Source organism: Ahaetulla prasina, chromosome 3 (assembly GCF_028640845.1).
Source record: "Ahaetulla prasina isolate Xishuangbanna chromosome 3, ASM2864084v1, whole genome shotgun sequence".
NCBI classification, from domain to species: Eukaryota; Metazoa; Chordata; class Lepidosauria; order Squamata; family Colubridae; genus Ahaetulla; species Ahaetulla prasina.
Window position 1 is genome coordinate 224,201,225 of NC_080541.1, and position 288,358 is coordinate 224,489,582.

Below are 288,358 nucleotides of genomic sequence, written 5' to 3' on the forward strand. Positions count from 1 at the left end.
ACTGAAAAGGTGACTTATGACCATTTTCACAAACTTATGACATGATCAAAATTCAAACACTTGGTTAACTGGAACATATTTACAATGGTCGCAGTGTCCCAGGCTTATGTCATCCCCTTTTGTGACCTTCTGATTAGAAAGTCAATGGGGAAGTCAGATTCACTTAACAACCATGCTTAACAGCTGCAGTGATTTGTTTAACCACTATGGCAAGGTAGGTCGTAAAATGGGGCAAAAGAACTGTCTTGCTTTGCAAACAGACATTTTGGGTTCAATTATGTTCATAAGTCAAGGACTACCTTTATCATCTTTTTCCCCACTTAGATTTTAATTGGTGTCTCAAGTGGCCACGTGTCTGAAAAGTCGGTCACACCATGGCAAAAGCTAAATTTGCTTTCGTTAAATCACATTTTAATTGAATTATAATTAACACGATTCAGTACACCAGGAATAATCATTTCCCTCTGTTGTCACCTTGAAAATTAAATTTCTTTTCCATGGGGTCTGAGCACCATCCAATTTTAACAGGGCAGCTCCAAATGTTTATTTTATTCATCCTTTGCATTATTTGATAGAAAAGATAAAAGGGGCCGTGGTAGCTGTAAGAAGCCTGTTCTTAAAACACAGCAGCCTGCAATTACTGCAGGTTCAAGCCCGGCCCAAGGTTGACTCAGCCTTCCATCCTTTATAAGGTAGGTAAAATGAGGACCCAGATTGTTGGGGGGGCAATAAGTTGACTTTGTAAATATACAAATAGAATGAGACTATTGCCTTATACACTGTAAGCCGCCCTGAGTCTGCGGAGAAGGGTGGGATATAAATGTAAATAAATTAAAAAAAAAATAACAATCCTCAATGTCATGATATCAAAAGCTTCGACGTGTTCCCAACAAAAACCTAACGTGACTCTGTCCAGCTCACAATGCAATAATGTCTTATTAATAATAACTGAGTCTCGAGCCAAGCTTCAAAAGAAATCCAGTTATTTATTAGGAGCTTCATGTCGGCACGTTTCCAAGTGAAGCCAGCTCTGACCCTACATAATTTAAGCTCTGATTATGACCCTGTTTCCCCCCTCCCCCCAGAGTGTGTCATCAATCACATTTGCCAATAGAGCAATTTTGCAGGTTGAAAAGGTCACTCCCCTCAGCTGCTGTAGGTATCCCTTGGATACAGCCTTGAGAGAGATAAACATGGAATGTCCATCTGTCTTTGGCTGCTGTGCCATTTCGCCAGTTTCCCATCCCCCCTGGCCTATGGCAATTATGGCAACAGAGCAGGCCTTGCAGGGATGCTTTGTGAGTTGACATGAGTGTTTTCCAGGTAAGACATATCAATTCCCAGAATCTTTAGAAAGAACCAAGTAGGCTGGGAGATTCTGGGAACTGAAGTTCACATCATAGGAAAAGGATCCAGTTGTGATGGAATGTAGTCTGGATTCCCAGGAGGAAGGGCTGCATTCCAGAGGAGGAAGAGACAATACAGTTTAGATAGTGTGAGAGAAAGAGGGTGAAGGCAGTTCCTCCTTAACAGTTCCCTGAGTATATATATAAAAATGGCTCTGTGTGTGTGTGTGTTCCAGCATAACTCTGGAATACCTCTAGCAATTTCAACCAAACTTGGTACACAGATGACTTACTCTCTGGGAAAAAATACTGCGGGGGTAAGACACCCCTAACACCCCTCGGTGTGTGTGTGTGTGTGTGTCTGTGTATGTCTTTGTGGGTGTGTTCCAGCATAACTCAGGAACGCCTGGGCCGCTGAAATGAAAAGGAACGAATTATAACTATAGTGTCAAATCACAGTACTTTTGACAGTGATAGTGTGCATTTTGGATTCAAGTTCTGTTAAGATACAGCCTGTTGTGCCTTAAAATGGCTTCTACTGTATAGCACAGTGGAGTTGCCATGGTAATGGCTTCACAGTACTCCACAGGGGGGCTCCCTCTGGTAAGGGGGATTGGAATAAATAAATACCCAGGCAACGCTGGGTTATCAGCTAGTCAAGAAATAAAACTCGTACTCAGAATTTAGATCTTCTGGTGGAAGGGCTGTTTTCATTTAGAAAAAAAAAAGTGGATAAATAATGGAATTTGGACCAAATCCTCACACACAGACACAATTCCTTATCGTGCATCTTATATCATCAGTGTTAATATGTTTGTCATCGGAAGTGGTGCTTCAGTGACCACTTCATTGCTGAAGTGGTATTATCATAAAAATCTGCAATGTTGAAAAGAAAGGCATACAACAAATTATGTTTTCCACTTCATCAGACAGAAGTGGCAACAAAATCACTATGGCTCCATGTGAGACTCACAGAAAGTCCTCTAAATTGCACCGTATTTTAATTGACCCATTTCCAGCTCACTTTTTTCAAGTACAGTTCATTTAGTGACGATGCAGAGGTACAATGGCACTGAAAAAAAATGACTTATGATCCTTTTTCACACAACCATTGCAGCATCTCCATGGTCACATTTTCAAAATTCAGGCGCTTGACAAGTGATTCATATTTATGACAGTTGCAGGGTTTCAGGGATCATGTGATCCCCTTCTGCGACCTTCAGACAAGCAATGTCAATGGGGAAGCCGGTTTCACTTAACAACTGTGTTACTAACTGAACAACTGCAGTGGTTCATTTAACAACTCTGACAAGACAGGTGTCAACTCGCAAAGCATCCCTGATGCGCTCTCAAGTTGCCATAGGCAAGGGGGATGGGAAACCAACAAAGCAGCATGGCAGCCAAAGACAGATGCACATTCCAGACATATCTCTCTCAAGGCTGTCTCCCAGGGTTACTCACAGTGGCGAGAGCGGAGTGATCTTTACAACCCGGGAAATTGCTCCGTTGGCAAATGTGATTGATGACACACCCTGGGGGGAGGGGGGGGAAACAGGATCATGATTCGGGCCATAAATTACACGGGGTCAGAGTTGGCTTCATTTGGGAACATGCCAACACGAAGCTCCTAATAAATAATTGGATTTCTTTTGAAGCTTGGTTCGAGGCTCATGATTTAATTCGGGCATCCATCAGAACCCTGACAACAGGTTGTAAAATGAGGCAGAACTCACCTAACAAATATCTCTCTTAGAAACAGAAATTTGAAAGTCAACTGTGGTCATAGGTCAAGGACCATATGTATGCTTTTTAAAAAAATGGAAAGAACATTTGTGGTGAGACTGTTACAAAACTCCATAATATTGGTGTTATGTCCTCCTCGCCTCCGTCCGAATGATGGCTTAATTAGCTGGCTCTTATCAACTCTGGCAGCAAAAGAGCCAGCGTCTGCCAAGAGCCCTCGTTGGCTGCCAAGACGCTGGTGAGTCACAACCTTCAGCTCTAGTCAATCCGTGGATTTGCCTGATACAAAGAGACACACCAGCTCTTGCTGCCTTTTATATCCTGTGGGGTGTGGCTCCATGACTCAGCACTTCCTAGGCCTGCCCCTCCCCTGCTTCTGTTGTTCTCTTCTCTCCTGCCTATGAAACCTGGGATTGAGCCAAACCTGATTGCTGTCAGCTGGGTCTGCAGGCGTGGCCTGGGGGGGTAAAGAGTCAGGAGAAGGAGGCCTCGTTATCTCTTTCGCTTGGCCTGCTTCTGGCTCCTGGAGCTGATCCAGGGAGGCCGGTGCTTCCCAGGTAAGTCCTGACGGCCCTTCCCCCACACTGTCCAAGGCACTTTCTGGCAGGGGGCCCGGCTCCAAGGCACTTTCGGGCATGGGGCCAGGTTCAGGGGCGGGAGCCACAACAACTAGAATATAATATAATATAACAACAGAGTTGGAAGGGACCTTGGAGGCCTTCTAGTCCAACCCCCTGCCCAGGCAGGAAACCCTTCACCATCTCAGTCAGATGGTTATCCAACATTTTCTTAAAAATTTCCAGTCGTTCCACTTATTAATTGTTCTAACTGTCAGGAAATTTCTCTTTAGTTCTAAGTTGCTTCTTTCCTTGATCAGTTTCCACCCATTGCTTCTTGTTCTACCCTCAGGTGCTTTGAAGAACAGCCCGACTCCCTCTTCTTTGTGGCAACCCCTGAGATATTGGAACACAGCTATCATGTCTCCCCTAGTCCTTCTTTTCATTAAACTAGACATACCCAGTTCCTGCAATCGTTCTTCATATGTTTTAGCCTCCAGTCCCCTAATCATCTTTGTTGCTCTTCTCTGCATTCTTTCTAGAGTCTCAACATCTTTTTTACATCGTGGCGATCAAAACTGGATGCAATAGTCCAAGTGTGGCCTTACCAAGGCATTATAAAGTGGCACTAACACTTCACGTGATCTTGATTCTATCCCTCTGTTTATGCAGCTCAGAACTGTGTTGGCTTTTTTAGCAGCTGCTCCACACTGCTGGCTCATATCTAAATCATTATCCACTAGGACTCCAAGATCCCTCTCACAGGTACTACTATTGAGCAAGGTACCACATATACGGTACCTGTGCATTTTGGGGTTTTTTTTGCCTAAATGTAGAACCTTACTTTTTTTACTGTTGAATTTCATTTTGTTAGATAGCGCCCAATGTTCAAGTCTGTCAAGATCTTTCTGTAACCTGAGCCTATCTTCTGGAGTGTTGGCTATTCCTCCCAGATTGATTTCATCTGCAAATTTGATGAGTTCCCCATCTATCCCCTCGTCCAAGTCATTGATGAAGATGTTGAAGAGTACTGGGCCTAAAACAGAGCCTTGGGGTACTCCACTGCATACTTCCCTCCATGTGGATGTAGTTCCGTTGAGGACTACACGTTGAGTGCGGTTGGTCAGCCAGTTACGAATCCATCTGGTGGTGGTGCTGTCTAACCCACATTTTTCTACTTTATCTAGTAGTAGGTTATGGTCTACTTTATCAAATATGATTGACTACAGTACAGGACACACAAACCTGGGTGTCAAAAGCAGAAAATCAGGAGTCCAAGCCGTTCAAATGAATATATAGGTTTATTACAAGCTGAAGCTCTCTACAAGAATCTGAACTACTAACGGTCAAAGCAATTTGGCAGTGGATGTGTCAATGGAATTCAAGGAGGTCTTTGTGAGCAGGGAGGGATTCAAGACTGATGGTGCATTTGACCCCTCCCACGGACTCAGCCTGGGCATCTCCTACACTGTGTGTTTTCTGGGCTGTTTTGTTTGTCTGTGTGTGGTTGATCCATGGAAAACTATTTATATTTATTAAGAGTTTTTGTTTGATAAAAGAAAAAGGGAAAACAGATAAAATGCAAGAAAAAAGGGGAAAGAAAGGGAAAGTTAAGAAATATATAAGTGATTTCCAATGTTCTTTTCAATGGTTAATTACATTCTTATTCTCCCTCCTCCCTCTTAAATGTTTGACAAATCTCTTCACATCCTAATGAAATAACAGAATCACGGAAATTACTTTAATAGATTTGCAGGGACATGTTTTGATTAGAAACTGGAGAGGAAATTTCTTACAGCATTTATAAGCTTTTAAGGATTTAGTCATATGAGATTTCAAGATTGTTAGCTATCTACCCATAGTTGGCTTTTGATATTTGAGTGTCAATTTATTATATTCTTTCAAATACGTTTATATTATCGATTTCCTATATACTTTTACAAACCTAGAACAGAGGTCTTCAAATTTGGCAGCTGTGCTGGCTGGAGAATTGTAGGAGTTGAAGTCCACAAGTCTTAAAGCTGCCAAGTCTGAAGACCTCTGACCTAGAATAATACCAAAAAAAAAAAAAGATTATTTGGATGTGAAGAAAGTGGGCTGGACTAGGTAATCTTTGCCTTTTGACCACAAATGAGCCCACAATGTATGTTGCTAAGAGAGACAGTTATTAAATGAGTTTTGCTCCACAGAACAACTAGACACAAGAACAGTTTTTTCCCGAAGGCCATCACTCTGCTAAACAAACAATTCCCTCAACACTGTCAGACTATTTACTGAATCTGCACTACTATTAATCGTTTCATAGTTCCCATCACCAATCTCTTTCCACTTAGGACTGTATGACTATAACTTGTTGCTGGCAATCCTTATGATTTATATTGATATATTGACCATCAATTGTGTTGTAAATGTTGTACCTTGATGAACGTATCTTTTCTTTTATGTACACTGAGAGCATATGCACCAAGACAAATTCCTTGTGTGTCCAATCACACTTGGCCAATAAAATTCTATTCTATTCTATTCTATTCTATTTTTTTTGCCCCAGTTGTGAATCAATGTGGTTGTTAAGTTAGTGACATGATTGTTAAGTGCCTCTGGCTTCCCCATTGACCTTGCTAGTCAAAGGTCACAAAAGGGGATCACATGACCCCAGGGCAGGAGTAAAATGCTCCCGGATCGGATGGGATCACGCGATCCAGTAGCGATGGCGGCTGCTGGTTCGGAGGACCGGTAGCAAAAATCCCTGGCCCCGCCCCACCCTGCCTCTGCTGAGCCGCACCATCTGCAGAGGTTTTTTTCTTTTTCTTTTAAAAGCCGGTTTTGCTTCAGATGAAACAGGCCTTTAAAAGTAAAAAACAGCAGAACCTTACTTGTACTCTTACTTGTAGAAAACATGTTTGAGGAACTCTTGGATTTGAGGAACGCTGAGGAACTCTGGGATTTGAAGTCCACAATAAAATAAAATAAAATAATAAAATATTTGTGCAGCTTTCTGAGATTTGGTGTGTTTCTGTAGTGTTTCACTCTAACTACACAAACACACAAAATCTCAGAAAGCTGTATGTGGCATAGTGTGTGTGTGTGTGTGTGTGTGTGTGTGTGTTAGTTGTGTGGGTGTAAAGTGTGAAAGTTGGTTTTTGAGCTTTTTGTGGCTGTGTGAAGTGTGAAGTGCAGCTGCTTTTACATTGTGTGTGAGTCAGTTGTGTTGTGTTGTGTTGTGTGTGTGTAAAGTGTGAAAGTTGGTTTTTGGTACCTCTTATTGTTTTTTTATACTTTGTTTATTATTTTTATTATTTATTGTTATTGGCCACGCCCACCCAGCCATCTGACCACCAAGCCACACCCACCAATTAAGCCACGCCCACAGAACCGGTAGGGAAAAATTTTAGATTTCACCCCTGCCCCAGGGACACTGCAAGTATCTGAATTTTGATCATGTGACCATGGGAATGCTGCAATGGTCGTTAAGTGAGAAAAACAGTCATCCGTCGCTTTTTTCAATACCATTGTAACGTCAAACCAACTATCGTAGTATCAGGAAATTCTATAAAGACATTTGCATGGTAGATTTAACCCGATCGTGAAACTGATTGCTCTTCTTTGGCATCCAAATTCTTTAGACTTCACCACCTCGAAAACTCTTCTTTTGCAGGAGAAAGACAGGCAGAATCTGGGAGGAGGAGTCAAGCAAGTCATCAGTCCGGAGTAGTTATATTGTCACAAATGGTCTAAATCCAATGTCAAACCCTGAAGTCCTGGAGTTTGCCATACTGGGGTGAGATGGAGCACTGGTGATGGGGGGGTGCAGGGCGTGCCGAGAAACACCAAGGACCAGCTGGTCAGCGGAGGGCGAGCCGCAGATCAGCTGTGCAGCAGAGAGGCGGGGCGATGTGAGGCAAGCGACCTGCCAGGATTTTAAGCTCCAGCGACAGGCTGATGATCAGCTGTTCCAGCCCACAGAGCAGCCGGCCGGCATCCAATTGGGCATGCTGACACACAGTTGACAATGGGGCGTGGCCAGTGCCAGCAGAAGGGTGTGGCTTGCCCAGATAAACCATGCTAGAGGTGGATGTACACCACCCTGAGCCCTTCGGGAGAAGGGCGGTATAGAAATCAAATAAATAAAATAAATAAATAAATAATGTTCCCAGCGCTGACTTCGCATCTTTGCTGCATCTTGCTGTTAGAACTCATTGTGTGCTAGAATCTGGCTAAATAAATCCAGTCGCCTGGACGCGAGTGGCGTCTTAATGCTGGTTTTGGTCTGAAAGCTTGGACCCTTGAGATCAACCCCTCTTGAATTTCGATGACTCCAATCTAGCATCAATTTAGTGCTGGTTGTTAGTTGACTAGATCAGGGGTCTCTAACCTTGGCCACTTTAAGATTTGTGGACTTCACCTCCAAGGGCTGAAGTTGAAGTTGTGGAGTTGAAGTCCACAAGTCTTAAAGTGGCCAAGGTTGGAGACCCCTGGACTAGATTCTTGTGTATAAGGTAACAGTAAATGTTCCCCTCGCACATGTGTGCTAGTCGTTCCCGACTCTAGGGGGTGGTGCTCATCTCTGTTTCAAAGCCGAAGAGCCAGCGCTGTCCAAAGATGTCTCTGTGGTCATGTGGCTGGCATGACTCAACACCAAAGGCACACGGAACACTGTTCCCTTCCCACCAAAGGTGGTCCCTATTTTTCTACTTGCATTTTTTACATGCTTTCGAACTGCTAGGTTGGCAGAATCTGGGACAAGTAACAGGAGCTCACCCCGTTATGCAGCATTAGGGATTTGAACCGCTGAACTGCCAACCTTTTGATCGGCAAGCTCAGCGTCTTAGCCACTGAGCCACAGCGCAATAAATAACTTCTGGACAGAGAGGGCTGATGCTTTGAAAGACAGAGCAAAGAGGCCATCTACATAAAGATTGAACAACCCTCTCTCAACAGAGGCGGAGGGATATGGCCCCCACCTATTTCCTGTCCACATCACGGTCCTTTCAGCAGTACCAAGAAGGCTCCACACCCATTTGCACTATTCAGGTGACCCAGATGGCACAGATAAAGCAGCCTCAACAACTCTCAGAGAGAGTGCTAATGACCAGATGACTGTAAGGAATATAAATCCTTCCACCCTCCACCATTCTGTCTGAACCTGAAGAAGCTTCTTGGATGAGAAGCGAAACGTCTTCAAGGAAAAAACTTCAGCGATAGCAATAGAGCACTTGAAGGATGTTGTTTGTTCAAAACAAATAGAAATAGCGATAGAAATGGAGCTGGAGCTGGAGGAGGGATTGTACTATACCGTATGTTTTTAAAAAATCCTCCTTAGAAATCCCAACGAACAGATTCGGCACAGCTGTAAAGAGCGTTGAGTTAAAGTATGTAGAGGACTAAATGAAAGCAATTTTGCATTTGGGTGTTTACGGTCATGTAACAAGAAGAACGGGCCGTAATAGCTCAGGCTGGTAAAGCCTGTTATTAGAACACAGTAGCCTGCAATTACTGCAGGTTCAAGCCCGGCCCGAGGTTGACTCAGCCTTCCATCCTTTATAAGGTAGGTAAAATGAGGACCCAGATTGTTGGGGGGGGGGCAATAAGTTGACTTTGTAAATATACAAATAGAATGAGACTATTGCCTTATACATTGTAAGCCGCCCTGAGTCTTCGGAGAAGGGCGGGATATAAATGTAAATTAAAAAAAAAAAAGAACTCAAAGGGATGTGGTGGCTCAGTGCCTAAGATGTTGAGCTTGTCGATGGAAAGGTTGGTAGTTCAGCAGTTCGAATCCCTAGCGCCATGTAACGGGGGGAGCTCCCGTGACTTGTCCCAGCTTCTGCCAACCTAGCAGTTCGAAAGCACGTAAAAAATGCAAGTAGAAAAAATAGGGACCACCTTTGGTGGGAAGGGAACAGCGTTCCATGCACCTTTGGCGTTGGGTCATGCCGGCCACATGACCACGGAGACATCTTGGAACAGTGCTGGCTCTTCAGCTTTGAAACCGAGATGAGCACCGGCCCCTAGAGTCGGGAACGACTAGCACAGATGTGCAAGGTGAACTTTTACCTTTACCTTTAACAAGAACATGAAGGTATTTTTTTTCAAAAGGCTGCTGGACTTTGTTCTTGCTTGAAGACGTTTCGCTTCTCATCCAAGGAGCTTCTTTGGTTCTTCAGTTCAGAACTGAGGAAGCTTCTTGGATGAGAAGTGAAACGACTTCAAGGAAAAAACAAAGAAAGTCCAGTTGACTTTTGAAAAAGCACCTTTGGGACAACCATGACCTGGATGACTGAGAACTTCCCTAGACATAAGCAATGAATCATAACTAGAATGAAACGTGTGATCTTGATTCTTCGTGCTTAACAACTTTTGCAATATTTGATGAATGTTCAAATATTCTCAAAGCCTTTCAGATAAGAACGGAAAGAAGCAGAATTAGCTGCACCCACACATAATTCTGAGAGATGTCTGGGCTAACATGGAGGAAATGGGTGATCTGCTTGCTGCAATGCACATTGAGGTAGCATTTCTAACACGGCATTAGAATTTTTAAAAAGTGCAATTCTTTGAAATGCCAAGTACCGAGACATCAACATTTATGCTTCACTGATGTTTGTAATCATCTTGTTTATACAGGGGAAATGATACATACGTACACCGAGTCATATAACTCTACATGCTTCATTGCAGATAGGAAATTAGATGTGTTGGGGAGAATTAATTATAACAGCAGAAGTTGTTAAAAGACATCGAAGCATTTATAATACAGAATTATCAAATCTTGGAGCACTGAGGTCACGTAATCCAACTCCTAAACTCAATGCACAATCCAGTTTGAAGCATCTTTAATTTCAGGGTTATTTAGCCTCCGTGTCAGGATTTCTCAGTGTTGGCAACATTAAGACTTGTGGACTTCAATTCCCAGAGTTCCCAGCAGACCCCTGGGTTAACCCATAAGCTAACCGAATGGCTGGATGGGTATAAGACAATATATGAACCACAAACAAATCTAATTCTGATCAAGGAAATTGATCAAAGAAAGAAGCAACTTAGAACTAAGGAGAAATTTCCTGACAGTTAGAACAATTAATCAGTGGAACGACTTGCCTGCAGAAGTTGTGAATGCTCCAACACTGGAAATTTTTAAGAAAATGTTGGATAACCATCTGACTGAGATGGTGTAGGGTTTCCTCCCTGGGCAGGGGGTTGGACTAGAAGGCCTCCAAGGTCCCTTCCAACTCTGTTGTTATATATTATATATAATTCAGTTCAGAATTGTGCGCAGATCTTTAAATGTGCATGGTAACTATTTAACTGAGAGCCACTTTGGCCTAAAAACCAAGAAACTTTGTGTTCTAGTCCAACCTCGGCAACTTTAAGACATGGACTTCAACTCCCAGAATTCTGTGAGTTGAAGTCCACAAGTCTTAAAGTTGCCAAAGTTTGAGACCCCTGTTCTAGTCTCACCTTAGGCACGAAAGCAGGCTGGGTGACTTTGGGCCAATCACCAGAGACTGTGTGTTCTAATGACAGGGTTCCAAGTCACATACCCATAGCAAACAAAACTCTGAGGCATGCAATTTCCTCAAAGAATAGGTTTAGTGGATATGTCATATTTATTTAATCATATCATATTGGCACAGGCTGGCGAAAACCGACCCTGAATATTCCCGCAGTTTTCACCTAATTAAAAGTGTCACTTTCTCAAAACAATCAGTCACATGGTCCAATCAGGATACTGTCCAGTTGCTAGGTGATTCCAGTCCACTCCTTCAAGCCCCTGCAGGAGTGTCCTTGATTCCCAAGATAAAGTATTTTGTTTTGACTACAATACCCCAACTATCTCCGTTCCCCCCTCCCTATCCCTTTTCTCCAGTGTTGTTGTGACTCGTCCTCCCTTCTCTCCTCAGCCGGGCCCCTCCCAACTCCAACCGGGCCTTTTATCAGACTCCAAGTCTGATAATGAAAATGAACGGCCTGTCATGACTCCAGCCCCCGGCCCTGGCCCCATGCCCAGAGAGGATTCAAGGAGTGAAAGGAGAAGCCCAATAAACCTCACTCATACAGCGTGCATTCCTTTGGCTCAGCCTTCAGAGCAGGAAGCCAGCCAGGTGGGGGAATCACCCGGGCCTACTCCCTCTGACCCCTCCCTTTCCCAGACTCTGACAGCAGATCCAACTGAAGACAATTTAGAGTGGGTGGACCCTTGCTTCCAGAGATCTGAGAGGCAATGCCAGCAGAAGGAAGGGTGGGGCAGGCCTGCATAAATGCTGAGTCATGGAGCCACACTGCATAGCCTATATAAAGGACCTGCTTTTGGCATTCCAACCTTGAGTCAAGCAAAGTCTTATCTAGTTTGCTGATATCGGACTCTATTGCTGAAGTCACAGCTTGGACTCCTGCCTGCCCTGATAAACCTTGAAAGAACTTGGCAAGCTGCAAAGGCTTCGTTGCCAAGTTTGTTACGGACTTCCTTGACTCATTCGTCGGAGTGGGACACGACAAGTGTATCAGCACTGAAATCTGATAACGGCCTCAGTCAGGCCAGCTTCAGGGTTGACATCTAGTCCTGCCTTAGGCATGAAAGCCGACTGGGTGACTTTGGGTCAGTCACCCTCTTTCAGCCCAATCCACCTCACAGGATTGTTGTTGAAGGAGAAATAGGAAGAGGAAGGAGGATGAGGTATGTTTGCCACCTTGAGTTACCTATAAAGCATTAAGATAAAAATCAAATAAATAAATAAAATCCTTTTAAACATGTCGTATAGCATACTAAATAGCAGAGACATCACCCTGCCAACAAAAGTGCGTATAGTCAAGGCTATGGTTTTCCCAGTTGCAATGTATGGCTGTGAAAGTCAGACCATAAGAAAGGCTGAGCACCAACGAATTGAGGCCTTTGAACTCTGGTGCTGGAGAAGACTCCTGTGAGTCCCTTGGACTGCAAGGTAAACAAACAAGTCAGTCCTATAGGAGATCAACCCTGACTGCTCTTTAGAAGGCCAGATCCTGAAGATGAAACTCAAATACTTTGGCCACCTAATGAGAAGGAAGGACTCACTGGAGAAGAGCCTAATGCTGGGAAAGATGGAGGGCAAAAGAAGAAGGGGACGACAGAGAATGAGGTGGCTGGATGGAGTCATTGAAGCAGTAGGCATGAGTTTAAATGGACTCCAGAGGATGGTAGAGGACAGGAAGGCCTGGAGGAAAGCTGTCCATGGGGTTGCAATGGGTCAGACATGATTTTGCAACTAACAACAACAACTAGCTCTCCAACAATCCTGGATATTGTCTCTGGACGTGACCATTTCATAAATAGCTTTCATTCAGGAAGCTGCCATGGTCAACAAAGGACAATGAGCGATGTACATTTCTAACTGAAGGACCGTCTTCTCCCTGCCACCGGATGCTTCTTCATCCTTCTGCCCTTTGGTGATGACGTTCTTACAGGTGGGTGGGCAGTCAACCTTCACATCGGTCTGAAATTCTACCAGGGCAGAGAACTTTAAAAAACAGCCCATGATTCTGCACCACCTCCCATTTCATTACAACCAGGTGACTTGGTACCTTGACAAGTCTTTCCATTCTTCCTGATCACAGTGATGCAATATGCCAGGGAAACAATATCCTACACACCATTTTTGTGCTCCTTAATCTCCAGAGGTCAATAGAAAAGGTTTCGCTTTTTTTTAAAATGTACCGATGCAACACTTAGCTGCTGATTGGTGCCCGATGTAGCACAGTTTCCATCTGCCTCACAACAAAGCTAGATATTTCATTAGCTTCCTAGCAACAGCCACGTGGGCGGTTTGTCGTCGGGTGTCCTAAATCAATTTGCTCCTTTTCTAGTCCAGGTGTTTCTGCAGCCCGCTGGTGGAGCGCACATCTCATTCTTGATTAAATCTTTGCTGGTTTGATTTTTGGAGCAGGATATTCTCAGGTGACTTGGACACGCTTCACACAACCATCCCTTCCTTGCTGAAAAATCACTGTGCAATGCCGATACAAGTAGTAGAGCTTGTACAAGGTTATTGCATTTTAGCAATTCCTTCAATTACTCGAGTTGCTGATTCTGCAGGTTGGAGCCCTACAAACCTCTAGGTCAGGCTATGTCAGGGCCAAGGAACCAAGGAAAACACAATTAATTTAGTTTCTTTATTGCTGTCTACCTCAAGACAGAAATTATAGAATCATAAGGCTCGAAAGGACTTTGGAGGTCCTGTAGTCCAGCAGTCGCCAACGGGTGGTCCATGGATCACTGGTGGTCCGTGAGAAAATTTTGGTGGTCTGCAGAAAAATTATTTGCATTTTTTATATTGCACTAAATCAGGGGTCCTCAAACTATGGCCTCTGGGCCGGATATGTGCAATGAATGTTTGTGTTGCTGCAGAGAGTCTCCCCCTTCAGAGTCTTTGTGCGGGTCAAAGGGGGGCAGAAATTCCAACTTGGGGTCTGCTTCAGCCTCCTGGTGCAGGGCTTTGAGCGAAGGCTGGAGGGAAGGGCCACTGGTGGCAAAGAGCTGGTGGGCTTTGTTCCAGTGGGACTGTAACATGGCCTGGAACTGGCTGACCATCTCAGCCCACTGAGCCTCCAGGCACCAGGACTGGTCTTGCACTCCCACAGGTCTTCCCTCTGCTTAGAAAGCCTATGCTTATAGTCCTCAGTGAGGTGCTTCTACTGAGCTTCCTTCTCGGTCAGATCCAATTTGAACTGAGCTGTTTGGCCAACTCTTTCTCATGGTAGCTGCTTAGCTCCAACAACTGCTTCCTGTTGGGGCCCTAAGGAGCCCAAGCGGGGCAGCAAGGAGTGGCTGGCAGGGGCGAGTAGAGACCGGTGAGACATGATGTGAGTGACATCAAGTTGGCCGTGCCCACCCAGTCACATGACCACCTACCCACACCCACCCAGCCAGTCATTAGGCAGATCATATTAGTGGTCAGGATTTAAAATTATGAATTTAGGGGTCCCTGAGGTACGAAAGCTTGGTGACCCCTGCTCTAGTCTAATCCCTTGCTCAGACCAGGAGATTTATGTCATCGCAGTCAAATAGCTGTCTGGTCTACCTTTGAAAACCTCCAGTGATGCATCGCTCACCATTTCAGGAGGTAAGCCATTCCACTGAATAATTGTCCTCACTATCAGGAAATTTCTCCTGATTTCTAGGTTGACTCTGTTTTCTTTGGCAGAGGCTCCGTGGGCCAGTCCTCCAGTCCTCCGCAGGCCAGTTTCCAGGGCAGCCCCACAGGCCAAATCTAAGCACCCCATGGGCTGGATTCGGCCTGCAGATCTTGATTTATTTATTTTTTGTTTACATTTATATCCCGCCCTTCTCCGAAGACTCAGGGCGGCTTACAGTGTATAAGGCAATAGTCTCATTCTATTTGTATATTTTTACAAAGTCAACTTATTGCCCCCCCAACAATCTGGGTCCTCATTTTACCTACCTTATAAAGGATGGAAGGCTGAGTCAACCTTGGGCCGGGCTCGAACCTGCAGTAATTGCAGGCTTTGTGTTCTTAATAACAGGCTGTTCTTAATAACAGGCCTTACCAGCCTGCGCCATTCACCGGCCCCTTTTTGACACCAATTGTGTCAAAATACAATTTTGACACAATTGGTGTAAAACCCTGGCTGGGTTGTCCCAACGTGTCCCAAGTAAGCAGAGGTTTTGTGGCCAGGTCAAAATTGTATTCCCAAAAATACTATAACTTTCAATCAAATAAGAAAGGGAGGGAGGAGGGAGGGAGGGAGGGAAGGAAGGAAGGAAGGAAGGAAGGAAGGAAGGAAGGAAGGAAGGAAGGAAGGAAGGAAGGAAGGAAGGAAGGAGAGAGAGAGAGGATAATGGAGGGAGAGAGGGAGAGAGAGGGAGAAGGAAGGAAGGAAGGAAGGAGAGAGAGACAGGATAATGAAGGGAGGGAGAGAGAGAGGGAAGGAAGGAAGGAAGGAGAGAGAGACAGGATAATGAAGGGAGGGAGGGAGGGAGAGCGAGAAGGAAGGAAGGAAGGAAGGAAGGAAGGAAGGAAGGAAGGAAGGAAGGAAGGAAGGAAAGAGAGACAGTATTATGAAGGGAGGGAGGGAAAGAGAATGAGAAAGAAGGAAGGAAGGAGAGAGAGACAGGATAATGGAGAGAGGGAGAGAGAGCGAGAAAGAAGGAAGAAAGGAGAGAGAGACAGGATAATGGAGGGAGGGAGAGAGAGTGAGAAAGAAGGAAGGAAGGAAGGAAGGAAGAAAGAAAGAAAGAAAGAAGGAAGGAAAGAAAGAAAGAAAGAAAGAAAGAAAGAAAGAAAGAAAGAAAGAAAGAAAGAAAGAAAGGAAGGAAGGAAGGAAGGAAGGAAGGAAGAAAGAAAGAAAGAAACTATAGTGCCAGGAGCTCTTATTAAGTACAGCATTTCAGCACCTTGGAGAGCTGCCTCTGCAATTTTCCTATCGTCAATTTTTCCTAACTGCAGGCTAGCCCTGCCTTCTGCTACTTCGTGGCCTATGACTGACCCCTCCCATCTCTTTCTCTGGGTTGGAGGGCATTTCAGGCCAATGCATCTGGCAGGCTACAAAAGGCTGGCCTTAGAGAACTCAGCGCCTATTTAACTTCAACCGAATAGCAAAGAAGGATAATAGTCTATCAAAAACTCATCCAGGGTGGTAATGAAATACGAACCAAGCACTCTTTGTAAGATTCCTTGTAAAGGGCTTGTAAAGACACAATGTGCCAGTTCAATAGCTGCCTATCTATGTGAGTTGGGAGGGAGATATTACAATCTTTCTGGTGTTATTGCTCTCACTTTTCGCCTGCTTCTTTCTTTCTTTCTTACCTGACAGAAATACTGTCCAAGGGATGGAGAAATGAAGTATTTTATATCTTCGTCAACCACAGGCTTGGCGAAAGCCTGATCAAAAGCAGATATAAAGGCTGAAGATGGCACATAATTTAGAAGGGTTTCATTACAGCGGGTTCATAATTTTTCTGTGGTGGCTCTGATTTATGGTGCGGCAGTGTGAACATTTCTCAGATTTTGCAAGCATGAACTGGAAAGCAAATATTAATTTAAAAAAAAAAAATTGAACAAGCAGGCCAAGAAGCATTGCATTCCTGGAAGTGAGGGACAGAGATGGATATCAACGTGAGCTAAAGTCATGGCAATATATTCCACTATGTGAAATTAGATTCTTCAGAAACCTAATTTTGTTGTTGTTGTTGTTGTTGTTGTTTCTGCTGCTGATACATTGATCTGGACCTGAAACATGTTTTGGCTTGCTCTGATTTCATGTTATCTTTATCTCTCATATAGAATAGAATAGAATAGAATAGAATAGAACAGAACAGAATAGAATAGAATAGAATAGAATAGAATAGAATAGAATAGAATAGAATAGAATAGAATAGAATAGAATAGAATAGAATAGAATAGATTTTTTTATTGGCCAAGTGTGATGGGACACACAAGGAATTTGTCTTGGTGCAGATGCTCTCAGTGTCTAAATCAATGCGAAGGAAACAAGCATTATTTTTTTAAATGCAGGTTGAAATGTCAAACAAGCACAGTTGTCAGCGTTCCAGAAAACTCCTCCTGCAGAAAAGACTCCGAAGCAAACATCTTTCAAAGTTCTTTTACTAGCATAGATAAACTGGCACAGTTGGTTGAAATCCAAATCTGGGGATCCGGGTTCCTCCCTCAGTAATACACGCTCCAAAATCCCCACCCTCAGGACCCCTCTGCCGATCGTCTGCTGTTGTGTCTGCGCCCCCCGAGCCGGGTCCCCTGCCAGAAAGTGACTTGGAAAGTGAGGGAGAAGGACCATCAGGACTTACCTCTGGAGCACCAGCTTCCCTGGCTCAGCTCCAGGAGCCAGAGGAAGGCCAGGTAGAGATAATGAGGCCTCCGTTCCCTGACTCTTCCCCCCCAGGCCACGCCTCCAGACCCAGCTGATGGCAATCAGGCCTGGCTGGACCCTAGGTTTCATAGGCAGGAGAGGCGGGAACAACAGAAACAGGGGTGGGGCAGGCCTAGGAAGTGCTGGGTCATGGAACCACACCCCACAGGATATAAAACCAGCGAGGGCTGCTATGCCTCTTCGTAACAGGCAAATCAATTGCTTAACTAAGAGCTGAAGTACTGTTTGTTCCTGGGTGACTCATCAGCATCAAGCGAGATAACAGAGACACTTGGCAGATGCTCGCTAGTTTACTGCCAGAGCTGATAGTGCCGGCTAATTAAGCCATCGCTCGAACGGAGGCGGGGGGGGGGACAGAACACATGCTCCAATCTTCAACCGTCCCATCTCGAGACATCACTCCGGCCACTCCTTCTCCAGATGTGAGCTCAGCCTGACCTTGACCCGCAGGAAGAATGTTGTTATGGCTAATAGCTCCTTGTACCACCATCACCCCCTTCTCCTACTTTCCCACATGGGAGAAAGTGGCCGCGTGTGGAAGCCTTCGGCCTAGCATGGCTTCCAAAGCTGACAACTATAGCAAAAGTGGTGGGATTCAAATAATTTAACAACCGGTTCTCTGCCTTAATGACTGGCTGGGTGGGCGTGGCCATGGTGGGCGTGGCAATGGGGTGTGACAGGCAGCAGTTGGCCTCCTGCTCCCCTCCTGGGAGCAAAAAATGGGCCATGGGGAGGACACACCGTGCCCCTTTTTGGGCCTAGAAGGCCTTCCTGGAACCTCCTGGAAGTGAAAATGGGGAGGGGGAGGCACACCACACATTCCATGCCCCATTTAGAATAGAATAGAATAGAATAGAATAGAATAGAATAGAATAGAATAGAATAGAATAGAATAGAATAGAATAGAATTTTTATTGGCCAAGTGTGATTGGACACACAAGGAGTTTGTCTTGGTGCATATGCTCTCAGTGTACATAAAAGAAAAGATACGTTCATCAAGGTACAACATTTACAACACAATTGATGGTCAATATATCAATATAAATCATAAGGATTACCAGCAACAAAGTTAAAGTCATACAGTCATAAGTGGAAAGAGATTGGTGATGGGAACGATGAGAAGATTAATAGTAATGCAGATTTAGTAAATAGTTTGACAGTGTTGAGGGAATTATTTGTTTAGCAGAGTGATGGCCTTTGGGAAAAAAACTGTTCTTGTGTCTAGTTGTTTGGTGTGCAGTGCTCTATAGTGTCGTTTTGAGGGTAGGAGTTGAAACAGTTTATGTCCTGGATGTGAGGGGTCTGTAAATATTTTCACGGCCCTCTTCTTGATTCGTGCAGTATACAGGTCCTCAATGGAAGGCAGGTTGGTGGCAATTTTGGGCCTAGGCCTCCCTGAAGCCTCCTGGGAGCAAAAACGGGCTGTGGGGAGAGGCATGCCGCCCCTCCCCCCCACCCCATTTTGGGCCTAGGAGGCCTCCCTGGGAGCCAAAATGGAGTGTATGGGGACTCCTGGAAGGGACGGGAAAGGGAAAGGCCAACCGGCAATTTAGCTACCAGTTTGCCTGAACCGGCTAAATCCCACCACTGTATAGCACAGGGGTCTGCAAACTTGGCTCTTTTAAGACTTGTGGACTTCAACTCCCAGAAGCAAAGCTGTCTGAGGAACTCTGGGAGTTGAAGTCCACAAGTCTTAAAAGAGCCAAGTTTGCAGACCCCTGGTATAGCATACATATGTAGATAGTCCTTGACATACGGATGGTAATAGTAGACATCAGAAGTATTTTACGTATAGGTAGTCCTCAGCTTACAGCCATTCATTTAATGACCATTCAAAGTTATACCAGTGTTGAAAAAAGTGACTTCTAACCATTTGCAGCAACTTGCAGCAACCCCATGGTCACGTGATCATAATCTTGGCAACCGACTTATATTTAGGACCATTGTAGCGTCCTGGGCTCATGGGATCCCCTTTTGTGACCTTCTGACAAGCAAAGTCAACAGGGGAGCCCGATTCACTTAACGACCGCAGTGACTCACTTAACAATTGTGGCCAAAAGGTCATAAAAATGGGGCAAAGCTCACACCAACTGTCTCCCTTAGCAACAGAAATGTTGAGCTCTGCTGCGGACATAAAGCAAGGAAGCATTTCTTCCTCCTCTTATTTCAGCCCAGAAATTCTATTCCCCACATTGCTAAGTTCATCAAACTGGATTTTTGAACAGGAATGGATTTTAATAGTGTCGTGGTACCATGGTTGTTAGGATCGCTCTTTTTTTAAAAAAAAATAAAAAATTGCATCCATCAATTGCTCTTTTCGAATCATGGCAGTCATTCTTCTAGGTCTCTGAAACCTATTAAATCCTATTTGTCTTTCTGAACGAAGAGCTCAGATCCATGTTGTTTATTCTCCGTATCTGAGCATTAGCATACAGACAGCAAAGGCCACGAATTTTATGAGTCAATGTTTTTTTCTAATTTTTCATGGAGTGTCAATAGAGATTCAGGTTGTGGTTCTCCCTTTTTCAGGAGGCAACTGGACTTTCTCACCATGACCTAGATGACTGAGAATCTCTATAGACTTTTAGCTATACCAAGGGTCTGCAAACTTGGCTTTTTTAAGAGTTGTGGACTTCAACTCCCAGAGTTCCTCAGCCAGTTTTGTGGAGCTTTTTGGAGCTTTGTGGAGTTGAAGTCCACAAGTCTTAAAAGAGCCAAGTTTGCAGACCCCTGAGCTATACCATTTGGGATGGATGCCCTCGGAATGGTGTGGGAGTAGGAATGGATTTCCAGAAAAAAAAAATTGCAGAAACCAGGAGAACTACTCAGGTGACCCTGAGGACACAGATGAACCTCCAGGTGGCCTCAACGTCTCTCTAAAAGGATGCAAATGACCAGCTGTCTGCAAGGAATATAAATCCTTCCATTCCCCACCATCCAGTCAGAACTGAAGAAGCTTCTTGGATGAGAAGTGAAACATCTTCAAAAGGAAAAACAAGAAACTCCAGTTGCCCCCTGGAAAAGCACCTTGGGATTTTCATGGAATGGTTTAACATCCCCAGAGAGATGGTACACACACTTTGGGTGTGTCTTTCATCAAGTTTTTTATTCCCATTTCTCTAAAGGTCTCCATTTAAACCCCTCCTAATCAAGCTCATAATGCAGTAGTGAAATCTAATTTTTTTTTACTACTGGTTCTGTGGCCGTGGCTTGGGCATGGTGTGAGTGAGTGTGGCAGGGGAAGGATTCTACAAAATCTCCATTTCCCTCCCCATTCTGGAGGGAGTATATTGCAAAATCCCCATTCCCTCCCCACCCTGGGGCCAGCCAGAGGTGGCATTTGCCGGTTCTTCGAACTGCTCAAAATTTCCACTACCGGTTCTCCAGAACCTGTCAGAACCTGCTGGATTTTCACTCCTATCACAATGGTTTGGCCAAATTCATTTCCACCATTTCTTTGTAAGAAGCTGCAACCGTTCTCAGGCCAACAGACCATCATCAGGAGACTGGGAATTCTAGTCCCACTTAGGTATGAAAGGCATCTGGGTGTCTTTGGATCAGTCCCTGGGATACTGGAAGTTCTAGTCCCGCCTTCAGCATGGAAACCAGCTGGGTAACTTTACACCAATCACCAGAGTGTGAATTCTAGTCCCACCTTAGGCATGAAAGCTGATTGGGTGACTTTAGACCAATCACCAGGAGATGATGAGTTCTAGTCCCACCTTAGGCATGAAAGCCAGCTGGGTGACTTTGACCCAATCAGCAGGAGAGTGGAAGTTCTAACAGAGTAACAGAATTGGAAGGGACCTTGAAGGTCATTTAGTCCAACCCCCCACCCAAGCAGGAGACCCTAAGCCAAGGTGGCACGCAGACCCATCTTTCCGGGCACGCGAGCTGTCACTCAACCCAACTGGTGTTCGGGCCTCCGATGTGCATGCATACAATTCAAGGGACCCAGCTGGTCTTCGGAGCTCTCTTGCGCATGCACCCGTGTTTGCACATGTGTGCAAGAGTACTTTCATGGAGCATGTGCATGCATAGACTGCATTTGCACGTGTGCATTGCGCATGTGAAAACCACATGCATATGGTGCAATTGCATGCACAGCACACGGGAGGGGTGTGCACAAAATCCATACACATGTGTAGATGGAGTGGGGAGGAGCCACGCCTTAGCGCAGATAGCACATATACATGCAAAGTGCGTACCTTTTCGGCACTAGGTGAGTAAAAAGTTCGCCACCACTGCCTTACACTATTTCTGACAGATGGCAGTCCAGTCTCTTCTTGAAAGCCTCCAGTGATGAAGCTCCCACAACTTCTGAAGGCAACTTCTGTTCCATTGGTTGATTTGTTCTCACTGTCAGAAAATTCCTCCTTATTTCCAGGTTGAATCTCTCCTTGTTCAGGTTCCATCCATTGTTCCTTGTCTGGCCTTCAGGTGCTTTGGAAAGTAGCTTAACCCCCTCCTCTCTGTGGCAGCCCCTCAAATATTGGAACCCTGCTATTATGTCTCCCCTGGTCCTTCTCTTCACTAGACTAGCCATGTCCAGTTTCTGCAACTGTTCATTGATTCTAATCCACCTTATCCATGAAAACCAGCTAGGTGACTTTGGGGCAGTCTCTCTCTCTGTCTCTCTCAGCCCAACCAACCTCGCAGGGTTGTTGTTATGAAAAAACTAGGATGTATTGGATATGTTCCCCATCTTGAGTAAAAATAATAAAGGTGGGATATAAATAAATTCCCTCAACACTCTCAAACTATTCACTAAGGCTGCATTGCTATTGTTGTGTCTCGTCCGATCTCACCACAGCCAGGGCCTTCTTATCTGCTTCCGAACACGGAGGAATGTTCTAGTATGCCTCCCGGCCCCAGCCCTGGCTCCATGCCCAGACAGGCTGAAGAGGAGGAAATACATCCAGCCCCCAGCTCTGGCTCCATGCCCAGGCAAACGGAGCAACTAGACCCCTCCCCCTCCTCCACAGCATGTGAGCCTGAGGGAGGTCAATTACCAACAGCTGCAGACTGGAGTGACCCTCGCGTCAGAAGACTTGATAGACGGAGGCAACAGAAGGAAGGGAGGGGCAGGCCTGGATAAGTGCTGAGTCATGGAGCCACACCCCATGGCCTATATAAAGGACCTGCTTTCTGGCATTCTCTGAGTCAGGCAAAGTCTAAACATATCTTGCTGAAGTCACTTTCTGGTCTCCTGCCTGCCCTGAGGACTTTGCTAGGACTTTGGCAGAGCTGCAGAGGCACGCCTGATTCGGATTTCCTTGACCCGGCCGTCAGCGGAGGAGTGGGACACGACAGCTATTACTATTAATCTTCTCATCGTTCCCATCACCCATCTACTCCCACTTATGACTGCATGACTGTAACTTTGTTGCTTGTATCCTTACGATCGATATTGATATTTATTGCTTCCTAGTATGATTTGATTGCTAACTTGTACCCTATGACTATCACTAAGTATTGTACCTTAGGATTCTTGACGAATGTATCTTGTCTTTTTATGCACACTGAGAGCATATTTATTTTTATTCATTTATTTTATTTATTTATTTTGTCACAACAATATATGTAAGTATCATACAAAAAGATTATATAGTATATAAACATATATATGAGTAAATATTAGAAGGTATAAGCATATATATATAAGCATATATATAAAAGGAAGAAATAGCTGCGATCACACATTGCTCCCAGAAGCACGAAGCTGAAGCCTGAAGATGACGAATGAGACTTCGTCGAAACGTCGCCAAGACACTTCCAATTTTACACGGGAGAAAACCCGAACAACCAAAGACCTATATATATATATATATATATATATATATATATATATATATATATATATATATATATATATATATATATTTGTTGTTGTTAGTTGCGAAGTCGTGTCCGACCCATCGCGACCCCATGGATATATATATATATATATATATAGGAAGAAGAAAAGAAAAACAATAGGACAGGAACGGTAGGCACGTTTGTGCGCTTATGCACACCAAAGGTTATGCACCAAATTTGTGCATAAACACCAAATTTGTCTTAGATGATTAAAGACAATTTTAGGTCCAATCACACTTGGCCAATGTAGAATAGAATAGAATGTTTTATTGGCCAAGTGTGATTGGACACAGAAGGAATTTGTCTTGGTGCATACGCTCTCGGTGTACATACAAAAAAAGATATATTCGTCAAGAATCCTAAGGTACAACACTTAGTGATAGTCATAGGGAAGAGAGAAAGAAAGAAAGAAAGAAAGAAAGAAAGAAAGAAAGAAAGAAAGAAAGAAAGAAAGAAAGAAAGAAAGAAAGAAAGAAAGAAAGAAAGAAAGAAAATAATAATAATGATAATAATTTAATTTTTATACCACCCTTCTCCCGAAGGACTCAGAAAGAAAGAAAGAAGGAAGGAAGGAAGGAAGGAAGGAAGGAAGGAAGGAAGGAAGAAAGAAAGAAAGAAAGAAAGAAAGAAAGAAAGAAAGAAAGAAAGAAAGAAAGAAAGAAAGAAAATGAAATTAAGAAAAATTCCAAGTTGCCAGCTGTCTATGGAGATTCTCAAGTTGCCAGCCGTAGCTGGTATGACTTGGCTCAACCTCTGCTGATGCTACAAGGCTGCGTTGGGCCATTCGCTTCACATCTTTGCTCTCTTTGACTTCAATTTTCTTAGCTCCTTTCACCAAGGGTAAATAAAGATGCAGCAGACAGAGGACAAAGCCGGCCCTCAGTTCAAAAAGTCGGTGCAATGCGCAGCCTTCGGTTGTTGTTTTTTTCTGATCTTTACTTGGCAGAATTAGCTGTCGTCAAAGGGTAAATTGGTATGGAAAGCCATTGTTTTCCTACTGGAAGGAACCGGAGAGGGGATAAGAGAAGGGCACGGATGCAGCCTTAAGTGGATTCATGTTACTGTTCTCGCTATTTTCTTAGGGCTGCCAACATTTAATGAGAACGTGAGGAGAATGCTTGAAAAACTCCAAGACACGTGGAGATGAGACAAGGTCCGTCAACAGCCTTAAACTTTTGTCGTGACTAACGGTAGTTTTTGTTTTTGTTTTTGTTTTTTGTTTAATTTTCAGGGGTTTAACAAGTCATTCCTATGAATTAAGCACAAAGGCTTGGCCGATAATATAATGACTGTTGTTGCCTTAATACTTTTGCGGCACGTACAGGCTTGCTGTAAATATATAACGCCACATAGTTGTTAAGACTCCTGCAAATCCCTTGGACTGCAAGGCGATCCAACCGGTCGGTCCTAGAGGAGATCGACCCTGACTGCTCTTTAGAAGTCCTAGTTTCGATCGACAAGCTCACCGTCTTATCCACTGAGCCACCACGTCCCTCCACAAGGACATAGCCTAAAGCAAACGGGACATCCATGGAGGGTGGGAGGTAAGGGTGGTAGCCATTTTGACTTTTTTGACCCCCCCTTGGATATCCTTGCCAACAGTTTCATTTTAACACTACTGTATATTATGACATGCACACTGACTGGCATCGGTGACACGTTACTGGCATTTCTGCACCATTTCTATGGTTCATTAACTAATGTGTTGCTGCCTCATAGGAGAACCTTTGTGTCAGGGAATTGCACAGCGGGTGTCCGAATGAAAGTCAGGGAAGCTGACATGACCGTGCAGTAATGTTTAGATAAATAAATACATTTGACGTCTGTGTTAACTTTGCAGCCAATCAGATAGTCAGCACATCAGTACACCGTGAGGTAAATTGTGAGGTAAATTGTGAGGTAAATCACGGAACAGTATACAGAGCACACCCAGAACAAAAAGGCGGGGGAGGGGAATGGGGAACTCCCCCTTTACACCCAGCAACCAATCACAGCGCAGATTGCCTCACGCAGGAGCCAGTACTCTCCAATCAATCAACTGTAACTGTGTGTTCTGGATCATTGTACAACCCCCCCACTGTTCCAGCTACTAAATTTAAATATGTTAACACTTTGTAATCAAAGAAATGGAACGGAGCGGAATGGAATGGAAGAGAACAAAAGAATAAGGAATAAGGTATAAGAAGTAGAGTAGAGTAGAGTAGAGTAGAGTAGAGTAGAGTAGAGTAGAATAGAATAGAATAGAATAGAATAGAATAGAATAGAATAGAATAGAATAGAATAGAATAGAATAGAATAGAATAGAATAGAATAGAATAAGGAATGGAATAGAATAAGGAATGAATTGGACTGGTCTGGACTGGACTAGACTAGAAATAGACTAGATTAGAATTAGACTAGAAATAGATTAGACTAGACTACACTAGACTAGAACAGAACAGAACAGAAAGTAATAATAGAATAGAATAAGGAATGGAATAGAATAGAATAAAGAATGGACTGGACTGGACTGGACTAGACTTTTTTTTTATTATTTGCATTTATATCCCGCCCTTCTCCAAAGACTCAGAGTGGCTTACACTATGTCAAGCAATAGTCTTCATCCATTTGTATATTATATACAAAGTCAACTTATTGCCCCCAACAATCTGGGTCCTCATTTTACCTACCTTATAAAGGATGGAAGGCTGAGTCAACCTTGGGCCTGGTGGGACTTGAACCTGCAGTAATTGCAAGCAGCTGCTGTTAATAACAGACTGTCTTAGCAGTCTGAGCCACCAGAGGCCCCAACTTGAAATAAACTTGAAATAGAATAGACTAGAAAAGATTAGGCTAGACTAGAAATAGAATAGACTAGAAAAGACTAGACTAGACTAGACTAGAGTAGAGTAGAGTAGAATAGAATAGAATAGAATAGAATAGAATAGAATAGAATAGAATAGAACAGAACAGAACAGAACAGAACAGAACAGAACAGAATAGAATAGAATAGAATAGAATAACAGAGTTGGAAGGGTCCTTGGAGGTCTTCTAGTCCAACCCCCTGCTCAGGCAGGAAATCCTACACCATTTCAGACAAATGGTTGTCCAATCTCTTTGTAAAAATCTCCAGTGTTGGAGCATTCACAACTTCTGCAGGCAAGTTGTCCACTGATTCATTGTTCTCACTGTCAGGAAATTTCTCCTTAGTTCTAGGTCGCTTCTCTCCTTGATTCGTTTCCATCTGTTGCTTCTTGTTCTGCCCTCAGGTGCTTTGGAGAACAGCCCGACTCCCTCTTCTTTGTGGCAGCCCCTGAGATATTGGAAGACTGCTATCGTGTCACCCCCTAGTCCTTCTTTTCATTAAACCTTTTCATCAAAGACAATGCAACAATTGTTCCGAGCTGAAGATTCAAAAAAGATTTGTACATTTTTGCCAGGCAAGATTATTCTGGATTCCCCCTTATCATCTCATGCAGTTCTTCCTTTTTTCTATGCAATTTGCATTGATGCTTGACCCTGGGCTTTTATCTTTATTGAAGGCTACGCTAAGTCATCCATGAAACCTAATTTGTTTAATTTCACCCTCCATTTTTTCTGTCATCCTCCTAATTACATTTTTTTTTTAAAAAAAACCTGTCAACTGGAGTATGTACATTAACCCAAATTAAACAAAATGGATAAAAAGGAAATTGAAATATTTTATACAGGTAGTCCTTGACTCATGACTGCAATTGAGCCCAATATTTCTGTTCCTAAATGAAACATTTGTTAACCACATTTTGCCGCCTTTTACGACCCTTCTTGCCACAGTTGTTAAGTGAATCACTGCAGTTGTTCAGTTACTAACACGGTTGTTAAGTGAATCTGGCTTCCCCATTGACTTTGCTTGTCAGAAGCTCGCCCAAGGGGATCACGTGACTCTGGGACACTGCAAGCATCATAAATATGAGTTGATTGCCTGAAGGGTCTGAATTTTGATCATGTGACCATGGGGATGCCGCAATGGTTGTAAGTGTGAAAAATGGTCACAAGTCACTTTTTTCAGCGCGGATGTAACTTTGAACGGTCACTAAATGAACTGTTGTAAGTCGAGGACTACCTGTTGCTGACAACACAACATGCTGCAAAATATCAAAAAAGGATAATACAATAAAATAATTAGAATTGGAAGAATTAGAATTAGAATAGAATTTATTGGCCAAGTGTGATTGGACACACAAGGAATTTGTCTTGGTGCAGATGCTCTCAGTGTACATAAAAGAAAAAGAAAAAAAAACCTTCATCAAAGGTACAACAATTACAACACAAATGATGATCATAGGTTGCAATTTAACCCTTAATGATAGCAACAAAAAGTTACAGTCATACAGTCATAAGTGGAAAGAGATTGGTGATGAAAACGATGAGACGATTAATAGTAGTGCAGATTCAGTAAATAGTTTGACAGTGTTGAGGGAATTATTTGTTTAGCAGAGTGATGGCCTTCGGGAAAAAACTGTTCTTGTGTCTAGTTGTTCTGGTGTGCAGTGCTCTATAGCGTCGTTTTGAGGGTAGGAGTATTTGAGGGTAGGAGTATTTGAGGGTAGGAGTATTTGATGGTAGGAGTATTCTTCCGCAAGATGGCGCCGACGAAGGCTGCCTCGGTGAAATGCTCTCACAATAAAATAATAATACATGGATTAGTCGATAACTGCTTTAAATCAAGCCCACCCAAAAATGTACAAGAATTCTAAGTGTGTGGGGTTCTTGTTGCTCTCTGAGCTTGGTGCTCTTCAAAGATGCTGGAATGGAATGGAATAGAATAGAATAGAACAGAACATAATGGAATGGAATGGAATGGAATGGAATAGCATAGCATAGCATAGAATAGAATAGAATAGAATAGAATAGAATAGAATAGAATAGCATAGAATAACATAGCATAGAATAGCATAGCATAGCATAGCATAGCATAGCATAGCATAGAATAGCATAGCATAGCATAGCATAGCATAGCATAGCATAGCATAGAATAGAATAGAATAGAATAGAATAGAATAGAATAGAATAGAATAGAATAGAATAGAATAGAATAGAATAGAATAGTTGGAAGGGACCTTGGAGGCCTTCTAATCCAACCCCCCTGCTTAATTAAGCAGGAAACCGTATAACATTTCAGACAATTGGTTATATAATCTCTTCTTAAAAACTTCCAGTGTTGGAGCATTTAAAACTTCTGGAGGCAAATTGTTCCACTGGTTAATTATTTTCATTGTCAGGAAATTTTTCCTTAGTTCTAAGTTGCTTCTTTCCTTGATGAGTTTCCACCCATTGCTTCTTGTCCTGCCTTCAGATGCTTTAGAGAATAGCATTACTCCCTCTTTGTGGCAGCCCCTGAGATATTGGAAGACTGCTATCATGTCTCCCCTAGTCCTTCTTTTTATTAAACTAGACATACCCAGTTCCTGCAACCGTTCTTTATATGTTTCAGCTTCCAGTCCCCTAATCATCTTTGTTGCTTTTCTCTGCACTCTTTCTAGAGTCTCAGCATCTTTTTTACATCGTGGCGACCAAAACTGGATGCAATATTCCAAGTGTGGTCTTACCAAGGCATTATAAAGTGGTATTAACACTTCACATGATTGCAATGAATTTGTGCTCACCTGAATAATATTCTTATACAATTCCTTTTGTAGACAGTTGGGTTGTTACTTTGGTAGTGGAGCACATGGTTGGTGTGGATTATTTTTTGATAGACTCGAATTCCTAATTTGCCCTCATTTCCTCTGCTGATGAGAATATCCTGAATATAGATTTTGCATGAGGCCAAATGAAACATTTTGTGATTACTATTTTCCTAAGAATGTTACACAGCTTGACATAATCAACACAATCAAAGTCCTTTATATAATCAGCGAAGCACATAATAATTTCCTTTGGTATTTATTCCCTGGCTTTCTCAGTTCTTTAGTGTCGATCATCTAAAACAGGGCTCACCAACCTTGGCAAATTTCCTGAAAGTTAGAACAATTAATCAGTGGAACAACTTGCCTCCAGAAGTTGTAAATGCTCCAACACTGGATGTTTTAAAAAAGAGATTGGACAACAGTTTGTCTGAAGTGGTGTAAGGGTTTCCTGCCTAAGCAGGGGGTTGGACTAGAAGACTTCCAAGGTCCCTTCAACCCTTCTATTCTATTCTATTCTATTCTATTCTATTCTATTCTATTCTATTCTATTCTATTCTATTCTATTCTGTACCTTGTAAATGTTGTACCTTGATGAACGTATCTTTTCTTTTATGTACACTGAGAGCATATGCACCAAGACAAATTCCTTGTGTGTCCAATCACACTTGGCCAATAAAAAAATTCTATTCTATTCTATTCTATTCTATTCTATTCTATTCTATTCTATTCTATTCTGTACCTTGTAAATGTTGTACCTTGATGAGCGGATCTTTTCTTTTATGTACACTGAGCATATGCACCAAGACAAATTCCTTGTGTGTCCAATCACACTTGGCCAATAAAAAATTCTATTCTATTCTATTCTATTCTATTCTATTCTATTCTATTCTATTCTATTCTATTCTATTCTATTCTATTCTATTCTGTACCTTGTAAATGTTGTACCTTGATGAACGGATCTTTTCTTTTATGTACACTGAGAGCATATGCACCAAGACAAATTCCTTGTGTGTCCAATTACACTTGGCCAATAAAAAATTCTATTCTATTCTATTCTATTCTATTCTATTCAACTGCAGTGATTCACTTAACAGTGAAAAAAGCTTGTAAAACTGAGCATGACTCACTTAACAACTGCCTTGCATAGCAATGGAAATTCTGGTCCAATTATTGTCATAAGTCGAGAACTACCTGTTTAGGAAGCACAGTGCTCAGTGAACCGGTTGTTACACTGGTTGAATCCTACCACTGCTTAGGCATGAAAACCAACTGGGTGACTCTGGGTCAATTACCAGGAGATGGTGAGTTCTAGTTCCACCTTAGGTATGTGTCATTTAGGGCCAGTTACAGTGGTGGGATTCAGCCAGTTCGCGCCCCTTTGGGAGAACCGGTTGTTAACTTTCTGAGCAGTTTGGTGAACTGGTTGTTGGAAGAAATCATTAAGGCAGAGAACCGGTTGTTAAATTATTTGAATTCTGACCAGTTACCAGGAGTTCTACTGGCAGTTTAGGCATGAAAGCCAACTGAGTGAATTTGGCCAGTCCTTTTTTTTTTTTTTTAATTTATATCCCGCCCTTCTCCCAAGACTCAGGGTGGCTTACACTGTGTCAAGCAATAGTCTTCATCCATTTGTATATTATATACAAAGTCAGCTTAATTGCCCCCAACAATCTGGGTCCTCATTTTACCTACCTTATAAAGGATGGAAGGCTGAGTCAACCTTGGGCCTGGTGGGACTTGAACCTTTAGTAATTGCAGGCAGCTGTATTAATAACAGACTGCATTAGCCTGTTGAGCCACCAGAGGCCCTTGGGCTGAGAGAGAGAGTCCTTTCTCTCTCAGCCCAACCAACCTCACAGGTTTGTTGTGCTCCCAACAGGATTGTTTGCAAAAATTGCCATTGGTCTGGCAGCTATTCTCTAAAATTGTTTAGAAGTTTTGACTCTTTGCAGATGTTTTGCCCCAATCTCAAGACACACATTAAAACATAGGATGTCTCTCTCTCTCTCTCTCTCTCTCTCTCTCTGTGTGTGCATGTGTGCTGCCTCTTTGGAACTGTTGAATCAGAAGTGTGCAGCCAAGCCTTCAATTGCTTTTAATTGGAAGATCCATCTATCTTCACTAAATTGCAGCTTTGGTGCCGGCCGTAGGCAGAGTTGACGCTTGCTGAAATTTTATTTCAGTTCCTCCAGGCTGAGTTCTTTTCTACTTTATTTTGTTTCATTTTACTCTGTTTTTTCCTTTATTTGCCGTCTTTACAGCCGACCCCTATTCCAGAGGGCTTGACCAGGATCAAACAGAGAAAGACAAAACAACGCAAAATGCAGAACAATCAATAGCTAAACCCAAAACAACGTCAAAAACAAAATGAAGCCACGGAAAGCAAAGATAAAGCCCCACATGGATCTTAGGATGCTCGGTCAACTGGGATGAGAAAAAATCAAAGTAATTTTTAAAAAATTATTTCCAGTGCTCTTTTCTGTTTCTTTTCTTCTTCTTTTTTGTCTTTCACTGTGAGTTGTATTGTATTGGAGGGGGGTTGCGCACCAAGGGGGGCTCAGCCAATCTCATAGTGCACGTGTTGCACTCTGACAATATAGGTTTGAATTTGAAAATTTCCAGAGTTGCGATACGATAACAGAATAACTGAGTTGGAAGGGACCTGGGAGGTCATTTAATCCAGCGGTCATGTTCTGTCCCCCTCGCCTCCGTCCGAGCGATGACTTAATTAGCCGGCAACTATCAGCTTCTGGCAGCAAACTAGCGAGCGTATGCCAAGTGTCTCTGTTAGGACCTTTCGCCGCGAACTTAAAACCTATTTATTTCATATGGCTGGACTAGCCTGATTTTTATTTTTATTGGATGGGTTTTTAAAATTGTGTTATTTTACAGGGGAGTATGTTTTTTAACGTTTTGGGCATTTAAATTAGTTTTTTAAGGGTTGTTTTTAAATTATTGTGTGTATTTATATTTTATCTGCCTGTTCACCGCCCTGAGTCCTTCGGGAGAAGGGCGGTATACAAATTAAAATATTATTATTATTATTATTATTATTATTATTATTATTATTATTATTATTATTATTATTATTATTATCTCTCTTGATGCCGATGAGTCAACCAGGAACAAACAGTACTTCAGCTCTAGTTAAGCAGTTGATTTGCTTGCCATGAAGGGGCATAGCAGCCCTTGCCGCTTTTATATCCTGTGGGGTGTGGCTCCATGACTCAGCACTTCCTAGGCCTGCCCCACCCTTGCTTTTGTTGTTCCCACCTCTCCTGCCTACGGTCCAGCCAGGCCTGATTGCTATCAGCCGGGTCTGGAGGGGTGGCCTGGGGGGGGAAGAGTCAGGGGACGGAGGCCTCATTATCTCCTCCACCTGGCCTGTTTCTGGCTTCTGGAGCTGAGCCAGGGAAGCCAGTGCTCCAGAGGTAAGTCCTGATGGCCCTTCCCCCTCACTTTCCAAGTCACTTTCTGGCAGGGGCACCGGCTCGGGGGGCACACACACAAGGGGGTCACCAACTGGTGGTACATGGACTACTTACGGGACTTACGGGGTACTTACGGGACCGCCTACTGCTACCGAACGCCTCCCACCGACCCATATGCTCACACAGAGAGGGACTTCTCAGGGTGCCGTCTGCCAAGCAATGTCGGCTGGCGGCCCCCAGGGGAAGGTCCTTCTCTGTGGGGGCTCCCACCCTCTGGAATGAACTTCCCCCTGGATTGCGTCAACTGCCTGACCTTCGGACCTTCCGCCGCGAGCTGAAGACGTATTTGTTTATTCGCGCGGGACTGGCTTAGAAATTTTAAATTTTAAAATTTTAATACAAATTTTATGGGGTTTTTAACAGTATAATGTTTTAAATTTTTGCCAAACATATAATAAGTTTTTTAATCTTTGTTTTTATCTGTATATTGTCATTGTTTTTATTGTGGCTGTGAACCGCCCTGAGTCCTTCGGGAGAAGGGCGGTATAAAAATCCAATAAATACTAAATACTAATACTAAATACTGGTGGTCTGTGAGAAAATTTTGGTAGTCCATAGAAAAATTATTTGCATTTTTAATATTGCACTAAATCAGGGGTCCTCAAACTACGGCCCCTGGGCCGGATATGTGCAACAAACGTTGGTGTTGCTGCAGAGAGTCTCCCCCTTTGGGGTCTTTTTGTGTGGGTTGGAGGGGGGGTAGAAATTCTGACGGGGGATCTGCTTCAGCCTCCTGCTGTGGGGCTTTGGGCGAAGGCTGGAGGGAAGTGCCACTGGTGGTGAAGAGCCGGAGGGCCTCGTTCCAGTGGGGCAACATCATGGCCTGGAACTGGCTGACCATCTCAGCCCACTGAGCCTCCAGGCGCTGTAACCTGGTCTTGCACTCCCACAGGTCTTCCCTCTGCTTGGAAAGCCTATGCTCCTAGTCCTCAGTGAGGTGCTTCTGTTGAGCCTCCTTCTCGGTCAGATCCAATTTGAACTGAGCTGTTTTGCCAACTCTTTCTCGTGATGGCTGCTTAGCTCCAACAACTGCTTCCTGTTGGAGCCCTAAGGAACCCAGGCGGGGAGGCAAGGAGGGGTGAGTAGAGGCTGACGAGGCGCCCCTCAACGTGAATGATATCTAATTGGCCACGCCCACCCAGTCACATGACCACCTTGCCATGCCAGCCAGTCATTAGGCAGATCATATTAGCAGTCCGCAGGATTTGAAATTATGAATCTAGTGGTCCCTGTGGTCCGAAAGATTGGTGACCCCTGTTCTAATCCAACCTCCTGTTCAAGCAGGAGACCTTATACTATTTCAGACAAATGGTTGTCCAATCTCTTCTTGAAAACCTCCAGTGATGGGAATGCCCACAACATCTGGAGGCAAGTCGTTGCAGTGATTAATTGTTCTGTTAGGAAATTTCTCCTTAGTTTTCAGATGCTTCTCTCCTTGACTAAGTTCCATCCATTGCTTCTTGCTCTGCCTTCAGGGGCTTTTGGTAGTCCAGGTGATTTTTACGTCGCAGTTCACAGCAGGGGTGAATTTTTTTTTTACTACCGGTTCTGTGGGCGTGGCTTGGTGGGCATGGCAGGGGAAGGATACTGCAAAATCTCCATTTCCTCCCCACTCCTGGGGGAAGGATATTGCAAAATCTCCATTCCAACTCCACTCTGGGGCCAGCCAGAGGTGGGATTTGCCGGTTCTCCGAACTGCTCAAAATTTCCACTACTGGTTCTCCAGAACATGTCAGAACCTGCTGGATTTCACCACTGGTTCACAGACTATAATTAACAACATCTTGGGAAGGCCCTACAGTCTTGGGAACAGTCTAATCCAGAAATTAACCGGACATTTATCCAGAGGTGGGCTTCAAAAATTTTAGCAAGCGATTCTCTGCCCGGTTGCTGCGTGGTTGTGGCCATGGTGGGCGTGGCCTAGTCAGCCTCCTGCACCATGGTAGTGGGGGGGACGTTTTTGCCTTTCCCGGGCTCTGGAGGCTTTCCTCGAGCCTCTGGGAGGGTGAAAAGGGCCTCTGGAGGCCTTCACAAAGTTCCAGTAGGCCCATTTTTCGCCTTCCCTGAGCCTCCATGCAAGCTCTGCACTTACCTGCATCCAAAACGGGTCGCCTGGGGACTCCTGGGAGGGGACAGGCGGGAGGGACGGGGCCAGCCAGGAGTGGGATTTGGGGGTTCTCCAAACTGCACAGAATCTTTTTTTTTATTATTGAAAAAGTTTTTACAAAAATTATCACCCCCCTTTTTCCCTCCCTCCATCCCCTTCCCCCTCCCTCCAAAACCACCCGCCTCCCTCCCCCCCTCTCCCCAACTTCCCAGAAAAAACACAAGGTATAGTTCAAAAGAACAAACAATCATTCGCTAAATTTTCCCTAACACAAATTATAATCCTCCCCTTCTTCTCAAATCCGAACTTCCCCCATAGAAAAAAAAGATAAATACATCCTAATCATTCAAAAGCAATCTGGTATCTCTTAATCTGATATCTATTTTGCGTATATTCGATCCATTTTTTCCATTCAGTTAGATATTTTTCTTGTGTAGTGTCTTTCAAAAAGGCTGAGATTTTAGCCATCTCAGCCAAATTGGCAACTTTCGATATCCATTCTTCTATTGTAGGTAACTCTTTTTTTCTTCCAGTATTGTCCTATCAGTAGTCTTGCCGCTGTTATTAAATTTAAAATCAACTTAGTCTCAATTACTGTACAGTCCGTAATAATTCCCAATAAGAAAAATTGCGGTAGGAACTTTATCTTCTTTTTCAAAACATTTTGTATAATCCACCAGATCCTTATCGAACTGCACAGAATCTTAGCTAGAGGTTCTCCCGAACCCCTGCGAACCCCCAGCAGCCCCACCCCTGCATTTATTTCAGGAGGATTAAAATTAGCTCACAACAATTTTGGCTGTTGCTAAAACAGAGTTGCTATGCCTCTCCCTTTTTAGTTCTCAAGCATCCAAAAATGTTTACAGGAATTAGGTGCCTTTCTCAGAGTTCCTGTTGTGGCCTGTTGGTGGTGTGGTCCGTCAGCAGCCTACGGTGCTGGCAATGGAATCGGACAGTGATAATAATAATAATAACAGAGTTGGAAGGGACCCTGGAGACCTTCTAGTCCAACCCCCTGCCCAGGCAGGAAACCCTACACTATCTCAGACAGATGGTTATCCAACATCTTCTTAAAAATTTCCAGTGTTGGGGCATTTACAACTTCTGCAGGCAAGTTCTTCCACTGATTAATTGTTCTAATGGTCAGGAAATTTCTCCTTAGTTCTAAGTTACTTCTTTCCTTGATCAGTTTCCACCCATTGCTTCCTGTTCTACCCTCAAGTGCTTTGGAGAATAGCCCGACTCCCTCTTCTTTGTGGCAGCCCCTGAGATAGTAGAAGACTGCTATGTTTCCTTTAGTCCTTCTTTTCATTTACATACCCAGTTCCTGCAACCATTCTTCATATGTTTTAGCCTCCAGTCCCCTAATCATCTTTGTTGCTCTTCTCTGTGCTCTTTCTAGAGTCTCAGCATCTTTTTACATCCGATGAGGCAGAGGTGAGGCCAGGGCCATCGGGAAGTGAGGTGCAGACTCCAGAGCCTCCAGAGACAAGATTTACAAGAAGATTTACAAACAACAAATAAATAAAATAAATAAAATAAAATAAATAAATAAATAAATAAACAAACAAGATTTACAAGAAGAGTTCTCCGCTCCTCTGAAAACAACAAAATACCTTATACCACCTGTTAAATTCGGGCAATAACGAGGCAGGAGACCAGGATAGTGACAACAGCTCTTTACTATATGGTGAACCCAGCGGCTCGGGCTGGGAAAACCCTCTCTTTATATACAGTTTAGCCAGAGGCTTCATCCAATCAGCAACGTGCTTTTTCCCGCTCAGTTTTCCCTCCAAACTCTTAAAGATACATTACACTCCTTCCCTCCCAGAAAACACTTTACCAATATTTACATAGAATTAACATCTTATTTTTCTACGTAATCACGCAAGTAGACTGGGCGTCTCCTGACTCTTTCGGACCTGCGCAATTCATTTTCTGGGAGTGAGTCGAGCTGACCGGAGGGACTGTTTGTTCCTCTCAGCTCCTCCTCTAGGCCATCCGGCCCTGGATTATTGCAGAGTCGTCCCTGCTGTTTTCAGGAGGAACCGGTTGGCGTCGCTGGACCTCCTGGAACTCAGATAAGTCCCGCGTTTGCCCCGGGTTTGAGTCAGCTGTGGATTCAAACATTGATAGTCAGGGCCTGTTTCGTCTGATTCTGATTTACGGTTATCGTTTCCTTATTTGGTCTATGTGGCGCTTCCATACCCGGCCATCCTCTATCTCTACTAGATATGATTTTGGTCCTGTTATCTCTAGGATTTTCCTGCTAACCAGGTCGGGCCCTCGCTGTAGTTGTGTGCCCACACTAGGTCACCTACTGCCATCCTCTTGTTTTACCGTGTGCCCCTTTGTAACCGTCTGGTGTGTAGTTTGGGTTTAAGCGGTCTAGTGGGCACCTAAGCTTCCGACCCATTAATAGCTCTGCCGGGCTGCGCCAGTTGTTACACAGGGGTTCTGTGTTGGACTGCTAGGAATGTATCGATTTTGTTTGCCAATCGCCTGGCCTGATTCTGGACAATGCTTCCTTTGCTCCGCGAAGCGTTCTGCAAGGCCGTTAATGCAGGGTGGAAAGGCGCCGAGAGGACATGCGGATGCCCTCCTCTGCCAAGTACCCCTCAAACTGGGTTGCCGTGGTGCGGGCCGTTATCGGAGACTAAAGTGTCGGGCAACCCGTGGGTTACAAATAGGTGCCGTGGGACTGAAATCACGGCCTCGGCTGTCATGGATCTCATGAGAATGATTTCCAGCCATTTGGAGTAGGCATCGACTACTACCAGAAAGGTTTGGCCGTGGAAGGGGCGGCAAAATCGATATGGATCCTAGACCAGGGCCTGGGGTCTCTCCCATTCCCGAATCGGGGCCGTTAGGGGTAGTGGTCTGGACTCCTGGCAGGCCTGGCATTTGCCTACCCTTTCAGCAATTTCCGTGTCCATTAAGGGCCACCACACATAGCTCCTTGCTAAACCCTTCATTCTCACGATCCCTGGATGGCCCTCATGCAGGAGCTCCAATACCTTTTCCCTTAATTTTTCCGGGATCACCACTCTATCCCCCCATAGCAGGCACCCCCGTTGAGCTGAGAGTTCTTCCCGTTTCTTTACAAATTCTTTAAAACGCTTGCCCGGCGCAGCGGGCCACCCTCTTTGTACCCATCCCATTACAGTCCTTATTGTAATGTCCTTATAAGAAGCCCGAGCCACCTCCTTGGATGTGACTGGGCCAGAGTCCCAAGAGTCAATTAGCAGGACGGGTGCCCCCGGAGTGGGGTCTTCGATAGTCTCTGGTAACGGGCATCTGCTGAGGGCGTCCGCATGCCCTAATTCCTTCCCCGGCCGGTGTAGTAATTTGTAGGAATATGCCGCTAGGAAGATAGTCCATCGGGTCAATCTGGGCGAGAGTGCCACGGGCGTTGGGCGGTCGCCTGCCAACAGGCCTAGCAAGGGTCTGTGGTCCGTGATGATTTCGAAATCACGACCAAATACATATTCATGGAATTTCTTTACCCCGGAGACTATAGCCAAGGCTTCCCTATCAAGCTGGCTATAATTCCTTTCAGCTGATGACATGGTTCGGGAGTAATATGCAATAGGGGCTTCTGTGCCATTTGGCAACCGGTGGCTGAGCACAGCCCCCACCCCATAGGGAGATGCATCGCAGCTTAACACTAATGGCAGCGTGCCATTGTATTGGATAAGGAGGCTATTACTCGATAGGAGATTCTTTACCCCTTCGAATGCCCTAGCTTCCGCCTTTCCCCAAGACCATGCAGCTGTCTTTGCTAGTAATTTATGAAGCGGCTCGGCTATTGTTGCCTTATTTCTTAAAAATACCGCGTAGAAATTGACCAGACCTAAGAATGCCTGCAACTCCGTTTTGTTCTTTGGAACCGGGGCCTTCCTGATGGCCCGTACCTTGCTCTCCGTGGGGTGAATCCCGTCCCTGTCTATCCGGTAGCCCAGGAATTCCACAGACTCAACCCCGATCTGGCATTTGTTCAGTTTAACTTTGAGACCGGCAGACCGGAAAATTCCCAAAACTTTTCGCAGCCTTACCCCTAATTCCTCTATATTTTCAGCGGATACCAGTACATCGTCGAAGTATGGTACCGCGCCTGGTAGTCCTGCAATAGCCGCTCCATTAGGTTCTGAAATAACCCTGGAGCCACACTAACCCCAAACTGTAACCGGGTACACTTAAAAGCCCTCTGTGAGTCACAATTGTCTGCGCTTGGCTGTGCTGCTATCTACAGGCAGCTGTTGATAGGCTTGGGCCAAGTCTAGCTTGGCAAAACTTGCCCTTGCCCCATTGAGTGCAGTAAGTGCTGTACCACCGGACGGGTAAGCACTCTTTGCAACGCTTTGTTAAGCGTTGCCTTGTAGTCAGCGCAAATCCGGACCGACCCGTCCGGTTTGACTGGGGTGACTATAGGGTCTCCCACTTAGCATGGTCAACTGGCACTAGAATTCCCTGGTTTACTAGCTTGTCCAGTTCGGTCAATCCTGGGCTTTAGGTGACGGACCCTCCTAGCCTTTAACGGATAGGGGCAACTTGTGGGTCTAAGTTAAAAGAAATAGGGGTCCCGTGTACTTGCCCAGGCAGTCTCTGAAAACGCCCCAAATTCCTTCATGAGTGCGTCTTTGAGGTTGACTTCGTTTCTGAAGATTCCAGTCACTCCATGCCCAATGCTCGGAACCAGTCCAGTCCCAACAAGCTTGGCAGGGTCCCATCGACTATGGTGATGGGCAGAGTTTTCTTGTATTGTCCATACTCGGCGTGACGGACGTTACCCTCGAACAGGGATGCGATTCCTTGGTAGTCTTGTACCTTTAAGTTCTGTGGTTTCAGCTTGCGCTTTGCGATGGCGGGTAAGGCTTTCACGAGTGTCCCAGGACATGATCGTGATCGCTGAGCCGGTGTCCACCTCAATCGGCACGGCACCCCTCAATCTTTGTTTTCGTAAAGATTTTTTTCTAGGCGTGTTGCTGCGTGACCCACTCTCACGGCAGTCTGATTCAACCGCGCCTTTTTGAATTGACCAATCACGGGCCGCTTGCGTTCCCGCGCTCTGGTTGGTCAGTTTGAATTTTTGGCGGGAAGGTTGGGGTGCTCGACAGGCCTGTGCTATGTGCCCCTTCCTTTCGCACCGCCGACAAGTCGCATCCTTAAATTTGCATTGTTGTCGTTGGTGTTGCCCTCCACAACTCGCGCAGTCACCCCGGTCTTCTTTCTCCGGCCTCCCGGTGTGGAAGACTCCTTCCTCCTCCTCACCGTCCGACTCGGCCTGGACCTCTTCATTGTGGACCGGGGTTGATTTCGCACCAGCCGTTGGTGCGACCTGCTTTTGTAGGGTTTCCGCCGCTTGGGTAGACATCTCATGAGCCCTGGCTTCATCCAAGGCGTTTGCCAGCGTCAAGTTGCTTTTGGACAGCAGCCACCATCGCAAACGGATGTCCCTGACCCCACGAATGAGTTGCTCCAGCAATGCCTCTTCCAAGTCTCGGTACTCGCAATGGTTCGTGGCTTTCCTCAGGGCTGCCATGTATACGCTGATGGACTCGCCCTCTTGCTGCCTACGCTCCCTGAATTCGTACCGTTGCACATACTTGGACGGCGTTGGTGCATAATGGGCTTTCAATACGGTCTGTAGAGTCTGCCACGGCACCGATTGTACCGGCGTTGGCTCCGCCAACGATTCTGCGGTGTCGAAAACCTCTGGACCGCAGTGGCTCAGGAAATACGCTCGCTTCCTGTTGTCTGAGACTCCTTGGAGTTCGTTCGCCTCGAGGAAACACTCAAGCAGCCATGTATGACCCCATTTTCCTTAGCTGGGTCGAATGGCGCTGGCGGTGTGTAGCTGGACATCGCTGCTTTCCGCCTCTTGTTTGCTGGGTTCGCGTCTTCCTGGTGAATTCAGCTTTTTTCCTGGCGCTCCTAGCCTCGAGATCCCATCCTCGTCGCCAGTGTTAGATTCGGGCAATAACGAGGCAGGAGACCAGGATAGTGACAACAGCTCTTTACTATATGGTGAACCCAGCGGCTCGGGCTGGGAAAACCCTCTCTTTATATACAGTTTAGCCAGAGGCTTCATCCAATCAGCAACATGCTTTTTCCCGCTCAGTTTTCCCTCCAAACTCTTAAAGATACATTACACCACCAGACTTGAAATCCTGGGTTTAGAAAACTTAGAACTCCGTCGACTCCGACAAGACTTGTGCTTAACACATAGAATCATCTATTGCAATGTTCTTCCTGTTGAAGACTACTTCAGCTTCAATCGCAATAATACAAGAGCAAACAATAGATTTAAACTTAATGTTAACTGCTTTTTTTTTTTTTTTTTACATTTATATCCCGCCCTTCTCCGAAGACTCAGGGCGGCTTACAGTGTGTAAGGCAATAGTCTCATTCTATTTGTATATTTACAAAGTCAACTTATTGCCCCCCCAACAATCTGGGTCCTCATTTTACCTACCTTATAAAGGATGGAAGGCTGAGTCAACCTTGGACCTGGTGGGGCTTGAACCTGCAGTAATTGCAGGCAGCTGGTTTTAATAACAGGCTTCTTATAGCCTTGAGCCACCACGGCCCAACTGCTTCAATCTTGATTGCAGAAAATATGACTTCTGCAACAGAGTTATTAACACTTGGAACACCTTACCTGACTCTGCGGTCTCTTCTCAAAATCCCCAAAGCTTCAACCAAAAACTGTCTACTATTGACCTCACCCCATTCCTAAGAGGTCTGTAAGGGGCGTGCATAAGAGCACAAAAGTACCTACCGTTCCTATCCTATTGTTTCCTTTCATTATAGCAAATTAATATAGTTATTGCATACTTTTGATCATATATATGCTTATATGATATGTAGTTATTTTATGTTGATGCTTGTGTATATTGTTGTGACCAAAAAAAAAAAAGACTGATAGTAGTGAGGCAGAGGAACAGGAGGAGCCTGTTCCTAATGCACGCATGAGAAGAGCTGCCAGAAGGCAAGAGCAGCTCAAGCAGAGAGGACAACTCGGGAGTAGGGCCAAGAGATGATTGGCCCCTCCCATAAAGTTTAAAACAAGACCAGCACCGGTGTTTCAGCTTTGCCGGAAAACAATGTTGTAGCTGCGTTCTTTGCTCCGTTCTCTGCTCTTGACTTCTGGACATTTATCAGGAAGGGCCTTTGGCAGTTTGCCTAATTGGACTCAGGTTTGTGATAACCGAAGAATGTGTGTTTGTGAGGCCTTTGTTTTATTTTGAGTTACACGACGCTGGGAATGAAGTAATTCCCAGCTGTTCGAATAAAGTTTATTTTATCTCGGACTGAGTTTGTTGCTACCTACTTGGGTCTGGGTCACAACAGTTTGTTTTCCGGCCCACGAGGAGAAGTAATCAACAAACCTCTAACAACGGAGGAGCTCCGTGCCGTGAATGAGCAGCTTCAGCAGCAAGTAGCTTTGTTTTTTGTTTTTTTTAAAATATACTTTATTGAACTTTTTTACATTAAAAGCATAAAAAAAGGAAAAAGAAAAGCTTATATCATTTAACAGCTATTTGTGGTGTTTTTCATCTGACAATAATCCGTGCAATAATGACAAACATTAAATTCTACATATTTCTACATATCTACAAGTAGCTTTGTTATCTGCACAGGTGGCTCAGTTCCAAGCTTCAACTTCTCCCTCTCTCCATAGAAGAGGTCATATTGCCGTGGTGGACAAGTTTGATGGTATTCAAGCCACGTTTCCTGTTTTTATGGGACAATGCCGGCTTTTTATCAGCCTGAAAAGGGAGGACTTTCCCACTGACCAGGATAAAGTGGGGCTTGCTGGGCCACGCCCCTGCTGGTGCAGGATAGTCCTCTGTTGGATGATTTCAGGGGGTTTTGTGATCATCTCCGACTGATGTACGAGGACCCTATCAAAATGCAGACTGCCCCCAGACGACTGAAGACCCTGAAGCAGGACCGGAAACCACTGCAGGAATATATCAGTGAGTTTTGGCTGCTTAGCCAGGATTCAGCCTGGAATGAGGCAGCCCTTGTGGACGTGTTCCAGGATGGCTTATCGGAGGAGTTGCAGGATGAGCTGGTTCGGGTTGATATCCCTCCAACCCTCAACGTGCTGGTACATCTGTGCCTTAGGATCGATGCCCAGTTGCAGATATGGACCAGTCGCCGTGCCTGCCAGGAGACCTATGTGGTTCCAGTATCTTGTTGAATGGAAGGAGTACGGGCCTGAGGACTGGGAGGATGCAACCTCTGTGTATGCACCTGCTTTAGTGAAAGCCTTCCATGACCAATTCCCATCCCGGCTGCATCCGGATCGTCAGCCTCGGGGGAAGGGCCCTGCGGTGAGGTCCCTATTTTTCTACTTGCATTTTTTTATGTGCTTTCGAACTGCTAGGTTGGCAAAAGCTGGGACAAGGAACGGGAGCTCAGCCCGCTACACGGCACTAGGGATTCGAACCGCTGAACTGTCGACCTTTCAATCGACAAGCTCAGCGTCTTAGCCACTGAGCCATTGTGTCCCTTTCATACCTTGCTTGCCAGCAAATACAGGCTGCTGGGGGATGGTGGTTTGTCCCTAAGGGTTAATTTCTGGCTACACAAAGACAAGCTGCAGCCTGTCAGCATGGCATAACTAAGTTATCTATCTTTCTAGGTCTATCGGTTTGTCTGTCTGCTGCCTTCTGCTTGGATTTAGAACAACTGTTGGGGTTTCGTTTTATTTCAACACTTTACAGATCCCTCCCATCCTGGATATAAACTGTTTCAACTCCTACCCTCAAAACGACGCTATAGAGCACTGCACACCAGAACAACTAGACACAAGAACAATTTTTTCCCTAAGGCCATCACTCTGCTAAACAAATAATTCCCTCAACACTGTCAGACTATTTATTAAGTCTGCACTACTATTAATCTTCTCATCGTTCCCATCACCAATCTCTTTCCACTTATGACTGTATGACTGTAACTTTGTTGCTTGTATCCTTATGATTTATATTGATATTGATTGTTCCTAATTCCTTATTTGTACCCTATGATTATCATTAAGTGGTGGTGGTGGTATTATTATTATTATTATTATTATTATTATTATTATTATTAATATTAATATTATTTATTAGATTTCTATACCGCCCTTCTCCCGAAGGACTCAGGGTGCACAATAAAATAAAACCCAAACAATACAATATACAATTAAAACAAAATTAAAAAACTTATTATACAATTGGCCGAAAACTTTAAAACATTTAAAATTCTAAGAACCCATTAAAATTCATATAAAATTTAGAAATATAAAATATAAATTTAAAAATACAACAAAATTTAAGCCAGCCCCGCGCGAATAAATAAATACGTTTTCAATTTGCGGTGAAAGGTCCGAAGGTCAGATATTTGGCGTAAACCAGGGGGAAGTTCGTTCCAGAGGGTAGGAGCCCCCACAGAGAAGGATCTTCCCGTGGGGGCCCCCAGCCGACATTGTTTGGCAGACGGCACCCTGAGAAGTCCCTCTCTGTGTGAGCATACGGGTTGGTGGGAGGCATGAGGTAACAGTAGGCGGTCCCGTAAGTACCTGGGCCCTAAGCCATGAAGCGCTTTAAAGGTAGTAACCAAAACCTTAAAGTGCACCCGAGAGACCACAGGCAGCCAGTGCAGTCTGCGCAGGTGTGGTGTTATATGGGAGCTACGTGGAGCTCCCTCTATCACCCGCACAGCTGCATTCTGGACTAACTGAAGCCTCCGAGCGCACTTCAAGGGGAGCCCCATGTAGAGAGCATTGCAATAATCCAAGCGAGAGGTGACAAGAGCATGAGTGACTGTGCATAAGGCATCTCGATCAAGGAAGGGGCGCAACTGGCAAACCAGGCGAACCTGGTGAAAAACCCTCCTGGAGACGGCCGTCAAATGGTCTTCAAACGACAGCTGTGCATCCAGGAGAACACCCAAGTTGCACACCCTTTCCTTTGGGGCCAATAACTCGCCTCCAACAGTCAGCCGCGGCTGCAGCTGACTGAATCGGGTTGCCGGCATCCACAGCCACTCGGTCTTGGAGGGATTGAGCTTGAGCCTGTTTCTCCCCATCCAGACCCGTACGGCTTCCAAACACCGGGACAGCACTTCAACAGCTTCGTTGGGGTGGCCCGGGGAAGAGAAGTACAGCTGAGTGTCGTCAGCGTACAGCTGGTATCTCACCCCGAAGCCACTGATGAACTCGCCCAGCGGCTTCATATAGATGTTGAACAGGAGGGGCGAGAGAATCGACCCCTGCGGCACCCCACAAGTGAGGCGCCTCGCGGCCGACCTCTGCCCCCCTGTCAACATTGTCTGCGACCGGTCAGAGAGATAGGAGGAGAACCACCGATAAACGGTGCCTCCCACTCCCAATCCCCCCAACCGGCGCAGCAAGATACCATTTTTATTTATTTATTTATTTTTTATTTATTATTCAAATTTATATACCGCCCTATCTCCCAAAGGACTCAGGGCGGTTCACAGGCATATAAAACATCAATATACAAATTAAAATAATCCTTAAAAAACTTATTCTAACGCCCAAATTATTAAAAATAGAAATATAAATATAAAATATAAATATTAAAATCAATTTAAAACCCCTCTAAATTTAAAATCTAAGCCAGTCCTGCACAGATGAATAAATGTGTCTTGAGCTCGCGACGGAAGGTTCGAAGGTCAGGAAGTTGACGGAGTCCTGGGGGGAGTTCGTTCCAGAGGGTGGGAGCCCCCACAGAGAAGGCCCTTCCCCTGGGCGTCGCCAAACAACACTGCCTAGCTGACGGCACCCTGAGGAGTCCCTCTCTGTGAGAGCGCACGGGTCGGTGAGAGGTATCTGGTCGCAGTAGGCGGTCCCGTGAATAACCCGGCCCTATGCCATGGGCGCTTTAAAGGTGGTCACCAAAACCTTGAAGCGCACCTGGAAGGCCACAGGTAGCCAGTGCAGCCTGCGCAGGATGGGTGTTATGGGAGCCACGAGGGCTCCTCTATCACCCGCACAGCTGCATTCTGGACTAACTGCAGCCTCCGGATGCCCTTCAAGGAAGCCCCATGTAGAGAGCATTGCAGTAATCCAGGCGAGGCGTCACAAGGCGTGAGTGACCGTGCATAGGGCCTCCCGGTCCAGAAAGGCGCAACTGGCGCACCAGGCAAACCTGGTAGAACGCTCTCCTGGAGCGGCCGTCAAATGATCTTCTAGAGACAGCCGTTCATCCAGGAGGACGCTAAGTTGCGCACCCTCTCCATCGGGGCCAATGACTCGCCACCGATGGTCAGCCGCGATTTAGCTGACTGTGCGGGATGCCGGCATCCACAGCCACTCTGTCTTGGAGGATTGAGCTTGAGCCTGTTTCTCCCCATCCAGACCCGTCGGCCTCCAGACACCGGGACAGCACTTGATAGCCGTTGGGGTGGTCCGGTGTGGAAAAGTACAGCTGGGTGTCATCCGCGTACAGCTGGTACCTCACACCGAACCCACTGATGATCTCACCCAGCGGCTTCATGTAGATGTTGAACAGAAGGGGCGAGAGGATCGATCCCTGCGGCACCCCACAAGTGAGGCGCCTCGGGGCCGACCTCTGCCCCCCTGTCAACACCGACTGCGACCGGTCGGAGAGATAGGAGGAGAACCACCGATAAACAGTGCCTCCCACTCCCAATCCCTCCAACCGGCGCAGCAGGATACCATGGTCGATGGTATCGAAAGCCGCTGAGAGGTCTAATAGGACCAGGGCAGAGGAACAACCCCTATCCCTGGCCCTCCAGAGATCATCCGGAGATCATCCACCAACGCGACCAAAGCCGTCTCCGTGCTGTAACCGGGCCGGAAACCGGACTGGAACGGGTCTAGATAGACCCGTTGGTTGATGGTATCAAAAGCCGCTGAGAAATCTAACAGGACCAGGGCAGAGGAATAACCCCTGTCTCTGGCCCTCCAGAGATCATCCACCAACGCGACCAAAGCTGTCTCCGTGCTGTATCCGGGACGGAAGCCGGACTGGAACGGGTCTAGATAGACAGCTTCATCCAGGTATTGGGGCAGCTGCTGCGCCACAGCACTCTCTACAACCTTCGCAACAAAGCGAAGGTTGGAGACCGGACGATAATTACCCAAAATAGCTGGGTCCAGGGAAGGCTTCTTGAGGAGGGGTCTCACCACCGCCTCTTTCAAGGCGGCAGGGAAAACCCCTTCCAACAAAGAAGCGTTGATAATCCCCTGGAGTCAGCCTCGTGTCACCTCCTGTGTGGCCAGCACCAACCAGGAAGGGCACGGGTCCAGTAAACATGTAGTGGCGTGGAGCCTTCCCAACAACCTGTCCACGTCCTCGGGAGTCACAAGATCAAACTCATCCCAAACAATCTCAACAAGACATGACTCCGCCCTCTCACCTGGATCATCCCAATTTCAGTCCAGACCATCCCGGAGCTGAGCGATTTTATCGTATAGATAACCACTAAACTCCTCGGCACGTCCCTGCAACGGGTCATCCCGCACCTCCTGATGTAGGAGAGAGCAGGTCACCCGAAACAGGGCGGCCGGGCGGTTATCTGCTGACGCAATAAGGGTGGAAGCGTAGGACCGCTTCGCTTCCCTCATTGCCACTAGGTAGGTCTTAGAATAAGACCTAACCAGTGTCCGATCAGCTTCGGAACGACTGGACCTCCAGGTACTCTCTAGGCGTCTTCTCTGGCGTTTCATCTCCCTCAGCCCCTCGGAGAACCAAGGGGCCGGCTGAGATCTACGCCGGGTCAGAGGCCGCAAAGGCACGACACGGTCCAAAGCTCCAGCCTCAGCCTGTTCCCAGGCCACAACTAGTTTTTCAGCCGTGCCGTGGGCCAGATCCTCAGGAAATGGCCCAAGCTCCGTCAGGAACCTCTCAGGGTCCATCAGGTGCCTGGGACGGAACCAACGTATTGGCTCCGTCTCCCTGCGATGGTGAGTGGCGGTTCGAAAGTCCAGGCAAAGGAGAAAATGATCTGACCATGACACCGGTTCTGTTACTAAATCATCTAATTCCAGATCATTTAGCCACTGTCCAGAGATATAAATTAGATCCAGTGTGCCTCCTCCAGTGTGCGTAGGGCCATCATTTACTTGAATCAGGTCCAAGGCCGTCATGGAAGCCTGGAACTCCTGAGCTGCAGTCGATGACAAGCCGGTCGATGGCAAGTTGAAATCCCCCATGACTATAAGTCTGGGGGTCTCAACCGCCACCCCGGCAAGCACCTCCAACTCGTAGGGCTGTAGTCATGCAGCAAGGAGCCAGGTACGTGATCAACAAACCCAACTGATTCCTATGGCCCCACCTCACAGAGGGATTCACAACCGGCAATCTGAGGAACAGTGGCCTCCCTCGGCTCTAGATCTTCCCTAATAACAACCGCCGCCCCCCCACCCCTACCTTGGGCCCTCGGTTGATGAAATGCTCGGAAACCTGGAGGGCACAACTCAACAAGGGGGACCCCACCCTCTGGGCCCAACCAGGTCTCCGTAATGCCCATGAGGTCCGCGGACTCCCCCTGAATAAGATCACAAATCAGGGGAGCTTTATTAACCACGGACCGGGCATTACATAACATCAACTGAAGACCCAGGCTCTGAGGATCATGGCCGCCCGAGGAACGGGTAGGGACTGAGGGGCCGGAGCACATGATCGCTTTCAAACAGCGAGCACGTGCTCCCAACACTCGATGCGCCCCCCCCTCCACCATATCTGCCTCTCCCACTTACCGTACAGATTGAACGACCCTCTAATCCTGGAACGAACTCCTCCCCCTCTGCCTTCAGACCAGATGCCATAGTGCCGTGAACAAGCACAGGGACTGGATCCCTCCCCGACGGGTTTTTCCCCCCACCCGTCATATCCCTCCCCCCCTTAAAAAACCCTTATTTAAAAATTTATTTAAAAATCCCCAAAAATTCTTCTTGGCCGCATGCCACCTCTCTGGGTCCCAAGACCCTTCGTTAAGGTAGGCCCTCGATAGTCTGGAGGGCCATTCCTGCGAGGCGGGGGAACCTCACAGTCGTAATAGCTCGGCAGACGAATATCTCATGGAAGAATAACAGATAAACGGCAGAAAAGTGTCCATCCCTAACCGGGGTAGATGTTGCAATCGTTACGATAGTTCACCAAGACCCAACATAAGGTGGTAATCCATTTGGGCAAGTTCGATCTCCCGTAGGGCAACAGATCTCATAATAGTCCCCGGGTCAGTGCCATGTAGCAGTGTTGTATCATTAAGTGTTAAATTGTACCCTATGACCATCATTTGTGTTGTAAATATTGTACCTTGATGAATGTATCTTTTCTTTTATGTACACTGAGAGCATATGCACCAAGACAAATTCCTTGTGTGTCCAATCACACTTGGCCAATAAAAATTCTATTCTATTCTATTCTATTCTATTTATTTTTAAAAAATAAAATGTTAAATAAAATAAATTTGGTGGAAATTTGGATTCGTAATGAAGGCATCAGACTAGAAACCAGGAGACAGTGAGTTCTAGTCCCACCTTAGGCAGGAAAGCCAGCTGGGTGACTTTGGGCCAATCACCAGAAGATCATGAGTTCTAGTCCTACCTTAAGCATGTAAACTGGCTGGGTGACTTTGGGCCAATCACTAGGAGACAGTGAGTTCTAGTCCCGCCTAAGGCATAAAAACTGAATGGGTGATTTTGGGCCAATCGCCAGGAGATCATGAGTTCTAGTCCTGCCTTAGGTATGAAAGCCAGCTTGGGTGACTTTGAACCAGTCATTCTCTCTCAGCCCAACCCACCTCACAGGGTTGTTGTTGTGGGGGAAACAGGAGGAGGAAGATGTATTAGATACTGCATGTTCATCACCTTGACTCATTTATAAAGTAATAGACCAGATTTTTTAAAAAAACCAAACTACCGTAATTTAAACATTCTATTCAGCTCCTTGATTATTTTTCTTCTTTTAAGGTTTTTACAAACTTCTACTCTTTCAAGATCATGGTGCAAAGAGTTTCGTGGGCAGAGCTAGTCCCTGACTTACGACCCTAATTCAAGGTCGTACAAACAAACAAAATTAGGACAACGGATATACTCTCTTGGGGGCGCTCTGCATAAGCCCCTAGGGCAGTGGTTCTCAACCTTTATAGTGCTGCGACCCCTTTAATACAATTCCCCACGATGTGGCGACCTCTTTAATACAATTCCCCATGATGTGGCGACCCCAACCGTAAAATTATTTTCGTTTTGAAATTATCGCGCCTGAAGCCATATTGGCTAGCGATCTGAACTGCTTGCGATTGCCTTGAGGACGGAGGCATTAAAGCGGAGACTCCTCCCCTATTAAGTTTATGGCGCCTGAAGCCAGATTAGGCTAGCGTTTGGGAGTGATTGCAGCTGGCTTGAGAGGGAGACATCAGAGCAAAGATTTGTCTCTTTTTTAATTCATCGCACCTGAAGCCGAATTCGGCTAGCAATTTGAAGAGCCTGCAGCTGGCTTGTAGAGTCAACCATTGGAGCGAGATTCTTCGACTCGCAAGTATACTTCCCATATTTCCGATAGTCTTAGGTGACCCCTGGCAAATCGTCATTCGACCCCCAACGGGGTCACAACCCACAGGTTGAGAACCGCTGCCCTAGTGCCAGGCCTAACTGCCAACCAGCCAGCAATTCATTCTGGTGCCTCTTTATTAATGATGTTAGAGATGGAAAACTGGAATTTAAAACTCCAGTTTAATTTGAGAGAGGGGTGTGTGCGAAGGTTGTGCTAACGGTCTCATTAAAGCTAACGGTGTGAAACCCATGAAGCCAGAGAAGATTCATGCAATGTGAAGCCTCAAGTTTCATGTCTGCCTCATCTACAAATTCCCCTGTATTTAGACATTTCTCCAGGAACCGCTAATCAGACCAATCGTCCGTCTTGAACGCTTTCGCTGCTAAAACCGGTCGGTAAATTAACCGAGTCCATCCGTGTCAATCTTTGGGATAAATTATCTCGACCTGCTTTGCTGACTTTCACCGTGGCATTAACAAAGCCATCCATGGAAATGATAGCAAGTATTCCAGTATTTGAGGGGCTGCCCCAAAGAAGAAGGGGTCAAGCTATTCTCCAAAGCACCTGAGGGCAAGACAAGAAGCAACGGATGGAAACTAATTAAGGAGAGGAGCAACCTAGAACTAAGGAGAAATCTCCTGACAGTTAGAACAAATAATCAGTCATGGCCTTCAGAAGTTATGGGTGCTGGAAGGAAAGGAGCAAGGGAGGGGAAGGGTAGGAGTAAGAAAAGAAGGAAAGAAAGTAAGAAAGAAATGAGAGAGGGAGGAGTAGAAAAGGAATGAAAGGAACAAGGGAGGAAGGAAAGAAGGAAGCAAGGGAAAGAGGGAGGGATCAAGGAAGGAAGGAAGGAAGGAAGGAAGGAAGGAAGGAAGGATGGATTGGAAGAAATGTTCACCTGGGTTCAGTTCCAAGTGGGAAGAAAGACAGCAAGAAATAATACTATAATATTCTGCCTTTTTAATATTTCCTAGAATATTTCATTCTTCTAGGAGAAGGGTGGGTGTTAACTATCTACGGAAGGAAGGAAGGAAGGAAGGAAGGAAGGAAGGAAGGAAGGAAGGAAGGAAGGAAGGAAGGAAGGAAGGAGAGGAGAGAGAAAGGAATGAAAGGAGCAAGAGGAGGAAAGAAGGAAGTGAAGGAAGAAGGGAGAGAGGGAGGGAAGGAAGAAGGGATGGAGGAAGGAAGGAAAGGAGTAGGAATGAAAGGAGCAAGAGGAGGAAAGAAGAAAGGGAAGGAAGAAGGGAGGGAGGGAGGAAGGAGAGGAGTGGAAAAGGAATGAAAGGAGCAAGAGGAGGAAAGAAGAAAGGGAAGGAAGAAGGGAGGGAGGGAGGAAGGAGAGGAGTGGAAAAGGAATGAAAGGAGCAAGAGAGGGAGGAAAGAAAGAAGGGAGGGAGAGGAAGGGAGGGCGGAAGGAACGAATGAAGGAGTTAGCTTCCAATTTCCTTTGCACCAAATATAACCACAATTAACAAAACGATCGCTTATGGCAAGTGACATTTTTGCAGAGTGCTGGTCTCCTGGTGCTCCTGCTGCCTGCTCTGCCATCATTACCCGCAGATTGTTTTGCCAACACGCTCTGCCTCGCCCTGGCATCGAGAGCGCCTTCTGCTTCTCCCTTCCTCCATCCCCTCCCCCCCCACCCCCCCACCCCGCAAACCCATCAATGCAGCCTGTCCCCCAGATGTCAGCCGGGCTGTGTGTGTGTGCAAGCAACAGGAGATAATGATGCCAACACTTCAAACACTTCCAAGCCCCAGAAAGAACCCCATGGAAACGGCAATTGGCACATTTGGAAAGAAAGGAAAAAAAAACCGTCCGCGATGGGGTTTTCATTGCAGCCTGTGTGTGTGTGTATATGTGAGTGAGTGAGTGTGAGTTTGTTTCAATACAGCAAGTGAAACCCAAATTATTGTTGACCATTTCAGGGACTTTGGGCATCGTCCCCTTGGAAGGCCAAAGAAGGCCATTCAAATAATAAAGATACATCCAATTTGTGTGTGTGTGGGGGGGTTGCTTGCATCTCTTGGGTGGGCTGGCAACTGAGGGAAGAGGGGAGGGCTTCCCCCCCCATTGTCTGGGTTGCTTGGCAACTGCGTTCCCATGGAGACATTTGTACACTCAAATATAAACCTGGGGACCAAAGGACAAAACAGCTGACCCTTCAGAAAGGCAGAAAGGGGCTGGAAAACAGGTGAGACTGAGCCTCCCTTGGGGTGGGACCGGAGTGGGGAGGTGGGTGGAAAGAAAGGGGAGGGGAGCCGAGGCCCCTCCCTCTGGCCCATGTAGAACACCTGGAGCCTTCCAGATGTTGCGGAACTACGGATGGTTCCCAGTGTTCTCCAGCCTGTGGGGCTGTTGGGAGCTGTATTTCACAACGTCAGCTATGGATTTGCGATTTGAGCTGTCTCGTGCAACTGTTCCTTTCACCTGGAATCTCGTTTGGACCACCATCTTTTCCCAAACTAAGGGTGAAAAGGAATTCCAAATGGCAAAATATCCTACCTGATAAATAAGGGAGAGCTTGTTTGATCTGGGTGACAGGGAGTTTTCCTTTCTTTCCTTTCTCTTTCTTTCTTTCCTTTCTCTTTCTTTCTTCCCCCTCTTCCTTCCTTTGCTCCTTCCTCTCACCTTTCCTTCCTTCTCCTCTCCTTTCCTTCCTCCCATTTTATCCTTCCTTCCTTCTTCCTTTTCCTTCCTTCCTCCTGCCCTCCCTCCCTCCCTTATTATCCTTCCTTCCTTTTCCTTCCTTTTATCCTTTCTTGCTTCCTTCCTTCCTCCTTCCCTCCCTCCCTTTTTATCCTTCCTTCTTCCTTTTCCTTCCTTTCTTCCTCTTGCCCTCTCCCTTTTTATCCTTCCTTCCTTCTTCCTTTCTTTTCCTTCCTTCTTCCTTTTCCTTCTTATCTTCCTCCTGCCCTCTCTCCCTTTTTATCCTTCCTTCTTCCTTTCTCTTCCTTCCTTCTTTCTTTTCCTTCCTTCTTCCTCCTGACCTCTCCCTTTTATCCTTTCTTCCTTTCTTTCTCTTCCTTCTTCCTTTTCCTTCCTTCTTCCTCCCGCCTCCCTCCCTTTTATCCTTCCTTCTTCCTTTCTCTTCCTTCCTTCTTTCTTTTCCTTCCTTTCTTCCTCCTGCCCTCTCTCCCTTTTTATCCTTTCTTCCTTTCTCTTCCTTCTTCCTTTTCCTTCCTTTCTTCCTCCTGCCCTCCCTCCCTTTTTATCCTTCCTTCCTTTTCCCTCCTTTTATCCTTTCTTGCTTCCTTTTTTCTTCCTTCCTTCCTTCCTCCTTCCCTCCCTCCCTTTTTATCCTTCCTTCCTTTTCTCCTTCCTTGCTTCCTTTTTTCTTCCTTCCTTCCCTTTTTACTCTTCCTCTTTCCCTTCCTTCTTCCCTCCCTTTTCATCCTCCCTTCCTCCCTTTCTCCCTCCAGCTTGATAAAATTGTTGATAAAATTGAAACAAAGATTGCATTTTATCTGGTTACTGAGTCTCGTTTTTTTTGTGGGGTGAAGGACTCGTATGTAAACTGTAAACTAATCAAAACTTCTGACTCATCCTGCAAGCTAAGGCACCTCCAAAATTATCTCTACTAGCCAAAGTTAATATTAACCAAGATTAATGTTTTGCATGAGTATTACATCTTTTACTAACCTGCTTAAGCTTGCTGGGTGGACAAATTATGTTTTTTGTGCTGTAAGTACCGGCATAAGCTTCTGAAATCTTCTGAAAACTTGTTCATTGAGCAATTCTAAAAATGCCAGTTGAGTTCAAAGCATAAATCCCATGAATGCAGCTGTAGAATGGCAGTTTTCCCGATTCCTTTGGGTATGCTGGAGGAAAATGAGTTTTTTAAAAAATATTTGTCAAGGGCAGGAAGAGTTTTAAAGGGTAAATGCTTGTTAAGACCTTGCTTTCTATTTCTTTCTTAATTTGTTCTTCCCAGAGGATTTAAATCTTTAAAATGCAAATTTGTGGTTGGCTGGCTGGCTACCTGGCTGGTCAAGCGGTTGTTGGATAAATGGATGGATGGATGGATGGGGAGAGAGAGAGAGAGAGAGAGATGGAGAGATAGACAGGCAGATAGATAGAAATGCTTAGTTATGTGGTTAGATGGATGGATGGATAGGTAGGTAGAGGAGAGAGAGAGAGAGATGAGAGAGAGATGGAAAGATAGACATACAGATAGATAGATATAGTTGGTTATTTGGTTAGATAAATGGATGGATGGATAGATAGGTAGATGAGAGAGAGAGAGAGATGAGAGAGAGAGATGGAGAGAGAGATAGACAGATAGATATGGTTGGTTATTTGGTTAGATAAATGGATGGATGGATAGGTAGATGAGAGAGAGAGAGAGAGAGATGAGAGAGAGAGATGGAGAGATAGACAGACAGATAGATAGACATAGCTGGTTATTTGGTTAGATAAATGGATGGATGGATAGATAGGTAGATGAGAGAGAGAGAGAGAGATGAGAGAGAGAGATGGAGAGATAGATAGACAGAGATGGATGGATGGATAGGTAGGTAGATGAGAGAGAGAGAGAGAGATGAGAGAGAGAGAGATGGAGAGATAGATAGACAGACAGATAGATAGATATGGTTGGCTTTTGGTTAGATAAAAGGATGGATGGATAGATAGGTAGGTAGATGAGAGAGAGAGATGAGAGAGGGAGAGAGATGGAGAGATAGATAGATAGATAGATAGATAGATAGATAGATAGATAGATAGATATGGTTGGTTATTTGGTTAGATAAATGGATGGATGGATAGATAGGTAGATGAGAGAGAGAGAGAGAGATGAGAGAGAGAGATGGAGAGATAGACAGACAGACAGACAGACAGACAGACAGATAGATAGGGTTGGTTATTTGGTTAGATAAATGGATAGGTAGATGAGAGAGAGTGGGATAGATAGATAGATAGATAGATAGATAGATAGATAGAGAGATAGAGAGAGAGAGAGAGACAGACAGACAGACAGACAGACAGACAGACAGACAGACATAGATCAGTGATGGTTAACCTTTTCGGCACCGAGTGCTGAAATTGGTGCACGTGCCGGAGGCCGAAACCTGGAAGAGAGCAGCTGCCTAGCGCATGCATGTGACGGAACCCAAAAAAGAAGCTGGCAATGGCACACGTGCCCACAGAGAGGTCTCTGTGTGCCACTTCTGGCACAAATGCCATAGGTTCGCCATCAGAGATAAGGTGGTTGGTTGGTTGGTTGGTTGGTTGGTTGGTTGGTTGACCGTTGAGCTACTTGGGCCAGGGCATACGTGCATAAGCAATGACCACCATTCCTATCCTGTCAATCCAATCAGAACTCAAACTGAGGGCGTCACAAAAGGATCGGAATCTCAGAGTCAGAATGGAGCAGAATAGAAGGTTTTGTTGAGTTTTGTTCCATTCAAACCTAGTTTGGCAGCCATAATTCAACCATGTTCACCAACACAAAGAGCACTGCCTCCTGGAAAAGAAACAGACTTCTGCCCCTAAAACTGTGAATAATAACAGAGCGTTGTGTTTTGAGCACTCTTTTTTTAGGAATTCAGTGTTGCATATGACACCTTCTGCCGTAATGAATAGATCCAGGTTTAAGATGCCACAAAATTCTTGTATTATCTTTGCCTTCTAAAATCGATTTACAGCTTGTGCCTTTACGACAACGTGATACTGATGAACTTAACTTTGGTTCGAACAAGCAGCTAAAGGAGATTGATGCTTTCGTAGCAAGCGGCAGAAAAGTCACTGGATTCCACAAAGGTAGGGTGTATATACATATGAGCATTTATAATGGCAAAACCTTTCAATATGTCAATTTGTCCATCCCTGGTTTTTATGGATTCTAGCAAAGGTCATCTAGCTTTGACGAGCAACCTTACGTGAATTTTTCTGCTGAAATTAAGGCGGGAGGGAACCAAATGGACAATTTTCAGGATTTGGAGATTTAAAAAGAGATGAAGAGGTTGAGGAAAAGTTGAAGAGGATAATTACTCTGATAGAGAGAACAGCTCTAATCTTTTTTCCCCATTTTTTCATTTCTTTGTAGTTTCTCTATCTTAAAACGTTGAAAAAAATCACACACAAATGGATATGCAGATGATTGATAGATAGATAAATAGATAGATAAATAGATAGATAGATAGAGTAGATGATATAGAGATAGATGGGTGGATAGATAGATAGATAAGATGAGATAGAGAGATAGAGATAGAGATAGAGATAGATAGATAAATAGAGAAAATGATAGATAGATAGATAGATAGATAGATAGATAGATAGATAGATAGATAGATAGATAGATAGATAGATAGATAGATAATAGAGAGAGAGAGAGAGAGAGAGAAAGAAATGGATGATGGATGGGTAGGTAGATGAGAAATAGATGAGAGAGAGAGAGAGAGAGAGAGAGAGAGAGAGAACTATGCAAATGGTCCTTGACTTATGACCATCATTGAGCCCAAAATTTCTGTCCCTAAGTAAGACACTTGTTAAGTGAATTTTGCCCCATTTTACAACCTCATGACACTGCAATCGTCATAAATATGAGCCAATCGCCAGGCATCTGAATTTTGATCTTGTGATGGGGTGGGGCGGGGGTGTCGTTGACGCGCAACAGTCGTAAAAACAGTCATAAGTCCCTTTTGTTCAGTGCCGTTGTAACGTCAAGCGGTCACTAAAGGAACTGTTTTAAGTCGAGGACTCCCTGACCATTGCGCTTTCTGATTTTGAAGCCCGCGAAGAGGGAATTCTCCGCAGGTCGCTTCGACCAATCAGGCATCTTCTGCCCGAATTTAACTCCCTTACAGGTTTTGGGCAAGAGCGAAAAGCACCTTGAAGCGACGCTTGTGCTGCAATTTGGTGTGTTTGGTCACGAGCCATAAAACTGTCAAGGGAGAGACATTCTCAGGCTGCCAGATGAAATGTGGCTTGAATCCGAAAGGGCCTTGAAGCGTTCCGGTTGCTGGCTTGGCACAGGAGATGCGTGCTGGGGCTGCCTGTAGTTGACCTTTGGGCTAAAGATGGGTACTGCCCATTTAAGCTATTCTTCCCTCTTGGGTGGCATATGGATGGGTTTGTTCTACAAGGAAGAAAACCTCCTTCCTTCCTTCCTTCCTTCCTTCCTTCCTTCCTTCCTTCCTTTTCTTACTTCTTTTTTTTAATAACAAATTTTATTAAATATACAATTTAAAAACATTAGACATGTTGCGACTTGTCTGGTACAAACTTTCCTAACACTTTTTCTTGTGTGTAAATTACAATGTAATATCATGGATATTCCATATATACTTTTTGTACATTCAATCACAATCCAGTTACATACATATTCCCTTCGTATCCATTCAGATCCTATTTACTCCTATCTAATATGTTGCTGGCAATCCTTATGATTTATATTGATATATTGACCATCATTTGTGTTGTAAATGTTGTACCTTGATGAAGGTATCTTTTCTTTTATGTACACTGAGAGCATATGCACCAAGACAAATTCCTTGTGTGTCCAATCACACTTGGCCAATAAATAAATTCTATTCTATTCTATTCTATATTATTTTATTTATTTTTCTCCCCTACTCTTCACTTTGTTTCTAATTCTCTATCCCTTTTCTTTCTTCTTCACTTCCCTCCTTCCTATCTTCCATTTCTCTCTCCTTCCTTCTTCCTATCTCGCTCTTTGCTTCCTTCCTTCTTTCCTCCCTCCCTTCTTCCCATTTCCCTTCCGCCTCCTTTTGTTCCTTTCCTTCCTTTTTCCTTCCCTCCCTCCCTCCTTCCTTCCTTTTCTTATAATAATAATAATAATAATAATAATAATAATAATAATAACACCGCCCTGAGTCCTTAGGGAGATAGGGCGGTATAAAAATATGAATAAATATAATAATAATAATAATAATAATAATAATAATAATAATAATAATAATAATAATAATAATAATAATAATTTAATTTGTATACCGCCCTTCTCCCGAAGGACTCAGGGCAGTTTACAGCCAAGTAAAACAACAATCAAGACACATACAATACAATGAAGACATATGCAATACAGATTAAAAACAATAACTAAAAAACTTATTTAAATTTGGCCCAAATAATTAAAATACATTTCCAAATGCTAAAAAACTTAAAAATTTAAAAACCCATAAAATCATCTAAAATTTTAAAATTTTAAAATTTTAAAATTTTAAGCCAGTCCTGCGCAAGAAAATAAATATGTCTTAAGTTCGCGGCGAAGGGTCCGAAGGTCAGGAAGCTGTCGGAGTCCTGTGGGGAGCTCGTTCCATAGGGTGGGAGCCCCCACAGAGAAGGCTCTTCCCCTGGGGGCCGCCAGCTGGCATTGCTTGGCTGACGGCACCCTGAGGAGTCCCTCTCTGTGAGAGCGCACGGGTCGGTGGGAGACACACGGTGGCAGTAGGCAGTGCCGTAAGTAACCCAGTCCTAAGCCATGGAACGCTTTAAAGGTGGTAACCAGCACCTTGAAGCGCACCCGGAAGATCACAGGCAGCCAGTGCAGCCTGCGCAGGATAGGTGTTATGTGGGAGCTTCGAACAGCTCCCTCTATCACCCGCGCAGCTGCATTCTGGACTAACTGGAGCCTCCGGATGCTCTTCAAGGGGAGCCCCATGTAGAGAGCATTGCAATAGTCCAGGCGAGAGGTAACAAGAGCGTGAGTGACCGTGCATAGGGAATCCCGGTCCAGAAAGGGGCGCAACTGGCGAATCACGCGGACCTGATAAAAAGCTCTCCTGGAGACGGTCGTCAGATGTTCCTCAAAAGACAATCGCCCATCCAGGAGAACGCCTAAGTTGCGCACCCTCTCCATCGGGGCCAATGACTCGCCCCCAACAGTCAGCCGCGGTTGCAGCTGACTGTACCGGGATGCCGGCATCCACAGCCACTCCGTCTTGGCAGGGTTGAGTTTGAGCCTGTTTCTCCCCATCCAGACCCGTACGGCTTCCAAACACTGAGACAGCACTTCGACAGCTTCGTTGGGGTGGCCTGGGGTGGAAAAGTACAGCTGCGTATCATCAGCGTACAGTTGGTAACTCACCCCAAAGCCACTGACGATCTCACCCAGCGGCTTCATATAGATGTTGAACAGGAGGGGCGAGAGAATCGACCCCTGTGGCACCCCATACATGAGGCGCCTCATAGTCGATCTCTGCCCCCCTACCAACACCGTCTGCGACCGGTCAGAGAGGTAGGAGGAGAACCACCGCAAAACGGTGCCTCCTACTCCCAGACTCTCCAGCCGGCACAGCAGGATACCATGGTCGATGGTATCAAAAGCTTTAAAAGTTTTTATTGAGTATTTTACATTTTTAAAACCAAAAACATAATGAAAAAGACAAAAACTGAAAAAAGGGGGAAAAAAGAAAATAAAGGAAAGAAGACATACACATACATCAAACATTAAAATACAAAATGCAAAACAAATATAATAACATTATAAAAATGCTCAATAAGGTTATACAAGAATAAGGGATTATTTAGAAAGACTGAATTCAATAGCAAGGAAACAGTCGATGCAGAAAGCTGTAATATATTGTATAATGTTGTTCTTCCTTACTTTTCTTACTTCCTTCTTCACTTCTCCCTTTCTTCCTCCCTCCCTTCCATCTCTCTCTCCTTTCTTCCCATCTAAGCCTCCTTTCTTCCTTCCTCCTCTCTCCCTTCTGCCCATTTCTCCTTCCTTCCTTTTTCATTTCCTCCCTCCCTCCCATCTCTCCTTTCTTCTTCCCATTTCTCTCTTTGCCGCCTCCTTTTCTCCCTTCCTCCCTTCCCTTCTTTCCATTCTCCTTCCTTCCTCTTTCCCTCCTTTTTTCTCTCCATCCTACCTTCTCTCCTTCCCTTCTTCCCTCACCCCTCCCTCCCATCTCTCTCTCCTTCCTTCAGCTTTGTCTGGACAGCTGAGAAATAAACCAACAAGAAAATACTAAAAAAGCAATTAAAATAAAAATGCAATTACGGGGCCATTATGACATTGCCATTAAACCACTTGCCATCTCAGTGATTTCCTGCGGAGCAAAAAATAAAATAAAAATAAAACCAACAACCAAATGATTTCACAATAATTAAACTGTTTGCAGAGAGTTGGCTTGAATTAAACGACGGGGGAAATCCATCCGTTTTAATTTTAGCCCTTTTGAAACGTTAGCAGAAGTCATGAAAATAGTGATTCGTTTTCCCTTTTGGCATTTGGGTTTACATGCCTGCTTAAAAATTCCAACGCAAAGGAACCGATTGTTGGGGGCAACAACAATATCCGGGTTGCAAACTTTGGGGCTCACTGCAATCTTTTGACTTTTGCAGTCCAGATTTGGGATCATAATGGTTGAAAACTGTCACCTTATTGGGTTAGGAAATTTTATTTTTTTGATGATTTTAATAGTTTTATGCTGTAAGCCAACCACAGTCACTTTGAAATAAGATGTGTGGATATAATTTTTATTTTTTTATTTTTTTATTTTTTTAACAAACACAAACAAATACAATGCATTTTTTCTGAACAGAGTATTGGCCAGGTTCCAAATTTATACAACTTATATGTTTCACCTTTTGCCTTTATGTTTTTTTCTCTCTAATTTTTATTTTCTCTATTTGTATAGTATAACTAATCTTGCCCTTTGCCCTAAACCAAGAGTGAAATCCAGCAGGTTCTGACAGGTTCTGGAGAACCGGTAGCGGACATTTTGAGCAATTCGGAGAACCGGTAGCGGACATTTTGAGTAGTTCCGAGAACCGGCAAATACCACCTCTGGCTGGCCCCAGAGTGGGGTGGGAATGGAGATTTTGCAATATCCTTCCCCCAGGAGTGGGGAGGGAATGGGGATTTTGCAGTATCCTTCCCCTGGAGTGGGGTAGGAATGGATATTTTGCAGTATCCTTCCCCTGGAGTGGGGTGGGAATGGAGATTTTGCAGTATCCTTCCCTTGCCAAGCCCGCCAACCCACGGCCACCAAGTCATACCCACAGAATCAGTAGTAAAAAAAATTGGATTTCATCACTGCCCTGAACTCTAATCATTAACCAGCTCCTTTTTTCCTTTCCCCCCTTCTCTCATTCCTCCAGATTAAACCCTTTAGTTTCAAATCAATCGTTTTTCTAATATTTGACCCTAACTCTAAATCCTCCTATTCAAATATTTTCCCATTACTCCTTTTTCACCTCAGAATATAAATTCAGATATTGCCCTTATATTCCATTTTTCCAATCACAAAAATTGATATTCATACAATTTTACATATACCACTTAACATTAAGTCTAACATTAAAATCATTCATATATTTGCAATTAAAAACATTTCATACAATATTCAGATGTATATATATATTTAACATAACATCAGAGTTGGAAGGGACCTTGGAGGCCTTCTAGTCCAACCCCCTGCCCAGGCAGGAAACCCTATACCATCTCAGTCAGATGGTTATCCAACATTTTCTTAAAAATTTCCAGTGTTGGAGCATTCACAACTTCTGAAGGCAAGTCGTTCCACTTATTAATTGTTCTAACTGTCAGGAAATTTCTCCTTAGTTCTAAGTTGCTTCTTTCTTTGACCAGTTTCCACCCATTGCTTCTTGTTCTACCCTCAGGTGCTTTGGAGAACAGCCCGACTCCCTCTTCTTTGTGGCAGCCCCTGAGATATTGGAAGACTGCTATCATGTCTCCCCTAGTCCTTCTTTTTGTTAAACTAGACATACCCAGTTCCTGCAACCGTTCTTCATATGTTTTAGCCTCCAGTCCCCTAATCATCTTTGTTGCTCTTCTCTGCACTCTTTCTAGAGTCTCAACATCTTTTTTACATCGTGGCGACCAAAACTGGATGCAATAGTCCAAGTGTGGCCTTACCAAGGCATTATAAAGTGGCACTAACACTTCACGTGATCTTGATTCTATCCCTCTGTTTATGCAGCCCAGATATTATGCAGCCCAGTTATATATTTATAACTCTTCATAATAAAACCATAATAAAAAAAACTTAGTTAATCTTCATGACATAATGTCATTTCAAATATTTTAAGTAAGTTCCATAATTATCATTAAAAATATTCTATATTTTCAGATATTTTAGCTAAGTTCCAAATTCCATTATTAATTAAGGGCCGGAATAGCTCAGGCTGTTAGAGCCTGTTATTAGAACACAGTAGCCTGCAATTACTGCAGGTTCAAGCCCGGCCCAAGGTTGACTCAGCCTTCCATCCTTTATAAGGTAGGTAAAATGAGGACCCAGATTGTTGGGGGGGGCAATAAGTTGACTTTGTAAAAATATACAAATAGAATGAGACTATTGCCTTATACACTGTAAGCCTCCCTGAGTCTTCGGAGAAGGGCGGGATATAAATGTAAACAAATTAAAATTAAATTAAAAATATTAGAACCATTTAATGTATTGTCAACTATTTTGTCATTTTCTTTATTTCTCTCTCCTTTTTTTCTCCTTTCTCTTAGAATCCTTTACTCTCTTTATTTGCCCTGTATTTCTATCCACTCTCCTCCTTCCCTTTTCCCTTGCTCTTATTTTCCCACTATCAATCCCAATGTAATCCTCTAAATTTATTTTTTTTCTGTCCCCCTTTTTTTTCTCCTGGTCTCTACCCTCTCTATTTTTCTCTACTCTCCTAATTTGCTCTATATTTCCATCTGCTTTCCTTGTTCCCCTTTTCATCTTTCTTAGGGTGGCAAATAAATTTAACAGACAAACAGGCAGGCAGTTTTCACTGGCAGAGGGTGGCAGGAAGCCGTCACAGCTGAAAAACAGAGCTCGGGAGCCTGTTTTCACTGGCAGAACGCTTGGGCCGCCAAAGGCGCTCCCAAAACGAATGACATCAAGCTGGCTACACCCACTCTGGCCACACCCACCCCAGCCATCCCACCCCACCCCAAGGTCAAACCCAACCCTGATACGGCCCTCAATGAAATTGAATTTGACATCCCTGGTCTACGACTTCTTTTGTTGTGGTCCATCAACAGCCTATGGATCTGGCAACGAAGTTGGACAGTGATGAGGCGGAGGTGAGGTCAGGGCCATCGGGGAGTGAGGTGCGGACTCCAGAGCCTCCAGAGACTGATAGTAGTGAGACAGAGGAACAGGAGGAGCCTGTTCCTAATGCACGCATGAGATGAGCTGCCAGAAGGCAAGAGCAGCTCAAGCAAAAAGGACAACTTAGGAGTAGGGCCAAGAGGTGATTGGTCCCTCCCATAAGGATTAAAACAGACCAGCATCGGCGTTCGAGCTTTGCCGGAAAACAACGTTGGTAGCTGCGTCTTTTGCTTTGTCTTCTGCTTCATCTACATCTTTGTTATTGTGGCTTCTGGGTGTTTGCCAGGAAGGGCCTTTGGCAGTTTGCCTAATTGGACTAAGGTTTGTTAGATAACTGAGGAATTTGTGTTGGGAGGCATTTGTTTTACTTTGAGTTGAACGACGCTAGGAATGAAGTAATTCCCAGCTGTTCGAATAAAGTTTGTTGGTTTTTCCACGGACTAAGTTTATTACTACCTATTTGGGCCTGGGTCACAACATCTTTTCCCTGAGATCCGGCTTATTGCTTTCCATTGCTCTTCCTCTCCTCTCCTCTCTTCGCATACGCAAATCTGGGATGGGCCCCATCTGTCTCTCCCCCTCCCTCAGCTCAGGCCCCAAAGACAGCTGCCTCTCCACTTGGGGGAGGACGGAAGGCCCTGCATCTGCCTCTACATCCTGTTTCCTCACCAGAGCCTTCCAAAGCTGGCCCAGTCTCCCCCTCCCCCTCCCTCATGTCTGATTCTGCTGCTAGCTCTGCTGGCAGCCGACGGGCCGCAACAGCACTTTCCTGGGATTATGTGTTTCGCTCCCTGGCTTTAAAACCCCCTTGAATTTTGTTTTTCCCCCCTCAGCAGCTTCCGAACCCGGCTGAGAAGCGAGACATCATGACCGACGCTAAAACTCTACTGAGGAACAAGCCGACTCAACGTTTTCGGAAATCTTTGCCTTCCTGCGATGCGAGCAAGATGACCCCCGAGCAAAAAGCACGCTATTTGGCCTTCGCTGATCCGACCAAGCCGGACGTGAAAACGATGCTGGCTACAGCTCTTATGAAAGAGAGGAAAGCCCTGGACAATCGGCAAAGAGAACTGGAAGATAAAAACCTGATTGGGGTCCTCAAGGCTTCCGAAGCGCGGAACCGCCTTCGAAACGCAAGGCTCCAGTACCAGAATTTGAGAGTGAGTGGGCTTGGGGCTTTCTGCTTAAGAATAAGAGAATCGGAAGGGGCCTCAGAGATCTTCTAGTCCAACCCCCGGGCCATGGCCCACTATACTGGCCCCGTGAGCTGTTCTGAACAGGGCTGCAGAAGTGGTGGGTGAGCGTCGGTGAGCACATCCCCACTGGCACGAATGGAGCTTTGCACACGCATGCACAGTTTCCCGCCCACCCACGTGGAATTATCCCCTTGTCCTGACCTAGGCTTCCTGAGACAGTAGTCCCCAAAAATCCTCTTTTTAGTTCAACGGCTGTGAATTCTGTTCATTCGCAGCCCGTGATGAGTCACAAAGAGTTGGTAAAGAGTCCGACAGGAGCACAATGGAGGGGGGTTGATTCAGTAATAACAGATCCCATCTCTCTCCCCCCACCCCCATCCCAACTCTCCCCCCACCCTCCCTACGTGTCTTTGGTTTTAATGTTTAATTTTAACTTTTTATGTTTTAACAGTACGTGTAACTGTAAGCCACCCAGTGTTACCTCAGGGTAAGAGAGAGTTGCAAATAAGTAAATAGACCTAGTGATAGAGAACCCACAAGATCTGGAGGCAAGTTGTTCCGCTAATTAATTGTTCCCGTTGTTAGGAAGTTTCTCCTTAGTTCTAGGTTGGTTTTCTCCTTGATTAGTTTCCATCTGTCCTGCCTTCAGGTGCTTTGGAGAACAGGCGAACAGAATTGGAAGGGACCTTGGAGGTCTTCTAGTCCAACCCCCTGCTCAAGAAGAATAGAATAGAATAGAATAGAATTTTTATTGGCCAAGTGTGATTGGACACACAAGGAATTTGTCTTGGTGCATATGCTCTCAGTGTACATAAAAGAAAAGATACGTTCATCAAGGTACAACATTTACAACACAATTGATGGTCAATATAAATCATAAGGATTGCCAGCAACAAGTTATAGTCATACAGTCATAAATGGAAGGAGATTGGTGATGGGAACTATGAGAAGATTAATAGTAGTGCAGATTCAGTAAATAGTTTGACAGTGTTGATGGAATTATTTGTTTAGCAGAGTGATGGCCTTCGGGAAAAAACTGTTCTTGTGTCTAGTTGTTCTGTTGTGCAGTGCTCTATAGCGTCGTTTTGAGGGTAGTAGTTGAAACAGTTTATGTCCTGGATGCGAGGGGTCTGTAAATATTTTCACGGCCCTCTTCTTGATTCGTGCAGTATACAGGTCCTCAATGGAAAGCAGGTTGGTAGCAATTATTTTTTCTGCAGTTCTAATTATCCTCTGAAGTCTGTGTTTTTCTTGTTGGGTTGCAGAACCGAACCAGACAGTTATAGAGGTGCAAATGACAGACTCAATAATTCCTCTGTAGAACTGGATCAGCAGCTCCTTAGGCAGTTTGAGCTTTCTGATTGGAGCAGAAAGAACATTCTTTGTTGTCCTTTTTTGATGATGTTTTTGATGTTGGCTGTCCATTTTAGATCTTGCGATATGATAGAACCTAGAAATTTGAAGGTTTCTACTGTTGATACTGTGTTGTCAAGTATTGTGAGAGGTGGAAGTATGGAAGGGTTTCTCCTAAAGTCTACCACCATTTCTACGGTTTTGAGTGTGTTCAGTTCCAGATTGTTTTGGTTGCACCACAAGGCTAGTCGTTCGACCTCTCGTCTATATTTAAGGAAACCCTATATACCATTTCAGACAAATGGTTGTTCAATCTCTTCTTAAAAACCTCCAGTAAGGAAGCATCCACAGCTTCTGGAAGGAAGACATTCCTCTGATTAATTGTTCTCAAGTCTCAGGAAATTCCTCCTTAGTTCCAGGTTGCTTCTCCCCTTGATTAGTTGCCATTCGTGGCTTCTTGTCCAAGTGGTCGTAAAATCATCCTGTGATCCTGCGGGTGCTACAACAGTTGTAAGCATGAGGATTACCGTATTTTTCGGAGCATAAGACGCACCTGAGTATAAGATGCACCTTAGTTTTTGGGGAGGAAAATAAGAAAAAAGCTGATTGGCAGGTGGGATCGGCTTCCCGGAATACCCCCAATCAGCTGTTCCCAGAGGTGAATTTTAGCAACAGGTTCCTTGGTTGTGAGCTCTGTGCCTTGCTTTTTTGGGGTTTTTTTTTCTGCCTTTGAAACTTCTGAAACTCCATTTCAGAAAAAACTTTTTTCTGCCTCTGAAAGCTTCTGAAAAAGCTTCAGAAAAAAAGCCTCTGAAGCTCTGTTTGGGGGCTTTTTTTCTGAAGCTCTGTTTGGAGGCTTTTTTTCTGAAACTCTGGGGCTTTTTTCCTGAAGCTCCGTTTGGAGGCTTTTTTTCTGAAGCTCTGGGGCTTTTTTTCTGAAGCTCCGTTTGGAGGCTTTTTTTCTGAAACTCTGGGGCTTTTTTCCTGAAGCTCTGTTTGGAGGCTTTTTTTCTGAAGCTCTGGGGCTTTTTTTCTGAAGCTCCGTTTGGAGGCTTTTTTTCTGAAACTCTGGGGCTTTTTTCCTGAAGCTCCATTTGGAGGCTTTTTTTCTGAAGCTCTGGGGCTTTTTTCCTGAAGCTCCGTTTGGAGGCTTTTTTTCTGAAGCTCCATTTGGAGGCTTTTTTTCTGAAGCCCTGTTTGGGAGCTTTTTTTCTGAAGCTCCATTTCTGAAGCTTCTTTCAGCCTCTGAAACCTCCGTTTGAGAAGCTGGGCGGGGCTACATTCGGAGTATAAGACGCACCCAGATTTTTCAGCCTCTTTTTTTTTGGGGGGGGGGGGGAAGGTGCATCTTATACTCTGAAAAATACGGTAATTGTAAATCACTTTTCAGGGCCATTTGTAAGTTCGAACGGTCACTAAACAAATAAGTCAAAAGCTGCTATAACAGGAAATGTCACCTGTACAGGGATTCCTCGTCTTACAACAGTTTGTTTAGTGACCGTTCAAAATCACAATGGCACTGGGAAAAAGGTGATGTGACCTTTTTTCACACAACTATAGTAGCATCTCCATAGTCACGTAATCAGAATTCAGACACTTAGCAACCGGCTCATATTTATGATGGTTGCAGTGCTCTAGGATCATGTGATCCTCCTTTGCAACCTGCTGGCCAGCAAAGTCAGAGGGAAAGCCAGATTCACTTAACGGCTGGGTCACCCACAGAAACAACCGCAATGATCCACTTAACAACCCTGGCGAGCAAGGTCGTAAAATGGGACAAAACTTAACAACGCTCTCGCTTAGCAACAAAAAAATTGGGCTCGGCTGTGGTCGTTAAGTCGAGGACTTACCTGTTAATGCGCCACGTCACTGGTATGAGTTTCCTCGCCATCTTTGTTCCTCTTTGTCTCTTTTGGCTCCAGGCGCAAGAGATCAACTTCCTGATCTCCTTCCAGAGGAACGCGAAAGGCGCCGTGAGGTTGGAAGTCTTCCTCCCACCCAGGAGAAACATTGCAAAATTGTCTGACTGCATGAACACCATTCAGGTAAATAAATGTTAGCTGCCGCAACTTAAAATATTTAACTTATATGCAGAGCACATAATAAGAAAGGCGGGGCTACATGACTCACAAGTTGGAATTAAGAATGCCGGGAGAAATAGCAACAACCTCAGATATAGAATAGAATAGAATAGAACAATAGAATAGAATAGAATAGAATAGAATAGAATAGAATAGAATAGAATAGAATAGAATAGAATAGAATAGAATAGAATAGAATGTTTTATTGGCCAAGTGTGATTGGACGCACAAGGAATTTGTCTTGGTGCATACGCTCTCAGTGCACATAAAAGAAAAGATACGTTCATTAAGAATCATAAGGTACAACCCTTAATGATAGTCATAGAATAGAATAGAATAGAATAGAATAGAATAGAATAGAATAGAATAGAATAGAATAGAATAGAATTTTTTATTGGCCAAGTGTGATTGGACACACAAGGAATTTGTCTTGGTGCATAAGCTCTCAGTGTACATAAAAGAAAAGATACCTTCATTAAGGTACAACACTTGCAACACTTAATGTTAGTCACAGAATAGGATAGAGTAGAATAGAATAGAATAGAATAGAATAGAATAGAATAGAATAGAATAGAATAGAATAGAATGTTTTATTGGCCAAGTGTGATTGGACGCACAAGGAATTTGTCTTGGTGCATATGCTCTCAGTGTACATAAAAGAAAAGATACCTTCATTAAGGTACAACGCTTACAACACTTAATGATAGTCATAGGGTACAAATTTAACACTTAATGATACAACACTTAATGATAGTCATAGGCTACAAATAAGCAATCAGGAAACAATATCAATATAAATCGTAAAGATACAAGCAACCAAGTTACAGTCATAAGTGGAAGGAGATGGGTGATGGGAACGATGAGAAGATTAATAGTAGTGCAGACTTAGTCAATAGTTTGACAGTGTTGAGGGAATTATTTGTTTAGCAGAGTGATGGCCTTCGGGGAAAAACTGTTCTTGTGTCTAGTTGTTCTGGTGTGCAGTGCTCTATAGCGTCGTTTTGAGGGTAGGAGTTGAAACAGTTTATGTCCAGGATGCGAGGGATCTGTAAATATTTTCACGGCCCTCTTCTTGATTCGTGCAGTATACAGGTCCTCCATGGAAGGCAGGTTGGTAGCCATTGTTTTTTCTACAGTTCTAATTATCCTCTGAAATCTGTGTCTGTCTTGTTGGGTTGCAGAACCAAACCAGACAGTTGTAGAGGTGCAGATGACAGACTCAATAATTCCTCTGTAGAACTGTAGAATTCGGAAAACAAAGATCATGGCATCCAGCCCTCTCAATTCCTGGCAAATAGATGGGGAAGAAATGGAGGTAGTGACAGATTTTATTTTCCTGGGCTCCAAGATCACCACAGATGGGGACTGCAGCCAAGAAATTAAAAGATGCTTTCTCCTGGGGAGGAAAGCTATGGTAAAATTAGACAGTATACTAAAAAGCACAGGTATCACCCTGCAAACAAAAATGCGTATAGTCAAGGCTCTGCTTTTCCCAGTTGCAATGGATGTCTGTGAAAGTTGGACCGTAAGAAAAGCTGAGCACCAAATAATTGAGGCCTCTGAACTCTGGTGCTGGAGAAGACTCCTGCAAGTCCCTTGGACTGCAAGGTGATCCAACCGGTCAGTCCTAGAGGAGATCAACCCTGACTGCTCTTTAGAAGGCCAGATCCTGAAGAGGAAACTCAAATACTTTGGCCACCTAATGAGAAGGAAGGACACACTGGAGAAGAGCCTAATGCTGGGAAAGACTGAGGGCAAAAGAAGAATGGAACGGCAGAGAATGAGGTGGCTGGATGGAGTCACTGAAGCAGTAGGCTTGAGCTTAAATGGACTCCAGAGGATGGTAGAGGACAGGAAGGCTTGGAGGAACATTGTCCATGGGGTCGCGATGGGTCAGACATGACTTCGCAACTAACAACAACAAGAGAAACTTCCTGGTAAAGCCTTCCCCAGTACAAATGGCTATTAGACTCTCTCTCTCAATAAAAGCAATACAGCTCCCTTAATCAGACTAGAGCTGGAAGGGACCATGGAGGTCTTCTAGTCCAACCCCCTGCTCAAGCAGGAAACCCTACACAATTTGAGACCAATGGCTGTCCAATCTCTTCTTAGACCTTCAGGGATGGGGCACTCACAACTTCTGGAGGCAAGCTGTTCCACTGGTTAATTGTTCTGTCAGGAAATTTCTCCTAAGTTCTAGGTTGTCTATGGAGCTTTTCAGTCATCGAGGTCATGGCTGTCCTAAGGATGCCTTTTCACCACACCTATTCGGGCACAGAAGAACCTCCGAGTGGCCTCAATGACTCTCTAAAAATGATGCAAATGACCAGCTGTCTGCAAGGAATATAAATCCTTCCGTTCCCCACCATCCAGTCAGAGCTGAAGAAACTATTTGGAGGAGAAGCGAAACCTCTTCAAAGAAAAACCAGAAAGTCCAGTTGCCTCTTGAAAAAAAAGCACCTTTCGTTCCAGGTTGCTTCTCTCCTTGATTAGTTTCCATCCCGTTGTTTCTTGTCCTGCCTTCAGGTGCTTTGAAAAAAGAAATTAACCCCTCTCTTATTTGTGGCAACCTCTCAGATACTGGAATCCTGCTATCGTGTAAGGGTTACTTACGGGACCGCCTACTGCTATCGAATGCCTCTCACAGAGAGGGACTCCTCAGGGTGCCGTCAGCTAGGCAGTGCCGTCTGGCGACGCCCAGGGGAAGGGCCTTTTCTGTGGGGGCTCCCACCCTCTGGAACGAACTTCCCCCAGGACTTCGTCAACTTCCGGACCTCCGAACCTTCCGTCGCGAGCTTAAAACACATTTATTCATCTGTGCAGGACTGGACTAGATTTTAAATTTATAGGGGTTTTAAACTGGTTTTAATATTTATATTATTTTTAATAATTTGGCTTTTAGAATAAGTTTTTTAATGGTTATCTTAATTTGTACATAAATGTTTTTTATTTGCCTGTGAACCGCCCTGAGTCCTTCGGGAGATAGGGCGGTATACAAATACGAATAAATAAAATAAATAAATAAATAAATAAATAAATAAATAAATAAATAAATAAATAAATAAATAAATAAATAAATGTCACCCCTAGTCCTTTTCTCTAAACCAGAGGTGTCAAAGACAAGGGCCGTGGGCCGAATTCGGCCCGCGATGTGGTCAGATCCTGGAAAATGTAAGGGGTTGGTCCATGTCGCTTTGGCCTGGTCTATTCAATGGGAAGAGGAAACATGCCAACCGTTTGGGGAGTGGGGTCAAGCTGGCCACACCCACCCAGTCAGCCACACCCACCCAGTTGGCCACGCCCCCCGAGGACAACCATAGTCCTAACGCGGCCCTCAATGAAATTGATTTTGACATCCCTGCTGTAGACCAGGGGTCTCCAACCTTGGTAACTTTAAGACTTGTGGACTTCAACTCCCAGAGTTCCTCAGCCAGCTTTGCTGGCTGAGGAACTCTGGGAGTTGAAGTCCACAAATCTTAAAGTTGCCAAGGTTGGAGACCCCTGCTCTAGACTAACCATACCCAGTTCCTGCAACTATTATTCGTATGTTCTTCATATTTTCTATTTCCCATTTTGGGGAACTTGCCCTTGCCGTCCAGGCAGTCCTCGACTTGCAACCATTCATTTCGCGACCGTTTGAAGTCACAACGGCACTGAAAAATGTGACTTCTTTTTTTATTATCCTCTTCGGGTGTCGAGGGAAAGTTATGACAGTTTCTCACACAACCGTTGCAGCATCCCCAGGGTCGCGTAACCAAGATTCACACACTTGGCGACTGGTTCGCCTTTACGACGGTTGCAGTGTCTCTGGGTCACATAATGAACTTTTGGTGCCCTTCTGACAAGCCAAGTCAATGGAGCTTCCCTTAAGAACCATGTTACTATCTTAACAGCAGCAGTGATTCACCTAACGGTGGTAAGAAAGGTCGTAAAATGGTACAAAACTCATTCACAACTGTCCTGCTTAGCAACAGAAATTTTGGGCTCAATTGTGGTCGTACGTCGAGGACTACCTGTATATGGAAATGGGCTTTCAAAAATGCTGGATGACTTTGTCAGAGTACTAAATCAGTCATAAAAGAAAAGAAAAGAATAGAAAAGTAAAGTAAAGTAAAAAGTAAAAAATAAAGTAAAAAGTAAAGAAAAGAAAAGTAAAAAATAAAAAGTAAAAAGTAAAAAGTAAAAAATAAAAAGTAAAGTAAAGTAAAGTAAAATAAAATAAAATACCCAGCAGAGATTTTCTTTAATTTAACTATGGGAAGTTTTGCTGCCTTCTAGCTCAGTCAGCGATATTTTAAGCTCAATTGTGGTCCTAAGTCGAGAACTAACTACATATTTGGGGGCAGCTGCTTTCTTAAATATTCTTTTCCTTTTCTGAACTTCTCCTTTTTTTCTCTCTCTTTGTTTTTCAGCGGAGTCGGATTGAGGAGATTCTGGAAGACGAAAGCGGTGAGATCTATATCAAGAGGCCTTGAGACCTCCTAGAGAACAAGAAATGATAAGGGAAATAGGATATGGATTAAACCCAGAAATGGGGAATTTACTCTGAAGGGTTTTGATGTAGCAAACCATGGCTCTTTAATAAACTGTGTGGATTATCAGAGGCTCCAAACCCAAGTTAGGGAATCTACAGAATAAGTCTATTATTAGTGCACCTCCTAACAGAATAACAGAGTTGGAAGGGACCTTGGAGGTCTTCTAGTCTAACCCCCTGATTAAGCAGGAGAACTTGGGGAACTCATCAAATTTGCAGATGACACCAAGCTGGCAGGAATAGCCAACACTCCAGAAGATAGGCTCAAGTTACAGAAAGATCTTGACAGACTTGAACATTGGGCGCTATCTAACAAAATGAAATTCAACAGTGAAAAAAGGAAGGTTCTACGTTTAGGCCAAAAAACCAAAATGCACCAGTACCGTATATGTGGTACCTTGCTCAATGGTAGTACCTGTGAGAGGAATCTTGGAGTCCTAGTGGATAACCATTTAGATATGAGCCAGCAGTGTGCAGCAGCTGTTAAAAAAGCCAACACAGTTCTGGGCTGCATAAACAGAGGGATAGAATCAAGATCACGTGAAGTGTTAGTGCCACTTTATAATGCCTTGGTAAGGCCACACTTGGAATATTGCATCCAGTTTTGGTCGCCACGATGTAAAAAAGATGTTGAGACTCTAGAAAGAGTGCAGAGAAGAGCAACAAAGATGATTAGGGGACCGGAGGCTAAAACATAGGAAGAACGGTTGCAGGAACTGGGTATGTCTAGTTTAATAAAAAGAAGGACTAGGGGAGACATGATAGCTGTGTTCCAATATCTCAGGGGCTGCCACAAAGAAGAGGGAGTCGGGCTGTTCTCCAAAGCACCTGAGGGTAGAACAAGAAGCAATGGGTGGAGACTGATCAAAGAAAGAAGCAACTTAGAACTAAGGAGAAATTTTCTGACAGTTAGAACAATTAATAAGTGGAACGACTTGCCTTCAGAAGTTGTGAATGCTCCAACACTGGAAATTTTTAAGAAAAGTTGGATAACCATCTGACTGAGATGGTGTAGAGTTTCCTGCCTGGGCAGGGGGTTGGACTAGAAGGCCTCCAAGGTCCCTTCCAACTCTGATGTTATGTTATGTTATGTTAACTTAAGACCATTCTGGGCAAAAGGCTGTCCATTCTCTCTTCTTAAAAACCTCCAGTGTTGGGAGCACCCACAACTCCTGGAGGCAAGTTGTTCCACTGATTAATTGTTCTAACTGTCAGGAAATTTCTCTGAGTTCTGGGTCACTTCTCTCCTTGATTCATTTCCAGTCATTGTTTCTTGTCCTGCCTAACTGAATCGGAAGAGACCTTGGAGGTCTTCTACTCCAACCCCCTGCTCAAGCAGGAAACCCTATACCTGTGATGGTGAACTTATGGTACACGTGCCACAGGTGGCACGCATAGCCGTATCAGTGGGCACGCGAGCTAGCTGATTTTTGGGCCTTCTGGGCCCACCAGAAGTAGAGAAACAGGCTGTTTCCTGCCTCCAGAGGGCCTTGGGGTGGTGGTGGGAAAGGCCCATTTTTCTCTCTCACCTGGCTCCAGAGCCTCTCTATGAGTCTGGGGAGGGCGAAAACGGCTTTTCCCCCCATCCAGGTCCTCCGGAGGCCAAAAACAGGCCGTTTGCCAACTTCCGTTTGTTTTTTTTAAATTATTTTCCCGTTGAAGACTTCAACCTGTACATATCTAACCCAATATAAGCCTAAGAAAAATAACTCTCAAAATCCATCAGGATGTTAAATATGCTCAGGAATTTCTTGCAGTCGGGAAGGGAGGGAGTGGGGGGGAGAGTATCTGAAGGATCAAGATGGTGGTTGAAGCGGCGCCATAAAAGCCCCGCCCCTTCCGTGCAACACCTGCCAAAGGGGGCGGGGCCTTTGCTTCCGCAGCCACCATCTTGAATTTTTGGACTCGGCACAAAATACATAAGTCCCTGATAGCGATGCAAGCAATCCTGTTTGTTTGAAATCTGTTAAAATTAGCACCCAACCCGCTTGCTTAAAAGAGGCCTTTCCCCTTTTTTTTGGACCCAAAATCATGTTTTATGTAATTGTGTTGCATCTCCTGCAATTGTTAAATGTGAGAGGCAGATATACAGTAGTGTGGAAACCTTTTGGGAAAAGTGTATTTTTGAGGTTTGATGGCTAATAACACCACTTTTTTTTTTTTTTTGGAGTTTCAAGAGAATCCTATTCCACTCCTGGAATGGCCTGGGAATAAATAGCCCAGACCATCACCCAATTGAAAATCTAGGCAGCCGACTAAAGAAACTTGTTAGTCAGAAGCGACCCAGTAATCAAACCCAGTTAATAGAAGCCATCATTCAATCTTGGTTTCACATTAGAACAGCTGCAGAACTCAAAGACTTGGTTCCCTCCATGGGAAGACCTTGTAAGGCCGTCATTCATGCTAAAGGTTACCCAACTAAGTATTAACTGACATGGTGATCATTTTTGTATATCTCGTGTTTTCTACGCGTTTCACTTTTCTTCTTTATCCTGTAACTGCTATTCTAATAGCAAATCCTCCATAAAAATTAATTGCATTATGCTCTTGATTAAATCATCTTTCCATTGATATATAATTTTATGTTGCTACTCCCCAAAAAAAAAAAAAAGTGGTGTTGTTAGCTAGTTTTAGAAAATACGCTTTTCCCAAAAGGTTTCCACAATTTTGGCCACTACTGTGTATTAAAAAAAAACTATCGGCATGCATGAAACCTTGTTGTGTTCCAAGGGACCTCTCCTCTGGATTTCTGCAAGCAGATCACAAAGCAATTGCCACAAGTCATACAACTGTCACAATACACTGTTTTACCAGAAGGCAGATGCTTGGGGTTGCATCTCCCATAGAATAGAATTTTTTATTGGCCAAGTGTGATTGGACACACAAGGAATTTGTCTTGGTGCATATGCTCTCAGTGTACATAAAAGAAAAGATACGTTCATCAAGGTACAACATTTACAACACAATTGATGGTCAATATATCAATATAAATCATAAGGATTGCCAGCAACAAGTTATAGTCATACAGTCATAAGTGGAAAGAGATTGGTGATGGGAACGATGAGAAGATTAATAGTAGTGCAGATTCAGTAAATAGTTTGACAGTGTTGATGGAATTATTTGTTTAGCAGAGTGATGGCCTTCGGGAAAAAACTGTCCTTGTGTCTAGTTGTTCTGGTGTGCAGTGCTCTATAGCGTCATTTTGAGGGTAGGAGTTGAAACAGTTTATGTCCAGGATGTGAGGGGTCTGTAAATATTTTCACGGCCCTCTTCTTGATTCGTGCAGTATACAGGTCCCCAATGGAAGGACCTCCCATAAACCTCCCCTTGCATTCCTTTAAACTTTCTGTAAATGCTCACTCAAAACTGAAGTGGAATAAAATTAATCCTTGACTTACAACAGTTTATTTAGTGACCGTTCAAAGTTACAACAGCACTGGGGGGAAAAAACAACCATTATGACCGGTTTTCACACTTAACGACCATTGCGACATCCCCAATTTTGGTGATGTGATCAAAATTCAGAACAGCTGGCAACTGACTCGTATTTATGACGGTTGCAGGGTCCCAGGGTCACGGGATCCCCCTTTGGAGACCTTGATTGGAGAAGCCAGATTGACTTAATAACTGTGTTACTATCTTAACAACGGCTTACTATCTTAACAATGGTTCACTGAACAACTGTGGCAAGACAGGTCGTAAAATGGAGCAAAGTTCACTTAACTGTCTCACTTAGCAACAGAAATGTCGGGCTCAATTTTGGTCATAAGTCAAGGACTACCTGTGCTTTATTTGGACGAGTGTGATTAGACACACAAGGAATTTGTGCCCAGTGCAGAAACTCTCAAAAGCAACAGAACAACAATAATCGTAATAACAATACGGATAAAAGGGAAGTAAAGAAGATAGTAAGAAGGATAAATGATAATACTACAGCTATACTACAATGCAAAGGTGGGTTTCAGCAGGTTCTGACCAATTCTGGAGAACCAGTAGCGGAAATTTTGAGCAGTTCGGAGAACCGGCGGTAAAAATTCTGACTGGCCCCGCCCTCATCTATTCTCTGCCTCCTGAGTCCCAGCTGATCGGGAAGAAATGGGGATTTTGCAGTATCCTTCCCCCTGGAGTGGGGTGGGAATGGAGATTTTACAGTATCCTTCCCCTGGAGTGGGGATGGAATGGAGATTTTGCAGTATCCTTCCCCTGGAGTGGGGATGGAATGGAGATTTTGCAGTATCCTTCCCCTGGAGTGGGGATGGAATGGAGATTTTGCAGTATCCTTCCCCTGGAGTGGGGATGGAATGGAGATTTTGCAGTATCCTTCCCCTGGAGTGGGGATGGAATGGAGATTTTACAGTATCCTTCCCCTGGAGTGGGGATGGAATGGAGATTTTGCAGTATCCTTCCCCTGGAGGGGGGATGGAATGAAGATTTTACAGTATCCTTCCCATGCCACACCCAGTGGTGGGTTTCAAAATTTTTTACTACCAGTTCTGTGGGTGTGACGGTGGGCATGGCCTGGCTTGGTGGGCGAGGCTTGATGGACATGGCAGGGGAAAGATACTGTAAAATCTCCATTCCCACCCCACTCCAGGGGAAGGATCCTGCAAAATCCCCATTTCCTCCCGATCAGCTGGGACTCGGGAGGCGGAGAATAGATGGGGGCGGGGCCAGTCGGAATTGTTACTACCGGTTCTCCGAACTACTCAAAATTTCCACTACCAGTTCTCCAGAACTGGTCAGAACCTGCTGAAACCCACCTCTGGCCACACCCACCAAGCCACATCCACAGAACTAGTAGTAAAAAAAATTGAAACCCACCACTGCTACAATGGGTAAATACACATAGGCATAGAAATTGCCCCGTTTTGTGTCTTCGGAGAATGAAATAAATTAATTCAATACTGTACAAGTAGTCCTCATTTAACAACCAGTTGCTTAGCGGTCATTTGAAGTTACAATGGACACCCTCCTCCCAAAAAGTACAGGTGGTCCTTGACTAGCAACAGTTCCTTTAGTGACCAAAGTTACAAAGTCACTGAAAAAAAGTGACTTATGACCATTTTTCACACTTACAGAGTCACAGGATCAAAACTCAGATTCTTGGCAACTGACTCATACGTAGGACGGTTGCGGTGTCCCAGGGTCATGCGATCCCCTTTTGTGACCTCTTGACAAGCCAAGTCACTATAAAAACCAATTTTTTTATAATGCAAGAATTGTTGAAATATATAAAATTAGATTCGATTCGATTAGATCATCGGTTTGATTCAAGATGGTGAAATAAACGATGCAATACAATTAACTTAAAATTTAGAACATTTTCTACGAGGTGAGAGAAGTACTACTTATCGTTAAACAAATGATTAATGGACCAAAACAATTGGATATATATTAGATTGGTAAAATGTGAAATTAGATAAATTAAAAGAGATGAATTTGGTGAAATTGCACAAAAGATTTGTAATCAACCAACCGACACTCAGTTTGTATTTGTATTGAAGATTTTTTTATGTTACGTACATAACTGTGGCAAGGTTCACTTAACAAATGTCTCGCTTAGCAACATAAATTTTGGGGTCAATTGTGCTTGTAAGTCGAGGACCACCTGAACTTATGACCTGATTTTGAAGTTCTGACGGTTGTACATGCATGTCACATGATCATATTTGGGGCACCGAGCCACCAACTTGCATTTACTTCTGGCAAAAAAAAACACCAACAACTACCAATGGATAAACGGATTTGTTTAATGATCACAGAGTTCACTTAACGACTGCAGCATTCTCCCCATGACCACCAGAAAAAAATGAACCTGGTGATTGCTTAATGACTGCAATGAGTAAGAAAAGATGGGTACCTTCTGTCTTTACTCAAGTAGAAAGTAAGAATAGTGTTGAGGCTCCAGCCCCCACTCCCAGGCCTGCCAGAGAGTGACTCAGAGAGTGACTCAGAGAGTGAGGGGGAAGGGCCGTCAGGGCTCCCCTCTGCAGGGCCGGCCTCTCTGGCTCAGCTCCAGGAGCCAGAGGCAGGCCAGGTGGAGGAGATGACGAGGCCTCTGTCTCCTGTATCTCCCCCCGCCCAGGCAACGCTTCCAAACCCAGCTGTGGACAATTAGTCCTGGTTAGATCCCAGGTTTCATAGACAAGAGAGGCGGGAACAACAGAAGAAGGGGTGGGGCAGGCCTAGAGAGTGTTGAGTCACAGAGCCACACCCCACAGGGTATAAAAGCAGGAGGAGCTGCTCTACTATTTCGTGACGGACAAAACGAACTGACTGGAGAAAAATTGAGCTGAACTATTTGACTGAGCATTTGGCCTGAATTGCTGTTTGTTCCTGACTTCCTGGTTGCTCCAGTAACAAGCTTCTGTGACGCCGGCATCTGGGAAGATAAAGAAAACCTTGGCAGACAATCTCTGGTTTTCTGCCAGAGCTGATAGCTGCCGTGGACTACATTGCTGGCTAATTGAGTCAGTTCACGTGTTTCCCGGACTGAGGTGGGGGGACGACGACGACAGAACAAATATGGGCCTCTGGTGGCTCAGCAGACTAAGTCTGTCTGTTATTAACACAGCTGCTTGCAATTACTGCAAGTTCAAGTCCCACCAGGCCCAAGGTTGACTCAGCCTTCCATCCTGTATAAGGTAGATAAAATGAGGACCCAGATTGTTGGGGGCAATAAAAGTTTATTTTGTATATAATATACAAATGGATGAAGACTATTGCTTAACACAGTGTAAGCCGCCCTGAGTCTTTGGAGAAGGGCGGGATATAAATTCAAATTTAAACTATATATATATATATATATATATATATATATATATATATATATATATATATATATATATATATATATATATATATATATATATATATATTCAGAATATAAGGACATAAATTAGATCACACAATGATCAGTTTTTGAACTGTTACAACTTACGGCGGTAATTGTGGGACTCAATTGCAGATAGTCCTCGACATACGACCACAATTGAGGCCAAAATGTCTAATGTTTCTTAAGTGAATTTTGTCCCGACTTTTCTGGCCACAGTTGTAAGTGAATCACTGCAACGTATTTGTTAAGTGAATCGGACTTCCCCATTGACACTGCTGGTCAGGTCACAAAAGCAGATCATGTGACCCCAGGACACTGCAACCGTCATATATAGGAGTCAGTGGCCAAGCGTCTGAATTTTGGTTCATGTGACCATGGGGATGCTGCAGTCATATACCGCGTTTTCAGTCCTTTTGTAACTTTGAACGGTCACCAAACAAACTGTTGTTAAGTCGAGGACTAGCTGTACCATCATAACTCACGTGAGTGAGCAAGGAGGGTGATCAATTTGCTTTTCTCCGAGACTGTTGACATTTGATTAACAGGAAACCTAATCCTTTGTTCAATTCAATCCAATCCAATCCAATCCAATCCAATCCAATCGTGTCTTGTGTTTTTATTCTAGGATTTGGATGTTCAAAGCAAACATAACCCTGACATTTGAGAATATTATTGCCTAATGTTGAAAGATTTTCCCCAAATATCTGAGCGACCTCTCAATTCTGTGAGATCAATTCCCCTACTTTGACCCCGATACGGCTTCTCCAAAAAGGAAAACTTTGGGCTGTTAAGATTTATTTTTTCCCATCGTGGCTAGATTTCCGGAGAAAGTGGAAGAAGAAATATATTTGAAGTTCAAAGTAATTTCTTCACTGTAGTTGCATTTTTAGTCCAATAACAGGGGAGCAATTATAGGTGAACCCTCTTTACAAGTTTATTCTTAAACTCATGTAAGGAATGAAAATGCAGAGAAAAGAAACTCAAAAACTCGTGAATTTAATCCAATGTACATTTCGCTGTAAACAGACGTGCACGAATAATTCAATTTACTATTTTAAGCAAATGAGCTTTCTTGCTAACATCTAGGCTTCCGATTTTATTTTATTTTTTAATGGTTGCCAGTTTATGCTGGGAAATCATTGCCAGTCTATACAATTTGGGATTGTGTGAAGTTGCAAGGATTGTATAAAACAACAATGCAAAGCCGATTTGTTATGTATTGGGTTTCCAGTTTTTGCTGAGTTCTGTTTTCGTTCAATGTTCCATAGACAGCTGTTTCGTGCAGATATCATAGATCTATAGATGACTATAACCCAGTTACCAAATTGATTAACAATTGCCTTAACAGCCCGATAAAAGAATGCTAGATTTTGTCTTGTACTGTATTTAATTTGTACTACTGCGGCTTGCTTGGAGCATCGTATGTGCTAAGGAACAATGTAAATAAAATTATTTAGCCGTGTCACTGGATTCTGCTGTCTTTATTTTTTCTTCTTAAACAGGGTTGTTCAAAACCCTGTGCAATTTGCACATCTGATGCAAACATTTCTTGGTGTGACCCAATTCAGCTCTTCAAAAATTTTAAAAAACGAAAAGGGTGCACATGTTGATATGAATTGCCAGCAGATGGCCCTGCTCAACGTCCTTTATCATACTTACCATATCTCTGAACAAACAAGAGAGGGACTGGGACAACTAACTGCTACCATCTTGCCACCTCACCACAAGACACCTTGCTCCGGCCAATTCTTAATCAGACTACACCTGGAAGGGACCTTGGAGGTCTTCTAGTCCAGCGGTTCTTAACCTGTGGATCGGGACCCCGTTGGGGGTCAAATGACAATTTGCCAGGGGTCGCCTAAGACCATCGGAAATATGGGAAGTATACTTGCGAGTCAAAGAATTGCGCTCCAATGGTTGACTCCACAAGCCAGCTGCAGGCTCTTCAAATCGCTAGCCGAATTCGGCTTCAGGCGCGATGAATTAAAAAAGAGAGAAATTCTTTGCTCTGACGTCTCCCTCTGAAGCCAGCTGCAATCACTCCCAATCGCTAGCCTAATCTGCCTTCAGGCGCGATAAACTTAACAGGGGAGGAGTCTCCGCTTTAATGCCTCCGTCCTCAAGGCAATCGCAAGCAGTTCAGATCGCTAGCCAATACGGCTTCAGGCGCGATAAATTCAAAACGAAAATAATTTTACGGTTGGGTGGCCACATCGTGGGGAATTGTATTAAAGGGGTCGCCACATTGTGGGGAATTGTATTAAAGGGGTCGCAGCACTATAAAGGTTGAGAACCACTGTTCTAGTCCAAACCCCTGCTCAAGTAGGATACCCTATACCTGTGATCAGTGGTGAAATGTAGAATTTGTTACTACCGGTTCTGTGTGCGTGGCTTGTTGTGGGGGGGGGAGTTAATGCGAATGGGTGGGCGTGGCCAACTTTTTTTTTTTTTACTTTTAAAAGCATTTTTTTCTACAACCTCTTCAGGCAAGGAGGTTGTAAAAAAAATGCTTTTAAAAGGTTCTGACGATCCCAGCTGAGTTGCCTGATCGTCAGAACCTTTTAAAAGCATTTTTTTGTAAAAAAAAAATGCTTTGAAAGGGTTCTAACGATCCCAGCTGAGCCGCGCGATCATCAGAGACTTTTTTAAAAAAACTTTTAAAAGCATTTTTTCGGCCGAAGAAAAAATGCTTTTAAAAGTTTTTAAAAAAACCACCTCTGATGATTACGTAGCTCAGTTTGGCATGAGCGGGGGTGGGATTTTTGCTACCGGTTCTCTGAGCCACCCACTGCCATCCCTACCGGATCGGGTGAACTGGTCCAAACCGGGAGCATTTCACCCCTGCCTGTGATGGCGAACCTATGGCATGACATGCGCGCCTCCCACCGGCAAGCTGGTTGTCGAGTCTCTGCCACACATGCACGGGGCGTGGGGTACATACGGGGGGGGGGGCGCACATGCATGCGGTGGGGTGGGGTGCATGCAGGGGCCATGCATGCATGTATGGGGGTGTGGCGGGCGGGGGGCATGTGCGCATGGCAGGGGTGCAGGGGAGCACATGCATGCATGGGGGTGGGGTGCATGCTGTTCTGTCTCCTTCCCCACTTCAGACCCACGAGCTGGCCTTCAGCCAGTGGATTCACGGCTCTTATCAGTCCTGGCAGAGAAATCGCAGCTGCCTGCCAAAGTTCAAACAAGTGACTCACGTAGCAAGACTCTCAGTTCTTTTTGAAACGGTTCGGCTAAACTTTTGCTTCCCGTGGGGTGAGAGCAGTCCCAAAGCTCCTTATATATCCTGTGGGTTGGGGCTCCAGCCCCACCCTTCCCTTTGATGACGCCGCCTCTCTAATCTTCTGAAGCGTGGGTCGATCCAAGCTTGATTATTATCAGCTGGGTCTGAAGGCGTAGCCTGGGGAAGGGAGGAATCAGGGGATGACGGCCTCATTACATCCTCCGACTGGCCTGGTTCTGGCTCCTAGAGCTGAGCCAAAGGAATCGGTGCTCCCGAGGTAAGCCTTACCAGCCCTTCCCCCTCACTCTCAGAGTCACTGTCGGGCATGGGGCCAGGTTCGGGGGCTGGAGCCACAACACATGCGTGGATGCCAGGCACACATCTGTGAGGGTGGCGCACATGTGCAGGACCCATGCACACAAAAATTCTTCTGCGCATGCGTGTAATGGCGGCGTTTTAAATCTCGTGGAGACGGCGGGCTAGGTGTTTCCCGGCCCGAGATGCCATTCTGCCGACTGCCGAGCTGCTTGGTCTCCGGCTCAAGGTCAGTTAACATGCTGGCAGCTGAGAGCGAGGTCTTTGGACCTCGGTGGGTCCTCGGCTGCTGAGAACGGAGCCAGAGTTCCGATGAGCAGCGGATGGTGGCGGCCATTTTGGGGGGTGAGACAACGTTCCGGCCCGGCTCAGCTTGATTCCCGGCCTCATTCACTCATTCATGCAGGTAACAGCAGCGGCATTGTGATGGGCCGATCAGGGTGGAATCTTTATGGGCCCGAACATCGGCCGATCCTCCAGCTGACTGTCGGCCATGACCTGCCTTTGCCGCAATTTCCATCAGCGGCATCGTGGTGAGCCGTTCGGGGCGGAATCATCAGGGGCCCGAACATCGGCCGATCCCCCAGCTGACTTTCGGCCATGGCCTGCCTTTGCCGCAATTTCCATCAGCGGCATTATTTTCTGGCTGCGCTCTCCATCAGCGGCGTATTGGCGGCCTGGCCTTGACTTCTATCAGTGGCACGCTGGTGCCATGTGCCCAGTGGTATTAATGGCGGCTCTAGCGGCGGCGGCATTAGCGGCGGCTTTAAGGCGAACGCCGTTCTATTCTGACCACCGATCTGCATGAGCCCCTATCCTGTGACGGGAATCCGAGGGAGACTTTTTTTCATCTTGTTGGCCGGCAATCTGAGGGGGAGATCATCATGCCAACTTCCGAGGGGGAGGTTACTGGACTTGGCCGGACCTCCGGACCCTTTGGTTGTTTACTGGACCCTCTGGTTTTGGGCCGGTCTCTTTGGTCCCACGGATTCCGACGGATTGCGGGTTGGCTTTCTGGCCTGCCTTTCTTCTCCATCTACGAGAAGGATTGGGGTGCAGTAGACAACAGGGTTGGTCTATGATTCAAGGACCCGAGGTTATGTGGCATCGACCCGGGGACTATTATGAGACCTATTGTCCTACAGGAGACTTAACTTGCCTAAACTGTTTAACTTGCCTAAACTGTTTACCATCTTACATCGGGTCTTGATGGACTATCAGAACGAGAGCAACATCTTCGCCGTTTAGGGATGGACCCTTTTCTGCCGTTTTATTTGTTATTTTTCCATGAGATATTCGTCTACTGAGCTATTACGACTGCGAGGTTCCCCCACCTCACAGGAATGGCCCTTCAGGTTATCAAGGGCCTACCTTAACGAAGGGTCTTGGGACCCAGAGAGGTGGCATGCAGCCAAGAAGAATTTGTGGGGGTTTTTAAATAGGTTTTTAAAGAAGGGTTTTTTAAGGGGGGGAGGGATAGGACGGGTGGGGGGAAAAACCCGTCGGGGAGGGGTCCAGTCCCTGCACTCGCTCGCGGCACTATGTCATCTGGTCCGAAGGCAGAGGGGGAGGGGTTCGTTTCAGGTTCAGAGGGTCGTTCCATCTGTATGGTAAGTGGGAGAGGCAGATATGGCGGAAGCGGGGGGCCCTATCGAGTTCCGGGAACACGTGCTCGCTGCTTAGAAGCGATCACGTGCTCGCTGCTTAGAAGCGATCACGTGCTCCGGCCCCTTAGTCTTTACCCGTTCCCCGGGCGGTCATGATCCTCAGAGCTTGGGTCTTCGGTTGATGTTATGTAATGCTCGGTCTGTGGTTAATAAAGCCCCCCTGATTTGCAACCTCATTCAGGGGAAGTCCTCAGACCTTATGGGCATTACGGAGACCTGGTTGGGCTCAGAGGGGGGTGTCCCCCTTGTGGAGTTGTGCCCTCCGGGTTTCCGAGCATTTCATCAACCGAGAGCCCAAGGTAGGGGTGGGGGGGTTGCGGTTGTTATTAGAGAAGGTCTAGAGCCGAGGGAGGCCACTGTTCCTCAGATAGCCGGTTGTGAATCCCTCTTTGTGAGGTGGGGCCATAGGAATCAGTTGGGCTTGTTGATGACGTACCTGGCTCCTTGCTACGTGACTACAGCCCTACCCGAGTTGTTGGAGGTACTTGCCGGAGTGGCGGTTGAGACCCCCAGACTTATAGTCATGGGGGATTTCAACTTGCCATCGGCCGGCTTGTCATCGACAGCGGCTCGGGAATTCCAGCTTCCATGACGGCCTTGGACCTGATTCAAGTAAGTGATGGCCCTACGCACACTGGAGGAGGCACACTGGATCTAATTTATATTAGATAAATTACCTAGTGGCAATGAGGGAGGCGAAGAGTTCCTACACTTCCACCCTCATTGCGTTGGCAGATAACCACCCGGCTGCCCTGTTTCGGGTGACCCGCTCTCTCCTTCATCAGGAGGTAGGGGATGACCCTTTGCAGGGACGAGCCGAGGAGTTTAGTGGTTATCTATACGATAAAATCGTTAAGCTTCGGGATGGGCTGGATCGGAATTGGGATGATCCAGATGAGAGGGCGGAGCCGCATCTTGTCGAGATTGTTTGGGATGAGTTTGACCCTGTGACTCTCGAGGACGTGGACAGGTTGTTGGGGAGACTTCACGCCACTACATGTTTACTGGACCCGTGCCCTTCCTGGTTGGTGCTGGCCACACAGGAGGTGACACGAGGCTGGCTCCAGGGGATTATTAATGCTTCTTTGTTGGAGGGTGTTTTCCCTGCCGCCTTGAAAGAGACGGTGGTGAGACCCCTCCTCAAGAAGCCTTCCCTGGACCCAGCTATTTTAGGAAATTATCATCCGGTCTCCAACCTTCGCTTTGTTCAACATCTATATGAAGCCGCTGGGTGAGATCATCAGTGGCTTTGGGGTGAGATATCAACTGTACGCTGATGACACTCAGCTGTACTTTTCCACCCCGGGCCACCCCAACGAAGCTGTCAAAGTGCTGTCCCGGTGTTTGGAAGCCGTACGGGTCTGGATGGGGAGAAACAGGCTCAAGCTCAATCCCTCCAAGACGGAGTGGCTGTGGATGCCGGCACCCCGATACAGTCAGCTGCAGCCGCAGCTGTCTGTTGGGGGCGAGTCATTGGCCCCAAGGGAAAGGGTGCGCAACTTGGGTGTTCTCCTGGATGGACGGCTGTCGTTTGAAGATCATTTGACAGCCATCTGCAGGAGAGCTTTTCACTAGGTTCGCCTGGTTCGCCAGTTGTGCCCCTTCCTTGATCGGGATGCCTTATGCATAGTCACTCATGCTCTGGTTATCTCTCACCTGGATTATTGCAATGCTCTCTACATGGGGCTCCCCTTGAAGTGCACTCGGAGGCTTCAGTTAGTCCAGAATGCAGCTGCGTGGGTGATTGAGGGAGCCCCACGTGGCTCCCACGTAACACCACTCCTGCACAGACTGCACTGGCTGCCTGTGGTCTTTCGGGTGCACTTTAAGGTTTTGGTTATCACCTTCAAAGCGCTCCATGGCTTAGGGCCTGGGTACTTACGGGACCGCCTGTTACCCCATGCCTCCCACCGACCCGTACGCTCACACAGAGAGGGACTTCTCAGGGTGCCATCCGCCAAACAATGTCGGCTGGCGGCCCCCAGGGGAAGATCCTTTTCTGTGGGGGCTCCTACCCTCTGGAACGAACTTCCCCCTGGTTTGCACCAAATACCTGATTTTCAGACCTTTCGCCGCAAGTTGAAAACGTATTTATTTACTCGCGCGGGGCTGGCCTAAGTTTTCTGTTAAATTTTTTTAAATTTCTAAATTTTAGATGAATTTTAATGGGTTTTTAGATTTTAAATGTTTTATAATTTCGGCCAATTGTATAATAAGTTTTTTTAATTTGTTCTTAATTGTATATTGTTACTGTTTTATTTTTGGCTGTAAACCGCCCTGAGTCCTTCGGGAGAAGGGCGGTATAGAAATCTAATAAATAATAATAATAATAATAATAATTGCATTTTGGGGTTTTAGGCACAAGCACATTTTGGGCACTCAGTCCGGAAAAGCTTAGCCATCACTGCCCTATACCGTTTCAGGCAAGTGGTTGTCCAGTCCCTTCTTAAAAACCTCCAGTGATGAAGCACCCACAACTACTCGAGGCAAAATGGGAGCAAAACTCACTTAGCAAATGTCTCGCTGAGCAACTGAAATTTTGGGCTCCATTGTGGTTCCTAAATTGAGGACTACCTGTATGATGAAAGAGACATACCCTGGTATTCTCCTCTCTGTGGGCACATCAGCTGTCGTCCCAGCCCGGCTCCACCATGCATGTGCTAGCGCCTCCCTTCGGTCTCTGCCGCTGTTGTGCCTCGCTCGCCCCCCCACCACCGCAGCCGGGCCCCTCTCATCTCCTGCTATCTCAGCCAGAGACTGATAGTACAGAAGAATGTCCTGGCATGCCTCCAGCCCCCAGCCCTGGCACCATGCCCGGACAAACCGAACAAACAAACCTCCCTCCGATAGCATGTGTGCCTGAAGCCAGCCATGAGCTGAGATTACCAACAGCTGGAGACGAAACGATGCAATGGATAGATCCACGCTTCCGGAGAATGGAGAGGCGACGTCAGCAAAAGGAAGGGAGGGGCAGGCCTGGATAAGTGCTGAGTCATGGAGCCACACCCCATGGCCTATATAAAGGATCTGCTTTCTGGCATTCTCTGAGTCAGGCAAAGTCTAATCTGGATTGCTGAAGTCACACCTTGGATTCCTGCCTGCCCTGAGGACTCTGATAGGAGTTTGGCAGAGCTGCAGAGGCACGCTTGATACGGACTTCCCCGACCCGGCTGTCAGAGGAGGAGTGGGACACGACAGCCGCGCATGTGCCGGGGGAGGGGAAGGGTGCATGCGCAGGGGGGGGGGCTCGCATTGCATTTTGCAAGCCACCGCACCCCATTTTGGGCCCAGAAAGCCTCCTGCACCAACCTAGAAGACAACACGGGTGTTGTGTCTTGCCCGCCCTCAGAGCAGCCGGGGCCTTCTTACCTGCTCCCGCACACTGAGGAATGTATGCCTCCCGGTCCCAGTCCTGGCTCCATGCCCACACAAACTGCAGAAGGAGAATCTCCCTGCCCCAGCCCTGACTCCATGCCCAGGCAAACGGAGCAGCTAGACCCCTCCCCCTCCTCCACAGCAGGTGAGCCTGAGGAGGGTTTATTACCAACAGCTGATTGGTGTGACCCTCGCATCAGAAGACTGGATAGGCGGAGGCAACAGAGGGAAGGGAGGGGCAGGCCTTAATGAGTGCTGAGTCATGGAGCCACACCCCATGGCCTATATAAAGGATCTACTTTCTGGCAGTCTCTGAGTCAGGCAAAAGTCGAACTTATCTTGCTGAAGTCACTTACTGGTCTCCTGCCTGCTCTGAGGACTTTGCTAGGACTTTGGGCAGAGCTGCAGAGGCAAGCCTGATTCGGATTTCCCTGACCCAGCCGTCAGCGGAGGAGTGGGACACGACAACGGGATACGGGGTTGTCGCATGTTCAGGGGACACACATACATGCACCGGGCCATGGCGCATGCGCAGGGGGAGCTCGGATTGCATTTTGGGGGTTCGGGCACGCACACGTCCATTTGTGTGCATGCACACTTTGGGCACTCGGCACCAGAAAGGTTAACCATCACTGCCCTATATCATTTCAGATAAATGGTTATTCAGTTTCTTCTTAAAAACCTCCGACGATGGAATATTCTCAACTTCTGGAGGCAAGTGGTTCCACGGATTAATTGTTCTCACTGTCAGGGAATTCCTCCTTAGTTTATTTTATTTATTTATTTTGTCACAACAGCATATATAAGTATCATACAAAAAAGATTATATAGTATATAAACATATATATGAGTAAATATTAGGAGGAATAAGCATATATATATATATATATATATATATATATATATATATATATATATATATATATATATATATATATATATATATATATATATATATATATATATATATATATGAATGAAGGAGAAAAAGAAAAAAACAATAGGACAGGAACGGTAGGCATGTTTGTGCTCTTATGCACGCCCCTTATGGTCCTCTTAGGAATGGGGTGAGGTCAATAGTAGACAGTTTTTGGTTGAAGATTTTGGGATTATGGGAAGAGACCACAGAGTCAGGTAATGAGTTCCAAGCATTAACAACTCTGTTACAGAAGTCATATTTTCTGCAATCTAGATTAAAGCGGTTAACATTAAGTTTAAATCTATTGGTTGCTCTTGTATTATTGCAATTAAAGCTGAAGTAGTCTTTAACAGGAAGGACATTGCAATAGATGGTTCTGTGAGTTAAACTTAGGTCTTGTCGAAGTTCTAGTTCTAGGTTGCTTCTCGTCTTGATTACTTTCCATCCTTTGCTTCTTATCCTGCCTGTCCTGTTCTTATAGATGACCCAGGAGCCCAGCATCTGGAAACGTCATTTGCAAATTCACAACCCGTACGAGAAAAAGGAGGCGTTTTCAAGAGTTTGCAGCTGCTGTCTTCTAAGGGCCCTTGTTCGGAAAGGCAGCGAAAGAGATGCCGAGGAGGGTTGGACGAAGCGTGTTTGTCCTTGTGTTGGGCGGCACCTACTGGATCACAGGAGATCACAGCTCCCAAGAACACATTCTGCTTTTCTTTGGGAACTAAAAAACAAAAAACGTGGGCTGAGCAAAGCTTCCTGTAGTTCAGTGGTTCTCAACCTTTATAGTGCTGCGACCCCTTTAATACAATTCCCCACGATGTGGCGACCCCAACCGTAAAATTATTTTCGTTTTGAATTTATTGCGCCTGAAGCCGTATTGGCTAGTGATCTGAACTGCTTGCGATTGCCTTGAGGACGGAGGCATTAAAGCGGAGACTCCTCCCCTATTAAGTTTATCGCGCCTGAAGCCAGATTAGGCTAGCGATTGGGAGTGATTGCAGCTGGTTTGAGAGGGAGACATCAGAGCAAAGATTTCTCTCTTTTTTAATTCATTGTGCCTGAAGTTGAATTCGGCTAGCGATTTGAAGAGCCTGCAGCTGGCTTGTGGAGTCAACCATTGGAGCGCGATTCTTCGACTCGCAAGTATACTTCCCGTATTTCCAATGGTTTTAGGCGACCCCTGGCAAATCGTCATTCGACCCCCAACGGGGCCCCGACCCACAGGTTGAGAACCGCTGCTGTAGTTAGATAGAAGAAAAATCCCTGCTGGGTTTAGTGTTTTAGTGCAGGGCTCTCCAACCTTGGCAACTTTTAAGACTTATGGACTTAAGTTCCCAGAATACCTCAGCCAGCTATTCTGGAATTCTGGGAGTTGAAGTCCACAAGTCTTAAAGTTGCCAAGGTTGGAGAGCCCTGTTTTAGTGGCCTGGCAAAAAGTCATCCAGAATTGTAAGCCTATTTCGATATACAAGTAGTCCTCAATTTACAACGGTTCATTTAGTGACCATTCAAGGTTACAAAGGCACTGAAAACAGTGATTTAATAATAATAGGAAGAAGAACAGAGTTGGAAGGGACCTTGGAGGTCTTCTAGTCCAACCCCCTGCCCAGGCAGGAAACCCCACACCACTTCAGACAAACGGTTATTCAATATAAACAAATAATTCTAATTTAATAATCTAAACAAATAATTCCATCAACACTGTCAGACTATTTACTGAATCTGCACTACTATTAATCTTCTCATCGTTCCCATCACCCATCTCTTTCCACTTATGACTGTATGACTATAACTTGTTGCTGGCAACCCTTATGGTTTATATTGATATATTGATCATCAATTGTGTTGTAAATGTTGTACCTTGATGAAGGTATCTTTTCTTTTATGTACACTGAGAGCCTATGCACCAAGACAAATTCCTTGTGTGTCCAATCACACTTGGCCAATAAAAATTCTATTCTATTCTATTCTATTCTATTCTATTCTATTCTATTCTATTCTATTCTATTCTATTCTATTCTATTCTATTTCTTCTTAAAAATTTCCCAGTGTTGGAGCATCCACAACTCCTGCAGTGAATGTTCCAACACTGGAAATTTTTAAAGAATTGATGACTGTTTTTCACACTTTACGACCGTTGCCGAGTCCCCATGGTCACGCGATTTACCTTCTGATGCTTGGCAACCGACTCACATTTATGACGATTGCCGTGTTCTGGGGTCACGTAATCCCCCTTTTGCGACCTTCTGACAAGCAAAGTCAATGGGGAAGCCGGATTCACTTAACAACCGTGTTACTAACCTGACCACCACAGCGATTCACTTAACAACTGTGGGCACCAAGTTGCCGTAAAACGGAGCAAGCTCCCTAATTTCTCACGTTAACGACATAAATTTTGGGCTCGACTGTGGTCGTAAGTTAAGGACTACCTGTACGACAGTTGAGCCCAAACTTTCCTGTCACAAAGCGAGGCAGTTGTGAAGTGAGTTTTGCCCCGTTTCATGATCTTTCTTGCCCGTAATCTGTGTAGTTGTTAAGTTACTAACATGGTTTATTTATTTATTTATTTATTTATTTATTTAATCGCATTTTTATACCGCCCTATCTCCCGGGGGACTCAGGGCGGTTTACAGCCTAATAAAAACATACATATAAATACAAAATAAAACACCAATTAAAAAACTGATTAAATAAGGCCGAATATTAAAAAATTGCGATAAAAATAATAAAACCCCGTTAAAACCAAATTTAAAATTTAAAATTCTAGTCCAGTCCTGCACAGATAAATAGATGTGTCTTAAGCTCGCGGCGGAAGGTTCGAAGGTCAGGAAGTTGGTGAAGTCCTGGGGGAAGTTCGTTCCAGAGGGTGGGAGCCCCCACAGAGAAGGCCCTTCCCCTGGGTGTCGCCAGCCGGCACTGCCTAGCTGACGGCACCCTGAGGAGTCCCTCTCTGTGAGAGCGCACGGGTCGGTGAGAGGCAATCGGTGGCAGCAGACGGTCCCGTAGGTAACCCAGCCCTATGGTTGTTAAGTGAATCTGGCTTCCCCACTGATTTTGCTCGTCAGATGGCCGCAAAGGGGGGGATCCTTTGACCCCAGGAGGCTGCAATTGTCATAAATATGAGTCCGTTACCAAGTGTCTGACTTTTGATCATGGGAACATGGAAATGCTGCAACGGTCGTAAGTGTAAGAAGTGGTCATAAGTCACTTTTTTCAATGCCGTTGTAATTTGGAACGGTGACAAAATGAATTGTAAGTCGAGGACTATCTGTAATTGGATGAAAAGGGCATCAACATTGAAATTTTTTTTTGGAGAAATGGGTTAGGAATAGAGCGCGATTTCTTGCATGGTGTCGTGTCCCACTCCTCCGCTGATGGCCGGGTCAGGGAAATCCGAATCAGGCGTGCCTCTGCAGCTCTGCCAAAGTCCTAGCAAAGTCCTCAGAGCAGGCAGGAGACCAGAAAGTGACTTCAGCAAGATATGTTCGACTTTGCCTGACTCAGAGAATGCCAGAAAGCAGATCCTTTATATAGGCCATGGGGTGTGGCTCCATGACTCAGCACTTATCCAGGCCTGCCCCTCCCTTCCTTCTGTCACCGCCGCCTATCAATTCTTCTGAAGCGAGGGTCACTCCAGTCTGCAGCTGTTGGTAATTGACCTTCCTCAGGCTCACATGCTGTGGGGAGGGAGGGTCTAGTTGCTCCGTTTGCCTGGGCATGGAGCCAGAGCTGGGGGCTGGAGGTACTTCTTCCTCCTCAGCCTGTCTGGGCATGGAGCCAGGGCTGGGGCCGGGAGGCATACTAGGACATTCCTCAGCGTTCGGAAGCAGATAAGAAGGCCCCGGCTGCGGTGAAAGCGGGCGAGACAAAACACATGGATTCGGTTTCGTGCTGTACTCTTTGTAACTTCTCTCCCCACCATCGGACTGGATCAAGACTTAGTCATGCTTATAGCAGTAGATATACCCCATACCACATTTCTGACATCAATACAATTGAACGTGTCCAGAAATATTTTACAAGAAGAGTTCTCCACTCCTCTGAATACAACAAAATACCTTATGCCACCAGACTTGAAATCCTGGGTTTAGAAAATTTAGAACTAGGCCGCCTTCGACAGGACCTGAGTTTAACTCATAGAATCATCTATTGCAATGTCCTTCCTGTCGAAGACTACTTCAGCTTCAATCACAACAATACAAGAGCAAACAATAGATTTAAACTTAATGTTAACCGCTTCAATCTTGATTGCAGAAAATATGACTGTTGTAACAGAGTTGTTAATGCTCGGAATACACTACCTGACTCTGTGGTCTCTTCCCAAAATCCCCAAAGCTTCAACCAAAAACTGTCTACTATTGACCTCACCCTATTCCTAAGAGGTCTGTAAGGGGCGTGCATAAGAGCACCAGCGTGCCTACCGTTCCTGTCCTAATGTTTCCTTTCATTATATCCAATTCATATAGTTATTACATACTCATACTTATATATATATATGCTTATATATGTGAACCGCCCTGAGTCCTACGGGAGATGGTGCGGTATAAAAGTATGATTAATAAATAAATAAAATAAATATATTTTATAGTTATTTCGTGCTTATGCTTATATATACTGTGTGACAAAATAAATAAATAAAATAAATAAATATATGCAAGGTAGTCCTGGAGTTATGAATGGAATGGAGCCTGCCATTTCCATTCGTAACCCGAGGATTCATGGGAGTGAATCTCATACTTTGATTGGGATCACTCCCTCCTTTCGCCCATGCATTCGCTAATCAAACATGCGGCTCGTTAAGTGCACATGAAGTATTTCAGGGTGGGGAAGGCCATGGGGAGCCTAGTGGTAGAACAGGCCACCTGCCTAAGACCACCCAAGGCCTCCCTGACCCACTGAAATACCTCATGCTCCCCACAATTGCTTCCCTCCCACCAACCTTCCATGCCGGATCACTTACCTTGTGAAGATCTCGCAAGCAGTCTCCTCTCCAGCCTCTCAGCCACATGCACCCCTCTGTAGTTCTGTTCGGGCCTCCACAGGCCTCAGCTAGCAGGTTGCAGGCCAAATGGGGTTTCTGAGGGGTGAATCCACCCCATAGAAGCTCAATGTTGGCCGGCAATGTATAAGAAAATGTTGCAGAGCCTCTGCAGTTGTCCTTTAAGGGCGAACAACTGCCGTAGTGCTGCAAAATTTGTAGTTTCGGGCTTTGTTCAGAAACACTAAGGGGTGCTTATCACGTAAGTTCGAACATTCGGTAAGGGAACGCTCGTAACCCAGGGATCACCTGTACTCATCAAGATTTATTTCAATTAACTTCAATCCAATAGATTTCAATGATGATGCACTGATGATGTTACCTAGTTGGGTAATGAAGCGTCTTGCAAGAAAGCCACCAAGGTCAGAGAGCAGCAAGCATCTCAGAATTGTCGTCCTCCTCCTCTCTGTACCCTTCTAGCACTGATGATGTTACCTAGTTTGGTAATGAAACGTCTTGCAAGAAAAGATTTAAGCTCAGAGAGTACTGAGGATCCTACGGTTCAACCTTGAGCTACAAATATTCTACCAAACTTCTTGCACTGTTAGGAAGTTTTGTCTAACACTTCTCTTTTCTTATAACTTCAACCGACTATTTTATGGCCTACAATCTGCAAAAATGTAGACCGCTCCATGACCTGCTTCTCACTGGCATCCATTTAGGATTCTGACCCTCTTTCTGGGTGGCCCTTTTCTAACCATGGTCCAGCTTCTTTGCATCTTCTGAAAATGGGCTACCCTGACAAAGGATCCAAGCAGAATAAAGTGTAAAAAATTGCTTACTCTAGTTTAGAAAACAATTCTTCAGTTCAGGGTTCTCCAACCGTGGCCCCTTTAAGACTTGTGGACTTCAACTCCCAGAGTCCCTACGCCAGCAAAGCTGGCTGAGGGACTCTGGGAGTTGAAGTCCACAAATCTTAAAGGGACCAAGGTTGGAGACACCTGCTTTAGTTCATGAAGCCTAAAATCACATTCATCTTTGTTTGTTTGTAGCCGTGACTCCTACACAAGAAATTGGTTGTGTGTTTTATGACAACTTTGAGAGGAACATACCGGAGCAAAAATAAAAATAATAAAATAAAAATGGGACACTACCGATACCAGCGGGATATTTGTCTAAAGCGGTGGGCAACTACGGCCCCTTTACGACCTGTGGACGTCAACTCCCAGAACTCCATGTTGGCTCAGGAATTCTGGGAATTGAAGTCCACAGGTCAGTAAGAGGCCATAAGTTGCTCCCCCTCGTTCTAAAGGGCCCCCTTTTTTTGCAAAGTTTAAATTTTAAATTAGTCCACGTTTTTCTCTGTTCGCTTCTTAGATTTGTATCAAGGAACCCAGGGGGTCATAATTAATCATCATGAATTACCTTATGACTATCATTAAGTGTTGTAAGTGTTGTACCTTGATGAACGTATCTTTTCTTTTATGTACACTGAGAGCATATGCACCAAGACAAATTCCTTGTGTGTCCAATCACACTTGGCCAATAAAGAATTCTATTCTATTCTATTCTATTCTATTCTATTCTATTCTATTCTATTCTATTCTATTCTATTCTATTCTATTCTATGACTATCGTTAAGTGTTGTACCTTATGATCCTTGATGAAGGTATCTTTTCTTTTATGTACACTGAGAGCATATGCACCAAAGACAAATTCTTTGTGTGTCCAATCACACTTGGCCAATAAAGAATTCTATTCTATTCTATTCTATTCTATTCTATTCTATTCTATTCTATTCTATTCTATTCTATTCTATTCTATTCTATTCTATGACTATCGTTAAGTGTTGTACCTTATGATCCTTGATGAACGTATCTTTTCTTTTATCTACACTGAGAGCCTATGCACCAAGACAAATTCCTTGTGTGTCCAATCACACTTGGCCAATAAAAATTCTATTCTATTCTATTCTATTCTCTATTCTATTCTACTCTACTCTATTCTCTATTCTACTCTATTCTATGACTATCGTTAAGTGTTGTACCTTATGATCCTTGATGAAGGTATCTTTTCTTTTATGTACACTGAGAGCATATGCACCAAAGACAAATTCTTTGTGTGTCCAATCACACTTGGCCAATAAAGAATTCTATTCTATTCTATTCTATTCTATTCTATTCTATTCTATTCTATTCTATTCTATTCTATTCTATGACTATCGTTAAGTGTTGTACCTTATGATCCTTGATGAAGGTATCTTTTCTTTTATGTACACTGAGAGCATATGCACCAAAGACAAATTCTTTGTGTGTCAAATCACACTTGGCCAATAAAGAATTCTATTCTATTCTATTCTATTCTATTCTATTCTATTCTATTCTATTCTATTCTATTCTATTCTATTCTATGACTATCATTAAGTGTTGTACCTTATGATCCTTGATGAACGTATCTTTTCTTTTATGTACACTGGGAGCATATGCACCAAAGACAAATTCCTTGTGTGTCCAATCACACCTGGCCAATAAAAAATTCTATTCTATTCTACTCTATTAAAAAAGAAAGGAAGCAATAAAGTAAAGTATTCCATTTTTGGGGGGAACGTGGAAATGATTTACAAAACATGTTCTTTCTGTTTTAAAACCAAAGCAAAATTCTGCAAATGTTTCTGATCCTCTGCTCCACCTTTGAACATGTTTATCTGTCACTGGTTAAAAAAAAAATAACGATTGAGCATGTGCTTACTGTTATGCTAATAAAAATAATTTCATGTTAGAACTTGGAAAAGGTTTAGCTCAGTCTGACCGCAGACCTGGTTAAACCAGCATGCTCTGACAGGAACTCACTGCAGGTTTTTCTGAAACCACAAGCAGAGTTACTCTAGGTAGCCCTCGAATTGCAACCGTCCATTTAGTGACTGAAGGTACAACATCCCTGAAAAATGTGAGTTTTGACCGTTTTTTCACACTTGCGACCGTTACAACTATCCCTCTTCGCCTGATCAAAATTTGGATGCTTGGCAACTGACTCGTAGTTATGACGGTTGCCGTGTCCCAGGGTCACATGATCCCCTTTTGCGACTTTCTGAGCAGCGAAGTCAATGGGGAAGCCAGGTTCACTTAACGGCTATGTGACTCACTTAACAGCTGTGGTGATTCGCTTAACAACTGTGTGGCAAGCAAGGTCGTAAAATGGGGCAAAACTCACTTAGCAAAGGTCTCGCTTAGCAACTGAAATTTTGGGCTCCATTGTGGTCATAAGGCAAGGACTACCTGTATGATAAGAGATAGATACCCTGGTATTTTCTTCCTGCTCCTAAATAAAGAAGCTCATTCAAGCATAAGATCAAATATGAATCACTAAAGGCGGTTCTCAACTAACATTGACAAAGTAGACCATAACCTACTACTAGATAAAGTAGAAAAATGTGGGTTAGACAGCACCACCACCAGATGGATTCGTAACTGGCTGACCAACCGCACTCAACGTGTAGTCCTCAACGGAACTACATCCACATGGAGGGAAGTATGCAGTGGAGTACCCCAAGGCTCTGTTTTAGGCCCAGTACTCTTCAACATCTTCATCAATGACTTGGACGAGGGGATAGATGGGGAACTCATCAAATTTGCAGATGACACCAAGCTGGCAGGAATAGCCAACACTCCAGAAGATAGGCTCAAGTTACAGAAAGATCTTGACAGACTTGAACATTGGGCGCTATCTAACAAAATGAAATTCAACAGTGAAAAAAGTAAGGTTCTACATTTAGGCAAAAAAAAACAAAATGCACCGGTACCGTATATGTGGTACCTTGCTCAATAGTAGTACCTGTGAGAGGGATCTTGGAGTCCTAGTGGATAACCATTTAGATATGAGCCAGCAGTGTGCAGCAGCTGCTAAAAAAGCCAACACAGTTCTGGGCTGCATAAACAGAGGGATAGAATCAAGATCACGTGAAGTGTTAGTACCACTTTATAATGCCTTGGTAAGGCCACACTTGGAATATTGCATCCAGTTTTGGTCGCCACGATGTAAAAAAGATGTTGAGACTCTAGAAAGAGTGCAGAGAAGAGCAACAAAGATGATTAGGGGACTGGAGGCTAAAACATATGAAGAACGGTTGCAGGAACTGGGTATGTCTAGTTTAATGAAAAGAAGGACTAGGGGAGACATGATAGCTGTGTTCCAATATCTCAGGGGTTGCCACAAAGAAGAGGGAGTCGGGCTGTTCTCCAAAGCACCTGAGGGTAGAACAAGAAGCAATGGGTGGAAACTGATCAAAGAAAGAAGCAACTTAGAACTAAGGAGAAATTTCCTGACAGTTAGAACAATTAATAAGTGGAACGACTTGCCTGCAGAAGTTGTGAATGCTCCAACACTGGAAATTTTTAAGAAAATGTTGGATAACCATCTGACTGAGATGGTGTAGGGTTTCCTGCCTGGGCAGGGGGTTGGACTAGAAGGCCTCCAAGGTCCCTTCCAACTCTGTTGTTATGTTATGTTATGTTATGTTATGTTATGTTATGTTATGTTATTTATGTTATGTTATGTTATTTAACGAACGTTCAAAGTTACAACAGCACTGATGTAATACAGGTAGTCCTCGACTTATGACCACAATGGAGCCCAAAATTTATGTTGTTAAGTGAGAAATTTGTCAACTGAGTTTTGCCCCACGTTACGACTTTCCTTGCCACATTCGTTAAGGGAATCACAGCAGTTGCTAAATGAGTAATAGGATCGCTGAGTGAATCTAACTTCCCCATTGTTTGATCACGTGACCGCGGGGATGCTGCCATATTCATGAGTCTGAACAATGGTCATAAGTTCAGTGCCACTGGAATTTTCAAGTCACTAAATGAATGGTTTTAAGTCAAAGACTACCTGTAAATTGGACTACAACTCCAGTCCACCACGGCCGTCGGCTCTATCAGTTTGTAGATGATAGAACAGTGATGGCTACCCTTTTTGCCATTGCGTGCCAGGAGCGGGGTACGGGGGGGGGCACATGCTCACACCCATAATTCTATGTGCCCTGCCCCCACGCATGCGTGCGCGACTCCCCCACCTGCTCCTGGCATGTGATGTAGGCCTGTTTTTCTCTCTCACCTGGCTCCAGAGCCTCTCTATGAGTCTGGGGAGGGTGAAAACTGCTGCCCCACCCCGAGGCCCTCCGGAGGCCAGAAAAGGCCCATTTACCAAGTTCTAGTTGGACAGGAAGTGAAGTTTTTGCTGTCCCCAGCCTCCAGAGACTCCTAGAGAGGCTCTGGAGCCAGGTGAGAGAGAGAGAGAGAGAGAGAGAGAGAGAGAGAGAGAGAGAGAGAGAGAGAGAGAGAGAAACGGGCCTTCCTAGGCCCTCTGGAGGCAGGAAAGAGCCTGTTTCCCTAATTCTGGTGGGCTCAGAAGGCCCAAAAATCAGCTGGCGGAGCTAAGCTCATGTGCCCACTGATATGGCTCTGCGTGTCATACGTTCCCCATCACGGTGATAGAATGTATTTCGTACGGACAAAAAGTTGAATTTAAGGAATGCAGGGGTACTTCAAAATAAGGAAGGATATTGTTTAGGCAGGAATTCCAGCACTGACCAAGAGTTGATCAGAAGCGATCCATTTTAAAAGACAAGAGTCCAACATTCTCCGTTCTCCACCGAAGGCAAAATATTCTGGGGTTGTTGTTGTTTTTGCTTGTCAAAAGGTCGCAAAATCGGATCACGTGACTCTGGAACACTGAACCCATCGTAAATGCGAGACAGTTGTCAAGCATCGGAATGTGAATCACGTGACCATAGGGATGCTACTGTTGTGGTCTGCCAGCAGCCTGCAGAGCTGGCAACGGAGTCGGACAGCGATGAGGCTGAGGTGAGGCCAGGGCCATCGGGGAGTGATGTGCGGACTCCAGAGCCTCCAGAGGCTGACAACAGTGAGGCAGAGGAACAGGAGGAGCCTGTTCCTAATGCACGCATGAGAAGAGCTGCCAGAAGGCAAGAGCAGCTCAAGCAGAGAGGACGACTCGAGAGTAGGGCCAAGAGATGATTTGCCCCTCCCATAAGGCTTAATAACAGACCAGCAACAGTGTTTGGGCTTTGCCGGAAAACAACGTTGGTAGATGCGTCTTCTGCTTTGTCTACGTCTTGCATTTATTTCTGTGAGGCCTTTGGCAGTTTGCCTAATTGGACCAAGGTTTGTGATAGGACTGAGGAATTTGTGTTAAGAGGAATTTGCTTTAATTTAGTTGAACTACGCTGGGAATGAAGTAATTCTCAGCTGTTGGAATAAAGTTTGTTTGTTTTTTTCCACGGACTGAGTTTCCTACTACCAACTTGGGCCTGGGTCACAACAGCTACAATGCAAAGGTGGGTTTCACATAATTTTACCACCGGTTTGCCTTGCACCAAAAATGCACACATGTGCCTGTGCTTTGCTCGCATGCGCGGCTTGCACGCAGGCGTGCGGCTTAGAAAACGTGGCTAAATAGGACGGCACAGGGCCACCACCCACAGATGGCCACTACCAGTTTTCCCGAATTGGTCTGAACCAGTTGGATACCACCACTGCTACAATGGTTGTCAAGGGTGAATGTTGTGTCTGCGCCCCCCGAGCCGGGCCTCCTGCCAGAAAATGACTTGGAAAGTGAGGGGGAAGGGCCGTCAGGACTTACCTCGGGAGCACCGGCTTCCCTGGCTCAGCTCCAGGAGCCAGAAGCAGGCCAGGTGGAGGAGATAACAAGGCCTCCGTCCCCTGACTCTTTCCCCCCCCAGGCCACACCTCAGACCCAGCTGATGGCAATCAGGCTTGGTTGGACCCTAGGTTTCGTAGGCAGGAGAGGCGGGAACAACAGAAGCAGGGATGGGGCAGGCCTAGGAAATGCTGAGTCATGGAGCCACGCCCCACAGGATATAAAGGCAGCAAGAACTGCTGTGCCTCTTCGTAGCAGGCAAATCAACTGATTAACTAAGAGCTGAAGTTTGTTCCTGGGTGACTCATCGGCGTCAAGGGAGATAACAGAGACACTTGGCAGACGCTCGCTATTCTGCTATCAGAGCTGATAGTGCCGGCTAATTAAGCCATCACTCGGACGGAGGCGAAGGGAGGACAGAATAGTGAAAGACAGTCATAAATCACTTTTTTCAGTGCCGCTGTAACTTCGAAACGGTCACTAAATGAAAATGGTTGTAAGTCGAGGATTACTTGTAACTGGTCCTTGGTCTTAGCAACCATCCCAGCCTACCCACAATCTGTGATTCAGAATTTGGGCCCTTGGCAACCGGCATGTATTTACAATAGTTGTGGTATCCCAGGATCAGAAATGATGGCCATTTGAGACTTTCCTATCTGGCTGACAACAAGCAAAGCCAATGGAGGGAGATGGATTCGCTTAGCGACAGTATGATTCACTTAACGACTGCAGCGATTTGCTTAGCAACCGTGGCAAAAAAAAAGGCATTAAATTGGACATGATTGACTTAATAATCGCCTTGCTTAGCCGCAGAACTTTTTCTCGCCATAAGTTGAGGATTACCTATTGATATTTACAGATTACAGATTAACAGAGTTGGAAGAGACCCTGCCGGTCATCTAGTCCAACCCCCCGCCCAAGCAGGAGACCCTACACCATTTCTGACAAATGGCAGTCCAGTCTCTTCTTGAAAGCTTCCAGTGATGAAGCTCCCACAACTTCTAAAGGCAACTTCTGCTCCATCGGTTGATTGTTCTCACTGTCAGGAAATTTCTCCTTATTTCCAGGTTGAATCTCTCCTTGATCAGTTTCCATCCATTATTCCTTGTCTGGCCTTCGGGTGCTTTCGAAAATAGCTTGACCCCCTCCTCCCTGTGGCAGCCCCTCAAATATTGGAAGATGGCTATCCTGTCTCCCCAGGTCCTTCTCTTCACTAGACTAGCCATGCCCAGTTCCTGCAATGGTTCTTCATATGTTTCAGTCTCCAGTCCCCTCATTTATTTATTCAAGCGGGATTGGCTTAATAATAATTTTAATATTTTTAAATACTTTTAAATCTTTTAACCGGGGTTTTATTATTTTAGGGTTTGTAATTTTAAATTTTAAATCTTTTAATTGGCCATTTTTCTAATATGCTCGGTTTTAAATTGTTGTTTTAATTGTATATGTTTTTATGTTTTTATCTTTTGGCTGTACACCGCCCTGAGTCCCTTGGGAGAAGGGCGGTATAAAAATGTAATAAAATAAATAAATAAATAAATAAATAAATAAAATAAATCATCCTGGTTGCTCTTCTCTGCACTCTTTCTAGAGTCTCAGCGTCTTTTTTATAGTTTGGTGACCAAAACTGGATTTAATTTTGGGCCGGACTACGAGGAAAAGAAACAGAATCGCGCTATTAATTTTTCCAAACTGACTTAACCATACAGGTCAGATCTCTGTAACCAAAATAACTTCCAGACATAGGTAGTCCCTGTCTTACGAGACTTGAGCCCAAAATTATTGTCGCTAAGCAGGACAGTGAAGTGAGTTTTCCCCCATTTTATGACTTTTCTTGCCACCTTTGTTAAGCGAACCATTGCTGTTGTTAAGTTAGGAACATGGCTGTTAACTGAATTTGGCTTACGACAACTGTCGTGTAAGTGTGAGTCAGTTGCCAAGCATCTGAATTTTGATTCTGTGACCCCATATTGTTTTACTACTGGTTCGTCCCACACATACATGCTCGGTTCATGCACACACACCAGAGCTGGGTTTCAGCAGGTTCTGACCAGTTCTGGAGAACAGGTAGCGGAAATTTTGAGTAGTTTGGAGAACCGGTAGTAAAAATTCTGACTGGCCCCGCCCCCATCTATTCTCTGCCTCCTGAGTCCCAGCTGATAGGGAAGAAATGGGGATTTTGCAGTATCTTTTCCCTGGATTGGGGAGGGAATGGAGATTTTACAGTATCCTTTCTCTGGATTGGGGTGGGAATGGAGATTTTACAGTATCCTTCCCCTGCCACGCCCTCCAAGCCTCGCCCACCATGCCATGCCACGCCCACCAAGCCACACCCACAGAATGGGTAGTAAAAATTTTTGAAACCCATCACTGATGCACACACCTGATTTGCACATGCGCCTGCCTTCCACACAAACGCCCGGCCTTCCGCGCATGTGCTTTTGCTTGTTCACGTGCCTTCCGGCCGATTCCCGCAACCGGTTCGGGCGAACCGGTTTGAACTGGTTGAATGCCACCTCTGACGTGACCATGGAGATGCTGCAATGTAAGTTTGAAGGTGGTCATAAGTCACTTTTTTCAGCGGTATTGTAATTTTCAAGTCACTAAATGAATGGTTGGACACAGGGCTACAATTCCAGTCCACCATGGCCATTGGCTCTCTGAGTATGTAGCTAATACGATAGAATGTATTTCCTACAGAAAAAAAGTTCAATTTAAGGAATGTAGATGTTCTTTAAAATAAGGAATGATATTGGTTAGGCAGGAATTCCAACACTGAGCAAGAGTGATCTGAAGCAGGAGTGAAATATAAAATGTGTTACTACCGGTTCTGTGGGCGTGGCTTGGTGGGGGGGTAATGTGACTGGGAGGGCGTGGCCTTTTTTTTTTTTTTTTACTCTTAAAAGCATTTTTTTCTACAAACTCTTCGGCTGAAGAGGTTGTAAAAAATGCTTTTAAAAGGCTCTGATGATCCCAGCTGAGCCACGTGATCATCAGAGGCTTTTTAAAAAAACTTTTAAAAGCATTTTTTCGGCCAAAGAAAAAATGCTTTTAAAAGTTTTTTTTTAAAAAACCTCTGATGATCGCGTGGCTCAGCTGGGTATGGGGGGGTGGCAGGGATCACGCGATCCGGTCCGAACCGGGAGCATTTCACCCCTGAACTGAAGTGATCCATTTTTAAAAATAAAGAGTCCAACATTCTACACCGAAGACAAAATATTTTGTTTTGTTCTAACGTATATATTATGATTTATATTGATATATTGACCATCAATTGTGTTGTAAATGTTGTACCTTGATGAAGCTATCTTTTCTTTTATGTACACTGAGAGCATATGCACCAAGACAAATTCCTTGTGTGTCCAATCACACTTGGCCAATAAAAAAAAATTCTATTCTATTCTATTCTATTCAAAAGCTGTAAGATGGCAGGCCAGTTTCAGAGAAATATTCGTCTTCCAAAAACAGATTGACCCAGAAATCCATTTTCAGCAAAAAATAAATAAACAAACTGGAAGTTTTTTAAGATCACAAGCATTTGATTAGCATGCAAGACCTAATTACATTTCCCATCTGCTCCGTGCCACCTTTGAAGATGCTGGATCCATCTAATTGATCTGACAATGAAAAGACAAGATTTATATGAATCTGCATAAACCCCATTTCACGCCTTCTAAGCCAGCAAGCAGAGGTCAAGGCATCAGTGGCAGTCAATTCCACAAGCTAATTCTATAAAATTCTTCTCTGTCCCAATTTCTATGACTTGTGAAATATCGACGTGGCAGATGTAATTTTAATTTAATAGGAAAACCAAGATCATTTAATAACGGACTCAATTTTTATGTTTAAAACCTTCTTTCCAGCCATCCTTCTCATCTTCTGTCATTTTTTCCTTCACCTTTCCTTCCACCCTCCCTTCTTTCCTTCGTTCATCTTCCTTTTCTCCCTTCCTCCCTCCCATCTATTCTTCTTTCCTTCCTTCATCCTCTCCCTTCTCATCTTCCTTCCATTTTTCCTTCTTCCTTTCCTCCCTTCCATCTATTCTTCTTTCCTCCCTTCATCCTCTCCCTTCTCATCTTCCTTCCTTCCATTCTTTTCCCTCTTCCTTCCTTTCCTCTCTCCTTCCTTCCATTCTTCGTCCCTCCCTCCATCTTCCTTCCCATCGATTCTTCTTCCTTCCTCTTCATTCTCTCCCTTCCTTCTTTTTCCCTCTTCCTTTCCTCCCTCTCCTTCCATTCTTCTTCCTCTCTCCCTCTTCCATCCCCCCTTCCTTCCATCTATTCTTTATCCCTTCTTCTTCCTTCCTTTCCTCCATCTTCTTCCTCCCTCCCTCTTCCTTCCCATCTTCCATCTATTCTTCCTCCCTCCCTCCATCTTCCCTTCCCATCTTCCTCCCTCTTCTTCCTTCCTTCCTCTTCCATCTATTCTCCTTCCTTCCTCCCGTCATCCTCCCTCCCTTCTCATCTTCCTTCCATCCATTCTTTTTCCCTCTTCCTTCCTTTCCTCCCATCTATTCTTCCTTCCTCCCTTCATCCTCTCCCTTCTCATCTTCCTTCCTTTTCCCTCTTCTTTTCCTCTCCTTCCTTCCACTCTTTGTCCCTCCCTCCCTCTTCCTTCCCATCTTCCTCCCATCTATTCTTCTTCCTTCTTTCCCTTCCTTCTTTTTCCCTCTTCTTCCTTTCCTCTCTCCTTCCTTCTATTCTTCCTCCCTCCCTCTTCCATCCCATCTTCCTTCCTATTCTTTATCCCTTCTTCCTTCCTTTCCTCTATTCTTCTTCCTCCCTCCCTTTTCCTTCCCATCTTCCATCTATTCTTCCTCCCTCCCTCCATTTTCCTCCCTCTTCTTCCTTCCTTCCTTTTCCTTCCATCTATTTTCCTTCCTTCCTCCCTTCATCCTCCCTCCCTTCTCATCTTCCTTCCATCCATTCTTTTTCCCTCTTCCTTCCTTTTCTCCCTCTCCTTCCTTCCTCCTTCCCTTCTCATTTTCCTCCGTCCCTCCCTCCCTTCCCACCTGCCTGCCCTCCTTCCCATCTATTGAGTTTCTCAACTATGCAGGTGATAGTTGACCCAAAGGCGCTTTTTCCAAAAGGCATCTGGCCGTTTTCTCTCTTCCCCCTCTCCTCTTTGAAAACATTTCGCTTTTCACCCAAGAAGCTTTTTCAGTTCAGTTTTAGTCAAAGGAAAAAAACAACAACCCAAGTCCAGTTGCCTTTTGGAAAAAAACACCTTTGGGTTCCCTCTCTTTTCTCTTTTTTTCATCTTTTCTCTCCTCTTTCCCGTCCTTCCTTCCTTCCCTCTATCTCTTCTCTGCTGCCAGATGGAGTACAGTATTGGTTCATATGTTGCTCTTTGTCAGATGGTCAAGTCATATGAATGCAATCAATCAATCAATGGCACAAACTCTTCCCTTTGATTTAGTTTATCTTTCAGTGCATTTTGTGAACTCCAATGAAACCAAGGGGGTTATTTATCTACGTCAGGTGTACATCCTTCTTGTTCTCCAGGTGTACAAAGCCCTCCCTGCGCCTCTTCTTCTGCGTAACAACAGACCTGCAAGGTAGGTTGAAGGGAGGAAGGGAGGGAGAGAAAGAGAGGGACAGAGAGAAAAGAGGAAGAGACAGAGAAAGAGAGAGAGAGAAAGAGAGAAGAGAGAGACAGAGACAGAAAGAGAAGAGAGAGACAGAGAAAGAGACTGAGAGGAAGAGACAAAGAAAAAGAGAGAAAAGAGAGACAGAGACAGAAAGAAAGAGAAGAGAGAGACAGAGAAAGAGACAGAGAAAAAGAGAGAAAAGAGAGACAGAGAGAAGAGAAAGAGACAGAGACAGAGAAAGGAAAAAAAGAGAAGAGACAAGAGACAGAGAAAGAGAGAGAGAGAGAGAGAGAGAGAGACAAAGACAGAAAGAAAGAGAAGAGAGACAGAGAAAGAGACAGAGAAAGAGACAGAGAAAAGAGAGAAGAGAGAGAAGAGAAAGAGACAGAGACAGGAAAAAAAGAGAAGTGACAAGAGACAGAGAAAGAGAGAAAAGAGAGAAAGAGATGGAGAGAAAAGAGACAAAGAAAGAAACAGAAAAAAGAAAGAAGAGACAGAGAGAAAAGAGAAAGAGACAGAGAGGAAAAGACACAGAAAGAGAGAGAAAAGAGAGAGAGAGAAAAGAGAGAAGAGACAGAAAGAAAGAGAAGAGAGAGAAGAGGAAGAGACAGAGACAGAAAAAAAGAGAAGAGACAGAGAGGAAGAGCCAGAAAGAGAGAGAAAAAGAGAAAGAGAGACAGAAAGAAAGAAACAGAAAAAAGAAAGAAGAGACAGAGAGAAAAAAGAGACAAAGAGGAAAAGACACAGAAAGAGAGAGAAAGAGAGAAGAGAAAGAGACAGCGAACAGACAGAGAGACAGAAAAAAGAGACAAAGAAACAGATAGAAAGAGAAAGACAGAGACAGAGACAGAGATCAAAAGAAAAAAGAGAGAAGAGAGACAGAGAAAACGGAGAGACAGAAAGAGAAAAACCTCTTGCCTCCACTTTCCTCTCCATGATCCACCAGCAATTTCCTAAAGCATTTCCCCTCCTCCAATGGAAAGGAAAGGAGGCCACGCAGCGCTCCTTCCCCAACGCTAAAGTTTACAGACAATGTGGCGGGAAAGATAAGAGGTGTGTGTGTGTGTGTGTGTGTGTGTGTGAGAGAGAGAGAGAGAGACCTCACCCCCAATTCAACCCTGCACGGACCTTCGCCGGTGGTCGGGCAAGACAGCGGGAGCGCGCGCACAAACCCACCCACCCTGCCAAGAAAGGCACGTGTCCGTTACACACACACACACACACACACACACCCGGCGCAAGCCTTTTGATCTGGACCCGAGGCAGCAAACGTGGGGGGGGGGAATGTGGGGGAGGCACTGCCAGCTCCAACTTTCTCCAAGCTGGAAACTGAGGATGAAGGGGGGGGAGGGGAGGGAAGGAAAAAAGGAAAGAAGAGGAAGGGGGAGATCCCCCCCCTTGCCCCTTCCCCCCCCTTCCGCGCCAATGCATACATGTCTGCATGCGTGAGTGTGTGCGCGCGCGCGTGAGTCCCACGCGGGAACGCGCCCGCTTCTGGTGGGAGGGGGTGGGTTTCAAAGCGCATCTTCCCTCCTCCCTTTTTTGGGGGGGGAGGGTTTTTTTTTGCAAGTTTTGCAATGCGGAGGGGAAGGGGATTCCTTTGCAACGCCGTCCCCCTTTCGCCTTCCAAACTCCATCCTGCAGCTTCTGGTTGGCAGGCAGGCATGCGGGGGAGGAGGAAGAGGAGGAGGAGGAGGAAGAAGAGGAGGAGGAGGGAGGGGGGAGAGAGAGAGAACTGCGGAGGCAAGCCCCGGTGGGCTCTTCCACCCACCCCTCCCTCCCTCCCTCCCTCGGCTCCCCGATCTTGCAAAAAAAAAAATAACATTAAAAAGCCCAGGATCGGGTAGCGGCGGGTTTACTCCAAGCGCACCGCGGCCGTTTGCTTTTAAGGGAAGTCAATCGGCTGGGGCCGGGGGGGGGGGAGAACTGCGCGTGCGCAGTGGAGACCCTGCCAGCAAGGATTTTTTTTTTGCTTTTTTTTTTTTTTTTGCCTTTCCCTTTCTTTTTTTTTTTTTAAAGCTTGCTTTCCAACAAGCCCCCCCCCCACCCCCCACTTCCCCTTCTCTCTTGGCTCAGATCTGGAGCATTTTTTGGAGGGGGGGAAAAGGGGGGGGCAAAAAAAAAAAAAAGAGGGCAGGGGGAAATCAAGGCACGGATGCGCCGGGATCCAAGCCAGCCCAGCGCGGAGGGCCTCGGATGCAGGGGGAGGTGAGTAAGGGGTCCATCCCTCTTTTTTTTTTTTTTTAAATATTATTTTATTTTATTTAAAAGGGGTTCGGGGAGGGGTTGCCCCAAACTAGCGATCGGGTCCGGAGGGAAAATAAAGCAAGCAACTCAGGGCTCTCAGGGCAGGGAGGAGGGGGGAGAGAAGAGGTGTTCCCTTGTGGGGGGGGGGAAGGAGAGGGAGGGGATCAGGCACGGACTGAAATGAGAACCTGCCTTTGAATGGCACCCCGATCTCTCCCCCCCACCCCACTCCATCCTCCCTACCCTGTGCACCCGGTGTGTGCTCTTTGCTCGTTTCGCTGCTTTTTGCTTTTGCACCGGAGGGGTTTGGGTGGGGTGGGGGGTCTTGAATCATCAAAACTCCCCCCCCCCGGGAAGAGGGGGGAGGGGCAAGGCGCTCAAGTCTCTCTCTCACACACACACACACATACACGCACGCTTCCCCGGCGAATGCAGCAAGTGTGCCCGTTTGCAACCGGAGAGGCGTTTGCAAAGCCCCGGGTGGCAAGGAAGGGGAGGGGAGGGTCAACCGGGTCTGGGATCGGGGGTGGTGGTCGGTAAAGAGATCTTGTCCTTGCATTGCAAACCCAGCCCGGCTCCTTCCTTCCCTCCCTGCCTGCCTGTCTCCGGCCGGGGCTGGAGAAGCGCGCAGCCTCCAAAAATGAAAGCCATGTGCGCTGCGTTGCAAGTAATTGCACGGGCAGAGAACGGACCGGGGGAAGAGAGAGGCGCCCGCAGGCGCCAGGTTGCAAAAAGAGCTGGTTCCTGCACCGGGGTTGCCAGCTTGACCCGAGGCTGCCGGGCCGTGTGGGGCCGGGGCCGGGCACGGGGGTGGGTGGGTGGGTGGCCTTGTCAGCCTTGCACGATGACTCCGAAGCGGTGGGTGGGTAGGGGGGCTTTCCCCCCTCCTCCCCTTTCCAGGGAAGGTGGGTTCCCCCAAGCCGCCTCCTGTCTTCCCCTCCCCTGGGTTGGGGTGCGGTCGCCTCCCCGCCTCTTCCTTGCAGGGGAGGAGGATTTCCTTCCGGTGCTCCCAGAAAGGGGTTCCTTCCTTGCCCGCTGCGCCCCCCCCTCCCCACCCTCAATTGCTTGGCATCCTCCGCCGGAGCCGGGGAAATCCCTGCCTTTTGCAACAGAACCACCAGTTTTTCCTTTTCTTTCTTTTTTTTTTGCAAGCGGGGAATCTTGCCACGGGGATTCCCCCACCTCCTATCGCTGTCTTCCTCCCCCCTCCCCCCCGTATCTCGAGGTTCCCCCCCCGCCTTTCTCGCGTGGGGAGACCCGGCTGAAGTGGAAAAGATCCCCGGAGGGTGCTTTGCTTTCCCCACGTCCTGAGCTGCCTTGTCGCCATGGCGTGCTTCCCCCACACCGCCCCCCTCTCCAAGCGACCTGGGAATCGCCCCGTGGAATCCTCGCCCGTTGGGATCTGGGCCGGGGGATGGGTGGGTGGGTTGCCTTGCCTTTAAAAGGGATCGGTGGCGGGGGGGGGGAGGAGGATCTGGGGCTGGCATCGGGTGGGTCAGCAAGGCGAGGAACGCTCCGGTGGTTATTTTGCACCTTTGCAGTTTTTGTGTTTGGAGGGGGCGGGGGGGGGGGTTGGAATAGCTGCATCGGCTTTGGTGCTTTTTTTTTACACGGGGCTCTTGCAGCCTCAAGTGTAATTCTAACGGGTCCTATAGATTGGAGAATCGATCCTGTAACGTGGGTGGATTTCAATCATTCAATCGGGGTGGGTTTTGAGGTCCAAGCGCCCCCCCCTTCCCCCCCCCCCCGCCCTAACAAAATGCGGCCCCAACAGTGTCTTTTTTTCCATTTTCATGCAATGCAATCAATAGAGCTGGAAAAGGGCCCTTGGAGGTCTTCTACTGCAGGGGGTCTCCAACCTTGGCCACTTTAAGCCTGGTGGACTTCAACTCCCAGAATTCCCCCGCCAGTATCCCCAAAGCCCAGGGGCCTCTGGTGGCTCAGACTGCTAAGACAGTCTGTTATTAACACAGCTGCTTGCAATTACTGCAGGTTCAAGTCCCACCAGGCCCAAGGTTGACTCAGTCTTCCATCCTTTATAAGGTAGGTAAAATGAGGACCGAGATTGTTGGGGGCAATAAGTTGACTTTGTATATAATATACAAATGGATGAAGACTATTGCTTAACACAATGTAAGCCACCCTGAGTCTTTGGAAAAGGGTGGGATATAAATGCAAATTAAAAAAAATGTGGGGCATTCTGGGAGTTGAAGTCCTCCCCCCCTCCCATCTTAAAGTTGCCCAGCTGGAGAAATAAAGGTGAGATTTGTCCACCAAGACACTCTGTGTGTGTTTGTTGTGTGTGTGTGGACTGAAATGTGCTGGGTTGGGTGCTAACCCCGTGTTTCAGCCCCTGCTGGATTGGGCTCTGTCGTCAGACCCAGGAAAAGAGATCTCTTAATGGCTTGCATTTTGGCACGCTTTTTGTGGAGTTTATTTATTTATTTATTTATTTTGTCATAACAGTATATGTAGGTATCATACAAAAAGATTATATAATATATAAACATATATATGGGTAAATATAAGGAGGTTATAAGCATATATATGTATATAGGAAGAAGAAAGGAAAAACAATAGGACAGGAACAGTAGGCACGTTTGTGCGCTTATGCACGCCCCTTATGGTCCTCTTAGGAATGGGGTGAGGTCAATAGTAGACAGTTTTTGGTTGAAGATTTTAGGATTGTGGGAAGAGACCACAGAGTCAGGTAAAGTATTCCAAGCACTGATGATTCTGTTACAGAAGTCACATTTTCTGCAATCAAGATTGAAGCGGTTGACATTAAGTTTAAATCTATTGGTTGCTCTAGTATTATTGCAATTAAAGCTGAAGTAGTCTTTGACAGGAAGGACATTACAATAGATGATTCTGTGAGTTAAACTTAGGTCTTGTCGAAGGCGACGGAGTTCCATGTTTTCTAAGCCTAGGATTTCAAGTGGTGGGATAAGGTATTTTGTTGTTTTCAGAGGAATGGAGAACTCTTCTTGTAAAATATTTCTGGACACGTTCAATTGTATTGATGTCAGAGATGTGGTGAGGGTTCCAAACTGGCGAGCTGTATTCTAGAATTGGTCTAGCAAATGTTTTATATGTTCTGGTTAGTAGTGTGGTGTTTTTGGAAAAGAAGCTACGCAAGATTAGGTTTACAACTCTTAGAGCTTTTTTTGCTATGTAGTTGCAGTGGGCTTTGGCACTTAGATCATTTGACATGAAAACTCCAAGGTCTTTAACGGGATGGGGGTCATCTGTAAGGTAATGTCCATCTAGTATGTACTTAGTGTTTGGGTTCTTTTTTTCCTATATGTAAGACTGAGCATTTGCTGGTTGAAAACAAGCATTTGTCCTGCTTGTTTTGGCCTCTGGTTTGCTTTTTGTTGTGGTGCTTTGTGTGTGTGTGTGTGTGTGTTTGGGCTATAAAGCAAGAGGTCTTAGAATAAAATAGGAATAGGGGTTGGAAGGGACCTTGGAGGTCTTCTAGTCCAGGGGTCTCCAACCTTGGCCACTTTAAGCCTGGCGGACTTTAACTCCCAGAATCCCCCAGCCAGCAAAGCTGACATGGTAGCAGTGTTCCAATATCGAAACTGGCTGGGGGATTCTGGGAGTTGAAGTCCGCCAGGCTTAAAAGTTGCCAAGGTTGGAGACCCCTGCTCTAGAAAGAGTGCAGAGAAGAGCAGTAAAGATGATTAGGAGGCTGGTGGTTAAACCGTACAAAGGAATGGTTGCAGGAATTGGGTATGTCTCATTTAATGAAAAGAAGGACTAGGGATGACATGGTAGCAGTGTTCCAATATCGAAACTGGCTGGGGCATTCTGGGAGTTGAAGTCTTCCAGGCTTAAAAGTTGCCAAGGTTGGAGACCCCTGTTCTAGTCCAACCGCCTGCTCAAGCAAGAGACCCTATACCAGTGATGGCGAAGCTTTTTTTTCCCTTGGGTACCAGAAGCACGCGTGCTCGCGCGATAGCAGGCACGTGCGTGCCCACACCCATAATGCAATGCCCCCCATGCACGCCCTGCTCCCCTGCGCAGGTGCAAATGACCCCCCTACGATGCCCCCCCCCATTGCATGTGCATGCAAACCCCCCCCCCCCCGCCCTGTTTTGGGCCTAGCAGGCTTCCCTGAAGCCTCCAGAGGAGAGAAAAGTCCCATTTCCGGATTTCGGTAGGTTCGTTTTTTTTGCCCTCCCAGAGCTTCCGCGCCAGCCCTGTACTTACCTGGCATCCAAAATGGGTCGCATGGAGACTTCTGGGAGGGGTGGGCAGCATGGGCATCTCCCACATGCCACAGCAGGGACCCGAAAATCAGCTGTCCAGTGAGAGGTGCTGGCGTGTGCACAGTGGAACTGACCTACGGCGATAGCTCGCGTGCCCGCAGAAATGGCTCCGCGCACGACTAGGATCGCCATCACAGTATAGTTTCAAACTCTTTTAAGTGGCTGTCCAATCTCTTCTTAAAAATGTCCAGTGTTGGATGGCCCACAACCTCTGGTGGCAAGCTGTTCCGCTGGTTAATTGTCCTCACGTTTGGGAAGTTTCTCCTTAATTCCAGGTTGCTTCTCTCTTTGTTGAGTTTCCATCAGTTTGTTTCTTGTCCTGCTTTCTGGACAATAGCTTGACTCCCTCTTCTGGACTGTGCACTGACATTGGACTGAGGCGTGCCAGAAAATGGGCCATGCAAAGAACAGAACAGAATAACAGTGTTGGAAGGGACCTTGTAGGTCATCTAGTCTAATCCTCCACCCAAGCAGGAGACCCTACACCATTTCTGACAGATAGCAGTCCAGTCTCTTCTTGAAAGCTTCTGGTGATGAAGCTCCCACAACTTCCAAAGGCAACTTCTGTTCCATCAGTTGATTGTTCTCACTGTCAGAAAATTCCTCCTTATTACCAAGTTGAATTTCTCCTCGATCAGTTTCCATCCATTGTTTCTTGTCTGGCCTTCAGGTGCTTTGGAAAATAGCTTGACCCCCTCCTCCTCTCTGTGGTATCCCCTCAAATATTGGAAGATTGCTATCCTGTCTCCCCTGGTCCTTCTCTTCACTAGACTAGCCATGCCCAGTTCCTGCAACCGTTTGTCGTATTTTTTTCTCTCCAGGCCCTTAACAATCTTAGTTGCGCTTCTCTTTTTCCAAAGTCTCAACTTTATTTTATTTTCCACATGGTGAGCAAAACCGGATGCACTATTCCAGGTATGGTCTTAGTAATGTGCCATTCAGTGCAATGGGAAAGCATCATTTTGTGGAAAAATGGACCCTCACTTAACCTCTTGGTCCCATAAGTGTTCAGCGTGGCTTATCTCATCTGGCACTCTTTTTGACAACATCTGAATTCCAGAGGGAAGCCAGTTTAAACCATGATTGGCCAGTGTTATAAGGCAGGGAGGTATCTAATGGACAGACATGCTTTGGTGTATATGTGTTTGTGTGATGACAATGTTGGCAGTGGGGCAACCATTTAAAATTGGAAGCTATAAATGTCAAAGCGATGTACGAATCATTGAAAAGGCCATCAATAAGCCGCAGGGTTAGAAATGTCCCTATTTACAGTGGTTGGGTGTCACTGATTCCACGTTGACCTCACGCCCAGGGGGATTCTGGGAGTTGGAAGTCCACAAGGCTTTTAAGAGTTGTCAAGGATGAATATCCCCTACATTAGGGGTCTCCTACCTTGGCAACTTTAAGACTTGTGGACTTGTAATCCTTATGATTTATATTGATATATTGACCATCAATTGTGTTGTAAATGTTGTACCTTGATGAAGGTATCTTTTCTTTTATGTACACTGAGAGCCTATGCACCAAAGACAAATTCCTTGTGTGTCCAATCACACTTGGCCAATAAAAAATTCTATTCTATTCTATTCTATTCTATTCTATTCTATTCTATTCTGTACCTTGTAAATGTTGTACCTTGATGAACGTATCTTTTCTTTTATGTACACTGAGAGCATAAACACCAAAGACAAATTCCTTGTGTGTCCAATCACACTTGGCCAATAAAAAATTCTATTCTATTCTATTCTATTCTATTCTATTCTGTACCTTGTAAATGTTGTACCTTGATGAACGTATCTTTTCTTTTATGTACACTGAGAGCATAAACACCAAAGACAAATTCCTTGTGTGTCCAATCACACTTGGCCAATAAAAAAATTCTATTCTATTCTATTCAACTCCCAGAGTTCAGTGGCTGCCAATTCTGGGAGTTGAAGTCCCCAAATCTTAAAGTTGCCAAGGTTGGAGACCCCTGTTCTACGTTATAACCTTTTGCGACCTTCGGACAAGCAAAGTCAATGGGGAAGCCAGATTCACTTAATGACCATGTTAATAACCTAACAACTGCAGTGTTTCATTTAACAACTGTGGCAAGGAAGGTCGTAAAACGGCACAAAATTCACTCAACCATTGTCTCCCTTAGCAACAGAAGATTTGGGCCCGATTGAGGTCGTATATCGAGGACTATCTGTAGTGAATCCTGTACAGAAGGATTATAAATTCTGTGGATTTTTATGGAATATAGGTAGTCTTCAATTTACAACAGTTCATTTAGTGACAGTTCGAAATTGCAACGCCACTGGAGAAAAAAAAGCAACTGATCATTTTTCACACTTAGCAACCATTGCAGAATGCCCACGATCGCGTGATCAGAATTCAGCAACTGACTCATATTTATGACGGTTGCGGTGTCCCGTAGTCATTTGAGCGCTTCTTGTGACTTTCTGACAAAGTCAATGGGGAAACCCGATTCACTTAACGACCTGCTGTGATTCACTTTTAAACAACTGCGGCAAGAAAAGGCGTAAAATGGGGCAAAACTCACGGAACCCATGTCTCGCTTAGCAAGAGAAATTTGGGGCTGGATTGTGGTCGTAAATCGAGGACTACCAGTGTTTCTCAGCCTTGGCTGCTTTTAAGATGAGCCTACTTCCAACTCCCAGAATTTCCCAGCTGCCTGGGAAATACTAGGAGTTGAAGGCCCCTCATCTTAAAGCTGCCACGATTTAAGAGTAACAGTAACAGAGTTGGAAGGGACCTTGGAGGTCATCTAGTCCAACCCCCTGCCCAGGAGACCTATAGTATACTAGGGATTCGAACTGCCAAACTGTCGACCTTTCTGATCGACAATAGCCACTGAGCCAGGTGCTTTAGAACGGGTCACCAACCTTTCGGACCTCAGGGGCCACCAAATTAATAATTTTAAATGCTGCGGATCACTAATATTTTTTTTTAAAAGATAAATAATATTTAGTGCAATATAAAAAATGCAAATAATCTTTCTGTGGACCACCAAAATTTTCTTGTGGACCACCAGTTGGTCACCACTGCTTTAGAATAACTCACTTGGCTCACTCTGGATGTATCTGGACTATACCTCCCATCACACCCCCCCCCCCCAAATTGTTTGATAGGAGTCCTGGATGTTGTAGTTCAGGAGAGAAAAAGGATTTTTACAGCCTGTCGGAAGCCTGTCCTTTGCAAGACACCGTAGCCGCCTGCAAATTGTTTGAAGAAACCGGGTGACATTTGCTTGGGGGGGGGGGGAAATCAAATCGTATTATCTGAGCTGATTATACCACACCGGCTTTCTTGAATTCCATCAGCCAAATGACATAGCTTTGGAATTTCTTGTCTGTTGCAAATTTCAGCAGTGCAGAGTGTTTATGACACACGGCTGTGAAGAATAATGCTTGCAGAGGATACACAAAATGAAAGATGCCTCTGTTTTTTAATGCTGTCGAACGCCTTTTAAGCCTCTCCGTTTGTGAAGTTGTGTCGTAACCTTTCAAAGGGCTGGGTTTCCCTCGGGCTGGGTTTCCATTTGGATTTTCCCAAAATAGAGATGGATCTGCCTTGAAAGTAGCTCATGGTTGAACGAGATAGCACAGACAAACATTTATTTTCTATTATATCATAAAATGCTTTATGATAATCCTAGACCAGGGGTGTCAAACTCCAGGCCCGCCGGCTGGATCTGGTCCTCAGGATGCTCAGATCTAGACCGTGAGGCCGGCCTGGAACCAGCAAAGGACCGGCCCACGATGCCATAGCCTCCCCCCACAGCTCCATTTTCACTGGCGGAGGGCTATCGAAACAAACTAAAAACAAAACAAAAGGAGAAATGTTTCCCCTTTTCCATTTGAGCATGCAAGAAGAGACAGGAAAGGAGGAAGGCATACACACATACAAAAAGAAGGGAAGATGGAAAAGAGCAAGGAAGGAAAATATTTCCCCTTTTCCATTTGAGCATGCAAGAAGAGACAGGAAAGGAGAAAGGCATACACACATACAAAAAGAAGGGAAGATGGGAAAGAGAGCAAGGAAGGAAAAATAAGGAAAGGGGAAGGAAGAAGAAAGAATGAGAAAGAAAGAAAAAAGGAAAGTTGGGAAGAGAGCAAGGAAGGAAAAATAAGGAAAGGGGAAGGAAGAAAGAAAGAAAGAAAAAAAAGAAAAGATGGGAAGAGAGCGAGGAAGGAAAAATAAGGAAAGGGGAAGGAAGAAGAAAAGAGAATAAGAAAGAAAAAAGAAGGGAAGATGGGAAGAGAGCAAGGAAGGAAAAATAAGGAAAGGGGAAGGAAGAACGAAGGAAAAAAGAAAAGGAAGGAGATTATAATGAGAGGGAGGGAGGGTCTCGGAGAAGTCCTGCCTTAGCACTTGGCCACCACAGGTGCCCCCAAACTGGCTATGCCCACCATGGTCACGGCCCCCAATGAAATCGAATTTGACACCCTTGTTCCCAGACCATATATTAGACTCTGTAATTAAAAGAAAGATTATTATATTTGCTGATACGCTTCCAGCATTAAACTCTCTTGAAAGACTAAACATACGCTTTATGATCATTTTACGTCCTGGAGTTTGGATGCATCTTGTTAAGTTTACCCAATTTGTGGTACCTAAGTTCGAAAGATTTTGCATTACGGTGCCCTGTTTCACCAAGTTAAAATTTACAGAAATGAGATTTTTTTTTAAATCATATATACAATTCAGTGGGTCAAGCAAAGCTTAAAAACAAACTTATGATGAAGCACACACACACACACCCAAGAGATTGGGCAGTTGTACAACAGCGTTTGCACGCAACTAACCAACTTTTCCACAACCGTTTATGTCATTGGCGTAACGATGTCGTGGTTTCAACTGTGGTTTATAGAATGACATCATTCAGCAAGGACATCACTCGGCTTAATTGGCAGATGGAAATAAGGGACACTCGGCCGCATAATCGGTCATTTAAATCAAGATTTCCTTTGTAATTCAGTAATGAGTTGAAGTGGGTTGTGAAGAGGCAATGCGTTACTCCTCATGTACACCACACAAAATTTGAGTTCAGCTACCTGCTGATATTGTAGTGGCTTATTAATATTAGTGTCTTGCCATTATTAACAGCTTATGTTGCTCATGATTCTAAAACCCTTCTTTTTTTAACGTTTAGGCTTTCAAAAGAGTTTCAATGCTGGAAGCATAACAGCAAAAATAATAATCTTTCTTTTAATGCAGAGTCTTAATATATGCCCTAGGATTATTGTACAACTGCAAGCTGTGCTGTTGCTATTGTAACCTCTGTGGCCTTTGGTTAATGAGCTGTTTCGATGATAATGCAATAATTATAGTCGGCAATAATAATTGTGGAGGCCAAAACAATTTTCCCTAGCTCAGATCTGAACGACAGAATCGAAGAAGGATCAAATACAGGAAGTCCTCGGCTTAGGACCACAGTAACGAGCCCAAAATTTCTGTTGCTAAGCCGAGACCGTTGTTAAGTGAGTTTGGGCCATTTTATGACGGTCGCTGTATCCCCTGGATCATGGGATGCCCTTTGGTGACCTTCTGAGAAGGAAAGTCCGCAGGGAATCAAGATTCACTTTAACAACTGTTGCTAACATCTGCAGCAGTCGTCTTCAACCGGTTTGGAACGGTTTAGACGAATCGATAGTGGCTGCCTGTGGGTTGGCCCACACCTGCCCCAACGATATGCCGTCCTATTTAGCCACATTTTCTAAGCCGTATGCATGTGTGCCAGCAAAGCACATGTGCACGCACTCACATGTTCAATGTGCAGCGAACCACGGTGGTAAAATGTGAAACCCACCCCTGATCTGCAATGATTCGCTTTCACAACTGAAAATAAAATTGGCAAACTCACGTAACCAATGTTTCACTTAGCAACGGAAATGTAGGGTGCTCAATTATGGTCGTAAGTCGTGGACTATGTCCCTAGCTCTGGATACTGCAGCTCTTACGATACTGCAGCTCTGAAAAGTTCATGGACAAGGTAGTCTCCTTGGGTGAGAAATTTGGGACCGCTATTCTCTGCTGAGTTTTGCTTGCTGCCAGCAAGCTAAAAAAAAAGGAATGGTGGCTTGGCAGCCTGGCAGTTCCCTCTAATAATAATTGCCTTGCTTTTTGCATGTGACCAAGGTTGCATGGATGAAGGGGCAATAATTATGTGAGGATTGAGGTTTAATCCAGGAATGGTTGTGGCTTGGAGTAGGGCAGTCTGGGAGTCCCTACCGGTTGGGACAATTTCATGGCCCAACCACTAAATTTGATGGTCTCAGCATTTAAGGCCTATAGCAGGGGTGGTCAACCTTTTTATACCTTCCGCCCACTTTTGTATCTCTGTTAGTAGTAAAATTTTCTAACCGCCCACCGGTTCCACAGTAATGCGCCATGTATCATCGTCTGCGCATGCCTCTCGTGGATTGGGTTTGGGGGGGGGGTGCCGGCTACCAGCTCTGCTTGTCTGTTACAGATGGGTGGTGTGTGGGGAGATGGCCGAGCTATTCTGGGACGAGGCTCTTTTGTTTGTGGTCGCACTATAGCGTCACTTAGTTTCACTTACATAACGTGAACTAAACTTATGCGTGGGCGATACAAATAGTATATTTTCAGAAATTTAAATTTGTCACGTGGAATTTTATGAAAACCTAATGAAAATGTTTTTAAATAATGCTATGAATTTTTTTTTAAAGTCAATTAAATTTTAAAAAAAGGAAAGTGCTCCAGTATCGGACAAAACCCCTACCGCCTACCATGAAAGTTGGAACACCCACTAGTGGGCGGTAGGGACGAGGTTGACTACCACTGGCCTATAGAAATTAAGGAACATGGGAGCCAATTTTTGAAACGTTGACCCCTCTTCTGATCAAGGATTCTCAGGATATGGAAAGAGGACGGTTATATAATGTAAGATCAAAAGCGACATCAAATATTTGTGAGAGATACAGGAATGCCCTCCTATGATGATGATGATAGTGGTTATGTTATCTATTCAGTCGCGTCCGACTCTTGATGGTCCTGTGGGCCAGGTCTCTCTAGGTCTTCCAATTTTGAACTGCTACTTTGAGTTGTGTTGCTCTGATAGGTGTCGGCTTTGATGGTGTCTGTCCAGTGTGTTCTTTGACTGCCTGGTTTTGTTTTATGGATAACTCTTCCAAAACTGTTTTCTCTCCAGTGAATTCCCCCACATCATCATCATCTTCTTCTTTTAACAACCCTATAATCCCCTTGCGGGGTAGAGTCTAGGCAGTTGAATGGAGCTGAGTGTTTAATGGCTGGTTGCCCTTCCTGTCGTGAGTGCGGAGTTTTGTTCCGCAGATACTGTCTCGTACCCAGAGAGAGAAATATCTGTCTTTACCTAGGATCGAACTCACAACCTCCTGATTGGGAAGTGAGAGCTCCAACTCTAGGCCACCGCACCACTCTGAATTCCTCCTCCCCCCCACGTGACATGAGACCCAGTGATATGTCTTGTGTTCCGCGACCCCTTATTTGCTTATTAGTCACCTTTACTGTCCAAGGCACGGGTATCAAGCTTGCTGCGTCACGTGATGTTTCGTGACGGTTTTCCCCTTCGCGGAGCTGGGGTGGGCCTCGCCTGCGCGTGACGAATCCGGCCCCTTGGGCTGCCAGTTCGACACCCCTGGTCCAAGGGATGAAAACAAATGGGGAGAATATCCAGAAGAATATGCACAGGTAGCAAAGGGGCCCAGCCTCAGGATGAGAAGGAAGAAGAAGTAGAACTGGCCATCCTTGAGGAAGAGGTCATATAATATGAACCAATTATCGAACAAGACTCCAGATGTTGACGCCATCCCCAAAAGCCTCTGGAATAGGAAGAACAATAATATTTGGGAGTATTTTTTTTCTCCCCAAGAAGACTAAATGTGATCCATTACTCTTCTGTTTCTTGATCCTTTGCCTCTGGCTGTAAGTGACTTCTCTGGTCTTGGAGATTAAATCAGGTCATAGACTCCCAAGATTAGACCGCATGTGTGGTCTCCACAAGGTCTCGGAACTTGGCCTTAGATCCTCCAGGGAAGTCTCGGCAGCTGTCAGCTGTCCCAAGTAAACCAGACAGGAAACAAGATTAGATGAGCTAATTCTACTTTACTCCGCGGCTACCTTTAATGGAATCTTGCGAGTCTGAAGGCACAAGTTTTGCACTGCCAGGCTTCCTGTCTTTCTTTGATCTTGTAGCCACTGGGAGCTTCTGCCTCTCTGGTCTGGCCGTTTTCTAGGCAGCATCTTCCTCCCACAAGGTACATTCGTGCATTACATTATGGCTGCTTCTTTCTCTGTCTCCTGCTCTTCCACTTCTTGGCAGAAGATCCAGCTAAGAGATACTAACTGATGGGACAAAGACAGAGGTGGTATTCAGCTGGTTCTGACCGGTTTTCCCAAACCGGTATCCCTGGCTCTGTGCCGTCCTGTTTAGGCACATTTTTGAGGCCAGGTACATGCATGGAAGGTGTGCACACAAGCAAAGTATATGCATGTGTTGTGGTCCGCCAGCAGCCTGCAGAGCTGGCAGCGGAGTCGGATAATGATGAGGCTGAGGAAGAACATGGGCCAGTCCTGGAAGCTGGGGAAGACCCAGATAAGGGCTCTGCATCTGAGGCTGAGGTGGGGCCAGGGCCATCTGGGAGTGAGATGCGGACTTCAGAGCCTCCAGAAGCTGACAGTAGTGAGGCAGTGGAACAGGAGGAGCCTGTTCTTAATGCATACATGAGAAGAGCTGCCAGAAGGCAAGAGCAGCTCAAGCAAAGAGGGCGACTTGGGAATAAGGCCAAGAGATGATTAGCCCCTCTCATAAGGCTTAAAAGACCAGCAATGGCATTTGGGCTCTTTGCCGGAAAACAACATTGATAGCTTCGTCTTGTTGCATTTATTTTTGTATCAGTGTCTTCTGAACTTCTGCCAAGAAAGGCCTTTGGCAGTTTGCCTAATTGGACCAAGGTTGGTGATAGGATTGAGGAATTGTGTTGGGAGGAATTTGCTTTAATTTAGTTGAAGTATGCTGAGATGAAGTAATTCTCAGCTGTTCGAATAAAGTTTATGTGTTTTTACACTAACTGAGTTTCCTACTACCTACTTGGGCCTGGGTCACAACAGCGCGGAAGGCAGTCGAGCACGCGAACCGGGCGCTCATGGCAAACCGGTAATAACAATATGAAACCCACCACTAGGCAAAGACCTGTGAAAATCAATGAGGACTGGAAGGTTGTTGGGGTGGGTAGGTGGATGGATGGGGAGAGAGAGAGAGAGAGAGAGAGAGAGAGCGATAGAGACAGACAAGGATAGATAGGCATGGATAGCTAGAGATAGGTCAGGGGTCTGCAAACTTGGCTCTTGTAAGACTTGTGGACTTCAACTCCCAGAGTTCTAGGTTGCATCAACAGAGGGATAATATCAAGATCACATTAAGTCAGGAGTCTGCTTTGCTGGCTGAGGAATTCTGGGAGTTGAAGTCCACAAGTCTTAAAAGAGCCAAGTTTGCAGACCCCTGAGATAGGTTGATGGATGAATGGATATATGGAGACAGACAGACATGGATGGATGAATAGATAGGCAAACAATAACAATAATAATAACAACAACAACAACAACAACAATAATAATAATAATAATAATAATAATATCAGAGTTGGAAGGGACCTTGGAGGCCTTCTAGTCCAACCCCCTGCCCAGGCAGGAAACCCTACACCATTTCAGATAAATGGTTATCCAACATTTTCTTAAAAATTTCCAGTGTTGGAGCATTTACAACTTCTGCAGGCAAGTTGTTCCACTGATTAATTGTTCTAACTGTCAGGAAATTTCTCCTTAGTTCTAGGTTGCTTCTCTCCTTGATTACTTTTTCCATTATCTATCCATTAGCCATCAGATAATGGATAGATAGAGATAGGTGGATGGATGGATGGATAGATATATGGAGATAGACGTGTGTGGATAGACAGACAGATATGGAAAGAGATAGGTAGATGGATTGATGAATATATGTAGATAGATAGAACAATTTTATTATCATTTTGAATGTACACTAATTGGCATACATTAAAATGACATTTCATTGCTTACAGCTCTCAAAGGATAGAGAGAGAGAGAGAGACATAATTTAGATGGCCACCCAACTCGGTGGCTCTGGACAGCTGACAGCGAAAACCCCAGTATAAAATCCAATAAATTCCCATTTCACCCTACTCCCGTAACAGTGATTAAACAAACCCCCTTAATGGTCTCCGTATTACCTTGGAATTCTCAGGCCCGCTGGCAAATCCTGTATTCAGGGCCTTTTTAAAGATGGGGTCCAATCTTATTTCCTCAAGGATGATGTTCCACTGGCAGGGAGCCACCGCAGAGAAGGCCCTTTTCTTGATCCCTTAGACCTTATATACCGCTTCACAGTGCTTTCCAGCCCTCTCTAAGCAGTTTACAGAGTCAGCCTATTTGCCCCCCAACAAGCTGGGTCCTCATTTTACCAACCTCGGAAAAGATAGAAGGCTGAGTCAACTTTGAGCCATTCAGAATCGAACTCCTGGAGTGACTTAGTGACTTAGTCCTGCGCTTCTGAATTCTAACCACTGCACTACCACAGTAGTGAGTGACACCCAGCCAGCTTTCATGATTGACTCAAAGTCACACAGCCAGCTTTTCATTCCTAATGTGGAACTAGAACTCACCTCCTGTCGATTGGCCCAAAGTCATCCATCCGGCTTTCGTGCCTAAAATGGAACTAGAACTCACTGTCTCCTGGTGGTTGACCCAAAGTCACCCAACCTGCTCTGATGCCTAAGGCAGGACTAGAACTCACCATTTCCTGCTGATTGTCCCAAAGACACCCAGCCGGCTTTTATACCTAAGATGGAACTAGAAATCACTTGTCTCCTGGTGATTGGCCCAAAGTCACCTAACCAGCTTTCATGCCTAAGGTGGAACTAGAACTTACTATCTCCTGGTGATTGACCCAAAGTCACCCAACCTGCTCTGATGCCTAAGCTGGAACTAGAGCTCACCATCTCCTGCTGACTGTCCCAAAGTCACCCAACCAGCTTTTATACCTAAGATGGAACTAGAACTCACTGTCTCCTGGTGATTGGCCCAAAGTCACCCAACCTGCTCTGATGCCTAAGCTGGAACTAGAACTCACCATCTCCTGCTGACCGTCCCAAAGTCACCCACCCGGCTTTCATGCCTAAGACAGGATTAGAACTCCCCGTCACCTGGTTTCTACCCTGGTGCCTTCACAGCTAGACCAAGCTTGTAATCGCTTTTCATTTTATTGTAGCATCGTTTGCTGTTCAGAGTTCCTTGAAACGGGGAGAATGGCATTTGATTTCATGGAGAGCGCTATTCATTAATTGCTTTTAGAACTGTTGGCCGTCCTTTATGTAGGTCTTTGTTCATAAAGCTACGGCTGAACCGATTTTTCTCGGCGCAGAAGAAAAAAATAAGCTTCCGAGGGAGGCTTTGGCGGAGGGCTAGTTTTATATGAATATCACCCTCAAAGCCGGATTAAAGTGGTGAACGTTTTAAAACGGGGGCATCAAACTGGATTTCTTCGAGGGCCAGATCAGCATTGGAGTTCTCCGCGGGCCAGCAGGGAGGGGGGGGAGACGGGACGGATGCCTCCTGTAGCACCCTGCCAGCCAAAACGGGGCCGGCAGGAGGCTGTCCAGGCCCCAAAATTGGGGTTCAAGGGGGGGGCTCATGCGTGTCCCCGTGCCCCATTTTGGCTGCCAGAGGCACTGCGGGCCAGTCTTTAGCTATTTCTAGGCCGGCACCATGGGCCAGTTTTAAGCACTCCGCGGGCCAGGTCCGGCCTACAGGCCTTGTGATTGACACCCTTGTTTTAAAATGTTAAAAGTGATGTTCGATGCATTTTCCAAAGGTTTATAACATAACATAATAATAACAGAGTTGGAAGGGACCTTGGAGGCCTTCTAGTCCAACCCCCCTGCCCAGGCAGGAAACTCTACACCACTTCAGACAAATGGTTATCCAACATCTTGTTAAAAACTTCCAGTGTTGGAGCATTCACAACTTCTGGTGGCAAGTTGTTCCACTTATTGATTGTTCTAACTGTCAGGAAATTTCTCCTTAGTTCTAAGTTGCTTCTCTCCTTGATTAGTTTCCACCCTTTGCTTCTTGTTCTACCCTCAGGTGCTTTGGAGAATAGTTTGACTCCCTCTTCTTTGTGGCAACCCCTGAGATATTGGAACACTGCTATCATGTCTCCCCTAGTCCTTCTTTTCATTAAACTAGACATACCCAGTTCCTACAACCATTCTTCATATGTTTTAGCCTCCAGTCCCCTAATCATCTTTGTTGCTCTTCTCTGCACTCTTTCTAGAGTCTCAACATCTTTTTATTATGCAGCCAGATTCCGTTTTATACGTTCCTTTCTTATTAAGAGGTAGAATCACCCCCCTGTATGTCAGGAGACAGTTAGAAAAATGATCAAGAGGTTCTACAGAGGATAATAATTCTACAGAGGAATTATTGAGTCTGTCATTTGCACCTCTATAACTGTCTGGTTCGGTTCTGCAACCCAACAAGAAAAACACAGACTTCAGAGGATAATTAGAACTGCAGAAAAAATAATTGCTACCAACCTGCCTTCCATTGAGGACCTGTATACTGCACGAATCAAGAAGAGGGCCATGAAAATATTTACAGATCCCTCACATCCTGGACATAAACTGTTTCAACTCCTACCCTCAAAACGACGCTATAGAGCACTGCACACCAGAACAACTAGACACAAGGACAGTTTTTTCCCGAAGGCCATCACTCTGCTAAACAAATAATTCCCTCAACACTGTCAGACTATTTACTGAATCTGCACTACTATTAATCTTCTCATCGTTCCCATCACCCATCTCTTTCCACTTACGACTGTATGACTATAACTTGTTGCTGGCAATCCTTATGATTTATATTGATATATTGACCATCAATTGTGTTGTAAATGTTGTACCTTGATGAACGTATCTTTTCTTTCATGTACACAGAGCATATGCACCAAGACAAATTCCTTGTGTGTCCAATCACACTTGGCCAATAAAATTCTATTCTATTCTATTCATAGAGGGAAATGGGGGAGTGAGGTTAATAGAGACATACAGGTCATCTTTGATTTAACGACCACAACTGAAGCCCAAAATTTGGGCCGGATAGCTCAGACTGGTAAGGCCTGTTATTAAGAACACAAAAGCCTGCAATTACTGCAGGTTCAAGCCCGGCCCAAGGTTGACTCAGCCTTCCATCCTTTATAAGGTAGGTAAAATGAGGACCCAGATTGTTGGGGGGGCAATAAGTTGACTTTGTAAAAATATACAAATAGAATGAGACTATTGCTACTGAGTCTTGGTATAAATGTAAACAAACAAAAAAAAATTTCCATTACCGAGTGAGGCCGTCGCTAAGCGAGCTTTACCCCATTCTGCGACCTTCCTTGCCACGGTTGTTAAGGGAATCTCTGTAGTTGTTAAAATTAGCCACACGGTCATTAAGTGAATCTGGCTTCCCCGTGGACTAGGCTTGTCAAAGGGGATCATGTGACACACACACACACCCCAGGACCCTGCAGCCATCATAAATCTGAGTCGGTTGCCAAGCGTCCGAATTTTGATCACGTGACGGGGACGCTGCGTGGTGGTCATAAAAACGTGAAGAACAGTCCCTTTTTTCAGTACCATTGTAACGTGAAATGAGTTCTAAACAAACGGTTACAAGTTGAGGACTACCTGAATCCAGTCTCCAAAATTCTGTAATCTTTTCTTCTTCTGATTAATGGGACTGAGAATATTTAACAGATTAACAGAGTTGGAAGGGACTTTATAGGTCATCTAGTCCAACCCCTTCCCCCCCACTCAAGCAGGAGACCCTACACCATTTCTAAAAAATGGCAGTCCAATCGTGTGTGTGTGTTTGTGTGCACAATTGTTAGCGACAGGCTTGATCATACAGGTTTGACAATCGCTCTTCTTGTGCGGATTTTTATTTATTTTACGGATGGTTTTATCTAGGATGCATCTTTGGCTATTATTTATTTTTTTTTCAAAAGCTTTCTGTGTTTAAGAGGGATGCGCACAGGGTTGTCGTGATCTCACTCCTCTTTGTATTCAGTATGTCACAGAAGTGAGTACTCCCCCTCACACTTTGCAAATATTTAAGTATATCTTTTCACGGGACAACACTGAAGAATTGACACTGGGCTACAGTGTAAAGTAGTGAGCATACAGCTTGTGTAACAGTGTAAATGGGCTGTCCCCTCAAAATAACGCAACACACAGGCATTAATGTCTAAACTGCTGGCAACAAAAGTGAGTACACATATGTATTGGATTTCTACCCTAAGAAGCAATGGATGGAAACTATTCAAGGAGAGAAGCAACTTAAACTAAGGAGAAATTTCCTGACAGAACAATTAATCAGTGGAACAACTTGCCTCCAGAACTTGTGAATGCTTAAAAACACGGAATTTTTTAAGAAGATATTGGGTAACCATTTGTCTGACGTGGTGTAGGGTTTCCTGCCTGGGCAGGGGGTTGGACTAGAAGACCTCTAGGGTCCCTTCCAACTCTTGTTGTTATTATGTGTCTATGTGTGTTTTAAAGCTCAGTGCTTTACCTACTATAATTCATTTGCTATTTTTATTTCCTAAGATGGGATTCAAGTGCCGCTTATAAATGGAAACAGAGCGCGTAGGTTGCGTCCATAATGGGCGATCGTTCCTGATTCCCAAGGAACAATTTTCCCTTTTCCAAACGGGGAAGAATATTTTAAATCATGGGTGTCAAACTGAAGGCCTGCGGGCCAGATTGGGGGTGCGGGGTGCTTAAACCTGGCCCGTGGGACCTGCCTGGAACAGGGGTCTCCAACCTTGGCAAACTTTAAGACTTGTGGACTTCAACTCCCAGAATTTTTCTACAACCTCTTTGGCCGAAGAGGTTGTAGAAAAAATGCTTTTAAAAGCCTCCTCTGACGATCCCAGCTGAGCCGCACAATCATCAGAGGCTTTTTTTTTTTAACTTTTAAAAGCATTTTTTCAGCCGAAGAAAAAATGCTTTTAAAAGTTTAAAAAAAATATTTCTGATGATCGTGTGGCTCAGCTGGGCATGGGGGTGAGTGGGCAGGGATTTTTGCTACCGGTTCTCCGAACCACCTGCCGCCATCGCTACCGGATCAGACGATCCGGTCCAAACCGGGAGCATTTCACCCCTGCTCCAGCCCCCTAATTATTCTTGTTGCTCTTCTCTGCACTCTTTCCAGTGGGTTAGAATCTCAGAACGAACCTTCCTGCTTATTTAAAAGGAATGGAGAAAAGGCCTTAATTTCCTACGGATATAGTTTGAGCCTTCCTTTCGGCATGAAGCTCTATTCATCCCTGTAAACAAAACAGTTGCCAAGCGAAAATTACTCCCTGCATTCATTCATAAAAGTTTCTCGAACGGGTAATTCATAAAAATCTCTGCCAATGGTGTCGAGAAGAGAGGGGAGGGAAAAACATAAAAGAAAACACCGCCTGTTTTCGGTGGCGCATCTATGACAAATATAGAGAGTTGGCGAGTTGGCGTATTTTTGTGGGATAATCGTTTTTTATGGTCTTTTATTTGCAAAGCTGGTTTTGCGAACAGGAAGAATGACTCGTAATGAGAGGTACCCAGATGGTCTCTGGGTAAATGCAGAGCAATTAATGCTGGTAGCAAAAACAAGCCAATTTGTTTGGGGGAAAAAAATAGGATTACAAAGAAATGTTTCTTGGCTCTTGAGAATAATAATAGGCGCATCGGTGGAATATCGGTTTCGCTGCCGTTGTAACTTCGGTCACTGTTGTAAGTAGAGGACTACCTATATAGCAAAGAGGTTACTATTTGCTATATAGGTAGTCCTCTACTTATAACAGTTCATTTAGTGACCGTTTGAAGTTAACAACAGCAGCGAAAAAAGTGACCCGTGATCATTTTTCATACTTATGACGGTTGCAGTATCCCCATGGATGTGATTTACATTTGGATGCTTGACAATGACTCACCTTTATGACGGCTGCAGTGACCTCCTTTTGCGACCTTCTGACAAGCAAAAGTCAATGTGGAAGCCAGATTCACTTAACGACTGTGTGACTCATTTAAGAAGTGCAGCGATTCGCTTAACGGATGTGGCAAGAAAAGTCGTAAATCGGAACCAGTTGCCAAGCCTCTTAATTTTGATCATGTGACGGGATGCTGCAATGGTTGTAAGTGTGGAAAAGCAGTCATAGGTCACTTTTTTCAATACCGTTGTAACTTTTGAATTATTATTATTATTATTATTATTTATTAGATTTCTATACCGCCCTTCTCCCGAAGGACTCAGGGCGGTGTACAGCCAAAGTAAAAGCAAACAATACAATATACAATTAAAACGAAATTAAAAAACTTATTACACAATTGGCCGAAAACTTTAAAACATTTAGAATTCTAAAAACCCATTAAAATTCATATAAAATTTAGGAATATGGAATATAAATTTTAAAATACAAGAAAATTTAAGCCAGCCCCGCGCGAATGAATAAATACGTTTTCAATTCGCGGCGAAAGGTCCGAAGGTCAGGTATTTGGCGCAAACCAGGGGGAAGCTTGTATTGTCTTTTAATATGCCTGTGAACCGCCCTGAGTCCTACGGGAAATGGTGCGGTATAAAAGTATGATTAATAAATAAATAAAATAAATAAGTTCCAGAAGGTAGGAGCCCCCACAGAGAAGGATCTTCCCCCTGGGGCCCGCCAGCCGACATTGTTTGGCGGACGGCACCCTGAGAAGTCCTTCTCTGTGAGAGTGTACAGGACGGTGGGAGGCATAAGGTAGCAGTAGACGGTCCCGTAAGTACTAAATGGTAAAGTACCATTTAGTGAATGGTCACTAAACGAACTGTTGTAACTCAAGGATGATCTGTAGAATAACTGAAAAACAAAATTGGAAGAGACCTTATAGGTCTTCTAATCCAGCCTCCTGCTCAAGCAGGAAAGCCTACACCATTTCAGACAAACGGTTGTCCAATCTCTTCTTTAAAACTTCCAGTGTTGGAGCATTCACAACTTCTGGAGGCAAGTTGTTCCACTGGTTAATTGTTCTCACTGTCAGGAAATTTCTCCTTAGTTGGATCTCTCCTTGATTAGGTTCCATTCGTTGTTTCTTGTCCTGCCTTCATGTCAGTGGTGAAATCTGAAACGGTTTATTACCGGTCCGCTGGCTGGGCATGCGTGCCGTGCGCGTGCATGCACAGTGCGAACCACGCACCAAATGCGAGATGCGCGTGCACGCCAAAAGGAGGCATGGGGTAAGTAGAACAGCGCACGGAAGGGGGGGGTGATCAGCTGTGGCGCGCGATCTTTTTTTTTTACTTTTAAAAGCATTCGGTTGAATAGGTTGTAAAAAAATGCTCTTAAAAGTAAAAAAAAAAAGGCTCTGACAATCGTGTGGCTCAGCTGTGATCGTCAGAGCCCTTTTTTAAAACCTTTTAAAAGTATTTTTTTAAAAGAAGTGGCGAACAGGCAACTGGACGATTGGGTGGGCATGGGCGGGGGGGGCAGGGATTTTTGCTACCGGTTCTCCGAACCACCAGCCGCCATCACTCTGGGATCCTCCGGTCCGAACCGGGAGCATTTCACCCCTGGCTACCCCGAGATACCGGAACTGTGTCTCCCCTAGTCCTTCTTTTCATTAAACTAGACATCTCCAATTCTTGTAACCGTTCTTCATATGTTTGAGCTTCCAGTCCCCTAATCATCCTGGTTGCTCTTCTCTGCACTCTTTCTAGAGTCTCAGCATCTTTTTTACATCGTGGCGACCAAAACTGAATGCAATATTCCAAGTGTGGCCTTATAAAGTGGTATTAACACTTCACATGATCTTGAGTCTATCCCTCTGTTGATGCAGCCCAGAACTGTGTTGGCTTTTTTGGAAGCTGCAGCACACGGCTGGCTCATATTTAAGTGGTTGTCCACCAGGAATCCAAGATCACTTGGAGATCAACTCTTCCGAGGCAATGCCAATTCTCCAGACATTGGGGATCTGATAATTGATCTGAAAGATGGATTGGGAGGCCAGGGGCGCCCCATAGAAAGGAGGAGGAACCAGTCAAGAAGGACAGGGAAGGTCCCTCCAATGGGCCTCCCCCTGAAAGAGCAAAAATTCTGAATTAAAAGACTTCCGGTAGAAGAAAACAAGCAGGATACTGGCAGCTTATGAGAAGAGAAGCTGGCAGAGAGGAGGCCGAAAGCAAAACAGCTGTTTTTACAGCTCGGATTGGCAGAGTTCTGATATAATAATTGCATGTTTCGAGAAATAAAACGATAGCTTTCGCGTTTGGTTCGCCAGAGACGTTTGCATCTCTGTGTGAGATGTTGTGTCGCTCAGTGTTGTGATCTCTCGAGCTAAGGAGCCAGTCCTCATGAAACCTTCCCGATCACCTGGGTTGAAAGACCCCTGATCTATCCCAGGCCCCTTCTCTTTTGCAAAGGTTGTCCTATCCCCACCCCCCTTGCAAAACTCCCAACCACACTAGCACAACGTTTTCTCAACGGTTGGAACTTTAAGAAGGGCGAACTTCAACTCCCAGAGGCTCCTGGGGCTGGCTGGGGAACTCTGGGAGTTGAAGTCCGCCCTTCTTAAAGTCCCAACCGTTGAAGAAAACGGTTGCAGCGCTAAGCTGATAGGGTGTCAGGGAAGAGGATGTGAGAGGCCCCGTCTTATGCAAAATTTGGTTTATTTGCTGTGCATCGTCTCCTCGGCTGCGTCAACTTGATTTCCGAAGAAAGCAAAGAAGAACTTAAAAGGATTGAGCGCACCTCCCTCCCTTTTCTCTCTTAATATAAAAAGCTAATTTGGGTCGAATAAATTTTATGGAAATGATACCCATCTTGAGTCTATCCCTCTTTTACCATCCCTGCTTCCAAAATATACTGGGAGGGCTGGGTGAAGTTTTTTTTTTTTTTTAAAAAGGATTTTTTATTTATTTTTTACAAACAAATCAATGGGTGAACAGTGCGGGCTACCTGAGCATCATGCATCCTAATGCAAATAAAGCTAGTAAAATTGATCCTAGTTATTACGTTCAATCGGCTTATATAGTTCTAATAATGTTACGCCCTTGTAATAAGCTGCAATCTTAACCATTATTCCATGTTGTCTTCATTTTATTATATGAAAGGGTCTTACACGAACGTTTCCCCTTCCCTTATTTCTATCACTTGCTCTTAACTTTTAATCATGTCACTTTTTACTGGAAAACGTTTTCTTTCTAGCCTAGTTCGCTTGGTTCGCCAGTTGCGCCCCTTCCTTGACCGGGATGCCTTATGCACGGTCACTCACGCTCTGGTCACGTCTCGGTTGGATTATTGCAATGCTCTACATGGGGCTGCCCTTGAGGTGCACCCAGAGGCTGCAGTTAGTCCAGAATGCGGCTGCGCGAGTAGTAACGGGAGCCACTCGTGGCTCCCACGTAACACCACTGCTGCGCAGTCTGCACTGGCTTCCTGTGGTCTTTCGGGTGCGCTTCAAGATTTTGGTTACCACCTTTAAAGCGCTCAATGGCTTAGGGCCCGGGTACTTACGAGACCGCTGTTACCTTATGCCTCCCACCGACCCATACGCTCACACAGAGAGGGCCTTCTTAGGGTGCCGTCCGCCAAACAGTGTCGGCTGGCGGCCCCCAGGAGCAGGGCCTTCTCTGTTGGAGCTCCGACGCTCTGGAACGAACTTCCCCCTGGCTTACGCCAAGTGCCTGATCTTCGGACCTTTCGCCGTGAGCTAAAAACACACTTATTTATTCAAGCGGGACTGGCATAATAGTTTTACTCTTTTAAATTGGGTTTTTATTGTTTTAGGGTTTTCAAATTTTAATGTCGGCCTTTTTTTCCCTGTAATTTGCTTTGTTTTAAATTCTGGTTTTAATTGTATATATATTGAGTTTTATTCTTGGCTGTACACCGCCCTGAGTCCTTCGGGAGAAGGGCGGTATAAAAATCTAATAAATAAATAAAATAAAAATACCTAACTTCTAGTCGCGTCACCTACCTAAAAAAAGAAAAGAAAAGGAAAAAAAGCAAATCGGAACAAGAAGGGCTGGATGAAGTTTGTTGAGGCAGGTAGTCCTGGACTTACAATCATTCATTGAAGGACCATTTGAAGTTACAGTGACAGGTTCCTGCATGAGAAGGGGTTGGACTAGAAGACCTCCAGGGTCCCTTTTGACTCTTGTTATTCTGGGGGAAAAAGTGATTCATGCCCGTTTTTCGCACTTCCAGCATCCCCATGGCCATGTGATCAAAGTTAAGACACTTGCCAGCTGACTCAGATTTATGACGGTTGCAGTGCCCCCGGGCTCACGCGAGCCCCTTTTGCGGCCCTCTGACAAGCGAGACGTCAATAGCGAAATCCAGATTCACTTAACGACGGTGTGACTAATTTTTAACAAATGCTGCAATTCACTTAATTGTGTCCAGAAAAGTTGTAAAATATGAGGTGGGGGTTATCGCTTAACACGTGTCTCACTTAGCAACAGAGAGGTTGGGCTCTGTTGTTGTCTCTGATTAGTCGAGAACTAATCTCTGTTTAAGGTCGTAAAAGCAGGACAGACTCACTTCTGTCGCTTAGCGACAGGAATTTTGAGCTCAATTGTGGTCGTAAGCCGAGGATTAGCTCGCATGGCCGTGTCTGGAGCAGAGAAGCTTCTAGCAAGCCGATAATCCAGGGAGCCCTCCGTAAAATCAGCGTCCGTTCTGGAAATCTGTGTTTGGTTGACGTGTTTGAAAGATCCAGCAGTAGGACGGGAACTTGAGAAAGGAAGGTCAGATATCTCCACCACCTTCCAGCCACCTTCCTTCCAAAAAGGGCCGTGGGGTTTAGCAGGAAGAGGAATGCCACTACGCTCTTGTGGCCCAAAAGCAGGGGTGAAATGCTCCCGGTTCAGACCGGATCATCCGATCCGGTAGCAATGGCAGGTGGTTCGGAGAACTGGAAGCAAAAATCCCTGCCCCCCATACCCAGCTGAGCCGCGCAATCATCGGAGGTTTTTAAACTTTTAAAAGCATTTTTTCCTACGGCCGAAAAAATGCTTTTAAAAGTAAAAAAAAAAAGCCTCTGATGATCGCGCAGCTCAGCTGGGATCGTCAGAACCCTTTCAAAGCATTTTTTCTACAAGCTGTTCGGCTGAAGAAGCTGTAAAAAATGCTTTTAAAAGGCTCCTCTGGCAATCCCAGCTGAATTGCCTCATCATCAGAGGCTTTTAAAAACATTTTTTTACAACCTCTTCAGCCGACCAACCAGTGATGGCTAAGCTTTTTGCCTCCCTGAGGGGGAGCGCAGGGTGGTTGCGCGCGCACATTCCAGTCCCACCGGAAGTTGGCAAACGGGCCATTTCCGGCCTCCGGGAAGGTGGGGAAGGCCGTTTTTGCCCTCCCCAGGCTCCTAGAGAGGCTCTGTAGCCTGGGGAGAGCAAAAAACTGGCCTCCCCCCTCCCAACTCCGGAGGCAGGAAACAGCCTGTTTCCCTGCTTCCTGGTGGCCCAGAAGGCCCAAAAATCATCCGGCCAGTGCACGCATGCGTGGCGGAGCTGAGCTTGCATGCCCACCAATATGGCTTCGTGTGCCACCTGTGGCACGCGTGCCATAGGTTCACCATCACGGACCTATACCATTTCAGACAAGTGACTGTCTAGTCCAAGGGTCTCCAACCTTGGCAACTTTAAGACTTGTGGACTTCAACTCCCAGAATTCCTCAGCCGGATGTGTCTGTTTCTTTTTCTCTTACCCTCCAAAGTGGAGAGATTGCAGAGGAAGGGATTATAAGAGAGTAAGCAAAGCTGGCTGAGGAATTCCGAGAATTCAAGTCCACAAGTCCTAAAGTTGCCAAGGTTGGAGACCCCAGATTCTAGTCCAGGGGTGTCAAACTGGATTTCTTCAAGGGCCGGATCAGCATTAGTAGTTGTCCTCCACAGGCCAGCTGGGGGGGCTGGGGAGAGGAGATGGGACGGACACCTCCTGCAGCACTCTGCTGGCCAAAACAGGGCACAGGGGACACACGAGACCCCCCTATGCCCCATTTTGGCTGCCAGAATGCTACAGGAGGCCATCCAGGCCCAAAATGGGCTGGGGAGATTGCATGAGTCCCCCCCACCTCATTCCATTTTGGCTGCCAGAGACACTGCAAGCAAGTCCTTTGCTAACCACCCCACCGCACCCTCGGACCAGATCCAGCCCGTGGGCTTTGAGTTGGACACCCCTGGTTTAGCCTCTTCGCACGTCCATAAATTGTCCATCGGATGCATCCCCCGCCCCCAAGATGCAGGAAGGCCTCCAAAAAAGCTCTTGCATCTTGAGTCACAACATGTCGGCCGCGAACGTCGTGCAGTCTTAACAATAGGATGGGAAGACGGGAACTCTCTCTCGGTCCCCACCCTTCGTTTCTTCTGCACACTGCCACGCTTCTCAACCACTTCCTCAGTGTGGTCACTGCCTTCCTTATGTCTAGGAACCCTCCTTGCGAGCTCTCGGCCGGCGGCTGCAGCAGCTTTCCCCAAAAAGGCCTTGGGTCTTGCATTTGGTTACGCCATTTCCGCCGTCACTCCCTTTCCTGTTAAGTAAGTTCTTGCTTACTTGCTTCCTTCTCCTCTTGTTTTCTACTGCATTTGGGCGCCTCTCTTCTTCTTCTTCTTCTTCTTTGTCTTTTCTTCCAAACGTATTATGACAAGCTCGGGAAAAGAGCTCCAGAGGTCTTGGAGAAGCTTCCAGGATGGCTAGATGGGATGGTGTCTCGGCCATGGAGCAGGTATGGGGGAGGTCTTCCAGCTCGTAATTCTTCCCCTTGGGGTTTTTGAAGGTGGTCTACATTGGGTTTCCTGCCAACACGGTGAGCGTTGGAGAAGGAGTGGAATCGAAAGAACCCGAGAAGGTCAACCTATATCCAGTTGGAATGGCTTGCCTTCAAAAAGTTTGCCCAGAATTGTATGGGTGGGTCTTCTGCTTGGGCAGGGGGTTGGATTGGAAGACCTCCAAGGTCCCCTCTGACTCGGCTGTTTCGTTATTCTGCTTAGGCAAGGGGTTGGACTAGAAGACCTCCAAGGTCCCTTCCAGTCCTATGATTGTATATGCTAATTGGGTGGAAGATCGTTGGAGAAAGATCCAACCTAGAATTAAGGAGGAATTTTCTGACCTTGAGAACAAACTATCCTGACTATCCCTCCAGAAGCTGTGGGTGCTCCATCACTGGAGGTTTTCAAGAAAAGATTGGATAGCCATTTGTCCAGAATGATATATAGGATCTCCTGCTTGGGCTTGGGGGTTGGGCTAGATGACCTCCAAGGTCCCCTTCCAAAACTCTCAAAGTCTGTATTTTGTATTCTCAATGTACCGTATCTCTTTCTAATCAACGTTGGAGAACAGCTTTGCAGAATGGAGTACTTGTTCCTTTTTTATAGGTATACTTATTTATAATTGTGATTTACGGCGGAGGGCGGGTGAGGATTAATACAGCATTTTGCACATTGGTTTAATGTTCATAGCGCACCAACAGGCCCCGGGTGCATGTCTCTTCTTCATATTTCCATGTCTTTCTTGGTGGCCCACCACAGGTTGAAAAAGGAAAATAACAAATGTGTGATAAAGGGAGTTTTTAGTAGGTCACAAACGCTTGCTTAGTTTTGCTGTTTTGTGAACTCTTCTTGTGTGAAAGGATTTCCGCAGATTGCAGTTAGATTTCGTTTTCAGTTGTGCGAGTTCAAGCACTAGTTTGTCAGCTTAGCTGAGCCTCGTTTGATAATATCTCTCTAGGGACATTGGATTTTTGTTTTATATAGGTAGTCCTCAATTTAACGACAGTTCATTTAGTGACCGTTCAAAGTTACAACGGTACTGCACAAAGTACTGACTTACGACCGTTTTTCACGCTTCACGACCATTGCTGCATTCCGCACGGTCACGTGATCAAAAATTCAGACACTTTGGCCACTGCTTCGTATTTATGACGGTTGCAGGGCCCCGGAGGCTACGTGATCCCCTTTTGCAGCCTTCTGACAAGCAAAGTCAAGCCAGATTCACTTAACAACCGTGTGACTTGTTTAACAACTGCAGTGATTCACATAACTGTGGCAAGAAAGATGGTAACAGGGGCCAAAATTCACTTAACTGTCGCGCTTAGGGACAGAAATTTGGCGCTCAATTGTGGTCGTAAGTCGAGGATACTTTGGGTTTGGGATTCGGATATCAGCCAGTCTTCAAAGGCTGCAGTGACATGACGTGTGTCATAATCTTAATTGCAATGACACCCTGAATTTTTGGTTCCTCTCTCCGCCATCCCCCACCCTGGGGTCGCCATCATTATTGAAATGGCATATCTCATATTTGTCCAGGAGATAAAAATCAGATTTTAAAGTCTTTTGCATGCGTGGTCGGATAGCAGAACATAGAATGCGGAAATTGCTTTGATGTGCAACGTAAGTCAAGCCAGTGAAGCTATCAGCAAATCTCTTTTTTTTCTTTTTTCTTTTTAAATTCTGGGGAACTTGATAGGCCTGGCTGAGGACTCATTTTAAATTATAATCTCCACATTAGACATCCTGGCTTGTGATGCTTTTACTAGCTGAGACCTTCTCGCTAAGCAGCACCTAAAGGCTTGAGATTATAAAACGCTCATTTCTTTGAAAGCTTTATCTGTTGAGTCCGGGTTCAATTATTATTGCTTTTTCAGCAAAGATCTTTTCAGTGCCGGAAGCTTTTCCATACGCTAATCAACTCGGTCCTGTCCTATGCAACCGGGAGAGTAGAATAGGGCGAGATAAAAACGCCATTAAAATTGTCAAAAAGTCATTAAAATCAGTTTCTGCATTCCCTCCCAGTCAAAAAAGAATCCGGGTGCTTCGGTTGAAGAGGTTTTCTTGCCCTTCTCTTTGTCTCTTTGCAAAGTAGGGGCATCTCATTTCGATTTCTCTTCTTATTTTGCTTTTAGCAAAATTCCCTGGCCAGCTTGGCTTTGGCGAGCTAAGGAAATACAAGAAGTATTTAGAAGATCTCAAATTGAACAAAGCTGTTCATTCAGTGAGGAATTAGAGTAGGGGTGAAAGCTAGCAGGTTCTGACAGGTTCTGGAGAACCGGTAGCGGAAATTTTGAGTAGTTCGGAGAACCGGCAAATGCCACCTTTGGCTGGCCCCAGAGTGAGGTGGGAATGGGGATTTTGCAGTATCCTTCCCCTGCCACGCCCACAGAACTTCCCCCTGGTTTACGTCAAGTGTCTGATCTTCGGACTTTTCGCCGTGAGCTGAAAATGCACCTATTTATTCAATACTGGATTAAAATTTTATTGGGGTTATTTATATTTTAAGGTTTTTAAATTGTTTTAAATTTTCGGCCACCTTATAATATGTTCTATTTTAATCTCTTTTAATGTGTATATACCGAATTTTTACTTGGCTGTACACCGCCCTGAGTCCTTCGGGAGAAGGGCGGTATAAAAATTGAATAAAATAAATAAATAAATAAATAAATTAAATTTCATGACTGAATTAGAGCCTGCTGTGCCTCTTCCTTGAGTGTGTACACGCAACAACTTTATATAACTGGACTAGTTCAAACCCTGATTCACAAAACCTTCATTGACCTTGGAGGTTTTTTTGGGTGTGTGTGTTGTGAATGCAGTCCTTCCGGCCAGTGGTGAAATGTAAAATTTATTACTACCGGTTCTGTGGCCGTGGCTTGGTGTGGGGGGGTGTAATGTGACTGGGTGGGCATGGACAACTTTTTTTTTTTAACTTTTAAAAGCATTTTTTCTACAACCTCTTTGGCCGAAGAGGTTGTAAAAAAAATGCTTTTAAAAGCCTCTGATGATCCCAGCTGAGTTGCCTGATCATCAGAGGCTTTTCTTTTCTTCTAAAAGCATTTTTTTTTGCCTATAAAAGAAAAAAAAAAGCCTCTGACGATCAGGAAACTCAACTGGGATAGCCAGAGCCTTTTAAAAGCATTTTTTCTACAACCTCTTCGGCTAAAAAGGTTGTAGAAAAAATGCTTTTAAAAGCCTCGACGATCCCAGCTGACTTGCGCGATCATCAAGAGCCTTTTTTTTTTACTTTTAGAAACATTTTTTCAGCCGAAGAAAAAAATGCTTTTAAAAGGCTCTGATGATCTCAGCTGAGTTGCCTGATCGTCAGAACCTTTTAAAAGCATTTTTTCAACAACCTCTTCGGCCGAAGAGGTTGTAGAAAAAATGCTTTTAAAAGCTTCAACGATCCCAGCTGACTTGCGCGATCATCAAGAGCCTTTTTTTCTACTTTTAGAAGCATTTTTTCGGCTGAAGAAAAAAAAATGCTTTTAAAAGAAAAAAAACAACCTGGTGATCACGTGGCTCAGCTGGGCATGGGCGGGGTGGGGGGGGCACAGGGAGTTTTGCTACCGGTTCTCCGAACCACCCACCACTATCGCTACCGGATCAGGCGATCCGGTCCGAACCGGGAGCATTTCACCCCTGCTTCCGGCACCTTGGCGTGGGAAATCCTGTGCAAAGCCAAACAAAGAGAGTTTTAATTCTGGCTAGTTTAGCCTGCTGCGTGAATGCAGTTCAGGATAGGAGAGCATGATTGTGTGAATTCTTGAAGCCTTGTGATACACTAGAAAGGAAGATGCGCGGCTGCCTTCCTTCTTGGCAATTGTGAGATTTTTTTGGGGGGGGAGGGGGAGGGTTTCCCCTTTTTTTAGCCAGCAGTCTGCTCTCTCAAGGTTTGAGGAAGGAGCCATTGTTATGTTCCTCACCCAACTTGGAGCCAACGGAGGCGCATTTTCAACCATGGTGGTGTGCACTCTTGCGCAATGAGTTTGTGGTGGTTGCAGACAGATGCTGCGTTCAATTTTCCTGGACCCTCAAGAGACCAACCCCCCCCCCCCCCAAACACCATTCAGTTGGGAAAATCCATTTGGTGCCCTGCAGATCTCCAGCTTTCAAATGTGAATCCATTTTTCCATTATTGTCCGAATTCCTTCTCCAAGAGGCAAAGTTAGTCCCTAACTTCGGTGCTTTTTTCCAAAGGCAGCTGGACTTTGGTTCTCCTTGGAAGACTTTTCCTTTGAAGACTTTCTTTTTCTTTGAAGAACTGAAGAAGCTTCTTGGATGAGGAGGGAAAGGTCTTCAAGGAAAAACAAAAAGTCCAATTGCCTTTGGAAAAAGCAAACTTGACCTGGATGACTGAGAATCTCGATAGACCCAGGGTCTCCAACCTTGGCAAAGCTGGCTGAGGAATTCTGGGAGTTGAAGTCCACAAGTCTTAAAGTTGCCAAGGTTGGAGACCCCTGGTCTAGGTGGCTCAGTGGCTAAGACACTGGGCTTGTCGATCAGAAAGGTTGGCAGTTCGGCGGTTCGAATCCCTAGTACAGGTCTCCTGCGTGAGCAGGGGGTTGGACTAGATGACCTCCAAGGTCCCTTGCAGCTCTGTTACTGTGAAGTCTTCCAAACCTGGCATTTTGTGCAGTTCACACCTACACACACCCATCTTAGCCGTGTGGATGCGGGCTTGCCGGGCAGCTGGGAAAAATGGCATGGTAGACCTTCCAGCCGTTAGTTCAGTACAGGCAGTCCTCGACTTACGACCACCCTCGAGTCCCAACGTTTCCGTTGTTAGGTGAGACATTGGTTAAATGAGTTTTGCCCCATGTTACGCCCTTTTCTTGCCGCAGTTGTTAAGCGAATCAACCACCGTTGATAAGGTAAATTACGTGGTTGTTAAGTGAGCCACAGTTGTTAAGCGAATCAACCACGGTTGATAAGATAGTTACGCGGTTGTTAAGTGAATCCGGCATCTCCTTCGACTTCGCTTGCCAGAAGGTCACAAAAGGGGGTCTCGTGACACTACAACGGTCATAAGTATGAGCCAGTTGCCAAGCGTCTGAATTTTGATCACATAAACGATGGGGATGCTTGCAAAGCTGGTTAGGGTGAAAAAACGGTCATAAGTCACTTTTTTCAGTGCCCGTTGTAACTTTGAATGGTCACTAAATGAACTGTTGTACGTCAAGGACTAACCTGTATACCTTTCTCGCCACCCAGATTAGACCCCCCCCCTCCCATTTGACTATTCTTAAGTAATGCTCCTAAGATAGTCCTCGACCTACGACCACAAAAATCTTCCGGCAATTGTTAAGTGAGTTTCGCCCCATTTTATGGCCTTTTTGCCACAATGGTTAAGGAATAAGTGCAGTTGTTAAGTAAATCATGTGGTCATTAAGCAAATCTGGCTTCCCCCCTTGACTTTGCTTGTTGGAAGCCAGCTGGGAAGGTTTATAGATGGTTTATCTATATACCTGGGAAGGTTTATAGATTTATTTATTTATTTATTTATTTTTCGTATTTTTATACCGCCCTATCTCCCTAGGGACTCAGGGCGGTTCACAGCCAAATAAAATATACATATAAATACAAATAAAACATCCATTAAAAACTTATTATAAATGGCCGAATAATTAAAAATGACAATAAAAATAATAAAATCCCCATTAAAACCAATTCAAATTTAAAATCTAGTCCAGTCCTGCGGAAATAAATAGATGTGTCTTAAGATCACATAAATACATGGCGGTTGCCCAGAATCTGAATTCTGATCACATGACCATGGCAATCCTGCAATGATCATAAGTCTTTTTTTTTCCCCCCCAGGGTCATTGTAACTCCAGATGGTCACTAAATGAACGGTTGTAAGTTGAGGACTTCCTGTATTTGGATTTAAACAGGAGTGTCCTCAGTTTACAATCTAAAACAGGGATTCTCAACCCCTGGGCCATACCAGAGACCAGGCCGCCCAAAGAACAGAACAGAACAACAACAGAGTTGGAAGGGACCTTATAGATCATCTAGTCCAACCCCCCCTGCCCAAGCAGGAGACCCTACACCATTTTGTCTAGTCTCTTCTTGAAAGCCTCCAGTGTTGAAGCTCCCACAACTTCTGTTCCATGGGTGGATGGTTCTCACTGTCACAAAATTTCTCCTTATTTCTAGGTTGAATCTCTCCTTGTTCAGTTTCCATCCATTTTTTCCTTGTGTGACCTTCAGGTGCCTTGGAAAATAGCTTGACCCCCTCCTCTCTGTGGCAGCCCCTCAAATATTAGAAGACAGCTATCCTGTCTCCCCTGGTCATTCTCTTCACTAGACTAGCCATGCCCAGTTCCTGCAACCATTCATCGTATGTTTTAGCTCAAAATTTCCGCTACCGGTTCTCCAGAACCTGTCAGAACCACCTGGATTTCACCTCTGCTCCAGTCCCCTAATCATCCTGGTTGCCCTTCTCTGCACTGTTTCTAGAGTCTCGGCATCTTTTTTTATAGCCCCATCCGCGAGATACAGGCAGCATGCAAAACTGCATCCTCTCGGGTCCATGAAAAACCTTTTTCCACAGAATCAGTCCCTGGGGGGCCAAAAGGATCTTAAAAAATCAAGATGGTGGCTAGAATGGTGCACCTGAGATGACTCTCTGTTTTAAGCGAAAACCTGATCCCATGTTGTGACTGCCATTTTCGTACATTTTGGATACCCTGGGGTTCATACGCATGTTTTCCATGCCGAGAGCCAGAGATAGAGGTGGCTTTAAACTCATCTTGCTGGAGGAGCTGGGCTTCAGAAAGCAGATGTGATCGAGGCCTACAGCTAAATTAATCCTTTCCATCTGTATCTCATTTCATTCATTTCGTTACATGGTTGGGGCAATCTCCAACCCCTCCCTGCATTTAATCTTTTTTTTTTAATTTGCATTTATATCCTGCCCTTCTCCGAAGACTCAGGGCGTCTTACACTATGTCAAGCAATAGTCTTCATCCTATTTGTATATTATATACAAAGTCAACTTATTGCCCCCAACAATCTGGGTCCTCATTTTACCTACCTTATAAAGGATGGAAGGCTGAGTCAACCTTGGGCCTGGTGGGACTAGAACTTGCAGTAATTGCAAGCAGCTGCTGTTAATAACAGACTGTCTTAACAGTCTGAACCACTCAGAGGCCCTTTCCTCCATTGTGTTTTAAAGTTAATTTTTGGATTTTTGCAGGGCATATTCAAAGGGCAGAGTGATTCGTGTTGTCCTCTCTTATCTTTTTATCCTGTTGTGACCCTCGTTAGATTTGTGTGGGAGATGCGTTCAGACAAGGTACTGGCCTCAAATCGAGGCTTGTTGGCTGCAGTTGTAAAACGCAGTGGCTGCAAAACTCCAGCTAACCACCAGAGGGCAAGAAAGAGAAACAGACTTCTAACCCGTTGCTGCCCCCTTGTGCTCCTCTGAAAGTTTGCAATTCGGGTCTTAGGAACTCCTGACTAAATTTGATTCATCCGCATTTTAGGTTTTCTGGAGCTGAGCCTGTCGCACAAACAGCTGGCTGCTTTGCTTAGCTAAAGGGTTCAGTATCAAATGCAAACCCAGAATATGGGTTAAATCAGTAACCAGGTTAAGTGCCATTTTGGAATCCGGGAAGGGGTGACTATCTGTGGGGAATTATCGAAAACTTGTTGGTTTTATTCAAACACTGCCATTAGGAATATAGGCAGAGTGATCTTCAAAATTTAGATTACTTTAACATATAGTTTGTTTTGTGTTTTAGCCATTGTTTCTACACCAAACTGCTTCAGTATATTTTGGCACAGTGTTTTTCTATCTTGGCATTTTTAAGATGGGTAGACTTCAACTCCCAGAATTCCCCAGCCAGCAGGCTAGGGGATTCTGGGAGTTGAAGTCCACCCATCTTAAAGCTGCTAACATTGAGAAACACAAGAATGTGAACATATTGGATCCACTGAGGCAGGAGAGAAAACAATTGGTATTTTAGCGCTATTCTGTCAAATTTAGGTTTTTCAGACCTTCCAAAGCCGTCTTTTAGCTTTAGTTTGACTTTCCGACTTCGGTTTTTCCTGAGAATTTTTTTTATAGGTTCAGAAAATGTATACAGATAGTCCTCAACTTACAACAGTTTGTTTAGTGACTGTTCAAACTTATAACAGCATTGGAAAAGAAAAAGATGACCAGTTTTCACCCTTACAGCTGTTAAGGCATTCCTGTGGTAATCAAAATTCAGACGCTTAGCAACCGGTTCCTCTTTATGACGGTTGCAGTGTCCCGGGGTGACGTGATCCCCTTTTGTGACCTTCTGACAAAGTCAGTGGGGAAGCCTGATTCGCTTAACAACCATGTTGCCTAACTTAACACACCTGCAGTGATCCACATAACAATTGTGTCAAGAAAGGTTGTAAAATGGAGCGAAATTCACTGAACAACTGTCTCGCTTAGCAACAGAAATTTTGCGCTCAATTGTGGTCATAAGTCGAGGACTACGTGTATTGGAGAGGAAAGTGCATTTGGTAATGAAAAACTACCTGCTAAAGTATCCTATGTCGGGAAAATGTATATGAACGATGGATTTGGTGAAAAGCTTGAAGAAAAAAAAAGGAGGAAGAGGAAGCTACCTAAAAATAGATGCACATCCTCAAACTCTTAAAATGGTTTTGCAAAATGGCAAGACAAACATGGAGTTTCCAATGGCAAATAGAAATAAGATAATTTCTCTACCGGTCAGTGACAGATGGAGAGCCTGTGATGTAGTGGTGAAGGTGTTAGACTAGAAATGTGGAGACTGTGAGTTCTAGTCCCGCCTTAGGCATGAAAGCCAGCTGCGTGACTTTGGATCAATCAACAGGACACAGTGAGTTATAGTTCCGCCTTGGGCATGAAGACCAAATGGGTGACATTGGGCCAATCACAAGGAGATTCTTGAGTTCTAGTCCCACTCTAGCCATGAAAGTCAGCTGGGTGACTTTTGAGCAATCGCTGGGAGACCGGGAGTTCTAGTTCTGCCTTAAGCAAGAATGCTTCTTGAGTGACTTGGTCAGTCAGTCCCCAGGTGACTGTGAGTTCTAGTCCCACCTTAGGTCTGAAAGCCAGCTGGGTGACTTTTGACCAATCACCAGGAGACAGTGAGTTCTAGTCCTGCCTTAAGCAGGAATGCCTCTTGGGTGGTTTTGGATCCATCCCCAGGTGACTGTGAGTTCTAGTCCCATTTTAGGCCTAAAAGCCAGCTGGGTGACTTTTTACCCATCACCAGGAGACAGTGAGTTCTAGTTCTGCCTTAAGCAGGAATGCCTCTTGGGGGACTTTTGGTTGGTCACCACATGACTGTGAGTTCTAGTCCCACCTTATGCCTGAAAGCCAGTTGGGTGACATTGGGCCATTCACCCAGAGACTGAGTTCTAATCCCGTCTCAGCTGTGAAGCCAGCCACTTTTACTCAGCCCTAGGAAAGAGCTAATGTTTCAGTTTTGGTCACCAAAATATATATTTTTTAAAAAGATGTTCAGATTCTAGTCTAGAAAGAGTGCAGAGAAGGGCAACAAAGATGATTAGGGGACTGGAGGCTAAACGGTTGTAGGAATTGGGTATGCCTAGTCTACTGAAAAGTAAGATTAAGGGTGACATGATAGCAGTCTTCCAATATTTGAGGGGCTGCCACAAAGAAGAGAGGGGGTCAACCTATTCTCCAAAGCACCTGAAGGCAGGACAAGAAACAATGGACGGAAACTCATCAAGGAGAGAAGCAACTTAGAACTAAGGAGAAACTTACTGACAGTGAGGACAATTAACCAGTGGAAGGACTTGCCACCAGAAGTTGTGGGTGCTCCATCATTGGAGGTTTTCAAGAAGAAGGGGGTTCGACTAGAACAGGGGTCTCCAACCTTGGTCCCTTTAAGACTTGTGGACTTCAACTCCCAGAGTCCCTCAGCCAGCAAAGCTGGCTGAGGAACTCTGGGAGTTGAAGTCCACAAGTCTTAAAGGGACCAAGGTTGGAGACCCCTGGACTAAAAGACCTCCAAGGCACCTTCCAGCTGTGTTATTCTGTTGAAAAACCCATCTCAAAGGAAGATAAATCTTGAACAAGCTAGGTACCACTGCCAAAAAAGTAGTTGGAGGCTTTGGAAGGATAAATTATTGAAGACAGCCCAACAGACTATCCAGATGTTGTGTTACACGATATCCAACAGATGAAGACATGGCCAGATGTGCAATATATATTTTTTTTTCAGGGACGTTGTAGAAATCCGGACCCGGTTTTGGAGCTAACAAAAGCCATTGAAAACGAAACATTGGCCACTTGTTTAAATCAGGGGGTCTCCAACTCCAATTCCTCGCTGGCTGTGGAATTCCCGGAGTTGAAATCCACAAAGTCTTAAAAGTTGCCAAGGTTGGAGACCCCTGGTTTAAAGTCCTTCTGCATTGGCAAATTTGCACCACATCTCACAACTGTGATTTGGTTCTGCTGAATAGGCCCACGCAGCTTTTGCAATCAGGCCAGCAAAGCCAACTAAATGAGGAAGCGGCTATTTGGGTGTGATAGTTTGTCCAGATATAGTAGCTAAATCGACAGCCAGGCAGGCGCCTGTCCCAAACAGGAGCCTGTTCAAACGTATGGTGGGGTAGCGAGCTCAGGATGATGGGTCCTGAGGTTTTTCAAAGTCCGTTTGGGCTACAGAAAGAATCACCCCAGGAAAAGCCCCACTCCTCCAAAAAGAAAAAGAAAAACGGAAGTTCATTTTGGGTAGCGACATGCCATCTGAAACACCCTCTTAAAAGAGGAAGAAGAAAGAATGTGCTAACCCCGAAGAGGAACAAAACGATGAAAAGGCGGATATTTCCCAAGAAGAGAAAATAGGATCTTGCTTTTAAAAAAAGGTTTAAAAGTGTTCTTGTTCTGGGAAGTTAGCAGTTGCATGCAGCAGGAGGCTAGCACTCAGTGGTATTACCAAATAGAGCAGTGTTTCTCAACTTTGGTGGCCTGAAGATGTGTGGACTTCAACTCCCAGAATTCCAGAGCTAGCCATGGTGACTCTGGAATTCTGGGAGTTGAAGTCCACATGTCTTCAAGCGGTCATTCTACAGCCAGCCATGGTGGCTCTGGAATTCTGGGAGTTGAAGTCCATGTGCCTTCAAGAGGCCATTCTACAGCCAGCCATGATGGCTCTGTAATTCTGGGAGTTGAAGTCCACACGTCTTCAAGTGGCCATTCTACAGCCAGCCATGGTGGCTCTGGAATTCTGGGAGTTGAAGTCCATGTGCCTTCAAGAGGCCATTCTACAGCCAGCCATGATGGCTCTGGAATTCTGGGAGTTGAAGTCCACACGTCTTCAAGCGGCCATTCCACAGCCAGCCATGGTAGCTCTGGAATTCTGGGAGTTGAAGTCCACGTGTCTTCAAAAGGCCATTCAATAGCCAGCCATAGTGGCTCTGGGATTCTGGGAGTTGAAGTCCATAAATCTTGAAGTGGCCAAGGGTGAGAAACACAAAATAGAAAGTTGGGGCTTGAACAGTGAGAGACCTTGTTGTAGATGAGGAAAGAGTAATCAGTAGCTCAGCCTGGATTTGCTTGTCCCGACGAAAGAATCGGATGAGTCCAAAGCAACCTTAGCTCGTCAGAGAAGCTACAGTAATTAGGAATTGACCCTAGTTAATCCTTGGATGGGATAAAGTCTCTTGCTTGAGCAGGGGGTTGGACTAGAAGACCTCCAAGGTCCCTTCCAGCTCTGTTGTTAAGGATGATATCCCAAGCTTCAGAGCAAACCGGAAAAATCTACATCCTGGAAGAATAAGAACCGAACCGCATTGTGCTATTACAGTTGGTCTGACACGAGATTACAGCTAGTCTGTCGTGTCCCACTCCTCCGCTGACGGCCGGGTCAGGGAAATCCGAATCAGGCGTGCCTCTGCAGCTCTGCCAAAGTCCTAGCAAAGTCCTCAGAGCAGGCAGGAGACCAGAAAGTGACTTCAGCAAGATATGTTCGACTTTGCCTGACTCAGAGAATGCCAGAAAGCAGGTCCTTTATATAGGCCATGGGGTGTGGCTCCATGACTCAGCACTCATTAAGGCCTGCCCCTCCCTTCCTTCTGTTGCCTCCGCCTATCAAGTCTTCTGAAGCGAGGGTCACTCCAGTCGGCAGCTGTTGGTAATTGACCTCCCTCAGGCTCACATGCTGTGGGGGAGGGGGAGGGGTCTAGTTGCTCCGTTTGCCTGGGCATGGAGCCAGAGCTGGGACCGGGAGGTGCTTCTTCCTCCTCAGCCTGCCTGGGCATGGAGCCAGGGCTGGGGCCGGGAGGCATACTAGGACATTCCTCAGCGTTCGGAAGCAGATAAGAAGGCCCCGGCTGCGGTGAGAGCGGGCAAGACACAACATAGTCCTTGATCACAACTGAGACCAAAATTTCTGTCCTCCCTCATTTTACGAACTTTCTTGTCATCGTCGTTAAGTGAACCCCTGCAGTCGTTAAATTAGTAACAAGGGTGGTTGATTGAATCTGGCTTCCCTGTTGATTTCCCTCCTACTCCTCCCCATAAACCCCACTCCCTTCTAGCACTGATGAAGTTACCTAGTACAAGGGTCTCCAACCTTAGTCCCTTTAAGACTTGTGGACTTCAACTCCCAGAGTCCCTCAGCCAGCAAAGCTGGCTGAGGAACTCTGGGAGTTGAAGTCCACAAGTCTTAAAGGGACCAAGGTTGGAGACCCCTGACCTAGTAGGTTAATAAAATATCTCCAAAAAAAGAACCAACCTCAAAGTGTGTTGGACTCCGCCAAGTATCCCACAGTCGTCCCCCCTCCTCTTCCCCATAAATCCCACTCCCTTCGAGCACTGATGACGTTACCTAGTTGGGTAATGAAACGTCTACAAGAAAACAACCCAGCTGAAAGAGCACCAAGGTGCCCGCAGTTCAACCCTGAGTAGAAATAATTCTCTTCTACCAAAATCCACATTGTTGTGAAAGAAAAGGTGTCGGTAAACATTTCGGGCTGGAAGTAAGAGCCAATTCTGAAAACATTCAGTGTGAAATCACACACACACACACACTTCGATTGCAACGGAGTGATGCGTTTAACGGCTAGCTGGGGATTGCAGAAGTTAAAATTTCAGCATTAGCTGGCTGGAAAATTAAAGGAGGAAGGAGGGGATGAAAGAGAGGACAGGTTATTAGTATTTTAGGGGTTTAGGCGAGGTCAGGAACACACCCATTTGTTTTTTTTTCCACGGGGGAGATAAGAAGAGATGGCTGTGACTTAGCAACGGGATTAGGTGTGACGGGCAATTTTGTATTACTCAAAGAGTTTTTCCTTTCATTTCGCCTGCCTTGCATAATAAGCCTTCTTTTTCTAAAGCCGTCTACGTGGGTGGAAACGAAGAGGTCAGGAAGTTTTGCAGCAAAACAACCGCATAGCATCTTCACCAGAGGTGGCATTCACCCAGTTCCACCTGGTTTACCCGAACCGGTAGGAGAAATCACGGGTGGACCCACTGCTACCCTATTTAGGCAGGTGTTTGAGGCTGGGCGCCGTCGTATCCCACTCCTCCGCTGACGGCCGGGTCAGGGAAATCCAAATCAGGCGTGCCTCTGCAGCTCTGCCAAAGTCCTAGCAAAGTCCTCAGGGCAGGCAGGAGACCAGAAAGTGACTTCAGCAAGATATGTTTAGACTTTGCCTGACTCAGAGAATGCCAGAAAGCAGATCCTTTATATAGGCCATGGGGTGTGGCTCCATGACTCAGCACTTATCCCGGCCTGCCCCTCCCTTCCTTCTGTTGACGCCGCTTATCAATTCTCCTGAATTAAGGGTCACTCCAGTCGGCAGCTGTTGGTAATTTACCTTCCTCAGGCTCACATGCTGTGGGGGAGGGGGAGGGGTCTAGTTGCTCCGTTTGCCTGGGCATGGAGCCAGGGCTGGGGGCTGGAGGCATACATTCCTCCGTGTTCGGAAGCAGATAAGAAGGCCCCGGCTGTGGTGAGATCGGACGAGACACAACAGGCGCCATGTGCGGATGGCGCACGAGAGAGAGCAAAGTGCATGGGCAAAAGGCACGTGTGAAGCGAGCGTGGACACGCACAGCGAACCGGTGGGTAACAACTGATGGGTGGGTAACCACTGATCTTCACACTATGGTCAATAGTACTAGCAATCCACCAGTGGAACAGGAGTTGCCTTCGGAAGTTGTGGGAGCTTCATCGCTGGAGGCTTTCAAGAAGAGACTGGACTGCCATTTGTCAGAAATGGTTTAGGGCGAGGTCTCCAACCTCGGCAACTTTAAGACTTGTGGACTTCAACTCCCAGAATTCCTCAACTCCCAGTATTCTGGAAGTTGAAGTCCACAAGTCTTAAAGTTACTAAGGTTGGAGACCCCTGGTGTAGGGTCTGCTTGGGCAGGAGGTTGGACTAGATGACCTACAAGGTCCCTTCCGACTCTGTTAATCTAATCTAATCAATAGCACTTAAACTTAAATGTACGTAGTCCTTGACTTAGGGCCACAATGGAGCCCGAAGCCTCTGTTGCTAAGTGAGACATTTGTTAAGTGAACTTTGCCCCATTTTATGACTTTTCTGGTCACAATTGTTAAGTGAATTACTGTCGTTAATGATGTTAGTGACACGGTTGTTAAGTGAAGCTGGCTCCCCACTTTTGACTTTGCTTGTCAGAAGTTCGCAAATGTGATCCTTGGATACTGCAACCATCCTAAAGTTGAGTCCGTCTCCAAGCCGCTGAATTTTGATCATGTAACAACTGGGAAGGATGCAGCTTTTTTTAGCGCCGTTGTAACTTTTGAACGGCCACTAAATGAACTGTTGTAAGTCGAGGACTACCTGTACTGTTTCACAGTGCTTTATATCCCTCTCTAAGCAGTTTACAGAGTCAGTCTCTTGCCCCCAACAATCCGGGTCTTCATTTTACCGACCTCCGAAGGATGAAAGGCTGAGTCAACCTTGAGCCAGTCAGGATCGAACTCTTGGCAGTGGGCAGACTTAGCCTGCAATATTGCATTCGGATTGGATTGGATTGGATTGGATTGGATTGGGTGAATGGATGGATGTGTTGTGACCCAGGCCCAAGTAGGTAGTAGGAAACTCAGTCAGTGAAAAAACAAACAAACTTTATTCGAACAGCTGAGAATTACTTCATTCCCAGCGTCGTTCAATTAAATGAAAGCAAATTCCTCCCAACACAAATTCCTCAGTCTTATCGCAAACCTTGGTCCAATTAGGCAAACTGCCAAAGGCCTTTCTTGGCAAATATCCAGAAGTCACAGATACAAAAATAAATGCAACAAAACGAAGCTACCAATGTTGTTTCAAACTTTATTCGAACAGCTGAGAACTACTTCATTCCCAGCGTTGTTCAATTAAATTAAAGCAAATTCCTCCCAATACAAATTCCTCAGTCTTATCGCAAACCTTGGTCCAATTAGGCAAACTGCCAAAGGCCTTTCTTGGCAAATGTCCAGAAGTCACAGATACAAAAATAAATGCAACAAAACGAAGCTAGCAACGTTGTTTTCCAGCAAAGCCCAAACACCATTGCTGGTCTTTTAAGCCTTATGGGAGGGGCCAATCATCTCTTGGCCCTACTCCCGAGTCGTCCTCTCTGCTTGAGCTGCTCTTGCCTTCTGGCAGCTCTTCTCATGCGTGCATTAGGAACAGGCTCCTCCTGTTCCTCTGTCTCACTACTATCAGTCTCTGGAAGCTCCGGAGTCTGCACATCACTCCCAGATGGACCTGGCCCCACCTCAGCCTCATCACTGTCCGATTCTGTTGCCAGCTCTGCAGTCTGCTGGTGGACCGCAACAGGATGGATGGACGGACAGGCAGCAGTAGCAATAGTACTTAGACTTATATACTGCTTCACAGTGCTTTAGAGCAGGGGTCACCAACTTTTCGGACCTCAGGGACCGCTAAATTCATAATTTTAAATCCCGAGGACCACTAATATGAATTTTTAAAACAGATAAATAGTATTTAGTGCAATATAAAAAATGCAAATAATTTTTCTGCGGACCACCAAAATTTTCTTGCGGACCACCAGTGGTCCACGGATCACTGGTCAGGGACCACTAAAGGATAAAGGGACTTGACCCAAGTCATGACATCGTTATGTGAAGGACATGGTCTTTACAGGTCTTCCTTGAGTTAACGACCACAGTGGAGCCCAAAACGTCTGTTGCTAAGTGAGACAGTTGTTAAGCGAGTTTTGCCCCGTTTTACGGCCTTTTCTTGCCACACTTGTTAAGGAAATCACTGCAGCGGTTAAGTTAGTAACACGGTTGCTAAGGCGGCCATCTTTGAAAGTTGACAAGATGTTCACCAGGGCATCTGATGCAGAGCGGAGGTCATCTGTTCTGCGTTGTCTGGTTGTTTTAGGGATTGTGAGCCATGGTGGCGCAGTAGTTAGAGTGCAGTATTGCAGGCTATACTTCTGCTGACTGCCGGCTGCCTGCAATTTGGCAGTTCGAATCTCACCAGGCTCCAGGTTGACTCAGCCTTCCGTCCTTTCGAGGTGGGTCAAACGAGGACCCTGATTGTTGGGGGCAAGAGGCCAGCTCTGTAAATTGCTTAGAGCAGGGGTCCCCAACCTTGGTCCCTTTAAGACTTGTGGACTTCAACTTGTGGACTCTGGGAGTTGAAGTCCACAAGTCTTAAAGGGACCAAGGTTGGAGAGCCCTGGCTTAGACAGGTCTGTGAAGCGATATATAAGTCTAAATGCTATTGCTGCTTTTATCATTGCAGATTTTCATCACAGGCTGATTTGTGCTGAGAATAGGAATAGAATAGAATAGAATAGAATAGAATAGAATAGAATAGAATAGAATAGAATAGAATAGAAGGGTTGGAAAGGGACCTTGGAGGTCTTCTAGTCCAACCCCCTGCTTAGGCAGGAAACCCTACACCACTTCAAACAAATGGTTGTTTAGTCTGTTCTTAAAATCTTCCAGTGTTGGAGCATTTACAACTTCTGTAGGCAACTTCTGTTCCACTGATTAATTGTTCTAACTGTCAGGAAATTCCTCCTTAGTTCTAGGTTGCTTCTCTCCTTGATCAGTTTCCACCCATTGCTTCTTGTCCTGCCTTCAGGTGCTTTGGAGAATAGCTTGACTCCCTCTTCTTTGGGGCAACCCCTGAGATATTGGAAAACTGCTATCGTATCACCCCTGGTCCTTCTTCTCATCAAACTTGACATACCCAGTTCCTGCAATGTGATTGGACACACAAGGAATTTGTCTTGGTGCATATGCTCTCTCAGGGTACATAAAAGAAAAGATACGTTCATCAAGGTACAACATTTACAAGGTACAGAATAGAATAGAATAGAATAGAATAGAATAGAATAGAATAGAATAGAATAGAATAGAATAGAATTTTTTATTGGCCAAGTGTGATTGGACACACAAGGAATTTGTCTTGGTGCATATGCTCTCAGTGTACATAAAAAAAAGATACGTTCATCAAGATACAACATTTACAACACAAAGGTTGTGTTTACATTTACAAAGAAGGATCTGGCTGTAATATTAATTAACACAGTCCCTGGAGGAAATCAGCAAGGCCTTGGAGGACACTAGCTGGTTTGGATAAAGGGATTCCAAGGAGGGGGAAAAAAAATATTTATTCATTTATTCGAAAGTTAAAAGTACAAAAATAACAAGCGAGGCTGTTTTTTCACCCAACCGTCTGGAGAAAAACGGAAGGCTTGTTCTCCCCGTTGCAAATGACGGTTCCATCTGGCCGCGTCTCCAAAATGTTGTCGGCACCCAGCACAAGGTGCAGATACAGGTAGCTTTTGACGTACGACTCCAGTGGAGTCCAGAATTCTGTTGTTCAGTGAGACCTTGGTTCAGCTGAGTTCTGCCCGGTTTTACGACCTTCCCTTGCCACGGTTGTTAAAAGTGAATCGCTGCGGCTGTTAAATGAGTAACGTGGTTGTTAAGTGAATCTGGTTCTCCCCCCCCCCACCCCCCTTTGACTTCGCTTGTCAGTAAATCGCAAAGGGGGAATTTCATAAAGGGATGAAATGTAAAATTCGTTACTACCGGTTCTTTGGGCGTGGCTTGGTGGTGGTGCTGGGGTAATGTGACTGGGTGTGTGTGGCCAACTTTTTTTTTTTTTGTACTTTTAAAAGCATTTTTTCCAGTACCTCTTCGGTCAAAGAGGTTGTAAAAAAAAATGCTTTTAGTAGCCTCTGACGTTCCCAGCTGAGTTGCCTGATCGTCAGAGGCTTTTTTTTTTCTTTTAAAAGCATTTTTTTTTTGGTGCCTTTAAAAGAAAAAAAAAGACTCTGACGATCAGGCAACTCAGCTGGGATCGTCAGAGGGGCCTTTTAAAAGCGTTTTTTCTGCAACCTCTTTGGCCGAAGAGCTTGTAGAAAAAAATGGTTTTAAAAGCTTCTGATGATCCTAGCTGAGCCGCGCGATCGTCAGAGGCCTCTTTTTTTTTAATTTTTAAAAGCATTTTTTGGGCCGAAGAAAAAATGCTTTTAAAAGTAAAAAAAAACAAAACACCTCTGATGATCACGTGGCTCAGCTGGGCATGGGGTGGGGGCAGGGATTTTTGCTACCGGTTCTCTGAACCGCTTGCCACCATCGCTACCAGATCGCGTGATCCGGTCTGAACCAGGAACATTTCACCCCTGATCTCATGACCTCGAGATACTGCAGCCGTCATAAGTATGAGCCAGCTGCCAAGCGTCTGAATTTTAATCACGTGATCATGGGGATGCTGCAAAGGTCGTAACTATGAAACATGGTCACAAGTCACTTTGTAACTTTGAACGGTCACTAAATGAATTGTTGTAAGTCGAGGACTATCTGTAGAGCTTTCCCACAAGTCGAGTTTTATATCTTGACTATAGGTAGTCTTCGACTTTATGACCGTAATGGAGCCTGTCCATTACCGTTATAAGTCAGGAGGATCGTAACGCAGGTCACCACTATGACTGAACTGATTTTACAAGTGTGTGTTTTTTTTCAGGAGTCCTTAAGTGGACCCATTGTTTGCTATTGTTATTATTGATTGATTGATTTGAATCCCATCTTTATTCTTTTTAAAAATAACTTAAAGCGGTGAACATGCCTAATATTTTTTCCTCCATTAAATTTCCCCACAACAGCCACCCAAAATCCAAGATTAATTTTTTTTTTCTACCTCAAGCACAAAGTTCAGAGGTCTTCAAGTAGAAACAAAGATACTTATATTCTTTTCTTTGATCAAAAAACCAATAAATTTAGCCATTTCTGCCAACTCCCATCAGCTTCTGCAGCCATTCGTCCTTGGTGAGAATCGAAGCGTCCTTCCATTTTTGGGCGTACAGTAGTCTTGCTGCTGTCTACCTATATAAGATCAAAGTTTTTTCCACTCCAAGTCTTTTTCCATTCAAAGACAAAAGAAAACTTTCTGGTTTCATCTTTAGCTTCGCTTTAAGATTGTTCTGTATTAAAATATGAATTTTACTCCAAAATTTATTGGCTTTAACTTTCAGACGGGCAATATTTCGTTATTGACAATAAAGTAGAATTTGCTCATCTGCGTGTGTGTGTGTGTGTGTATGTTTTCGTAGGTTTTCACGGGTATAGGTATGTAGGTTTTGGCATATTCGGGTCTTTTCCCGTGTAAGGTTGAAAGTATCTAGGCGACGTTTCGACGAGGTCTCACTCATCATCTTCAGGCTGGAGTTTTTGGCTTTGTGCATATGCGAGCAAAGATTTATCGAGAATTATTTATATATAAATTAATTTATTGAGATTATTTATAGAGAAACGGCAGTTATAGCCACGCTTTGCTCGCATAAGCACGAAGCTAAAAACTCCAGCCTGAAGATGATGTGTGAGACCTCATCGAAATGTCACCTAGATACTTTCAACCTTACACGGGAAAAGACCCGAATATGCCAAAACACACACACACACACACACGAACGTCCTTATTGTTAAAAGTCTAAATTCTCAGTCATCCAGGTTGTGGTTGCCTCTTGAAAAAAGGTGCTTTTTTCAAGAGGCAACTGGACTTTCTTGTTTTTTCTTTGAAGATGTTTCGCTTCTTATCCAAGAAACTTCTTCAGCTCTGACCGGATGGTGGGGAATGGAAGGATTTATATTCCTTGCAGACAGCTGGTCACTTGCATCCTTTTAGAGAGATGTTGAGGCCATTTGAAGGTTTTTCCGTGTCCTCAGGTTCACCCGAGTGGTGCAAATGGTTCCTGCAGTCTGCAATTTTTTCCCCTCTGGAAATCCATTCCTACTCCCACACCATTCCAAGGGACTTCATCCCAAATGATATAGCTAAAAGTCTGTAGAGATTCTCAGTCATCCAAGTCATGGTTGTCCCAAAGGTGTTTTTTTTTTCAGGAGGCAACTGGACTTTCTGGGTTTTTTTCTTTTGAAGACGTTTCGCTTCTTATCCAAGAAGCTTCTTCAGCTCTGACTGGATGGTGGGGAATGGGAGTATTTTTACTCCTTGCAGGCAGCTGCTCATTTGCATCCTTTTAGAGAGACGCTGAGGCCATTTGAAGGTTTATCTGTGTCCTCAGGGTCACCTGAGTTAGTGCTCCTGGTTCCTGCAGTCTGCAATTTTTTCCCCTCTGGAAATCCATTCCTACTCCCACACCATTCCAAGGGTGTTTATCCCAAATTGTAAAAAAAGTCGGTAGAGATTCTCAATCATCCAGGTCATGGTTGTCCCAAAGGTGCTTTTTCAGGAGGCGACGGGACATTCTGGTTTTCTCTTTTGGAGAACTTTCTTACTGTTGTTGCCCTCGTGTTCATCGTTTTGAAAAGCCAAAAAGATTCCAAGCAACCTGTGTGAGCGACGAGCCGCGCTGACCTCTTTACTTGGCTGGCTGTGCTACCTCGAGATCTGGGAACCGTTCCCAAAATGGCTGAATGGAACCCGTTGAATAAAAGTTGAGCAACGGCTGATGCAAAACCCATCTGTCTTTCTTCCTGGCTGCAGTGGAATTATATTTTATTAAATGTCATATTATATTTATTATGTTTTGAACAGGCAAAAGAAATACCGCCAGCTCTTGAGCACCTATGAGCACAGCTGAGCCCAAGATTTTACTAAACGAGACAGTGGTTGAGTTCAGTTTTTACCCAACTTCACGACCTTTTTGGCCATGGTTGTTAAGCGAATTGCTGCAGTTTTAGGGGAATCGTGCGGTCACTAAGCGAATCTGGCTTCCTCCATCGGCTTGGCTTGTTAGAAGCCGGCTGGGAAAGTCGCGAAGGGAGACTCCCCCTGACTGCAGGGTGTTGCAACTGTGATAAATAACGTACTTGCCATCGGCCCAATTTCGATCGTGTGACCATGGGGATGCTGCCATGGTCGTAAATGGGAGGACCGGTTGTAAAGTGACTTTTTCAGTGGTGGTATCACTTGCAACACATGCTAAACCAATGATTGTAAGTCAAGGACTACCTGTCTAAATCAGGAGTGTCAGACTCAAGGCCCACGGGCCGTGCTGGGTGCTTAGATCAAGGACCGGCGCGTGATGCCTCTGCAAATGAAAACACAGTGCGGAGGTGGGGCACGCGCGAAACACACACACACCCCCCTCACCTTGGGCTCCGTTTTCACTGCCAGAGGGCTGCAGGAGGCCATCCCGGGTGAAAATGGGGCTGGCGGAGGGCTATCAAAACAAACTAAAAACCGAAGGAGAAATCTTTCCCCTCTTGCATTTGAACATGCAAGAAGAGACAGGAAAGGAGAAAGGGAAAGAGGAAAGGCGAAGAAAAAGAAGGGAAGAGAGCAAGGAAGGAAAAAGAAGAAAAGAGGGGAAGGAAGAAGAGATTAGAGAATGAAGAGCAGCGGTTCTCAACCTGTGGGTCGGGACCCCGTTGGGGGTCGAATGACGATTTGCCAGGGGTCGCCTAAGACCATCGGAAATATGAGAAGTATACTTGCGAGTCGAAGAATCGCGCTCCAATGGTTGACTCCACAAGCCAGCTGCAGGCTCTTCAAATCGCTAGCCGAATTCGGCTTCAGGCGCGGTGAATTAAAAAAGAGAGAAATCTTTGCGCTGATGTCTCCCTCTCAAGCCAGCTGCAATCGCTCCCAATCGCTAGCCTAACCTGGCTTCAGGCACCATAAACTTAATAGGGGAGGAGTCTCCGCTTTAATGCCTCCGTCCTCAAGGCAATCGCAAGCAGTTCAGATCGCTATGTCTGCTTCAGGCGCGATAAATTCAAAACGAAAATAATTTTACGGTTGGGGTCGCCACATCGTGGGGAATTGTATTAAAGGGGTCGCCACATCGTGGGGAATTGTATTAAAGGGGTCGCCACATCGTGGGGAATTGTATTAAAGGGGTCGCCACATCGTGGGGAATTGTATTAAAGGGGTCGCCACATCGTGGGGAATTGTATTAAAGGGGTCGCAGCACTATAAAGGTTGAGAACCACTGATGAAGAGGGAAGGAAAAACAGGAAGGAAGGAAGATTATAATGAGAGCGAGGGAGGGTCTCAAGGAAGTCCTGCCTTAGCACTTGGCCACCACACGTGCCCCTGACATGAGTCCCGTGTGAGGCCCACCATGGCCATGCCGTTCCCTGGCCACGACCCACCCACCCCGGCCCTTCAAGGTCAAACACAACCCTGCCTCAGTGAAATCGAGTTTGACAGCCCTGGTCTAGATCAGTGTTTCTCAACCTTGGCCACTTTTTTAAGATGGGTGGGCTTCAACTCACAGAATTCCTCAGCCAACTTTACTGGTGGGAGGATTCTGGGAGTGGAAGTCCATGCATCTTCAAGTTGCCAACACTGAGCTGAAGATTTTCTACTCCAGAGTCGATCATTCTTGACCTTAAGAGGCCAAAGATCCGCCATTCTAATTGGATGGGACCTTGGAGGTCTTCTAGTCCAACCCCCTGCTCAAGGAGGAGACCCCTATACCAGCGGTCACCAACGGGTGGTCCGCGAGAAAATGTTGGTGGTTTACAGAAAAATTATTTGCATTTTTTAATATTGCACTAAATCAGGGGTCCTCAAACTACGGGCCCTGGGACAGATACGTGCAGAGAATCTCCCCCTTTGGGGTCTTTTTGTGTGGGTCGGAGGGGGGGGTAGAAATTCGGACGGGGGGGTCTGCTTCAGCCTCCTGGTGTGGGGCTTTGGGCGAAGGCTGGAGGGAAGCGCCGCTGGTGGCGAAGAACCGGAGGGCCTCGTTCCAGTGGGACAGCATCATGGCCTGGAACTGGTTGACCATCTCAGCCCGCTGAGCCTCCTGGCCTTACACTCCTGCAGGTCTTCCCTCTGCTTGGAAAGCCTATGCTCCTAGTCCTCAGTGAGGTGCTTCTATTAAACCTCCTCGGTCAGATCCAATTTGAACTGAGCTGTTTGGCCAACTCTTTCTCATGGTGGCTGCTTAGCCCCAACAACTGCTTCCTGTTGGGACGCTAAGGAGCCCGGGCGGACAGGTGAGGAGTGGTTGCATGGGGAGGGGTGAGTAGAGGCCGGCGAGACACCCCTTGATGTGTGACATTGAGCTGGCCACTCCCACCCATTCACATGACCACTTAGCCACGCCCACCCAGCTGGTCATTTGGCAGATCATATTAGTGGTCCGCGGGATGTAGAATTATGAATGTAGTGGCCCCTGACGGCCGAAAGGTTGGTGACCCCTGCCCTATATCATTTCAGACAAATGGCTGTCTAATCTCTTCTTAAAAACGTCCACAATTCCTGGAGGCAAGTTGTTCCACCGGTGAATTGTTCTTATTGTCGGGAAATTCCTCCTTAGTTCTAGGTTGCTTCTCTCCTTGGATTAATTTCCATCCATTTTTCCTTGTCTTGCCTTCAGGTGCTTTGTGGGAATAGGTTGGTTTCCTTCTTCGTGGCATCACTTTTCTTCTCCATTGTCTTTGCTAAGCTATTTTACGATCAAATTTCTTCCCTTTGGGGGAATCATTCCATGATCGTGGCAGGAAATGAACACTATAATCAGGTGCCTCCTCTTGGCCTAACTTCCTCTAACCTTGACAAAGGACAAAAGGAACAGGAAAGATAACAGCCTTGGCTCCTTCAGTGTCACCTTTGAACGTGTCATTTCTTGCCAGTGTGTTTGAATCTTGCAGGAACGGGAAGGTGCAGAACACAGAGTATCTACCATGCAACATAAAAAAGTATTAGGACTTAAAGTTTGATCTTCAAAGCTGCATTTGTGTCTGCGTCTGTCTTGTTGGGTCTTGTTTGATTCTGCAACCCAACAAGACAGACAGACTTCAGAGGATAATTAGAACCGCAGAAAAATCAATGGCTACCAACCTGCCTTCCATGGAGGACCTGTATAACTGCACTAGTCAAAAAAAGGGCTATGAAAATATTTACAAACCCTTCGCATCCTGGACATAAACTCTTTCAACTCCTACCCTCAAAACGACGCTATAGAGCACTGCACACCAGAACAACTGGACACAAGAACAGTTTTTTCCCGAAGGCCATCACTCTGCTAAACAAATAATTCCCTCAACACTGTCAAACTATTCACTAAATCTGCACTACTATTAATCTTCTCATCGTTCCCATCACCAATCTCCTTCCACTTATAACTGTAACTTTGTTGCTTGTATCCTTATGATTTATATTGAAATTGATTGTTTCCTGATTGCTTATTTGTACCCTATGACTATCATTAAGTGTTGTACCTTATGATTCTTGACGAACGTGTCTTTTCTTTTATGTACACTGAGAGCTAAATATGCACCAAGATAAATTCCTTTTGTGTCCAATCACACTTGGCCAATAAAGAATTCTGTTCTATTCTATTTGGCAGCTGAAAGTAATCTCCTCTGACAAAATTTAAGAAGACAGGCGATAGCAGGAAGTTGGACTAGAAGACCTCCAAGGTCCCTTCCAACTCTGTTATTCTAATTCTGATTTTCTAATGTGAGGCTTAATTTGGATATGGAGGCTTAGAAGACCAGCACAGGGAGTTGCCCTTGTAACCACCGCAATATTTCTTGCTTTCTGCAGGGGCTGTTCCCTAAGCTGCAATTCCCCTAGGCCGGGCAGGGGCCACGGGGACGTCTGGCTGGCCCTTGGGCTCGGAATAAGTACCCAGCGTGGGCCAGAAGGGCTGAAGAGGGCTGCCCATGCCGACCGTTTGCGAAGTGGGGAAGCAGGTAAGTTGCTGATCCAAACTCTGGTCATTCACAAAACCAGGTTAGCATTTCAAACTGCAAGGCAGTGTTCCCCAAATTTTCTGGCCCCATAGTCCGCTGGCAGGGGGGGGGGAGGGGAATGGTTTCACACATGCAACCTAGATCCCGTACAATGTCCTGGTGATTGGTACAAAGTCACCTAGCCAGCTTTCATGCCTAAGGCAGAACTAGAACTCACAATCTCCTGGTGATTGACCAAAGTCACCCAATTGGCTTTCATGCCTAAGGCAGGACTAGAACTCACAGTCTTCTGGTGATTGGCCCAAAGTCATCCAATTGACTTTCATGCCTAAGGCAGGACTAGAACTCACAGTCTCCTGGTTATTGGCCCAAAGTTACTGGAAAGCTGAGTCAGCCTTGAGCCGGTCAGAATCGAAGTCCCGACTGTGGGCAGAGTCAGCCTGCAATACCGCATTCTAACCACTGGGCCACCACGGCTTGACATCTATTGATGGGTTGAATGAATTTATTTATTTATTTATTTATTTATTTATTAATCACATTTGTATACCGCCCTATCTCCCGAAGGACTCAGGGCGGTTCACAGGCAAGTAAAAACATATAAATACAAATTAAAATAACAATTAAAAAACTTATTCTAAAAGCCGAATTATTAAAAAACAGTATAAATACTAAAACCCATTAAAAACCAATATAAATTTAAAATCTAGTCCAGTCCTGCGCGGATGAATAAATGTGTTTTAAGCTCGCGACGGAAAGTTCGGAGGTCCGGAAGTTGACGGAGTCCTGGGGGGAGTTCGTTCCAGAGGGTGGGAGCCCCCACAGAGAAGGCCCTTCCCCTGGGTGTCGCCAGACGACACTGCCTAGCTGATGGCACCCTGAGGAGTCCCTCTCTGTGAGAGCGCACGGGTCGGTGAGAGGTATGAATCCATCAGTCAATGAGCGAGTGAATGAATCAGTGAGTAATTGTGGAAGGAAGGAAGGAAGGAAGGAAGGAAGGAATGTTCTCTTCAGGGCCTCCCGAGGAGTTTGCTGGCCGAGACCCCTTGTTCCTCACTCTCTCTGTTTGGCTCCTCCCCTTTCCAGTACCCAGAGCCGCCGTACCCGGACAGACCCCTTCCAATGTCCCAGCATGAGACTTCTCCGGCTGCACTGCGGAGGGCCAGCAACCACCGACGGGCCAACCCCTGCTGCTTGTGCTGGTGCTGCTGTTGCAGCTGCTCCTGGTAGGTGCCTCTCACGCGGTTGGTGGTTCGGGGGGGGGCGGGGTTGGGTCAGCTCTTTCCTGGCGTGTGGTCTGCTCTTCTATACACGCACACATGCACACATGGACGCCTTTACAACTCCACCAGGGCTCTGCGTGCTTTGCAAGTAGTCCTCCCCTTACGATGTTCACTTAGTGAACCCTCTCTGGGGGTACTTATGATGTAATTCTGATGGCCAGGATATATATAAATAAATATATATACTATTTTTTCTATCTATCTATCCATCCATCCATCCATTTCTATCCATCTCTATCTATTACTTGTTGTGTCTCGTCCGATCTCACCACAGCCGGGGCCTTCTTATCTGCTTCCGAACACGGAGGAATGTCCTAGTATGCCTCCCGGCCCCAGCCCTGGCTCCATGCCCAGACAGGCTGAAGAGGAGGAAGTATCTCCAGCCCCCAGCTCTGACTCCATGCCCAGGCAAATGGAGCAACTAGACCCTCCCCCTCCTCCACAGCATGTGAGCCTGAGGGAGGTCAATTGCCAACAGCTGCAGACTGGAGTGACCCTCGCGTCAGAAGACTTGATAGGCGGAGGCAACAGAAGGAAGGGAGGGGCAGGCCTGGATAAGTGCTGAGTCATGGAGCCACACCCCATGGCCTATATAAAGGATCTGCTTTCTGGCATTCTCTGAGTCAGGCAAAGTCTAACATATCTTGCTGAAGTCACTTTCTGGTCTCCTGCTTGCCTTGAGGACTTTGCTAGGACTTTGGCAGAGCTGTAGAGGCACGCCTGATTCGGATTTCCCTGACCTGGCCGTCAGCGGAGGAGTGGGACACGACATTACTGTATCCATCTATCCACTTCTATCTCTGTCCATTTCTATATCTATCCTTTTTTCTATCCATCCATCCACCCATCAATTTCTATCCGTATCTATCTATCTATCTATCTATCTATCTATCTATCTATCTATCTATCTATCTATCTATCTATCTATCTATGTAGAAGCACGAAGCTGAAGCCTGAAGATGACGAATGAGACTTCGTCGAAACGTCGCCAAGACACTTCTAATTTTACGCGGGAGAAAACCCGAATAACCAAAGACCTACATACAAACACCCGTGAAAACCTCAGAAAACAACTATCTATCTATCTACCTACCTACCTACCTACCTATCTATCTATCTCTGTCCATTTCTATACCTATCTCCTTTTTATCTATCCATCCATTTCTATCTATCTCTATCCATCTTATCTCTGTCCATTACTTTACCTATTTCTTTTTCTATCCATCCATCCATCCACCCATCCATTTGATTAGTTTCAGCCCATTGCTTCTTGTCCTGCCTTCTGGTGCTTTAGTGAATAGGTTGATCCCCTCTTGTTTAAAAGAATAAGAGAGTTGGAAGGGACCTTGGAGGTCTTCTAATCCAACCCCTTGCTTAGGCAGGAAAAACATTCCAGACAAATTGCTGTCTATTTTTTTTTTAAATTAGTTTTTATTGAGTATTTTACATTTTTAGAACCAAAAACATAAAGGAAAAAGACAAAAACCGAAAAAAGGGGGGGAAAGGGAAAAAAGACATACGCATACATCCAAACATTAAAATACAAAATACAAAACAAAAATAACAACATGATATAATATTTTACAACTTTCTGCATCGACAGTTTCCTTTGCTATTAAATTCAGTTTTTCTAAATAATCCCTTATTCTTGTATAACCATATTGAGCATTAATAATAATAATATCAGAGTTGGAAGGGACCTTGGAGGCCTTCTAGTCCAACCCCCTGCCCAGGCAGGAAACCCTACACCATTTCAGACAAATGGTTATCCAACATTTTCTTAAATTTTTCCAGTGTTGGAGCATTCACAATTTCTGCAGGCAAGTTGTTCCACTTATTGATTGTTCTAACTGTCAGGAAATTTCTCCTTAGAACTAAGGAGAAATTTGCTTCTCTCCTTGATTAGTTTCCATCCATTGCTTCTTTTTCTACCCTCAGGTGCTTTGGAGAATAGTTTGACTCCTTCTTCTTTGTGGCAACCCCTGAGATATTGGAAGACTGCTATCATGTCTCCCCTAGTCCTTCTTTTCATTAAACTAGGCATACCCAGTTCCTGCAACCCTTCTTCATATGTTTTAGCCTCCAGTCTCCTAATCGTCTTTGTTGCTCTTCTCTGCACTCTTTCTACAGTCTCAACATCTTTTTTACATTGTGGTGACCAAAACTGGTTGCAGGATTCCAAGTGTGGCCTTACCAAGGCTTATAAAGTGGTATTAACACTTCACGTGATCTTGATTCTATCCCTCTGTTGATGCATTCTTATATACAATTTTGTTATATATAGTTACATCCTGTATATGGACATAGTCAGTATTTTATCCTTACCAATATTCAATACTCTTAGATTTCAATTAGTCAAAATTTACATTTCTCGTTTTGATTTCTATTTTCTAGCCACGTGTAGAATCTGTTCCACACTTTGTAGTAATTTGAATCATCTTTTTCTTTAACCTCCAGTAGTCCTTCTTTTCATTAAACTAGACATACCCGGTTCCTGCAACCATTCTTCGTATGTTTTATCTTCCAGGCACCTAATCATCTTTGTTCGTTTTTCTCTGCACTCTTTCCAGATTCTGTACATCTTTTTTATAATGTGGTGACCAAAACTGAATTCAGTATTCCAAGTGTGGTCTCCTTAAGGCTTTATAAAGCGTTATTACTAACTTTGAATGCTCGCTCAAGGTTGAGGACTACCTATACTTGGCAATGCAAGTGGAAATATTCTCCTGTCTCTAGACTTTCTGGCTGGCTAAACATTGAGGGTACCCTGACATCTACTGGCCAAATCAAACCAGATCAGACTCCAAATTCAGGCAGAAAAACAAACAAAACCGGGAGTCACATCATTACCCTGTTAATTCGGATTCCATTTGCAGACAATCAATTATTCTTAGTTAGTTTTCACTGGTCCACTTAGCAGTCTGGGGATCTGGATATAACCAAGGCTATGACTGCACGCTTGGTTTCTCTTTGCTAATTGAGCAGCCTCCTGCGGCCTCCATTGAATTTGATGCTCTCATTTTCAACTGGTTTTGCAACAAGAATAGAATAGAGTAGAGTAGAATAGAATAGAATAGAATAGAATAGAATAGAATAGAATAGAATAGAATAGAATAGAATAGAATAGAATAGAATAGGAATATTTATTGTCACTTTGAATGTACACTAATCGGCATACATTAAAATGAAATTTCATTGCATATAACTCTAAAAGGAGTGGTGAAATCCAAATTTTTTTACTACTGGTTCTGTGGGCATGGCTTGGTGGATGTGGCAGGGGAAGGATATTGCTAAATCTCCATTCCCACCCCACTCTGGGGCCAGCCAGAGGTGGTATTTGCCGGTTCTCCAAACTGCTCAAAATTTCCTGCTACCGGTTCTCCAGAACCTGTCAGAACCTTCTGGATTTCACCCTTGTCTCAAAGGGTCTCTACCTCTAATATAAACATAAACATGACAAGATAAAGAAATAAATTCAAAATTATGCATGTACCCACATATATTATATGACACGGAGAAACAACAGAGTCTAGTTCGGATGTGTATATATATATATATATATATATATATCTTCCCCACACACACGCTTCACAGTCTGTTTCTGTTATAAGCAGTAACCTGAATGACAGGAAGCGAACTTCCTATAATTCCTATAATCTTCTCTGCTGTCCTCACCACTCTCTGTATGGACTTTCTATCTGAGGTGCTGCTGCCACCAAACCCAACAGGGATGCAGTTTGTTAAAACACTCTCAGTTGTGCCTCTGTAAAATGTGACCAGGACAGAAGGAGAGAGAGTTGCTCTTCTCATCCGATGCAGGAAATGCAAACGCTGGTTTGCAAGCTTCACTAAGGATGACGTGTGGAGAGACTCAACATTTGTGATAGATCTCGCTTGTAATCAGCCCAAGAAAATTGAAACGTCTTCTCCTTCCTGAGGTCGTCAGTTGCTTGAGAAATCCTTCACCTAGGCCAGTACTTTTCAAATTTGGCAACTCTGAAGATGTTTGGGATTTCAACTCCCAGAATTCCCCAGCCAGCAACCAGCCTAAAGCAGGACTAGAACTCACAATCTCCTGGTTTCCAACTTGAAGCCTTAATCACTAGACCAAACTGCCTTGCTTGAATGCTTTAAAACAGGGGTCTCCAACCTTGGCAACTTTAAGTCTTGTGGACTTCAACTCCCAGAGTTCCTCAGCCAGCTTTGAAGTCCACAAGTCTTAAAGTTGCCAAGGTTGGAGACCCCTGCTTTAAAATATAGCCATACAGTTAATCCTCGACTTACGATCACAATGGAGCCCACAACGTCAGTTGCTAAGCACGACGGTTGTTCAGCGAGTTTCGTCCAATGTTACGACCTTTCATGCCACGGTTGATAAGTGAATCGCTACAGTTACAAAGTTAGTAACCCGGTTGTTAAGTGAATCCGGCTTCTCCATTGATTTGGCTTGTCACGAAGATCGCAACCGTCAGAAATATGAATATAAATATGGCCAAGTGTCTTGAATTTTGATCACCTGACCCTGGGGATGTCGCAGTGGTTTTTTAAGCGTGCAAACCAATCCTAAATCACTTGTTTCAGTGCCATTGTAACTGTGAACGGTCAGTAAGCAAACGGTTGTAAATCAAGGACTACCTGTAATTGATAAAGCCATGGTGTTTGATTCAGATCTTCTTCAGAAATTCTTATTTTCTCTTAGATGATTTATCCTTTCTTTGTGGTGGTTCTGGCTTGCTTTTCCTTTTCTCTCTCCTTCTTTTCTTGTTTTAGGTAGGTGACATGATTAGAAGTTAGGTAGAATAGCAAGAAAACGTCTTTTAATAAAGGGTGACATGATTAAAAGTTAGAAGATAGAAATAAGAGAAGGCGGAATATTAGTGTATACACTTGTATACACTACAGAGGAATTATTGAGTCTGTCATTTGCACCTCTATAACTGTCTGGTTCGGTTCTGCAACCCAACAAGAAAGACACAGACTTCAAAGGATAATTAGAACTGCAGAAAAAATAATTGCTACCAACCTGCCTTCCATTGAGGACCTGTATACTGCACGAATCAAGAAGAGGGCCGTGAAAATATTTACAGATCCCTCACATCCTGGACATAAACTGTTTCAACTCCTACCCTCAAAACGACGCTATAGAGCCCTGCACACCAGAACAACTAGACACAAGAACAGTTTTTTCCCGAAGGCCATCGCTCTGCTAAACAAATAATTCCCTCAACACTGTCAGACTATTTACTGAATCTGCACTACTATTAATCGTTTCATAGTTCCCATCACCAGTCTCTTTCCACTTATGACTGTATGACTATAACTTTGTTGCTGGCAATCCTTATGATTTATATTGATATATCAATTGTGTTGTAAATGTTGTACCTTGATGAACGTATCTTTTCTTTTATGTACACGGAGAGCATATGCACCAAGACAAATTTCTTGTGTGTCCAATCACACTTGGCCAATAAAAATTCTATTCTATATAATAAAAGCAATAACAAGAGAAAGCATGAAATAATTGAATAATGACAGATTGCAACTTAACATAAATGTGTATCATTATTAGAAATATATAAGTTGATTGAATAGAATAGAACAGAATTTTTTATTGGCCAAGTGCAATTGGACACACAAGGAATTTGTCTTTGGTGCATATGCTCTCAGTTTACATAAAAGAACAGGTACCTTTTTCAAGGTACATCACTTACAACACTTAATGATAGTCATAGGGTACAAATAAGCAATCAGGAAACAATATCAATATAAATCATAAGGATTGCTAGCAACAAAGTTACAGTCTTACAGTCATAAGTGGAAGGAGATGGGTGATGGGAACGATGAGAAGATTAATAGTAGTGCAGATTTAGTAAATAGTTTGACAGTGTTGAGGGAATTATTTGTTTAGCAGAGTGATGGCATTCGGGAAGAAACTCTTCTTGTGTCTAGTTGTTCTGTGTGCAGTGCTCTATAGAGTCAGTTTGAGGGTAGGCATTGAAACAGTTTATGTCCTGGATGTGAGGGGTCTGTATATATTTTCACAGCCCTCTTTTTGACTTGTGCAGTATACAGGTCCCCCATGGAAGTTAGGGTGGTAGCAATATTGAATGTAATAACTATGATTAATTCTATCAGTTTTATTTTGGTCGTTTTGGTCGCCACGATGTAAAAAAGATGCTGAGACTCTAGAAAGAGTGCAGAGAAGAGCAATAAAGATGATTAGGGGACTGGAGGCTAAAACATATGAAGAACGGTTGCAGGAACTCGGGATTTCTAGTTTAATAAAAAGAAGGACTAGGGGAGACATGACAGCAGTCTTCCAATATCTCAGGGGTTGCCACAAAGAAGTGGGAGTCCGGCTGTTCTCCAAAGCACCTGAGGGTAGAAAAAGAAGCAATGGGTGGAAACTGATCAAGGAAAGAAGCAACTTAGAATTAAGGAGAAATTTCCTGACAGAATAATTAATAGATGGAACAACTTGCCTGCAGAAGTTGTGAATGCTCCAACACTGGAAATTTTTAAGAAAATGTTGGATAACCATCTGTCTGAAATGGTGTAGGGTTTACTGCCTGGGCAGGGGGTTGGACTAGAAGGCCTCCCAAGGTCCCTTCCAACTCTGTTGTTATTATTACGTTATTATTATTATTTGTATTAGAATGTATGACACCCGGGTGCCACACTCTTAACGCATTATTTATTAAAAAATAAAAAACTTTTCTTAAAAAATTGTAATTTTCTCTAAAAAAAGTCTGCAGAGATTCTCAGTCATCCAGTCATTTTTGTCCCGAAAATGCTTTTTCAGGAGGCAACTGGACTTTCTTGGTTTTTCTTTTTTTTTTTTTTTTATAAAAAAGTTTTATTTTTACAATTATATCAAATAATTCATCCAATGTACAGTTATATACAATTATTTATTATTTTATTTATTTATTATTTAAATTTTTATACCGCCCTTCTCCCGAAGGACTCAGGGCGGTTTACAGCCAGATAAAATAAACAGTACTATTAGAAAATAAATACTATTAAAATACCACTAAAAAACTTATTCAATTTGGCCGCAATTAAAATTTAGCAAATAATAAAACCCATTAAAAACCCATTAAAACCCATTAAAACCCTTAAAACCCACAATTTAAAACTAATCCAGTCCTGCGCAGATGAATAAATGTGTTTTAAGCTCGCTGACGGAAGGTTCGGAGGTCCGGAAGTTGACGAAGTCCTGGGGAGTTCGTTCAGAGGTGGGAGCCCCCACAGAAGGCCCTTCCCCTGGGTGTCGCCAGACGACACTGTCTCGCTGACGGCACCCTGAGGAGTCCCTCTCTGTGAGAGCGCACGGGTCGGTGAGAGGTATCCGGTAGCAGTAGGCGGTCCCGTAAGTAACCCGGCCCTATGCCATGGAGCGCTTTGAAGATGTTCACCAAAACCTTGAAGCGCACCCGGAAGGCCACAGGCAGCCAGTGCAGTCTGCGCAGGATAGGTGTCACACGGGAGCCACGAGGGGCTCCCTCTATCACCCGCGCAGCTGCATTCTGGACTAACTAACTAATTAGTCGGGCTTGCCCAGTCACCACCCCCCTTTTTAACACTCTTCCCTCTTCTACCTTCTTTTACTTTCCAAACCTTCCTCTCCTTCTCTTATCTACATCCTCTCCTCCCTCCACCCTCCACCTTCCTTCTCCCTCTTCTACCCCTCTTCCTTCCTTTTCTCCTCTTTCCTACCTCCTACTCTCTCTTTTCTCCCTCCCCACCGTTCTAAAATGGTAACTGGGCAGACCCGACCCTACATTAATTATATTTATACATCTTCAATAATCCCTGTACATTAACCATCACTCCATCTCTATCCTCAACCCCCAATTCCCTCCCCTTACCCCCACCCCCACCCCAACTTCCCAGAACAAAATGCAGGGTATCAAAATTAACAATCATAATCTAAAATAATTCCTAAATTATAATCTCTAGTCACTCCACACTTAATCACACTCTCAATTCCCCTCTCCTTCAGAAATATATCTAATACAAAATATTTCCTAAATTTACTCATATGCTATTTGATATTTTTTTATCTGATACTTATTTTGAATGTAATCAATCCACATTTTCCATTCTAAAATATATTTTTCTTTGTATAATCTTTTCTTGGTTTTTCTTTTGAAGACATTTTCGCGTCTCATCTTATTTCTCTCTCTCTCTCTCTCTCTCTTTGGCATCGTTAGGAATGAAGACCGGGAAAGGGCGTGGAGAGCATCTCGCGAAACGAAATTGGAGACCATTCCAAACTGTGAATCCTGGTGAGATTCTTTTTCTGCTTGGCTGATGGGCATTCGCATAACCTTGCTTGAATCTGGCTGCAGATCGGGGCTGCGTTCACACCACAATCCTAACCAGGCCATTTGAAGATCTGGCCAGGTGGGGTTTGCACCACATGCTAAGCTTTTACTCAGGGGTGAAATGTAAAATTTGTTACTACCGGTTCTGTGGGCGTGGCTTGGTGGGGGGAGGTAATGTGACTGGGTGGGCGTGGTCAATTTTTTAAAAAAACTTTTAAAAGCATTTTTTCTACAACCTCTTCGGTCGAAGAGATTGTAAAAAAATGCTTTTAAAAGCCTGTGATAATCAGCTGGGATCACCAGAGGGAAAAAAAAGCTTTTAAAGGGTTCTGACGATCCCAGCTGAGTTGCCTGATCACCAGAACCTTTAAAAAAAATTTTTTTCTACAACCTCTTCGGCTGAAGAGCTTATAGAAAAAATGCTTTGAAAAGCTTCTGACGATCTCAACTGAGCCGTGCGATCATCAGAGGCTTTTTTTTTTTTTTTACTTTTAAAAGCATTTTTTTGGGCCGAAGAAAAAATACTTTTAAAAGTAAAAAAGAACCTCTGATGATCACGCGGCTCAGCTGGGCATGCGGGGGAAAGGGGGGGGCATGGATTTTTGCTACTGGTTCACCGAACCATCCACTGCCATTGCTATCGGATCAGACGATCCGGTCCAAACCGGGAGCATTTCACCCCTGCTTTTACTAGGGTTTGATTTTGTGAGTCTCCCAGAGTTGTTGGACGTTGGGGCGGCATACAACTAAACAAGACGCTCGGTTGGTTTGACTCAGGGTTCGAGGTTTATGGTGGCCTTTTGTGCTGTGTGAACTTGGCTTGCTTGGCAGGTTGAAACGTGTTGTGCAAACCCAGAATTGTCTATGGAGATTCTCAGTCATCCAGGTTGTCCCAAAGGTGTTTTATTTCCAAGAGGCAACTAGACTTTCTGTGTTTTTTTTCTTTGAAGACCTCAAAACGACACTATAGAGCACTGCACACCAGAACAACTATACACAAAAACAGTTTTTTCCCAAAGGCCATCACTCTGCTAAACAAATAATTCCCTCAACACTGTCAAACTATTTATTAAATCTGCACTACTACAGTATTAATCTTCTCATCGTTCCCATCACCAATCTCTTTCCACTTATGACTGTATGACTGTAACTTTGTTGCTGGCAATCCTTATGATTTATATTGATATATTGACCATCATTTGTGTTGTACATGTTGTACCTTGATGAAGGTATCTTTTCTTTTATGTACACTGAGAGCATATGCACCAAGACAAATTCCTTGTGTGTCCAATCACACTTGGCCAATAAAAATTCTATTCTGTTCTATTCTTTTGATTCTCCTCCAAGAAAGCTTCTTCAGCTCTGACTGGATCCATTTCTCACCATCCAGTCAGAGCCAAAGAATCTTTTGGGATGAGAAGCGAAACATCTTCAGAGAAAAAAAACAGAAAGTCCAGTTGCCTCTTGGGAAAAAAAAAAGCACCTTTGAGACGACAAACTCAGAACAATGAGGCTGAACTCAGCTGCATTGTTTAAGGAGTGTTTCTTTGGACCCCTTGATGGATTGTCCTTTTATGTTGTTGGCTGCTCAAAGGACTCCTTTGGAGTGATGTAGAAGAGGATTCAGTCTCATAAATAAAGGATATATCATACATTTGAGACCTAAACCAAGAGCTGAGCTTTCAAAACTTAACGGGACTCTAAATTTCATTGTTGACATCAACGGAGCTTCAAAGTACTTGACGTGCATCTTTGTTCAGGAGGAAATGGAGAGTGGAATAAGAAAGTGAGATGAGATGAGATGAGATGAGATGAGATGAGATGAGATTAGATTAAACAGAATTGGTGTAGGGCAGTGTTGGCTAACCTTTTCCAGACCAAGTGCCCAAAGCGTGTGCCCGTGTGCCTGAATGCGCGTTCGTGCATCCAAACCCCCAAAATGCAATCTGCTCCACCCCCATGCATGCCCCCCACATGCCCTCACCCCTGCGCATGCACTCATGCCCCCCCCGCCCACATCCTGCCCAGTGGTGGGTTTCAAAAAATTTTTACTACTGGTTCTGTGGGCGTGGCTTTGTAGGCGTGGCAGGGGAAGGGTACTGTAAAATCTCCTTTCCCTCCCCAATCCAGGGGAAGGTTACTGCAACATCTCCATTTCCTCCCGTTCAGCTGGGACTTGGGAGGCAGAGAATAGATGGGCGCGGGGCCAGTCAGAATTTTTACTACCGGTTCTCTGAACTACTCAAAATTTCCGCTACCGGTTCTCCAGAACTGGTCAGAACTGCTGAAACCCACCTCTGGCCCTGCCCCTCACATGCGTGCCAGAGTCCCGAAGGCCAGCTGGCCGGTGGGAGGCACACGCACATCTGCAGTGGAGCTGAACTGAGGCGATGGCTCGTGTTGTGGCTCCCGCCCATGAACCTGGCCCCATGCCCGAAAGTGCCTTGGAGCCGGGTCTGCTGCCAGAAAGTGACTCAAAGCCGGGCCTGCTGCCAGAAAGTGATTTGAACAGTGAGGGCCGTCAGGACTTACCTCGGAAGCACCGGCCTCCCTGGATCAGCTCCAGGAGCCAGAAGCAGGCCAAGTGAAAGAGATAACGAGGCCTCCTTCTCCTGACTCTTTCCCCCCCCCCCCAGGCCACGCCTGCAGACCCAGCTGACGGCAATCAGGCTTGGCTCAATCCCAGGTTTCGTAGGCAGGAGAGAAGGGAACGACAGAAACGGGAGGGGCAGGCCTAGGAAGTGCTGAGTCATGGAGCCACACCCCACAGGATATAAAAGGCAGCAAGAGCTGGTGTGTCTCTTTGTATCAGGCAAATCCACAGATTGACTAGAGCTGAAGGTTGTGACTCACCAGCGTCTTGGCAGCTATCGAGGGCTCTTGGCAGACGCTGATTCTTTTGCTGCCAGAGCTGATAAGAGCCGGCTAATTAAGCCATCGTTTGGACGGAGGCGAGGAGGACACAACAGCTCGCGTGCCAGAGGTGGCACACCGTGCCCTCTCTGATGTGCCATAGGTTTACCATCACGGGTGTACGATCTCCTGCTTGGGCAGGGAGTTGGACTAGATGACCTACAGGGTCCCTTCCAACTCAGTTAAACTAATCTAATATGTTTTCATTCACGCACCAAAAAAGAAAGGTGTGCTAAATTTTTGAAAGATTATTTTATTTATTTTATTATTTATTATTTATTTAAATTTTCATACCGCCCTTCTCCCGAAGGACTCAGGGTGGTGTACAGCCAAGGTTAAAACAATTTAAATATACAGAATTAAAATATCAATTTAAAATACATATTCAATAATGGCCAAATTAAAACCGTCAATTGACCCAACCTAAAATACCCCGTATAAAATTACAAAAATTAAAATTTGGAAAATTTAAAAATCAAGCCAGTCCCGCTTGGATGAATAAATAAGTTTTTAATTCCCGGCGAAAGGTCCGAAGGTCAGATAATTGGCGCAAACCGGGGGGAAGTTCGTTCCAGAGGGTAGGTGCTCCAACAGAGAAGGCCCTTCCCCTGGGGGCCGCCAGCCGGCATTGCTTGGCGGACGGCACCCTGAGAAGACCCTCTCTGTGTGAGCGTACGGGTCGGTGGGAGGCATAAGGTAACAGCAGGCGGTCCCATAAGTACCCGGGCCCTAAGCCATGGAGCGCTTTAAAGGTGGTAACCAAAACCTTGAAGCGCACCCGAAAGACCACAGGTAGCCAGTGCAGACTGCGCAGGAGTGGTGTTACCCGGGAGCAACGTGGAGCTCCCTCAATCACCTGCGCAGCTGCATTCTGGACTAACTGGAGTCTCCGAGTGCACTTCAGGGGTAGCTTAGGGCTGGGAGGACATCATGGAAAGGAGCGAAACAACGTGGGTCGGTTTCCACTCATGACATTCTCTTCCTTATTTCATTGTACGGTGTGAGTTTGGTATTTTATTTATTTATTATTTTATTATTTTGATTTATATACCGCCCTTCTCCCAAAGGACTCGGGTAAAAAACAAGAATACAAAGATTAAAACATTATTAAAAAAACTTATTCAATTTAGCTAAAGATAATTAAGACTCTAATAAAAAAAACCCATTAAAACTATTAGGCCAGCCCTGCGCGATGGAACAAAAATGTCTTGAGCTCGTGTCGAAAGGTCCGGAGGTCAGGGAGTTGACGTATCCCTGGAGGCAGCTCGTTCCAGAGGGCAGGAGCCCCCCACAGAGAAGGCCCTCCCCCTGGGGGTCGCCAGTCGACATTGTCTGACTGACGGCACCCTGAGGAGACCCTCCCTATGAGAGCGCACTGGTCGATGGGAGGCAATCGGTGGCAGCAGGCGGTCCCATAAATAACCCGATCTTAAGCCATGGAGCGCTTTAAAGGTAGTAACCAGCACCTTGAATTGCACCCGGAAGACCACCGGCAACCAGTGCAGCTTGCGCAGGAGAGGTGTTACATGGGAGCCTCGAGTTGCTCCCTCTACTACCCGCGCAGCCGCATTCTGGACCAGTTGGAGCCTCCGGGTGCTCTTCAAGGGGAGCCCCATGTAGAGAGCATTGCAGTAGTCCAGGCGGGTATTACTAAAAGCTAAGGAGATACAGTCACCTTTAATTTCCAGCCACAATTGACCCTGTTGCAAAGTTGGACATGGGTTAAGAGAGCTTTGCTCCATTCTATGACCTTTCTTGCCCCAGTTGTTAAGCGAATCACTGCATTTATTTATTTTATTTATTTATTTATTTATTTATTATTTAGATTTTTATACCGCCCTTCTCCCGAAGGACTCAGGGCGGTGTACAGCCAAATTAAAACAATACAATATACAATTTTAAAACAACAAATTAAAATAACATATTCTATAATGGCCGAAAAATTTAAAAACCGTCAAATTTGACCCAATAAAACAGAATACCCAATTTAAAATTATTAAAATTCAAAAAATTCAAAATTTAAAAAAATTGTTATAGTAGTGGCCAGAATTGTGGAAACCTTTTGGGAAAAGTGTATTTTTGAGGTTTGGTGGCTAATAACACCCCTTTTTTGTGTGTGTGGGGGGGTGGAGTTTCAAGATAATCCTCTTCCACTCCTGGAATGGCCTGGGAATAGCCCAGACCTCCTTAATCCAATTGAAAATCTATGGAGCCGACTAAAGAAACTTCTTAGTCAGAAGCGATCCAGCAATAAAACCCACTTAATAGAAGCCATCATTCAATCTTGTTTCACATTAGAACAGCTGCAGAACTCAAAGACTTGGTTCACTCCATGGGAAGACGTTGTAAGGGCGTAATTCATGCTGAAGGTTACCCAACTAAGTATGAACTGACATGGTGATCATTTTTGTATATCTCATTTTGTCTACGTCTTTCAGTTTTCTTCTTTATACAGTAACTGCTGTTCTAATAGCAAATCCTTCATAAAAGCTGTTGCATTACATTCTTGATTAAATTATCTTTCCCATTGATATATAATCTTATGGTACTATTCCAAAAAGAGTGGTGTTATTAGCTAGTTTTAGAAAATACACTTTTCCTGAAAGGTTTTCCACAATTTTGGCCACTACTATAAATGAATCTGGCTTCCCCATTGACGTTGCTTGTCAGAAACCAGCTGGGAAGATCACAAATGGTGATCACATAACCCTAAGACGCTGCAATCATTATGAATACATGCTGGTTGCTCAGCATTTGAATTTTGATCACATGACTGTGGGGATACTGGGATGATTGGGTGAGGACCAATCTTAAGCTACATTTTGCAGTGTTACTGTAGCTTCGAGTAGTCGCTAAATGAATTGAGGACTAAGTTGTTTTTGAAAGCCTCCAGTAAAGGAGCGTGAAAGCTCTAGAGCACTACTGCACAACCTTGTCAACTTTAAGACATGTGGGTTTCAACTATGAAAGTTGACTTTAATTGTTGAGATCAACTGGTTGAGGTGAGTTGTGTTGCGTTGTTGAACTGTTGATATGTTCCTAATGAACGAACGTTGATTGAATATGACTGCCTTGGATTACTCATTCTGGGGACTTATTACTTGCAAGCTTGACAGTGGAGGTGAATTGAGGGTTAGTTGATTTCAACTGTTGCGATGAACTGGTTGAGTTGTGCTGTTGAATTGAACTGGTTGAGTTGAGTTACGTGATCTTCAGTTGTTGAAGTTGACTTCAACTATTGAGTTGAATTGGTTGAGTTGTGTTGTTGAACTGGCTGAGTTGGGTTGTATGGTCTTCAATTGTTAAAGTTGACTTCAACTGTTGACTTGAACTGGTTGAGTTGAATTGAGTTGCGTGGTCTTCAATTGTTGAAATTGACTTGAACTGTTGAGTTGAACTGGTTGGGTTGAGACAGAATGAGATGAGACGAGATGTGTGGACTTCAACTGTTGAAGTTGACTTCAATTGTTTGAGTTGAAGTCCGTAGGACTTAAAAGTTGCCAAGGCTGAGAAACACTGCTCTAGAAGTTGTGCAAGAATTACCGAGATCTCACACCAATAACACATTTCCTCCTCCTCCTCTTCCTCTTCTTCCCACTGTGACTCACTCTACCTTGCTTTGTTCCTGTTGGATCGCGGCTCCTATGCCTTCAGCACCAAACCCACCACCGAAGAAGTCAAGGTCTGGTCTCAGTCGTTTGACAAGTTGATGAAAAACCCAGCTGGCAGGAACGTGTTCCGGGAATTCTTACGGACTGAATACAGCGAGGAAAATATGCTCTTTTGGTTAGCCTGCGAGGAGCTCAAAAGCGAATGCAACAAGCGTGCCATCGATGAGAAAGCGCGGATGATCTATGAAGATTATATCTCCATCCTTTCTCCCAAGGAGGTATTTCCTTTCTTATTTTATCAGGCACCCAAAATGTTTCTGTTCTGTCTCCTTCCCCACTTCAGACCCACGAGCTGGCCTTCAGCCAGTGGATTCACGGCTCTTTTCAGTCCTGGCAGAGAAATCGCAGCTGCCTGCCAAAGTTCAAACAAATGACTCTTGTAGAAAGACTTTCATCTCTTTTTGAAACGGTTAAGCTAAACTTTTGCTTCCTGTGGAGTGAGAGCAGTCCCAAAGCTCCTTATATATCCTGTAGGGTGGGCTCCTGCCCCACCCTTCCTTTTGATGACGCCGCCTCTCTAATCTTCTGAAGCGCGGGTCAATCCAAGCTTGATTATTATTATCAGCTGAGTCTGAAGGCGTAGCCTGGGGAAGGGAGGAATCAGGGGATGACGGCCTCATTACGTCCTCAGACTGGTCTTGTTCTGGCTCCTGGAGCCGAGCCAAAGGAATCGGTGCTCCCGAGGTAAGCCTTACCGGACCTTGCCCCTCACTCTCGGAGTCACTTTCGGGCATGGGGCCAGGTTCGGGGGCTAGAATCACAACAATTTCAGATACCAAATTCAGGTACCAGTTTTCATTCAATTGGTAAACGGTAGTGCCCGGGCCCTTCCCCTCTTACCTTTCCAGTCCAGAAACTTTTCCAAGGCTTTGTCATTCTACCTGAAGACTTACCGTGTGTGCAATTATTAGGCAAATGAGAATTTTGACCATGTCATCATTTTTATGCATATTTTCCACCTCCAAGCTGTATAAACCCGTGATGGTGAACCTATGGCACCTGTGCCACAGGTGGCACGCGGAGCCGTATCTGCGGGCACGCGAGCGTTGCCCTAGCTCAACTCCAGTGCGCATGCCACGCCCTGGCCAGCTGATTTTCGGGCCTTCTGAACCCACCTGAAATCGGGAAACAGGCTATTTTTGGCCACTGGAGGGCCTTTGGGGAGATGGGGAAGGCCGTTGTTGCCTTCCCCAGTCCCCCCCCAGGGTGAAAAAGGAGCCTTCCGGTCCCACCAGAAGTTGGGAAACGAACCGGTTCCGGCCTCCAGGAGGGTAAGAAAGTCTGTTTCCACAAAAAAATGGGCCTACTGTGCCCTCCATGCCATTGCGTGCCCAAAATGGGGAGAGCGTGGGGGGGGTCGCACACGCATGCGAGGGGGGGCGGGGCATGGGGGATATTGAATTATGGGTGTGGGCATGTGTGCGCGCGTGACCCACCCACGCTCCCCCCCGCTTTTGGCACGCTACGGCAAAAAGATTAGCCATCACTGGTATAAGCCATATAAATGAAAATAAGGATGAGGGGAGACATGATAGCAGTCTTCCAATACCTCAGGGGCTGCCACAAAGAAGAGGGAATCAAACTATTCTCCAAAGCACCTGAAGGCAGGACAAGAAACAATGGGTGGAAACTAATCAAGGAGAGAAGCAACATAGAACCAAGGAGAAATTTCCTGACAGTTAGAACAATTAATAAGTGGAACGACTTGCCTGCAGAAGTTGTAAATGCTCCAACACTGGAAGTTTTTAAGATGTTGGATAAGCATTTGTCTGAAGTGCTGTAGGGTTTCCTGCCTTAGCCGGGGGTTGGACTAGAAGACCTCCAAGGTCCCTTCCAAATCTGTTCTGTTTGTCCCAAAGTGGAATGCGTAGTGGATATAAGCAGATCAGTTGAATAGAATAGAATAGAATAGAATAGAATAGAATAGAATAGAATAGAATAGAATAGAATAGAATTTTATTGGCCAAGTGTGATTGGACACACAAGGAATTTGTCTTGGTGCATATGCTCTCAGTGTACATAAAAGAAAAGATACCTTCATCAAGGTACAACATTTACAACACAATTGATGGTCAATATATCAATATAAATCATAAGGATTGCCAGCAACAAGTTATAGTCATACAGTCATAAGTGGAAAGAGATTGGTGATGGGAACTATGAGACGATTAATAGTAGTGCAGATTCAGTAAATAGTCTGACAGTGTTGACGTATGTTGATGTATGTTTGTGTAACGAGGGAAGGTGTGGCCTAAGGAAATCAACACCCTTCATCAAGGTGTGCATAATTATCAGGCAGCTTCTTTTCCTCAGGCAAAACGGACCAAAAAAGGAGATTTCACTGACTCTGAAAAGTCAAACATTGTAAAAAAAAAAAGTCTTTCGGAGGGATGCAGGACCCTTGAAATTGCTAAAATATTGGGGTGTGATCAGAGAACCATCAAAACGTTTAGTTGCAAATAGTCAACAGGGATAGCTTTTTTTTTTTTTTTTGGAAATGCCAGAAATGTTTATCTGTAAATTTTTAGTTGTTTGCTTATTATTCTCACTTTAAACAGATGAAAGTTAACGACTGAGATGGGAAAATTTTCATTTAGTGGCATAATAATTCTGCACACTGACAGTTGCCCAATAACTGGGCACACGTAGATTAAGAATTTAATTTAGATTGAGTTGGATATAAGCAGATATAATTTATATTTATATAATTTATGAATTTATCAATTATATGAAGTATATATAATATATATATTACATATTTGAATTATATTATAAAGGTAAAGGTTCCCTTCGCATATATGTGCTACTCGTTCCTGACTCTAGGGGGCAGTGCTCATCTCCGTTTCAAAGCTGAAGAGCCAGCGCTGTCTGAAGACGTCTCCATGGTCATGTGGCCAGCATGACTAAATGCCAAAGGCGCATGGAACGCTCTTCCCTTCCCACCAAAGGTGGTCCCTATTTTTTTACTTGCATTTTTTACGTGCTTTCGAACTGCTAGGTTGGCAGAAGCTGGGACAAGTAACAGGAGCTCACCCCGTTTGCTCCCAGAAGCACGAAGCTGAAGCCTGAAGATGACGAATGAGACTTCGTCGAAACGTCGCCAAGACACTTCCAATTTTACGCGGGAGAAAACCCGAATAACCAAAGACCTACATACAAACACCCGCGAAAACCTCAGAAAACATATATATATATATATATAATTTATATATAAATTATATATATATATAATTTATGAATTTAAATTAAGAGTTGGGAACAACTAGCACATATGTGCAAGGGGAACCTTTACCTTTACCTTTTTTAGATTAAGAAAGCCAAAACCTCGCTTTTACTTTCTTAAATATTCAGGTTTGGGGTTTATTAATATTTTGCATTGACCGAGAGCACTGTAATTGTTCAATAATAAAATCAATCCTCAAAAATACAACTGCCTAATAATGGTGCACACAAGGTAAATTTCTTCACGTGTGATCATACGATCACTTATTAATTTAATGGGTACACATTTTTCGGTCCCAATAGGGCTAAATGAGAGGGATCTTGGAGTCCTAGTGGACAACCATTTAGAAGATATGAGCCAGCCGTGTTCAGCAGCTGCCAAAAAAAGCCAACACAATTCTGGGCTGCATAAACAGAGGGATAGAATCAAGATCACGTGAAGTGTTAGTGCTACTTTATAATGCCTTGGTAAGGCCACACTTGGAATATTGCATTCAGTTTTGGTCGCCACGTTGTAAAAAGGATGTTGAGACTCTAGAAAGAGTGCAGAGAAGAGCGACGAAGATGATCAGGGGACTGGAGGCTAGAACATATGAAGAACAGTTGCAGGAACTCGGTATGCCTAGTTTAATGAAAAGAAGGACTAGGGGAGACATGATAGCAGTCTTCCAATATCTCAGGGGTTGCCACAAAGAAGAGGGAGTCAAACTATTCTCCAAAGCACCTGAGGGTAGAACAAGAAGCAATGGGTGGAAACTAATCAAGGAGAGAAGCAACTTAGAACTAAGGAGAAATTTCCTGACAGTTAGAACAATTAATCAGTGGAACAACTTGCCTGCAGAAGTTGTAAATGCTCCAACACTGGAAATTTTTAAGAAAATGTTGGATAGCCATTTGTCTGAAATGGTGTAGGGTTTCCTGCCTGGGCAGGGGGTTGGACTAGAAGGCCTCCAAGGTCCCTTCCAACTCTGATGTTGTTGTTGTTGTTGTTATTATTATTATTATTAAAATCTGTTTATCTCAAAGAGCCAGTGCAGTCCTAGGCTGCATCAACAGAGGGATAACAACAATATCATCAGAAGTGATAATATTGCTTTATGCTGCAGTGCTACGGCCACCCTTGAAATACTGCCTCCAGTTGTGGTCTCCGGAATAGAGAAAAGATGTTGAGGCACTAGAAAGTGCAGAGAGGAGCAGCAAGAATGATCAAGGATCTGGAAACTAAATTGTATGATGAATAATTGAAGGAACTGGATATGAAGGGAAGGATTAGGGGTGACTTGATAGCTGTCATACAGTATTTGAGTGGCTATCACAAAGAAGAGGGAGTCAAACTATTCTCCAAAGCACCTGAGGGTAGAACAAGAACTAATAGGTGGAAGGTCATTAAATAGAGATCCAACCTAGGACCAAGCAGAAAATTCTGGACAAATTTCTTCCTATTTTTCCACAACAACTACCCTAGGAGTTGTGATGGGCTGAAAAAGAGGGAATGGCCCAAAGCCACCCAGCTAGTTTTCATGTCTAAGGCGGGACTAGAACTCTCAGTCTCCTGGTGATTGGTCCAAAGTCACCCAGCCAGCTTTCATGCCTAAGGTGGGACTAGAACTCCCAGTCTCCTGGTGATTGGTCCAAAGTCACCCAGCCAGCTTTCGTGCCTAAGGTGGACTAGAACTCTCAATCTCCTGGTGATTGGTCTAAAACCATCCAGCCGCTTCCATGTCTTAAGGCTGAACTAGAATTCACCATCTCCTGGTGATTGATCCAAAGTCACCCAGCCAACTTTCATGCCTAAGGCAGGACTAGAACTCTCAGTCTCCTGGTGATTGATCCAAAGTCACCTAGCCAGCTTTCATGCCTAAGGCGGGACTAGAACTCCCAGTCTCCTGGTGATTGGCCCAAAGTCACCCAGCCAGCTTTCATGCCTAAGGCGGACTAGAACTCTCAATCTCCTGGTGATTGGCCCAAAGTCACCCAGCCAACTTTCATGCCTAAGGCGGGACTAGAACTCCCAGTCTCCTGGTGATTGGTCCAAGGTGGGACTAGAACTCTCAGTCTCCTGGTGATTGGTCCAAGGCGGGACTAGAACTCCCAGTCTCCTGGTGATTGGTCCAAAGTCCATTTGAATGGCTTTCATGCCTATGGTGGGACTAGAACTCCCAGTCTCCTGGTGATTGGTCCAAAGTCACCCAGCCGGCCTTCATGCATAAGGCAGGACTAGAACTCCCAGTCTCCTGGACTAGAAGACCTCCAAGGTCCCTTCCAACTCTGATGTTGTTGTTGTTGTTGTTATTATTATTATTATTATCATCTGTTTATCTCAAAGAGCCAGTGCAGTCCTAGGCTGCATCAACAGAGGGATAACAACAATATCATTATCACAAGAAGTGATAATATTGCTTTATGCTGCAGTGCTAAGGCCACCCTTGAAATACTGCCTCCAGTTCTGGTCTCCGGAATAGAGAAAAGATGTTGAGGCACTAGAAAGTGCAGAGAAGAGGAGCAAGAATGATCAAGGATCCGGAAACTAAATTGTATGATGAATAATTGAAGGAACTGGATATGAAGGGAAGGATTAGGGGTGACTTGATAGCTGTCATACAGTATTTGAGTGGCTATCACAAAGAAGAGGGGATAGACTTAATTCTCCAAAGCATCTGAGGGCAGAACAAGAACTAATAGGTGGAAGGTCATTAAATAGAGATCCAACCTAGGACCAAGCAGAAAATTCTGGACAAATTTCTTCCTCTATTTTTTCCACAACAACTACCCTAGGAGTTGTGATGGGCTGAAAAAGAGGAATGGCCCAAAGCCACCCAGCTAGTTTTCATGTCTAAGGCGGGACTAGAACTCTCAATCTCCTGGTGATTGGTCCAAAGTCACCCAGCCAGCTTTCATGCCTAAGGTGGGACTAGAACTCCCAGTCTCCTGGTGATTGGTCCAAAGTCACCCAGCCAACTTTCATGCCTAAGGCGGGACTAGAACTCCCAGTCTCCTGGTGATTGATCCAAAGTCACCCAGCCAGCTTTCGTGCCTAAGACGGGACTAGAACTCCCAGTCTCCTGGTGATTGGCCCAAAGTCACCCAGCCAGCTTTCATGCCTAAGGCAGGACTAGAACTCCCAGTCTCCTGGTGATTGGTCCAAGGCGGGACTAGAACTCCCAGTCTCCTGGTGATTGGTCCAAAGTCACCTAGCCAGCTTTCATGCCTAAGGTGGGACTAGAACTCCCAGTCTCCTGGTGATTGGTCCAAAACCATCCAGCCGGCTTCCATGTCTTAAGGCTGAACTAGAATTCACCATCTCCTGGCTTCTTAACCTTAACCTCTAAACCCAACTGACTCTCCCTTGATTGACAGTCGACCAAAATCATCTTTCTTCTTGTGTTTTGCCCACCTTTCCTTTTTCTCAGGTCAGTTTGGACTCCCGTGTCCGCGAAGGCATCAACCGCAAGATGCAGGAGCCCTCCTCGCACACCTTCGATGATGCGCAGCTACAGATCTACACGCTTATGCACAGAGACTCCTATCCACGTTTCCTGAACTCTGCCATATACAAAGCTCTGATCCAGAGTGTCTCTCGGTCTTCTTCGGAGTCTTAAGCCCTTCTCTACCATTGATAAGAGACACCAAGTGAAGGGTTTCCTTCCCTACAAACAGGTGTTATTGGTTCTCCCCCCACCCCACCCCACCCCTCTTCTTCTTTAAAAAAAAAATGAGCTTACAAGAACAAAATAGACTGATGACATAACCCAGCTGAGTTCTGACCACAGACAATAGTCCAGTCGTTGGAAAGGTCACTCCAAAACTTCCTGCCCGTTTTTCTCTTCCGTCAAAAAAAGGGCCCGTGCCAGCCGACATTAAGGACTCCAAACTCAGGCTACTACTTCCATTACAGAATCTGGGTTGCCCCCCCCCCCAGCTTAGAGATGGAGAATGCAGAACGGAGCAACCAACCAGCAACGGATTGGGAGGTTAGACCTCTGGGGCCACATGGCAGAAGAAAGCAGGCCAAAGCTCCACATCTCTCTCTCTCTCTCTCTCTCTCTCTCTCTCGGATTTGTGTTTTATTTGTTTTTTTAAAATTCCTTCCATGTTTACTAAGAATTATTTCCTTGGTGTTCTTGTAGACACAATGATCTCAGATGGCTGGAGTGGAAACGGCGGTTAGGCCAATGTTAATGGAATTAAGAAAAGTTCAGATGTTATAAAAAAAGTGCGTTCAGGTTTTCTGCATCTCGAATGCTTTCCGTTCACAGTTTATTCTAGGGAGTTTATTCTCACCTCATTTTGGGAAGGAGCAGAGAGCTCTTCAAGGGAAAGGGAAGATAGCTGGTACTTAGCTCTGATGTGGAAGCTCTCTGAGAAAGCCAACTTGAATGTTAATTAGGCCAAAAATCTCCCCATCATTGTAGGTCACATTGTCCACCCATCTCCGATGTACAGTGGTACCTCGGTATTTGTTGGTAATCCGTTCCAGAGACACGAAAACTGACCGGTACGAGAAAACCACGTGACTTACCACATGACCAACTATTCAGGAAATAGGCAGGAGATAGCCAATGTCGGCTGGTTCTTACACGTTGGCTACCAGGAGAAAGATGAGTGCCGGGACAAGATTTCTGCTTCAAAACGCATTGGATACCGAGCTCCTCGCATTTTAAAGCAGTCGGGTGCCAAAATACGACTCTGTGTGGACTACAGAGGCCTTAAATGACCAAGAGGGTCCTTCAGACCAGGGGTCTCCAACCTTGGTCCCTTTAAGACTTGTAGACTTCAACTCCCAGAGTTCCTCAGCCAGCTTTGCTTCTGGGAGTTGAAGTCCACAAGTCTTAAAAGAGCCGAGTTTGCAGACCCCTGGACTAGAAGACCTCCAAGGTCCCTTCCAGCTCTATTTTGATTGCTCTGATTGTAGGTTCTCCAGTTCCTATTGGGCAGTAGTAGGATCCATAATCCTCATGGCTTAGGAACCAAAATGAGGTCTTCTTCATTCATACGGGGGAAGCCCTCGACGTAAAGCCACAATTGAGCCCATAATGTCTGTTGCTGAGTGAGACATTCGTTAAGTGAGTTTTGTCCATTTTACGACCTTTCTGACCAAATCACTGCAATTGTTAAATTACGGGTTGTTAAATGAATCTGGCTTCCCCACATTTGACTCGGTTTGTCAGAAAGTCGCAAAAAGGGATCACATGACCCTGGGACTACTGCAACCGTCATAAAATACGAGCCAGTTGCCAAACCTCTGAATTTTGATCACGTGATCATGGGGATGTTACAACGGTCGTGTGAAAAAACAGTCATAAATCACTGTTTTTAGTGCCCTTGTGATCTCGAACGTCCACTAAGTGAACTGTTGTAAGTCGAGGATTACCTGTACTTCATAATCTGGTGGTGAGATTATTGGAAGCATCTCTTTGATCATCCTGTTCCAGGTGGACCATTGGTTTGGCTGAACAACCTTCCCCTTAAATGATCTGCCAGAATGGAATAGGGTGGTCCAGATAGACCCAAAGCACTTTTTATCTTACCAACTCACTGGAGAAGTGTGGATCCTTCCCATTGCGGTCCCTTCCATGCCCAAATTATTAAAGAGCTGCGACATCGCACTGGAAGTACACAAGGGGTGGATTTGGCCCCGTGATGCATGTTTCGTCCCTTCTCCGCTGGAAACTGTTCTGACCCAGCTCCCCAAATGCAACAAACCCTCTATTTAAATCAATGATTCCTTTAGTAGGAGTGCCAGCAGCCCCAGCAAAAAGTTTCTTTTTCACTGCAGGCTAACAAGTCTGTCCAGCAGGGAGATGAATAGTTGTCTTCGCTAGCAGCGGCGGCTCTTCCATCCCAAGGACCGGCCCATAGATTTCCACTGCTCTCCTCTCCTCTGTCTTCTGTGCATCCATGTGTCTTGTTGTGACCCAGGCCCAAGTAGGTAGTAATAAACTTAGCCCGTGGAAAAACAAACAAACTTTATTCGAACAGCTGGGAATTACTTCATCCCCAGCGTCGTTCAACTTGAAGTAAAACAAATGCCTCCCAACACAAATTCCTCAGTTATCTCAAACTCAAACCTTAATCCAATTAGGCAAACTGCCAAAGGCCCTTCCTGGCAAATGTCCAGAAGCCACAAAAACAAAGATGTAGACAAAGCAGAAGATGCAGCTACCAACGTTGTTTTCCAGCGAAGGCCAAACGCCGGTGCTGGTCTGTTTTAAGCCTTATGGGAGGGGCCAGTCATCTCTTGGCCCTATTCCCGAGTTGTCCTTTCTGCTTGAGCTGCTCTTGCCTTCTGGCAATTCTTCTCCTGCGTGCATTAGGAACAAGCTCCTCCTGTTCCTCTGCCTCACTAGTATCAGTCTCTGGAGGCCGCACCTCACTCCCCAATGGCCCTGGCCTCACCTCAGCCTCATCGCTGTCCGACTCCGTTGCCAACTTGTTAGCTGCTGATGGACCACAACAGCTTCAGGCATTGGACCCAGCTGTTCCTCCTCTTCCTCATCAGCCACCTCCAGACCTGGGGATTGTTGGCTCTCCATCTGAGGGCTAACAGACGGTCCAGTCTCCACCTCTCTTTCTCCCTCCCTTCCTTCCTCTCTCTCTCTCTGACAGCTCCATTCCCTCTTCCACCTCAGCTCTGGCTGCCTTGATGCTGACCTTAATTTTCACACCACCTCCTCCGAGTGGCTGCTGGAGGGACTGTCAGCTGACAGGCCACAGCGCTCATCCTATGCTCCAAAGGTGCTTTTTCAAAGCGCAGCTGGACTTCGTTTTGCTTGAAGACGTTTCGCTTCTCATCCAAGAAGCTGCTTCCAAAGAACTGAAGAAGCGTCTTGGATGAGAACCGAAATGTCTTCAAGCAAAACAAAGGAAGTCCCTTTTGAAAACTTACTCGCCCGAACCGGTCCGAGCCAGCTGAATACCAACTCTTGACTCCATCGTAGTTACAGTTTGGATTCCTGTTAAGAGATCTCCCTGTTTATATGGTCTCTCCAAATCCTTTGTTCCAACAATAGGCAAAGCGATAGGACATCTCTGGATGCTGCAAACTCCACCCTATTCTGCCTTTGAGGTTGTCACCCAAACCATGTTATTTCTCAGCCGCTGCCCACTGGGCCAATGCTCTCTATGAATTCCCTCACTCTGAATGTTAAGGTTTCCCTGTCTCGTCTTCTATAAAGGTGCCATAATGCTTCTCCGCTGTCTGGTTTTTGGGGCTAAAATGATACCGTGTTTCCCCGAAAATAAGCCCTCCCCAGAAATATTTAAGCTCATGCGCAGCTGGCCCCAGCCATTTCCCTCTGGTTAGGGTTAAGGAGACAGAGCTGGAAATTAGGTAAGATGGCAAGAGAAGCCCCATCTCGCTCCACACACCCCAAAATAAAGAGCCAAGCGCTTATTTCGGGGTTCAAAAAAAAAATAAGGTCTTGTTTTCGGGAAAACACAGTAGCAGGTGCTAAGGACAGGACGAATTTCAGGGTTAGTGTTCCTTTGGTCAGGAGAGAGCCATCTCAGCCCCATCCCACCCCCCTGTTGCATTTTTCTAAAGAGGTATCTGTGAATTATAGAAAGCACTTTTCAAAAAAACTGGTCATCCCAATAGATCTTCCTGGCCTGCCTAGTAAAACTTTTTTTTTTTTTGTCTCTAGAAACTTGTGCGTTTTGTGGCCAGTAAAATATAGGAACTTTGGCCAATATCTTTTTAATTCCCATGCAGGTGTAATGAATACTCTTCGTTAATTGGTTCCAGGAGGCGCAATGAGTACCAAAAATGATGAATACCAAACATTTTTTTCCCATAAGGAATTAATATAATGAGTCACAGGCCAGCCGACACTGACAAGTTCTAGCTGGTGGTGTACCAAACAAACGAGTACCGGGACAAAATTTTCACATCTAAATGTGTTGAGTATCAATGAATACCGGGACAAAATTTTCACATCAAAATGTGTTGAGTATCAATGAGTACCGGGACAAAATTTTCACATCAAAATCTGTTGAGCATCAAGTTAAATTTCAACAAGTTTGATAAGTTTCAAAGTAGTTGAGTACTGAGATATTACTGTATTCCTATAGTTTGGAAAACTGCTTTGGAATTACATAAAGAGGTGGATCCACAGGGCTGAGGTATTTGTTTGTTTGTTTTTAAACATACTTTTTATGACTTTGTGGAAGCTCTCTGCCCCCGGAAGGAATAAAAGGCCAATTGAGTAAATCAGAAGCATTTTTGTTTACATCTACCAAGAAGATAGGAATATCGACAGGCATGCTGTAAAAATAGGATTACTGTTTTTTTTAATACGGGGTTTTGCAAACTCCTGTGAAAGCATTTGACAGGGTTTTGTGGGATTCAGAAACTTTGCAAGGGGCTTAAGCATTAAAAACAACACTGAATACACCCAGCCTTCTAAGTCCCTGCTTTGAAGCTACAGGGATTTCCATTGCATTTTTCTGTAAACCTGAGCCGAAAGGGTGGGGCTCATCAGCTGACATTCAGGAGCAGGGGGCCTCCCCATGTAATTTGGGGTTCTGGGAATTTTTAAAATAAAACCAGCTCTATAGCCTGAAAAAGTTTTGAAATTCATGCTCTAGAATCGTGTTTCTCACCCGGGGAAACTTAAGAAGTGTGGAGGGCCTCTGGTGGCTCAACAGAGTAATGCAGTCTATTAACACAGCTGCTTGCAATTACTGCAAGTTTAAGTCCCACCAGGCCCAAGGTTGACTCAGCCTTCTATCTTTTATAAGGTAGGTAAAATGAGGACCCAGATTGTTGGGGGCAATAAAAGTTGACTTTGTATATAATATACAAATGGATGAGACTATTGCTTAACACAATGTAAGCCGTCCTGAGTCTTCGGAGAAGGGCGGGATATAAATTTAAATATTAAAAAAAATCAATTCCCAGAACTCTGGCTGGAGAATTCTGGGAGCTGAAGTCCACAAATTTAAGTTGCATCCAACCCCATGAACAAGAGCATGCTAGGCCCCCCGGTCCACTTTCTCCCAGTTTGCCAAAATTCATGTTCATTGTCTTTTGCCTTCCGTCTTCCCCAACATCAGGGCCTTCTCCAAGGAGTCCTCTCATTTGGTGGCCAAAATATTTCAGCGTCAGCTTCATCTGTCCTTCCAGGGTTGATTTCCTTTAGGATCGACTGATTGGATCTCCTTGCACGCTCAAGAGTCTTCTTCAGCACCACGATTGGAAAGCATTGATTCTTCAGCGCTCATCCTTCCTTATAATCTCAACTCCGGCAGCCGTACATTACGACTGGGAAAACCGAAGCTTTGATCTTACACAAATCTTTAAAGTTGAGAAACGCTTCTCTAGAATGTTGACTGCAGCAAGCTGAACGGCTTCCTTAATGCTACAAAGAGATGGTGGGGAATATAACAGTTTACGGATACAGGGTATTTTCACAATTCAGCCATATGCCATAGACCAGGGGTATCAAACTGGATTTCTTCGAGCACAGCCTATTGTGCTCCTATTGGATTAAATCAATACATTGGGTGAATCTAGCCATCGCTTTTCCTTTTTCTAGGGATGGATTGATGTTTGAGTGGCTCCGGAAGGAGGGATCTTGCAAAAATGTCAAGAGAAAAAAAATTCTACAAGAAAAAATAACTTTAGGAAAACATTTACTTTAGCTCTCTTCATAAGTTCCTTACATCTGATGGCTTAAAATGGCGTTTTTGGACTTCAACTCCCAGAATTCCTCAGCCGGCCATGTCAGTATAGCTTTAGGCTGGTTGCCAGCTAAGGGAATTCTGGGAGTTGAAGTCCAACCATCTTAAAAGTGGCCAAGTTTGAAAAACATTGGCTTAAAATGAGGCAGGACACAAGGGCCCTCTCTCTCTTACTCTTTTCCCTCTCTCTCATGGTTTCAGATCCTCCCATTGGGGACATTTCAAATCATGTTCAACTGAGGCGACAAATCACCTTAGCACTGCGGATTTTATTGCCTCTTGTTCAACTGAACGCAAATCGTGTGTTATTTTCCCAAACCTTGGTCACGCAACAACTTCAGCCTGCTCATTGGGTTAATCTATTATCAGTGTTTACGTAATTCGGTGAGCCGTAAGCTTACTACAGGTAGTCCTCGACTTACGACCGCAATTGAGCCCAAAATTCTGTTGCTAAGCGAGACAGATAAGTGGGTTTGGCCCCATTTTACGACTTTTCTTGCCACAGTGGTTCAGTGAATCAGCTGCGCTTGTTCAGTTGGTGCACGGTTGTTAAGTGAATCTGGTTTCCCCCATTGACGTTGCTTGTCAGAAGGTCGCAAAAGAGGATCACGTGACTTGGGGGATGCTGCAACCGTCATAAATATGAGTCAGTCACCAAGCGGCCGAATTCTGCTCACGTGACCGTGGGTATGCGTCAACGGTCATTAAGGGTGAACTATGGTCATAAGTCGCTTTTTTTTTCAGGGCCATCGTCATTTCAAATGGTCACTAAACGAACTATTATAAGTCAAGAATTGCCAAGGTAGATTGAGGCACACACACTAAGACCAACCATGGTTAAAACCAACCAAGGTTAGGGAAAGCATGCTGGGTAACCTGGCAGGGTTTGAAATGAGTGGTAGTTTAGGCAACAGAAGAGTGGCCATCCACAGAAAAAGCTCTGCTTTTCCCCTCAATTTTAATTATTATTATTATTATTTTTAAAAATTGACGTTTTCAACTGGCGCGGCGGGTGCGCTGCATCGAAACCAGATGGCTCTGTGCTTTGTGAAGGAAGTTTATTGTTTTTGCATTTACGACTGTACATGGAACACACAAAATAAAATTTAATATAAAATAAAACGAGAAGAGGGCCCGATTACGAGATGTGGCAGCAGAGGTACAAATCCAAGTTCCTTTGGGTGAACCATCTTTCTCAAAACATAAATTGATTGTTCAGGCTTTCATTTGTCTGGTAAGCTTGGATGACCGGAGGGGAAGATCTAAAACAATATTTCTCAAAGTTGGCAAACGTTCTGACAGGTGGACTTCAACTCCCAGAATCCCCCAGCCAGCTGTGCTGGCTGAGGAATTCTGGGAGTTGAAGTCCACTGGTCTGGAAATTTGAGTCACACTGGTCTAAAATCTTTTCCAACTCTTTTCTCAGAACTTACACAGTATTTAAATACCACCGGCCTAAGCAAACTTCTCCCTTTTCCTTCCTTCACACCGCTAGAAATGTTCATTTAACAAACTCAAAATACTTTTGTGTTAATAACACTTGCACTTAAAGAGGCTGCAGAGGGACCTGGGCATGCAGGCCAAATTACCCACTTCAAGTATAAAATGGCGCTCCTCACATTTGTGTGTATCTGCGTGGGTTCACAACGCAGAGGCTGGGTCTTATGTGGAAAATAGAAACGGGCGTGTAGACACCTGTAGCATGTGGCAGTTGTATTCCGAGGACACACAAGGAATGCAGCAAAGTGAGGGACTGCAGACACAACAGTCAAGATGGTTGCAAGCCGTTTTACGCACGGCAGTCCTCCAAAGTCTGCAAGCTGCAAACTTAAAAAGGAGGCTGAAAGATTGCAAGAAATTCATTATCTGCTTTTTTTCTGCTGAAATTAAAGCTATTTTCCACTTTTGAATTTTGGTAATTTTCTCCCCCCTCACCTAGTTTTCTTTCGAAGCTCACATTTTTCACCTCGTTAATAACAATGGCCAACTTTCCTAAGATGTTTGGCTTCACAACCCAGGCACGGGAGATTCTATGTCTATTCTATTGTATGTGTGTGTGTTTGAATTTTATTTGGTTGTTCACCGCCCTGAGTCCTTCGGGAGAAGGGCGGTATACAAATTAAAATATTATTATTATTATTATTATATCATATGTTTCAACCGATTTGAGGGGCAGGGGGGGGAGGGAGAAACACTTTTAACTCTTTATTTCCTATTCGTTCCAGCCACCCTGCAAAACAAAACGATAAGCAGGACGAAGAATAACACTTATTTGGTAGATGGGCTGGGAGGTTTTCAAACCGGGCAGGGTTTGTCCAATGGAAAGCGATAAAAATGTCATCCGGCAAAACACAAAAGGAGCCTTGAACCCGGGACGAGGGAGTTGGGTTAATACTGGTTGTAGCTTTTGAGAGTTGCACCCGGAGCCAAGGAAAGAGTCGCAAGAAGCTTCTGTACATCTTTGAGGCTCGAAGCCTGGCCGTTTTAAGAGAAAAGAAACAAAACAAGAACCAAAAACAAAAAAAACAAAATTTGCTGTCCCACATTCTCACAATCAGCTGGCTGGTCTGAGTAAACTTTCCATCCGGTGCCATCCCGATGGCCTCCATTCCCAGCCGCTGCTACTTCCTACAGGGGTGCAGGCAGCCGGGCCCTCCTGGATGATGTGCAGAGCACAAAGCAAACTCGGGCGACAAAACAGGACACAAAAAAAAAAAAAACAACTGCTGGCGGTACTTGCAGGAGTCCGTGGCAGAACTCGGGGCCCTGAATCGGCTGTGGCTGCTCCCCTGGGAGACTGTTTTCAGCAGAACTGTAAGGAGGAAGAGGGGGATTTAGAGAGAGATTCAGAGGCTGCACAGGAAAGGCTCTTCTGATGAATGGGAAGCCCCCCCCCAAAAAAAAAGATGCACCAAGAGGGTGTGGGGTTTTTTTTTCCCCTTTGTGGAATGCTGGGCTTGTAGTTCAGTGGTGGTGGTGAAGGATTGGCAAGAAAAGGATGGACTTCAGGATGGAGGGGTGAAGTTAGCCAGGACTCTGAGGTAGTGACCGGATCCTTTCCTTTCCTTTCCTTTCCTTTCCTTTCCTTTCCTCCTTTCCCTTTCCTTCCCTTCCATTTTCCTCCTTTTCCTTTCCTTTCCTTCTATTTTTCTCTTCCTTTCCTTTCCTTCTTTCCTTTCCTTTCTTTCTATTTTGCTTCCTTTCCTTTCTTCCTTTCCTTTCCTTCTTTCCTTTCCTTTCTTTCTATTTTGCTTCCTTTCCTTTCTTCCTTTCCTTTCCTGTTTTCCTTCCCTTCCCTTCCCTTCCCCCTTTATAACTTTATAATTCAAGGCAGCGAACATATCCAATCCTCTTTCCTCTTCATCTCTCTTCCTCCTTCCTTTCCCCCCTCTCTTCTTTCCCTCTCTCTCTCTGTCTTCCTCCTTCCCTCCCTCCCTCTCTTTCTATTCTCCCTTTATAATTCAAGGCTGTGAACCTATCCAATACTCCTTCCTCCTCCTATTTTCCGCACAACAAAACCCTGTGAGGTGAGTTGAACTGAAAGAGAGTGACTGACCCAAAGTTAACCAGCTGCCCTTTATGCCTAAGGAGGGACTAGAACTCACTGTCTCCTAGTAATTGGCTCAAAGTCACCCAGCCAGCTTTCATGCCTAAGGCGGGACTAGAACTCATCATCTCCTGGTGATTGGCCTAAAGTCACCTAATCAGCTTTCCTGCCTAAGGCAGGACAAGAATTCATCATCTCTTGGTGATTGGCCCAAAGTCACACAGCTGGTTTCTATGCCCAAGGTGGGACTAGAATTCACCATCTCCTGGTTTTAGACCAACACCTTAATCACTACACTCAAATGAACTCAATTTGAACTCAAATGGTGGTAGACTTTAGGAGAAACCCTTCCATACTTCCACCTCTCACAATACTAGACAACACAGTATCAACAGTAGAAACCTTCAAATTTCTAGGTTCTATCATATCGCAAGTTCTTAAATGGACAGCTAATATCAAAAACATCATTAAAAAAGGACAACAAAGAATGTTCTTTCTGCGCCAACTCAGTAAGCTCAAACTGCCCAAGGAGCTGCTGATTCAGTTCTACAGAGGAATTATTGAGTCTGTCATTTGCACCTCTATAACTGTCTGGTTCGGTTCTGCAACCCAACAAGAAAAACACAGACTTCAGAGGATAATTAGAACTGCAGAAAAAAATAATTGCTACCAACCTGCCTTCCATTGAGGACCTGTATACTGCACGAATCAAGAAGAGGGCCGTGAAAATATTTACAGATCCTTCACATCCTGGACATAAACTGTTTCAACTCCTACCCTCAAAACGACGCTATAGAGCACTGCACACCAGAACAACTAGACACAAGAACAGTTTTTTCCCGAAGGCCATCACTCTGCTAAACAAATAATTCCCTCAACACTGTCAGACTATTTACTGAATCTGCATTACTATTAATCGTTTCATAGTTCCCATCACCAATCTCTTTCCACTTATGACTGTATGACTATAACTTGTTGCTGGCAATCCTTATGATTTATATTGATATATTGACCATCAATTGTGTTGTAAATGTCGTACCTTGATGAACGTATCTTTTCTTTTATGTACACTGAGAGCATATGCACCAAGACAAATTCCTTGTGTGTCCAATCACACTTGGCCAATAAATTCTATTCTATTCTATTCTATTCTATTCTATTCTATTCTATTCTATTCTATTCTATTCTATTCTATTCTACACCAAACTGGTTCCATGAATGAAGCTCAATGACGTGTCCTTGGCTGAAATTACATATATGACATACTGAGGCCATCCCAACAAAATGATTCACAATTCTACCCTTTTTAAAGGTGAAGGTAAAGGTTCTCCTCTCACATATGTGCTACTCGTTCCCGACTCTAGGGGGCGGTGCTCATCTCCGTTTCAAAGCCAAAGAGCCAGCGCTGTCCGAAGACGTCTCCGTGGTCATGTGGCTGGCATGACTCAACGCCAAAGGCGCACGGAACTTACTCGCTTAACGAAAGTAATTTGGGATCAATTGTAGTTGTAAGTCAAGGTCAGCCTGTATCAGGGTCGTAAGGTCACATCCAGGCTGGCCGCAAAGGCATCGAGATTGCTGTTCTGACCCAGCTTCTGTGATCCGCGATCGCACGCTGCCCCCGCAACATCATGACAAACCCTCTGACGTGAACTCAAAAGATTCCTTTAATTAGGAATGCCGGCAGGCCCGGCAAAAAGTTTCTCTCACAGGCTAACAAGTCCAGCCGGCTGGAAGAGGAATAGTTGTCTGTCACACCTATTCATCTCCCTAACTCTAACCCTGCCTTTGATCTCCAGAGCTAGGGCGGGGCCTCGCTAGCAGCGGTGGCTCTTCCGTCCCAAGGACCGGGTCATAGATTTCCACTGCTCTCCTCTCCTCTGCCTTCTACGTATCCGGGCGTCAGGGATTGGACCCAGCTGTTCCTCCTCTTCCTCATTGGCCAGAGGCTCCGCCCCTCTCTCTCTCTCTCTCTCTCTCTCTCTCTCTCTCTCTGCCAGCTCCATTCCCTCTTCCCCCTCAGAGCTCCCAGGTTGTCCTGATGCTGACCCTGACTCCCACGCCACCACCTCCTCCTCTGAGGGGCCGGCAGCCCACAGGCCACAACAATTGCTTACCTTCCAGCGATTTCCACATTCGTTACAAACCACGAAGGTTGTCATTGGCTCATCCGAACTGCGGGTTTGCACCTGTGGGAATCAAACACAGGCTAAGCCTCCGCCAGGTTGCCGCTCTCCAAAACTTGTCAAATCGTCATCTTTCCTCAGCCCTTTCATGTATCACAACTAAAGGTAGACCTCGACTTACAATAGTTCATTTAATGACTCTTCAAAGTTACGACGTCACTGGAAACAGCGACTTACGGCCATTTTTCACAGTTCCGACCTTGGCAGCCACCCCCTAATCACGTGATCAAAATTCAGACGCTTGGCAACAGGTTCATATTTATGACCGTCGCAGTGTCCCAGGGTCATGTGATCAACTTTCGTGACCTTCTGACAAGCCAACTCAGTGGGGACACCAGATTTACCTAACAACCGGGTCACTAACGTATCAACTGTAGTGATTCACCTAACAATGACCTTGTGGTAAGAAAGGTCATAAAACGGAGCATAATTCGCTTAACAAATGTCTCACTTAACAACAGAAATGTTGTGCTCCATTGTGGTCCTAAGTCGAGGACTTGCCTGTATTCCTGCCCTGTTTAAGATTTTTCAATTCCATTTTTATGATTTTAACTTTTGTATTATTATTTTTTAGCATTTGTAGATCGCCCAGGATCCCTCTGGGGAAACTCACCTGAGTGTAGGTGCAGTTCTTTTTCTTGCACTTGCCACAAGTGAAAAGGTCTGTCTGAGTCCCTCCTGTTTTGGCCATCTGATGCTCCCGGATGGCTTCCTTGGTCATGGCTTTGCGGATCTCTTTCAGTTCATTGCTGGCCATTTCCTGTCCAGGAAAGAACGCAAAGGGTCACTTCACTACACAAGCAGGCAGAAACATGGCAGCCACCTCTGAAGCTGGAACACAGAAACACTTCCAACATTTGCTTAATTCACCGTAGAATTACGGGACATGAAGAGACCTTGGAGGTCTTCTAGTCCAAACCTCTGCTCATGCCTCTTTCTACAGTCTCAACATCTTTTTTACATTGTGGCGACCAAAACTGAAAGCAGTATTCCAAGTGTGGCCTTACCAAGGCATTATAAAGTGGTAAATTAACACTTCACTTCAGGGCCTCTGGTGGCTCAGACTGTTAAGACAGTCTGTTATTAACAGCAGCTGCTTGCAATTACTGCAGGTTCAAGCCCCACCAGGCCCAAGGTTGACTCAGCCTTCCATCCTTTATAAGGTAGGTAAAATGAGGACCCAGATTGTTGGGGACAATAAAAGTTGACTTTGTATATAATATACAAATGGATGAAGACTATTGCTTGACACAGTGTAAGCCGCCCTGAGTCTTCGGAGAAGGTCGGGATATAAATGCAAATTTTAAAAAAAATGCAGGAGAACCTCATGCCTTCCTGGATAAAGTGGCTGTCCAAACTCTTCTTCAATATCTTCAGTGATGGAGCCCCCACAACTTCTGGAGGCAAGTCGTTCCACTGATTAATTGTTGTCACTGGTCAGGAAATTCCTCCTGAGTTCCAGGTTGCTTCTCTCTTTAACAACCTTCCATCTATTGCTTCTTGTCCTGCCTTCAGGTGCTTTGGAGAGTTGAGTCAATCCTCTCGTCTCTGCAATAGCCCTTCAACAGGGGTGAAATGCTCCCGGTTCAGACTGGATCACCCAATCTGATGGTGGCGGGCGGTTCGGAGAACCAGTCGCAAAACTCCCTGCCACCCCCCCATGCCCAGCTGAGCCATGCAATCATCAGAGGGTTTGGTTTTTTTACTATTAAAAGCATTTTTTCTTCAGCCGAAAAAATGCTTTTAAAAGTAAAAAAAAAAGCCTCTGATAATCGTGCAGCTCAGCTGGGATCGTCAGAATATTTTAAAAGCATTTTTTCTACAACCTCTTCGGCTGACAGAACCGGTAGTAACAAATTGAACACCTAGAAGCAAACAAATAACCAAAAGCCAACATGGGTTTGTCAAAAACAGATCATGCCAGACTATCGATCTCGATATAATTTACTTGGCCTTCAGCAAAGCATTTGATAAAGTAGACCATAACCTACTACTAGATAAAGTAGGAAAATGTGGGTTAAACAGCACCACCAGCAGTTGGATTTGCAACTGGCTGACCAACCACACTCAACATGTAGTACTCAATGGAACTACATCCACATGGAGGGAAGTATGCAGTGGAGTACCCCAAGGTTCTGTTTTAGGCCCAGTACTCTTCAACATCTTCATCAATGATTTGGACGAGGGGATAGATGGGGAACCCATCAAATTTGCAGATGACACCAAGCTGGCAGAAATAGCCAACACTCCAGAAGATAGGCTCAAGATACAGAAGGATCTTGACAGACTTGAACATTGGGCACTAACTAACAAAATGAAATTCAACAGTGAAAAAAGTAAGGTTCTACATTTAGGCAAAAAAAACAAAATGCACAGGTACCGTATATGTGGTACCTTGCTCAAGAGTAGTAACTGTGAGAGGGATCTTGGAGTACTAGTGGACAACCATTTAGATATGAGCCAGCAGTGTGCAGCAGCTGCCAAAAAAGCCAACACAGTTCTGGGCTGCATAAACAGAGGGATAGAATCAAGATCACGTGAAGTGTTAATTTACCACTTTATAATGCCTTGGTAAGGCCACACTTGGAATATTGCATCCAGTTTTGGTCGCCACGATGTAAAAAAGATGTTGAGACTGTAGAAAGAGTGCAGAGAAGAGCAACAAAGATGATTAGGGGACTGGAGGCTAAAACATATGAAGAATGGTTGCAGGAACTCGGTATGTCTAGTTTAATGAAAAGAAGGACTAGGGGAGACATGATAGCAGTCTTCCAATATCTCAGGGGTTGCCACAAAGAAGAGGGAGTCAAACTATTCTCCAAAGCACCTGAGGGTAGAACAAGAAGCAATGGGTGGAAACTAATCAAGGAGAGAAGCAACTTAGAAGTAAGGAGAAATTTCCTGACAGTTTGTGAATGCTCCAACACTGGAAATTTTTAAGAAAATGTTGGATAGCCATTTGTCTGAAATGGTGTAGGGTTTCCTGCCTGGGCAGGGGGTTGGACTAGAAGACCTCCAAGGTCCCTTCCAACTCTGTTATTATGTTATGTTGAATTTTACATTTCACCACTGCCCTTCAAGTATGATGGTACTTTGGTACCAAGGGTGGATTTCACATATTCTTACCACTGGTTCGCCCCACCCGCCCACATGCTCGCTTCATGCCTTCCGCACATGCGCCTGGCCTCAAAAACATGGCTAAGTAGGACAGTATTACGTCCTTTGGCCGGGCCCACCTGCAGTCGCCGCTACCAGTTCGTCCGAACCGGTCTGAACTGGCTGTATACTACCTGTTTGATACTCATCCTTAATTGGTTCCGGGAGGCAGGATGAGGACCAAAAACGATGAGTACCAAACTAAAGTTATCCATCAGGAATAATATAGTGAGTCAATAAGGCAGCTGACAGCGATAAATTCTAGCTTGTGAGTTGAGTACCAAACAAATGATGAGTACCAGGACAAAAATATATAATATACAAATGGATGAAGACTATTGCTTAACACAGTGTAAGCCGCCCTGAGTCTTCGGAGAAGGGCGGGATATAAATTCAAATTAAAAAAATTTTTTCATGTCAAAATACACAGAGCATCAAATTCAACAAGTTTCAAAGCTGTTGAGTACCACGGTACCACGGTACTGGAAGTCGGTTAACATGTCTCCCTTTAATCCTTCTCTAAAATAGATTAGACCAGAGATCTCCAAACTTGTCAACTTTAAGACTTCTGGACTTCAACTCCCAGAATTCCACAGCCAAATAGCAATAGCATCAGTGGTGGGATTTAGCCGGTTCGGGCGAACTGGTAGTTAAATTGCTGGCTGGCCCTGCCGCGCCCCTTCGAGGAGTCCCCACATGCCCCATTTTAGCTCCCAGGAGGCTGCAGGGAGGCCTGCTAGGCCCAAAACAGGGTGCGGGGGGGGGTGGGGGCAGCGTGTCATAAACACTAGTTGAAAGATGGGCAGGTCTATAAATGTTTTAAATAAATCAATTAACAAATGCAGGGGCCTTTTTAAAAACAAAGTGGGCACCTCAGCACCTCGATACAGGTAGTCCTCGACTTACAGCAGTTCATTTAGTGACTGTTCAAAGCTACGACAACACTGAAAAAAGTGACTGAGGACCATTTTTCACACTTAACGACTGTTGCAGCATCCCCAGGGTCACGTGATCAAAATTCAGATGCTTGGCAGCTGACTCATATTTATGACGGTTGCAGTGTCCCTTTTTGCGACCTTCTGACAAGCCAAGTCAATGGGGGAAGCCAGATTCACTTAACAACTTACTAACTCATCAATTGCAGTGATTCACTTAACAACTAGGGCAAGGAAGATCGTAAAATGGGGCAAAGCTGACTTAACCAATGTCTCACTTGGACAAGAGACGTTTTGGGCTCGACGGCGGTCTTCAAGTGAGGACTACCTGTGCTTGCACAGCAAAAGAATCGAATGGAGCCAATCCAGATGTTTTAGCCTTCCCAGGTCTCTCCCCGTCTCCTCACCTCTGAGGTCATCACCGCGATTTGTTCGGGGGTGATCACTCCGCACAAGACATTCTTTCGGAGGTCAGGGTTCTTGGAGTCCTTGAGGTTGGAGAGGCGGCTCCTGATCCGATTTTTGTATTTCAAATCTGTGTTCTTCACATCTTGGAATATAAGTTCAGGTGCCATTAAGGACCATCAACACAGAGAAATGTGTGTTTACTGTAGCTCCAGCCAGAAACTTATCAACACATCAGGAATGTCTATGTAAAGGTAAAGGTAAAGGTTCCCCTCGCACATACGTGCTAGTCGTTCCCGACTCTAGGGGGCGGTGCTCATCTCCGTTTCAAAGCCGAAGAGCCAGCGCTGTCCGAAGACGTCTCTGTGGTCATGCGGCCGGCATGACTCAACGCCAAAGGCGCACGGAACACTGTTCCCTTCCCACCAAAGGTGGTCCCTATTTTTTTTACTTGCATTTTTTACGTGCTTTCGAACTGCTAGGTTGGCAGAAGCCGGGACAAGGAACGGGAGCGCACTCTGTTAGGCTAGGGAGAAACAGCGAAGGACCGGCCCACGGTGTGTCTGCCAGCGAAAACAGAGCTCGGGATGGCACGGGGTGGCAAAGCGGAGCAAAGCTGGCTGAGGAATTCTAGGAGTTGAAGTCCACAAGTCTTAAAGTTGTCAAGGTTGGAGACCCCTGATCTGGACAATATCAGGTTACTTACCGTATTTTTAGGACTATAATTCACATCTAAATTTAGAAGAGGAAAACAACAACAAAAAAGTTTTTGGCCTACCTTTTTTCGGGCCTTTGCCAGTCTTTTTTTGGCCTGTTTTGGGGGCTTTTTTTGCCCATTTTTGAGGCCTTTTGAGAGCAGTTTTTGAGGCTTTTTTGCCCATTTTGAGACTTTTTTCAGCCTGTTTTTGAGGCTTTTTTCGGCTTTTTTTTTTTAAAAAACAGCCCAAAAAGAGCCTCGAAAGCAGGCTGAAAAAAGCCTCGGAAATGGGCCAAAAAAAACAACAACCGTGAAAAAGGCTGAAAAAAGGCCCGAAAACAGGGCGTGCGAAGGCCAAAAAAAATGGCTGGCGGGTGGGCGGGGCTTTGCCAATATTTATTTATATTTATTTATTTATTTATTTTGTCACAACAATATATGTAACTATCATACAGAAAGGTTATATAGTATATAAAGGTATAGAAGAAAAGAAAAACAATAGGACAGGAACGGTAGGCACGTTTGTGCGCTTATGCACGCCCCTTATGGTCCTCTTAGGAATGGGGTGAGGTCAATAGTAGACAGTTTTTAGTTAAAGCTTTTAGGATTATGGGAAGAGACCACAGAGTCAGGTAAAGTATTCCAAGCACTGATAATTCTGTTGCAGAAGTCATATTTTCTGCAATCTAGATTAAAGCGGTGGACATTAAGTTTAAATCTGTTGGTTGCTCTTGTATGGTTGCAATTAAAGCTGAAGTAGTCTTTAACAGGAAGGACATTACAATAGATGATTCTATGAGTTAAACTTAGGTCTTGTCGAAGGCGACGGAGTTCCAAGTTTTCCAAGCCCAGGATTTCAAGTCTAGTGGGATAAGGTATTTTGTTGTTTACAGAGGAATGGAGAACTCTTCTTGTAAAATATTTCTGGACACGTTCAATTGTATTGATGTCAGAGATGTGAGGGTTCCAAACAGGCGAGCTGTATTCTAGAATTGGTCTAGCAAATGTTTTATATGCTCTGGTTAGTAGTGTGGTGTTTTTGGAAAAGAAGCTACGCAAGATTAGGTTTACAACTCTTAGAGCCTTTTTTGCTATGTATTTGCAGTGGGCTTTGGCACTGAGATCATTTGACATGAAAACTCCAAGGTCTTTAACGGGATGGGGGTCATCTGTAAGGTATTCAGCCTATAAGATATTCAGATATATTCAGCCTATAAGACGCACAGCCATTTTCTCCCCCTTTTGGGAGACAAAAAGGTACACCTTATAGTCCAAAAAATACGGTATCTCTTCCGTTTGGTTTACTGATACCACAAAGAAAGAAAGGATATATTCTTCAATCTGGCCAGCAAGTTGCTCACAGTCAGCACCAATGGCCACATAGTCATCTGTAAGAGAAAGGGGCACAATAGGAATATTTAAGAGTAGGTATTACAGGGAGTCCTCAATTTACAACCGTTCATTTAGTGAACGTTCAAAGTTACAACAGGACTGAAAAAAGTGACTTATAACCATTTATCACACGTATGACCACTGTAGTATGCCAATGGTCACATGATCAAAATTCAGACTCTTGGCAACTGGTGCATATTTATGATGGTTGCGGCGTCCCAGGGTCACGTGATACCCTTTTGTGACCTTCTGACAAGTCAAGTCAATGGGGAAACCGGATTCACTTAACAACCAGGTTACTAGCTTAACAACTGCAATGATTCACTTAAGAGCTGTGCAGAGGTGGTATTCAGCAGGTTGTGACCAGTTCTGGAGAACCGGTAGCGGAAATTCTGAGTAGTCCGGACAATTGGTAGTAAAAATTCTGACTGGCCCCGCCCCCATCTATTCTCTGCCTCCCAAGTCCCAGCTGATCCGGAGGAAATGGGGATTTTGCAGGATCCTTCCCTGCCACGCCCACCAAGCCACGCCCACCCACTAAGCCACACCCACAGAACCAGTAATAAATATTTTGAATCCCACCACTGCAACTGTGGTAAGAAAGGTCGTAAAATGGGGGGAAATCCCTGTCTCATTTTGCGGCAAAAATTTTGAGCTCAGTTGTGGTCATCTAGTAAAATTGGCCAAGGAGGCCATCTATCAAGCATCATTTCATTGGTTATAGCCAAAGAGAAAGCATTTTCTCAGCATCTGTTTTGTGTCTTCAAATTTGTACAACCAATAAACCTGGCATCTCCTGTCACTGAACTGTGAACCCTCGTAAGAGATGCCCAGCTGCAAAGCAAGGTATGGAGTCCTTGGTGCTCTGTAAACTTTGGCTGTTTTCTTGCAGACATTTCATGAACCAACTAGGTAACATCATCAGTGGTAGAAGGGAGTGGGGATTGCTGTCTTTATACCTACTTGAGTCATGAAACCTCTGCAAGATAACAACCAAACCCAGACAGTACCAACGACACCACTGAACTGCAAATATTCTTTTCTATTGGTAAAACAGGTGGTTGATACATATTTCTATACAAACTTTTAGGATGCAAACAATTAACTAATATTAAATTCGCCCTGAGAAGATCCTCCTTCCCCTGTCCTTACCACTGTTATAGAGGGACGATTGAAAGCATCCTGTCGTATTGTATTACTGGGTGGTTTGGAAGTATTACTGTTTCGGACAGGAAGGCTGTGCAGAGTGGTGAGGACAGCAGAAACAAAGTTCCCTCCCTTCTATCCAGGACATGGCATATAAGTGATGCTTGAGCAGAGTCCACAGTATTGTCAGGGATGCTACACATCCTCTCCATGAGCAGTTTTCTTTGTTACCTTCCGGGAGGCGGTATCCAAAGCAAAACAAGTAGATTCTGCAATAGCTTTATGCCATACCATATAGTGTCAATCTTGTTCATTCTCAAGACTCTCATTTTCCACTATGTATTCTAAATGGTCTGTGATTAAGAGAGGGAGGGGGGGAGTGATGATAGATAGAAAGATAGATAGATAGATAGATAGATAGATAGATAGATAGATAGATAGATAGATAGATAGATAGACAGACAGAAAGAAAGATAGATAGATGCCGATAGAGAGTGAGAGAGAATGAGAGAGACAGATATAGCTATAGATATAGGTATGTATATATATATGAGTGTGTGTATATGTGTATATACACAACATATATATATATGTATATGGGTGGGTGGGTGAGTGGGTAAATGAATGGATGGAAAGATAGAGAGAGAGAGAGAGAGAGAGAGAGAGAGAGAGAGAGAGAGAGAGAGAGAGAGATGGATGGATGGATGGATGGATGGATGGATGGATGGATGGATAGATAATGATAGGTAGATTCTTTTGAGAGCAGACATCAGAATTTCATTTTTAATGTATGCCAGTGTGTACACAGATAAAGTGACAATAGAGCTTATCTTATCTTATCTTATCTTATCTTATCTAGCAGGGACTAGTATGAACATTACATCTACTGGCAGTTGTGTTCAGTGGAGTTTTTAGTACTAGGATAGAAGGAAAAAATTGTTCACAGAAGGAAAAAAATCACTGTGACTTACTGTCTGTCTGGAGAGCCGAAGTTAACATTTCTCGGCATTTGCCTCGAACTGTGTCGCACGAGATGGGCACTGGGGGGAAAGTAGTGATTTTGGGAGTGGTGGGAGTTTTTACCGACTCCTGCCTTTTGATGGAGCTGAAAGACAAAACAAACCTGTCAGAATTTTGAGGCACAATTCTGTATTCCTAGAAGTTTCATTTTATCTCAAACATTATTTATTCTTTCCAAGACTTTGGAATATAGAAAATAATCTCCAAACCTTTCTTGCCATGTTTCCCAGATCTGTGGATTACATGATTAAACTCACTAAAAGATTTTAGATGAATTCAAGAAAAGAGTTTTGAAAATTCAACTAGACAAGTGAAAATGTAATCAGGAGAACATTAAAGGATTTAGACAATTGAGCGTGGTGACACCCTTTTTTTTTTTTTTTTTTTTACAAAATTGGCAAAAAGAACTGCAATGATTCACTTAACCGTGGCAAGAAAAGTGGTAATATAGGGCAAAACTCACTCAACAACTACCTCACTTAGCAACAGAAATTCTGGGCTAAAGTCTTAAAGAGTTAAAAATAGCCTTTATATCCACAGTTTGTAACACTAATGTGGTTTTCCACTATATGTGGTTGGCCCTGATTCGAAGGACTCCCAAAGGTGCTTTTTTTCAAGAAGCAACTGGACTTTCTGGTTTTTTCTTGAAGACGTTTTGCTTCTCATCCAAGAAGCTACTTCCGCTCTGACTAGAAGATGGGGAATGGAAGGATTTCTACTCCTTGCAGAAAGCTGGTCATTTCCATCGTTTTAGAGAGTTGTTGAGGCCACTTGGAGGTTTATCTGTGTCCTCAGGGTCAGTTGAGTAGTTAAGAAACCCATCAGGACTAGATTCAGCAGTCCATCTGCATTTAAAAGACAAAGGCCACTCTTTTGAAGGCAGCAAATTCCACATATATTGGACAGAGAGGACCGGTGGTTTGAAAGAGAGGTCAACGAGGCCATCTATGGCTCAGGGGCTAGGATGTTGAGCTTGTCGATCAAAAGGTCGGCAGCTCAGCGGTTCAAATCCCTAGTGCTGCCGTGTAATGAGGTGAGCTCCCATTACTTGTCCCAGCTTCTGCCAACCTAGCAGTTCGAAAACACATAAAAAAATGCAAGTAGAAAAAATAGGGACCACCTTTGGTGGGAAGGGAACAGCATTCCGTGCGCCTTTGGCGTTGAGTCATGCCGGCTACATGACCACGGAGACGTCTTCGGTTAGCGCTGGCTCTTCGGCTTTGAAATGGAGATGAGCACCGCCCCCTAGAGTCGGCAACGACTAGCACGTATGTGCAAGGGGAACCTTTACCTTTACTTATGTCAAAATTGAACAACCCTCTCCCCACAGAGGGGGAGAGATATGACATCCAGGGGTGAAATGCTACTAGTTCGCCCGAACCAGTAGTCATAAAAGCTACCGGTTCGGGCGAACCAGTAGTAAAAAAATGCTACCGGTTCGGATGAACTGATATTTTCAACGATCAGCTGTGCCGCACAATTTAAATTCACTAGAAAGCAGGAAATCCGGCTTTCTAGCGAATCTAAATCGCGCGGCACAGCTGTTCCTCCCCCTCGCTGTTCTACTTACCTTAGAAAAGGCTTCTTAAGCCTTCTTTTTCAGCACTGCGTGGTAGCGCCTGCAGTGACCATGCACGCAAAGCGCACACTTGGTGCGCACCGCACATGTTTGCACGCAGCAAACTGGAGCATTTCACTCCTGATGACATCATCTATCTTCACTCTACAACACAGTCCTTTCGGCAGTTCCAAGAAGGCTCCATACCCATCTGCACCCACTCAGGAGACCCTGAGGCACAGATAAACCTCCAAGTGGCCTCAGCGAACCTCCAAGAGGATGCAAATTGTAAGATCTAATCAGCAGCTTCCTTATCATCAAAATTCCTGGCTTAAAGGTTGACATTCATTCAGATCAGGAACATCCATTTTTCCTGATTAAAAAAAAAATCCAACAGTCTCCTGTTCCAACAACAGTCACCACAATACAATACAGATAGTCCTCGACTGATGACTACAATGGAGCCCAAAATTTTCCTTGCTAAGCAAAAGGATTGCTAAATGAGTATTTTTCTCCCATTTTACAAGCTTTCCTCCCACAGTTGTTAAGTGAATCGCTGAAGTTGTTAAACGAGAAAGACGGTTGTTAAGCGAATCTGGTTTCCCCGTTGACTTTGCTTGTCAGAAGGTCGCAAAAGGGGATCACGTGACCCCAGGACACTGTAACCATCCAAACACCCGAATTTTGATCACGTGGCCCCGGGGTTACTGCAGTGGGTTGTAACTGCGAAAAATTTTCACAAGTAACTTTTTTCAATGCCATTGTAACTTTGAATGGTCACTAAATGAACGGTTGTTAAGTCAAGGTCTACCTGTACTTCTTGTTTAAGCCTTTAAGCAGGACAAGAAAGCTACTGCTCCTCTGCAGGTGGCCTTGAGCCTGGAAACCAAGCAAATCAACAGATCTTCTCCATAAAGCATTTCTTGAATTGAATTAGAATAAAATAACAGAGTTGGAAGGGACCTTGGAGGTCTTCTAGTCCAGGGGTCTCCAACCTTGGCAACATTAAGACTTGTGGACTTCAACTCCCAAAATTTGGATTCTGGGGTTATGTCCAGTCCTAATGCTAAAGTGATAGAGTTGAAGACCTGTTCTAGTCCAACCCCCTACACCACTTCAGACAAATGGTTGTCCAAGCTCTTCTTTAAAAATTCTTTAATTGTTTCACTTCACTATCTTAGACATAAGCTTTACTTCATAAAGACATTGTAGAAGGACTACATTTTGAGGAAATAAACGAACAAGAAAAAATATGGATCGTGTAATCAGGGGAGGCCAAAAAAAAATATCCTTCAGGTCAACAGTAGGCAATGTCATTGGATCAGCGGTAAGTATTGAACCAATATCTGGACTCTATGTACCGATTGCTTCCTTATGAAAAATGTTATGAAAAACGGGAGAGGTGGAGAGAAAGATCAGATATATACTGAATTGAAGATGTCACAATGGTACAAGTTCTTCTCGTATGAAACTGAAAAAAAAAAATCCATTGAAGATGATAAAGAGAGCACATTTGGATCCCTGCAGATTTCCCAATACGTTTGTGAGCACGAGATCACAGCTCCTGTTCATGTCAAGAGATCCATAATGTCAAGTAGCGGTGGCGGCGGGAAGCTCCGCCCACCTGCCCCGACACATCTACACATGTGCAGAAGTGTTGCAAACGCGAGCACGCATATGCCCACAAGCAAACCAGTAGCAATGGGTTTTGAAACCCGTCCCTGATGTACAGGTAGTCCTCGACTTACAACAGTTCACTTAGTGACCGTTCAAAGTTACAACAGCACTGAAAAAAGTAACTTATGACCGTTTTTCAGACTTATGACTGTTGCAAGCATCCCCATGCTCACATGATTTACATTCGGATGCTTGACCACTGACTCACATTTATGACGGTTGCAGTGTCCTGGGGTCACGTGACTCCTTTTGCGACCTACTGACAAGCAAAGTCAATGGGGAAGCCAGAGTCACTTAACAGCTGTGTTACTGGCTTAACAACTGCAATGATTCGCTTAAGAACTGTGGCAAGAAAGGTCGTAAAATGGGGTGAAGTTCCCTGTCTCACTTAGCAGCCGAAATTTTGAGCTCAATTGTGGTCGTCTAGTAAAATACTTAACAACCATGTCACTAACTTAAGAACGGCAGTGGTTCACTTAACAAATGTGGTAAGAAAAGTCATAAAATGGGGCAAAATTCACTTAACAAATTTCTCACTTACCAATTGTGGGCTCAATTGTGGTCATAAGCTGAGGACTACCTGTAGTGTCTAGAATAAACTTTCTATAACATCGATACCAGTTGTCCTCAACTTATGACCACAACTGAAAGCAGAATTTCCATTGCTAAACAAGACAGTGGTTAAGGCATCCAATTTGAGATGTGTTTTGCCCTGATTGCTAAGCGAATCACTGAATTTATTAAGTGAATCAGGCCGTCGTTAAGTGAATCCAGATTCCTCCATTGACTCTGCTTGCCGGAAGCCAGCTGGGAAGGTCACAAATGTGGATCACGTAACCCAGGGACACTGGAACCGTTGTGAAGTGCCCAAATTTTGATCACAGGTATTTGCCACTCTCGCAGATCATGACTGTGGTGATACTGGGACAGTTGTAAGTGTGAGGACCAAATGTAAGTCACTGTTTTAGTGCCGTTGTAACTTTAAATGATCACTAAATAGTTGTAAATTGAGAACTACCTATACTATATCCAAACCTTTGCTTCTATCTAGCTATCAGTATGTTGAAAGTGATCCTTCCAATTACTCTGTCAAGCGGGTCAATTTTATGGGCTCCATATGCTTATCTTATGATTAGAGCTGGGGGTGAAATGCTACCGGTTCAGACCGGTTCGGCCGAACCGGCAGTAAAAAATGCTACCAATTCGGGTGAACCAGTATTTCCGATGATCAGCTGTGCTGCATGATTTATATTCGCTAGAAAGTAGGAAATCCTCCCCTCACTGTTCTACTTACCTTTGCAGGCTCAAAAAAGGCTTCTTAATCCTTTTTCAGCGCTGCGCAGGAGGCCATGCGGTGCGCATGCGCGCAAAGCGCGCATTTGGCGCGCACCACACATGTACGCGCAATGCAAACCAGTAGCGAAGCGAGCCGGTAGCAGACTTCAGAGCCCTTCAGCCCTGGATTAGAGGCTCTTGGTTTTCCAAAAACAAATAAGGAATTTGCCCCCCCAAAAAAACAGAACCTGGACAGTAGATACCTCAAAAGGCAAGTAAGGTGCATAAAAAGTATGAACCAACTGGGTGCAGGACAAACCTTGTGGAACTTAATTCAAGGCTATCTCTATAACTTCATACAGAATAATCTGAATAATTCCACTGGTAATGCCAATTAATTTGAGCATCCGGAGCATTTAATCCTTAGCAGACTCCATTTAAGTGGCTTATCCAGATGGTATTAACTTCTTCGTGGTTCAATAAGCAGCAGCGCTTCGACTTATATACACCATTTCGCGGTGCTTCTCTAAGCAGTTTTACAGAGTCAGCGTATTTCCCCACCACCAATCTGGGTCATTTTACTGACCTCGGAAGGATGGGTCAACCTTGAGCCGGTCAGAATCGAACTGCCAAACTGCTGGCAGCCGGCAGTTAGCAGAAGTAGCCTGCAGTACTGCATTCTCACCACTGCGCCACAAGATATTTGTAAGTCAGAGGTTGCCACAAAGAGGAGGGGGCCAAGAAGGTAAGACAAGAAACAACGAATGGAAACTAATCAAGGAGAGAAGCAACCTGGAATTAAAGAGAAATTTCTTAACGGTGAGAACAATTAACCAGTGGAACAGCTTGCCACCAGAAGTGGTGGGTGCTCCATCACTGGAGGTTTTTAAGAAGAGACTGGACAGCCACTTGTTTGGAATGGTACAGGGTCTTCTGCTTGAGCAGAGGGTTGGACTAGAAGATCCCCAAGGTCCCTTCCAGCTCTATTCTGATTGATTTATTGAATTGCCTTCTACACAATAGCCATAGCCATTACGTAAGAGCTCTTAATGTGCAAAGAATCTGCTGAATCTTTAGCACTGCAAATGCTTACACGGGTTGGGCTGATAAGGAGCAGGTCACAGATGGGACTTACGACCATTTTTCACACTTGCGACCCCTGCAGCATCTCCATGTCACATGGTCAAAATTCAGACGCTGGGCAACCGACTCATATTTGCGACGGTTGCCATGTTGATCAACTTTTGCGACCGTCTTGACGAGCAAAGTCAATGGGGAAGCCAGATTCACTTAACAACCGTGCGACTAACTCAACAACTGCAACGATTCACTTAACAACGGCAGCAAGGAAGATCGTAAAATGGGGCAAAACTCACTGAGCAAATGTCTCACTTGGCAACAGAAATTGTGGGCTCAGTTGTGGTTGTACACCTGTTTCTTTCATGACCTCAACCAACTGGAAAGCCACTTGTCTGGAATGGTATAGGGCAGCGGTTCTCAACCTGTGCTGTCGGGACCTCGTTGGGGGTCGAATGACGATTTGCCAGGGGTCGCCTAAGACCATCGGAAATATGAGAAGTATACTTGTAAGTCGAAGAATCGTGCTCCAATGGTTGACTCCACAAGCCAGCTGCAGGCTCTTCAAATCGCTAGCCGAATTCGGCTTCAGGCGCGATGAATTAAAAAAAAGAGAGAAATCTTTGCTCTGATGTTTCCCTCTCAAGCCAGCTGCAATCACTGCCAATCGCTAGCCTAATCTGGCTTCAGGCGCGATAAACTTAATAGGGGAGGAGTCTCCGCTTTAATGCCTCCGTCCTCAAGGCAATCGCAAGCAGTTCAGATCGCTAGCCAATACGGCTTCAGGCGCGATAAATTCAGAACGAAAATAATTTTACGGTTGGGGTCGCCACCTCATGGGGAATTGTATTAAAGGGGTCGCAGTACTATAAAGGTTGAGAACCACTGGTATAGGGTCTTCTGCTTGAGCCGAGGGGGTTGGACTAAAAGACCTCCGAGGTCCCTTTCATCTCTGTTATTTGTATTCTGATTCAGGGGGTTCTAAGGATATAGATAAATCTCCAAGTGGCCTCAAAGAGAGTGCTAACAACTAGACAAATGCAAAGAATATAAATCCTTCCATTCCCCACTATTTAGTCAGGACTGAAGCAGTTTCCTGGATGAGAAAGGAAACGCCTTCAAGGAAGAACAAATAAAGCCCAGTTGCCTCTTGAAAAAGCACCTTTCGATCAATAAAAATCATTCATAACACCCAAACTGTACAATGGGTCATGCTTCTCTGTAATTATTGAATATTTGGCATAACGAGATGTGGTTCAACGGTAAAGTGAATTCATTTGAATACTTTTATTTGGTGATCATACACACAAGGAATTTGTCTCCAATGCAGAAGCTTTTAGGGTACATGCAAAGAAACAGAATGACAATCATCATCATAATCATACCAATAAGAGGGGAAGAATAAGAAAGATAATAAGAAGCATAAATAATAGTAATAATACAGCCACACTTCATGGCAAATATACGGACATTAAAGCACTGTGGGAATTAGAAGTTCGGCAGTGCAATGGCCCAACCAACTCTCTAAACTCAATTACTTATTAAGTGTTCAGATTATGTAGAACCATTTTAAGATTAAATATCTGAATGTTTCTAGCCAGAAAATGCTTCAATCATGTCCTAGGGCTGTGATGGCGAACCTATGGCATGCGTGCTACAGGTGGCATGCACAGCCATATCAGTGGGCACACGAGCTCAGCTCCGGCGCCGGCCAGCTGCATTTCGGGCCTTCTGGGCCCACCAGAAGTAGGGAAACAAGCTGTTTCCCGCCTCCGGATGCCTCGGGGTGGGGAAGGCCCATTTTTCTCTCTCACCTGGCTCCAGAGCCTCTCTAGGAGTCTGGGGAGGGCCCGTTTGCCAACTTCCAGTGGGACCGGAAGGCCTGTTTTTCCGGTCCCACCGGAAGTTGGCAAATGGGCCATTTTCAGCCTCCAGAGGACCTCCAGGGGATGGGGTGGGGAAGGCCGTTTTTGCCCTCCCCAGACTCCTAGAGAGGCCCTGGAGGCTGGGGACAGCAAAAAATGGGCCTTCCGGTCCCACCGGAAGTTGGCAAATGGGCCGTTTTTGGCCTCCAGAGGGGGGTGGGGAAGGCCATTTTCACACCCCAGACTCCTAGAAAGACTCTGGAGGCCATGTATGAGAGAAAAACGGGCCTACTGGGCCATCCCATGCCAGGAGCGGGGGGAGCCACACGTGCATGCACGGGGGCGGGGTGCATAGAATTATGGGTGTGGGCACATGCGCATGTGCCCCCCCCCCGGGCACACGATGGCAAAAAGGTTAACCATCACTGTTCTAGGGGAAATTACTAGGATTACTCCAAGCTTTCTGAATGGGCATCCCAAGCCCTCCAATTTGAGTGGTTGACTGACATATGCAGAATTGTGGGAGAATCCTACGAAGGGAATTTGGAATAAGGATTCATTGGTGCAGCTGGAGCTGAGAAATCGAAAGATTTAGGACAGGTGGCATGGCCAGTTGTTGTTTTTTTAATCGCTGGCCAAAGGATCCTTATCCCCTTACATGGCAGAGTGATACTACTTAAAATAAATGTATGTGCATAAACAGAAGGGTGGGTTAATAAAGGAAGAAGGAAAACTACAAATGAAATAAAAGCAACAAAGTGAGAAATGGCCTTTATTAATAAAAGGAGGAGCGTGAGAAAGACGGGAGAAATGAAAGTGAATCAAATAATAAACAAGAATAAAAAGAAATGCACAAAGTCCACTGAGTTTTGCAGGTGTTTATTTTTTTTTTCCATTTATAACTGTAAGGTTCAGCAAAGGACATTATAACCTGTTTGTCAAGATAGAGCCACCATCGCTCCTTGGGAATCTTTGTCAGTAGAGAAGTAACATTTCCCCATTTGAATTAAGCTAAGTAGGAAATCCATACTGATCTTCATAAGAACAGGCATCTGGCTAGAAACTGGGAAGCTCTGAGTTCTAGTCCTGCCTTAGGCATGAAAGTCAACTAGGTGACTTTCGGGCAATCACAGAGAAACAGAATTCTAATCCTGTTTTAGGCATGAAAGTTACTGGGAGACTTTGGGCCAATCACCAGGAGACTGGGAATTCTAGTCCCACCTTAGACGTGAAAGCTACAGGGTGACTTTGGGCCAATCACCAGGAGATTGGGAGTTCTAGTCCCACGTTAGACATGAAAGCTGCTGGGTGACTTTGGACCAATCACCAGGAGATTGGGCGTTCTAGTCCCACCTTAGACGTGAAAGCTACAGGGTGACTTTGGGCCAATCACCAGGAGATTGGGAGTTCTAGTCCCACGTTAGACATGAAAGCTGCTGGGTGACTTTGGACCAATCACCAGGAGATTGGGAGTTCTAGTCCCACCTTAGATGTGAAAGCTGCTGGGTGACTTTGGGCCAATCACCAGGAGATTGGGAGTTCTAGTCCCACCTTAGACGTGAAAGCTGCTGGGTGACTTTGGGCCAATCACCAGGAGATTGGGTGTTCTAGTCCCGTTTTAGGCATGAAAGCGAGCTGAGTGACCTTAGGCCACTCTCTCTCTCTCTCTCTCCCTCCCTCCCTCCTTCTCTCTCTCTCTTTCAACCCAGCCCACCTCATAGGATTCTTGTTATTGGGAAAATAGGAGGAAGGAGGAGTCTTGGCTATATTCACTGCCTTGAGTTGTTTATAAGACAAATAATAACAGTGGGATGAATTAAATAAACATTTGAAACAAAACCTAGGTGGGTTAAGGGGGCAACCGATACGACACCACTATTTCTGGCTAAGGATTACCTTTGGTCTCGTGAATCACCCATCTCTTTTGAAGAAGAGGCTGGCAGAGAACTCTTCTTCTTTTCATCTCTCTTATCTTCGGAAGCATCTGAACAGAGTTAAGGAGGAAGAAGGACAAGCGGTAAAGAATGAAGTCGCCATAAGGAAGCCATGGGTCCTGTGCCACTAGTGAGGATCTAGGACGACTCATTCTTTGGTCATAAGATCTTCTTCTGAGCCAGTTAGCCTCCAAAGCAGTAGATAACAGCATGGTCCAGATTTCTATGTGAACACCTGAGGAGGCTTGGAAGAACATCAGTCATGACATGGACAATGATGGAGAGAGGATGAGATTTTTCTGGCAATTAAAAAACCGCACTACAAACCAGCTTCCCAGGGCTGGGAAGTGGCTCAACAGGCTAATGCAGCCTGTTATTAACACACAGCTGCTTGCAATTACAATTACTGCAGGCTCGAGTCCCACCAGGCCCAAGGTTGACTCAGCCTTCCATCCTTTATAAGGTAGGTAAAATGAGGACCCAGATTGTTGGGGGGGCAATAAGTTGACTTTGTATATAAATATACAAATAGAATGAGACTATTGTCTTACACACTGTAAGCCGCCCTGAGTCTTCGGAGAAGGGCAGGATATAAATTCAAAAAAAAAAAAAGAATCCAGTCCTAGCTACATCTTTTTCTTGGAAATCTCTGTTATTTCTCAAAAGAGATATAGCAGGGGAACATTCAGGGTTAAGACTGTGTTCCTACATCTCTATCTTGTCCTCTCTTCGGATTTGAAGCCTGTTCATGTTTGATGGCTTTGACTTTTGGAAAGTGCGTAATTATTATTGGTTTGTTTTTATGACCGGCGGCGTTCAACGAAAATTGAACTCAATCTAATTTAGAAGTAAAATCGTTATAATGAGCATTTGAGGACCGATTATCAAGAGAGCAGCCGTGAATCTCAGTACAGGTGGTCCTCGACTTGCAACAGTTCATTTAGTGACCGGTCAACGTTACAACGGCATTGGGGGGGAAAAGTGACTTGTGACCGTTTTTCATAAGTTACGACGGTTGCAGCATTCCTGTGGTCACCTGATCAAAAATCAGAGGCTTGGCAAATGGGTCATATTTATGACGGTTGCGATGTCCCCGGGTCATGTGATCAGCTTTTGTGACCTCCTGACAAGCAACGTCAATGGCTTAGGGGTTAGAGTAAGATTTGCTTAACAGCCATGTTACTAACTTAACCAACTGCAGTGACTCACTTAACAGCTGCAGCAAGAAAAATCGTAAAATGGTGCAAGCTCACTTAACAAATGGTTCACTTAGCAGCATAAACTTTGGGCTCAAATGTGGTCGTAACTCGAGGACTACCTGTATTCATGGACTTAGCATGAAGGAAGTAATAGGAAATAGGAATTCATCAAGGTTTTTTAGGAATGGGGAATTCTGCGAGTTTATAGCCCTGTTTCTCAACCTTGGCGGCTTTCGGATTGTGGAACTTCATTCCCCAGAATTTCCCATTAATTCTGGCATTAATCATTGCTGGTAGACGGATTCTGGAAGTTGAAGGCCCACACATCTGAAAGTTGCCAAGGCTGAGAAAAACTGGTTAGGAGGGATCTGCCCTAATGGCCCTCGCAGTTAAAAGTGGGCAGGCAGGAAGTCTGTAACTTCGGACTTGCAAGATTCTGTTAAGGTAGCAGATTTAGTTTTCCCATCTTATTTTAAGCAGGAAGGCTGAAAAAGGTTGGCAAAAAACAATTACTGAGAAATCATAGTGTGACAGACAGTCCTCAAGTTACAACCATAATTAAGCCAAAAATTTACGCTGCTAAGTGAAACATTTGTGAAGTGAGTTTGCCCCATCTCGCGGCTTTTCTTGCCACAGTTGTTAAGCGAACCATTGCATTCGTTAAGTGAGTAAGACGGCTGTTAAGTGAATCGGGCTTCCCCACTGACTTTGCTTGTCAGGAGGTCACAAAGGCGGATCACGTGACACTGCAACCGTCATAAATATGAGCCACTTGCCAAGCCTCCGAGTTCTGATCGTGTGACCATGGGGATGCTGCAACAGGTCGTAACTTTGAAAAAAGGTCGTAAGTCACACATGTTTTCAATGCCGTTGTGACTTTGAACGGTCACTAAATGAACTGTTGTTAAGTCGAGGACTACCTGTACGGGGAAAAGAGAATGCAATTCCAGCCTTCACATTCTGCACGAACATGACGCTGCTCAAAACCAAAAGTAAGTATAGCTTGATTTATTCCATAACGTGTTTTTATTACTTGACTCACCTACACCATGCCTATTTCTTACCTAGGAGTTTCTTCCAAGCCTTGATAAGCGACTTGGCGAGTGCAATTACATCTTCATCTGTGCTTTGCTTCCGAAGGGCATTCACAGACATCCCAATTCGGGTAGACTGCAAAATATTAAACGAAGCAGTGATTGGCCCCAAAACTCCAGAAGATAGGCTCAAGTTACAGAAAGATCTTGACAGACTTGAACATTGGGCTATCTAACAAAATGAAATTCAACAGTGAAAAAGTAAGGTTCTACATTTAGGCCAAAAACAAAATGCACCAGTACCGTATATGTGGTACCTTGCTCAATAGTAGTACCTGTGAGAGGGATCTTGGAGTCCTAGTGGATAACCATTTAGATATGAGCCAGCAGTGTGCAGCAGCTGTTAAAAAGCCAACACAGTTCTGGGCTGCATAAACAGAGGATAGAATCAAGATCACGTGAAGTGTTAGTACCACTTTATAATGCCTTGGTAAGGCCACACTTGGAATATTGCATCCAGTTTTGGTCGCCACGATGTAAAAAAGATGTTGAGACTCTAGAAAGAGTGCAGAGAAGAGCAAAAAAGATGATTAGGGGACTGGAGGATAAAACATATGAAGAATGGTTGCAGGAACTGGGTATGTCTAGTTTAACAAAAAGAAGGACTAGGGGAGACATGATAGCTGTGTTCCAATATCTCAGGGGCTGCCACAAAGAAGAGGGAGTCGGGCTGTTCTCCAAAGCACCTGAGGGTAGAACAAGAAGCAATGGGTGGAAACTGATCAAAGAAAGAAGCAACTTAGAACTAAGGAGAAATTTCCTGACAGTTAGAACAATTAATAAGTCGAACGACTTGCCTTCAGAAGTTGTGAACGCTCCAACACTGGAAATTTTTAAGAAAATGTTGGATAACCATCTGACTGAGATGGTGTAGGGTTTCCTGCCTGGGCAGGGGGTTGGACTAGAAGGCCTCCAAGGTCCCTTCCAACTCTGATGTTATGTTATGTTATGACGCTGCTCAAAACCAAAAGTAGGTATAGCTTGATTTATTCCATAACATGTTTTTATTACTTGACTCACCTACACCATGCCTATTTCTTACCTAGGAGTTTCTTCCAAGCCTTGATAAGCGACTTGGCGAGTGCAATTACATCTTCATCTGTGCTTTGCTTCCGAAGGGCATTCACAGACATCCCAATTCGGGTAGACTGCAAAATATTAAACGAAGCAGTGATTGGCCCCAAAACTAGCAGTGTTTCAATGAAGATTAAATTCTTCAAGACGAGGGAAGACTGCCAAAACTCTAAATTAAGATTCAGCCGCAGGCTATTTTTGTAGATGGTGGTATTCTCAATATTAGGCAAAAATCAAGAACTCCAGAGCATCCCCTCAAAGTGCCAGTAGTTCAAAAGTAATGTTAGAAAGGCTTTTTAATGTCACATTTTTAACTACAGTAGTGGCCAAAATTGTGGAAACCTTTTGGGAAAAGTGTATTTTCTAAAACTAGCTAATAACACCACTTTTTAGGGGGAGTAGCACCATAAAATTACATATCAATGGAAAGACAATTTAATCAAGAATGTAATGCAATAACTTTTATGAAGGATTTGCTCTTAGAATAGCAGTTACAATATAAAGAAGACAAGTGAAACATGTAGAAAAAAATGACTTTGAACGGTCACTAAATGAACTGTTGTTAAGTCGAGGACTACCTGTACAGGGAAAAGAGAATGCAATTCCAGCCTATTATCACCCTAGAAAAAATGAGATATTCAAAAATTACGTCAGTTAATACTTAGTTGGGTAACCTTTAGCATGAATGACAGCCTTACAATGTCTTCCCATGGAGTGAACCAAGTCTTTTAGTTCTGCAGCTGTTATCATGTGAAACCAAGATTGAATGATGGCTTCTATTAACTGGGTTTTATTGCTGGGTCGCTTCTGACTAACAAGTTTCTTTAGTCGGCTCCGTAGATTTTCAATTGGGTTAAGGGTTGGACTATTCTCAGGCCATTCCAGCAGTGGAATAGGATTATCTTGAAACTCCCCCAAAAAAGTGGTGTTATTAGTAGCCCTCAAACTTCAAAAATACACTTTTCCCAAAAGGTTTCCACAATTTTGGCCACTACTGTACAGATACTCCTTGACTTACAATAGTTCATTTAGTGACCGTTCAAAGTTGCAACAGCACTGAAAAAAGTGACCAACGACCTTTTTTCACACTTACGACCATTGCAGCATCCCCATGGTCATGTAATCAAACTTTGGACGCTTGGCAACTGGTTCATACTTATGACCGTTGCAGCATCCCAGGGTCATGTGATCACTTTTTGCAACTTTCTGACTAGTAAAGTCCATGGGGAAGCCAGATTCACTTAACATCCCGGTTACTAACTTATCAATGGCAGTGATTCACTTAACGACTGTGGCAAGAAAGGTCGTAAAATGGGGCAAAACTCACTTAACAAATTCTCACTTAGCCACCTAAATTTTGGGCTCAATTGTGGTCGTAAGTCGAGGACACAGAAAGAGTAGTGGAAGCTTGAGACCAACTTCCAGTGGAGGTAGTGAGTCAAACATTATTAACTGAGTTTAATATCTTGGGATAAACACATGTCCATCATTCAACAAAAAATAAAATACAATTTTAAAGTAATCTCGACTGGCGTGGAGGATTAGTGGAGGATTAAAAAAAAAATTCTATTCTATTCTTCTGCCATCATTTGTCTTTGTTTCCATGTTTCTGTTTGGTAATTTGTACTAAATTTCACAAAGCAACAACTTTACAACTGTTTACTTTGTAACTCTTACCTCTGTCCTATTGTTTTCTTACTGTGTACAGAATCTTGGTTTTAATTTTAAAACCGCCTGTTGGTTTAAACCGCCTGTTGGAGCGCCTGTTGGAGCACCTACTCTCTGGAACGACCTTCCCCCCCGGTTTGCGCCAAATATCTGACCTTCGGACCTTTCGCCGGGAATTAAAAACTCACTTATTTATTCAAGTGGGACTGGACTGATTTTTTAAATTTTAAATTTTAAATCCTTTGTAATTTTATATGCGGTATTTTAGGTTAGGTCAATCTGACGGCTTTAATTCGGCCACTATTGAATAGGTATTTTAAATTGATATTTTAACTTTGTATACTTACTGTTTTTATCTTTGGCTGTACACCGCCCTGAGTCCTTCGGGAGAAGGGCGGTATAAAAATTTAAATAAATAAACTCCCCCCAGGACTCCGTCAACTTCCGGACCTCCGAACCTTCCGTCGCGAGCTTAAGACGCATTTATTCATCTGCGCAGGACTGGCTTAGATTTTTAAATTTAGATTTTAAATTTATAGATTTTTAAATTCACAGGGGTTTAAATTTGGTTTTAAGATTTATATTTATATTTTTAATATTTGGCATTAGAATAAGTTTTTTAATAGTTATTTTAATTGTATATAAATGTTTTATGTGCCTGTGAACCGCCCTGAGTCCTTCGGGAGATAGGGCGGTATACAAATTTGAATAAATAAATAAATAAATAAATAAATAAATAAATAAATAATTTTCATGCCATGGGACACCAAACCACAATTGGAAATGGGTGTTCAAGAGTATTGCTATTATATAGTGGAGCGAGGTATTTACGTAAAGCACAAGCAATGGACAGACAGTACAGATCGTCCTCAACTTACAACAGTTCACCTAGCGACCATTCAAAGTTACAACGGTACTGAAAAAAAGTGACTTATGACCATTTTTCAGACGTATGACCATTGCAGCATCCCCATGTTCATGTGATTCGGATGCTTGACCACTAACTCACATTTATGACGGTTGCAGTGTCCCAGAGTCATGTGACCCCCTTTTGTGACCGCCTGACACGCAAAGTCGATGGAGAAACCAGATTCACTTAACAACCGTGTTGCTAATTTAACCACTGCAGTGATTCACTTAACAAACGTGGCGAGAAAAGTCGTAAAATGGGGCCAAACTCCCTTAACAAATTTCCTCACTTAGCAACATACATTTTGGGCTTAATTGTGGTCATAACTCGAGGACTATCTGTATAGGTCTTCATTCATGATCAAGTATTAATCTTTTTGAAAGTATAATACAGAAAGATGTCTAGAGAAATTGAGAATACATTAGAAGGAAAGAGATCGTCAACATCATGGTTTACCTGTAGTAAATGCAGGGTTATCGGCATACTTTTCAGTTCCTTCAGCAAGTCCATTGCCCCTTCCTCAAAAATAAAAGAAATTCCACAAGTTAAGAGACATCCAATATCAAATTGTTAAATCGTTTTGATGAGGTGACGTAAATACCGTTTCCCCCAAAATAAGACCTCCCCTGATAATAAGCCCAACCGGGCTTTTGAGCGCATGACAATTTATTTATTTATTTATTTATTTTATTTTATTAGATTTCTAGACCGCCCTTCTCCCGAAGGACTCAGGGCGGTGTACAGCCAGGATAAAAATGAACAATGTACAATTAAAAATTAAATTAAGGCCAACCCTTTATTTCAGGGTTCAAAAAAATATAAGACAGAGTCTTATTTTCGGGGAAATACGGTATAGAAAAGGGGCTTAAATTCACAAGCCTAAGCAGAAATAGAGGGCCGTTACCAATCAGAGAGGGGGATACAGTATAGGAATGAAAAAAGCAAAGTATCAATTAAAATAATATTGTATGAAACAAAAGAAAAATCAAACTGTGGTCGCCTAACTTAACCTTTCAAATTAGACAAGGTTGTAGGTTTCCAAAGACTTTTAATCAGTGGGGTCATTTGTGCTCTCTGAGCTTGGTTATTTGCTTGCAGACGTTTAATTACCCAACTAGATAACATCATCAGTGCTAGAAGGGAGTGGGATTTACAGAGTAGAGAAAGTGGAGAAGGAAGAGGATTATGGAGTCCTTGGTTTTCTCTGAGCTTGGTAGTTTTCTTGCAGACGTTTCATTACCCAACTAGGTAACATCATCAGTGCTACAAAGGAGTGGCATTTCCTCTCCTTTTATATACTAGTGGTTTGCCCTGTCTGTAGTAACGGAAGCGTTCTTGCTGGTTCCTTAAAAACACCTCATGAATTGGTCCTTGACTTACAACCATTTGTTTAGCAGCTGTTTCGACTAGAAAAAAAGTGACTTATGACCTGTCCTCACACTTGCGACCATCACAGCATCCCCAAAGCCATGCGATCAAAACTCGGGCGCTTGGTCATATAGTCGTCGTTTACAACCTTCCCAGTTGGCTTTCGACAAGCAAAATCAAGGGGTGTGGGGGGGACCAGCTTTGGTTCACTTTGCAACTGCAGCGATTCGTTTACCAACTGTGACAAAAAAGGCCACAAAATCAGGTGCAATTATTTAACAACCTCTTCGTTTCCCAATTCTGGTCCCAAATATGATTATAAATCAAGGATTACCCGTATTTTTTTTGTGATTGTCCCCCCACCCCCCCGATGAATCTTACAGCCATTGTTTTTTCTGGCAGGCTCCCATTCAAATATTAGCCAGATCTAGTCCTATTTCTCTTCTGAAACCAATCAAAGTTGGCGAGGCATTGCGACTTATTGTAGATTTCTCAGAAAGTTAGGGAGTTTTTTCCCCCCCAAGAAATTAAAATAGAGATCATCCTCAACTTACAACAGTTTGACCGTTTGAAATTACAACGGCACTGAAAAAAGTGACTTGTGACACATTTTTCACACTTATGACCGTTGCAGCATTCCCATGCTCGCGTGATTTAGTCGGATGCTTGACCACTGACTCACATTTACGACGGTTGCAGTGTGCGGGGATCATGGCATCCCACCCACCCCACTTTGTGACCTTCTGACAAGCAAAGTCAATGGGGAAGCCCGATTCACTTAACGGTGTTACTAATCTAACAACCACAGGGATTCACTTAACCGCTGTGGCAAGAAAAGTCGTAAAATGGGGCAAACCTCACTTAAGGACCCAAATTGTTGGGGGCAATATTCTGCCTCCATAAACCGCTTAGAGAGGGCTGTAAAGCACGGCGAAGCGGTATGTAAGTCTCAGGGCTATTGCTCCTCAAATTTCTCACTTAGCAACATAAATTTTGGGCTCAATGGTGGTCGTACGTCGAGGACTGCCTGTACATGGGTGTCTTTCGCAGCTCGTGGAAGCCTTTCTCTTTGCTTTCAGCAGGTGGCCACCCATATGTCAAGTTCGGATTGGCTCAAAACAATGAAGCCGGATCAGACGGGTTGCCTCCTGGATGGGAGACCACCAGGAAATCTCGGTCAACATGTCAAAAAACCTCCCAGGGGAAAAAGCAGTTTTTAAAGAGGGCAAGGATCACCTCCCAGAATCGAGATCAACTCAAAGGAATCTGGAAACCCTGCAAATAAAGTGAGGATCTCAACAGAGGCCGAGTGGGGCCCTATCCTTTCCCTTAGCGCCCCACGGATTCACACACCCCCAAAAAAAAAGAACGCGGGCGGGCGCGAGAAGCTACGCTCGATGGAACAAGGACGGCGAAGGCGGGCAGCCAAGGCTGCGGCGGCCAGGGAGGGGGGCGTGGTTTCAAAGGGGCGGGCGAAGCGCTAGAGCAGTGGGCGGGGCCAACGGCGCTTCACGGCAAGAGCGAGGGCGTGGCCAACGGCTGAAGTATTTAAACAGCGGCGGGGAGGCGGGGCCAAGGGGCTGTCCTGGGCGGGGCCCGTTCTCCAGGCGATGCGGCGCGGGCGTTGCCATGGCAGCGGCGAGGACGGACCGGGGGGTTTTCCTCTGAGAAACTGGAGACGGCCGAGCAACGGGACTTGTCGGAGGTGGTGGTGCAGGGCGGGCCTCCGGACGGGTTCCTCCGCGGGCCGGGAAAGCGGCGGGCGGCGCCGGTGCCCCCCACTCACCACGCTCTTCTTGGCGACCATCTTGTCGAGCCGCTTGGCGATGCGCAGGACCTCCTCCTCCTCCCCGCCCATGGCGCTGGCTCTCCGCTCCGCGCTTTGGCCCCGGGGAGGAGGGAGGCGAGGAAACTCCGTCCCCGGGACGCTGCCGGCTGAGCCGCGGCGAAGAGCGGGCGAGCTGCTTTCGGTGACCACGGCAACGCCTCTTCCGGTTTGGCCGCTTGCCCAAAGGCATGCTGGGAAACGAAGTTCGCTTTTTCCCTGCAAAGGTGCCCGCCTCTCCCAGAGAGCCGTGCGGCGCTACACCTGTGCGTTCGCTTCGCACAGCCTTTCGGGAACTGCAGTCTCGCAAGAGGAGGCAGTTTAGGCTTTGCTATTGAGGAACGGACTCGGAATCCCAGCATTCTCGGCGGGTTCTGCGGGCGGGGGTGGTTGTTCGGCCAGGTTTTTCCCTTTGCGACTCCACCCCCACCACGTGGTTGTTGTTTGTTTGTTTGTTTGTTTTGCAAAAGGGACCGTTAGAGCCGTTAGCTTGGCCTGCAAAACAATCTGTGGGCCTTTTTCTTTCTTTTTTTTTCTTTTATGTACGCTTCGAGCCTATGTACCAAGACAAATTCCTTGTGTGTCCAATCACACTTGGCCAATAAAGAATTCTATTCTATTCTATTCTATTCTATTCTATGACTCATTAAGGGTTGTACCTTATGATTCTTGATGAACGTATCTTTTCTTTTATGTGCAGTGAGAGCGTATGCACCAAAGATCCCCACCCTGTCAAAGATCTTGGAGTTTTCGTATCAAATGATCTAAGTGCCAAAGCCCACTGCAACTACATAGCAAAAAAGGCCCTAAGAGTTGTAAACCTAATTTTACGCAGCTTCTTTTCTAAAAACTCTACACTACTAACTAGAGCATACAAAACATTTGCCAGACCTATTCTTGAATACAGCTCATCCGTCTGGAACCCATACCACATCTCTGACATAAATACAATAGAACGAGTCCAGAAATATTTCACTAGAAGAGTTCTTCACTCCTCCGAAAACAACAAAATACCTTATACCAACAGACTTGAAATCCTGGGATTAGAAAACTTACAACTCCGTCGACTTCGACATGACCTGTGTTTAACACACAAAATCATCTATTGCAATATCCTTCCTATAAAAGACTACTTCAGCTTCAATCGCAATATTACAAGAGCAAAAAATAGATTCAAGCTAAATGTCAACCGCTTCAAACTTGATTGCAGAAAATATGACTTCTGTAACAGAGTTGTTAATGCTTGGAACTCATTACCTGACTCCATGGTCTCTACTCAAAATCCCAAAATCTTCAACCAAAAACTGTCTACTATTGACCTCACCCCATTCCTAAGAGGACTATAAGGGGCGTGCATAAGAGCACAATAGTGCCTACCGTTCCTGTCCTATTGTTCCCTACATTATATCAAATTAATATAGTTGATGCATATTTTTTTACTTATATATATATATATATATTCTTCAAGATATGTTGTTTTATCTGTGACAATTGTTTGTGTATACTGTTGTGACAAAAATAAATAAATAAATAAAAAATTCCTTGTGTGTCCAATCACACTTGGCCAATAAAAAATGCTATTCTATTCTATTCTATTCTATTTTAATTCCGCCTATGGGTTAAGATGCCAAGCTAGGCGTGAGTTCTAATCCTGCCAGTTGCCTACTACTACTGACTACAGCTAGTCCTTGACTTAAAACCACAACTGAGCCCAACAGATCCGTTGCTAAATGAGATGTGTTTAGTGAATCTTGCTCCATTTTTACCACTTGTAAGGTTTTCGGGTGCAGCTCAGAATCTGATTAAACCCAATGAAAATGAACAGGAGGCAACTGATAAATCAGTTTTATTTCTGATCAGAAAGCAAAACTGGGCGACCCTTTTATCTCCCACCTTAAACGGAGCAGGCAGAGACAGAAAAGCAAAAGCCACTGCACAAAAACTTTTTCTCCAACTTCTTTTTTTAAAATTTATTTTTTTATTTATTAACAAAAAAGAGCAACAATACATAACATACATTAACATAAAACATGACAAAAAAGAATAACGATACATAACATACATTAACGTAGAACCTATGTTCCTTCTTTACATCAGCTTTATTTCTTTATTCCTCTCATATTTACATCCTTGTTCCCCTTTCGTTTCGTTTAATTAAACTTTTCTTTTTTGTCCCATTCTCTCTTATTTCTTTTTATCTTCTATCTATCCTTCTGACTATTCATTTTCTTTCATACCTTGCCATTTTATATACATGTATATACAAGCTTTTCACCTTTTTTCATCATCTTAATATTTCTAGTCTCTAGCCAATTCCCTAATTTTACATTTTCTAGCAATTTTCTGTAATCCTTTTTGATGTGGACCTCCTGCAACCATATCACATCTGCTTCTATTTTTTAAAAATTGTTGATTTTTCTCCAACTTCTTATCGTTTACATCAGGGGTCTTCAACCTTGGCAACTTTAAGCCTGGAGGACTTCAACTCCCAGAATTCCCCAGCCAGCTTTGCTTTGACTTTACATAGCCAGCCAGCTTTGCTATGACTTTACATAGTCATAGTGTTACAAACATAATCTCATATTGATTAGTTCATGCAAACCTCATAATTTTCTCAGTGCTCTGAAAACAAAGGACCTCAGAAAGGGAAAAAACATTTTCTGGCATATAGCGCAGAGCTTTCTTAGGGGGTGCTATCTCACATGAGTTACAACAGGCAGAATTCACATTTGGCATTTCACAAGTTACTTAGCTTAGGCTACTTGGCAGCCTGGAAGTTTTATCTATGCAGATAGAGTATTAGGTCACAATGGAGCTTCACTCTCGGCAACAAGGAATATCAGAAGTTGAATTAGGTACACTCTGTACATGCTCTAATCCTTTCACACTTTTCTTGTCACGGCGGTTAAGTGAATCACTGTAGTTTTAAGTGGCTTCCCCGTTGAACTTTGCTTGTTTGAAGGTTGCAAAAGGGGATCACATGACCTTGGGACACTGTGACCGTCATAAATCTGAGTCGGTTCCCAAGCATCTGAATTTTGATCGAGCGACCATGGGGGATGCTGCAAAGGTGGTAAGGGTGAAAAATGGTTAATGTCACTTTTCAGTGCCGTTGTAACTTCGAATGGCCACTAAACGAGCTGTTGTAAGTCGAGGACTCCCTATAGACAGATTTTCTCCGTGAGGATGTGTCCCTAACCTGGTCCTTCAAATCTTCCAACAGTCCACCCGTCACTCTGGCAACTGAGTTTATCCACCTGGCTGCTGGTCACCCTCTTCTCTTTCCTAGCAACTTTCCAGCATTACAGCCTTCTCCAGAACTGGATCTTCACAAAATGTGTCTGGAGTAGGATAAGGAGGGAATGCCAGAGAACAAGAAAAATTGCAGTCATGTATCCTGCAAATGTGTTGTGTTTTTTTTGAATTTTTTTTGAATTTTTTAAGAACAAACCACATACAAAATATTTTTTGAACAGAACATCAGTCAGGTACATAATTAAACCCAATTCAATTTTCACCCCCTCATTGTATAGTTTATCCAATGTATTTTCCTTTCCCCCTTAAAATTTTATTTTTTGCACATTTCTAACATAAAATTTGTTCTAGCCCTCTATCCTGAAATTAACACTTAAATCAAGTCTAGTCCCCCCGCTTTTTGCCGCCTTTCTTATCCCTCCCTTCTACATTAAAAACATATATCACAAATTTCTTTCTTTTCACTCTTCATAATCCTTACATTTCACAAAACAAATTTCTTGCCATAAATTATTATGTTCTTATATTTCAATGAGTTCTCTTCATATCTGTAACTTCATTACCATTCCTTTCTTATTCAGTGACAATTTCAACATTGTCTATTCTTAATAAAAGAGCAAGATAAAAAGGAGCAAACATTTCTCTTATATCAAAAAATTTCATGCTTATATTTGTATATTCTATCAGAAGTTTTAATCTCAAGTTATTTCAGTTAAATTGCATATGCTTAAAAATTCCATATCCATACAGGATCCTGCAAATGTTGGTGCGAATGGACTTGTTGAACTCTGTTAGGTTTGGGTATTGACGAGGCAGGAGACCAGGTTAGTGACAACAGCTCTTTAATATAGTGTGACCCAGCAAAACTCTGGAGAAAAACCTCTCCTTATATACACTTCAGCCTGAGGCTGCATCCAATCAGAAACGAGATATTTCCCGCCTAAAAGTCCCGCCAAAACTTACAGTAATACATTACAAACTCCACAGTCCAATCCTGAACTACAGTATGCCATTGTTTCACCTCTGTTATAGCACAGTGTAATCCAGAACATGAGCTGTTACTCACACCAAGTCAGAATTACTCTTTTATTTTCCTAACAGCGCATGGGGTGAGGTCAACAGTAGAAAGTTTTTGGTTAAAGCTTTTAGGATTATGGGAAGAGACCACAGAGTCAGGTAAAGTATTCCAAGCACTGATGATTCTGTTACAGAAGTCATATTTTCTGCAATCTAGATTAAAGCGGTTGACATTAAGTTTAAATCTATTAGTTGCTCTAGTATTATTGCAATTAAAGCTGAAGTAGTCTTTAACAGGAAGGACATTACAATAGATGATTCTGTGAATTAAGCTTAGGTCTTGTCGAAGGCGACGGAGTTCCAAGTTTTCTAAGCCTAGGATTTCAAGTCTGGTGGGATAAGGTATTTTGTTGTTTTCAGAGGAATGGAGAACTCTTCTTGTAAAATATTTCTGGACACGTTCAATTGTATTGATGTCAGAGATGTGGTGAGGGTTCCAAACTGGCGAGCTGTATTCTAGAATTGGTCTTGCAAATGTTTTATATGCTCTGGTAACCCTCATTCTCCACTCCATGTGGTCAGCTGCCCAGGACCTCAAACCCATGTGGTTCTGCTTCATCAATAAACCATCTTTCCAATCGGCCTCCATGTTTCCAGTGTCTTCCTCCCTGCTTGGAACTGAACCAGAAGGATATTTCTTCCAACAAACGAGTGACACACAATAAGTCACATTGAATCATTTGACCCAGAACCTTTGTTACAACGCATTCTAGGCAGCAACGAAGGCTCAGTCAAACTGCCCCACCCAATCCTCAGGAAATAACCCAACATTTCTCAGCAACCCATCAGCTTCCATTAATCATCTGGGTGGACAAGTATGTCTTTTTGGGGTAGAAGGACATTGGCAAGCCAAAAAACCCATCAACTTGTGACTCAGCCCACAACAGACGACTAATAATCATATCCTCTGGTATCAAATCACATCACAACAGCCTGATCATGCTAATACTAGTCCTTTGACCTTGAAACTTTAGTTGGTCTCTCTTACTAGCTTGGGATGAGAAGAAGACAACTTTGGACTATTAAGGACTGGGATGGTTGACTCATGATGTTATCGTGGTAAATTAGAAATTTGGAACAGATTTTAATCCAACAAAAAGGATTAGGGATGACATGATAGTACACCAATATTTGAGGGGCTGTCACAGAGAAAAGGGGTTCAAGCTAGGGTGAAATCCAGCTGGTTCTGACAGGTTCTGGAGAACCGCTAGCGGAAATTTTGAGCAGTTCGGAGAACCGCTAGTGGAAATTTTCAGTAGTTTGGAGAACCGGCAAATGCCACCTCTGGCTGGCCTCAGTGGGGTGGGAATGGGGATTTTGCAGTATCCTTCTCCCAAGAGTGGGGAGGGAATGGGGATTTTGCAGTATCCTTTCCCTGGAGTGGGGTGGGAATGGAGATTTTGCAGTATCCTTCCCCTGGAGTGGGGTGAGAATGGAGATTTTGCAGTATCCTTCCCCTGCCACGCCCACCAAGCCACACCCATCAAGCCACGCCCACAGAACCGGGAGTTTAAAATATTAGATTTCACCACTGGTTCGAGCTATTCTCTAAAGCAGGGGTCTCCGACCTTGGTCCCTTTAAGACTTGTGGACTTCAACTCCCAGCTTTGCTGGCTGAGGGACTGTGGGAGTTGAAGTCCACAAGTCTTAAAGGGACCAAGGCAGTGGTGGGATTCAGCCAGTTCGCACCACTTCGGGAGAACCGGTTGTTAACTTTCTGAGCAGTTTGGCAAACTGGTTGTTGGAAGAAATCATTGGGGCAGAGAACCGGTTGTTAAATTACTTGAATCCCACCACTGGACCAAGGTTGGATATCCCTGCTCCAAAGCACCAGAAGACAAGACAAAAAGTAACAGATGGAGACTTCTCAAAGAGAAGCAACCTAGGACTAAGAAGAGATTTCCTGACAGAACAATTAATCAGTGGATCTCTGTGCCTTAATCACTAGGCCTTTGGGACCTGTAGGTGCTCCATCATTGGAGGTTTTTAAACGATTGGACAGCCATTTCTCCAGAATGGAGAATGGATATCCTACTTGAGCAGGGAGTTGGACTAGAACAGGGGTCTCCAACCTTGGTCCCTGTAAGACTTGTGGACTTCAACTCCCAGCTTTGCTGGCTGAGGGACTGTGGGAGTTGAAGTCCACAAGTCTTAAAGGGACCAAGATTGGAGACCCCTGGACTAGAAGACCTCCAAGGTCCCTTCTAACTCTGTTATTCTTTTAAGTACAAATGAAATGATAAAGTCCTGACTCAAAAACAGAAACTGTGAGAGAAACCTTGGCGTTCCACTGGACGATCACTTACATACGAGCCAGCAGTGTGCAGCAACAGCCAAAAAAGCTAATACAATCATTGGTTGTATAAACAGAGGCATAGAGTCAAGATCCTATGTTGTATTAATACCGCTTTATAAAACTTGAAGGGCTGCCACAAAGAAGAGGGGTACAACTTATTTCCCAAAGCACCAGAAGGCAAGACAAGAAGCGACAGATGGAAACTCATCCAGGAGAGAAGCAACCTGGAATTAAAGAGAAACTTCCTTCCTCACAGTGAGAACAATTAACCGGTGGAATAGTTTGCCTCCAGAAGTTGTGGGTGCTTCATCACTGGAGGTTTTTAAGAAGAGACTTAGAATAACTTTATTGTCACTTTGAGGAGATGAGACAGCCACATTTCTGAAATGGTATAGATCAGGGGTTTCCAACCTTGGCAACTTTAACTCATAGAATCATCTATTGTAATGTCCTTCCTGTTAAAGACTACTTCAGCTTTAATTGCAATAATACAAGAGCAACCAATAGATTTAAACTTAATGTCAACCGCTTTAATCTAGATTGCAGAAAATATGACTTCTGTAACAGAATCATCAGTGTTTGGAACACTTTACCTGACTCTGTGGTCTCTTCCCATAATCCTAAAAGCTTTAACCAAAAACTTTCTACTGTTGACCTCACCCCATTCCTAAGAGGATCATAAGGGGCGTGCATAAGTGCACAAACGTGCCTAGAGTTCCTGTCCTATTGTTTTTCTTTTCTTCTTCCTATATATATATATATGCTTATACCTCCTAATATTTACTCATATATATGTTTATATATTATATAATCTTTTTGTATGATACTTACATATATTGTTGTAACAAAATAAATAAATAAATAAATAAACTTTAAGACTTGTGGACTTCAACTCCCAGAAACCCTCAGCCAGCTTTGCTTTGCTTTTTTTTTTTTTGCTTTGCTGGTTGAGGGATTCTGGGAGTTGAAGTCCACAACTCTTAAAGTTGCTAAGGTTGGAGACCCCTAGTATAGATAGAGTCTCCTGACAGGGTTGGGTTAGAAGACCTCTAAGGTCCCTTCTAGTCTGAAAGTCCAAGCTTTCCATTTCCTGCAGGAAGCGTCAGGACCTGGGAAATGCCCGCAGGTGGCACTGTTGTGACATTCAAGAAATATCCGGTCAGCTGCTGAATTCAGCTGCTAATCCTTCAGCACCGGCTGGGTCAGCTATAAGAGTTGTATTTTGCCCAAAGTCCATATATTATTACACTTGGGCAATTTTTTTAAAATTTGCATTTATATCCCGCCCTTCTCCGAAGACTCAGGGTGGCTTACACCATGTCAAGCAATAGTCTTCATCCATTTGTATATTATATACAAAGTCAACTTATTGCCCCCAACAATCTGGGTCCTCATTTTACCTACCTTATAAAGGATGGAAGGCTGAGTCGACCTTGGGCCTGGTGGGACTTGAACCTGCAGTAATTGCAAGCAGCTGCTGTTAATAACACAGACTGTCTTAGCAGTCTGAGCCACTCAAGGACCCTTGATTCCTTGAATGGTAGAGTGGGTTTAACAGTTCTATAATAATAATAATAATAATAATAATAATAATAATAATAATAATAATAATAATAATAATAATAATAATAATATCAGAGTTGGAAGGGACCTTGGAGGTCTTCTAGTCCAACCCCCTGCCCAGGCAGGAAACCCTACAACATTTCAGACATTTTCTTAAATATTCTTGCTCCTTGTTTTGGTTGTTACTGGAATTTGTCGGCCTGTCTCTCAGCTCAGGGTATGGAAGAAAGGAAGGGCCCAGAGTCGTGAAACTTATTTTGGGAAGGACTCAAAAATGGATCGCGGGCAGTGGCAGGTTTAAAAAAAAATTTCTACCGGTTCTGCGAGTGTGGCATGGCGGGCGTGGCTTGGTGGGCATGGCAGGGGAAGGATACTGCAAGATCCCCATTTCCTCCCAATCAGCTGGGACTCAGGAGGCAAAGAATAGATGGGGGCGGGGCCAGTCAGAATTTTTACTACCGGTTCTCCGAACTACTCAAAATTTCCGCTACCAGTTCTCCAGAACTGGTCAGAACCTACTGAAACCCACCTCTGATCATGGGTTATTAAGCCGTTGATCCTTTCCTATGAGATCAAGCCCCTTCGTAGCTGTCATAAACATCTCTCGTTGAGTGTAAAAAGAAGCACACTTGCAAGAGGTTCCTGGATCCCAGGCTCATGAAACAATACTGTGCTTTGGAGCAGTCAAATCACACTAACATAGCACATCAAGAGCACAGCTGCAGAAATGGTGCACTGCTGAATTAGGCTGTTGTGTCACTGCCAGCCCCAAAAATGATTTGCCAATAGAAAGGCTGACTCCAGATCTCGGACAGGCCAAAGTGATAGGAGGAGCAGAAGAGATCCGACTGTCGGTGTCACTTGTTATTTAGTATTTTATTAGTTTGTCAAACACGTACAAGATAGCAGGTATAAATATAAACATGGATATGAACGAAAGAAATGAATACAAATAAATGGGGGCAGTAGAACAGGGACGGTGGGTATGCTGATGAGCTTATGAATGCCCCCTTTACGGACCTCTTAGGAATGGGGTGAGGTCCACGATAGACAGTTGAAGGTTGAAGCTGTGAGGGTTTGAGGATGTAACAATGGACTCAGGTAGAGCATTCCAGGCGTTGACCACTCTGTTGCTGAAGTTGTATTTTCTGCAATCTAGTTTGGAGCAGTTTACCTTGAGTTTTGTACCGATTGTTTGCCTGTGTATTGTTGAGGTTGAAGCTGAAGACGTCGTTGACAGGGAAGACATTGTAGCAGATAATTTTGTGTACTGTGCTTAGATCATACCGCAAGCGGCACAGTTCCAGATTGTCCAAGCCCAAAATTTCAAACCAACACTCCAGAAGATAGGCTCAAGATACAGAAGGATCTTGACAGACTTGAACATTGGGCGCTATCTAACAAAATGAAATTCAACGGTGAAAAAAGTAAGGTTCTATATTTAGGCAAAAAAAAAAAAAACCCCAAATGCACAGGAACAGTATATGTGGTACCTTGCTCAATAGTAGTACCTGTGAGAGGGATCTTGGAGTCCTAGTGGACAACCATTTAGATATGAGCCATCCGTGTGCAGCAGCTGCCAAAAAAACCAACACAGTTCTGGGATGCATTAACAGAGGGATAGAATCAAGATCACGTGAAGTGTTAATATCACTTTATAAGGCCTTGGCAAGGCCACACTTGGAATATTGCATTTAGTTTTGGTCGCCACGATGTAAAAAAGATGTGGAGACTCTAGAAAGAGTGCAGAGAGGAGCAGCAAAGATGATTAGGGGACTGGAGGCTAAAACATATGAAGAACAGTTGCAGGAACTGGGTATGTCTAGTTTAATGAAAAGAAGGACTAGGGGAGACATGATAGCAGTGTTCCAATATCTCCAGTACCTTGATTCCAGTACCTTGATGTATCTTGATGGAGGTATCTTTTCTTTTATGTACACTGAGAGCATATGCACCAAGACAAATTCCTTGTGTGTGTCCAATCACACTTGGCCAATAAATTCTCTTCTCTTCTCTTCTCTTCTCTTCTCTTCTCTTCTCTTCTCTTCTCTTCTCTTCTCTTCTCTTCTCTTCTCTTCTATTCAGGGGTTGCCACAAAGAAGAGGGAGTCAAGCTATTCTCCAAAGCACCTGAGGGCAGGACAAGAAGCAACGGGTGGAAACTAATCAAGGACAGAAGCAACCTAGAGCTAAGGAGAAATTTCCTGACAGTTAGAACAATCAATAAGTGGAACAACTTGCCTGCAGAAGTTGTGAATGCTCCAACACTGGAAATTTTTAAGAAAACGTTGGATAGCCATTTGTCTGAAATGGTGTAGGGTTTTCTGCCTGGGCAGGGGGTTGGACTAGAAGACCTCCAAGGTCCCTTCCAACTCTGTTATTATGATCGACCTGCCCTTTGGAAAACCTGCCATTCAGACTGCCGGCTTTTGTTTGGCTTTTTTGAAAAGTACCTGTGATTTATCTCCCCAGCATCCCAAAGGTCCAAAGGCTTTATTAGTGTTGCGCTGAATGGAAGGTGTTCCCGGGGCGTTCCCTGAATCGGGATAGAACAGGAACCAACGGGAAAGAAAGGAACAATTTAAAAAGGAAGGAAGGAAAGTGTATGCAGAGCCCTGCATAAAAAAAGCCAAATGAAATAATGAAATGAAATGAAATGGCTGGCTCTCACCTTGTTTCCTGGCATCTGATGCCAACTGAGGCCGCTGCCAAATTCCCTTCCTCTGATTCCCCCGACAAGAATTGCTTTGCACCGCTGAATTTCGAAATAGATTTATTTGGATGGAAGTGCTTTTGACTCAGTAGGGCTTCTTTCCTAAATACCTTAAAAAATATATTTGTTTTATGAAACTTGATGGTAAGATAAAATACAAATAGGACAGTGGTGGTTTTCAAAAATGTTTTACTACCGGTTCTGTGGGTGTGGCTTGGTGGGCGTGGCATGGCTTGGTGGGCGTGGCAGGGGAAGGCTAGTGTAAAATCTCCATTCCCTCCCCACTCCAGGGGAAGGATACTGTAAAATCTCCATTCCCTCCCCAATCCTCTGAATACAACAAAATACCTTATGCCACCAGACTTGAAATCCTGGGTTTAGAAAACTTAGAACTCTGCCGCCTCCGACAGGACCTGTGTTTAACTCACAGAATCATCTACTGCAATGTCCTTCCTGTTGAAGACTACTTCAGCTTCAAATCACAACAATACAAGAGCAAACAATAGATTTAAACTTAACGTAAACCGCTCCAATCTTGATTGCAGAAAATATGACTTCAGTAACAGAGGTGTTAACGCCTGGAATGCACTACCTGACTCTGTGGTCTCTTCTCAAAGTCCCCAAAGCTTCAACCAAAAACTGTCTACTATTGACCTCACCCCATTCCTAAGAGGTCTGTAAGGGGCGTGCATAAGAGCACAAACGTGCCTACCGTTCCTGTCCTACTGTTGCTTCATGCTTATGCTTATGTATGCTGTTATGACAAATAAAATAAATAAAATAAAATAAATAAATCCAGGGGAAGGATACTGTAAAATCTCCATTCCCTCCCCACTCCAGGGGAGGATGCTATAAAATCTCCATTCCCTCCCCAATCCAGAGGAAGATTACTGCAAAATCCCCATTTCCTCCTGATTAGCTGGGACTCAGGAGGCAGAGAATAGATGGAGGCGGGGCCAGTCAGAATTTTTACTACCGGTTCTCCAAACTACTCAAAATTTCCCCTACCGGTTCTCCAGAACTGGTCAGAACCTGCTGAAACCCACCTCTGAAATAGAAGCCAAAGTTTGGGAAGTTAAAGGGGGAAAAAAGCGACTTATGTCTGTTTTTTTTCTTTCTTTCTTTTTTCTTTCTTTTTCTTTATTTACATTTATATCCTGCCCTTCTCCGAAGACTCAGGGCGGCTTACAGTGTATAAGGCAATAGTCTCATTCTATTTGTATATTTTTACAAAGTCAACTTTTATTGCCCCCCCAACAATCTGGGTCCTCATTTTACCTACCTTATAAAGGATGGAAGGCTGAGTCAACCTTGGGCCGGGCTTGAACCTGCAGTAATTGCAGGCTGCTGTGTTTTAATAACAGGCTTCTACAGCCTGAGCTACCACGGTCCCCTTTCGCACGATCAAAATTCAGATGCTTGGCCACCGACTCGTATTTATGACGGTTGCTGAGTCCCAGAGTCATGCGATGAAATTTGGGCTCAATTGCGATCAAGGTCTACCTGTACGTCCTACCCTGGATGGACGTTTTCCAACTCGCCTCCCGGCTCTTCCAGAAGGGCTGGTCAGCCTGTGGAGTCCTTCAGACATGCGGTAGCAGCTGAGATGGAGTCGCCAGGACGCACCTCCTGAATAGCAAAGCTGCCTGCCAACAATCCCTGGGGGAGGTAGGGGAGAGGATGGGAGAAACCCACCTCTGAAATAGAAGCCAAAGTTTGGGAAGTTAAAGGGGGAAAAAAGTGACTTATGTCTGTTTTTTTTCTTTCTTTTTTCTTTCTTTTTCTTTATTTACATTTATATCCCGCCCTTCTCCGAAGACTCAGGGCGGCTTACAGTGTATAAGGCAATAGTCTCATTCTATTTGTATATTTTTACAAAGTCAACTTTTATTGCCCCCCCAACAATCTGGGTCCTCATTTTACCTACCTTATAAAGGATGGAAGGCTGAGTCAACCTTGGGCCGGGCTTGAACCTGCAGTAATTGCAGGCTGCTGTGTTTTAATAACAGGCTTCTACAGCCTGAGCTACCACGGTCCCCTTTCGCACGATCAAAATTCAGATGCTTGGCCACCGACTCGTATTTATGACGGTTGCTGAGTCCCAGAGTCATGCGATGAAATTTGGGCTCAATTGCGATCAAGGTCTACCTGTACGTCCTACCCTGGATGGACGTTTTTTCCAACTCGCCCTCCCGGCTCTTCCAGAAGGGCTGGTCAGCCTGTGGAGTCCTTCAGACATGCGGTAGCAGCTGAGATGGAGTCGCCAGGACGCACCTCCTGAATAGCAAAGCTGCCTGCCAACAATCCCTGGGGGGGGGGGTAGGGGGAGAGGATGGGAGGAAACCCCACCTCTGCAGGAGCCGACCCATTGCAGCCACAGCAGGAATTCCCAAGGGGAGGAGAACAAGCGTTGACGGGAACAGGCGCTCCTGACCTTTTGCTCCTCACCCAGCCAACAGTTTCTCTCTGACTAGGTAGCTTTGACAGGGATGTGGTGGCTTACTGGGTAAGACTCTGAGCTTGTCGATCGAAAGGTCGGCAGTTCAGCGGTTCGAATCCCTAGTGCCGCGTAATGGGGCGAGCTCCCGTTACTTGTCCCGGCTTCTGCCAACCTAGCAGTTCGAAAGCAGGTAAAAAATGCAAGTAGAAAAAATAGGGACCACCTTTGGTGGGAAGGGAACAACAGCGTTCCGTGCGCCTTTGGCGTTAAGTCATGCCGGGCACATGACCATGGAGACGTCTTCGGCTTTGAAACGGAGATGAGCACCGCCCCCTAGAGTTGGGAACGACTAGCACGTATGTGCGTGGGGAACCTTTACCTTTAGGTGGCTTTGAGTGTGTGTGTGTGTGAGAGAGAGAGAGAGAGAGAGAGAGAAAGCATTTGCAACATCCATGGGTGTTCTTCGATCCCTCTCTTCCTTTCCATACTCTTTTAGCACCTTAGCGCCCGGACTACTGCAATTCGCTCTACGCGGGGCTGCCCTTGGAAACTATCCGGACGCTACAACTGGCGTAATGCAGCAGCGTGGCTCGTGGAACACCGACATTGCATGAGCTGCGCTAGTTGCCAGACCGCTTTGGAATCCCAGTCAAGTTGTGAGTTACGACAGATCGTCCTCGACTTAAACAACGGTTCGTTTTGTGACCGTTTGAAGTTACAATGGCCCTGAAAAAAAAGGGTCCCTTGACTAGTTTTCACACTTGTGACCATCGTCGTATCCCCATAGTCACTTGATCAAATTCAGACACCTAGCAACCGGCTCGTATTTATGACGGTTGCAGTGTCCCCATATCGTGGGATCCCCTTTTGCGACCGTCTGACAAGCAAAGTCAATGAATAGAATAGAATAGAATAGAATAGAATAGAATAGAATAGAATAGAATAGAATAGAATAGAATAGAATAGAATAGAATAGAATTTTTTATTGGCCAAATGTGATTGGACACACAAGGAATTTGTCTTGGTGCATATGCTCTCAGTGTACATAAAAGAAAAGATACGTTCATCAAGATACAACATTTACAAGGTACAGAATAGAATAGAATAGAATAGAATAGAATAGAATAGAATAGAATAGAATAGAATAGAATAGAATAGAATTTTTTATTGGCCAAATGTGATTGGACACACAAGGAATTTGTCTTGGTGCATATGCTCTCAGTGTGCATAAAAGAAAAGATACCTTCATCAAGGTACAACACTTACAACGCTTAATGATAGTCATGGGGTACAGATGGGGAAGCCAGATTCAGTTAACAATGCTATTACTAATTTATTATTTACCAATATTACTAATTTAACAACTGCAGTCATTCACTTAACCAGTGTGGCAAGGGACAATGAGTTCTAGTCCCACCTTAGTAATGAAAAACGGGTGGTGGATTTTGTGCCAATCACCTGGAGAATGTGAGTTATAGTTTTGCCGTAAGCATGAAAGCTGCAAATAATTTCCTCAAATGGCATGCATTCTTCCATATCACAGTCATAAAAATATGCATTTTTGTAGAGATTTTCCCCTAGCTTGGAGGCTGGGGGCTGGGTGTGGGTATGGGTGTGTGTATGTGGGGGATCAAACAGGCATATATATTTTTTTTTTTGCATTTATATCCCGCCCTTCTCCGAAGACTCAGGGCGGCTTACACTATGTCAAGCAATAGTCTTCATCCATTTGTATATTATATACAAAATCAACTTATTGCCCCCAACAATCTGGGTCCTCATTTTACCTACCTTATAAAGGATGGAAGGCTGAGTCAACCTTGGGCCTGGTGGGACTTGAACCTGCAGTAATTGCAGGCAGCTGTGTTAATAACAGACTGTCTTAGCAGTCTGAGCCACCAGAGGCCCTTATGAAGATCTCATTACCGTGATCAGGTGGGTTCCACGCAAGGGACTCACCCGTTTTCATTTTTGCTTCTGCCTCAGTTTCCCAGAAAAGCATGAGACCTTGGTGGATCTTTTAGGATTTTGGCAAGGGGCAAAATTCTGAGTGGGCACCCATTCAATGGCAGTAGAATAGGAACAATGTGGTATGAGTGTGTGTTGTCGCCGGGGTGAGATGGGGGGGTATTTTATTTTCATTTATTTTTATTTTATGTTGTGCTTTTATTTCCTGTAAGCCGCCTTGAGTCATCATGAGGCAGCAATATAAATCTTCCAAATAAATATATATTGGATTGGGTTGGGTTGGGTTGGGTTGGGTTGGAATGGAATGGAATGGAGCAGAACAACAGAACAGTAGAGTAGTGTAGAGTAGAGTGGGGTAGAGTAGAGTAGAGTAGAGCGTAGATCAGTGGTGGTTGCTACTGGTTCGCCCTGGATCGGGTGAACCGGTAGCGGTAGCAGCAGGAGGCTCCACCCACCCACCCGGACATCTCTTTGCATGCGCAGAAGTGTCATGCGAGTGAGCGCCCACGAGTGAACCAGTAGCAACGGGATTTGAAACCCACTACTGGTGTAGAGTAGAGTAGAGGGTAGGGTAGGGTAGAGTATAGAGTAGAGTAGAGTAGGGTGGGGTAGTGTAGAGGGTGGGGTAGAGTAGAGAAGAGTAGAGTAGAGTGTAGAGCAGTGGTTGGTTGCTACTGGTTCACCCAATCCACCAGTAGTGGTGGCAGCAGAAGGCTCCACCCACCCGCCCAGATGTCTCTTTGCATGCGCAGAAGCGTCACGCGAGCAAGCACCCATGAGCGAACCAGTAGCAACAGGATTTGAAACCCACTACTGGTTTCAAGACTACAGAGTAGGGTAGGGTAGGGTAGGGTGGAGTGGAGTGGAGTGGAGTGGAGTGGAGTGGAGTGGAGTGGAGTAGAGTAGAGTAGAGTAGAGTAGAGTAGAGTAGAGTAGAGTAGAGTAGAGTAGGGTAGAGTAGCATTGCTGGCTGGGGAATTCTGGGAGTTGTAGCCCACACATCTTAAACTGAGAAACTCTGGTATAAGTCACTTGCATCTCCTTTACTGATTCAGCATCCAGAAAAGTGTAAAATCTCTGCCCAGCTGAAGTTTCCCTTCTGCTTTGCTGCCCTTGTGAAAACGGTCAGCCTCCCCAGCAGGCCCTCCCCTCCCCTTCCTCTCCTCCCCAGCTTTCTCTTCTCTGCTCATTTGGCGTCCTTGACCCAAAGAAGTCCGGTGTTTGCATCTTTTTCCTTCTGGGTTTTGCAAAAACCTTCCTCCCGTGGCGCCACTGCAAAGCTGGCTGTGGGAAGTCCAGGCCTCCCAAATTCTCACCAGAGAATTTTTTTTCCCCCCATTCAGGCTTCCTAAATCATCCCATCCCTGTTCTCTCCCAAACCCCCAAAGCTGGCACATCCCCAATCAGAATACAGCCGGAAGGGACCTTGGAGGTCTTCTAGGCCAACCCCCCTGCTCAAGCAGGAACCCCTATGCAACCTAAGACCCCATTCACACGTATCTCCATGCCACTACCAAAGCAAGAAGAGAAAATTGCAGAGACATTGGTATTTTATAATATATGGGAACAGTGGTATAAATGGATAGAAAGAAGATAGACAAGGATATTTAGTTACTAAGTATAAACAATAGATAAAACAAGAACACAAATACATACAATTTAATGTTTGTAATCATTGCACAGATTATTGTTATAAGAAAAACACCACAAATAGCTGTTAAGTGATATAACCTTTTCTTTTCTTTTTCCCCCCTATGTTTTTAATGTAAAAAAGTTTAATAAAGTATAATTTTTAAAAAAAGAAGAGAAAATTGCAAGGAGGCCCATCTAATGTGTGTTCAGATTTTGAGGTTCTATCTGATTTTGTCGTTCTCCCAAAAATTTGTGCTTTCTGTAGATCGCTGTTTTTGGGTTTTTTTAAGTTGAACCCTTTAAAATTTCCACCCATCTTAAAACGGCCAACTTGGAAAAACACTGCCGTAGATTTTTTTAAAAAAGACCTTTTGCACAGTCACAAACCAGGACAGATTTTTTCTTGTCTGTCTTTATTAAAGTTTATTATAAATGAAAAATGCAGAAATGAATAAAAGTTAGAGAAGGTTGCAAAGGAAAGAAAGAACGAGAAACAGAGAGAGAGAGAAGGGATGGAGGGAGGGAGAAAGGGAGGGAGGGAGGGAGGGAGGGAGGAAGGAAGGAAGGAAGGAAGGAAGGAAGGAAGGAAGGAAGGAAGGAAGGAAGGAAGGAAGGAAGATGGATAGGCAGAAGGAGGGAGGGAGGGAGAGAGGGAGAAAGGAAGAGAAAGGAAAGAAGGAAAAAAGAAAGAAAGAAGAGAAGAGAAGAGAAGAGAAGGAGAGGAAGAAAAAAAGACAGGAAGGAAAAGAGGGTGAGAGAGAGATGGAAAGGAAGGAAAGAAGGAGGGAAGGAAGGAGTGATTTCTGCATTTTTCAGTACAATAGATGCAAAAAAAAAATTAGAACTTCAGCCTTTTGCTTCATTTTTCTTGACATTTCAAGGCACTTCTATAACAACAAAATCATTCTAGTCATCAAATTTAAAAACAAAGTTTCATTTGATTTGCAGGGAATTCTGGGAGTTGAAGTCCACACATCTTAAAGTTGCTGAGGTAGAGAAATACTAATAATAATAACAACAGAGTTGGAAGGGACCTTGGAGGCCTTCTAGTCCAACCCCCTGCCCAGGCAGGAAACCCTACACCATCTCAGACAGATGGTTATCCAACATTTTCTTAAAAATTTCCAGTGTTGGAGCATTCACAACTTCTGCAGTTGGTCTAGTAGTTCTACTGGTCCAGATTTTGCCCCAGGATGCTGGCTGGGGGATTCTTGGAGTTGAAGTTGCCAAGGTCAGGAAACCCCTCGACTAGGTGATCTCCCAAATCCCTTCCCGTTCCATCTGGGATTCTACGTTCACAGCCTTCTGCCTGGGCTGCTGATCGAGGGCCAATCTCACTTCGCCTGATGCAAACATCTTAGAAATCCAACCGCTTCCCTCCTTGACCTTAACAATTCCCAGAAACGCCGGCCTTTTTGTTCAGAAATCCCGAGGGAGATATGCCAGCCAGCCGGCATCAGCGCGAAGAAAAACGGCCTTCCACTGTAGAACCAAAGGAAGCTTACGCTAGACCCTCAAGGGGCTTCCCCCAGCAGTGACAAAAACGGGCAAGGCGAGTTGGACTCGCAAAGGGAGAGAAATGATTGTTTCATAAGAATGACGGGAAGGATCAGCCCGCTGGCTAGGAAATTACCGCTCCGGCAAGGTTTTTTCCCTCGTCAGTCTCCCTCTAAAGGAAGTTCTCCAAAGCAGAGGCAGATTCCAAGTGAACTTCAATGTAGAACAGGGATCTCCAAGCTTAGCAACTTTAAGGCTTGTAACAAGCAAGGTTTTACCCTTAGGTAAAGGCACAGGTACTTACTGGGTGAAACTTGGCTTAACAGCAGCAACTGTAAGAGGGATCTTGGAGTCGTAGTGGACAACAAATATGAGCCAGCTGTGTGCAGCAGCTGCCAAAAAAGCCAACACACTTCTGGGCTGCATAAACAGAGGGATAGAATCAAGATTACATGAAGTGTTAGTGCCACTTTATAATGCCTTGGTAAGGCCACACTTGGAATGCTGCATTCAGTTTTGGTCGTCACGATGTAAAAAAGATGTTGAGACTCTAGAAAGAGTGCAGAGAAGAGCAACAAAGAATGATTAGGTGACTGGAGGATAAAACCTACGAAGACGCGGTGGCTCAGGGGCTAGGACGTTGAGCTTGTCGATCAAAAGGTCGGCAGTTCAGCGGTTTGAATCCCTAGTGTTGCCATGTAACGGGGTGAGCTCCCGTTACTTGTCCCAGCTTCTGCCAACCTAGCAGTTTCAAAAGCACGTAACAATGCAATGCAATCCTACCTTTGGTGGGAAGGTAACAGCGTTCCGTGCGCCTTTGGCGTTGAGTCATGCCGGCCACATGACCACGGAGACGTCTTCGGACAGCGCTGGCTCTTCGGCTTTGAAATGGAGATGAGCACTGCCCCCTAGAGTCGGGAAAGGCTAGCACGTATGCGCGAGGGGAACCTTTACCTTTACCTTTAGTTTAATGAAAAGAAGGACTAGGGGAGACATCATAGCAGTCTTCCAATATCTCAAGGGCTGCCACAAAGAAGAGGGGGTCAAGCTATCTTCCAAAACACCTGAAGGCAAGACAAGGAGTAATGGATGGAAACTGAACAAAGAGAGAAGCAACCCAGAACTAAGGAGAACTTTTCTGACAGCAAGAACAATCAACCAGTGGAACAGCTTGCCTTCAGAAATTGTGGGTGTTCCAATACTGGAGGTTTTTAAAAAGAGACTGGACAGCCATTTGTGTAAAATGGCATAGGGTCTCCTGCTTGAGCAGGGGGTTGGACTAGAAGACCTCCAAGATCCCTTCCAGCTGAGGTGGACTTAAGTGGACAGGGTTGTTCTTTGGCCTTCTTTGGCATGAAAAGCCATTTTAAAGGAAGAGGGTTTTCGGTGAGGCCCAGCTGGTTTGGTGTAGTGGTGAAGGCATCAGGCTAGAACCTGACCCTGAACCTGAGTTTGGGAGTTCTAGTGCTGCCTTAGGCCTGAAAGCTGGTTGGGTGACTAAAGGCCAATCACTGGGAATTTGCAAATTTTAGTCCTGCCTTAACCATGAAAGCCAGCTTGGAGACTTTGGGCCAAACACCAGGAGATTGGGAGTTCTAGTTTTCGCCTTAGGAATGAAAGCTGGCTAGAGGACTTTGGGCAAATCACCAGGAGTTGGCAAATTCTAATCCTGCCTTAGGCATGAAAAGCAGCTGGGTTATTGTGAGGATGTTGCGACGGTCATAAATGCAAGGATCTCTGGTCCGTCGCTTTTTTCAGTGCGTCGCTAAGTGAATGATTGGAAGCTGAGAATTACCTGAAATCATAAACTGTTCTAATCCTCAAATCCGAAAAACCAATTTTATGGTTTTTGAATATGAGCCAGCAGTGTGCAGCAGCTGCTAAAAAAGTCAACACAGTTCTGGGCCACAGTTCTGGGCTGCATAAACAGAGGGATAGAATCAAGATCACGTGAAGTGTTAGTGCCACTTTATTATTTATTATTTAAATTTATTATTTATTATTTAAATTTTTATACCGCCCTTCTCCCGAAGGACTCAGGGCGGTTCACAGCCAGATAAAAAATACACAATAATACAATATAAATACGATTAAAATACAATTAAAAAACTTATTAAATTGGCCAAGATTAAAAATTTAAGATAAAAACCCATTAAAAACCCATAAATTTAAAAACTAACCCAGTCCAGCGCAGATAAATGAGTTTTAAGCTCGCGACGAAAGGTTCGGAGGTCCGGAAGTTGACGGAGTCCTGGGGGGAGTTCGTTCCAGAGGGCGGGAGCCCCCACAGAGAAGGCCCTTCCCCTGGGCGTCGCCAGACGACACTGTCGCGCCGACGGCACCCTGAGGAGTCCCTCTCTGTGAGAGCGCACGGGTCGGTGAGAGGTATTGGGTAGCAGCAGGCGGTCCCATAAGTAATAATAAGTTATAATGCCTTGGTAAGGCCACACTTGGAATATTGCATCCAGTTTTGGTCGCCACGATGTAAAAAAGATGTTGAGACTCTAGAAAGAGTGCAGAGAAGAGCAACAAAGATGATTAGGGGACTGGAGACTAAAACATACGAAGAACGGTTGTAGGAACTGGGTATGTCTAGGTTAATGAAAAGAAGGACTAGGGGAGACATGATAGCAGTGTTCCAATATCTCAGGGGTTTCCACAAAGAAGAGGGAGTCAAACTATTCTCCAAAGCACCTGAGGGCAGAACAAGAAGCAATGGGTGGAAACTGATCAAGGAAAGAAGCAACTTAGAATTAAGGAGAAATTTCCTGACAGTTAGAACAATTAATAAGTGGAACGACTTGCCTGCAGAAGTTGTGAATGCTCCAACACTGGAAATTTTTAAGAAAATTTTGGATAGCCATCTGACTGAGATGGTGTAGGGTTTCCTGCCTGGGCAGGGGGTTGGACTAGAAGGCCTCCAAGGTCCCTTCCAACTCTGTTGTTATATTATATTATATTATATTATATTATATTATATTATATTATATTATATTATATTATATTATATTATATTATATTATATTATATTATATTATATTATATTATATTATATTATATTATATTATATTATATTATATTATATTATATTATATTATATTATATTATATTATATTATATTAATTTTCATTTCTTTCAGTTTCCAGCACACAAAAAAAAGTCCAGAAGTTTCTTAGTAGAAACAAAGCTAGGCAAAATATTTTCTTTGACCAGAATAGTCACTTTCATCCTCTCGGCCAATTCCAATTCAAGTCCACTCTTCCATTGTGTGAATTTGTGTTTCCATCTCTGTGCATACAAAATGTCCTGTGGCTGTCGTCTCCTGAGAATACCAAAGTATCATGTTTTCTTTCAATCTGTTGATCCATCAAGCCTAAATGGAATTAGAATAGAATAGAATAGAATAGAATAGAATAGAATAGAATAGAATAGAATAGAATAGAATAGAATAGAATTTTTATTTGCCAAGTGTGATTGGACACACAAGGAATTTGTCTTGGTGCATATGCTCTCAGTGTACATAAAAGAAAAGATACGTTCATCAAGGTACAACATTTACAACACAATTGATGGTCAATATATCAATATAAATCATAAGGATTGCCAGCAACAAAGTTACAGTCATACTGTCATAAGTGGAAAGAGATTGGTGATGGGAACGATGAGAAGATTAATAGTAGTGCAGATTTAGTAAATAGTTTGACAGTGTTGAGGGAATTATCTGTTTAGCAGAGTGATGGCCTTCGGGAAAAAACTGTTCTTGTGTCTAGTTGTTCTGGTGTGCAGGGCTCTATAGCGTCGTGTTGAGGGTAGGAGTTGAAACAGTTTATGTCCAGGATGCGAGGGGTCTGTAAATTATACATTTATTTTAGCTAATTCTTAAAAGTCCATATGTGGTCCAACCTTTCTTAGTTTCCCAGAATTCTGTAGCCAGCCAGCATGCTGGATGGGGAATTCTGGGAGTTGAAGTCCACACGTGCTGACTGGGGAATTCTAGGAGTGGGTGTTGTTCACATGTGCTGGCTGAGGGATTCTGGGAGTTGAAGTCCACACATGGGGGGGTTGGTTTACACATGCTGGCTGGGGAATTCTGGGAGTTGAAGTCCACATGTGCTGGCTGGAGAATTCTGGGAGTTGAAGTCCACATGTGCTGGCTGGAGAATTCTGGGAGCCTATGTTCACACATGTTGGCAGAGGAATTCTGGGAGTTGAAGTCCACAAATCTTCAAGTTGCTAGGGTTGGGAAACACAGTCTTAGCTATTCAGAAATAGACATCAGCCCCACATTTACCCCAATAAAACCGGAAGGGCTAGCAGCACCCTAACCAGGCCTTCTGGTCTACCCCTCGTATCATTTCCAAAGCTCAAAATCAGAAAAAAAAATGCAATTTCTTGACTTCCTTGTGCAGCTCTAAATATTGTTTATGACCATAACTGGCTATATTCCGCTATCGAGAATGTATAGCAAATTATGTGTTGTCATCTGGTAGACTTGAGCTTATTTTCAGACTTGATTTATGCAGTGAACATCTGTCGTTCCCCCCGCCCTCATTTTATATTTTATTTTTTTGGCCTCCTCAAGATCTTTCTGGCACTTCACCTCTAAAATGTCAAACCCTATCATTCTAAAAAAAATTGCATGGACCTCACTCATTCGCCGGGCCAATTCCAGCCTGATTATAATTACCTGTCTTTTCCAGAAATCTTGTCTTCCTTCTATTCCCACCACCTCCATTCCGGTAAGGGAGCCAGCTGGCAGGCCTGAGGACTAGCACCTTGGCAAATCCAATGACTTCTCTGCGTGGCTGGCAACGCAGATTTCTTTGAAGGGCCTACCAACAATCACAACCCTTTCCACCCACTTTATGCAGGAAAAAAAAAACCCCGTTGCCTTTGCATGGCCGGTCCCAAACATCTCCCAAAGTAAAAGTTTTCCTTTGGGAAAACTACAACACCTCCCGCACCTTCTCCCCCCCACCCCCAAAATAAAGCAAGTTCCAGAAATCTGCCATCTCCTCTGTTTGATTTTGACAGCATCTTCCTGGCTTGGGGGGAGGGGGGGCTGCGGTGCGCCTTGCTCGAGCCAGCCACGGCACACGGGCTCCTTCTCCCATCATTGTTGATCCGACAATAGTCTGTTTGTATTTTTCCTTCCCAGAAAGGCTGCCAACAACACATCTGTCTCCAACTGATAGCGAGAAGCTTTGGAAAAGCTCACGCTCCATCTGATAAGCCAGCAGGATTTCGGCTCCTTCACCTCTAGCACACCCACCAGGCTGGGGAAGGGCAGGGGCAGTGAGATGTCGGCCTTAATTTATTAACTGATTGATTGATTTCTTCTTCGGCTTGCACACACACACACACACACACACACACACACACACACAAAGAGGAGAATCTTCCGTAGGGGCCTTTTGGAGTTTTGAGATTACATTTGGCATCACATAAAAAGATGAGCAGGAATGTGGAAAGCAGGAACGGACATCCAGGTGCATGTAAAATTGTAGGCAGGGCTGAAGATAAGATGATAAGAGATGATAAGAGGAGAGAGGAGAGGAGAGGAGAGAAGAGAAGAGAGAAGAGAGAGAAGAGAGGAAAGAGAGAAAGATGGGATGGGAAGGGAAGAGAGAGAAGAGAAAAGAGAAGAAAAGAAAAGAAAAAGAGAGAGAGGAGACAAGAAACAAGAGAAGAGAAAGAAAAGAAAGGAAGAGGGTTTTTTTCAAAAACTCTACACTACTAACCAGAGCATACAAAACATTTGCTAGACCTATTCTTGAATACAGTTCACCTATCTGGAATCCATACCACATCTCTGACATTAATTCAATTGAACGCGTCCAGAAATATTTTACAAGAAGAGTTCTCCGCTCCTTTGTAAACAACAAAATACCTTATCCCACCAGACTTGAAATCCTGGCATTAGAAAACTTAGAACTCCGCCGACTCCGACAAGACCTGTGTTTAACACACAGAATCATCTATTGCAATGTCCTTCCTATTAAAGACTTCTTCAGCTTCAATCGCAATAATACAAGTGCAAACAATAGATTTAAACTTAATGTTAACCACTTCAATCTTGATTGCAGAAAATATGACTTTTGTAACAGAGTTGTTAACGCTTGGAATTCACTACCTGACTCTGTGGTCTCTTCTCAAACTCCCAAAGGCTTTAACCAAAAACTGTCTACCATTGACCTCACCCCATTCCTAAGAGGTCTGTAAGGGGCATGCATAAGAGCACAAAAGTGCCTACCGTTCCTGTCCTATTGTTTCCTTTCATTGTTTGTGCTTGTATATAATGTTGTGACAAAATTAAAAAAAAAAGAAGGGAAGGGAAAGAGAAGAGAAAAAAGAGAGAGGAGAGAGAGGAGAAGAGAGAAAAAAAAGAAGGGAAGGGAAGGGAAGGGAAGGGAAGAGGAGAGGAGAGAAGCAACCTTTATTGTCATTTTTTTTTGTGAACACATGGGCACACATTAAAAAATGAAATTCTTATGCCTGCTCTCAAAAGAAAATAAATATATAGTTTCCTGCCTGACCAGCGGGTTGGACTAGAAGACCTCCAAGGTCCCTTTCAACTTGGATGTTGTTGTTGTTACACACACACACACACACACACACACACACACTCACACACCAGGGGTGAGTTCTACTTAGCTTTACTACCGGTTCCCAATGGGACCACATGCACAGAAATTTCCTGATGACACCTTCCCTCTCCCGCAGAGGGATTCCAGGTGGCGAAGAGCGTACAGATAGTGCTCAACTTACATTCGTTTAGTGACCGTTCCAAGTTACAACGATACTGAAAAAAGAGACCTAGGACCGTTTTTCACACTTATGACCGTCGCAGCATCCCCACAGTCACGTAATTAAAATTTAGATGCTTGGCAATGGGTTCATATTTCTGACGGTTGCAGTGTCCTGGGGTCATGTGATCCTCTCTTGCGACCTGCTGACAACCACGTTACTAACTTAACCACTGCAAACAAACTAGGAGGAGGGATGAAGCACAGTCCGATTTGGGAGTCTGTTTGCACAGGTTCATCTCCGTGAAAGTAGTTTGAGCTTTCCTGTGGAAGTGACTTCCTGACATGATATAGCTCGTGGGGCTGACATCCAGAAGTGGCATTTAGCCGGTTTGGACCAGTTCAGGCGAACCGGTAGTGGCAGCCTGCGGGTGGGAGTGGCACCCCCCCTCACTTGGCACCATGTTGTTCTATTTAGCCACATTTTCTAAGCCATGCAAGCTGTGTGCCTTAGCAAAGCGCTCGCATTTTCGGTGCGCGGCAAACCCGTGGTAAAGTTATGTGAAACCTATCTTTGCTGATATCCTATAATATAGGGAAAAACTCTTCCCTGGGGAACTGTGAGCCTTAATCTAATATTGAACTTCATCTAGCCCAACACACAACTTATTCAAGTCAGTCTGTAGAGATTCTCGGTCATCCAGGTCATGGTTGTCCTAAAGGTGCTTTTTCAGGAGACAACTTGGACTTGGTTTTTTTCTTTTGAAGACATTTCACTTCTCATCCAAGAAGCTCCTTCAGCTCTGACAGCAGTGGAGGGATTCAGCCAGAGTTCAGGAGAACCGGTTGTTGGAAGAAATCTTACTTTGTTTTTTCCCCACTTTACAGGGCTAATCCTGTAAGGAACTGAAACATTCTGATGTTGTTTCTAGCCTAATCTTTATTGCCCTGCTTACAGAAACTGCCTCTCTGGTTAACCCTTAGTACATTGTAACAGCTAAGGTGAAGCGCCCATCGACGTGTGTGACATTGAGTTGGCCACACCCACACAGTCACATGACCACCAAGCCACGCCTATCCAGCTGGTCATTAGGGCAGAGAACCAGTTGTTAAATTATTTGAATCCCACCACTGTCTGACAGGATGGTGGGGAATGGGAGGGTTTACATTCCTTGCAGACAGATGGTTATTTGCATCCTTTTAGAGGGTCATTGAAGCAAAAATGATGAGAAGCGAAACACCTTCAAAAGAAAAACCAAGAAAGTCCAGTTGCCTCCTGAAAAAAGCACCTTTGGGACAACCATGACTTGGATGACTGAGAATCTCTACAGACTTTTAGCTATATCATTTGGGATGAAGCCCCTTGGAATGGTGTGGGATAAATCCTTCCATCCTCCACCATCCAGTCAGAGGTGAAGAAGCTTCTTGGATGGGAAGCGAAACGTCTTCGAAAGAAAAAACAACTTCTTCACCTCAGGATTTGCATGACAAGTCAGAAACAGACTAGAAAGGGATGTAGAGAGAACCACGAAGTCATGGCTTGCTTGATCAAAAGCAGGCTTATTTTTCTTCCGGTTTTTTTTGCTGCTTTCTCCTTCGCTCTCTGCAGCTTGGGTCACACAGATAGTCCTCTACTTACAACTTCTTATTTAGTGACCATTCAAAGTTACGATGGCAGTGGAAAAAGTAACTTACAACCAGCAAGGACACACAACCATTGCGGCAGCCTCACAATCGTATGCTCAAAATTTGGGCACCTGACAACTGGCCATGCTTGGCTGTGTGTAGTGGGAGCTTCATCACTGGAGGCTTTCTGCTTCATTCAAAGAATGAAGAAGGAATGGAGGCTTGACAGTTAGCAAAAATCCTTTATTAACAACAAACTAACAGCGAGTAAAAATAGGGCAATATTCCTGAACAAACCAACTTCACACACAGCTGCTACTTATATAGCAGCTATCACCTGTTGGCCAATGATGGCCACTCATTTATAAGCCAATAGGCAACGATTCTCTAGCCTCATAAGCTGCACTTTCAAGAAAAGACTGGACTGCCATCTGTCAGAAATGGTGTAGGGTCTCCTGCTTGGACGGGGGGGGGGGGGTTGAGCTAGATGACCAACAAGGTCCCTTCCAACTCTGATAATCTAATCTAATCTATTGGGCTCGCATATGCGTGTCTCTGTGTGGGTGTACACCACATATGATTGCAAGCATATTTTCCATGATTCTGTCAAATCTGCTTTCTGCCAGTTACTCATTTAGCAATTATGTCAACTTGGCTTACTTGCAATTAAGTTTGTATATTTTTTTCAACTCTACACGAGCAGTTAGGTAAGAATAATATCAGATAGGTTCACTTTTCTCCAAACCAGAGGTGGGTTTCAGCAGGTTCTGACCAGTTCTGGAGAACCGGTAGCAGAAATTTTGAGCAGTTCGGAGAACCGGTAGCAGAAATTTTGAGCAGTTCGGAGAACCGGTAGTAAAAATTCTGACTGGCCCCTCCCCCATCTATTCTCTGCCTCCCAAGTCCCAGCTGATCAGGAGGAAATGGGGATTTTGAAGTAACCTTCCCCTGGAGTGGGGTGGGAATGGAGATTTTACAGTATCCTTCCCCTGCCGCGCCTACCAAGCCATGCTACACCCACCAAGCACAGAACTGGTAGTAAACTATTTACTGAATCTGCACTACTATTAATCGTTTCATAGTTCCCATCACCAATCTCTTTCCACTTATGACTGTATGACTATAACTTGTTGCTGGCAATCCTTATGATTTATATTGATATATTGACCATCAATTGTGTTGTAAATGTTGTACCTTGATGAACCTATCTTTTCTTTTATGTACACTGAGAGCCTATGCACCAAGACAAATTCCTTGTGTGTCCAATCACACTTGGCCAATAAAATTCTATTCTATTCTATTCTATTCTATTCTATTCTATTCTATTCTATTCTATTCTATTCTATTCTATTCTAAAAAAATTTTGAAACCCATCACCGCTCCAAACCTATACATTTTGTTTCTTTGCAGTTTTTGCAAGCATTTCCCCAAAGGTAATGCACTTAGATCTTCTTTTCTGTGTATTTCTGCACAGATGGGTCCATAATTGCTTTTTTAAAGTTGTTGGTAAGATCCATTGTCAAAATTTGGAGAATTTTGCAGTTTTGCACAATAATTAACCTTGCTGCTTTGGAGAAAATTAGGGGTAGGAGTATAAACTATGTTTGCCCTTTCGAATTGACCAAATTCCAGGTAGTTCTCGACTTACGACCACACACGATCGAGCCCAAAATATTTGTGGCTAAGTTAGAAATTTGTTAAGTGAGCTTTGCCTCATTTGACGACTCTTCTTGCCGCAGTTGTTAAGTGAATCACTGCCATTGCTACCATTGTTGAACTCCACCACATGTTTATAGAAGCCGTTGAGGTGATGGGCCGGTGTCTTGAGGCCGTGCGGGTCTGGATGGGGAGGAACAGGCTCCGACTCAACCCTTCCAAGACAGAGTGGCTGTGGGTGCCGGCGTCCCGGTACAGTCAGCTTACACCATCGCTGACTGTGGGGGAGGAAGTATTGACCCCCAGGGAGGGAGTGCGCAACTTAGGCGTTCTCCTGGACGATCGGCTGTCCTTAGAGGATCATTTGACAGCCGTCGCCAGGGGAGCATTTTATCAGGTCCACCTGATCCGCCAGTTGCGCCCCTTCCTTGACCGGGACGCCTTACGCACGGTCACTCACGCCCTCGTCACTTCCTGCCTGGACTATTGCAATGCTCTCTACATGGGGCTCCCCTTGAAGAGCACCCGGAGGCTCCAGTTATGATAGAGGAGCACCGCGTTGCTCCCATATAACACCTATCCTGCGCAGCCTACACTGGCTACCGTAGCCTTCCGGTGCAATTCAAGGTTTTGGTTACCACCTTTAAAGCGCCCATGGCTTAGGACCGATACCTTGAGACCGCCTTCTGCCGATTGCCTCCCAACGACCTGTGCGCTCCCACAGAGTGGGCCTCCTCAGGGTGCCGTCGACCAAACAATGTAGGTTGGCGACCCCCAGGGGGAGGGCCTTCTCTGTGGCGGCACCAGCCCTGTGGAACGAGCTTCCTCCGGGATTACGACAACTCCTCGACCTCCGGACCTTCAGACGGGAACTGAAGACTCTATTATTTCAGCGTGCGGGACTAGCCTAAGAAGTAAAATGTTTTAGCTAAATTTTAATGGGGGTTTTACCGGTTTTTACTGTTTTAGTGATCAGGCCATGATAATATTTAGTCTTAACTGGGTTTTAATGTTTATTTATTATATTGTTTTTAATATGCCTGTGAACCGCCCTGAGTCCTACGGGAGATGGTACGGTATATAAGTTTGATTAATAAATAAATAAATAAATAAAAATTGTTAAGTGACTGTGGCTTCCCCCATTGACTTTGCTTGTCAGAAGGTCGCAAAAGGGGATCACGTGACCCAGTACACTGTCATAAATACGAGTCATTTGCCAAGTGCCTGAATTTTGATCACGTGACCATGAAGATGTCGCAAAGGTCACAAGTGTGAAAAACGGTCATGAGTCACTTTTTTCAGGGGCTGCTGTAACTGCAAATGGTCACTAAACAAACTGTTGTAAGTTAAGGACTGAATATACATACATACATACTTGTTTTTTGAGGTTTTCGCGGGTGTTTGTATGTAGGTCTTTGGTTATTCGGGTTTTCTCCCGCATAAAATTGGAAGTGTCTTGGCGACGTTTCGACGAAGTCTCATTCGTCATCTTCAGGCTTCAGCTTCGTGCTTCTGGGAGCATACATACATACATACATACATACATACATACATACATACGTATATGTCCATCTAAAATGGACAGTTAACATCAAAAACATCATCAAAAAAGGACAACAACGACTGTTCTTTCTGCGCTAACTCAGAAAGCTCAAACTGCCCAAGGAGCTATTGATCCAATTCTACAGAGGAATTATTGAGTCTGTCATTTGCACCTCTATAACTGTCTGGTTCGGTTCTGCAACCCAACAAGACAGACACAGACTTGAGAGGATAATTAGAACTGCAGAAAAAATAATTGCTACCAACTTGCCTTCCATTGAGGACCTGTATACTGCACGAATCAAGAAGAGGGCCGTGAAAATATTTACAGACCCCTCACATCCAGGACATAAACTGTTTCAACTCCTACCCTCAAAACGACGCTATAGAGCACTGCACACCAGAACAACTAGACACAAGAACAGGTTTTTTTCCTGAAGACCATCACTCTGCTAAACAAATAATTCCCTCAACACTGTCAAACTAGTTACTAAGTCTGCACTACTATTAATCTTCTCATCGTTTCCATCACCCATCTCTTTCCACTTATGTCTGTATGACTGTAACTTTTTGTTGCTATCAATTAAGGATTAAATTGTACCCTATGACCATCATTTGTGTTGTAAATGTTGTACCTTGATGAAGGTATTTTTTTTCTTTTTCTTTTATGTAGACTGAGAGCATATGCACCAAAACAAATTCCTTGTGTGTCCAATCACACTTGGCTAAAAATTCTATTCTATTCTATTCTATATATATGTATGTATGTATATATGTGTGTTAAATTTATATTTACTGACAAAGAAATAAAGGGAGACCAGTATAGATCTACAGTATTTCAAGCTATTTAGCTCTCATCAGCTAGCCATACCCTTCTGGGATTCAAACCTGGTCTTGCTTGCATATTAGGCAGATGTATTAATCTCTAAGCCACAGGTTCTCCTTGCTTTGTCAGCTGTACCAGGGGAAAGATTATGTGGGTTGTTTTTTTTTCCTATCGAAGCAACCTGGTTTACCCAAATACGGGAGGGAACATACTGCTTTCCTTTCGCCCAAAAAAACCAAACACCCCATGTATATATTATTATTATTATTATTTATTATATTTGTATACCACCCTTCTCCCAAAGGACTCAGGGCGGTTCACAGCCAGTAAAAAACACAATATATACAATATAAATTAAAAACTATATAAAAAACTGATTCAATAATGGCCTAAAAATTTTAAATACAGTTTAAAACCCCATTTAAAACCCTAATTTAAAACCCTAAATTAAAAACTATGTTCAAGCTAGTCCTGCACGTCGAAACAACAGCGTCTTCATTCTCACAGCGGAAGGACCGGAGGTCGGGGAGTTGACGAAGCCCCGGAGGCAGCTCGTTCCAGAGGGCGGGAGCCCCCACAGAGAAGGCCCTCCCCCTGGAGGTCCCTCCACTCTATCGAGGCCCCTCGGTAGATATATAGATAGATAGATGGGCAGCGTCTAAGAGAAATCAATAAAAATAAATCAATAGAGCAGGCACAAACCCTCAGGGCCCGTGAGGGAGCCGAGTATGGGTCGCGCCAAACTCCCTGCCCCTTCCCAACCTTCCGAGTGCCCTGTGGGAACTTGGCCGTTCAAACAGGGCTGGGCGCGATCCGTGCGACGATGCCAAAGTTCACACCCAGTCCGGGCCTTTGGTTAAAAAGGAAAAGTGCTTTCACTGTTTGCATTTTCCTCCAAAGTCTCGTCCTGCCAAGAGCCAAAAATAAAAGGAAAACGTCCTCGGATTCAAAGCAATCCCACCCTTTTCTTTAAAAGAAAAAAGAAAAGAAAAGAAAAACCTTGTTTCTCCAGAACCAGGAAAGCCACGGTCCATCAAAATGGCCCTGACACACATCCTGCCCTTCTCCCAGAAGGTTATTTATAAAGAAGCTGCAAAAGTGAAGTGAAGAGACGCCACGTTCGCCATCCAGGCGCCAACTGATAAGCTCCTTTGCCCCAACCAGTCTGCCCAGCGGACGAGAAACCCGTTGGCACCTTCACGTTTTTTTTCCTTCTCACGTGCTCACAAATGTTTGGAGCTAGGACAGGATCTTGCAACCCATCGCCTCCTAAGTCTTTTGGCGCGTTTCTTTTTTTTTTTTTTTAATTTGCATTTATATCCCGCCCTTCTCCGAAGACTCAGGGCGGCTTACACTATGTCAAGCAATAATCTTCATCCATTTGTATATTTATATACAAAGTCAACTTATTGCCCCCCCAACAATCTGGGTCCTCATTTTACCTACCTTGGGACTGGTGGGGCTTGAACCTGCAGTAATTGCGAGCAGCTGCTGTTAATAACAGACTGTCTTTCCAGTCTGAGCCACCAGAAGCCCAGAGGTGAGTTTCAGCAGGTTCTGACCAGTTCTGCAGAACCGGTAGCGGAAATTTTGAGTAGTTTGGAGAACCGGGAGTAAAAATTCTGACTGGCCCTGCCCCCATCTCTGCTTCCCAAGTTCCAGCTGATCAGGAGGAAATAGGGATTTTATAGTATCCTTCCCTTGCCATGCCCACCAAGCCATGCCCACCAAGCCACGCCATGCCCACCAAGCCACACCCACAGAACCAGTAGTAAAAAAATTTGAAACTCACCACTGCTTCATCCCAAAAGGGGCTGCTAGAGATAGAATGGATGGGGAGGGAGGGGTGTTAGGACCACCCTGGAACCCCTAATCTGTATGAATCCAGATGGGAACTGCAGATCTCACAACACGGAGGGCCTCAACGTTACCCCGGATTTTAGATGCTTAGTGATAGGTGGTAAAATTGATGGCAGATATCAGTTGCTTTAATTCCATGTTTGATTTTTTTAATTGACTATTTGAAGGGAGGGAGGGACGGAGGAAGGAAGGAAGAGGGAGAGAGAGAGAAGGGAGGGAGGGAGGAAGAGAGAAGGGAAGGAGAGAGAGAGGAAGGAAGGAAGGAAGGAAGGAAGGAAGGAAGGAAGGAAGGAAGGAAGGAAGGAAGGAAGGAAGGAAGGAAGGAAGGGGAGAGAGAAGGGAGGGAAAGGAGGAGGAAGGAAGAAAGGAAGTAATCTATCTGTCTATCATCTATTCTATCTATCTATATCAATCATCTATCTATCATCTATCTATATATCTCTACCTCTATATCATCTATCATCTATCAGTCTATCATCTATTTATCTCTATCATCTATCTATCTATTTATCTATCTATCATCTATCTATCATCTCATCTCTATGTTTATGTCACTGACTCAATCTTTCACTGTTTCTGTTCTTCTCTCCAGCTTTGTCTCCATGTCTATGCCCACCTATCTGTCTGTCTATCAGAATGCAATAGTGCAAGGCTAACTCTGCTCACTGTCAGAAGTTCGATTCTGACCGGCTCAAGGTTGACTCAGCCTTCCATCCTTCCAAGGTGGGTAAAATGAGGACCCAGATTGCTGCAGGGGCAAGAGGCTGACTCTGTAAACCGCTTAAGAGAAGGCTGCGAAGCTCTTTGAAGCGGTATATACGTCTAAATCAGGGGTCTCCAACCTTGGCAACTTTAAGCCTGGAGGACTTCAACTCCCAGAATTCTGGGAGTTGGTCCTCCAGGCTTGAAGTTGCCAAGGTTGGAGACCCCTGGTCTAAATGCTATTGCTATTATTATTATTTTTTTTATTATTTACATTTATATCCCGCCCTTCTCCGAAGACTCAGGGCGGCTTACACTATGTCAAGCAATAGTCTTCATCCATTTGTATATTATATACAAAGTCAACTTATTGCCCCCAACAATCTGGGTCCTCATTTTACCTACCTTATAAAGGATGGAAGACTGAGTCAACCTTGGGCCTGGTGGGGCTTGAACCTGCAATAATTGCAAGCAGCTGCTGTTAATAACAGACTGTCTTACCAGTCTGAGCCACAGAGGCCCAATTCCCATTGAAGTCAGTCCTTCCATCTGGTCCCAAGCTACACATAAAAGCCACTCCTTTAACGTACCAGTAACTCACTCCCGAGTGCATTGATTCTCACGTTCAGGAAATTCACTCTGGTTCAGCGGGGAATCAAATGATTTTTCAGGAAGTTGCTGATTCATGGCAGTTGAGGCCGAATTCTTCATTGCAGCCACAGAAATGGCTTTGGCTATTACGATCCTAGGGCGTCCCTTCATTCTCACAATATGCCCGGCTTTTTGCCAGTTTTTGCTAAGCCTTCATATTTCAGGCTTCCCAAATGATCTCAGCTTCCTCCATGACACTGGAAGGATGAAAAGACCAGGCTCGGGGAGATCAAATCTTCAGTGACTCTTTTATGAGTAGGATCCCCCCCAAAGCAAACCGCCGGCCAGACCTACTGGCAACTTAAAGTCCTCCAAGTTTTCATCACAAAGGGCTGTATTTCCAGCGAAGGAAGCTCCTCGAGTCATCAAGGGGTGAGGTCAGGGCTCAAACGTTCTGACATTGTGTATATATCCTGAATGACCCTTGGGCGAAACTGACCGCGAGAGAATCTCTTGCTAACTGGAAAGGGACCAATGCTCTTCGTGGAATCCATTTGGCAAAGGACAAAGGTGATACAGGCGGCACCCAAAACATTTTCCCAAGAGAATTTTGTATTCCTTGCGTTGGCAGGGATGGGCTTCAAAAATAATTTTTTAGCAAGGGGTTCTCTGCCCGGTTGCTAGGTGGGAGTGGCCATGGTGGGCGTCGCCTAGTTGGGCTCCTGATATTTTGCCCTTCCCGGACTCTGGAGGCTTTTCTCGAGCCTCCGGGAGGGCGAAAACGGCCACCCCAGGCTCTGGAGGCCATCTGGAGGGCCGAACTTCCCGAACTTCCGGTAGGCCCATTTTTCACCCTCCCTGACCTTCCATGTGCGCCCTGCACTTACCTGCATCCAAAATGGGCCGCGTGGGGGTTCCAGGGCGGGGTGGGATTTGGGGGTTCTCCAAACTGCACAGAATCTTAGCTAGAGGTTCTCCCGAACCCCTGCGAACCCCCAGCAGCCCACTCCTTTTCGTTGGCCACTTTGTACCCTGCGCTTCAGGTAGTCCTCGCCTTACAACTGTTTGCTTAGTGACCGTTCGAAGTGCCCGACGGCACTGAAAAAAAGTGACGCGGGACCATTTTTCACACTTACGACCGTTGCAGCGTCCCCTTGGGTCACGTGGTCGAAATTTGGATGCTTGGCCACTGGTTCATATTTATGACGGTTGCAGTGTCCCGGGGTCATGTGATTCCCTTTTGTGACCTTCCGACAAGCGAAATCAATGGAGAAGCCGGTGTCAGGCTTGGAAGCCATACTACCTTGGTGACTTCAGGATCCAGGCCTGCCACAGTCCTACCGTGGGAAGTCGGGAGGGGGAGATTGCATGAGTGAAGTAGAATTAGCCATAACAAAACTTTGCAGAGAAGTTCAAGGCCATGGTAATAATAATAATAATAATAATAATAATAATAATAATAATAATAATAATAATAATAATAATAATAATAATAATAATATCAGAGTTGGAAGGGACCTTGGAGGTCTTCTAGTCCAACCCCCTGCCCAGGCAGGAAACACTACACCATTTCAGACAAATGGCTATCTAACATTTTCTTAAAAATTTCCAGTGTTGGAGCATTCACAACTTCTGCAGGCAAGTTGTTCCACTGATTAATTGTTCTAACTGTCAGGAAATTACTCCTTAGCTCTAGGTTGCTTCTGTCCTTGATTAGTTTCCACCCATTGCTTCTTGTCCTGCCTTCAGGTGCTTTGGAGAAGAGGTTGACTCCCTCTTCTTTGTGGCAGCCCCTGAGATATTGGAAGACTGCTATCATGTCTCCCCTAGTCCTTCTTCTCATTAGACATGTCCAATTCCTGCAACCGTTCTTCATATGCTTTAGCCTCCAGTCCCCAAATCATCTTTGTTGCTCTTCTCTGCACTCTTTCTAGAGTCTCAACATCCTTTGGTGTCCAACAGCTGTGCAGAGAAGAAACCGGAGGATATCTTCTGTTCAAGAAAGAACTGATTGGAGCTGTGGTGGACATGTGGGCGAAGTGGGCAAGGTCTTCAACTTTTTTTCAGGTGAGGAAAACCCAGAAGCTCTCAGATTCGGGTTTTCCCAGATGTGCCAATATGACATCTCTAATAAAAGTTAGCTTTGAGGAATCACAAGCCTCGGAGTTTGATTTCGTTGAGGGTGTTACTTTCAGAACCCTGATAGCCAGATTCAGTTAGCAACCATGTTAGTAACTTAACAATTGCAGTGATTCACGTAACAATTGTGGCTAGAAAGTCGTAAAATGGGGAAAAATCTATTAAACAAATTTCTCACTTAACAACGTAATTTTGGGGCTCAATTGTGGTCGTAACTCACAGGCTACCTGTAATGTTACCCATAAATGGGCAAAAGCCTCTTCTCGATCTAAGTTTGCTTTGCCAAACTAGTCTCTATTATAGGTTTTCTCAGCTGTACCACATTTAGCCTTAGCAACCATTATGTTTATTTATTTATTTATTTATTTTTGTCACAACATCATACAAAAAGATTATATAGTATATACACATATAAACATATATAGGAAGAAGAAAAGAAAAACAATAGGACAGGAACGGTAGGCACGTTTGTGCGCTTATGCACACCCCTTATGGTCCTCTTAGGAATGGGGTGAGGTCAATAGTAGAAAGTTTTTGATTAAAGCTATTAGGATTATGGGAAGAGACCACAGAGTCAGGTAAAGTATTCCAAGCACTGATGATTCTGTTGCAGAAGTCATATTTTCTGCAATCTAGATTAAAGCGGTTTACATTAAGTTTAAATCTATTGGTTGCCCTTGTATTATTGCAATTAAAGCTGAAGTAGTCTTTGACAGGAAGGACATTACAATAGATGATTCTGTGAGTTAAACTTAGGTCTTGTCATAGGCGACGGAGTTCCAAGTTTTCTAAGCCTAGGATTTAAAGTCTGGTGGGATAAGGTATTTTGTTGTTTTCAGAGGAATGGAGAACTCTTCTTGTAAAATGTGTTGACTTCAAATCCCAGAATTCCTCCACCACTATGAATGGACTTCAAGTCCCAGAATTCCCTCACCAATATATACAGACTTCACCTCCCAGAATCCCCTCATTGGTATGTGTGGACTTCAACTCCCAGAATTCATCCATCAATATGTGTGGGCCTCAACTCCTAGAACTCCCTTATTGATATCTGTTGACTTTAAATCCTATAATTCCCTCACCAATATGAAAGGACTTCAAATCCCATAATTCCCTCACCAATATGAAAGGACTTCAAATCCCAGAATTCCCTCACTGATATGTGTGGACTTCAAGTCCCAGAATTCCCCCCATCAATGTGTGTGGACAACACCCTGCTAATCCGAGTGTTGGTTGCGTTCTGATCTTTTTATTTCCTTTGTAACTTGTGAATCGTCTCTTTTGACTGGTGTGTAAGTGTGATTTTTCTATATGTAACACCGGCAGGGCAAGCTACTTTGTATAAACAGGCAGCAAAGACCACACTCACTACTAGCACTGATGACGTGGTCGAGTTGGGTGATGAGACGTCGGCAAGCCAACAACCACATTCAGAAAGCACTCAGGGCTCCACAGAATGAGAACCCTAGATAAGCAGAGATTAACACCAGACAAACAATCAAGCAAGCAGAAAACAATATCCCAATCAAGGTTCTGTCAAGGAAAAAACCACACTTCCAACGCTGGCAAGGGAAGCTACTATATTTAAACAGGGAGCAAACCAGTGATGGGATTCAGCCAGTTCGCACCACTTCGGGAGAAGCGGTTGTTAATATTCTGAGCAGTTTGGTGAACTGGTTGTTGGAAGAAATCATTAGGGCAGAGAACCGGTTGTTAAATTATTTGAATCCCACCACTGGAGCAAACCCAGTCCTTTCTACCACTGATTATGTTACCTAGCTGGGTCATGAAATGTCTGCCAGAAAACAGCTAAGCTCAGAGAGTGCCAAGAATTCCACAGTTCAACCCCAGGTTGCAGAGATATTTCTTCTCTAAGAACTATTTTACATAAATGACCTTTGCGATCATATTAAAAGCCACTGTGTTCTCTTCGCTGAAGATGTTAAACTATTCAACACTACAGGCAATGCAACTACCCTTCAAAAAGACCTTGACTATTGGTCTAACAAGTGGCAACTTCAAATCTCAACCAACAAATGCTCTGTCTTGCACATTGGCAAAAAAAAAAAAATCAAAACATAAAATACAAGTTAGATGGACGTGACCTTATAGATGACCCTCACTCTGTCAAGGACCTTGGAGTACTCGTTTCGAAAGATCTAAAATCTGCCAGAGCCCACGGTAACAACATTGCCAAAAAGGCACTAAGAGTTGTTAACCTAATATTGCGTAGCTTCTTCTCTGGTAATATTGTACTACTAACTACAGCATACAAAACATTTGCTAGACCAATTCTTGAATACAGCTCATCTGTCTGGAACCCGCACTGCATATCGGACATAAATACAATCGATAGAGTCCAGAGATATTTCACGAGAAGAGTCCTCCACTCCTCTGTTCGCAATAAAATACCTTATGCTACCAGACTCCAAATTTTGGGCTTAAACAACTTAGAACTACGCCGACTTCAGTCTGAGCTAAGCATAGTACGTAAAATTATCTACCACAATGTTCTACCTGTCAATGACTACTTCAGCTTCAACCACAACAATACATGAGCACACAATAGATACAAACTCAAGGTGAACCAATCCAAACTCCATTGCAGAAAATACGATTTCAGCAACAGAGTGGTCAATGCCTGGAATGCTCTACCTGACTCTGTAGTTTCTTCCCCAAACCCCCAAAACTTTAACCTTAAACTGTCTACCGTTGACCTCACCCCATTCCTAAGAGGTCTGTAAGGGACGTGCATAAGTGTACCAACGTGCCTACCGTCCCTGTCCTAATATTCCTTTTTACTTACTCTTTTCATGTATCCAGATTATGTTTATATTTTTACCTGTTATCTTCTATATGATTGACAAATAAAAATAAATAAAAATAAAATAAGCATCCTTCAACAGAGAGTTGCAGGACACAAAGAGTCCTTGCGAGGTAACCTCCATTCTCCTTCCCAGCTCCAGAAGAAACTCATTTAAACCAGGAACGTGAAAGTCCGGTTAGTCTGAAGAATAAATTCTGTGTAAGTGGAGCCCCTACCAAACGCATTTCTCCCGCCAGCCAAGGGACTCTGTTCGGGCTCTTGGCAAGCCGGCTGCATTGCGTCACGGCAATTCCTTAACGCTGAAACCGACCAACAAGCAAACACCCCACCGAAAGACCAGGAAAAAAAAGGAGAAAATAAAACATGCTTCTGGGCATCTGGAAATGGTTGGCGGGAGCGCTGGCTTGTCCTCTGGAAAGGAAGGGCTGTCACTGCAGGTAAATCTTGACTCGAGCGGGGTAATAAACAGCACCGGACGATCCAGAAAACGGCAGGGAGCAAATGTGACTGAGCAGAGTCCAAAACTTCCCACTGTGATGGAAAAGGATGTTCAAAGGGGCTCCTCCATCCAAGTGCACCCATGTGGGAAGAGGAAGAGGGAAGGAAATAGGGAAGGAAAGGAAGGAGGGAAGGAAGGAAGAAGGGAAAGGAATAGGAAAGGAACGAGAAAAGGAGAAAGGGAAGGGAAGGAAAGGAAAGAGGGAAGGAAAGAGAAGGAAAGGAAACAGGAATGGAAAGGAAATAGGAAAGGTAAGAAAGGAAATAGGGAAGGAACAGAGAAGAAAAAGAAATGGGAAATAGGAAAGGAAATATGGAAGGGAAGGAAATAGGGAAAGAAAGAGAAGGAAAGGAAAGGAAAGGAAAGGAAAGGGAAGGAAAGGAAAGGAAAGGAAAGGAAAGGAAAGGAAAAAAAATAGGGAAGGAAAGGAAGCAAGAATGGAAAGGAAATAGGAAAGGTAAGAAAGGAAATAGGAAAGGAACAGAGAAGAAAAAGAAATGGGAAATAGGAAAGGAAATATGGAAGGGAAGGAAATAGGGAAAGAAAGAGAAGGAAAGGAAAGGAAAGGAAAGGAAAAGAAATAGGGAAGGAAAGGAAACAAGAATGGAAAGGAAATAGGAAAGGTAAGAAAGGAAATAGGGAAGGAAATAGAGAAGAAAAAGAAATGGGAAATAGGAAAGGAAAGGAAATAAGGAAGGGGAAGGGAGAAAGAATTGACCCTATTCCTCAAAAAATTAAACAACCAGGTTTTGGGACTCTAATGAAAAGCACACCCTCTCAAATGTGCATAAAATACACACTTGCAAATTGCTTCATTCACTTAACAGCTACACGATTCACTTAACAACAGCAGTGATTCGCTTAGGAACAGTGGCAAAAAAAAGGTCACGAAAGAGGGCATGACTCACTTAACAAGCATCTTGCTTAGCAACAGGAATTTGGTTCCCAAATTGTGGTTATAAGGGGTTAAGGAGAAATTTCCTGACAGTGAGGACAATTAATCAGTGGAACAACTTGCCTCCAGAAGTTGTGGATGCTCCAACACTGGAGATTTTTAAGAAGAGACTGGACAGCCATTTGTCTGAAATGCTCTAGGTATAGGGTCTTGTTGAACAGGGGTTGGACTAGAAGACCTCCAAGGTCCCTTCTAGTTCTGTTCTGATTGAATGAATACTTGTAAATATTAACTGTTACTGGGTAGCATTACTATACTTCTCATTCAAAGCTCCAGAAAAACAAACATCCAGTGCCAAAAAGATAATACAAGTAGTCCTACAGTTCAGTTAGTGACCGTTCAAACTTACAACACCACTGAAAGTCATCACTTTCACTTACAACATCACTGAAGGTGACTTATGACCGTTTTTCACACTTATGACCATGGCAGCACCCCTGTGGTCATGTGATCAAAATTCAGCCCCTTGACAGCTGACTCACATTTATGAGGGTTACAGTGTCCTGGGGTCGTGTGATCCCCTTGTCGCGACCTCCTGACAAGCAAAGTCAATGGGGAAGCTAGAATTCACTTAACCACCGGGTTACTAATTTAAGAACTGCGGTCATTCACTTAACAAACGTGGCAAGAGTCAGAAAAGAAGAGTCAGGCAAGAAAAGTCGTAAAATGGAACGCACTCACTTAACAAATGTTTCACTCAACGACATAAAATTTGGCCTCAATTGTGGTCGTAAGTTAAGGACTGCATATTTTGTATGTGAGTATCTCCACTACAGGAAAAAAAAAACCTCGCTAATTTCTGGTTGCATTTATCTTGCCTTTCAATTTTCCAAGGCCACACTTGGAATACTGCATTCAGTTTTGGTTGCCACGTTGTAAAAAGGATGTTGAGACTCTAGAAAGAGTGCAGAGAAGAACAACAAAGATGATTAGGGGACTGGAGGCTAAAACATAGGAAGAACGGTTGCAGGAACTCAGTATGTCTAGTTTAATGAAAAGAAGAACCAGGGGAGACATGATAGCAGTGTTCCAGTATCTCAGAGGTTGCCACAAAGAAGAGGGGGTCAAGCTATTCTCCAAAGCACCTGAAGGCAGGACAAGAAGCAACTGGTGGAAATCGATCAAGGAGAGAAGCAACCTAGAACTAAGGAGGAATTTCCTGACAGTTAGAACTATTAATCAATGGAACGACTTGCCTGCAGAAGTTGTGAATGCTCGAACACTGGAAATTTTTAAGAAAATGTTGGATAACCATTTGTCTGAAATGGTGTAGGGTTTCCTGCCTGGGTGGGGGGTTGGACTAGAAGACCTCCAAGGTCCCTTCCAACTCTGATATTATTATAAGTTAGGGACAATGTGCTGCATTTTAACTACATTATTTAGCTGCAGGCTGCAGATCAGGGATGAAATCCAGCAGGTTCTGACAGGTTCTGGAGAACCAGTAACGGAAATTTTGAGCAGTTCGGCGAACTGGCAAATACCACCTCTGGCTGGCCCCAGAGTGGGGTGGGAATGGAGATTTTGCAGTATCCTTCCCCTGCCACGCCCACCAAGCCACGCCCACAGAACCGGTAGTAAAAAAATTTGGATTTTACCACTACTGCAGACCTACTCCTTAGCTCATATCAGGAGTTACAGTTCAAAATCCTTCTTTTAAGAATCTTTTATTTTTTTTCGTTTTTGGCTATCAGCTATTGGAAGTGAAAACCAAGGACTAGATTTAATCTCCCAAATTCCATTTTTCCTGCCAACACTGGAGGTTTTTAAGAGACAGCCACCTGTCATATTATAGGATCTCCTACTTGAGCAGGGGGTCAAACTAGAAGACCTCCAAGGTCCCTTCCAGCTCTATTCTGATTGATTGATTGATGCCTAAGGCAGGACTAGAACTCAGCATCTCCTGGTGATTGGCTCAGTCACTCAGCACTATTTTCATGCCTAAGGCAGGACTAGAACTCACCGTCTCCTGGTGATTGGCCCAAAGTCACCCAGCTGGCTTTCATGCCTAAGGCAGGGCTACAACTCACTGTCTCCTGATAATTGGCTCAGTCACTCAGCACTGTTTTCATGCCTAAAGTGGGACTAGAACTCACCGTCTCCTGGTGATTGGCCCAAAGTCACCCAGCTTGCTTTGCTGGCTGAGGAACTCTGGGAATTGAAGTCCACAAGTCTTAAAAGAGCCAAGTTTGCAGACCCCTGCACTAGACCAAACTGCCTCCTTTGACCCAGATTAGAATGATAATAAGAGCCCGAGTTGCTAAGTGTCAGATTTCAGGAGTTAAAACACACACAAACTCACACACCGCATCTGTTTATCCACGTCACATTTCAGCAAAACAGCCAAGCCTTTTTTTACTCTGGATCAAAATACATATTTACATTGCTTTTGCCATCGTCACATTCGTTCACAATTTGAATTTTTGTTTTTCACTTAGTAAGCGTCTTCGCTAAAAAAAAAAAAAAAAAGTTAGATTGTTCCAATGACTTGGTGGGAGGTAGAATACAGAGAGGTTTCCATCTTTGCAAATATTTCTCCTAGCCAAATTACCCTCTCCTCTAATGCCTGTAATTAATTAAGGGGAAGTTTTAATACATGGCAATATAACTATCAAGAGGATCCATCTCGCTGGCTCTAAATGGTCGTATTGAAAGGGCACTGTGTAATTAATTGTTCTGGGCTGTAGTTTTTGCTTTTTCTTAGAAGCCCAAACTAAAACCAATAGCCCCATTCCTGTAGAGTTGTCAAATTTAAGGGTGATTTTTCAGGAATCCATAGAAAACGGTAATCAGATAGATCCTAATCTACAGTAGTGGCCAAAATTGTGGAAACCTTTTGGGAAAAGTGTATTTTCTAAAACTAGCTAATAACACCACTTTTTTTTTTTTGAGTAATAGCATAAAATTATATATCAATGGAAAGATAATTTAATCAAGAATGTAATGCAATACCTTTTATGAAGCATTTGCTATTAGAATAGCAGTTACAGGATAAAGAAGAAAAGTGAAACACGTAGAAAAAAACGAGATATAAAAATGATCACGTCAGTTAATACTTTTTTGGGTAACCTTTAGCATGAATGAAGGCCCTGCAACGTTTTCCCATGGAGTGAACCAAGTCTTTGAGTTCTGCAGTTGTTATAATGTGAAACCAAGATTGAAGAATAGAATAGAATAGAATATTATTATTATTATTATTATTTATTGGATTTATAAACCGCCCTTCTCCCGAAGGACTCAGGGCGGTGTACAGCCAGGATAAAAAAGAACAATATACAGTTAAAATACAATTAAAAAACTTATTATACAGTATGGCCGAAATAATTAAGAATTATGAATCTAAAAACCCCAATTAAAACTAGAGAGAAAATTTAAGATTTAAAATTCAACAATTTAAGAAAGCCCCGCACGAACAAACAAATATGTTTTCAGTTCGCGGCGAAAAGTCCGAAGGTCAGAAATTTGACGAAACCCGGGGGGGAGTCCGTCCCAAAGAGTGGGGCCCCCCACAGAGAAGGATCTTCCTCTGGGGGCCGCCAGCCGACATTGTCTGGCGGACGGCACCCTGAGAAGGCCCTCTCTGTGGGAGCGTACGGGTCGGTGGGAGGCATGAGGTAACAGAAGGCGGTCCCGTAAGTACCCAGGTCCCAAGCCATGGAGCGCTTTAAAGGTGGTTACCAAGACCTTGAAATGCACCCGAAAGGCAACAGGAAGCCAGTGCAGTCTGCGCAGGAGAGGTGTCACATGTGAGCTACGCGTGACTCCCTCTATCACCCGCGCAGCTGCATTCTGGACCAACTGAAGCCTCCGAGTGCATCTCAAGGGGAGCCCCATGTAGAGAGCATTGCAATAATCCATAATCCAAATAGAACAGAACAGAACAGAACAGAACAGAACAGAACAGAACAGAACAGAATAGAATAGAATAGAATAGAATTTTATTGGCTAACTGTGATTGGACACACAAGGAATTTGTCTGGGTGCATATGCTCTCAGTGTACATAAAAGAAAAGATACGTTCATCAAGGTACAACCATTACAACACAAATGATGGTCATAGGGCACAAATTTAACACTTAATGATACAACACTTAATGATAATCATAGGGTACAAATAAGCAATCAGGAACAATCAATATCAATATAAATCATAAGGATTGCCACCAACAAAGTTACAGTCATACAGTCATAAGTGGAAAGAGATGGGTGATGGGAACGATGAGAAGATTAATAGTAGTGCAGATTTAGTAAATAGTTTGACAGTGTTGAGGGAATTATTTATTTAGCAGGGTGATGGCATTTGGAAAGAAACTGTTCTTGTGTCTAGTTGTTCTGGTGTGCAGTGCTCTGTAGCGTCGTTTTGAGGGTAGGAGTTGAAACAGTTTTTGTCCAGGATGTGAGGGATCTGTAAATATTTTCACAGCCTTCTTCTTGATTCGTGCAGTATACAGGTCCTCAATGGAAGGCAGGTTGGTAGCAATTAGAAGGATTGCTTCAATTCACTGGGTTTTATTCAGTGATGAAATCTGAACTGGTTTACTACCGGTTCGCTGCACACGTGCATGCGCAGAGCGCACCACACATCAAATGCGAGGTTCGTGCACGTGGCCCTCCCGAGCTCCGTTTTCGCTGGCAGAGGCACCACAGGCTGGTCCTTCGCTGTGTGTAGAGCTGTCCCGCGGGCCAGATCGAAGCACCCCACGGGCTGGATCCGACCCCCAGGCCTTGAGTTTGACACCCCTGCCCTATACCATTCCAGAGAAATAGTTGTCCAATCTCTTCTTAAAAACCTCCAGTGTTGGAGCATTCACAACTTCTGGAGGCAAGTTGTTCCACTGATTAATTGTTCTCAATGTCAGGAAATTCCTCCTTAGTTCTAGGTTGCTTCTCTCCTTGATGAGTTTCCACCCATTGCTTCTTGTCCTGCCTTCAGGTGCTTTGGAGAATAGATTGACCCCCTCTTCTTTGTGGCAGCCTCTCAAATATTGGATCACGTCACCCCTAGTCCTTGTTTTCATTAAATTGACATACCCAATTCTTGTAGTAGTTCTTCATATGTTTCAGCCTCCAGTACCCTCATCATCTTTTGTTGCTCTTCTCTGCACTCTTTCGAGTCTCAGCATCTTTTTTACATCGTGGCGACCAAAGCTGGATGCAGGATTCCAAGTGTGGCCTTACCAAGGCCTTATAAAGTGGTATTAACACTTCACGTGATCTTGATTCTATCCCTCTGTTGATGCAGCCTAGAACTGTGTTGGCTTTTTTGGCGGCTGCAGCACAATGCTGGCTCATACCGAAGTGGCTCATATTTAAGAAGACAATCGTCGCAAGGAAGATACCTCCTTTCTTACCAACCAGGGAGGAGTCCCCAAATCCCCAGTGTTCCAGACCAGAGGTGGGTTTCAGCAGGTTCTGACCAGTTCTGGAGAACCGGTAGCAGAAATTTTGAGTAGTTCAGAGAACCGGTAGTAAAAATTCTGACTGTTCTCCCATCTATTCTCTGCCTCCCAAGTCCCAGCTGATTGGGAGGAAATGGGGATTTTTGCAGTATCCTTCCCCTGGAGTGAGGAGGGAATGGAGATTTTACAGTATCCTTCCCCTAGATTGGGGAGGGAATGGAGATTTTACAGTATCCTTCCCCTGGACTGGGGTGGGAATGGAGATTTTACAGTATCTTTCCCCTCCCACACCCACCAAGCCACGCCCAAGCTATGCCACACCCACCAAGCCACACCCACAGAACCAGTAATAAAAAAAATTTGCAACCCACCACTGTTCCAGTCCCTGCCGACCCCCCACCCTGACCCCTACCCCAATTCCTCAAAACTGACACTCAGGACTTCCAGTTGAAGGCGAGAAGAGACAGCCCTAGCCCGAATGCTCCGAAAGGCAGGAAGCTGCTGAGCCCCCTCCTCAATTGCCCCCTGGAAATCCAGCACTGCCCAGATGTTTTGTAGGTATTGGGGTGGGGGGGTCGCCCAGTTCTGTTTGTGTCTCAAAGGGGGAGGACCTGCCTCTCTCTCTCTCTCCCCTCCCTCCCTCCCTTCTTCAGTCCTGATAAAGTTTGTGCATAAGAGCACAAACATGCCTACCGTTCCTGTCCTATTGTTTCCTTTCACTATATCCAATTAATATAGTTATTACATACTTATGCAGTGGTGGGATTCAGCGAGTTCGCACCACTTCGGGAGAACCGGTTGTTAACTTTCTGAGCAGTTTGGCAAACTGGTTGTCGGAAGAAATCATTAGGGCAGAGAACCGGTTGTTAAATGACTTGAATCCCACCACTGTACTTATGCTTATATATTATATAGTTACTTTCATGCTTATGCTTATATATACTGTTGTTTATTTTTATTTTTATTTATTTTTATTTATTTTTATTTTGTCACAACAATATATGTAGGTATCATACAAAAAGATTATATAGTAAATAAACATATGGGTAAATATAAGGAGGTATAAGCATATATATAGGAAGAAGAAAAGAAAAACAATAGGACAGGAATGGTAGGCACGTTTGTGCGCTTATGCACGCCCCTTATGGTCCTCTTAGGAATGGGGTGAGGTCAATAGTAGAAAGTTTTTGGTTGAAGATTTTAGGATTATGGGAAGTCATATTTTCTGCAATCTAGATTAAAGCTGTCAACAATTGTCAACAATTTATTCGTTGACAAAATAAATAAATAAAATGAAAAATAAAGAACGGTGGGGTGGCGTCCAGCATCTCTTGAGCCCCATTTCCTTCTTGCAAGGTGTGGTCCTCGCCCAAGAGTCTATAAAGAGAAACCGGGAGGGAGGGGGAGAGAGGGAGACCCCGCGCTTCCAAGCAGCCCCGCGTCTCTTCTGCCGAGCGGCCTGGCGCTTGGGCCGCGCTCCAGCCGTGCCAGACGCCAGCGCTGCTGCGGCGGGTGATGGGAGAGGTCACCAGATGGCTTTTACAACGATCTTATCGCGGCCCAGGAATAGCCAACATTTCCTCTCTCTGGGGCGACGCTGCGAATACAATGAAAGCGAAGCTGCGGAGGGAGGAGGGGGGGAGGCAGCGCGCCAGGACCCCCCCCCCGCTCCCTCCCTCGCCGTTCCCACCGCTGCGTCTGCTGCGGCTTCGTTGGCTGGCCCACCTGCCCGCCTTTGGTGGAGAGGGATGAGCGTCGTTTTCTCTCCTATTCTTTCTTTCTTTCTTTCTTTTTCTTTCTTTCTTTCTTTCTCTTTCTCCTTCTTTCTTTCTCTCTTTCTCTCTTCCCCCTCTCTCCTTCTCCTTCGCTTCTTTCCGTCTTTCTTTCTTTCTTTCTTTCTTTCTTTCTTTCTCTTTCCTTTTTTCCTCACTTTTCTTTCCTCTCTCCTTCTCTTTCTTTCCACCTTTCTTTTCTCTCTCTCTCTTCCTCTTTTCTTTTCTCTTTTCTTTTCCCTCTCCTTCTCCTTCTCTTTCTTTCCGTCTTTCTTTTCTCTCTCTTCCTCTTTTCTTTTCTCTTTCTTTTCCCTCCTTCTCCTTCTCTTTCTTTCCGTCTTTCTTTTTCTCTATCTTTCTCTTCTGTCTTTTTCTGTTCTCTCTTTTCTTTTCCTTCCCCCCTTCTCTCTCTTTTATCCCCCTTTTTCTCTTCTTTCTCTTTTTGGTCTCTCCCTCCTGTTTCTCTCTCTCATTCTTTCCTCTCGCTTTCTTTCACTCTTTGTCTCTCTCTCTCCCTCTCTTTCTTTCTTCCTCTTTCTTCCTTTCTGTTTCTCTCTCTCTCTCTTTCTCCCTTTCTCTCCCACTGTTTCTCGCTCTGTTTCTCTGTTCTCTCTTCCCATCTCCTCCTTCTCCTCCTCCTCTGCTCCTCCTTCTCTCTCTCTCCTTCCCTCCCTCCTCCCCCTCCCTCCCCCCCTTTCTCGCTCTCTCTCTCCCTTTCTTTCCCAGTTTCTCACCCTCTTTCTCTGTTCTCTCTTCCCAGCTCCTCCTCCTCTTCCTCCTCTCTCTCTCTCCTTCCCTCCCTCCTCCTCTTCCTCCCTCCCTCCCTCCCCCCCTCTCTCTCACACACACAGGGGGTCCTTGGTGCTGTCTGTCTGACCTCTGTGGCTTTCCTGCAAACATTTCCTTATCCAGCTAGGTAACATCTTCAATGCCTAACGATATTCCCTGATATTACTGATGACGTTACCTAGTTAGGTAATGAAACACCTGCAAGCAAACAACCAGGCTCAGCGAGCACGAAGGCGCCCTCATTTCAATCCCGAGCTACAAATATTCTCCTTTATTGGAACACACACAGAGGATCTTAGGAAGCCAGAAGCTCAGGCGGTGTGTCTCTTGTCACATCCTGATTTTGCATCGCTGAAAAAGTGGGTGTTTTTTTTTTTTTCCTTGCGAGGTGGAACAAGGGCAAAGTTACGGCAGTCCTGTTTTAGCAAAACACTTTAAATCCGTAGCAAGCCTCCTTGGATCTCTTAAGACTTGCCCTCTGCCACATCTGTTTACTTATGCATTGATTTGGCTACTCAGCTCTAAGAAGCAGACTTAGGAAAACAAACAAACCCCATAATCATCCAACTGCTAAACAACACATCTGGTTAAAACTTGGTAAACAGTGACATGGCAATCAGGGTTAGAAATGCCTTTGCCCGTCCCTGACCTGGCAGAAGCTAACAGTGGCAGCATGACATGGGTTCCTCCCTCCCCTCCCCTCCCCTCCCCTCCCCAGTCCCTGCCAATCCTGACTTTCCTCTTCTAGATTAGGGGAAAATCACTAACAGATGGACTGATGATGTTACTTCGTTTGATATTGAAATGTCTGCAAGAAAACCACCAAGCTCAGAGAGCACCAAGGACCCCACAGTTCTCCTCCTCCCCCTCCTCCCTCCTCCTCCTCCTCCTCATTCTCTTCTCCTCCTCCTCCTCCACCACCTCCTCCTCCTCTCTGCAAACCCCACTGCCTTGTATGTTACCTAATTGGATAATGAAATATCTGCAAAAAAACTATCAAGCTCAGAGAGCACCAAGAACTCCACAGTCGTCCTCCTCCTCCTCCTCCTCCTCCTCCTCCTCCTCCTCCTCCTCCTCCTCCTCCTCCTCCTCCTCCTCCTCCTCCTCCAGTGCTGATGGTGTTACCTAGTTTGGTAATAAAAGATGGTACCTCGTTTGGTAATAAAACAAAACCACCAAGCTCAGTGAATACCAAGGACCCCACAGTTCTCCTCCTCCCCCTCCTCCTCCTCATTCTCTTCTTCTCCTCCTCCTCCACCACCTCCTCCTCCTCTCTGCAAACCACATTGCCTTGTATGTTACCTAATTGGATAATGAAATATCTGCAAAAAAACTATCAAGCTTAGAGAGCACCAAGAACCCCACAGTCTTCCTCCTCCTCCTCCTCCTCCTCCTCCTCTTCCTCCTCCTCCTTGACCTCTTTCTCCTCCTCCTCTTCCTCCTCTTCCTCCTCTTCCTCTTCCTCTTCCTCCTCCTCTCTGCAAACCCCACTGTCTTGTAGCACTGATTACCTAATTGGATAATGAAATATCTGCAAAAAACCCATCAAGCTCAGAGAGCACCAAAAACCCCACAGTCGCCCTCTTCCTCCTCCTCCTCCTCCTCCTCCTCCTCCTCCTCCTCCTCCTCCTCCTCCTCCTCTTCCAGTACTGATGGTGTTACCTAGTGTGGTAATAAAAGATGGTACCTCGTTTGGTAATAAAACAAAACCACCAAGCTCAGAGAGCACCAAGAACCTCACAGCTGTCCTGCTCCTCCTCCTCCTTGACCTCTTTCTCCTCCTCCTCTTCCTCTTCCTCTTCCTCCTCCTCTCTGTAAATCCATTGTCTTGTAGCACTGATTACCTAATTGGATAATGAAATATCTGCAAAAAAACCATCAAGCTCAGAGAGCACCAGGAACCCCACAGTCCTCCTCCTCCTCCTCCTCCTCCTCCTCCTCCTCCTCCTCCTCCCCCCCATACACCTGACTCCCTTGTAGCACTGGGACAGCCACTTGCCTAGTTGGATAATGAAACATCTGAAAGAAAGCCACCAAACTCAAAGAGCATTAAGGACCCAATCCCCCTCCTCCTGCTCCTGCTCCTGCTCCTCTTTCAGTACTGATGGTGTTACCTAGTTTGGTAATAAAAGATCTGCAACAAAACCAACAAGCTCAGAGGGCACCAAGGACCCCACAGTTCAACTCCGATCTACGAATATTCCCTTCTGTTCAGCTGAACTTGCTTCACAATGGTCTTGCTTAGCAACAGATAACGCGGTTTCAATTATGGCCGTAAATTGGGGACTACCTGTAATTCTGACTCTCATACGCCATCTGAATGCTAATTTTTTGTGCCGTCTTCCAACATTTTGCCCCCCACCCCATTCCCATCCCCGTTCCCGTTCCCAGTTTCCCAGGCACTGAGATGGATTTCACCCTATCTTAGCAGTGTTGCCACATCTGGCAACCTTGCTGTTAAACCATAAGAGCTGGAACAGATGTTTTCCACTGGCTGATGCAGGGTGTGTGTTGAGACACGAAATCTGAGCACGTGGTAATTCCACCACTTGGTGAGAACAATTGTGCGGGGACAGATTGTGGCAGTGGTGGGATTCAGCCAGTTCGCACCAATTCGGGAGAGCCGGTTGTTAACTTTCTGAGCAGTTTGATGAACTGGTTGTTGGAAGGAATCATTACGGCAGAAAAACCCACCACTGGATTGTGGTGATAAGGATCTCATCCTCCCCCACCCTCTAGCCGTCTTTTTTTCAGATTGTCACCAAAAAAGTTGCCTCATCCATAGTGAGAATGGCTTTTTTTTTTAAAATTTGAATTTATATCCCGCCCTTCTCCGAAGACTCAGGGCGGCTTACACTATGTCAAGCAATAGTCTTCATCCATTTGTATATTATATACAAAGTCAGCTTTTATTGCCCCCAACAATCTGGGTCCTCATTTTACCTACCTTATAAAGGATGGAAGGCTGAGTCAACCTTAGGCCTGGTGGGACTAGAACCTGCAGTAATTGCAAGCAGTTGTGTTAATAACAGACAGACTTAGTCTGCTGAGCCACCAGAGCTGCCCAGCTGCCCATTTGAACAGTTCGAATTGCAGCGATGGGAAGCCAAGAGAAGGGGAGTTCTAGTCCTGCTTTAGGCATGGAAACCAGCAGGTGATTTGGACCCAGGACCAATCACCAGGAGACTGTGAGTTCTAGTCCTGCCTTAGGCATGAAAGCTGGCTGGATGACTTTGGGCCAATCACCAGGAGACTGTGAGTTCTAGTCCTGCCTTAGACATGGAAACCAGCAGGTGACTTTGGACCCAGGACCAATCACCAGGAGACTGTGAGTTCTAGTCCTGCCTTAGGCATGAAAGTTGGCTGGATGACTTTGGGCCAATCACCAGGAGACTGTGAATTCTAGTCCTGCCTTAGGCATGGAAACCAGCAGGTGACTTTGGACCCAGGACCAATCTCCAGGAGACTGTGAGTTCTAGTTCTGCCTTAGGCATGGAAACCAGCAGGTGACTTGGACCCAGGACCAATCACCAGGAGACCATGAGTTCTAGTCCTGCCTTAGGCATGAAAGCTGGCTGGATGACTTTGGGCCAATCACCAGGAGACTGAATTCTAGTCCTGCCTTAGACATGGAAACCAGCAGGTGACTTTGGACCCAGGACCAATCTCCAGAAGACTGTGAGTTCTAGTCCTGCCTTAGGCATGAAAGTTGGCTGGATGACTTTGGGCCAATCACCAGGAGACTGTGAATTCTAGTCCTGCCTTAGACATGGAAACCAGCAGGTGACTTTGGACCCAGGACCAATCTCCAGGAGACTGTGAGTTCTAGTCCTGCCTTAGGCATGAAAGTTGGCTGGATGACTTTGGGCCAATCACCAGGAGACTGTGAATTCTAGTCCTGCCTTAGATATGGAAACCAGCAGGTGACTTTGGACCCAGGACCAATCACCAGGAGACTGTGAGTTCTAGTCCTGCCTTAGGCATGAAAGTTGGCTGGATGACTTTGGGCCAATCACCAGGGGACCGTGAGTTCTAGTCCTGCCTTAGGCATGGAAACCAGCAGGTGACTTTGGACCCAGGACCAATCACCAGGAGACTGTGAGTTCTAGTCCTGCCTTAGGCATGGAAACCAGCAGGTGACTTTGGACCCAGGACCAATCACCAGGAGACTGTGAGTTCTAGTCCTGCCTTAGGCATGAAAGTTGGCTGGATGACTTTGGGCCAATCACCAGGAGACTGTGAATTCTAATCCTGCCTTAGGCATGGAAACCAGCAGGTGACTTTGGACCCAGGACCAATCACCAGGAGACTGTGAGTTCTAGTCCTGCCTTAGGCATGGAAACCAGCAGGTGACTTTGGACCCAGGACCAATCTCCAGGAGACTGTGAGTTCTAGTTCTGCCTTAGGCATGGAAACCAGCAGGTGACTTTGGACCCAGGACCAATCTCCAGGAGACTGTGAGTTCTAGTTCTGCCTTAGGCATGGAAACCAGCAGGTGACTTTGGACCCAGGACCAATCTCCAGGAGACTGTGAATTCTAGTTCTGCCTTAGGCATGAAAGCTGGCTGGATGACTTTGGGCCAATCACCAGGAGACTGTGAATTCTAGTCCTGCCTTAGACATGGAAACCAGCAGGTGACTTTGGACCCAGGACCAATCACCAGGAGACTGTGAATTCTAGTCCTGCCTTAGGCATGGAAACCAGCAGGTGACTTTGGACCCAGGACCAATCTCCAGGAGACTGTGAATTCTAGTCCTGCCTTAGACATGGAAACCAGCAGGTGACTTTGGACCCAGGACCAATCTCCAGGAGACTGTGAATTCTAGTCCTGCCTTAGGCATGGAAACCAGCAGGTGACTTTGGACCCAGGACCAATCTCCAGGAGACTGTGAATTCTAGTTCTGCCTTAGGCATGAAAGCTGGCTGGATGACTTTGGGCCAATCACCAGGAGACTGTGAATTCTAGTCCTGCCTTAGACATGGAAACCAGCAGGTGACTTTGGACCCAGGACCAATCTCCAGGAGACTGTGAGTTCTAGTTCTGCCTTAGGCATGAAAGCTGGCTGGATGACTTTGGGCCAATCACCAGGAGACTGTGAATTCTAGTCCTGCCTTAGACATGGAAACCAGCAGGTGACTTTGGACCCAGGATCAATCTCCAGGAGACTGTGAGTTCTAGTCCTGCCTTAGGCATGAAAGTTGGCTGGATGACTTTGGGCCAATCACCAGGGGACCGTGAGTTCTAGTCCTGCCTTAGGCATGGAAACCAGCAGGTGACTTTGGACCCAGGACCAATCACCAGGAGACTGTGAGTTCTAGTCCTGCCTTAGGCATGGAAACCAGCAGGTGACTTTGGACCCAGGACCAATCACCAGGAGACTGTGAGTTCTAGTCCTGCCTTAGGCATGAAAGTTGGCTGGATGACTTTGGGCCAATCACCAGGAGACTGTGAATTCTAATCCTGCCTTAGGCATGGAAACCAGCAGGTGACTTTGGACCCAGGACCAATCACCAGGAGACTGTGAGTTCTAGTCCTGCCTTAGGCATGGAAACCAGCAGGTGACTTTGGACCCAGGACCAATCTCCAGGAGACTGTGAGTTCTAGTTCTGCCTTAGGCATGGAAACCAGCAGGTGACTTTGGACCCAGGACCAATCTCCAGGAGACTGTGAGTTCTAGTTCTGCCTTAGGCATGGAAACCAGCAGGTGACTTTGGACCCAGGACCAATCTCCAGGAGACTGTGAATTCTAGTTCTGCCTTAGGCATGAAAGCTGGCTGGATGACTTTGGGCCAATCACCAGGAGACTGTGAATTCTAGTCCTGCCTTAGACATGGAAACCAGCAGGTGACTTTGGACCCAGGACCAATCACCAGGAGACTGTGAATTCTAGTCCTGCCTTAGGCATGGAAACCAGCAGGTGACTTTGGACCCAGGACCAATCTCCAGGAGACTGTGAATTCTAGTCCTGCCTTAGACATGGAAACCAGCAGGTGACTTTGGACCCAGGACCAATCTCCAGGAGACTGTGAATTCTAGTCCTGCCTTAGGCATGGAAACCAGCAGGTGACTTTGGACCCAGGACCAATCTCCAGGAGACTGTGAATTCTAGTTCTGCCTTAGGCATGAAAGCTGGCTGGATGACTTTGGGCCAATCACCAGGAGACTGTGAATTCTAGTCCTGCCTTAGACATGGAAACCAGCAGGTGACTTTGGACCCAGGACCAATCTCCAGGAGACTGTGAGTTCTAGTTCTGCCTTAGGCATGAAAGCTGGCTGGATGACTTTGGGCCAATCACCAGGAGACTGTGAATTCTAGTCCTGCCTTAGACATGGAAACCAGCAGGTGACTTTGGACCCAGGATCAATCTCCAGGAGACTGTGAGTTCTAGTCCTGCCTTAGGCATGAAAGTTGGCTGGATGACTTTGGGCCAATCACCAGGGGACCGTGAGTTCTAGTCCTGCCTTAGGCATGGAAACCAGCAGGTGACTTTGGACCCAGGACCAATCACCAGGAGACTGTGAGTTCTAGTCCTGCCTTAGGCATGGAAACCAGCAGGTGACTTTGGACCCAGGACCAATCACCAGGAGACTGTGAGTTCTAGTCCTGCCTTAGGCATGAAAGTTGGCTGGATGACTTTGGGCCAATCACCAGGAGACTGTGAATTCTAGTCCTGCCTTAGGCATGGAAACCAGCAGGTGACTTTGGACCCAGGACCAATCTCCAGGAGACTGTGAGTTCTAGTTCTGCCTTAGGCATGAAAGTTGGCTGGGTGATTTGGGGCCAATCACCAAGAGACTGAGAGTTCTAGTCTTGCCTTAGGCATGGAAACCAGCTGGTGATTTGGGGCCACTCACCAGGAAACGGTGAGTTCTAGACCCACTATAAGCATGAAAGCCATTGGTGACCTTGAACCAATCACCAGGAGACGGTGAGTTCTAGTCCTGCCTTCACCATGAAAGCCGGCTGGGTGACTTTGGGCCAATCACCAGGAGATAGTGAATTCTAGTCCCGCCTTAACACAAAAGTGGTTGGGTGACTTTGGGCCAACCACCAGGAGGCTGTGAGTTCTAGTCCTGTCTCTAGAATAAAAGCTGCCTGAGTGACTTTGGGCCACTTTCTCTCTTTTTAATCTGTAGTTTTTGGTCTTCCTTTTTTTCTTCTTTCACTTTGCTCCCTAGCTTGACGGAGAGGCGAGACGCTGGCTAGACACCCATCTCCACATCTTTCGGCTTCGTATGGGTTCGGAGCCCACTTTTTGGAGCAGGCTTTTCCCATCTTTCGCAACTGTGTGCTGTCATTTTCAACATTCCTGCAACCTACTCTGAGAAGAGCAGGGTTGGCGCCTCCTCCGTGGCTAGGAAGCCCCCTTATTCCACCCGTTTCGCTTGTCCGGTGAAGAGTAGGTGCCAGAAATCAGGCCTTCCCTATTTTCTAATTTTGCAACCCAAAGAAAGCAGTGGTGGTGGGGAGGAGATATCCTGCTTTATGCACCCGGACCTTCAGCTGAGATTAAAAGGCGCAGGAGAGGAGCAAGATAAACATTTTCCCATGAAACCGCCTTGAAGGGCCACCGGACCCCTGCCCCACCCCCATCCCCGGCCTCAAATCGGCAGTTTTCTATATTTACTTCACCTTGTCCTGCAGTCAGCAGAAACCCCGTCCAAAGGAAATCATGTGCTGATAGACGGTGGAAGACTCTGAGCTCCGGAGGAGAATTCAGTACCGAAACAATGCTTTGGAATACTTTTGCAATTCTCTTCTCCTTTTCTTTTTCCTCCTCCTCCTCCTCCTCCTCCTCCTCCTCCTCCTCCTCCTCCTCCTCCTCCTCCTCCTCCTCCTCCTCCTCCTCTTTTCTATTCTCTGTCTCCTTCTCACATTCTATCTCCATCTCCCTCCCTTCTCTTTCTCCATCTCCTTCTCTTCCTTCTTGTCCTTCTTCTCACTATCTCTATCGCCCTTCCTTCCCCTCTCCTCCTCCTCCTCCTTCTTCCTTACTATCTCTGTCACCCTTCCTTCTTCTCCTTCTCCACCTTCCCCCTCTCCTTCTCCCTCCCTTCTCCTTCTCCTCCTTCTTCTATCACTATCGCCCTCCCTTCCCCTTCCCCTTCCCCTCTCCTCCTCCTCTTCCTCCTCCTCCTCTTATTTCTTCTTCACTATCTCTGTCACCCTTCATTCTTCTCCTTCTCCTCCTTCTCCCTCCCCTTCTCCTTCTCCTTCTCTTCCTTCTTGTCCTTCTTCTCATTATCTCTATCGCCCTTCCTTCCCCTTCCCCTTCACCTCTCCTCCTCCTCTTCCTCCTCCCTCTTATTTCTTCTTCTTTCTCACTATCTCTGTGACCCTTCCTTCTTCTCCTTCTTCCTTCTTGTCCTTCTTCTCATTATCTCTATCGCCTTCCTTCCCTTCCCTTCACCTCTCCTCCTCCTCCTCCTCCTCCTCTTATTTCTTCTTCTTCCTCACTATCTCTGTCACCCTTCCTTCTTCTCCTTCTCTTCCTTCTCACTATCCATCTCCCTTCCTTCTCTTTCTCCTCCTACTTGTCCTTCTTCTCACTATATCACCCTTCCTTCCCCTCTCTTCCTCCTCCTCCTCCTTCTTCCTTACTATCTCTGTCACCCTTCCTTCTTCTCCTTCACCACCTTCTCCTCCTTCTCCTTCTCCTCCTTCTCCTTCTCCTCCTTCTTCTATCACTATCGCCCTCCCTTCCCTTCCCTTCCCCTCCTCCTCCTCTTCCTCCTCCTCCCTCTTATTTCTTCTTCACTATCTCTGTCACCCTTCATTCTTCTCCTTCTCCTCCTTCTCCCTCCCTTCTCCTTCTCTTCTCCTCCTTCTCCTCCTTCTTCCTTCTCACTATCTCTATCGCCTTCCTTCCCTTCCCTTCACCTCTCCTCCTCCTCTTCCTCCTCCCTCTTATTTCTTCTTCTTCCTCACTATCTCTGTCACCCTTCCTTCTTCTCCTTCTCTTCCTTCTCACTATCCATCTCCCTTCCTTCTCTTTCTCCTCCTACTTGTCCTTCTTCTCACTATATCACCCTTCCTTCCCCTTCCCCTCTCTTCCTCCTCCTCCCTCTTATTTCTTCTTCTTCCTCCTCACTATCTCCATCATCCTTCCTTCTTCTCCTTCTCTTCCTTCTCCCTCCTTTCTCCTTCTCTTCCTTCTTGTCCTCCTCCTTCTCCTCACTATCACCATCACTCTTCCTTCTTCTTCTCTTCCTCCTTCCCTTCTTTCTTGTCCTCCTCCTCCTCCTTCCTCTCCTCCATAATCATCATCATGCCCTACAATCTAAAACAGGTTTTCAGACTTTCTAGTCCTCAAGGCCTCTTTTAGATGGTTTTAATCACAGAGACCGGCCATTTGCAATTGCCAATAATCTTCTAAGCCAATCTTCTATTACCACTAAAAAGCATCATTTAATTTTATTAAAGAAATGTGTGTGCATGTACATGCAGAGGAGAGGAGGGGAGGGGAGGAGAGGGGAAAAATCTCAGTGGAGGTACATAAAATACAGTTGTGACGTTCATATAACATAATGAGAGCACTCACAATTCTAGAATCTCCTACTCGTCTCCTTTTTTTATTTTTTTTATTTGCATTTATATCCCGCCCTTCTCCGAAGACTCAGGGCGGCTTACACTATGTCAAGCAATAGTCTTCATCCACTTGTATATTATATACAAAGTCAACTTTTTATTGCCCCCAACAATCTGGGTCCTCATTTTACCTACCTTATAAAGGATGGAAGGCTGAGTCAACCTTGGGCCTGGTGGGGCTTGAACCTGCAGTAATTGCAAGCAGCTGCTGTTAATAACAGACTGTCTTACCAGTCTGAGCCACAGAGGCCCTTTTAACTTGAAGTCCACAAGTCTTAAAAGAGCCAAGTTTGCAGACCCCTGACTTAAGGTGATCTTGATGTTATCCTTCTGTTGATGCAGCCTAGAACTGTGTTGGCTTCTTTGGCAGCTGCAACACAACGCTGGCTCATATTTAAGAGATTGTCCTGTAGGACTCCTAGTTCCTTTTCACGGTGACTGTTGCTGAGCCAGGTGCCACCTCCCCGTCATCCAGGTCATGGTTGTCCCAAAGGTGCTTTTTAAAAAGCTTTGCTGGCTGGGGGATTCTGGGAGTTTAAGTACGGCAGGCTTAGAGTTGCCAAGCTTGGAGACCTCTGCTTTAGAGAATATTAAATCTCTTCCTTCTTCATCCCGAAGGTCCTTTTTTTCAAGAGACAAACTGATCTTTCTGGTTTTTCTTTGAAGACGTTTCTCTTCTCCTCCAAGAAGCTTCTTCAGCTCTGACTGGATGGTGGGCAATGGAAAGGTTTATATTCCTTGCGGATAGCTGGTCATTTGCATCCTTTTAGAGAGCCCTTGAGGCCACTTGGAGGTTTATCTGTGTCCTCAGGGTCACCTGAGTGGTGCAAATGGGTGTGGAGCCTCCTTTCAACAATCCCAAGAAGGGTGAAATGTAAAATTTGTTACTATCAGTTCTGTGGGCGTGGCTTGATGGGGGGGTAATGTGACTGGGTGGGCGTGGCCAACTTTTTTTTTTTACTTTTAAAAGCATTTTTTCTACAACCTCTTCGGCTGAAGAGGTTGTGAAAAAATGCTTTTAAAAGCCTCTGATGATCAGGCAACTCAGCTGGGATTGCCAGAGGAGCCTTTTAAAAGCATTTTTTACAGCCTCTTCAGGGGAAGAGGTTATAGAAAAAATGTTTTTAAAGGGTTCTGACGATCCCAGCTGAGCCGTGTGATCATCAGAGGCTTTTTTTTTTTTACTTTTAAAAGCATTTTTTCGGATGAAGAAAAAATGCTTTTAAAAGTAAAAAAAAAAAACCTCTGATGATCATGCAGCTCAGCTGGGCATGGGGAGGGCAGGGATTTTTGCTACTGGTTCTCCGAACCACCCGCCGCCATCTCTATCGAATCGGGCGATCCGGTCCAAACCGGGAGCATTTCACCCCTGCTCCACCCCCATTTGCATTACACAAGTGATCCGAACAACCCAGATAAAATTCCAAGTGGCCTCAACGTCTCTCTAAAAGGATCCAAATGACCAGCTGTCTGCAAGGAGTATAAATACTTCCATTCCCAACCATCCAGTCAGAGCTGAAGAAGCTTCTTTGGATGAGAAGCGAAACTTCTTCAAAGAAAAACCAGAAAGGCCCATTTGCCTCTTTAAAAAAAGCACCTTTGGGACAACCATGACCTGGATGACGGAGAGGTGGCAACTGGCTCAGCATCAGTCACCGTGAAAAGGAACTAGGAGCCCTGCAGGACAATCTCTTAAATATGAGCCAGCGTTGTGTTGCAGCTGCCAAAAAAGCCAACACAGTTCTAGGCTGCATCAACAGAAGGATAACATCAAGATCACCTTAAGTCAGGGGTCTGCAAACTTGGCTCTTTTAAGACATGTGGACTTCAACTCCCAGAGTTCCTCAGTGTCGTGTCCCACTCCTCCGCTGACGGCCGGGTCAGGGAAATCCGAATCAGGCGTGCCTCTGCAGCTCTGCCAAAGTCCTAGCAAAGTTCTCAAGGCGGGCAGGAGACCAGAAAGTGACTTCAGCAAGATAAGGTAGACTTTGCCTGACTCAGAGAATGCCAGAAAGCAGATCCTTTATATAGGCCATGGGGTGTGGCTCCATGACTCAGCACTTATCCAGACCTGCCCCTCCCTTCCTTTTGCTGACGTCGCCTCTCAATTCTCCTGAAGCGAGGGTCACTCCAGTCTGCAGCTGTTAGTAATTGACCTTCCTCAGGCTCACATGCTGTGGGGGAGGGGGAGGGGTCTAGTTGCTCCGTTTGCCTGGGCATGGAGCCAGGGCTGGGGGCTGGGGGCACTTCTTCTTCCTCGGCCTGTCTGGGCATGGAGCCAGGGCTGGGGCCGGGAGGCATGTTAGGACATTCCTCAGCATTCGGAAGCAGATAAGACAGGCCCGGCTGCGGGGAAAGCGGACGAGGCACAACACTCAGCCAGCTTTGCTTACTCCCTTATAATCCCTTCCTCTGCAATCTCTCCACTTTGAAGGGTAAGAGAAAAAGAAACAGACACATCCAGCTGAGGAACTCTGGGAGTTAAAGTCCACAAGTCTTAAAAGAGCCACGTTTGCAGACCCCTGACTTAAGTGATAATACAGGTAGTCCTCGACTTACAACACGCTCACTTAGTGACCTTTTGGAGTTACAATGGCACTGAAAAAAGTAACTTATGACCATTTTTCACACTTAACGACCAATGCAGCATCCCCATGGTCACGTGATTTACACTCAGATGCTTGACAACTGACTCGTGTTTAAGACGGTCGCAGTGTCCCGGGATCCTGTGATCTCCTTTGGCGACCTTCTGACAAGCAAAGTCAATGGAGAATCCAGATTCACTTAATTAATTATTTTAAGTGTTACCCATTTAACGACGACCGTGATTCCCTTAACCAATTATGGCAGGAAAAGTCGTAAAATGGGGCAAGCAAGACTCACTCAACGAACTTCTCATTTAACGACAGAAATGTTGAGCTGCCCTGCGGTTGTAAGTCAAGGACTACCTGTACTGCTTTATATTACACTGGTGAAGCCACACTTGGAATACGGCGTCCAGTTCTGGTCGCCATCATACCAAAAAGATCTTGAGACTCTAGTCTGGAGAGAGTGCAGAGAAAAGCAACCAAGATGATCAGGATCTAGAACAGCGGTTCTCAACCTGTGGGTCAGGATCCCGTTGGGGGTTGAATGACGATTTGCCAGGATCGCTTAAGACCATCGGAAATATGGGAAGTATACTTGTGAGTCGAAGAATCGCGCTCCAATGGTTGACTCCACAAGCCAGCTGCAGGCTCTTCAAATCGCTAGCTGAATTCGGCTTCAGGCGCGATGAATTAAAAAAGAGAGAAATCTTTGCTCTGATGTCTCCCTCTCAAGCCAGCTGCAATCACTCCCAATCGCTAGCCTAATCTGGCTTCAGGCGCCATAAACTTAATAGGGGAGGAGTCTCCGCTTTAATGCCTTCGTCCTCAAGGCAATCGCAAGCAGTTCAGATCGCTAGCCAATACGGCTTCAGGCGCGATAAATTCAAAGCGAAAATAATTTTACGGTCGGGGTCGCCACATTGTGGGGAATTGTATTAAAGGGGTCGCAGCACTATAAAGGTTGAGAAGCACTGATCTAGAAGTTAAACCGTACGATGAATGCTTAAAGGAACTAACGGCCTAGCAGCCAGTGGTGGAATCAGCCGGTTCGCCTAACTGCAGAAAAGGTTAACTACCGGTTCGGTTGAACTGGTGCGAACCGGCTGAATCCCATCATTGGTTGTCCCACATATTTTGAGCAGCAGGGAACCGCAGCAGAGGGATGAAAGAGCCACATGCGGCTCCAGAGCCACAGGTTGCCGACCCCTGGTCTAGTCTATCGAAGAGAAGGATCAGGAAGGAGGTGGTAACTGTGTTTCAGTATTTGAGGGGCTGTCACAGAGAAGAAGGGGTTGATATATTCTCCGTAGCACCTGATGGCAGGACAAGAAGAAACAGACGGAAGCTCCTTAGAAGGAGCTCTAACGAGGAACTAAGAAAAAAAAATCCTTAACAATGAGAACAAATAATGGATGCTCCACAGTGGAGGTTTTCAAGAAGAGACCGGACAATCATTTGACCATGATAGTATTCTCTGTGCAGGGGGTTGAACTAGAAGACCTCCAAGGTCCCTTCCAGCCCTAGGACTCTATGATGCTACCTTTCGGGTTGGGTCTGATGGTGGAGGGGTTTTCGACTGGGAAAAAGAGAGTGGTGACTTTGTTTAGGGTTAAATCTAGACTGGCATTCCCAAAATCAGTTCCAGACATAACACACACTCACACACACGCACATACATGCACACATCCAAACCATAGCGTGCGTGCAATCTCCCACCAAGGGTTTGTTGCACAACCAAGTGCCCTGACTCCAGCCAAGGCAGAGCTTCAGATTTCAAACTTGGAGTGAAAGGACGGGGGGTGCGGGGGGGCTTGTTTGCAAACATTGGGGCTTTGAAAGGAATGCAGAGTTGGGGGCAGGGGAAGAGAAGAGAAGAGAAGAGAAGAGAAGAGAAGAGAAGAGAAGAGAAGAGAAGAGAAGAGAAGAGAAGAGAAGAGAAGAGAAGAAACTAAGGAAAGGAAAGGAAAGGAAAGGAAAGGAAAGGAAAGGAAAGGAAAGGAAAGGAAAGGAAAGGAAAGGAAAGGAAAGGAAGAACAGATCAGGGAATAGAGAAGAAAGTGGAGGAGAGGAGAGGAGAGGAGAGGAGAAAAGAGAAGAGAAGAGAAGAGAAGAAAAGAAAAAAAGAGAAGAGAAGAGAAGAATACAAATAACAAGGGAAGAGAGAAGGAAGGAAGGAAGAGAAGAGAAGAGAAGAGAAGGGAAGGAAGGAAAGAAGGAAGAAGAGAAGAGAAGAGAAGGAAGGGAAGGAAGGAAGGGAAGAGAAGAGAAGAGAAGAGAAGAGAAGAGAAGAATACAAATAACAAGGGAAGAGAGAAGAGAGAAGGGAAGGGAAGGAAGAGAGAAGAGAAGAGAAGAATACAAATAACAAGGGAAGAGAGAAGGAAGGAAGGGAAGAGAAGAGAAGAGAAGAAGAGAAGAGAAGAGAAGAGAAGAGAGAGAAGAATACAAATAACAAGGAAGAGAGAAGAAGGAAGGAAGGAAGAAGAGAAGAGAAGAGAAAAGAAGAATACAAATAACAAGGGAAGAGAGAAGGAAGGGAAGGAGAAGAGAAGAGAAGAGAAGAGAAGAAGAGAAGAGAAGAGAAGAGAAGAGAAGGAAGGAAGGGAAGGAAGGAAGGAAGGGAAGAGAAGAGAAGAAGAGAAGAGAAGAGAAGAGAAGAGAAGAGAAGAGAGAAGAGAAGAGAAGAGAAGAAGGGAAGGAAGAGAAGAGGGAAGGAAGGAAGAGAAGAGAAGGAAGGAAGGGAAGGGAAGGGAAGAGAAGAGAAGGGAAGGGAAGGGAAAGGAAGGAAGGAAGGAAGGAAGGAAGGAAGGAAGGAAAGGAAGGGAAGAGAAGGGAAGGAAGGAAGGGAAGGAAGGAAGAGAAGGAAGAAGGAAGAGAAGAGAAGGAAGGGAAGGGAAGGGAAGGAAGGAAGGAAGGGAAGGAAGAAGAGAAGAGAAGAGAAGAAGGGAAGGGAAGGGAAGGGAAGGGAAGGGAAGGGAAGGGAAGGGAAGGGAAGGGAAAAGAAGGGAAGGGAAGGGAAGGGAAGGGAAGGGAAGGGAAGGGAGGGAGGAGAGAGGGGAGGGAAGGAGATTCCCTTAACAACCATGTTATTAACTTGACAACTGCACTGATTCATTTAACAGCTTTTGCAAGAAAGGTCGTAAAATGGGGTGAAACCCGCTTAACAAACGTTCCCGCTTAGCAATGGAAATTTTGCGCTCAACTGTGGTTGTAATTTGAGGACTACCTGTAGTATTACTGTAGTCGTATTAAGCGTGGCCTCTTTTATTTTGAGGGCTCAGTGTGTTGTGAGAATTCAGCATGTTTAGTTGGTATATAATTCAAAATCGAAATGCACCGCAGAGGACAAGGGCCTGGCCTTGAGAGACAGAATCACTACCAAGACAATGTCAGATAAGGGGATCTGAGCCCCGGCCAAGAATGTAACATGGGAAAATATCCCAGGCAGGCCCCCTCCCTACAATTATAAAGTGGGTGGGGGGAGAGCGTGTATTTAGACTTGTGCAACACTTTCAAACTAAAGTTTTATAATAAAAGTAGCTCTGACCAATATGAGATAGTGTTGCTAATCTAATCAGATAATTTTCAGGACTAAAGTGGGACTAGCACTCACTGTCTCCTAGTGATTAGTACAAAGTCACCCAGCCAGCTTTCATGCCTAAGGTGGGACTAGAACTCACTATCTCCTAGTGATTGGCGCAAAGTCACCCAGCCAGCTTTCATGCTTAAAGTGGGATTAGAATTCACTGTCTCCTAGTGATTGGCGCAAAATCACCCAGCCAGCTTTCATGCCTAAAGTGGGACTAGAACTCACTATCTCCTAGTGATTGGCGCAGTCACCTAGCCACCTTTCATGCCTAAAGTGGGACTAGAACTCACTATCTCCTAGTGATTGGCGCAAAGTCACCCAGCCGGCTTTCATGCTTAAAGTGGGACTAGAACTCACTGTCTCCTAGTGATTGGCGCAGTCACCTAGCCACCTTTCATGCCTAAAGTGGGACTAGAATTCACTGTCTCCTAGTGATTGGCGCAAAGTCACCCAGCAAGCTTTCATGCCTAAAGTGGGACTAGAATTCACTGTCTCCTAGTGATTGGCGCCAAGTCATCCAGCTGGCTTTCATGCCTAAAGTGGGACTAGCACTCACTGTCTCCTAGTGATTAGTACAAAGTCACCCAGCCAGCTTTCATGCTTAAAGTGGGACTAGAACTCACTGTCTCCTAGTGATTGGCGCAGTCACCCAGCCACCTTTCATGCCTAAAGTGGGACTAGAACTCACTGTCTCCTAGTGATTAGTGCAGTCACCTAGCCACCTTTCATGCCTAAAGTAGGACTAGAATTCACTGTCTCCTAGTGATTGGCGCAGTCACCCAGCCACCTTTCATGTATAAGGTGGGACTAGAATTCACTGTCTCCTAGTGATTGGCGCAAAGTCACCCAGCCAGCTTTCATGCCTAAGGCACAACTAGAATTCACACTCTCCCAGTTTCTAGTGCTTCAGACATGGCGCCCAAGCTGGAATGGCAGTTTGAAATCTTCCCATGCCATATGTTTAGGAATGCCCACAACCAACCTGGCCATAGCATCAAACCATGAATTGGATGAATTCATGGTGACAGTGGATTAAATCAGAAAGAGGGTTAAAGTTACTGTGTGAATGCAGCTGTGTCTATGACTTTGTTGTGAGGCCCAAGTAGGTAATAATAAACGTAGTTCATGGAAAAACAAACTTTATTCGAACAGCTGGGAATTACTTCATTCCCAGCATCGTTCAACTCAAAGTAAAACAAACGTCTCCCAACACAAATTCCTCAATTATCTCACAAACCTTAGTCCAATTAGGCAAACTGCCAAAGGCCTTCCTGGCAAACATCCAGAAGCCACAAAAACAAAGATGTATACGAAGCAGAAGACAAAGCAAAAGACGCAGCTATAACGTTGTTTTCCGGCAAAGAGCCCAAACACTGTTGCTGGTCTTTTAAGCCTTATGGGAGGGGCCAATCATCTCTTGGCCTTTCTCCCGAGTCGTCCTCTCTGCTTGAGCTGTTCTTGCCTTCTGGCAGCTCTTCTTATGCGTGCATTAGGAACAGGCTCCTCCTGTTCCTCCGCCTCACCACTATCAGTCTCTGGAGGCTCTGGAGTCCGCACCTCACTCCCCGATGGCCCTGGCCTCACCTCAGCCTCATCGTTGTCCGACTCCGTTGCCAGCTCCCTAGGCTGCTGACGAACCACAACAGACTTCCCCATCGGATCCTACTGATT

The 288,358-nt window shown here is 44.8% G+C and overlaps 2 protein-coding genes and 1 long non-coding RNA gene across 10 annotated transcripts; 1 reads left to right on the forward strand and 2 right to left on the reverse strand.

Moving 5' to 3' along the window:
• The first annotated feature begins 108,081 nt into the window (after nucleotides 1-108,081).
• Nucleotides 108,082-184,086, forward strand: RGS19 (regulator of G protein signaling 19). Of its 3 annotated transcripts, none has more exons than XM_058174580.1 (6): nucleotides 108,082-108,163; nucleotides 160,297-160,445; nucleotides 161,532-161,671; nucleotides 169,945-170,019; nucleotides 176,626-176,860; nucleotides 183,275-184,086. In XM_058174580.1, exons 2-6 carry the CDS (start codon nucleotides 160,416-160,418, stop codon nucleotides 183,461-183,463), a joined length of 669 nt encoding a protein of 222 aa, XP_058030563.1. In that variant the 5' UTR covers nucleotides 108,082-108,163; nucleotides 160,297-160,415; the 3' UTR covers nucleotides 183,464-184,086. The 3 variants fall into 3 exon arrangements, with proteins under 3 accessions (XP_058030563.1, XP_058030562.1, XP_058030561.1); XM_058174579.1 differs by lacking the exon at nucleotides 108,082-108,163 and adding an exon at nucleotides 134,982-135,105; XM_058174578.1 differs by lacking the exon at nucleotides 108,082-108,163 and adding an exon at nucleotides 135,155-135,293.
• A 5,566-nt stretch (nucleotides 184,087-189,652) lies between these two features.
• TCEA2 (transcription elongation factor A2) lies at nucleotides 189,653-224,070 on the reverse strand. 4 transcript variants are annotated; one of them, XM_058174576.1, is made up of 10 exons: nucleotides 222,515-222,587; nucleotides 219,817-219,879; nucleotides 216,751-216,856; nucleotides 213,378-213,465; nucleotides 203,981-204,114; nucleotides 201,803-201,859; nucleotides 199,777-199,931; nucleotides 195,892-196,038; nucleotides 195,210-195,281; nucleotides 189,656-192,357 (listed from the first exon to the last, which is right to left on the reverse strand). In XM_058174576.1, exons 1-10 carry the CDS (start codon nucleotides 222,584-222,586, stop codon nucleotides 192,349-192,351), a joined length of 903 nt encoding a protein of 300 aa, XP_058030559.1. In that variant the 5' UTR covers nucleotide 222,587; the 3' UTR covers nucleotides 189,656-192,348. The 4 variants fall into 4 exon arrangements, with proteins under 4 accessions (XP_058030556.1, XP_058030559.1, XP_058030557.1 ...); XM_058174573.1 differs by lacking the exon at nucleotides 216,751-216,856 and having other exon boundaries at nucleotides 189,653-192,357; nucleotides 219,817-219,875; nucleotides 222,515-224,070; XM_058174574.1 differs by lacking the exon at nucleotides 216,751-216,856 and having other exon boundaries at nucleotides 189,657-192,357; nucleotides 222,515-222,871.
• Nucleotides 224,071-232,268: 8,198 nt separating this feature from the next.
• Nucleotides 232,269-234,507, reverse strand: LOC131194037 (uncharacterized). Of its 3 annotated transcripts, XR_009154096.1 has the most exons (5): nucleotides 233,805-234,507; nucleotides 233,415-233,566; nucleotides 233,197-233,279; nucleotides 232,629-232,873; nucleotides 232,269-232,320 (listed from the first exon to the last, which is right to left on the reverse strand). It is a non-coding gene; the product is annotated as an uncharacterized LOC131194037 (long non-coding RNA). The 3 variants fall into 3 exon arrangements; XR_009154095.1 differs by lacking the exon at nucleotides 232,269-232,320 and having other exon boundaries at nucleotides 232,459-232,873; XR_009154097.1 differs by lacking the exons at nucleotides 232,269-232,320; nucleotides 233,197-233,279 and having other exon boundaries at nucleotides 232,459-232,873.
• Nucleotides 234,508-288,358: the final 53,851 nt, after the last annotated feature.

What these genes read in the sequence shown, in the direction of transcription:
- RGS19 (XM_058174580.1), top strand. Translation starts at nt 160,416, where the DNA reads ATGCCGACCGTTTGCGAAGTGGGGAAGCAG. An exon ending in TTTGCGAAGTGGGGAAGCAG is followed by an intron (nt 160,446 to 161,531) that starts GTAAGTTGCTGA and finishes TCCCCTTTCCAG; the next exon opens with TACCCAGAGCCGCCGTACCC. An exon ending in CCATCCTTTCTCCCAAGGAG is followed by an intron (nt 176,861 to 183,274) that starts GTATTTCCTTTC and finishes CCTTTTTCTCAG; the next exon opens with GTCAGTTTGGACTCCCGTGT.
- TCEA2 (XM_058174573.1), bottom strand. Translation starts at nt 222,915, where the DNA reads ATGCTGGGATTCCGAGTCCGTTCCTCAATAGCAAAGCCTAAACTGCCT. An exon ending in TAACCCTGCATTTACTACAG is followed by an intron (nt 213,466 to 219,816) that starts GTAAACCATGAT and finishes AACTCTGTTCAG; the next exon opens with ATGCTTCCGAAGATAAGAGA. An exon ending in AGAACTGCACCTACACTCAG is followed by an intron (nt 195,282 to 195,891) that starts GTGAGTTTCCCC and finishes TGATTCCCACAG; the next exon opens with GTGCAAACCCGCAGTTCGGA.